The sequence below is a fragment of the Tauraco erythrolophus genome, chromosome 16 (assembly GCF_009769465.1).
Source record: "Tauraco erythrolophus isolate bTauEry1 chromosome 16, bTauEry1.pri, whole genome shotgun sequence".
NCBI lineage: Eukaryota > Metazoa > Chordata > Aves > Musophagiformes > Musophagidae > Tauraco > Tauraco erythrolophus.
In genome coordinates, this window is record NC_141480.1 from 21121137 (window position 1) to 21408730 (window position 287594).

The 287594-nt window shown below is 49.8% G+C and overlaps 3 protein-coding genes across 3 annotated transcripts; 2 read left to right on the plus strand and 1 right to left on the minus strand.

The window, feature by feature from the left end:
- Positions 1–3348: 3348 nt before the first annotated feature.
- PSD2 (pleckstrin and Sec7 domain containing 2) lies at positions 3349–50664 on the plus strand. The gene is given in 15 exon segments (XM_086621869.1): positions 3349–3869; positions 11369–11857; positions 13228–13422; positions 18683–18763; positions 19281–19393; positions 23331–23389; positions 33919–34008; positions 35122–35165; positions 38711–38901; positions 40053–40123; positions 46929–47086; positions 48198–48342; positions 49424–49442; positions 49445–49566; positions 50458–50664. Coding segments are annotated over 15 exon segments (2505 nt in total).
- A 7116-nt stretch (positions 50665–57780) lies between these two features.
- On the minus strand, positions 57781–235947 carry NRG2 (neuregulin 2). Its single transcript, XM_086621447.1, has 12 exons — positions 235518–235947; positions 121687–121858; positions 109365–109483; positions 105316–105381; positions 93594–93714; positions 82537–82595; positions 70716–70739; positions 66305–66407; positions 65256–65379; positions 63820–63947; positions 60901–61125; positions 57781–58438 (listed from the first exon to the last, which is right to left on the minus strand). The coding sequence occupies exons 1-12, from the start codon at positions 235945–235947 to the stop codon at positions 57781–57783; spliced, it is 2229 nt and encodes a 742-aa protein (XP_086477573.1).
- Positions 235948–260509: 24562 nt separating this feature from the next.
- Positions 260510–261460, plus strand: PURA (purine rich element binding protein A). Its single transcript, XM_086621639.1, has one exon. The coding sequence runs from the start codon at positions 260510–260512 to the stop codon at positions 261458–261460; it is 951 nt and encodes a 316-aa protein (XP_086477765.1).
- The last annotated feature ends 26134 nt before the right edge of the window (positions 261461–287594 follow it).

Consider the following 287594-nt stretch of genomic DNA (forward strand, 5'->3'; position numbering starts at 1 on the left):
GTTTTTGGAAGGACGGCAAGGAGGTGGGGAATTTCAGCCCAAATCCTTTGTCTGTTTTTTAAAAAATGAACTCAAAAAAGCCACATTATTTATCTCACATGAAGAAAAAGGCCGGTAAAGCTTTGCTGGAAAGGTTCCTCCAAAGATTTGAGCATTGGCTCTGTGTTGCGTATCTGTGTTATGCCTTCACTACGGGAAAGTTGAAATTTGGCCCGTTATGTTTTAAGTATTACTCGAGATGACACTCAGGAGAGCCTTGGTAGTTTTGCAGGTAAATTCCTTGAAGATGCTGCATTGGCTTGGCTCTGCTGTCGGTGCATGGGAACGCCAAGTGCCTGGGACTGATTTTCTGTCCTGGATTTGGTGGGACAGAGATTTTCAGGTCTTTCCTCTACATTTGGGATGGCAGAAGAACTAGAGGAGACTTGGCCCACATGTGTGAACCTGAGGACTGTCCCAGGGGCTTGTTTTAATGTCCCTTGAGAGGGCTCAGCTCCTGTAAGTGGGATTCTGGCCCACAGGAGGCTGATGTGCTGGTGTCCCATGAAGTTTATGCTGGCCTTTCTCTTGTCAGGGAAGGACAGGCTGGCTGAGAGAGAGAGGCTGAAGGCCCATGAGGGCAAGCCCAAGAGAGAGTGCAAGCAGATCCCTCCACAGTGACTTGACACAGATATTTGCTGCCAAGCTCCTCCGTGAGCTCTTTCCAGCCGTTGGAAAGCAGGTGGCACATCTGGGGCCCGATCCATCCAGCCTGAGGTAGACCTCTAACAGCGCACAGGCAATGGTGCCCTGTCTATTTGTCTCCATCAACTGTAAGCAAGCCTGGCCTGCTAGCTCAGGTGATTGTCTGTAGATGACACACCATCTGTAGTGACCAGACATGGTCCTCCGGCCTGGGGTCACCTCATGCGGAAGCATCACTGTCCCTGCCTGTCTACATTGTGCAATAGGCTCTGCAAGGGAAATGTCGCTTCACCAATGGCTTCGATGGTTCAGATTTGCTTACAATTAGCTCAAAGACGTCCTATCTTGCTCTTGGTTTGTTGGTGGGGCTTGGGAGGACTGTTGGGGGGGGATCCATCTGTAACACAGGTGCCTCCCTCTGTGGATCTGGTGGGTGAAATTGGACATTCAGTGGGTTCATCGTCAAGTTTCTCCTGAAATCTGCAACCACATAGTCCCTTTGCTCTGCTTTAATTGGTCATGGAGAACTTCATAAAGAAAGAAGTCAGATGCCCTTTCTAAGGATTACTCCTGCACTCAGCTGTTGCACTGCCATGGCTGAAAACCACGGAAGAACAAAGCGTGCGGAGGGAAGATCGCTTGCAGTGCTCTGCAAAGAACAGGCCATGGGATGGGTCTTGGAAACAGCCCAGTAGAGCAGCAGCAGGGTGGCAGGAGATCAGCGGGGTTCTCCTCTCTGGCCTGGGTCTCACCTTCTCTTATCCCTTGTCACAGGCAGGGATCGCGCGGGGATCGGAAGCGCCTGGCTGCACCTAGGCCATAGGTGCGGCGATGCGGCGCGCTCTGTGACAGCGGGGGATGCAGACGGATGCACGTGGAGAAGAGGTAAAACTGCCAGCGCTGCCTCGAGGAGTGACCTGCCCCATCTCACGACTGTGGCATGCGCAGCCCTCGAGGAGCGTTCCTCCCCAAACCCAGCCCGCACGAGGCTCTGAACATCCCAGCCCACCGTGTCTCCCAGCTGTGGGGAGCAGGACATGGAGAGTGGGCCAGATCCTGGGTCCAGGATGGCCTGGATTGTGGGACTGGAGCAAAGCCAGATGGGGATTGGGGTTCCCCTTGAGATCTGTCCTGCTCAGCCAGCAACTCAGCACGTAGCCCTGTGGATCTGCCCATACCCAGGCCACAGAGGGGTGTTTGGGGTCAAATCCCACCTCTCCTTTGCTCCTTGCCCAGGTGCACAGGAAGCAGCATCAGGGAAGAGGCTGCTGGCATCTCCACAGGGTGAGGGGTTATCAGAGCAGGGGCAGCTGCAGCCCTGCACCTCTTGTTGCCAAAAGCTAGTAGGGCTCTGCACTGGCCAGGCAATTAGTGATTTTACTGCCATTGAGAGCTGCAGCTCAGCAAGAGAGCACCCAGAGCCCGTTGCTGACATCTGGGCACCCTCATGGCTTCTCAGCAGTGGTGTATAATCCCTGGTTTACAGAGAGGGAAGCTGAGGCAGGGAGTTTAAATGATCTGCTTGAAATATAAGTTAGGAATAGAATGAGGAGGAGAACCCAGGGGTCCCATCTGGCCGCTGTAATTGATTAGCCATGCTTCCTGCGCAGGTGAGGACAGATATTGCTTTAAAACAAAATCAGATGTTATCATGGCTTAACCTGAGCACCATACAGAAACCCCTGCTTCCAGAAGGGGTCATTTCTGGTGGCACTTGATTGTAGCTGCAGGGATTGCAAAGGAGAAAAGCTTGCACGGCACTGTGGGGCTACAGCCCATGGCTAAGGACGGTGCTTGTAACACTTGCAAACTTTGCATCAATGGACATGTTTGCCAATAAGGTGCCATTTAATCAAAAAAGCTACTTGTCTCATTTGGTGCAATACAGCATCCTTCCCTTGTCCTGCAGAGAGACCACCCCAGGATATATTCAATGAGGACACTTTTGCCAGTCTTAGCTGGCAACCTAGGACGCCCTTCAGCAGTACTTGTGAGTCGGGAAAAGAGGAGTGTTATTCTGGCAGGCAAGAAGCTCTGCAGAAACACAGAGTCAGCAGGGAGAATCACACAGGTTGGCACATCACAGCTGCTTAGAAGTGTTAAAAAAAATATAAATCACACTTATCTCCTATTTCCCCTATTTCTCCTATTTCTGGCGGGCAGGGAATACTTGGGAATAGCACCCCTGTAGCCAGCCTGGGAAAAGCAGCCATACCACATTCCTGTTCCCAGCCCTGGACAGCTGCCCACCACATATGGGGCATCAACAGCCTGCATAGTGTGGGTCCCCTGAGCTTGAGGCTGGGGCTGTCTGGGGGCTATGGGAAGAGGAGAAGGTGGATACCTGAGCCCCTGATGGCTCAGGACCACGATGGCGGATTTTCCTCCCCGGATCTCCCTGCACTGGGTAACAAACACCAGCCTTTGCAAAAGCAGCAAACCCCGATGTGGCCCTTCCTTGCTTTTACACTGAGGAGTCGAGAGGGGTGGGGGGCATTTCCCCGTGCTCTGCTTCGAACTGCCGCCCTCCTGAGCTGCTGTCGACAAGCCCGCGCCTTTCCGACGGCGGGCGCTCGTGACGTGTCTCTTTTCCGTTGTAGGTAGTGCTGAGCCTGAGCTGAGCGCGGCCAGGGAGCCTGCAAGCACTGGGACAAGCGGCGGAATATGAGCGAGAACAGCAACTTTCCACGGTCCGCCGCAGATCGCTGCGAGCCGCATTCCTCGGGCTCGCAGCCCGCCGCCCTGGCCTGCAGCGATGGGGATGAGCGGCTCAGCCAGCCGCCGGAGCCTGCCAGCGGGACAGCCAGCCCCCGGGATGATGCTGAGCCCTCCCGAGGAGCAGAGGCGGAGCGCGGGGGCCAGGGGGATGAACATCTGGAAGCGGTGACGGAGCCAGGCAAGAGGCAGGCTGAGCAGGGACCGGGGACAGACGCTGCCGGCGAGGACGGCCGTGAGGACGGGTCGGCACTGGCGAACGGCGTGGACACGGAGCTGGCTGCAGAGCGGGAGCAGACGCTGCCGGAGCAGTGGGACGGGGCTGTCCCCAGCCGAAGCAGCACGGATTCGGGGGAGAGTGGCTCCCCGAGCCAGGAGATACCTCGCGAGGCCCTCAGCAAGGAGCGGTGGCACAGCGTCCTGGGATCCTCAGAAGCTCTAAGTGCTGACGAGCCGGAGGAGCAGCTCGGGTGAGTGTGAAGCCATCATAACGTCAGATCGGTGCTGGTTTACGTGTGTTGTTCCTCAAGCCTCCTTGGTTCGAGTTACTCTGCTCCGTGTGTAACTCATCAGTTTAAAAAGCTGCAGCTGGATGACTGTGGCTCTTTGCTCTTTTTCTCTCTGGGCTTCTCACACTGCTTTTCCCTGTTACAAGTGCAGAAAATCTGTGGTTAGAGCCAGCATCTCCCCACAGAGTCTCTGAAGCAAAGGAGAAGCTTTAAGGATCTCAGGAGTGCTGGGTGCTGGTTGTGCTCACTTTGGGGGTGTCCCACTTGCAAGTTGGAGATTCAGCTGCAGCACTTATGGCAGAGTTACATGAAATAACTTAGGACAAGTACAACAGCCTGGGGATGATGGAGACCCGAGCTTGTCTGGGAGGCTGGTACACCCTGGAAGTCCCTGGCAGCATGGCTTGCTCCGGCAGTCCCCGGGCTAGCAGGTTACAGCTTTGTATCCAAAGGACCATGACGTTAGTAAGAGAGGGCAAGGCACTGAGCTTTGCTCCCCACTGCACCTATGGCAGGTGCTACCAGTGCCTTGGTGGCACAGGGGTTGCAGTGTGAGACAAGAGGCACGAGTGTCACCCTATTCTCCAGTGCCTGAGACAAACCAGCTCGTGTGCAATGCCCCTCGGTCTCTGTTCTTTCTGTACTGGCAGCCTGGCTTCATGGGAGAGCTCTCCAGGCTGGGAGACAACCACACTGGTGCAGTGTCCACAGCTGATTTTGTGCCTCTGCAAGTGCCTAGACCTCCCTGGGGCTCTGCAGTTTGGAGGCTGAGGGGAAACGACTGGTCACTGGGATGAGGTGGGGTGCTTCCCATGCCATTCCTGTGGGAGGGTTACGGATGCTTCCCTTTGCCACCAGAAATTGTCCAGGGCTCTGTATTGCAGCCACCCAGGGCTGATGGCTGCTGTGAATCTTGTGGCCCTGCCTACGTACCTGCCCCAGCACAGGAGAGATGCTGCAAGCTGGAGGGGGCTGGAGAAGAACAGCAGAGGTTGTCACAGAGGAGCATGGCCTTCTCCAGAGGAGAAGGTATGAAAGGGACAGGGTGGCCAAGAGGGGCCTGTGAATCACCTCCCAGTTTTAGTCCAGTGCAGGCTCCAGGCTGAGCTGTGTGTTCAGAGCGCTGTCTGGAGTGTAGGCAGGAGTGTCAGCAGAGCTGGGAAGCCACACAGCGCGTGGGCTGACAACAGGCGTCCCTAATTCACTGCATCTCTGGAGTTGAACAGGATCTCCTATAAAAACTGGTGGTTTGTTTTACCCCAGCAAGAAGGATTAGCACTGTTTCAAGAAGGTATTGAAGAGGAAGAGTGTCCAAAGCAGGCTGCTGATGTCCAGAGAACTGGGGGAGTCTATCCCCAGGCAGGTCCCACGGGCCCTATAAGCTATGCAGTCAGGTCTTGGATGTCTGCGGGTCTCTCACATGGCAAGGGACTCGTATTTGCTTGGTATATGGCTCCCTGGCAGACTGTGAGTTCAAGAGGAAGCTAAGGGTGGTCAGTGAATGCTGCTGCAATCACTGAAATTGCATTTATTTTAAGGTACTAGGGCATGAACTGGGAGAAGTGGCAGGCTGAGGATTTGGAGATGATGCAACCTGACTGGGCTCTGCATGCACAGCCTGTGATCTTACTCTTGAAACACATTCACTTGGATAGCAAATAAGTCTTTTGGGAAGCTGAATGCACAGGGGACGAGTCACATATGTATTCGAAGGCAGAAGGGCAGCTGGAAAACTTCAGGGACACAGCTGAAATCTGGGAAATCACTTATTGCCTAAGGATTGGGTCAGCTTGCTGTGTTTGAGCTCCTTAGCACTTTGGCTGTCTATCTTTAGGCTAAATGGCAGAAACACGTGGCTGGGCCAAATACAGCATGGAGCTGGCCTTTGCTGACCGTAGCTGACTGTCTGGCTCTCCTACATCAGTGCGGGTCAGGAGTAACAAAACTGACAGATGGACCGAGGCACTGGGAAGTCACTGTCATCCTGCATCATCTCTGAGTTTCCCCAGTTCTTTCTTTTCTCCCCTTCGGTATGTTGCTGTTTGTTACAACCCATTATGGATATGGGAGAACCTGGGATTTCTCTGTCTCTGGCCTAATGTTTTACTATTTACAGTCAACCATTCGTTCCTGGGGAACAAATCACTTGTCATCATCTGCAGGTAGGTGCTCGTATGATGCATTTTGTCCCTGGGTCTTAAAGTAGTTCATAAGAAGGGGCTGAGTCTTGCTTTTTCCACTGAACCAATGGAGAAATAAAGAGGAAAAAGTCATCCAAGGCCATCAGCTCCATGGTGGAGCTGGAGAAGGAAACCCTGATTGCCACGCTGAAGGTAGGTTAGTGCATCTGTGCAGGAAATGGTTGTTAAAAAAGGAAACAAGGAAATAAAGCCAAAGCTTTAGTGCTTGTGCTGCAGTTGGAATTAACTGAATCCCTTTCACTCCCTTTCTAGTGTATCCCATGGCATCCATTGGTATGCCCATGTACCATTTGTCGAAGACCCATTTTCCTATCATCGTGGCTATGTTTCCTAGAGGTCTTTTGCCTTCCCAGAAGCCCCCAGAATTGGTCTGCTGATCTCAGGGAGGTCACAGTTCTGCAGTCAAGCTGAGAGCTTCACCAGTGAATGATATTCTCTGCTTTCAGCCCCATGAACTCATGCAAAAAGGCCAAACTTTTTTAATAGAGGAATCCCCACTTTTGCCTCAAAGATGCACTTAGTACCTGCAGGTTTGGGACCACTGCCTTTGCCCCCACGTTTCCTCCCATGGCAACATATAGCCGTGAAGCAATTCAAATTCCATTAAATAAAGTTTCAGAAAAACTTTGCAGAAAGTCTGCAGTGCATGGCAAGAGAGTCCTGATTTCCGTCATGTCCTTCTCCGACAGCACTCCCTGCTCCTCCAACGCAGCAGACTAGGTTGTGCTTTATTACAACGAGTTAACCAGTGAGAAGTGAAATGTAAACAACTGGGTGCCTAAAAATCCGGTACAGTTCAGCTGCAATAATAACCGAGTGCATCGCTCCGCGCGCCTCGCCGTGAGCAATAGAACAGCGTTTCGGGGATGGCTGGGAAAAGCAGCACAGGCAATTAGACACAGCGTCACTTCAACACACAAAACCTCGTGATTACGATGCAAATAAATAGACAGCTCCTTATTTAAGTAAAGCAATTGCCTTCCCTGCTGTGTAACAAGTACACAACGCTGCTCTGGGGGGAGGCTGTGTCAGCTTCATTCACACGGGCGAGGTCTTTCGCTGTCTCCCACCTTAGCCTGGCTTTGATTGAATTAGATGCAGGCAGTGCTCCTGGGCTGGTTGTAAGCTGTAGAAAGTCTCGTTGTCCTCTCTGGGGCCACGCAAGGAGAGATGTGATGTGCCTGACTTGTTGGTGCCCACTGAGTCACCCAGGACCACGGCTCCTGCCCTGGTCTCTGCAGTCTGTCCCATGCAGCCTTCGCTGGGGCACATGGAGGGACACAGACCTTCTCACTTTGCTGCCTGCTGTACGAGTTTGGGCTCAAGGGTTAAATGAAGGGCTGGAAAATACAAGCTCTGTGGTGTGAACAGCTAGTGGAAATGATTCTGTTCAGTGTGGTGAGACAGTGGGAGCTGTCTGGCTTGGGATTATGGCAATGTGGAACCTGCTAAGTAAGATCCAGGAGGTGCAGGGCTTGATGGCTCTTGAACTTGATACCCAGGAGCACTCAGGACAATACCTACAGGCACAGCTGCAGTGCACAGCACCCCTGGAAACACATGCTGTGCACCAAACCTCACGGGAATGGGCCAGGGCATGCCCCCCTGCATGGATGCTCCTCCACAAAGACGTCCTGGTGACGGGAGTGAAGCAACGCAGGCCAAGGGGCAGTGTGATGGCTCTTGGAGGACCTGGGGAAACCACAAAGGCCCAGGTTTTTTTCTTGGTGTGGGGGAGGATGCAGACCCGCTGTAGGGGAGGGGATGTGGAAGTTTGCTGGGGATGGGGGCTGTTGCAGTGGGACGGGCTGCCAAGGCAGGTCCGTGATTCCCACTGCTGGGTGTAATCAAGGCTGTAAAGTCCTTCCTGTCACAAGATGATGAAGTTTTTTAAGTTCCTCCTGCTTTGTGGAGATCTTTTCTGTACACAAAGTCGTGGCCAGGCACTGCAGTTCACCCTGCAGGGATGGACAGATTTGTAAAGACAAGCAGTCCTCTTTGGGCTGAAGCTGCTGCTGTCTGCCTCATTTCTGCTTATGTCTGGTTTGCTGCGTGGCCAGCTCTGAGGAACTGGGTGATGGTTTTCTTAAACCATGAGCTCCTGGAATCAAGGGATTATGTGAGTCTACAGATTTGTGTAAGCTTTTACCCATGTGGTTGCAGAGCTGGGTTTGAAAACAGCATCTCCGATGGCTCAGACATCAGAGGGGACTTTCAAAGGGTGCAAGAACTTGTTTGTCAGGGCCCGTCAGGTCTCGTGAATGTAGCGTAAGCCATGCATGGTTGTCTCCCTCCTCGCACAACGCTTCAGGTGGGTCTGTCCTGATTCCTCCTGCGCCAGGATCCCCTGTTCCTGCCACAGCTCACCAGCCTGCTGGCCTGGCACCTAGCATCTCAAAGAAGGGAAGGCAGCCTGGCATAGTCACTTCATAGTCACACTGACCTGCTTGGAGTCCTCAGACTCTTGGACACTGAGAAATAAGAAACCTGAGAGCACTGATTTGTCCTCTTCTCTTCAATGGCTCTCACCCTGGCATTTTAGAAGCAGGAAAATCTACCTTTGTTCAGTTTCTTCCCCAAGTGCCCTTTTCTTTGAGAGATGGGGACAAGAAGTCCGATAGCTGACTTGTGCCTACTCCTCACTGCCACAACGGCGCTACGTACACCTCTGTCGTTGCAGTCTTCCCTCCTTACGCTGGTTTTCTGCTCGTTGTCCACTGGATTCCCTCGCATGCTATGACTGTCTTTGATTGTTGTGGATTCTCAGGGTGAGGAGATCCTTGTTGGCAGAGCACCTCCTGTCCTGCAGGCTTGGGTCTTTGAACACACTGACTGTAGCAAACAAGGGTGATAACTTTGAGGACTTCTCTATCTGAAGGGATGCCAGGTCCCATTTTACTGCCTGGAATTAGTGCTCATGTAAATACTGAATTCTTGCTGCCCATGATGATGAGGGTGTTGGAGGATGACCAGTCCAAGTGAGCATCACTGCTCAGGCATGGTGTATCCTGTGCTGCCCATGAGCACTGGCTGCTTCACAAAAATGATGATGATGGTTCCCAGATGGGCATGTTATCGTCACTGGCAAGGTGTGCCCAAGCATGACAGTGATGTTCAGAGATCCATCTCCACTGTGAAACCTGGAGCCTCAGTCTGTTGGACAAAAGGGGCTGAATGTCTCTGGATCAGGGCATCTGTAAGCTGTAAATAGCTGGGAGCTGGAAACATGTGGCTGGCTGGGGGGGCTGTCAGGGGGTGGTCGCTTTGCTTTCTCTGCTCTCTGCTGGTGGAGACAGGATACAAGACTATATATTTCTATCTCTTTACTTTTGCTATAAGCAATTCCATGGAGTGCAGCATGTGCCACAGTTTCTAGGCCTAAAAAGAAAACTGTTTTGCAAAGCACATCGAGACATGTCCAGAGTTCTAGGAGACACTATCATGGCTCTGCCATGACTGGCTCACAAGTGCTTTGCTGCCTCTGTGCTAGAGCTGCTACCTTCCAAGGTCCGTGACTGGTCTCTTCTGTGCCAGGTGATGTGCAAGGCAGGGAGTGGGCTGTCACTGATGCCCAGTAGGAAACGTTACGAGCAGTAGCTGGGCTTGGGCATGCACAGGTGCAGCATCTCATTCACTGGCACAGGAAACTTGCTCATCCCTGATCCACCCCAGAATTCATCTCAGGGAAAGGTATTCTGCTGCAAAGCGAGGCCATGCTCATTAGCAGGGGCACTGGGCACAGCCATGGCGCTGACACAGGGTTTCCAAACCAGGACAACCATAGTGAAGAGGTGCAGTGTGTTGGCTCTAACCCAGCTACTTGCTCACCACCATCCCTTGTGGGTTATGGGAGAGAGTCAGAAGAACAAAAGTGAGGAGACCTGTGGGTCAAGATAAAAACAGTTTGAGTGAAGGAAAAAGCAGGGGGGGAAAGTGATGCAAAAGCAATCACTCAACATCTCCCACCAGCAGGCCAATGCCCAGCCAGTCTCTGAGCAAGTCTCTTTTTTTCTTAATTTTACTGTGAATGACTTTATATGGAATGCAATATCTCCTTGGTCAATTCAGCTCAGCTGTCCCAGCTCTGTCCCTCCCAGACTCTTGCCTACCCCCAGCCTACTTGCTGGGGAGTGAAGAATAGAGAAAGCCTTGATGCTGTGCAGGCACGTTCGGCAACAGATAAAACATCAGCCTGTCACCGACGCCGTTTCGGTCACAGATCCCATCCGCAGCACCGTATGTGCTGCTACGGAGAGTGAGCTCCGGCACGGGCGGAGGAAAAGCAGCTTGCTGCTCTCCTGGCTCTCACCTGTATCGCAGGATGAAATGCCTGGTTCTGGCAAAGCGAATGACAGCAGCGTCTGCTGGAAGTGGGGAGGCACTGAGAAACCTGCGATATTTCAGCCTGGGTCTATTCCAGGGGATACCGAGCCCTCCCAGCTCTCCGGGGCTGCCAGCACAGTGGGGGTTGCTGGATTCGACTCAGATTAATTCTCCCAGTGTGTCTTTGTATTAAGATGTCCACTGGAATGAATGCCCCAGCATTCAAAGCCAAACAGAATTGGGATTGCTGAGAGTCATCTGTGCTTACCTGGAAGTTCACGTTTCACAGCCTGTAAGGCTGTGCTGGAATCCCACAGGCAGCATGGAGCCTCCCTTGCCTGGGTGTGTGTCAACCACCTTTTACATCTCTCTCAGGGGAGAGAAAACTATTTGTAGGGTGCCTTGCACTTCTAGGGTGCCTCATCTAAGAAAAAAAATCTCAAGTTACAGCATGTGACTTTGTCCCTAAAAGCTACTGCTTTTTCTCCGCTATAAAATGGATCAAGGACATTTGCTGCCAACGTCCAAAGTTAGATGAAATGGCCTCGATCTTCAGGGTTTTCATGCTTTTGAAGCAGCCATAATTGGAGCACTTGAGGGGAGAGATAACCTGCAGATTAAATCCATTCTGGCAGTGGATCCAGTAGCAGGTGTCAGGTGCAAACGTCTCCAGTTCAGAGGTCTGGCTTTTTACTGGGACATGAGCAAATTAAGGGTTGGCTGGGCCCCTGAGAGTGCTCATCATAAAACTCAGCCTTTTTCAGCTCTAGAAGCTTGTAATAAAGTTGGGAACCAAGCAGGTTATACCACAGAAAGGTCCCAAGGGCCTATAATCACAGCATCCATTTCTGCCTTTTCTCTTGCCTCCTAGCTCCAAGTGGAACCGTGCAAGCAATTACCTTGACAGTATTTCCTACATTTCCTCTTTTGGTCCAGGTTTGCTTCTGGAGATGTCAAGCTGAGCTGCAGTGAGGATGACAAGGAACATTTTCAATTCAAGGACATCAGGGATGGGTTCAGCTCGACCTTTGAGAAGATTGTTGAGTCTGACCTTATGAAGGGTACATACTACAGCAGCTTGGACTCTTTGGATGTCCTCTCTCTCACAGACGAGACGGACAGCTGTGTCAGTTTTGAGGCCCCACTCACTCCATTGATCCAGCAAAGGGTCAAGGAAAGCCCAGAGCTCCTGGAGCAGAAACTGGTATCCCAGCAGAGAGAAGCCCTTCACCACATGGCTGCTGATAAGCAAGAGCAGGCAGCAGCAAAGCCAGTGGAGGGGGATTTTGGGAGCCCTCTCAGGCACTCAATTACCAGCAGCAGGTCAGAGAATGTGCTGAGCCGGTTGTCCTTGAAGAGCATCCCAAATGGGTTCCACGTGGAAGGGTCAGAGGAAGATGCCAGCAAGATCATTAACTCCATCAGGTAAGACAGGCTGGGAATTCCTTGGGCAAGGGCTCCTTGTTTTATGAGGTCCCAGACCAGGAGCAAGACTCAGAGGGCATGAGGATGGAGCTGCTTTTTTTCCCCTTGTGCTTCCTCTCATGGACTGTCAAATGAGAGGCCAAACGCCAACAGGAAAATCTTTCCTATCCATAGGTGAGGACTGCAACTGGGGACCAAGGTCTCATGGCATTAAACCAGCCAGTCCCCAGTGGGCCTGTGTCTGGGTTCTCCCTCTTCTCAAACCCAGCACCCCAAGCTGCAGGTGAGCTGCAGGGTCCTGTAGGAGCCGGGAGAGCCCAGGAAAAGCCAAGGCTCTGCGCTTTTTGCTCGTGTTTGCTCTGGAGGGCACCACTGTTCATCTGGCTGCTCACAAATCCTGTCCTTACAGCGGGCAAAGCTGGGGCTCCTCTGGGTAGACCACTGCCCTGTTTGCCTGACATCTGCAAAAGCCCTTGGCAGGTTGGAGGCAGGCAGGCACACTCCCAAATGTACTCTGAAGTGTAAGGGAAACCACAAGGTTTCCCTCACAACTGGGTGCATCTGTAGAGGCCTTCCAAAAGGTTCTTCTGCAGGCAGGGAGGAGATCAGCAGAGACTTCACCCTCTGGACCAGCTCAAACCCAAACCATTGTCCCTGGGAGGCAGCAGCTCATCTGCAGGGCACTTCCTTGCATGAGGAAGTCAGGTGATGAGCGGCCAGGTCATGGGAGAGCTGGAGCGAGGCCATATGTCCAGCGAGCTATTAGACCTTCAGTGAGTCACACTGCCCAAAAACGTGTGAACATGTGCCATAACTGGCCTTGGGCAAGAAAATAAAGGGACGCAGCCCCACCTGTATGATGCCAGTGGGGTGCTCAGTGTGTTATCTGTGGGACCAGCTGGCCATGACACCAGCAGGCAGCTGGGAGAGGAGCAACCCACCAGCGACAGCAGTGGGTTGCTTCCAGTCCCGTTGGCATGACTTGTACAGGTTTCTCATCCTCGGCAAATAATCTGGACTGAAAAGCATACCATTCACCCCTAAGATTGCCTGAATGTCCACAGCTCTGAAAGAGCTCAGTATCGCTTTCCATACCAGTGGAGAGAGAGGAAGCTTAAAAACGTGTCGGGACCTCATTTCTCAGGGAGAAGTCACTTTCTCTTCAATCTTTTTCTACAAACTTGAAATTAAATTGGACTATTTCATTTGACCTGAAATGAAAGACGGTTTGTCCAATGTCCAGTTCACAAACATACTGTTGTTCTTTCACGTTTCTTGGTGAGGACAAGAAGAAATCAAAATGTGGCATTTTCCGTGGGTTTTGTCAAGTCACATTGCTGCTCCTTGAGTTGTTTCTTGTTTCTGTGTAGTGATGCCAGCTTGAAAGACGCACTGTCAGACTCCGACTCCGACATGGGCAGCACAGAGCAGCTTGACCAGGGCAGCACGGACACCTTGGCAAACGGCTGCAGGGCGGATAGCGAGGCTGCTAAGAGGCTCGCCAAGCGCCTCTACAACCTCGAAGGGTTCAAGCGCTGCGATGTGGCACGTCAGCTTGGCAAAAAGTAAGTGGGGCTTTGGGTTGCTGCCAACCTTGCGAAGGGGCTGACTGAGATGGCAGCGTCGAGCATGGCTAGCAGAAACACTGCTGTGGTGGGAGGGGTCTGGGGGAGCACTGGTCATGCTGGGAGGACAGGATAAAGGCAGGAAGGGACAAGCCTGCTGCTACGAGGGGTTGCTGGATGGAGTCGGGGCTGTTGGAGATCCTTCCAGTTGAAATTGGTCCAAGCCAAGTGCCCTTGCAATCTGAATCCTATAAGTTGCCAGCCCATATTGGGCATTAACTGCCACAAGCTGCTGCCCACCAGAACCAAGAGCTTCCTGCATTTGGTAAAGACACATCAATCACCCTAAAGCAATCACCAGGCTGAAGGGTTTGAGATCCAGACCTGGATCTGCACTGGGCTCCCTGACACGCCCCAGGTTTTTCATGTGTGCACCCTAAAATTTCATTACACATCAGAGGTCCAAGCACCTCAGCTGGTGTATTTGCCTGGGTAAGGCAGAAGGGAAATAAAAAGTGTTTAGTCAAAAGTGGGAGAGTTATAGAGATTTCTAAGAGACAGAGTAACAGTAACAAGTGTAGCAGTAACAGATTATTTTAGGATGCCAGTGGGTGTGAGAACATCAATCCCCATCATCCTTCTCCTGAATCAGATATAACCTGTGTTGCTGGGTTGGTTTTTTTATGTCCTTGAGATGTCTCACTCCTGTCCAGATCAGCAGAACACAACTGTCCCTCAGCAAATACCCAAGCTCTCAGTACTGAGGATCCTCTGTGACTCCCAGCTTAGTCCTGGGACAGAAGGATCCCGTGAACGATCTCCTAGACAGGCTCTTTGTATCACCTGGCAGCAACTTCGTTCTTCTCTTTTGCTGTGGTTCTTCTAGCAGGTACATTGCAGGTTGCTGCTGCCTCAAGTCTAACATCCTCCTTTCTTGCAAATGTGCCGTGACAGCTCACAGAGTGGGGGAAGTTTCAAGCAGTGGGTCTCTGGAGGTGCACCTGAGTGTGTCCCTTTGCTAGTTCCTGCAATTGTCACTCACACCTGCAACCCTCACACCTTGGAAAGCTGTTTGGTGAGCCACATGTGGGAATTGGCACAGCCTTTAAAAGAAAACTTTCGTATTGATGAGCTGGGTTTTTGACATCTGAATCATTTCCCAGCACAAGACCTGAATAGAGCTGCAGGCACTTGGATCAAGCAGGTGGATTTGCAGTGCAAGAAGGGAAAAAGGATGAGGATGGGTGTGTTTTAAGTTGGTCTTGTTCACTTAAGACAATGTAAGACCAACCTACAGTGGTGGTAGCAGGGTAAGTTTAAGTGATGCTTTCAGGCCAGCTCCATATAGGAGGTGGACTGGCTAAGAGGGTTATGCAAAAAGTAAAATCTCACTTGAAAGCTTTTTAGCTCATTTTAAATGCTTTTTCTTCTTTATGAACATTCTCAAAAGAAACCCCAAGAAACAAACCAAAACCAAAAACGTTCTCCATTGTCGAACAAGTAGAAGAGGCTTGATGAACAAGGAAATGCAGGTTGTATATCTCCATATAGTTTCTTTCCACCTGACACAATTCTGTGAATTTAACCTAAAATCCAGAAATTACCTCTGTCTCTCTGAAGAACATCTGTGTTGGCAGCTGAACTCTCCATGGAGGATTCTTAGTCCTGGATTGGTCTGTGGCATTGTCTCCGCTCCATCACTACCCACCGTCAGTCGTCTCTTGCTGGATGGAGATTGAACTCTCTGCTGCCAGACCATGAAGATGGTGGTGCCAGCCGCTTCCTTGCAGGGTTTCCCAAGAGCACTGTGCTCACAAAACCACGCCAGCAGCCACGGAGCAAGCAGCAGAGCACCATTTCAGCATCCCAGTGCACTGGGAACTGGGAGTCTGTCAGCATATTTTCCTGCCTTGGAGATTAGGTGAATTTTACTTAACCAAACTTCTTGTGGACAATCTTTTTTGACCCAAGTGACTGTGGCACAGAAAGGACCCTGGACAATACAGGCTTAGCTCTGTAGGAGGGTGTGATTCAGGCTGTAAAACCATACGTATCTGTCCATCTCCAGCCACACAGGAATGGAACCGTGGGAAAAGGCCAGGGCTCCTGCGTTACCCCAGAGTGGTCTGTGACCCAGCAGATCAGTAAGCACTCTTGGTGCCTGGATCTTCCCAAACCAGGCAGGGGGAGGAAGCGTCAAGTGGGGTATAAGGCAAGAAGAGGTCTGTAGAGGCTGTCTGTGTGGCACGGCCACCAGCCAGAGGATGCCAGACATGTCCCCATGGGAAACACCTTGCTGTTCTTGTGAGGATGTGTCTGTTGTGTCTGAGCTGCATGGTGGAAGTGTCATCCATTCCTGCAGGCGGGCACAGAGAAAGGAGGCCAGTTCTTGGGTGAGGAAATCAGAGCGAACACCTAAGCCCATCTTAGGATAGACCATGGTCTTGCCCTGACCAGTGTTGGGGCTCTGTGTCCCAGGCATGTCCAAGGCATCTTAACTGGCTCTGGAGCTCAGGGAGAAGAGTCCCATCAATGTCACCGAGCCCCTGGCTAGATGTAAGAGTTTGTTGCTTCCTTCAGGGTGGCTGCCTTCAGATGTCCTGCGACACTGTCTGCTTCCCTCAGCAGAGCTGGCAGTCTCTGCCTGGAGGTTTTCCAAGCAGAGAGGGACCAAATGAGGCACACAGGAAGGCGTGATGGGCACCCAGGCCAGGGACTGTTGGCACCACAGCAGCTGGTACGAGCCACTTGTCCTGGGGGTCACTAGTTCCCTATGGACTCCTGGCCTTCAACAAGACCCAGTTGGCTGAGGGACAGGCAGCAGGGCCTGCCTGCTTTCCCAGACTGCCTTGATGGGAGAGTGGGGCGAAGGGGAGCTCCCACTCACCTTCATCTTGTGTGACCATAGTTCTAGTTAGGAATGTAAATTAGGGTGTAGCTACCAGTGGAGGCTGTGGAGACATCTCAAGAGCAATTCAGCCCGCCCAAGATCCATGCTAGGCTATAGACATGCCAAGTCTTTTGCCTTTATGGAGCCTTTGGCAAGGCCAGTCCTTCAAGCCCAGCTTGAGGTTAAGTGGAGGGAGTCAGATGCTGTTCTCCCCTGTTGATTGCTGCAGTGCTGCAGCATGTTTCTCTGTGCCCAGTGCCCAGAGTGCCCAAACAGGTTCCCAGGAGACCTGGGATAGGTGCCCAAACAGAAGGAATCAGATCTTTTCTTCTGAGAGACTACAACTGCACATGTGAGGTGGGTCCTGACCTGTGGAGGGGAGTGTGCTGGCTAGTTCCCAGCACTGGCACAGCCAGTGCATGAGGTCTTCTGCAGACTTAGAGCTGAGAGGATCCCAGAGGAGACCTGAGACTTGCTTGGTTCTGCTTGTTCTTTGGCCCAGGGGTGAAGATGTGCTCCTTTCACAAACGTGGTCATCTTCTGCATCTCACATCACTTTGCTGTGAAGTTCCAGGACAAGTGGAGAAGTCTCTCTGGGAAGCTGTCAGGAATCTGCATGCCAATCATTGTGGCACTGCTTCAGACAAACTAACCTGGGGGAGCATGGGGTCATGAGGACATGTTCTTTCCCAGAGCTAGCAATCCCAAATGATTGTTTTATGAGTGTGAGGTCTTGTGGCTTCATATGGCTTTGAAACAGTCTCCTGCGCAAACTCCAGCACCAATACTTATGTCCTGCCTCTCAAAACTCCGCATGGACCTCTACCCTGGAGCTGTCACGCTGCTCTACCTGATCCTGCTGTGGGTTGTGTTTCTGAACAGCATCCCTGCCAGAGGCTTTACAGCATCCACCTCACAGCAGAAGATGAAACAATGAAATATGAAAAGCAATGAGGTCTGCCTGTAACATGTCCTGTTGTGAAACTGGATGTACAATGCCTAGCAATATGTTTTCATTTTGTGGGGAGAAGGAAAAGGAATTGTATATGGCAAAGGCTGAGCACATTGAGATCATCTCCCGTCTCTTGCCAGCATTCATTGATTTTTCTTGCACTTCTGCTATCTGAGTTGCATAGATAGATGTCACAGTTTGACCCCAGCCAGCAACTGAGCCCCACACAGCCACTCGCTCACTCCCACTCGGTGGGATGGGGGAAAGAATAGGAAGAGTAAAAGTGAGAAAGCCCGTGGGCTGGGATAGAGACAGTTTAATAGGTAAAGCAAAAGATGTGCACGCAAGCAAAGCAAAACAAGGGATTAATTCACTCCTTCCCATGGGCAGGCAGGTGTTCAGCCATCTCCAGGAAAGCAGGGCTCCATCATGCGTAACGGTGACTTGGGAAGACAAATGCCATCACTCTGAACATCCTCACCCTTCCTTATTCTTCCCCAGCTTTATATGCTGAGCATGGTGTCATATGGTATGGAATATCCCTCTGGTCAGCAGGGGTCAGCTGTCCCAGCTGTGTCCCCTCCCTACTTTTTGTGCACCCCAGCCTTCTCGCTGGTGGGGTGGGGTGAGAGGCAGAAAAGGCCTTGACTCTGTGAGCACTGCTCAGCAGTAACGAAAACATCCTGGTGTTACCAACACTGTTTCCAGCACAAAACCAAAACACAGCCCCACACTAGCTACTATGAAGAAAGTTAATTCTATCCCAGCCAAAACAAGCACAACAGAGGAACTTAACAGCACCCATTCTGACTTTAAAGGCAACATGTCTCCAAGCATCCTTCAAAAACATGGCAGGGGAATGGTTTCTGGAGAAGCATTCAGGGATGAGCAGGGCCAGAATCTCGACTGAGTTCTCCTGCTCCAGTTCCCAGCTGCATCCGTCTGACGTGCGAGCGAGGTGCCGAGCTGAGAGGGTGGGATGGGAGCTGGTGTGGAGTGGGGAGCAGGAATATTTCAGTAGGAGACAGGGGCACATCCAGCCATGGGAGAGGACTAGGTGAGAGAGAAGGTACCTGATGAGCACGAGACATCCTTATGTCCTCCTCCTGCCGGCTGGTTTGGGAGGAGGCTCTGCCTGGCTGGCAGCACAGCGGGGGGATGCAGGGGGGGGCAGGCATCTCTCATCCTTGGGTGTCCAGGGCTGGCAGCCGCAGCGCTGGGCTGTGGACATGTTAGGGCCCTGCAGAGGTCTTCCAGCAGGATTTTGAGCTTAGGAGGAAGCACCCCTGGGTCTGGGATCACATCCGCAGTGTCTCGCTGGGAGCTGGGCTGGCCAAGAGGCAGCAGTCTGCTGTTCCTCTTGTAGACAGTGTCTCCTTCCCTGATGAAAGGGCTGACTACTCTCTCTTTAATTACAGTAACGAGTTTAGCAAGTTGGTAGCAGAGGAGTATCTCAGCTTCTTTGACTTCACTGGCCTGACCCTTGACAAGGCACTCAGGTGAGCTGGTCTCTGGTGCTCCCGCGTAGGGCTTGGGCTGGACGGAGTGGAGCAGCGCGGTGGGTTTCTCCTCCAGGCTTCCCGACGCCATGGAGGCTGTCCATGTGATAGGAGCAGGGACAAGGGGGAGCTCCAGGTTGTCGCTTAGTCTTTGCTTTGCCGTCGCATTTGGCACAAGGTACTGCCACCAAAAGTGGGCTTCGACAGGAGGACCCACGACCTGCTTCCCCATAGTGGAGAGCAGCTTTCCCAGGAATCTCATCTCGTATGAAATCAGAGCAAGTGGGAGCAACTTCTTCCCTTGGGATGGACAACCCATCCTGATGCCATTAAGCCAGAGGTGGGTCAGATCTCAGCTGATGGCACAGAGCCCCACAGACACCTTTTGCATTGCTCCTGCAGGGGCCCAGGGGTGCACAGGCTGGGCGGAGGACACCCTTTCCGTGTCCCTCCTTAGCATGGATGCTGCCCAGCAGGTTGATCCATGCCATCTTTAAGTATCACTTTTTCTTTGCAGGACGTTCTTGAAAGCGTTCCCGCTGATGGGAGAGACGCAGGAGCGGGAGCGAGTGCTGATCCATTTCTCCCGGCGATACTGCCAGTGTAACCCAGAAGAGAGCACGTCCGAAGGTAAGGCTTTCTTTCCCTGGCTCTGGTGTCCCTTGCACGCTCACAGTGCACGTGTGCCACAGACCCTGCATGTAAATCCAACCATCTGCAGCTTGTAGCTTCTCCCTTTCTCCGGGATCCTGCCCTGCTGATTATCCCTGCCCTGGGAGGCAGTGGGGACACTGGGTGCTGAACAGACCCCCCACGAGAGCCAGATCAGGATCTGAGGGTCTGTCCGTTGAATGGAATAAGACATTTCCATGCAGATTGAGGAATGCTGTTAGCTTGCCCAGCACAGGAACTGTGTTCCTGGCACCTACATCTGCAGCAGAAAAAAGCACATCTGGGTAAAATTCTGGGCTCACTGGAGTTGTAGATTTTGTTAGCTGCCTTCGGCCTCTCCCCATTATATTTTTTTAAGTAGATGTAGTTTCTTCTGACATTTTTAAATGTCCACCTCCTTAGGTGGAAATCGGGCTGCTGACCTCCTCTCAGCTGGCACCACAGCAATGCCAGTTATTTCTCCTCCAACCCCTTCCATGTGCAGTTTGCCAGCTGTGCTTGAGAGCTTCTGCTTGTCTCCACCTTGCAGGCTTCCCAAAAAGCAGCAGTGCCCAGTGTCACATGAACCACTAGTCCATTTGCCAAGCTAACTGAACACAAGCTATTCTCAAAACAGAATGACCTCTTTGCTTTTATCAGTGGTTTTCCGATAAAGTATAGGCTTAGATTTCATTTCCCTGTGTTTGTGTGATGTTCTCCTCCACTGATGCAAAGACAACCTTCCCTGGGAAGGATCCTCCACCTGAAGATGTTGAGCTGCAGGCTGAGTTTTCAGCAGCAGTCCTCAGCTGAAATAACCCAAATGCCAAGTCTTGATCCCTCTTCAACACTTCCCCCTGGAAGCGATCCCCAATTCTATTGCATCTACCTCCCACCTCTACAGACATGAGCCTTGGGACCCCTTCTCCTCTTCTGGTCCTCAGGTGTCTAACACCCACTGTGGCGGTGGGTGCGTGCACACATCAACTTGAGCAGAGGCTGATCTGGAGCACAGGAGGTCAGACCCCCGACTCCATCCCACACCCTTCAGCACAAGGGTTTTTGGAGGGAAAGGACTAGTCAAACAAAACCCAAGCTTTGCCATGTGGCAGCATGGATTACAAAGCTGCTGATGGAGCCACGCTACGGCAACTGTTCAGAAAAGAAATTAGATCCCAGTTCTTCAAGAAGGTGCCTGCTAATGGAAACACGAATGAAGCCAGAAAGTTAAACTCTTCCGTAACTTCATGGCCCTCAGTGGAGATGTCACTGCTACTGGTAGGACCTGTTTTGAAAATGTGACACTCCTAAACAGTACAAAACTATTAAGAATAAGGAAAACTGGATCTGAAACACATTACTTCTGCTGCTGCTGTCATGACCTATTCATTAACATTTAGGGCCACAGCATCGCCTGCGATGGTGGCAGCACGTTTCACAAGGCTGGGCAGGACCACTTTCTGCAGATCAAACGTAAACTGAGTGAGTCCCAAGCAGGACAGAGCCGCTCTCAGCACTGGAATTGAATAGGGCTTGAAAAATACAATTGTAATCCAAGTACTACTCGAAGCTGGTGCAATGGAGGGGAGCAAAGTGGCTCTTTCAGGTCACATTGTTTGGAGATACTGCAAAAGCCTGCGCTAGATGCATGGTAATCTGAGAAAACTATTGCAAGCTCTTTCTTCAGGAAGCAGTTCCTTCTTGTTGCATCCAGCCTAAACTTGCAAAGGATGTTCCATCAAGATGAAATTTGAGCCACTGTGTATTATCTAGATTTCTAAAGAAACACCTCTGGCTGTGATGGTCTAGTGGCAGAGAGGCATCATAGAGTCAAGGCAGTTTTGTCTGGAGATGATCAGGTGGCTGAGAAGGTCTTACAGCCCTCTAAGACATTTCAGGGTGTTGCTATATGCTGATTCAATAACTCCTCCACTGACGGAGACACGGCTGTTGCAACACCAAGGTTCACTTCAGTCTTGCATGATGGGATGCTGCAAACAAGGGTGGCAGAAGCTCCAACTTGCTGACCACTGAGTGGGGTGGCTGGTTTTTCTCCCAGAGAGTGATGTCATGGACACATTACTAGTGCTTTCCTGTACTGATGAAGCCCAGACATGGAAGAACTGTATAGTTGTGTTGTGACACTGTGTGAGCTGAGAGACAAAGTGAACGCCACTGAGCCAAGCAACAGTGAGAGAATAGCAGGTCGTGAGACACCAGCTCCACCCTGGGGACAAGGGGACATTATTTACCTGACCAAAGGGATTCAGTAAAGCCAGGTGAAGATGTCAGCCCAGAACCTTCCACAGACACTCAAAAATACACACTGGGAGGTCACCTTGTCCTAAGCCCAAAGCTGCTTCTTGTGAAAGCAAAGGAAGCATCTTTGTTAGGCAGTGATTCTCTCTTGAAGGGGGATGTCCACCACACCATGTCCCCAGGACTGTCAGCCCTCATAGAGAAATACGTGATGTTCCCATGAGAAACCTTTCCTTCCTCAAACCGTGGTTCTTCCAGGAAAGGGAGAAGCTCATGTCTCAGTTGCCTTCGTCCTGGGCTTGTGTGGTTGCCTTTAGCTGGCAGTGTTTAGAGCTTGGCCTTGAGCATGGGGTGCTCAGGGCTTTTCACAGTTCCACATGAATGGTGACTCTCTTCAGTGACTGACCAGGACTGGGGCAGGACATGGATGGCTCTCTGTGATTGCACATCTACCCCCACAAGATAAGACCAGTGCCCCTTCTCTAGCCCAGCCTGGGGGTAAGCCACAGCCTGACCAGAGGGCACCGATTTGCAGAACAGCATGCACGAGGGAAATAAATCCTGTCTGGTTTGGTCTGTGGAGCATCTGATCCGTGTGAGCGCACCCATTCATGCACCAATTCGTCCCAAGAGCAGGGCCAAAGACCAAGGCTGTAGTACTTCTGCCCCTGCCTCCTCCCTGGTGCTCTCCAGCCCTTTTGTGAGGTCCATGCAAGGACCAGTCAATGTCTCAGAGTGCATTTGCATCTTGCTGTTGTGAGATGGTGTGTGGAGACTGCTCTCTTGACCTTGAACAGCTTCAGGGCACAGCATGGACAGGAAGCCACAAAAGGAAGGCTACCTGATACAGAAAAGGATGCTGTGCTGTCTCAAACGGAAGGAAAACTTCATGTGAGTTTTCTTAAGTCAGAGAGCCAAAAATGCTGCACTCATCTCTAGTAATAATGTTCATTGAACAACTCAGGAGCTTGCAGGCTGCCCAGGAATGGTGGTTAAAGACCTCAGGACAAACCCCTGATCAACGCGGGGCAAATGAGCTCTGTTTGCCAGAATGAGTCTCTGCCCCGTTCTACAATGGCATTTTTTTAAGCTAGCTTATGCAGTTGAAAGAAACAGGTGTTACAGGCTGAAAGAGTTGGGGCTGTTCAGCCTCGAGAAGAGGAGGCTCCGGGGTGACCTTATAGCGGTCTTCCAGTACCTCAAAGGGGCCTACAAGAAAGATGGGGAGAGGCTGTTCAGGAGGGCCAGTTGTGATAGGACAAGGGGTAATGGTTTTAAAATAGAGGGAGGTAGATTCAGGTTGGATATTAGGAAAAAAATTTTTACCATGAGAGTTGTAGAACACTGGAACAGGTTGCCCAGAGAGGTGGTGGATGCTCCATCCCTGGAGACGTTCAAGGCCAGGTTGGACGAGGCCCTGAGCAACCTGATCTAGTTGGAGATGTCCCTGTTCCTTGCAGGGGGGTTGGACTAGATGACCTTTGAAGGTCCCTTCCAGCCCTAACCATTCTATGATTCTATGATTCTATGATTCTTTAAGGTCCCCAGACGTAGCAACTAGCCTTGGTCTTGGCTTCGGTGGGCTGCCAAGACAGCGCACACCGAGACCATGTGGGAAGGGGAGCAATCACAGTGATCTGACTGTTGTGTGTTTCAGATGGGATTCATACGCTCACCTGTGCCCTGATGCTGCTGAACACAGACCTTCACGGCCATGTAAGTAGTGCTTGGAGATGCACCCTTCCTTCTTCCTTCCCAGTACGGAGGTCTGTCCCCTTATGCAGGATGTCTTGCTGGAAAACCAAGATAGGTTGGCAGGGAGTACTCTGACCAGCTCCAGGGGGAATTTTGGGTGCCAGGCGCAGACCTGGGGACAGTCCTCCTAGTATCACTCCACACTCAAGCCAAAGGCATATCTCCTGCTGACATCAGTTATCTTATACAGGCACAGGCAACACAGCTTTCTTCCCAGGACCTGTTGTATGCATCAGCCCTGTCACAAGAACTCTCACGGAGAGGTCTTCACCACCGGTCTCTGTGGGGCTGCCAAGCAGCAGCACCAGTTGTGCTGCTGTTTCTTGTGGTGCAAACACCTGAGGCTCCCCTCATCCCAGGAACTGCCACAAAGGAGTCAGTGGTTTCATACAGATCTAGATCTGATCTTTCCTTCCTAAGCTGTGAAGTAAGTCCCGGTTCCTTTTCCCCAAGACATAACAGACAGCCATTGGAGAGTTCCATATCAGAGAGGCCTCTGGATAAAGTGCAGGGTCAGCAGAGCTCAGTGCCCAAAAGTGTGGTTGAGAAACAGCAGAGCCTGTAAGAAGATCTCCCACCACCTTTTAGAGGCTCTTTCAGGTGTCATGGGTTTGATTTGTTCCTAAAAGGCCAACCAGAGTGTAGAGAACAGAGCTGAAGGGGATGAAAAACAACTACAGAGGGGAGATGGGACTGGGCATAGGGGACAGCACTGGGACATCGTGTACCCTGGGAGACCCCTTCCGTACCATACATCTGGGGGTATGTGTGGACTCAGCATGCTGTAGGCACTGTTCACCCAGATCTCCTCTCTGCTCTCCAGCTTTATGGTGCAGGTACAGAGCATGGCTGTGAGCCTCAGGGGTAGAGGGGCTCCTCAAGTCTTGGGTCACGGGGGTACCTTCTTTCATAGCTCCTCTGATTGCTCAGACCTGGAGTCATGGATTCTCCAGAACTTGTGTGAAGATGGAGAGGGCATGGGGGATGGCTTGTTACAGCAGCCGGTGCACGTGAAACCTGCACACCCCTTTTCTGCCCCACAAGCACGATTGCCAAGCCGTATCATCAGAGTCTTCTTCTGCCTCCAGCTGGCAACAAGTTGTTGTGCATCTGCAGAGGCTTGCCCTGATTTTTTCTTCATCAGGCTGTTAATGAGGGGACAGTAGGCCATAACCTAGCTCTTTTTTTGCACACTGTTTTATAATCACCTTTGAGAGGAGCCTTTTTCTGTGGAGGTGGGAAGAGGACACTACATGAGTGCTCTTCATCTATGATGGCAAAGGTGCAAAGGCCACTGGCTTCACTGGTGCCATCCTGACAGTCCACCTGAGGGACCCTTCCCATCATTACAGCACGAACACTGCCTTCATGGCAGCGTGAAAGGTTTGGACACAGCGACCAGTGAAGGCAATTGCTGCTCTCTGCAAGAGCATCCTTTCCAGATGTGCACCGTGGCCTGTGCCAAGCTGGCTACAGCTGCCGTGGCCTCATTCTTTGGGGAACAAGCCGCCTATGACCAGCGATGCACTGGCCACTGGGTCCGTTCCCGCTCACATGGTGGCCAGTAACGTGCCGAGGCAAAGAGCCTCTGCGCACAGCGGGATAGCAGTGGGGCCAGCTGCTGGGAGGGTCTCACAATGTGTTCATCCTTCAGCCGAAATGGTTGGAGCCAAGGAAATATTTTCATCAAGGCATTTCCTGCAGAAGCAGAAGCAGCGTTGTGACAGAAGGCAAACTGTGCAACTTCACTCCAAAATAAACTTATTTTGTCTAGTTTTTTTAATTAAAAAAAATCCAAAATATGTCTCTGGGAAGATAGAAATTATTGAAAAGGCAAAAAACCCCTAAACCTCCAAAACCTTACCATTTCTATTTTTCATTGACATTCTGGCTAAGAGGCCTGGTAAGAAAAAATGAGAAGAAAAGATATCATGCTATCTAGGCAAAGAAAAAATAGCTTTCTTTTGACCAGGTGTAGAAATACCTAAGCTTTTCTTTGAAAAATCTTCTCTTTATTTTTCCGCATGTGTAACATTAATTTCTTCTTCTCCTTCTCCTCCTTTTTTTTTTTTCTTCCTTCTGCTCCTGGAACCTCTCTTTCTGCTCTTTAACCCTTTACCAGGTGGTAAGTGCAGTCATTCTAGTGTTTTGCGTTAAAGCACTGGCATTTGACTTGTTTTTTCTGTGTTAAAAAAAAAAAAAAAGATTTTTGTTTGTCTGGATTCCTAAGTGATTGTGCACTGTCCTTCACTACTTAGCAACCCATGAGCAGCTGATACACATCACATGAAATTCTCCTTGTGTAAAGAAACCTCCATAAACTGCAGTATACCTGGGACTATGTGGCTTTCTCTCTCATCACTTTTTGTTAAAGATGCTGTCACTTTTAATTTTATTTTCTTTTTTAATATTGTGTGTGTTTTCAGTGTTTTACTGTGCATTGCCCTGGAGTGGGAAATTCCTTTGGTTAGGAAAGGGTGGTCCATGTGTCTCTGCAAAGGCGCAGTTCCCTACAGCAGTCTCTCTCCCTATTGGACTAGTTCACCATTCCAGCAGTGACCATCACATACACTGAGTCCAGGCTTAAAAATAATGAGACTGGCTTTAAAGCATGAGATTTGCACCTGGCCACGCTGGCGTTTTGCCTTAATACCGTTGATTTTCTACAGGTGCACTCAGACCCTGTTTCCAAACTGTCCAGAAAACTTGCTGCCTTCAAAATGAGACACTCCATTTCCATAGAATCATGTAGAGTTGGTGTTTAAAAGCCAGTAGTCACCAACAAACATTACAAGCCTTGTAATATAATCCAGGTTGTTGCAACTCTCTACAGCGGTCTGCTGGTGCTGTTTGAGCTCCAGGAGATATTATGACAAAGTAAGTACTCCTCAGCTCCATCTCTGTCCCTTGGAGAGAAAGCTTTGTGATGTCTCCTTTTCAACGGCCAATGTTATCCCTCCTGGTTGAGAACTGCTGGCCATGGAAGGACCGTGCCAGATCAACACCTCTGCATCACCAGCATGCACGGTTGCATTTTGATGCTTTAGCAAAGCCCAGCTTCTGGAGTGACACTGTAATGTGACAAGCTTTAGCATTTGTTCAAAAAGCAGACCAGCAGCTCTCATGGCCACTGAACAAAGCTTGAAAATGGGATCCCTGGCAGGTCCTAAGTCCACGTGTCCATCGCTACTAATCTTACAAACCCTGTGACATTCTTCTTAAGCCAAGTTTATAGTTTGGTGTTAGCAATACTGCTGTGTTAGTAGCACTTGGGGAGCTGAAGAGCTCTGAGATATGAGCAGCTGCTGGAGTCACCTGCAGAGTGACACCAGTCTGCCCACAGCAGCTTTGCATGGCCCAGGGGTCACTGGTACCCAAAGTCTGCGGGATTGTTCCCTACAGCAGGGTGATTTTGTTTCTGCAGCACAGAACACATCCACCACGAGATCCTTTGGTCCAATCAGACCAATAACCCTCACTTCAAGCTGAAGCATGAAAGTAGTTGTTTGGGTTTTTTTTCCCCTGAAGATGGGTATTTGGGAGAGGCCAAGAGATAAAAGAGTAAAAGCAGGGCCTGCTGGGGGTGTGATGCTCATGCTGGAGATCTCCACTCACCACTTTGCAGCTGAGGTGTTTGATGCCTGGGGCCTCCAGCCCAGAAGCTCAAGTGGTTTAACACCTCACAGAGGGAGTGCTGGGGAGACCACTCCAGATAGCCACCCTTCACTGCCCCTGGCCTCCAACAACCTGCTTCTCCTCCTGGGAGCCAGGCTTTTCCCACCAAGCACCCAGCTCATACTCACCTACCCAGCCTCCTAATACTGGGACTTGGCAACAGTCAAGGAATACCAGGCTACAGCCCAGAGTCTTCTGGAGGTGGATAGAGCCATCCTGGACACTTCAGGAGATGATCTGTGATCATCTCGGATGAGTCAGCTCAGCAGCAGATGGCTGAGGCCCAGAGAAGGCAAGATCCCAACTGTAAACAGGAGAGTTGCACTGGGTTGCAGCAATGGGACTGCAGGATCAGCCCTGTCTACCCACCATCAGATCAGTCTCGTTCTTCCTAATTTGTTTTTACGCACTCTAACCACCGTGGTGCACCTTATCTCTGCTTCTCTCCACTCTCATACTCTGCCTGCACCCATCCACCTCTGTCACCCATTCCCATGCTGCCTTTACCCACTCATCTAACTGTCCATCCCTTCTCATCTAGTTAACCCACTGGTCGCTCACTCGCTCTCCATCCAAGCACGCCATGGTGCCAGCTGGTTGTCTGACAGTGATTTGTTATGCTTTGCTGCATGGCCTGGACCAGGCAAAGATGGGATGAAGTTCTTTCTGCCAGGGGGACATATCAGGAATAGGGGCTAAGTGTGGCTGTGAAGCAACCTCACTGGCTTGTTCTATTGCTGGTAAGTCACTGATGCGCCACAAAAAAGCAAAATGCCCCCATCTATGTGGCTGGCCAGAAGTGAAGATACGTCTTCCTACCCAGAGGTCCCAGTTCAGCAAGAGACATAGAACATCTGAACACTGAGCTTTGAGGTGTGCAAATACATTCCCCTGAAGATTATGTCCACATGTGATGATCTTGCTGAATCTACAGTATGGCCTGCTGCATGAGAAGGCACTCCACTCCACCATCATACTGTCTCTTTCTGCAGTTGTTCCTGGAATTCCCAATACTTGCTAAATACTGTTGCAGTGTGCGAAAGCTCCGGCGGTCCCTGGTGCTGGTGCCATTGATAATGAGGGACTTGTGATCACAGAACTGTTTCTTTGCAAGTGTTGATCAAGTCACGCCACAAAGTCCATGTCCTGGAGAGATTTTTTTGTTTTATTTTGTTTTGTTTTGTTTATTCAGCTGGTGTTGATTTGGAGGCACTTGCAGGGCTTTGGATTTGAGTGGCTGGCTCCCACCCATTTCTCAAAGCAGCAAGCTGAAGTGTTAAGATATTGTTGACTTGAGGTTGTATTGCACCTGAACCACCCCAGCACCCTATGCTCAATCCTAATTACAGCCAGGCTGAATCCTGCCCCTGACTCTGCAGTGCTTCGGCAACCTTGTCCAACAAGCTGATTCACAGTGTTAGCATCCTTGCTGGAGCTTTCTCATCGCCTCCTCTGGTTGTCAGAGAAAGGGTATGTTTTCATCCTTCTCAATTGCTCGACAATAGTTACTTTTCCACAGTGTGGCTGCTGTCTCAGATTGGGCTCAGAGATCACAACAGAAAAGAAGCCATCCCCTGGAAATAATATATGTCCTGGACACAACACAGGAGAAACTCAAAGGGCCTGCAAGGCTGGTAACTTGTGCCACTTTATCTCACTGTGTTCACTCACGTCCTAAAATGTATTGGTCTCTGCATTCATTGCTGGATCACTCCAGCAAGATCTCTGCAGGCAGAAAACCCTGTGCTGTGCACTCTGTTTTTCCTGCCTCAAGGCAGGGCTAGAAGTAGTCACCTTCTCTCCATGCAAAGTAATTTGGTGCCTCATGGTGTCAGGCAACACACCTACCTCGCCTCCAAACTCCGTCTCTCGTGGAGGTTCATTACTGCATTTTTCATGTGCTCTCTCACCCTCATTCCTTTCTCCATCCACACATCACTGAGGTGCTGGCTTCTTTTCCCTGTAATTCACCAGCCAGCAAGTACACAAGTACTCCCTTCCCTCTGATGAAAAAAAACAGTATGTCTGCAGGTTTCCCTGCAGCTCTTCTGCAGCTGGTGCACCTGATGAGCACTTGCTGGTGGTAGCCTCTAGCTATGGGGTCCAGCTATGGGCACCAGCCATGGGGCTCCCAAAGATGGCCAAGCCTCGTGTTGTTCTGCACCGTGTCCCCAGGCACTGCAGATTTGTAGCAGTGCTTTATCCCTCATTTTCTTGATCTCGCAAGGATGCCAGCTCATCTGGAGCTGGCACCGACAGGAGGCATAATTAAGGGTATCAGACAGAGCTGCTCAAAGGCAGCGCCGGCTCCCTATGTGGCCAAAGAGTGTGCCTGCACACACAGATGGCAGGTGTTGGGGGATATCGTGGGCTAATTCCAAGGCCTCACTCTTTGCTGATGCTTTCACCTGTGGAGAAGCCCCCAGGTCATCTGCGAGGGAAGAGCCAGCAGATCAATACCTGGCTCCGAGCCTGATGTCGCTGGCAGAATTTTGGTTTTTTTGATCATGGGTCGGTTTTCATGATACCAGGCCTGCTGGCAACAGATGGGGTACACCTGTCTCAAAGCAGGAAAAGGATCTTTGCACAGGAGTTAGCAGGGCTCATTGGAAGAGCTTTAAATTAGATTTGAAAGGGAAGGAGATAAAACCAGACTTACTAGAGATAAGTGTGGGGGCAGCCCGACAATATTTGAGGGGTGGTGTGCTAGTGAGGTCCTTTGGTCTGCCATTTCAGTGGAGATAGGGGATGGAGATCTATGTGGCAGCAAAGACACAAGGGTTATTGATGTGTGAGAAGCACCCGAGAATGGTCTCGTAGGAGTTAGAGGTTCTTCCTCCAGAAAGGTGGTGGAATCAGTAGCTCAACTGAAGTCATGTATTGGTCATCTACACCAAGACATGCAGCATTTGCAGCAAACAGGAGGAGCTGGAAGCCATTGTGCAGTAGGAAAACTATGATATAGTTGCTGTCACGAAAATATGGTGGGATGACTCACACAACTGGAGTGCTGCAATGGATGGCTATAAACTCTTCAGAAGGGATAGGCAAGGAAGGAGAGGCGGTGGGGTAGCCTGTATGTTACGGAGTGTTTTGATTGTCTAGAGCTTAATGATGGTGACGATAAGGTTGAGTGTTTATGGGTAATAATTAGGAGGAAGGCCAACAAGGCAGATATCATGGTGGGAGTCTGTTATAGATCACCCAACCAGGATGAAGAGGCAAATGAAATATTCTATAAGCATCTGGGATAAGTCTCAGAATCGCTAGCCCTTTTTCTCCTGGGGGACTTCGACTTACCAGATGTCTGCTGGAAATACAATCCAGCAAAGAGGAAGCACCTTAGGAGGTTCCTGGATTGTGTGGAAGATAACTTCCTGATGCAGTTGGTAAGTGAGCAAATTAGGGAAGGTGCCCCACTGGACATGTTTGCAAACAGAAAAGGACTTGTGGGTGATGTGATGGTTGGAGGCTGTCTTGGGCACAGTGATCACGAAATAATAGAGTTTTCGATTCTTGAAGAAGTATGGAGGGAGACCACTGGAACTGCTACCTTGAACTTCTGGAGGGCAGACTTTGGCCTGTTTAGGAGCCTGGTTGACAGAGTCCCTTGGGAGGTAGTCCTGAAGGGCAAAGGAGTCCAGGAAGGATGGACATTCTTCAAGAAGGAAATCCTACAGGCACAGGAGCAGGCTGTCCCCCTGTGCTGAAAGATGAGCCAGTGGGGACAAAGATCGACCTGGCTGAAGAGAGATAAAGCCAGTTCCTGGCTGGAACTCAGATAAAAAAAGGAGAGAATTTTCCATCCTTTATTGGTTGGGAGGGGAAACACAGAGACAAAGGATGAGGAAAAGGGTGAGGTACTTAATGCCTTCTTTGCCTCAGTCTTTAATAGTAAGACCAGTTGTTCTCTGGGTACCCAGCACCCTGACCTGAAAGACAGGGACGGGGAGCTGAATGCAGCCCTTGTAATCCAAGGGGAAATGGTTAGTGCTGCACCACTTAGACACACACAAGTCTATGGGGCCAGGTGGGATCCACACAAGGGTACTGAGGGAGCTGGTGGCAAGTGCTCAGCAAACCACTTTCAATCACTCCTCAGCAGTCCTGGGTAACCGGTGAGGTCCCAGTTGACTGGAGGCTGGAAAATGTGATGCCTATCTACAAGAAGGGTTGGAAAGAGGACCTGGGGAAATACAGGTCCATCAGTCTGACCTTGGTGTTGGGAAGGTTATGGAGCAGATCATCTTGAGTGCCATGACGTGGCACGTACAGGACAACCAGGTGATCAGGCCCAGTCAGCATGGGTTTATGAAAGGCAGGTCCTGATTGACTAACCCGATCTCATTCTATGACAAGGTGACCCACTTAGTGGATGAGGGAAAGACTGTGGATGTTGTATACCTGGACTTCAGTAAAGCCTTTGACACCATTCCCCAGAGCATTCTCCTGGAGATACTGGCTGCTCATGGCTTGGACAGGTGTACTCTTTTCTGAGTAAAAAGCTGGCTGGATGTCAGGCCCGAAGAGTTGGCAGGTGGTCACAAGTGGTGTTCCCCAGAGCTCGGTATTGGGGCCAGTTCTGTTTAATGTCTTTATCAATGGTCTGGACAAGGACTTACTGAGGGCACCCTCAGTAAATTTGCAGCTGACACCAAGCTGGGCAGGAGTGTTGATCTGCTTGAGGGTAGAAAGGCTCTACAGGGACATCTGGACAGGCTGGATGCACGGACTGAGGCCAATTGTATGAGATTGAGAAAGGCTCAGTGTCAAGTCCTGTGCTTGGGTCACAACAACCCCATGCAACGCTACAGGCTTGGGGAAGAGTAACTGGAAAGCTGCCTGGAGGGAAAGGACCTGGGGGTGCTGGTCAACAGCTGGCTGAGAATGAGCCAGCAATGTGCCCAGGTGGCCAAGAAGGCCAATAGCATCCTGGCTTGTATGAGAAATAGTGTGGCCAGCAGGACTAGGGAAGTGATTGTCCCCCTGTACTCGGCACTGGTGAGGCCACACCTTGGATACTGTGTTCAGTTTTGGGCCCTCCCTACAAGAAAGACATTGAGGTGTTGGAGTGTGTCCAAAGAAGGACAACAAAGCTGGTGAAGGGTCTGGAGCACAAGTCTTATGAGGAGCAGCTGAAGGAACTGGGATTGTTTGGTCTGGAGAAAAGGAAGCTGATGGGAGACTTTATTTCTATCTGCTGAGGTTGTACCGAGGTGAGTGTTGGTCTCTTTTCCCAGGTAGCAAGCAATAGGACAAGAGAAAGTGGCCTGGAGTTGTGCCAGGGGAGGTTTAGATTGGATATTACGAAAAAAATTCTTCACCTAAAAGGTTGTCAAGCATTGGCACAGGCTGCCCAGGGAAGTGGTTGAGTCACCATCTCTGGAAGTATTTAAAAGACATGTAGATGTGGTGCTTAGGGACATGGTTTAGTGGTGGTCTTAGCAGTGTTAAGTTAACGGTTTGACTTGGTGATCTTACAGGTCTTTTCGAACCTAAACAGTTCTATGATTCTGTGATCTGTTGCGCGTGTTTGTAGGCAAGGGTTTCTGGTTTCAGTCTCTTTCAAGAGGTTGTTTTCTTGCACAGAGGACACATCTTGCCCTTTGGGCACCTCCTATATCATCTGCTGCAGCTTTATCCCTTCCCAGTGACCCAGTGAGGCCCTTCTTCTTCCTCACTGAGTCCCTAAGCAGGGTCCTGGCACCACTGTTCTTGGCCATCCTTTGACTCCTCCTGGATAGTCACTCTGTCGATACCTTCATGCAAAGCCCACCCAGTGTCAGGATGCTGTTGAGATCCTTAGGACTGCTGGTGTTAGCTCATGCTGTCCTCTCACTAACTCTGTTGTCCACTCCATGTGATATCACCAGGGAGTCTGTCCTTGGAGACTTCACTCCAGGGTGTGAAGGCTGCAATATGACATGGCACTGGAGACACCCATCTTTCCTTTGTGGTATCGGACTCCTTCTTCAGAACCCTACAATTCCCACTGACTCCTCCACACCTCTGCTCCAGTCCTTTGGAGAGGTAGACTTGCAGGGGGAGCCTTGGAAAAGGCTGCCTGCCTCCAGCCCCTTGACCCTTGCAGGTTGAGAAAGTGACTCACCTGGCTATCAGGTATAGTCCCTGATATCAGGGATGCCCGATGAGCTGGCAGCATCAGCAGCAAATAGTCTTGGCATCAGCTGGTGATGAGTGTGTTACAGGTTGTGAGATTCTCCCAGTGTTCATGTATTGCCCTCACATGCCACAGCACCTGAGTTCGCACAGTACCAGTGTCTGGATCGTCTCTCCTCGTAATGGCAACTGAAAATAGCAGTTGCTGTGAAGGACGAGTCATTGCCCAGTGCTGGCTGTCTGCAGGTGCTGACACTGCACTGTCACGCGATGTCACGCACGGCAGGCTTGGAGACCCGTCCTAGTGCTGCAATTTCAAGGCAGTCTGAGTGCTCGCCTTGAGTTCTGAGCCACACACCCTATACCAGGATCAACCTGGACAACCTGGAGACCCGACGTGTCATTACTTAGAAAGTTTGGAGCAAGAGCTGGAGAGGTGATTTTCAGGTGTTTTATCTCCACCATTAAAAAAAAAAAAAAAAAAAAAAAGTGGTCATATGAAACATTTGGGTGGTGGCATGAGCAAATAAAGCAAAGAGCCCAACAGAAAATCGGAGCAGAAGACCTGCTTCCAGCTTTGAGCTCTTGGGGCAAACCCAGGCCTCACTGCTGCATATAAAATTGTTCTTTAAGAGACACTCTGATTAAAGTCAAACCTCGCCAGAAGCTTAATGAGCTGCTTCTTTGCCTTACAGAATATTGGCAAAAAGATGTCGTGTCAACAGTTCATAGCAAACCTGGACGGGCTGAATGATGGGAAGGACTTTGCAAAGGATTTGCTGAAGGTAACGTGATATAAATAGACAGTGGGATACTGTCATTATTATTGTGGTGCCACCTAGTCCTGCTGGGACACGCTCAGCCCTTGAATTTGCATTTTCCAGTGCAAAATTATTTCATTAGAAGGATTGTAACCCACATGGATAGCAACTGCTAACTTGCAGTGGCTCACTGGAGGTCTGTTCCCTGGTGGTGTTTTATCCAGATTTGGGCTCTGCCCTCAGAACATACCAGAGCTCCCTCTCCCTCACGGTAGCCCATGATGCACCAGACAATGCACAGGACAAGGTACTCCCCGAAAATATGACCATGTGGCACTGGTACTTTTCTGCCTTCACTTCTCTGTAACTAGATGTAGAGCTCCATTACAGCACTGAACACCCCAAAGTGGGTATTTCCTCCTTCCCTGTGATGTAACACCCCCGCTGTTGTCTGCACCTACGACAGGTCCAGCAACCTGATCTGGATTTTACTTTACGGAAGAAGGACCAGCACCACATCAGGGGTGTCGCACTGAGCTTTAGACCATATTCCACCTACCTCCCAGCAGATCTCGCCCTACTCCACCCCTTGGTACAGTCAGGGCCACCCCCACCTTCTGCTTTCCTAGTCATTCCTGCTTTTTTTCCCAGTGCCCCAGGGAAGCCACTGGAATTTTGCACAGGAGGAATAGGAAAAGCTGATTCCCAAGGTCATTCATCTCTCCCTGCTTCTCAGGGCAGCATTCAAGCTTCTGCTATCCCTTTCGCCTAGTTGAGACATTGGAGGTGTCTTGGCATTCCCCAGAGTCTTTTACCACCTTTGTGTCATCCAGGATTTACCCCAGACTAGGCACAGCACCCAGAATTAGTAAGAAATGTCACATACAGGCTCCTGAGCAAGGCTGGCTGCCAGACCCCTCTGCTGCTCACATGTCCAGTCTGATACCCAGCATGGCACATAGACACAAGGTCTAGCAGGACAGCAGTTGTCCTGCTCACTGGTGAATACTTCTCCAGGACAAGTTGAGCAAGGAAGGTATCTCTCCAGGAGCACAGGCAGGGTGTGGAGGAGATGGTCTCCACAATCCAAACATGTCTTCCACGAGAGACACAGCTAATACCATGTTCTCGTTTCAGACACTATATAACTCCATCAAGAATGAGAAGCTGGAATGGGCCATGTAAGTATGTGTTAAGCATTTGAGAGATAGTGTGTCTTTTAAGTAGCTGACCCGTCTTGAGTCATGTTTTTAGCCCCAGAAACTCCCAGAACATTTCCTGCCAAGCCCTTTAGCACTGAAGTCCCTCCTGTAGGCAAGCTGGGTTTATTTATGACTTAAACATAAAAGCAGATGGGGAGGTTGGTGGCAGTTTGTGGACACAGGGTCTGCAGGCATGATCTAAAGGAAGGGCATGTCCTCTTTGTTTACTGTTGCACCTATAAAATGCTGGTCCTTCTCCAGGTGCTTCAGAGGTCTTTGCACAAGGAGCTCAAGACTTGGGGTTATTCTGGTCACTGAGATTTTCCATCTCTTCCACATAGTCCCTTCTGGAAATAGAATCAGAGAATTGCTGAAGCTGGAAGGGTCCTTGTGAGATCTCCAGTCCAGCTTCCTCCTCAAAGTATGACCAAAACTGAATTCAGACCAGGATGCTCACGGCTTTGTTCAGTTTGATCTCAAAAACCTCCAAGGATAGAAAACCTGCAACCCCTATGGATCCATGAACCGATGCTTATTTATTCTGAGAGTGGCATTTTTTTTCTCATCCATTTGAAACCTCTGTTGTTTTCACTTATGCCAGCTGTCTCTTGTCATCCTGCTGTGCACCATAGTGAAGAGCCTGGCTTTGTCCACTCGATAACCTCCTCACACATATTGGAAGGCTGCCGTGAGATCCCCCAAAGCCATCTCTTCTCTAGGTTGAACAAGTCCACTTCCCTTAGTCACTTCTTACAGGGCAAGTGCTGCAGCCCCCAGGATCTTGTTGGCCTCTGCTGAACTCTCTCAACCTTGTGGATGCCCTTTCCTGTGTGGAAGGCCCAATACTGGTTGCTATATCAAGATATGACGTAAGGAGTGCAGAGCAGAGGAGGATGATCACTTCCCTTAGCATCCTCACTGTGCCGCTGTTACACAGCCCAGAGTGCCCTCGGCCTCTGTTTCTGCCAGGACACACGGGCTGGCTCCTGCTCATCCTGCAGTTCACCAGCAGCCCCAGGGTCTTTTCTGCAGAGCTGCTCCCCAGCCAGTCAGCCCTGGCCAACCCTTCTGCAGGACCACTCCATCCCAGTGCAGTGCTCACTTTAGTGAGGATCCTGTCCCTCTGAGCGGTGGCCCTGTACCTTTCATTTTTATGTCATCCACAAACTCAATGAGATGCACTCTGTCTCCTCCAGATTATCATTTGTTACCCTGAAACAAGTCTGGGAACAGATAGCATGGTGTCCTCCATGACACGTTAACGCAGCACCTTCCTCAGCCCCTCTTCCCCTGCTCTGCTACCCACCTCATGCCCACAGTGCAGGCCTGGACCCTCAGCAAGGGGTGCACTGTGCTCCCCAGTCTTGACACCTCCCCACCGCTGCCAGGGGAAGCCCAAGACAGACCTGGGGCCTTAAGCTAACATAGTGAACATTTCCTCTTCTCCTCTCCTCTCCTCTCCTCTCCTCTCCTCTCCTCTCCTCTCCTCTCCTCTCCTCTCCTCTCCTCTCCTCTCCTCTCCTCTCCTCTCCTCTCCTCTCCTCTCCTCTCCTCTCCTCTCCTCTCCTCTCCTCTCCTCTCCTCTCAGCCTCAGCCCTCTCTTGTCTCCAGAGGGTTGTGGGACTGAGCAGGACCTTCTGGGCCATTAACTCCATCGCCTGCTGTTCTCCTCATATTGTCCTGACTAGAAAAGTATCTGGAGATGGTTCGATCCTCCCCTCCCAGTGCCAGCTGTGCCCTGCTAGCCGCAGTGGTCGCTGTGGGCCACTGTCTCCTTCGGGAGGGACACAGCCAGCCGGTGGCCCTGGAAGGGCGGTGGTTTCTGGGCACCTCACGTAGCATCGATTTCGCTCTCAAACCCACCTGGCACGGCACCGGTGTGAGCGGGCAGCCGCAGCCCCGCGGGCGGGCGCGGGAGCGAAGGGAGCTCCGCGGCTCCGCAGGACGTGCCGGTGGGACACTGCTGGAGGAGCTCAGCAGAAGCGCATCTGCTGCCGGGACGTGGGCAGCCGTTACACAGCGCCGGCCGCCGCGGGGTCCCGCTGCAGCCGGGGTCCAGCCCCCCTCCTGCCCTCCTCCTCCCACCCTGCTTGGATCCTCGCACCCCCTCGTTCACCCCACGCCTGGGACCTGCCTTGCTGCAGTGTGTCCTGCTGGGTTGCAGACGGACAGGCTGCAACACGAGAAACCTCTCATGATGCTCCCTGCCGTGGGGCACCTGGATTTCTTTGAGAGACGTGGCACTAGAGCCGTGACCTTGCACAGGCAAGACCTTCTTCTCCCTGCTTGCCTCTGCCTTCTGTCCTTGCACATCCCAGGGAGTGCAATGCCCTTGCTCACAAAATCCAACCGGACAGGCACGTGTGTGACCATCATCCCAGCAGCAAGCAGGAGCTCAGAGGGGTCCCTCTGGTGCAGCTCAGGGAACTGAACCCACCCAACTCCCCACCCAGGCATGGTGCCTGGGCTCTGTCTAAGCCTCAGGACTCCTGTGGGTGCAGAGGGCTGAGAAATCATCCTTCTCTTCCAAGAGGTGTCTGATGCTTTGGCCATCTGCTCGCTGCAGATGGAGAAGTGTGATGTTTTACTCCTCACATCCCAGCTAGTGGATTCATCCCTGGGTCACTCCTCAGCTGAGGTTTGGTCCCAGTCTAATCTGCAACCCAGAGTGACTGCTCCTACCATCTAGACGTTGGCATGTATCACACAGCGCAGAAATCCCGTTTACTCTCCCTCCTTAATGTCCCAGGCACTCTGGGGAAATACCAGTTCCCATGCAAGTTCTAGCTTCTATGCACCAGAGTAGGTTTTACTCCAAACAGGAAGAGACAGGTGTGGGGGAGTCAGTGGACATTTCCCTAAGCTGCTCAGCCCTTGCTATCTAGAGTCCAGGACCAGGAGATCCGTGAGGAGAAGCAGTTTTTATGGAAATGACCAGCATTTCTTGCTTTCTGCTGGGCCACCCTGAGGACACAGATGGGGATCTGATGTATAACCTATTCCAGGGTTTGTGGTTGTTTGATCAAGTGGTCCACCTCCCTAATGTCTGCAGAGCTTTTTGCTCCTCAGAGATGCAGAGGACATTCCTCAAACCCCTCCAGTATCTAGGAGGCCCCAGGGGCTGCTTCTCAGCTGAGAAACCCCAGTGATACCTGGTCTTCAGCAAAAGACCTCCTTGAGCTCTGATTTTTGGGGACAGAATTGGAGGCTGTCCCTGCGAAATGCTCATAGCCTCAGCAATGGTGTGTCTGCAGTTGCCTGGTGTTCAACAAGCACGCATTCCCTTACCCGTTTTGAGTAAGGGGACCACTGGGACCACTGGGACAGTTATATGCCACCCACGCTCCTCCCAGCTATGTCCCAGTCACCACCATTCTGTGTTACAGTGCCTGCATCTCCTTTACTTTTCTTTCTCTCACTAGTCTTGTAACGAATAACTCTCTTTAAAACCAAAGCAGATAGGGCACAGTGTGACCCAGCCCGTGAGTCCTCTGCTCAATCTTTTCTCTGACTTTGTTTCCAAGTGATGAGGACGAGTTGAGGAAATCACTCTCGGAGCTGGTAGATGACAAATTCGGAGCCAGTGCGAAGAAAGTGACAAGGATTGTTGACAGCAGCAACCCCTTCCTGGACATTCCGCAGGCGCTGAACGCAGTCACCTACAAGCATGGTGTCCTCACACGCAAAACCCATGCGGACATGGATGGGAAGAGAAGTACGTGTTAACGGGACAGGAGGAGATGTGCCCCAAGCAGTACTGGAGCCTTGCCCTAGCCTTCTCCCTGGCTCTCCTGCTGAAGGCATTTCCTCACTGTGCCCCAGGGAACACAAGGGAGACCTCTGGATCCATAAGCAGCAGGGCAGAGGGAAAGGAGGGTGTTTTGAGGCATTTGTAGGCATGAATGTTTTTAGGAGGCCTCAATCTTCCCTTCTCACTGCCAAGGAACCTAACAGTGCCTGTCCCACATGGATAGACATGGTCTTCCGTCCTGTTCATGAGCATAACCTTGAATCCCACACTCTGAGCAATAGGATGAGGCTGGTTCCACAGCAGATGTCCACCCCACACCTGACCTAGGGGACAGTCTGGTCTTCAAAGCATTGTTCCTGTCCATATTCTGCCATGTGCCAGAAACAGCTGCCATGTGCTGGCTGGGCAACAGGAGGCCTCATAGCTCTTCTGTCAGCATATGGGATATGAGCAGAGATTAATGAAACCTTGGATAACCCCTTTTGCTGATTGATATGATGGGCCCAGTCACTGCACCCAATCAAAAGTCTTGAGTAGAGGTTACCACCAAAGGCCTCCCTTGCTTCCAGCACTTTCTTAATAGCCCGTGCCTGGAGGATCAGCTCTCCTGTGGTGATGTAGATGGTTCCCCACACCTTGCACCCCTCTCCAGGTTCCAGCAAGCTCTCTATCTCCAAGTCCATCAAGACAGCTGGTAGTAATCTTCCCTCCTCAGTGGAACAGAAGCATACAGGGTATGTCTGCCTAACTTATCTGAAGCAGAGGAGCTCAGAGAATGTCTCTGCTCTTCAAGCATTTAGTCCAAGGAACGTGAACCTGGGTTGGGAGGAGCAGACACTTCCTGCATGTGTCCACTGCTACTCCTGTATCAGCTCATCTTTGATTTTGAGCTTCTTGTGTTCCTGCTGGGAGGCTGCCTCTCCTATCCCATGTCTCTCAAACATGTGTCCCTGCAGATAAGCCACTCATAAGCGGTAGCTTGGAGGTGTATGAGGTCTGGACATCAGTGCATGCCTGTGGTGGGTCAGGAGAAGAGTTGGTTATGCCAGAAATGTGAAGGTCAAGCAGCACTGGCAGAAGCAGACATGTATAATTAAATGTTCTTATTTTTTTAGCTCCCAGAGGAAGAAGAGGTTGGAAGAAATTTTATGCTGTGCTTAAAGGGACCATCCTTTATTTACAAAAGGTAACCATGCTTGACTGTCCTACTTGCCGTTTCATGCTGTCTCCAAAGCAGTCATGCTGTCCTAAGCAGGAGACCCATAGATGCAAGTAGAGGTCAATCCATGTCCTAATGCATGCATGGACATCTACAGAGCTCCTCCAGAGACCAGTATACAGAACCGGAGGACGCTGTCGTCTTTGGTGGCGATGTTTGTGCTAAGGGCACTATTCCCAGCCTCAAAAGAAGACCATACAGGAAGAAGTATGAAAGAGGGAACATTGAGGCAAGACTTCTGCAGAAGTGTCCCAGCAAGTAGGAGCTGTTGGGGAAGTTGAATGAACAGATGACACGGAATAGGTGGAACAGGATGTTAGTGAGATATGCAATAGGAAGCTGAAGGGGTGGTCATAAGACCAGTCTTGTCTGTTGTTTTATTTGCTGGCATAGATCTGATTATGAGCAGCTCCACCAAGTCTTGTATGCACCATACTTAAAGTTTTTTGCCTCCTTCAGGACCTTGCTGTGCTGGGTCCTTCCATGGGTTGCCAAGTGATGCTTTCTGCCTCTCCTCACCTCTGTTCTGCAGAGTTTTCTCCAAGTCTCCAGTTCTGTAGCCATCTCTAGTCAACACAAGTATAAATCCTCATGGGAGGCAAAGTCACCATGGAAGAGCTTCCCTGCCTGCTATAGCATTCAGCTCTCTGCCTTTCAAGACACTTGGATACTAGGAGGATTTCCATGGAGAGTCTTTTCTGTGGGAAAATCCAAGGCGCCTGGATAGGGGCTCACTTGAATGTCAGTACGAGCCAGCCGGGGATGCCAAATGTCTGTTCATCGCGCAGCAGCGTAACCCGCTGAACTAGATCTGAACTACCTCAGCTGCACACGCTGCGCAGTAACCCATTGAACTCACCTTGCTGGAACAGCACTCCCTGTGGGTAGATGTTCCTGTGTATTGCAGTATTATCTCCAAAGCAATGCGAGTAAACAAACATTGGATTATATAAGAAAGGCAGAAAGATCCTCAGGGCAGCACAGAAATATGACTCAGAGCTCGTAGAACATCCCAATGATTCTTGTGCTTTGCCAGATCCTATGGCACATGTCACAAAGCCAACAGAAATCTGGCAGCAGCTGATCATAATTTACAGTACCGGTTGCTCTTAGCCAAGTGGTGTTTTTGCAGCCTTTCCACTCTCTCCAGCAGCTGAGGGAAGCTGCAGCACACAGGAGAGCTCAGATCTTCTCCAGCCCTCTAAGCGTGACCTTCTGCAAGTCAGTGACACTCTTCTTACATCTCAGTTTCTTGTCTTGTTACAAGTCTCCACAGGGAGTCCAGCTACAAGATCCTCATACTGACCATCAGTGATGCATGAGGGTTTAACTTGCAGAGTTACCATCAACATTTAATTTTATGACAGTTTCTCTATGGAAAAAAATGCAATTTCATCAAAATCACAGAAACCAGTTGGATCTAGATGCATTTTTCACCAAGAACTTTTAGGGTATGTCTCTTGGGATGAGGGGGTATATATTTGGAATGAAATACACTTTCGGGACAGAATTTTCTTCTCATGCTGGACCAAAATCCAGTTTACTGAAGATTTTCTTGCCTTCTTGGACAGCACTAGAAGGAACTGTGAAGCCAACACTGCATGTCTTTGGTGCTGATGGGGCAGGGGAGGTGGGTTTTCTTTGTTGCACAAGGTCAGCAGCAGTGGCCAGCCAGACTGTTACATTAACATAGTTCGTTATGTTAGTACTAGGTGTTTAGAATTTAAAAACAGAGTGAGGATGGGATGGATAGAGGCACATGGCTGCTAGAAGACCAATGTTCTTAACTAGATGACCTTCAGGAGCAAATGGTTAAGAGACTGAAGGCTTTCTTTATGGGCAAGGACTGAAGAAGCAAAACACCTAAGATTTGGCTAGGTAAGGAAGGTGTCTGATAAATAGCAGCCGTGGCTGATGTGTAATTTGTAGGAGGGATCAGAATTGCCAAGAGTGCCCCAAGGAAGCAGCATTTGGAACAACAACAAAAATTAACCTGAGGAACATTTGGGCAAAGGATCTGGGCAAAGAGGGGTTTCTTAGTCATGAGCTGCTGCCAGACTGTGTATGGTTCTCTTCAGAGGATTCATTGCACTGGGCTTGGTGTAGACAGTGTCTATCAGGCTTGCAGAGACAGGACAGAAGGCTGATACTGCGAAGACAAAGCCCTTGCCCTGCCACTTCAAAGCATTCCCAACACCACAACAGAGAGTGGATCCACCTGCCCTGTTGATTCTTAGTGCAGTTTCTTGCCGATGGGGTGGTTTGCAGAACAAGTACAATATGGGAAGGAAGTGGTGTGCCAGCCTCCCAAGCTCTCAGCGGATGATGCCTGCACATAAACATAAGGTAGAACCTGACTTCAGCACAAATCACTGGGAAAAGATTTTCTGATGTGAAGACAGAGGAGAAAGTAGCTGCTTCCAGACCCACCTGATGCCATGGCGCACAGGTTAGCCTGTTCCAGTTTTCACTCAGACCAAAACAAGGATCTAGGCTTTAGTAGGAAATTCCCTTAAGTTTAACAGGAAACTCTGCACAACTTGAGTTTGGGGAGCAAGTTGAGTAGAAATAAGAGAGAGAGACAGAGAGGGAAGAAGGGGAGGAAGGAGAGCCTGGGGAGATGGATGTATAGAAAGGAGGAATGGTCAGCTACAGAGAGAGGTGGGCATAACATAAGCAGAAGAGAGGGTGGGTGGGTGGACAGGTACAAGTCAGTCTGTTAGAAGCAATTCAGGCCACAGCCATAAACCTGCTGATGTAGAGATGTCACATGCCATTGGCTCGCCAGTGTTAATTGCTGGATTAGCGTGTTCTAGCACAGTCTGCTGAAGAAATTGCTTGATCCCCTGAAGGGGTGCAGCATAGTCTGGAGGAAGAAATGCAGGCTTGGGAGCAGGGCGCACCTCTCCTGCGCTCTGATCTGCACTGGGCACTGACTCACTCCATGGCCTTTGGCAATTTACTTCACCTCTGTGAAATGGGGATAATAACCCTTAATCACCACACATAGAGGGATGTTGAGAGAAATGATGGAGAGCTATAAAGCATGAGGTGCTTTTATCTGGAAGTACTGGAAAGGGTGCAGGTCTTCCCACAGGGTCTGCCCTTGCAGCCCCCAGCCATGAAGGAGTTCCCAGTGCTGCCCCGAGCCATGGATGCTGTCCCATGCAGGCAGGCCTTGGCCATGGTAGTGCTGCTTGGAGTGCCAAGTTCATGGCTAGACTGAAAAGGGGGCAGTGGTTAGTTTTCCTCATTAAATGTTTTTTTTTCAGGCTGGTAGATATGAGCTGAAGGAAAGGAAAAAGGAAAACCCACTCACAAGCCGGAGCATGAGAAATCGCTCTAGTTCCGTGTCCGTATTCACATCACTGCTCAGGGATGGTGCTGAGCCCAGAGATGAGGGCAGCAGGACCAATCCACCAGACTCTCTCACCCCATCCAGGTGCCCTGTGAAGGCAGTTACAAGTTTCTTGACAAAACAATCTGTGAGCTGGGGACCTCATATTAGCGGATCCCCCACCACCCACTTGCAGGGGTAGGCAGCAGGGGAAAGCCGGGGTCGGAATGGTGAACCAAAGACACCACGGAGCACCGCCGTGGCAGAAACTAAGCCCAAGAAAGGAGGTGGCAATGTGCATGTTTAAGCAGAGCCTTTGTGCAGGCAGGAGAGGCACATGAACGAGGAGTCTGTCTACACCATCAATGTTAAAAGCCGGAAGTGAATTGAATTAGTTTGGAGGGATTCTGAAGCAAAGTGTCCACGCCTGGGCTCAATTCCTGCAGAAGGTATCCCCTGAAAATTTCTGGCCCCCACCATCCTACACCAGAGAACCAAGGCAAAAATAAACATACAAAAATTCAAGGGCTGGGGCTAAGGGGAACTGACATGATGTGGCTCAGCATACTTCGCCCGTTTCCCAGTGACAAGCAACTGTGAACAGTGCAGGGTACTTAAGACAAAAATTCAACAGCCCTGTGATGCCAAATTAACCCCTTTGCCAGGAAATGCATGGCAGGATAACACCATGAAAAAGGTGAGAGTAAGATTAGTGGTGGAGAAAACATTGCCTGAAGTTCCTCCAAATACGACACTGCTTATGTTTTAGTATAAATCAATTTCTTGGAGATTTAAACCAGAATCTCTTCACTGAAAGTGCCTGTGTTTCTATTATGTTTCTGGACATGTCTCTTCCTCAGCAGCAATTTAAGCACACCCTTAAACTTGCATCAAAGTTCAGAAAGGGATTGAGGCAAAATGCAGAGAAGCTGCTGGAGGCTTCATAGCAGAGCAGATGTGCTTTGTGGAAGGGCAATGGGATTATTCTCCAGGGGAAGGCTATGTGGTGTAGCCTACACCGCAGTGTAAGTGCTGGGCACTGTGATGGCCCCAGTTGCACGTGCATGGCATCATACAGACTTGGAGCTGTTTAGGAGCACACGGAGATCTCCCAGCATCTGCAGCTGGACGTATCACCACGACTACCGCAGGACAGGCGTCGAGATGAGTCTCCTGGCAGAGCCGGCCCGTGCAGAAGCAAGCCTCCAGCACCACGCATGCCTGCAAACGCAGCCAGTTTCCATCAGCAGGGAGGCACGAGGCAGAGAGAACCTGCTTGATTGAACCTTACCCTGATTTGCTGGGCCCAGTGTTAGAAGAAGAAGGTTTGGCTTTTCCTTACACCTACATCGATGCCTGTGAGCCTGAAATCAGTAGAGGCAGTACATGACGACACCGTTCAAGGTGAAGGTCTGCATTAGTCAAACCAGTTTGCAGCCATGGCAGTTTCTCCTTGTCACATGCCATTAAACCTACCTATTTACACTGTGTTTTCAGAAAGCTTATCTTGAGATAAGAGATCATGGGCATCACAGTCAGATTTATTCAGATCCAAAGAGCTTCATCTTTGGAAAAACATCCAGAATTGGAAGTCTCTCTACAGCATCTGAGACCTGAGCAGCAATGTCTTCCTCAAGCAACTATTTCTCTCCAAGTGTGGTAACATATTAGGTCCTTGTAAGGCAAAGCATTTGTTGTTCTTTGTTAAAAGGGTAACAGCCCATTCCTCTGGCTACTGAAATCCTCACGGTGCAAAGGCCGCCTGTGCTGCCCTGCAGTGCAGCCCATCTGAACGTCACCCTGCGTGCAGGGTGCCTGCAGCACCCACTCCTCCCTCTGCTGGAGAGCTGGGACTTTGGGGTTCACCCTTAAGCAAGCAGTTGCATGAGACAGGAGCCCGTGCCAGCCATTTCTGGGCCCTGGACCCCGTGGCATTTCTTTGCATAAGGCCAAGCATCACACGCTTAAACACACCAGCGAACACAGTATGGTCGCCACTCTCCCGGGTGGGATGACTGCCTCAGAAAAGCAGGGAAGGAAAGGCGTCAGCAGCTTATTTTGCACTAGGAGCAGGGCTCCAGGTGAGCCACATCCATGGGCTGGGGAGTGCTGGTCCCTGGTGCTCTGAAGAGCAGCAGAGAGGAGGTCTTTCTGATCCCACACTGGAAAACAGCCTTACTGACCAGGGTTAGCAAGCAGGAGACTGTAGTGTGGCTTTTCCCTAAAGGGCTCGGTTTGTACTACCACCAGGACACCAGAAAATATCATCTTTTTGTGAATCTGCAGAACAGACTGAACTCTAGCTTGAAAACTAAGGAAGGAGTGGAGCACATCGGCCACCACCATCAGACAGAGCTGCCCCTGTGCTGACAGCCAAGGAAAACAAAACATAGGAGCGAATTAGTCCTGTAGATTTGCAGTGTTATCAGCAGGGCAAGGCAGATCCTTCCAGGGCCACCTGTCCTGACAAGACCTCTAACACAACCATGTGGGTTTAGCCAGGGCCAGGTTTTCTTAAGTCCACTTGTCCATGCATGCATCCGTCCATCATTCCATCCCACCACGTGGCTGGACCAGCTGTTGAGCTGGCAGGGTGCAGAGCGGGAGGGAGGGTATTGCTTTTGGTGGCTGGGAGTTCAGTCACTGGGAAGGCAAAGGGTAAACACAGGATTGATTGAACTCTTTTTTTTTTTTCCTAGAAAATACTGTGCCCTTTCAGAATATGCTTATAGAATATGGACATATATGGTTATTGCTACATTCCCTTTTTGTGTGAAATTGTCATTCAGTGGAGAAAGTAAAGCAGGAATACAGGAACTGCTGCGGCAATTTGTTCTAGAGCCAGTCTAATGGATTGCATGAGAGATCATGCCAAAGGAGCACACAAACTAAAGAGAGACCAAGCATGGTTCAGGTGGGCCATGCCCAGTCTGACAACTGCCCAGCAAGCTCCACACCTGCACGGAGATGGACTGGCTGTGGGAACGCTGCTGTTCCAGGGCTGCCAAAGACGGTGCCAAACCCGAGCCCAGATCCTCTGCCACGCGCAGCGGTGCAGCGCTGGCTGATACCTGCTGACGACCAGGAGCTGCATCCTGGCTTGAGCTCTGCGCTGCGGGTGAAGCTCTGCAGAAATCTAGCCCCGTCTTGTGTCTTCCCCCAAAGCCTCAGGCGTGTGCTGTGTTAGAGATAACTATTGATAATTACGTTTAAAACTTTCATCTCCTTCTTCACATCTTCCCAGTGAACTTAATGATAGAAGAAGTTGCCAGATGTTAATTATTATCATTATCAGCTCCTAGCATTTGCTGTACAAAGTGGTGCTTTTCCTGGCCTCGGCACTCTGTGATTATAGCACAGAGAGAAAGCCAGGTTCATTAAAATAGCCCGCAAATGTTAGTGTTGTCATTATCCAATTAACGTTCCTCTTCACAGGATGAATATAAACCTGACAAAGACCTCTCTGAAGTGGATCTGAAAAACGCCATCCGTGTGCACCACGCCTTAGCCACGAAAGCCTCTGACTACAGCAAGAAGTCCAATGTGCTCAAGCTGAAGACAGCTGACTGGAGAGTCTTCCTCTTCCAGGCCCCGTAAGTACCAGCTCTTCCCACAGAGCTGGGATGGGCAGCCTGACCTCCAGCCAGTGCCAGATTCCCTCCGACCTGGCCGGACCAATGTGTGCATGAGAGGATGACCCAGGGGGGGATGAAGGTGGCCGAGGGTGAGGTCTGTAGAGCTGTGCAAGGAACTTGGTCATGGGGTCACGATTTCTACCTGTCACTCTTGTCAGCTGCATGTCAGTTCTGGAGGTCCTTTCTTATCTGCCACCAGAGTGGGCTGATGGGCGGGATGGAATGGGATGGGATGGGGTGGGATGGGATGGGATGGGATGGGGTGGGATGGGATGGGATGGAATGGGATGGGATGGGATGGGATGGGATGGGATGGGATGGGATGGGATGGGATGGACATAATAGGATGGGATGGGATGGGATGGGATGGGATGGGATGGGATGGGATGGGATGGGATGGGATGAGATGGGATGGGATGCAAAGGGCCAAGGGGAGAAGAGGCTTTCTCTTCCCTTTCCCTCGCACTTTAGCACCTGAACCGCTGCAGTGGTCCACAGCCCACGTTCGCCCTTGCCGCGTGTCTGCACAGCCCCTCTGGCAAAGTCCTACAGACTCCAGCTAGGGTTTGGCTGCTGAGGGGAAGCTGGTGAATCAGAATGCATCCAGAATATGGTTTTACTTGCATTGCAAGAGAGGGTCTCCAGGGCTGGACAGGAAAATGTGTTTTCCCAACAAGCTGTGGGGTTTACACAGCCCCTCAAAAGCAGGACAGAAATATATGGACACACTCACACTTAATTGTAAGACAGTTTTAAAGTCTGTTTAAAGTGTTTTACTGTCTGAAAAACATGCCTCAGTGCTACCTGCCTCTTGTGGGGCGGCCTCGTAGAACTGACATTGCCAAAGTGTGCACAAGCAGACAGTTACCAGCCAGCCCCAAACGCAGCACTCTGCCAGCAAAGCCTGTCCCAGTGCCCTCACCGTGAATGTGTCCTCACTGCAAGAAATGGCTTCAAAGCAAGGCCACCGATGGCCCACCTGACAGCAGGTGGCTTCAGGGCTGTCTTGAGCTGAGAGGTCAGGAGCATTTCTAGACACTCCCCTCTCTTCTCCCTTTCTCCGTAACAGAAGTAAGGAAGAAATGCTCTCCTGGATCCTGCGAATCAACCTCGTTGCTGCCATTTTCTCTGCCCCAGCCTTCCCAGCTGCAATCTGCTCCATGAAGAAGTTCTGCCGCCCGCTCCTGCCTTCATCCATGACCAAGCTTTGCCAGGTAAGGTGTGAGAGAAGGAGCGATGGAGGGGTGCCCGGCGCTCAGCAGCCCTTCAGCACGCAACTCGGGCTGAGCCCCTCTGCAGGTCCCCCAGCTCCTGCCTTACAGACACGTTGAGGTGCTCAGGGCAGGAGCAGGGGAGTGCAGCGGGTGACTTGGACAGACCGTGGCAAAGCCTGGTGTCTGGCCAACGCTTCCTTTGCAATGGCTACGAAGCAACTCTGTGCACACACATCTGTCTCTATGGCTGTTGATTCTGGCTTCTTTATTGCTCTTTACCCATCGCATCCCAATGACCAGTCCCTGTTGTCAGGATTGAAATAGCTGGTGAGTCCAACAGCTGGCTCCAGCCATGGTTTATTTTATAACATGGCACTCAGAGGTGGCACCCTGTTGTGTTTCTCAAGCTGAAAAGCCACAGACAAAGGGAGAGTCTGAATCCCACTCAGTAGGGAAGGTTTTCTGGAAGCAAGGGGGCTAGGTGCACCAGACCATGGCTGCCTAAGGCTCAGTCCACCAAGAGCGATGGGCAGCTGCCATCCAAAGAGAAGCTTTTGTTTGCACTGTTCAGGGAAAGCCCAATGAGCCTCAGCACCTCCAGCAAGTAGGGACACACTGCCACTGGCCCTCAGGGAAGGGGAGGACAGCCTGAAATGTCAGGGCAGAGTATACAGCTCCTATCTGCTGAACCAGATGTGGCCAGATGTTGCCTTTCTCAGAACCTACATGGGCAGGGTACTTTTGTCTCAAAAAAGAGCAGGATGAGCAGCTCTTGGGACACTGCTGGTTCTGCCTGGCTGTTAAAGGATGCGGAGCACTTCGTGTTTATGATGCTAAAGAAGCCCAGGTGCCAGAGAAATCCACTCTTGGCACTTTGCGATAATGAGTTTTGATCTTAGTCAAATTCCTGTGTTTCAACTGCTCCTTATCAGATGAATTTGCAAATGTACTGCACACCTTTGGCTCCAGCACAGCACCTAAGCTTATGCCCTTGCAGAGACAGATCCCACATCAGCAGGCAGGCAGTGCACTCGGGTGTTGCACTCCTACATTTTAATACCTGACACGCTTCTCTCGGCAGGAGGAACAGCTGAGGTCTCATGAAATAAAATGAAGCAGATCGCAGACGAATTAGCAGAGCATAAATTACATCCTGTAGAGAAGAGCCTCAAGTCAAAAGAGGCTGAGGAGTACAGACTCAAAGAACATTATCTAATATTTGAGGTAAAGGAACTTTCATCTTTTCTGTGATAAATGATACCTTGGCTGGTTGAGGAGAGCTAAGAACTCCGGAGTGGATGCTGTGAGCCTAGGAGAGCGTGAAAGGAGCGAGAAGGACGAGGGCTCCAAAGCTGGATGGGTGTCTTGGGGAAGCAGCAAGCCTCACTGTTTTGCACTGAAGCTAAAATAAGAAATAACAGACATTTCCTCCCTCTGTGATTTCTAACTAGAGGAGGGGAAAACTGAGGAGAAAAATAAAATCCTCCTTTACTGTGCCAAAAGTTGACATTTCCTCAGGTCCCAAGTAAGAAAGCGGTTTGGTTCTTGGTGTGCATCAGTCTTTTTCAGCAACAATAATAAAAAGCTGAGGGAATCCCTGGGAGAATTAATCTTGTTTTGCCGCAACCATTTCTGTAAAGCCAAAACCAGCGTTGCAGCTCATTACAGACTCTTTGAGGACGCGTGTAGCTTAGTTTAAACTCTCTGCAAAGTCTAAGAAGCATTTATTTGTGGGACAAATGGGATATTTTGTTCCAGTGAGAGCTGGGCAGAAGGTGTGATTCCTGCCACACAGGTATCAGTGGGAAGGGACTGCTGGAGGCCTCTAGTCCTGCTTCCAGCAGGAGCTTGGATTATTCCCAGTATTAGCTCAGGATGAGTGTGCCATTTTGTGGCTGAGCCTCAGGAATCTCCAAGGATGGAAATGTCCCAGCTCCTGCATACCCGGGCAGCACCACCCTTTTGTGTAATGCCCAGCCTTGTTTGGTGTGATTGGTGGGATCCTGACCATATAGGATAGGTTTTCCTGCAGTAGCAGGTGGCATTGCCTCTGCTTTCCATGCATGCCATGGCCTGTCCCTGTTCCCAGGCTCTCTGTTCCCTCTTTCCCTGCAGAAGAGCCGCTATGAGACATACATCAACCTACTGTGCATGAAGATAAAAGTCGGGACAGATGACCTGGAGAGAATTGAAACCAGTTTCTTCAAGGTGGAAGCTGACGACATTGCTTTGCGGAAGACACATTCGAGCCCTTCCTTGAGCCAAGGGCACATGTCCATCAGCTGTAAGGCTGAGAAGGACATTTTAGAGCAGAACACTTAACAAGGAACACGTGCGTACACAGGGGGGATGAACCGGCGATGCTTTGCACTCCTGGACTAGATCGATGAGCACAATTTTACCTAGGAAATTACATGAGCAAAACCATAGACGTGTATGACACGGTGATTGCTCTAGTGAAAGAAATCAAAGAAGCTTTAGTTGACACTCTCTGGCAACTCTCTGGCATTTCAGCATCATAGACACACCATCTCTTCCTCATCCTCAACAGCACCAGTGGCTTTTCTTTCCCTCCTACTGCAGCCTGCACAACCAAGGGATGTGCTGATTCTCCAAGGGCCAGGTTGCTCTTTTCTCCACCAACCCTCTCTCTCCTCCTTCTTCTCCCCCTGGAGTCCCCATCATGTTCATGTCCACAGTTCCCGGCAGCGCAGGAAACTCAGCCGAGATGACAGCCTGTGGTACCACCAGCGCTCCCAGAGAAGGGCACAGGGTGTCAGGGAGCACGTCCCTCCCCCGAGAGGAGCACCGTTCAGCACGTCACGATAGGACAGGTGTCATCAGCTAGTCACTGGCCGATCAAGAGGCGTCTTCAGCACGGCACGTGGGAACGTCATCTGCCCACGGCAGGGCACGCCTGAAGTGCCCTCTGTCAACTTATCCTTTTTATATATATATATATACATATGAATATATATAAATAAATATATATATATAAGGAAACTTTAATGTGGGTTTTTAACCTCAGTGTGCAAGTGGAGGCAAGATGCCTGGGGAAGACACTGGGGACCGTGGAGGGTCTGACCAGCCCACCAGGATGTTTTAAAAAATACAGTAGCCTATGTATCTTTTTTTTTTTCCCTCCCCTCCTTTTTTACTCAAATGGAAATCCCACCTGGCTTTGCTGTGAAACGTCACTCTTCTGTTCCTGCTTGTTCAGACAAACTGGCCAAGTGGCTGCTTATTTAGCACCCGTGGCATCTGCCACTTTGGGTTCGAGGTGCGGCTGGAGCCGTGCTTCGGATGCAGCTGAACCTCTGAGTGCAGGAGCGATTCCACCTGCCCATCAATGTACTCCCTCCATTTTGTGATGCACATGCTGTACTCTTTTAAGCGGGGAATTGTGTTTCTCTTCCTTTCTGCTGTCCGTGGTCCAATGATTTACTGTTGTGCTAGAAGTGATTCCTCTGCATTTCAATGCCACGACTGTCCTCTTACACTTAATTTATTTATTTCACTGTTTGGTTTAGTCCTTTATCTCAGATTGCTCTTCTTTCCCCTAGGTGCATTCACAGTAATCAAGTTCCAGTTTTGAAGGATCTTGTAGCTGCTAATTACAGACATTTATTGTTTATATTTTTCAGCATTGTTTTAAACAAACAAAATAAGATTTATTTGAACCTTCAACGTTTGAGAGCCTATGGACTACTGTTTTCCATAGTGGTTCATGACCCTAAAAGCCTCTGCCCAACTTTGTCACCTCTTCTTTTATCTCTGTTTCTTTGTACAGTTTGATAGTTTATTTGAAATGATGCACTAAGAATCATGTAAAAAGAATAACAATAAAGCTGAATCTGTTGGTAAAGAGAATTGGTCTGAAGTGCAGTTCCACCATGTGCTGGATTGGTCCCAGACTTCACGGCACTAGGTGGCCAGGCTGATAACAGATCTCCACCAGCACCTGCCGCATGAAAGCCAGGCTCCTATGGCACCAGAAAATTGCAATGCCTTTCCACGAGTCGGGTACCAGCCCGCTCATCCTCCTGGGTGCTGAAAGCGCTGGCCTGCTCTTGCGTTGGATGGATGGCTCATCCGTGGAGCAGGTGCGGACAGATAGGCTGCTTTGGGAACACATTCCGTAACACTTTCCTCCATCTGGTGCATCCCAAGTCTGTCTGTCCACATGCAGACTAGAGGTTCACGGGAGGAGAAAGATCCCAACATCTGCATTGGTGGCGGGAGATGTTCTGGGAACTGTTCCCAGAGGAGCCCATGGCTACATTGAGTGTTATGGCTGTTTCTCCAAGGCATCATGTCCTTTGCTGTGTCAGGTACTGTACAGATATCCCTTGCACTGAAGACCTCCAAGATGCTGCTACTCACATGAAGTGTCTGGTGCCAGCTCACACAGTGGAAGACCAGGAGAAAGCCTGACTCTTGCTCTCCAAAATCCCAGGTAATATTTTGTACCACAGCCTGTCCTCTCTGACCATCTCCTTCAGCAGGCAGTGACATCTCCAGTGTGTTTGAGGAAGCCACCAAGAGCAGCTCAGTCCCTCACGCTGAAGGTGCCAGTCCGCCATCCTCGTGGAGGAGTTAAGTTGCAGGGAAGAGCAGGATCTTGCAAAGTGTCCTCTGGGCACCAGGAAAGGACCTCAGAGCCATCAGACTCACCACTCAATGGATGTGGAGAGGGGTGGCAGCCAGCGTTAAACAGTCCTTGGCAAGACAGCTGGGAAGGTTAAACTGGTGCTTATCGACAACCAGCAGTCAGCCCTGATGTGCGAGTACTGATCCGGTGTGTATGCGTGTGCAGATGTGGTGAGCGTCTTAGAGGGCACGGAGAAAACCCAAAACTGCTTTGTTTGATCAGCCCGTGTGACCAGGAAGAAAACGATTTTTTTGTCCCTCTTTCCCTCCCTGGTGGTGAAGGACTCAGCCACCCACCGCTAAGAGAGAAGAACAGCGTCACAGAGGAATTAAGCAGCCCCATATTTTCCTCCTGGAGGCACTCAAAGGCACTTTCTGGCACCGCAGCAGCCGATGCCAAGCCCTCGGATGGGCAGCACAATTGCTCCGGGTTGCAGACAGCTTCCCCTGACCATGCTGGTTCAGCCTGACCTTCCTGCCAGGTCCCTTCTCCTGGACACAACCTGACATCAAATTCATTTTAGAAGGACTTTTTTGGGAGGGCAGAAGCTTTGCAACCCCAAAGCCAGGATCCGACTCACCTCTCCTGCTTGCGTCACCCCATCTGTGTCAGCAGAGTGATTCCCTTCCCTCTGGGAAGGGCAGCAAAGCTATCGTAGATGCGGAGCAGAGCTGGCAGGAGGCTTTGGTTGTTCCCCTCACCTGCTGCAAAATATTTATGGCCAAATCCTAGGAATACACAAGGCTGGAAATGAGGAGTCTAAAAATAAACCAGCCAGGGAAAAAAGGAGAGAGGTACAGGCTTCCTTCAAAGGCAATCAGAGAGAAAATCGAAGCAGCGTAACTGTCTCCAAAAGTAGAACACGATGATGGGAATTGAGGGGCGTGTTGAACAAGAAGTGACCACAAGAAACCCTGAGGCTGCCGTGGCTCAGAGCTAGCGGTGTCCCAGCAGATGCAGAGCGTCGCAGATCCCTGCACACCGTGGGGCAGTAACACATCCCCCTGCGTGGCGCAGCGCTGGGCAAACCGGCAGCTCCTTTCCGAGGGACCCCAAGAGCAGGCGGTGAAGGTGATGCCTGGTGTGGATCAGCTGCACTGAGCACAGCCCAAGGTCTGGCCACACCGTCGCTCTGCACCCAGCCCAGAGCACGGCAGCAGGAGGCCCAGGAGCTGCAGCCCAGGTGGACTTCTCCGTGAACAGAGCTCACCAGCTCGCAGATGCTGAGGAGAGCCAGGCAAGGAGATGAGGTTGCTTTGGGAACCCAAAGGCTCCCCATCTCTCTCGTCTATGTGGCTGGTTTCTCTGGGTGTCCTTACCCTCGGTGACCTCCCACATGTGTCCCTTCCAGGGAGTCAAGTGCTCTCTGCCCATTCCTGTCCATTTCACCACACTCCAGGAGCTGCTGGAGGAGGTAAGTTGGGGGACCAAAGGCAATGGGGGGTGGCAGCCTGTCCCAAGAGTAACAGGAGGATGAAGAGCTGCGTGGTACTGCTGCTTTTACACAGCAAGTCTTGGGGCTGCACAGAAGTGGGACATGACGTGTCCAAAGGTTACATGGCAAATGTCACCCGAATCAGGACTTGGCCTTGCCACCTTCATCCCCAGCTCTAGACATCTAAGACCTCCTTTGCACCTTTGCTGTTGGGTCACATGGGCCCCATGGCAGTAGGGCAGGATCCTTTGGCATTTAAAACCCTTTGGGAAATAAGTGTTGAGATGCCTTTATTCAGAGTGAAGTGCTGAACTCCCTGGTCTAGCTGGACTCCCCACAGCACATGTGGTGGATGTTAGGGGTGGCCTGTGACCCCGTCAGGTCAGCTCCAAGGCAATGGGCATCCTGGTGGTGTTGCAGCAGAAGAAGCCCAAGCTGCGGGTGTGCTTAGCCTGGCCTTCAGCATGGGCATCATTGTAAGGACCAGGGACTTCTCTCTGTGCATTCCTATGGAGTTGACTCAGACCAGCATGTAGCAGATCCCTCTCCTACTAGATGAGTTCATCTGGGACTCATCTCATTGAGCAGGAACAAGGGAGGGGGGTCCGAGCTGGGCTGAGCCATGGGTGCAACCTCAGGAACTGCACCTTCTGTGAATACATCACATTGTCAGTGATGCCCCTACAGGGGTGTTAGCCAGAGACACAGACTTGCTACGGAAGAGCTGAAGAAGGGACTTGTGAGTGGGCAGATGTTGCATGGCAGCACAGCACTCGCAGAATCTCCACTCCACTGCAAACGTCACTGAAATCAGTGCCAGCGTGTGAAGCATGTGTCGGGCATCTTGGCCTTTTTTGGCACAACTGAAAGCTTCCGTGGGTGCGGTGAAGGGGGATCTCCTGGTCTGCAGGTGAAGAAGGAATGGCATCCCCCAAGGAGATGTGTGGTTATCATCCACTCACCTCAGTGAGCCCCCACTCCTGAGCCCAGCAGTGAAGGTCAGATGTCCATGCTAGGGAGAAAAACACCCACCTCTGGGTCTCTACGGGCATAAAGATGTTTAAGGAACCAGAGCATCTTTCACATAAGGAGATGCTGAGAAAGATGGGACGGTTCAGCCTGGAGAAGAGAAAGCTCAGGGGGCCTGACCAAGTGTATAAATACCTGATGGGAGGCAATGAAGAAGAGGGGGTCAGACTCTTCTCAGTAATGTCCAGTGACAAGACAAGAGGCAATGGGCACAAATTTAAAAATGAGAAATTCAGTCTGAACACAGGAAGACCTTTTTTTGCTTTGAAGGTGACCAAGCACTGGCAGAGGTTGCCCAGAGAATTTGTGGTGTTGCCATCCCTGGAGATATTCAAAATCTGACTGGGCACAGTCCTGGGCAACTCTTGGTGAGCTGGTAGAGCAGGGGAGTTGGACCAGATGACCTCCAGAAGTCTCTTCCAGCCTCAACCAGTCTGTGATTCTGGGTACGGTACCTGTCACAGCTCCCCGTTTGCCCTAAAATTGCCTGAGATTAATGCGGCCCACAGCTTGTTATTTCTTATTTTATTTATAATATAAAAAATGTTCAAGTGTTAAACAGTCGAGAGTTCTGACATTCAGACAATCCAGAGCAAACTTTGACAATCATCTTATGACAAATTAGCAGAGTTTTCTATCTGACCCCATCATGGGTGAGGAATAGAGGGTTTAGTTACTTTATTGCTAAAAGTTAAATGAAATACACTGTCAATTGTTGTATTATCTTCTCAGTCACAGCTTCACCATGCATCCAATCTACAGTATCTGAAATGCAAAGGACATGCAGAAGTAAAAATATAAAAAGAAAAAAGTCAGGCTACAATGTAAACAGGTTTGCTGCAGAGAACTGAGGAGAGAGGGGCACTTCCACGGGGATGCTCTGCCGCCTGGACACGCAGGACCGTATCTTTGCGCCACAGAGCCGATGGCCAGAGCCGCTCCGAGTTCGGAAACACGACGTCCATCATCGATGGCCAGATGTGGTGGCAACAACTGTCTCTACAACATACAGCACAGCGGTACAGCAGAATCCGCTCGCCGGGCTGCCCCCCCAGGGCCCTTCCCAGCCAACGCAGGGGCGACAAGCGGGGCCAGAATTGCTCAGGCTCCTGCCGGACCCCTGGCGCAGCACGGCCAGCAGCTGCCTGGCAAAACACCCAGGGCAAGCCACGGCCATGCTGCGCCGCGGGGCCGCCGTCTGGGTGTCCGCGTGGCACCGCCTGAACCATGGCCGAGCACGGCACACAGGACAGCGCAGCCCCGGCAGCCCGACGGCACCACGGCACCGCGGCCAAGGCTGTACCACGGCTACACCGCTCAGCTAAGGGGATGCCATGGCCAGCACGGCACCGGTATGGCAACGCAGCCACGGGGCACCGCGGCTGAACGGAGACCGCCCTGTTGGGACCACTGCGCAGTGCCGTCTGCCTGCCAGGGCTGGCTTCGGTGAACCGCATTCGACCACGCGTCACGGGGCGTTGATACCGGCGTCTGCCCTGTTTGACTACAGACCTGTGCCAACCCCGCTGCAGACCCGTGGGTGAACGGCCAAAGGTTGGGAGCTGCATCGTAACGGCGGCTGCTGCTGCTGCTGCGCGATTTCACTCTCTCATCCTACCCGTGTGGCAAAAGAAACGCGTCTGCATTTCAGTACGGTGCTGTTGGGTCTCTTTTTTGCCTGATTTAAGCAAAACCACAAGTATTTTACAGGGCAAGCCAGATCCCCATTAGACATGACAATGGAAATGCTCCCACTCGTGCCCTTGATGTGTGTTTAAACGATACCTTAAAGAATATGATCATTAATAGCAGGGTACGGGGCAAAGTGGCGAGGCTGTTTTCTTCCGACGGAGGAGTGCCCTTGTGACAGGTTGTCTCCCAAACAAAAATCTATGATCTTAAAAATGCTACTGAAACAGAATCCTCGGCATGAATCCCAGCACTAGCATACAGCAAAAGGCACCACGATAGTTTTGTTTTCTATTTTTAAGTAGTCAAAAATTGGCCCACTTTTTTTTTTAACTTTATTGTTTGTTTTCTTTTCTTCTTCTTTATTTTTTTTTTTTTACTTTTTTTTTTTCTCGGAAGCTGTAAATCAAGACATTACATATAAATAGAGATTCCCTATAAAAAAGTCATTGCCATTAGCTATTATAAGACAACTTTGCTAAAATGAAAATAAAACATTTTATTTGTTATATTTTTTTTTTCCCTCTTTTATATAAAATAAAAATATTTTATTTTTTGTTTTGTTTTGTCTCATTTCCCTCCTCGGCCTCCTCCATGCGGGTTACGTCTGCGGATGCGCGAGTCCGGGAGGCGCCTAGAGAGGATCCGGGTCCGGTTTGGGCGCCGCGTGCGCCAGGCTGCTGCGCCCGCTCTCCCCGTGAGCGCTGTGTCTGCTGCAGGGGTAGTGAGTCCGGCTGTCGCCCGGCCGGTGGAGCGGCGGCGACTCCGTGTGCGCCGCCTCATTGTTCTGAGTGCTTAGGAACGGGGTGCTCTCGGCCACCAGCTCCTCGTCAGACTCGCTGTAAGAGGCGCTGCTCAAGGAGAAGGAGTCCCGGATGGCTCTGGCTCTGTGAGGGACGTGCCCGTTCAGTTTGGATTTTTTCCACCGCCTGTTGCTGCTGGCAGTTTTCTTTGGCTGCTCTAGTGCTGTGACGTACTCCTGCGTCGTCTCGTACTCGTCATCCTCCGTGATGCGGAAAGGGCTGGAGGGCAGGCTCCCCATGCTGTCGTTCAGGTAGGTCTTCCTTTGGTAGTAGCTGTCGTACCGCTGCGTGTCCTGGAAGGGGAGCTGGTACCGCCGCAGGAGGGGCTGCTGCTCCTCCACGCGGAAGCTGACAGGGGCCGCCGGTGGCAGGGAGACGGCGTGCGCCGAGTTCGGGGAGGTGATTTCGAAGGTGGGCACCGGGGCGGCCATCGAGTAGTGGAAGTCGACAGGCGACAGGCGTGCTGGTGTTGTCAGGGCCGACACGTACCTGCAAGAAGCAACACCTCCATTTGGACACCGAACAGCCCCAAAAACCTCCAGCTGCTCCCGTGCTCTGCCAAACACCCAGTGCACCCAAACAACCCAAGCACCCACAAGGCCTCCAGTGCTCCTGGTCCTGGAGCTTGGCATCTCCCGGGGAGCCGGGTGGAGGGACCGTGCACCACTGTGCTGAGGGAGGATGAGTTGCTGGCTTTGGTGAGCACTTGGACATCCCAGGACTGGCTCTCCCGAGGGACTCGGTGTGCAATTCCCACCCTGTATTGCTGTAAACCTTGCAGCACCTCCCATCAGGCTGAGTCAAGACTTCCCTGCCTCTCATCTGCCTGCCAGCTACTCTCTGTTCCCTATGGAGCTGTCAGGCTTGTCTCCCAGGAAAGTCCCCAAAACGCCCTCCCCCTGCTCAGCCCACAGACAGGGTAACCCTGGGCATTGCTTCCTCCGACTTACCAAAAATCCTGGGTCTCGAAAGGACATCCACTTTTGTCTGCTCTACTGACAACACCAGTGTGGCAACTCAGGTCTAGCCCCTCTTCAAACAGCCTTTCCTTTGGCATCCCCCCTTCCTAAGGAGCAGCTTTCATTTCCTCTCAATAGTGCCAGTCGGTGTCTCCACTCATGTCAGGCTGCCCAGGCTCCCTGGCTCATCCCGCGTCTTTCTACCCGTGTGTCTTTCTTACAAAGTATAAGACGTCTGTACGAGCAGGGTCAGCCTGCCTGAACGGGCTGGGGACAGGAGATGCTGCCTTTCTCCTCTCCCCCAGGGACAAGTCCAACAGCCTTGAAGGGTAACTGCCCCACAATGGCCACTCAAGGTTGCCCACAGCCGCCTACAAAGGGCTGGAGCAAGGGTGGAGATGTGTTTCTGCAGCATGAGGAATCAGACTTGGGGAGAGTATGACTGTTGCTGCCTCTCACTGCCTGATGGTGCCTCAGCTCTGCAGTTGTGTTCCCTGGAGAGCTGGGTCATACAGAACCATGTCCCAACGCTATGCCCACATACAACACCTCTGCTCACCAGGACCATGCTGAGGATGCGCATCTCAGAGTTGTGGTGAACGGTTCAATGTCCACGTGGAGGCCTGTGACGAGTGGTGTTCCTCAGGGGTCAGTACTGGGGCCAGTGCTATTTAACATCTTTGTTGGAAACATGGACAGTGGGATTGAGTGCACCCTCAGCAAGTTTGCAGATGACACCAAGCTGTGTGGTGTGGTGGACACGCTGGAGGGAAGGGATGCCATCCAGAGGGACCTGGACAGGCTGAAGAGGTGGGCCTGTGAGAACCTCATGAAGTTCAACAAGGCCGAGAGCAAGGTTCTGCACATGGGTCGGGGCAATCCCAAGCACAAGTACAGGCTGGGCGGAGAATGGATTGAGAGCAGCCCTGAGGAAAAGGACTTGGGAGTGTTGGTGGGTGAGGAGCTCAATATGAGCCAGCAATGTGCACTGGCAGCCCAGAAAGCCAACCGTATCCTGGGCTGTATCAGAAGAAGTGTGGCCTGCAGGTCGAGGGAGGTGATTCTGCCCCTCTACTCTGCTCTTGTGAGACCCCACCTGGAATACTGTGTTCAGCTCTGGGGGCCCCAACACAAGAAGGACATGGAGCTGTTGGAGCGAGTCCAGAGGAGGCCACGGAGATGACGCGAGGGCTGGAGCACCTCTGCTCTGGAGACAGGCTGAGAGAGTTGGGGCTGTTCAGCCTGGAGAAGAGAAGGCTCCGGGGTGATCTTATTGCAGCCTTCCAGTGCCTAAAGGGGGCCTACAGGAAAGCTGGAGAGGGGCTTTTTACAAGGGTGTGTAGTGACAGGACACGGGGCAATGGCTTTAAACTGAAAGAGATTTAGATTAGATCTAAGGAAGAAATTTTTTACAATGAGGGTGGTGAGACACTGGAACAGGTTGCCCAGAGAAGTTGTGGATGCCCCATCCCTGGAGGTGTTCAAGGCCTGGTTGGATGAGGCTTTGGGCAACCTGGTGTAGTGGAGGATTTCTCTGCCCATGGCAGGGGGGTTGGAACTAGATGATCTTTAAGGTCCCTTCCAACCCTAACCATTCCATGATTCTATGATCTTTTCCCCATATACCTGAGGGCCAGACCATGCTTGAGCTGCCACCCCACAAAGCTGCCCAGGGTCTGCTCATCATCCACTATCTTGGCTAGTTTTTCTTCACCAGTTGCTGACTGCAACCAGGTGTTTTCCACTCCTCTCATCTCTGTGGTCCAAACCCACATTGCTACCAGGTGAGCAGGGCACAGTGCTTGCTGCTGCCTCTGCGAGTGGCCTCCTAGGGCAGTGGCTTCCTCTGGTAGGACCAGAGCTGGAGTTTCTTCAGTGCTACTGTGGGACTGCTGCTCTAAGACTGGGCAGAGGTGAACATTTTTGTGTCTGGTACAGAGGGCACAGCTTGCCTCTGCTGTGGTGGGGCAGCAGCAAGCAGTGGGGTCTGACCTCTCACTGTGCGGTGAGTCCCGCAGAGAATCCACCGAGTCGCGATACTGCGTCATGGGCCTCCGTGAGTCCTCGATGCAGAAGGCGGCTCCACGGCGAGCCCGTGCTTCCACGCACGCAGGGCTGTTGCATTTACTGGTTCCCACTGAGGACAGCATTATCCCAGACTGGGAATCTGAAGTCAGGCTCTCTGTCCGCTCCAAGCTCCAGGTGTGGCTATCATGTCTGTGGACCAAACCCCACACAGATAGTGAGCAAAGAATCCCCACCATGGTCTTCTCCAAAGAGCTGCATGCATGTACAGCTCACGCTCTGCTCTGCACTGGTGTCCCACCTCTCTCTCTCACTAGGATGCACCCGTACAGGGATGCCCAGCTTCCCAGCCCTGCCTTTGATTTGCCTTTCTTTGCTCGTTCTTGGAGGTATGATCAGAGGGTAAAGAAAGGCAAACCAGTGCATACTGGGTATTTAACACACCACCTCCTGAGGGCCGGGGACAGGACAGGACAGTCTCTGGCATGAGTGAGGCCAGGGAAATTCTGCTTTGTGCTTGCAAAGCATTCCAGGTGTGGAGCAATGCACTGGCTGTGCCAAGGCAAGTCCACAAAGTATCTTCAAATGTGCCATCTGCGTTGCCAAGTGACAGCACCTCCAGAGATGCTAACAGAAAGGAGCCAGAAAAAAACACTCAAAATTACTTCATGACCAACAGAGAAAAACGTACCAAAGGCAGATCTAGATGTCCCGTTTCCACTAGTTTATAAAAGATTTTGGCAGCAAAATGCATTCAAGGAGCTAGACAAAACCTATGATACATTGGCTAGACCTTGCTCCGCACTCAGGGCTCCACCTGCCCTAGTCTTGGTGCGAAGAAGACATCCCCAAGGACTCACCAGGGACCCATGGGGCCATGCACACCCCGGGGGCCCACCTGCACCACGGCCACCGGGCTGACCCCTCTGCATAGCAGAAATATGTGATCCATTAGAGCGACGGCTCTGAACCCCCAAACTGCACCAGATGGAGCTGTGCCGGCAGAGGATTTTGGCTGGGGGTTTGCAGAGGAGAGCAGGCCTCATTAAGGCTTCCCAATAACTTGTTAATTATTGATGGCTCCAGGCACATGCTTGGCTGCAACCACCACGCTCATTTATAACTTCAGACGGCGTCCTCATTAGAGGTGCTGATCGAATAAAACGGAGCCTGATTATGCCAGTAGTTTGCCTCTGGCATGACTTCAAGAAACACCTGCTCGCTGCACTTGACGCAGGAAGATTAGGTGGCAGGTAGCCAGGACCAGAGGCTATGCAAGGTAGGTGCCTCCCCACAGCCGTCTGTGCTGATGCTGCCCTCCAGACACACCTTCTCCTCTTTAGGAGGTGCCCAGAGATGGCCCCGGGGCCCCAGGACTCTGAAGCGAGCATGGAAGGTCAGCAAGGTGCAGCTCTGCAGGCACAGGAGCCTCTGTGCGCCTGGCTCAAGCTCGCACGCACCTAGCCAGCGCTGGGCTGCAGCGTACGAGTTAAAAAAAAACCCTGGAAAACACACCGTCTAGCTCACCAGGTGTAGGATTTCCCCGGACAAAGGCAGTCATTTCCAGCCCAGTAAGTCATTCTTGGCTCCCTCTCTACTTGTTGGAGGTCTAGCCAGAGGAGTCTGGGGAGGAATTCACCTAAGTTCAATATCGGAAGTGGATCCGACGCGTCATACGCTCAGAGTACTCTCTCATCCCTGATGAATGCCTGAACCCTGAAGAAACCTGCCAGGAGCCACCTTTGAGCTTTAGCTGAAAAGATTCATTGCTTCCTGGACGAACGGAGCCAAACACATCAGGCTAATGAAGCAAATGAGCCAGAAGATCTTTTGCTTTATAAAGTCGATGCAATGTGATCTACACGTCACCGACAGGCTGTAGATATGGCCCCCTGCACCTCCCAGTCACTTTTCAAAGGCAAGTGCTCTCCTGGGGGAACACCGTCACTTACTGGAAGAAGCACAAGAGCTATGTAAGAGGGAGAACCTGAACATCCAAACTCGAAACAGCACAGGACTTTCTCTAGAGCATTTGAAGGACTTTTCTGGACCTTATAAAAATAGGGTAGCTCCATCTGCAATTTAAATGCTCTCAAAAACCATGAGAGCTTCTGCTTCTAAGGCATGCTGCTCTTGCCCCAGACAGCTATTTAGAAATGTAAAAAAAATAATGGCTCATCCTGTATAGCAAGAATTATTGTACTTTCCTGCTAGCCCCAGTTTTCCTGAGAGCTTCAGAAAGACTTCCAGTGAAAGAAGTGTCACCACCTCAGAGGCTGAGATTCCAAAGCAACTTTTTGGACTGGGATAAATTGCACAGGAGTGTTTTTCTTGTGAAAAACTGTGACTCCCAAGTCAGACCTTAACTTTGAGGAATTGGCCAAAATACTTTGTAAGATCTTCTGTATTTTGCCTTCCACAAGGCAAGTATGTTCTAAATATTTTATCTAATAAAATAAGTATATCCTAAACGAATAACCTGTGTGTGCTTAATGAATTACTGCAGGTGTCCGGTGTGGCTGCAAACACAACTTGCAAAACCTTTCCTAGATGCATCCTCCTGTTGTGTCTACGCAAAGCACGAAAGCACAATGCCACTTCCTCCCAGTTTCCAGCTATGCCAGCGCTGCAGGTTCCTGCTGGCACCTCACTGCAGGTTCCTGCTGGCACCTCACTGCAGGTCAAGGATCACGCCTTGCCACAGCCCTCGCTAACTAGTTGTGCCAGCAAAGACCGTGGCATCAATGTGACCTATATGCCAGCGTGGTACCAAACATCAAGTGAAAACAAAGGGAGGTGAAACGGGAACCTTTTACTGGCTTCGAATCTCACAGCATCCTAAGGCAAACAGCAGGAGAAAGTTGAGGGGAAAACGGTATACATCACCTCTGGCTGGACGTTGGAGTGGCTGTGGAGCAGTGATGAGACGGGGAGCAGGAGTGACTTCCCGAAAAGGTTGTCTCTGTTTCCCTTCGGATCACATGCTCGGTAGCAGAAACATTCTTAGAAATATACTGTAAAATATGAAGAATCACACAGATCAGCCAGGAGTTTGCCAACACTGCCACATCCAAATTTGACTGGCTTCATTATTTCCAGTGAAATCAGATAAGGACTAAGTGAACAGGGCTGCTCCACACCCCACGGGAGGAGACTGGAGGCTCTTCTCTGCCTCTGCACTTTGGGCGCTGGAAAAAGGCCATGGCACAGGGACTGCCAAAGGGTATGAAGGGCCGAGGGGTTCTGCAGAGGACAGTGGTACCACGTGCAGCTACCGAGCAGAAAAACACCTCTGTTCACAGGAGGTTATACATCCGACAGAGTATCAGCAAAAAGACAACCACGTGAGATCTGCCGGAGCTACGAGTCCTACAGAAACACCAGGTGTAATCCAAATATTTACGTTTTACCCTTCATCTGACAAGAAGCATGTCTTTTTGCAGGGACAATAAGCTCTCTGGAGGAGTCAGTACTTTGGGGCCAGAGGGCTGTGGTTGTTGGAAATTCCCTTTCCCTCTCTCTTCACAGCTGGGATTCAACCCAGCTAAATTTTAACATCCACAGGGTGACCAAGCAGAGCTTGTAACTGACTCATTGTACTCATTTCTGTCAGCACTTCTTTTCATCTGGGTCTGCCTGCCCCCCTCCCTTCTTCTGACCTCTTTCAATGCCTTGGTCCAGCAAGGCACTTGAGCATGTTGGTGGTCCTATTGACTTCATGGAGTTTGATGGGAATGTCATGTGACTGAAGTAATGAGAGTGGCTGAACCACTCTTCTGGATCTGGTCCTGAATTCTTAGATGGTTCTCATTGGCGTGACACTGGCATCCCACCAGGACACCCCACTTTGCCCTGGAAGCAACTGTTGGCATGGGCAGATGGGCTAACGTGGTGCTGAGCAGATCACTTCAGCACAATGTGGTCACCGCAGCAGCTCCGGCCACCGCTGCAGCTCCAGCCACTTCTGCGCTGATCGCATTTGTCATGGAGCAAAGTGGGGCTTGATGGGATAGCTTAATAAACAGGAAACATCGGGAACATCTCTCAGAGAGGAAAACGGGATCACACTTGATTCATCAAAACAAGTCTCTCCTGAGTACCCTAATCTCCTCCTCAGTGCTTCCAAGTAAAATCACATTTCCCTTCAGATTTTGGTTTTGGAAACATTTCTATGCAGAATCTTATCTTTTTGTTCAAGTTTGTTAGTGTTTTGCTTCTCACGCACACGCACACAGATGTGTACACATCCACGTCCACGTCAAATCCGTGGCAGGAAACGGGCACTCAGTAAAACACAGGGAGATGAAGACAAAAAGTCTTACATCGGCCATTTGGATTTCCTCAGGATCCAAACGCGGATGGCTCGGCCCGTTGGCAAGGCTCCTGTTCTGATGGGCAGGGCACATGTTCTGCCGTAGATGATTATGCATTTGTTTTCTTTGTTTCCTTCAAAAGAGAAAGGAAAAGAGTCTATTAGGAAGACTTATCTCATGGTGCTCTCTGCCCCCAGAGGCATCTGGGGGAAGCAGGCGATGGAGAAGGCAAGTCTCAGACACACTTGATGTTTCGATGGTGTTTGTGGAAAGCTGCAAACAGGAAGAAATAAGGCATTCAACGTTTGCGACCTTCTGCTGCTTCTTCAAAAAAAGTTGAGCATTTGTCATCACAGGCAAGTTGGGAGGCTGGTCCAGGGTCCCCTTTTGCAAGACAAGGTCCAGCACAATGCTGTGGAGCCAGGGGCACCGTGGGGCTGGGAGTGGAGGAGAAAAGCAGGGAGATGCGAAAGGGGACGTAGGTCCTGGCTTGGCCTCGGTGGCAAGGCACTTGGCCTGTCCTGGATTAAGTACAGAGTGGCAAAGACTACCTGTGCCCCTGGCAGGGCATCCTCTCCACAAGACTCCCTGTGTCCCAGGGGCACCCAGGCAAGGTGCAGGCTAAGTAGAGGAAAAGGTGCTGTCCAGCCAGGGAAGGCTGGCCATGAAAGAGGTCCCCAAGCCTCTTGTTCCATCAGGATTGCTCTGAAAGTCCCTGAAATGTGCATAGCTGAGCCTACAGCTGCTGCACAGCAGCCCAGTGTGCTTCTGCTGCCAGGAGATGAGCTGCTGTCTCGGGGGCCAGCATTTCCAGTCACACAGCATCACCTGGCTGGGCAAAATTATGCTGATTCAGGGGATAAGCACACTGTCCCAGGAGAACATCCTGTGCAGACACAGTCTGGTGGATGGCTTCACTGGCCTCCTTCATGAGACCTTCCTGGGAACACCACGGCACAGTATCTCCGCAAAATAGCATTTGGGCGAAGAGCGTGAAAGTGTGAAGCATGAACACTACCCCTGCCCAGTTATTGTCTGTGAACCAACAAACTACTTACTTGGTTTTACAGTAAGCTACCACACAGACGATGCCCACCACAAGCAAGGCAACACAGATTCCCGTGATGGTTAAAACTCTCTTTTGGTAGAGCTCTTCTGCTTCTGCAAATGGAGAGAAAGGAACCAGTTACAAATGGGCTCCAGCACCAGGGATGTGTCTGGCTGCACAGGAACCAGCACTGCGTGGGGGTAAGATGGAGAACAGGGCTCAGTCGGACATCCTACCAATCCACTGCCCGTCTCTAATAGCTGCCCCAGACCTCAGACCAGCTGGCCCAACCGTACTGACCCCTCAGGAGACCTTCACTCTTTTTTGCCTCTCTGCAGCTTCGCCCTCTCTCGCTCAGTAGCTCACCCCTTCTGTGCTCGAACACGCCTCTTGCTTCCTCTTCTTTTCCCGCAGCATAACTCGGTGACTAAGCTCAAAAAGCCCCTTGACTCTCCTCTCCCCCCTCCTCGGTAACTTAGTAGCCTACCAAGGAAGTCCCCGAGCATCCCCACTCACCACGTACACGCATGCCCTATGATGCTCTCATCACAGGCCCTCTGCTCTGACGGACTCAGAATGCCTTTTCCTTGCAGCGGCTGCATGCCCTGGAGCTCGGCGGAGTGCCAGGAACCACCCAGCAGCCGGCCCCAAAGCATGTAGGTGCTGAAAGGGACATCCTAAAACAGTCAAAAAGCAGCATGAGGATGGAAAAGTGATAGCGTGTTAGACAAAGAAAAGGAAGTGGAGTAATTAAAATACAGTAACCAATTACAGTTATGGATTTTTAATGAAACCCTAGGAAGCGATTCATTCCATTGCACCGGGTACCTCAGATGCACACACAAAACTCTAGCAGCGTGCTGCTGCTTCTCTCAGATGTCCCCATTTGTCATGGACCGACCACCTTTCAAACCAGAAAAGTCAGTCACTTGCATCAAAACCCAGACCACGCTGGAAGTGAGGTAATTCATTCGCGTTAATCAGAGCTCCAAGGAACGTCACCTGCAGTGTCACTGAACTACACGTAGGCAGCGATCACACCGCTGTGGCTACCCCGGAGCGGGTGCCCTTCTCGGCGACATCCAGCAATCTCCATTGATTTCAGCAGAGGCAATTTGGTTCTCCAGCTGGGTAACTGAGAGAAGGGTTCGGTGCACAGCTGCCATGAGCATTTCAGTTCAGCGCCTATGAACGATGTCCTCGTGCCTCCACACTATGTTAAAGTTATTGGGGTTTGTGCCTGCTGTAATATCCATTGAAATATTTTTTTGTGTCGATCAGGCAATAAAACTCGTGTCATGGTTGCTGTGCTCGACATGGTTCACCATGCCACACTAAACACCCTGAATGGACTATAGGATATCCTCAGTGCTACCCAACAATGACATACAAAACCAGAAGAGAAAACAGCTCTGGTCCTAGAAACTCCTGGGACTAGACTTTAGCAAAAAAAAAAAAAAAGGCGGAAGCAATGAAACATTCCAGATAACTGAATATTTAGGCCAATTTCAGCTTTCCATTTTAGGAAGGACAAACTATTTTTGGAGGGAAAAAAAAAAGTGCTAGGAAAAATGTTTCTCTCTTTCTAACTCTCAAAATGGGAATGAAGAAAGATTTGCTAAACAAGGGCTGTGAATGACAGCTTTGGCATGAAGATGCAAAACACAGTCAGCAGAGCTTGCTTCGTGCCTGTGCTGCAAAGCTACAGTTTGAAGAAACACATTTCCATCTCTTTGGCTTGTACACTGGCCTTCGGCTTCAGAAGGCGCTCCGAGTGCCATTGGCGTTGCCGGGAAGGCAACGTCCCACCATGCGCTGGAGAGGCGGGCAGCTGGAACTCTCTCAGACTCCAGCTCCACGGTGGTGCGGGTCATGGGTCTCACCAGCCATCTCCATCTGCATCTCCTCAGGGCCACAGCCTGCATGGCCTGGGACCTGCTCATAGAGGGGGGACTGAGTGCTGGCTGACCTTTTAGTCCTTGTGTTCTACTACAAGGAACCAGGTGGAGCTGGCATGGGGAAAGAACTCACTCTGGGGTGAAACACCTCCTTCAGCGACTTATTTCCCGTCAATGGATGCCCTATTCCAGGCATCAGCAACCATTGCAGACAAGTTTTCTTGCTCTTGCACACCTCTGGGACATGGATTCTAGCTGGGCAGCTCTTTCCTTCAGACAAGATTTTCAGAGATTTTGTCAGAATCGAGATAACGAGCTATGATCATGTCCTGGTTACAGACAGCACTGGGCAAAAATTTTGCTACTACCCAGCAAAATCTCCTTTTACCAAAATAAAAAATGCTGGGCAGGAGGTCAGTTTTCACCATGCACCCATCCATCAAGCCAATTTTTTTCAAACATTCTTCTCCAGCTATGTTTTTTGCTACAAGGACTTTTTTTCCCCATTTTCTTTGAATGATGGAGGAGGGAGAAAGAGCAAAGCCCTCAAAACTATGGGGTTTTATGTTGTTGGTTTGTTTGTTTGTTTTTTACCAATTATCTACATGACAAAATTTTTCACCCAACACTCATATCACAACCCCATGTCAGTACGGGACCCCGACTCTGGCATGTCTGACTGTCCTGAACCTCACCTGAATTGCATGAGGAATGTTTCAGTTGATCAGAAACACAGATTTAGCCTGTCTGTCTTGAGCTGACAGCCCTGCCAGGTGAAGCAGTGAAGTGTGAGGCTGTGTGTCACTGCTGCAAAACTAAAAATCAAATGACCCGCTGATAGTAACATAGCTTGGCTCCTAACATCTCATTGAAGCTGATGCTCGATAACACAGTATCTTCATGTTGCACAAAACCATCTCAACAGTGACAGATAGAAAATAAGAGAATGCACACTACAATTTTGTATTTGAGAAGGTAAGATCCTGGAGCGGGACTTGTCCGCTTGTGTTTCTATGCTCTACAAACACCACGTCTTCACCAGCAGCATCGTCACTCTACAGCAGCAAACAACTATGAACAAACCATGTGGTGCCACACAATGCCGACAGAATCACAGTCCAGCCATGGGTGTCACAGCAACGCATGACAGTGAAAGACGAATGACAGAGAAGAGACGACTGCAGACTGGGAACGGGATGTGTGCGGTTCTGTGATGACATTGAGAATGGATGAGGAAAAGGACAAAAGGTCAACAAAAAAGGGATGTCAAAAATCCTCAATTTTAAAGTTTATTTAAGTGTATTAGTATTAGCAGCACCACTTTCTCCGAAACACCTGACCACAAAATGCATACATTTTCCGCAGCAGGGAAGCACTGCTGGGGGTTACGCAGCAATCCTGGTGGGTCGGCCATGCAAAAACCAGAGGAGACAAGTTTCTCCAGCTTCAGCTAGTGCATGTCCCTCTACCTCAGGGACCCGAGAAGACAATTTAGGATCCATAAATAAAGATTAGTGTCCCCATACCTCTAGCAAATGGAACAGGAGGGTCTTCATGTGAAGATCTGCTCTGGCTGACATTGCCGGGTCAATGTTTTTAAGTAAAGTGATAAGGATAAATCTCCCTGCTTTCATCTGACCAAGCCCTCCCTGCGGTTGACCTGTACACTCCAGGGAAACCTAGCCTCAAGGATTTGATTTCCCAGGTGCTTACTCAGGAGATACTTGATATATTTCTAAAAACAGACTGAGGAGAATGGAAGAAAAATGATATGATTATGAGAAACTGGGCAGGAGCAGGTAATCGCCCAAAGGGGATATTTTTAAAAGCATTTAAGTTACTGCAGTGTTTTTCCAAAATTCAGCTTGCCACCATGACACTCAGCATTATACCCTCCACTCTCATGGGAGACTCCTGACTTCTGTGCGCTCGCTATTTTCTAGACTAACTGGTCTCATTCCACCCTTCTTGGAACAATTTCCTCCCTGTCAAGAAAAGAAATAAGCTGCTAACCTTTAGGATGAGGAATGACAAAGCTTGTCCTGACTCCTTGTAGGACCCAGTGGAGCTTAGCGCGTCTAGGATCGCAATTCCTATAACAGCCCTGATCTCCCTAAAACTTGCTTTCCTGCTCCTGCAATGCCTGCCCATTCCCAAGTGGTGCCTGCTGGCAACTTTTTGGAAGGATGCAAACTCTGGCTTTTCAGATAAATACACAAAAGTATGTTGAATGAGGAGATGTATGGCAATTGTAACACCCCAGTCATGCCACTCACACCAGGCTGCTGCTTGAAACAAAGAAAAAAGTGCTGCTAAAAATACACATGCATTTTTATAGGTTTACATTTGGATTTTGTGTTTTGCTTTGTTTTGTTTTGTTTTGTTTTTTCAATCCAAACATCTATCTTGGTGCCAGGGAAGAGAACAGAACAGCTGATTTTTTAGTCATCCCATTAAAGCCATAAATATAATGTGGGCAGTTCTTAATGGCTTCTGATTAATAAATGAATGGTTGTTCCATACCCTTTAATTCAAATCCAAGATGCTCTGCCAATGCAGAAAGAAGAAAAGGAAGAGAAAGAGAAAAAGAAAAACAGGTCTGTCAGAGATCTCTAATATACAAACACACACATTGTGCAGTTACAGCAGGTTAGCTTTTCTGTAGGCTCAGCAGCAGCTACACAGAAGACAGTGCACGCTTCAGAGCATTTCAAATTACCACCAGAGTTTATACCTTACGTAAAGAAAGACCCAAACAAATCGCAGTGGAAGTTAATTATGAATTCTTTTAGTTAATTATGAATTCTTTTGAGATGAGCCATGTTTGTTAGTACCTGATATGGAACTCACACTTCAGGCAGGGGGGGAGAAAAAAGAAAAAAAAAAAGGAAAAAAAAAAAAAAAAAAATGTACACTTGTTCTGAAACAAATCCTGACAGGTCAAAACACATAGCGACTGCATGAACCTGGTAAAAACCATTCGTCATTCATTCCCTTTCTACAGGCGAACCGTGCCCTGCGTGGTTCCACACGCCCCTCTGCCCGGGGGCCCGAGCACGCGAGACAGCGCTGGGCAGACGGCTGTGCGGGCGCCCGCGCGGGGCCCGGAGGCCCGCCAGCACCGTCCTGCTGCCCACGGCCTCAAGTCTGGTCTGGGATGCACAACGTCACCTGGCAGCATCGCCGGCACATCACCCGGCCGCGCGCCGGTCGTGCGAGCGCTGCTCTTGGTGGCACAGGTCTGCAGCTGAGCCACTGATACTGCAGGGGATCAGGTGCCCGTGCCAGGCAACGGACCCCTTGCAGATCTAAGCGTGCAAATGGCACTGAAAGCTTCCCTCGAGTCTGTACCTTCCAAATGTCACTTCTGCCACGGTTCTGCGTTTTTTTAGGAACAACAAGCATGCTGAAAAAAGCACAAATTGGAGCATCTGCTTTCAGATTCGTGTTCATTACCAAGTAAGATTGCAGTTCATCTTGCAGAGACAGTGATAAGCAAAGTGGAGTTTACCTGACGAACCAGTAACGCAGTTATCTGAAACAGGCATCCTGAATTTTAGTAATTTTCCTGGTACAGGCCTCACCTAAAGGCAGTTTTTCTTATGCAAACGTTACAATTCTCCATACTTATCATTGTGCACAGAAGTGAGCTCTGCTGTTCCCAACCATCACACACATAACATCTGCAGCTTAGAGATGTCTAGATTTACTTGTTATGTTTTCAACAGGAACTGACTTTTGCTGTACAGAAATAAGGTCTTTCTCTTGCAATGCTGTTAAAAATTTGGGCGGGGTGGGGAAATTAGCACTAATCATTACAGAACAGGTAAACGTGTTTCAACTAAAGCAGGTTCTTCTCTTCAAATTGATGATGATGTCTGGGTACTTTTTTTTTGGGGGGGGGGAGATAATTGTTTTGGGGTTGGGTTTTTAAAATTTTTTTAATTTAAAGGTCACAAAACCTGGCTGCTCTCTGCTTCACATCTCACATTTGTGCAAAAGGAACGGCAAACTCTGCTATGCATTTCACAGTCATTTCGTACAAATTGCAGTGACATGGACACAGTGTGGTAGGCAGCAGAGAACTGGACAGAACACATTAATCCTAAACCTCTTGGTCATCACATCTAGCCTTGACCTTTTCCTAAGGCACGTCTCCATTACACACACTGTTTCACCTGACACTAGGACAAATGTGGTTAGACAGATGTTAAATTTCCTCCATGTATCTACGTTATTGAACCATTGGATAGCTGCATACTGCCTATACTGCCACATTTCCTCCCTGTTCTACGATTTGCTGCAACATCGACAGCTACAAATGGGTGCAATTCAGAATATTTTCACGTTTTTCATAGAATCATAGAATCATAGAATGGTTAGGGCTGGAAGGGACCTTCAAAGGGCATCTAGTCCAACCCCCCTACAAGGAAATTTCTGCAAACTCAGAAATGCCTGTGCAAACAGAGCTGGTGGGCAGGAGCTTTAGCCTTCCCACTGTCCCACTCACATCAGAACTGCAGTTTCTTCTGGCTCCCCAACCCCACGGAGCAGGCACAGCCCGCTGGCTCCCTAGGTCTCAGCTACAGGTTCCCTGAGCAGGAGAGAAACCGTGCAACCATGCAGCAGCTGGAATACGTGTGCCTGCCTATGCCCACAAACTCATCGACGGCTTTGCAGACAGAGGAAGCCTTACCCAGCCTGTGCTCCTGCATCTGATGTCCATGGCTACTCAACACTTCTCTACCATCATTTCAGGCTTTCTCAAACTCTTGTCTCCTGATTGATTTCTCCCCTCACTGTCAGCCTTGATGCCACAGTTGAGGCACTCAGTGGGATTTGCAAGGCTGTGCTCTAAGATTTCCATCAGGAAATTTCCTCAGATGACATGTCAACTTCCTTCAAAAAGCAAAGGAATTATTAGAGCCATAATGGGAGCTACTGAAATTTCCATCATAACACTTTTTGCTCCTCTGGTATCACTACTGATCATAAGAGCAAACCAGTTGTTTGATGGTCTGCAGAAAAGCGGTTCCAGCACAGTAAGCCATCGAAAGCAAGGTGGTAAGTGTCAGCCAGTTGTAGCCACAGGCATTGCTTCTCCCATAACTGAGCACATCAAACAGGGGGCCACCCTCCCCTTCCCCTGCTCAGGAGTTCCCCCAGCCAGGGCAGGCATTGCCCTCTGTGCTGAGACAGTGAAGGAGGAGACACTTCAAGAGCAGGCTGGGATTTGGAGGGTTTGCCTCTTCTCTAAAGAAGAGATTATTCGAAATTACATATGTTACAATCCAGAGGCTAACGAGATGACCCCAGCTCCGGGAAAAACATTGCTTTAAAAACTAATCATTCTGCATTCAGCAGAGGGGTATCATCTTCACAAACATGGCTTACCACACAGTGCATGCCTATTTTGTATCAACAATATACTGCTTGGTAACTAACATGTTTGAGAAACCAAAATTTCTCCTAGAGACAACAACTTAGTTTAGTCTGGAGCAAAAGATATCTCTGACGGCGTACATGTTGGAAAGAAGTCTCCTTTGTTTTTTTAAGAGGTTGATCAGGAGAAGTAATACACCTTTAAAAACTTTTGGCTATCTTTGCTGCTAGGTGAGAAGACGCTCAGCATGACGTGTAGCACCTTGCACTGTGTTCTACGACAGTTCAGTCAACCTGCATTTTACTCACCCTCCCAGTTAGACTGGTTGTCTGGCAGACTTGGCTGCTGGGGATGCCTAGAAACCTTTGGGCAACAGTCTCCTCTGCGGCCATTAACTGTACAGAGGAAAACATGAGGTCCAGGTAAGTCCTCCAGCTCCTCCAGTGATCCACTCCATGCTGACAGAGGTGGTTGCAATGGGGAGGTGTATTGCATCCCAGGCTTGTGGCAGAGGGAGCCTTTGGGATAGCTAAAATTAAACGGATGAATCCCATCTGTAGAGACAAACTGATACATACCAGGAGTGCAGACAGAGTGCAGCACTACTCTCTGACTCCCATAGGACAAGCTCCATGGGAAGCAATATATCCAGAGGCTACCACGCAAATAAATTACAGTGAGACAGCACTGAGATGGTGGCTCTAGACTGAGGAAACAGACGTACTGGTTTCCTCACATCGCCAACCTTTTGTCTGAACTGCACACGTGCTCCCCTGGTCATGGCAAGGAGCTAGGGCTGAGCACCCTGAACTGCTGTGAGACTCCCCAAACTATTTGAAGTGGGGACATTTTTTTTGAAAATCTTGTTCCAAATGTGCCTGCTGAACCTTTCTAAAAATGTTGGACTTAAGACAGAACCTATTCTTCCTAATGCAGCCATCAGTGTTAAGGAAACAGTATCTACTGGCCTCTTTAATGCATTACTTTGCAGTATTTATGTTATTTCTTGTACCTAAAAGCTAACTAGGCTCTTCTGTGTTGATCCCAAAGAAGACTGGACCAGTATGGAAATGTTCAAATACCTAACTACCGTATGTATGACAGAAGAGCAGAGAAAGAGCATGGGAGAGTTGAGGAAGACAAAAAGGGAAAAAATACGAGAGAGATGACAAAAATGTTTCATTTTCACACTTCGTCTCAGCTGCAGCATATCTGTGTGGGATTCAAGTTGGATCCCATCACCCAGATCGATACCACTCAGATGCTCAAAGCGGGGCTTGCTGAAGTGTCAAGTGATGCACGGACCTTACGCTGAAGTCCCCCGAAGGTTGACGTTCAGCTGAAGTGGACCAAAAGAAAAAATTCCGTTGTATTTAGGTGCTACCAGTAGAGCAGGTACTCTGTGCCCCCACTGTCACAAATTTTGTGGTGGATTTTTTTCTCATCATCAGACAGAAGACAAAGTCCTACACTTACTTGATCTGCAATGACTTTGTGGCTATGTTTTTCTCTATAATGTATTTTATCTCTTTTAAAAGATGAACAGACGAAAACACTTAACGTAAAATATCCTTATAGAAGTAACAGCTCAAGACAAGATGGCTCTCACTGAACTGCAGATTTATAGGATGATTAAGAAGGATAAAAGCCTTAGCAAACAGCTGTGGAAACAAGACTTCAGGTTTCCTAAGAACATTGTTAAGATGTTTAGTTACCACAGGCATCATTCCCCTTAAACATACCTGGGTCCCCGAGAGGGCTACCTGGGTCACTGAACATGTTCTAAGGCATGAAACAAAGTGCAGAATTAACATCTGAGGACCAGTAAGACAGACTATTGATAATAAATTGTACTGACACGAGTAATACTTGCAGCACCCTAGTCCAGGCTTCCTCCAACGGGTACAGGAACAATGCAAGACAGTCCTGTGATGCTGGGCACAAAGGACACAGTGCTCGTGTTAAGGGTTGGGCAATACGTGGGATCTCCAAGTACAGAAAGTCTGCAAACTTTCCATAAACTGTACAGCCGTTTTGCTCGTCCAGTACTATATCAATAAAAATAATTTGGTAGGCCTTGAGAGTCCAGGTACATAACAATAGCTGCTGTGGGTTAGCATGCAATTAACTTTAGGAGATCCCAAAGGGTAACCTGTACTGCAGTCCGGGAGAGAGGAATAACCCTGTTATAATAGACGACAAATGCCTTGTAATTATCCAGCCACACCACAGCGTAGTCATCACCCTGTAATTAAGTGGTCAGTGGTTATCACGTCAGTGGAAGGAAGCCACAGAATGTTTGTGGAATTTAAAATGCTGCTAAGTATTGGTTTAGGGTTCAGATGAGTAAGAGGTGAAGGAGGAAACAGAAAGATAGCTAAATAAAGGAAGTATTCTTCTGCTTATCATTTTCATATTGCAATCAACAGGTAGGAAACTACCGCTGAATAAATGAAGTGAACAGGGAAGCTGAAATTCAGATCTAGACCTTCCCAGAAGAGCTAAAAGTGGTACAGTTACCTGTTTGCTCATGAGGACACTTCACCTCACTGTGAGGAGCAAAAGTCCAAACCCCACCTGTCAGAAGGGTCCCTCTTACATGTCAAGGTGGTGGCCAACACTCCTCCAGCTGCAGCCTGGTGGCTTCAGAGTGAATTGGACCATCCCTCAGAAAAGTAAGAAGCATCTCACCTGATAAACCTACACTTCTCTGCTTCCATGCTGGGTTAATCGGCAGCGTTGAAGCCAGTTTGTGTGCCACTGTGGGGACACGTGATTCTGTTTCCAGCCCAGAGACCCTGACATAGACACTGCAAGTAGAAACAGTTTATGCTTTTCTAGATGGAAGGGCTCTGTGAAAGCGATTTCCTTGGAAAGAATGACCCAGACATCCGCTCTACAGAAGATACGTGATGACAGGGCAGGAATGCTGCTGAGATCATTACACAGATCACACCCAGTGACAGTCTGGTGAATGCTCTAGAACAGATGATGGTTCTCATCTTGGAAATACCCATTCTTGTCATCTGTTGTTGGAAGGAATCTGTAATGCCTATGCAAGGGAAATGTCCTGCCACACAGCAAATCGACCAGGACCAGACCCATCACACTAAACTTTTGATGGCTAGTTAGGGAGCCCTGAGAGACATATCAAGCTGGGAACTCAGAATAAGCTTTCATATCAGGGTCCACTGCAAGCAGAATTGACCAGATAGTCTGTGAACGCAAGACTCTGATTTCCCAGCTCAAGCTGTTCTCTTCCGTATTTCCAGATGACTACACTGAGCACCATGCAACAAGAGTAGCTGTCTTTCTCCCCTTTGAAAAAGGGATTTGGTGCCTGAGTAACAGGCTCTTAGGGAGCCTAAAGTTGAAGGGAAAGCCTGCTCTCCTCACGGGGAGCAGAAAATGCTGCTTTGTGCTTCCAAAGCAGACCAGTAGAGAGACTCCAACTATGAATTAAAATTCAGTTTGCAAAGGAACTGAAATGAAATATGGGGTAAGACTGGAGAATATGCTAGATTATATTGTATATGAATGTCAGCTCTATTCTTGGATGTTTACAGGCAGGTCACAGACTTGAACGTTAATTAGGTCACAAAGCAGAAAATTAGAGAGTTTCACTAAACAAGAAGACGAATGGTATGACATTTGTCCTCCAGATCAGTGACAATTATTTTGGGAGATGAATAAATAGCAAAGTTAAGATGAAATTTCAGATTCCACAGACGAGAGACAAGCATAAACATAAAACTTCATCCCAAATTTCTAAATCGGTCCACAAATCGCAAGTGGAAAGCATCCAAATGTGCAGACTTAGGTTCCTGCTCAGGATGTTTAACTTTCCCTATTTCAGCCCCACCAGGGGTGAAATAGCTGCCATTGTGTGTTACAAAACCTTTACAACCAGCCAGCCCAAAGCCTGGCAATTCATTAGTAAACTTCCAGTAGGTTTTTACAAAGACCTGAAAAGTTTCCTGCGGAAGAGAGAAGATGATGGAGCTAGATCTTGATCTGATGTAGAACAGGCAGCTATGAAACTCAGCTGACAGCACAGCTTTAAAAATACTTTTTTCTTAAAAGAAAGGATGATTTTGGACATGCTTCTGTCTTCTGGACAGAGCTGCAGGACGTAGCTGTGCCTATGAAGCTGGACCCAGGAGACAGTTGTCAACTGGGTGCATCTCTAGTACCCACTAGAAGCTCTCACAATAGAAAGATTTCCTGACTCTTTTGTGATATTGCTGAACTTTTCACCCAAGTGTGCAAGCAGAGATGAAGATCTGACTGCAAAGGCAAAATAGCCCCTGGGTACTAATGTTAAGGATTCATTCGGGCTGTGGATCACCAGTTTGATGTGAACTTCTGTTCTCAATAGTGCATGGAGAGCCGGACACCTGTGATGCGTGATTCTGCAGATACCTCCACTAGGGCTGCAGGAGAGACATCTGACAGCTAAATCTATGAGTTTATACTCATTACCCTCAGCACCTCTGGAAGATGAGACATCTCACCCTGATGGCAGCAATGGAGTTCGATTAGCCAAATGCTCACGCTCGGGTGCCAAACCCTCTGCGGTGACTATGAAGGGAGCCCAGGGTATGAATTTGCACTCAAACCCCTAACACAGATGTCTAAAAGCCCACTGAAAAAATAATGAGGGTCTTACTGCACTATGGCTGCAAAGAGTGGGGCAGGGAGAACAGGGGTCAGAAGATGAGTTCATGTCGTGAACTCACACTGCCAGTTGTGTTCCCATAGTGGCCAGGGTGAGGGACAATTCCTGCTTTAGGTCACATTTTGGAGTCAGGATCTCCCAGCCCTCTGGTTTCATCAGAGTTACATTACAGCTGCAAGATCTAACTCCTGAAACCAGCAGACGATATGACTTTATCACCATATGTACAATGCAGAGTACATATTAATTATATCTGCAACTATAATCATATGGAGATATAGAAATATGAAGACCTTGATATGAAAAACATTTCAGTAAGATGATTTAATGACTCATCACCCATGGAAATAATTCTCTGTATTCTCATCTACCGGGGCATTCCTCTGTTTTCTACAATAATTGCAGACAATCACTGTCCCCTTTGTTCACTGCCATTAACTGTCCTTCAGTCTAAATTAAAACTGCTTTAAATGTTTCTTTAATGTCCCTTCGTTATATTGTACAGCCTCCGTTAGGCTTTCCTCTCACGGGTCAGTTAAGGTCTAGACAACAGGATCTTTTGACCTTGATCCATCAGTCAATTCCTTATGCGTGGATGGAGGAGACAAACTGAGACCAGTGAAATTTCATACAGACAAAAGGGATCTAACTAGGCTTATGTCAGCATCAGGACAACTTTTTCTGCTCAAATATTTACCTTTCAACTATTTTACTATCAGTAAACGTGCAGGTGTTTGCTCTGACATCTCTCCTTCCTTCCTTCTTCTGGTAGGTTTTCCGTTTTGATGTACGTGGGAAAGTCACCTGTCACACTGTCCTAAAACTGACCTATGATAAAGAGGATAAAGCTTTTAAGTTTCCCTGTGAGACTTTGCCCATATTTACTGGATGTGAGGCTACTCTGCGTCGATGTCTCAAAGGCCCTCATCTCTGTTGTGGCCGCTTAGCAAGTTATTGCCCATCTGCTGACTGATGGCAGCCAACTGCCTACGCGCATCCAGCCACGGCTGCGCCGTCAGTGCCGTGGCTCTGTTCACCAGTGGCACCTCGCTAGGCCAGAGCAATGTCGTCTGCTCGCGCTGTGCATCCGTTTTCTTAGAGAAGCAGCTGTTCCAGAACGTTTCGCTTTTTTTCCCTCCAGTATCTCAACGCATTTCTCATTACATTTGCATTACAACGCAAGCAAAATCAAACGTAAACTCCTTATAAGCAGAAGGAACCAACTGCTGAGATACTTGCTTGAGTTCTGCTGTTGCAAATTCCTACCAAAGGCAAACACTATTCATTCAAATAAGGGCTGAGCTGGGACAGACTGGGAGGTCTTCAAACTAGCCCAATAATACAAATTTGAGTGAGTTCCTCTGCACCAATCCGTTAGAAAATAGCAACACATAGAAAAAAACCTTCATCTTTAACATTTCTCTCTTCATTTCCAAGCAGTAAGTATATATCCAGATTGTCTGGCAGTAGGCACTTTGCTATATGGTTGTAACAGCAACATAGAGAAACATCACACGTGAGAAAACCTATCTAAATACATCTGATTTTCATCTTTGTAATTGCGGTGGTCTAGTAGGTATTTCTGACAACCAGAGAAAAACAAACCCCTAGAGCTACCTGTCCAATAGTCAAAGAGATCCTGAACTCTTGGAGAACATGGGAAGTTTTACCTGAGCAAAACTTGAGTAAGGTTTTAAACTGGTGAGATAGGAAGCTGCTCCCTGAAGGAAGATACACAACACCTGGCATGATGCTGGGACGCTGCACCAGCTCCATCTCTGGCCCAAATTCAGCAAAGTATCTGCCGTATCTTTTCGGAACAGCATCTTAAATTTAGTTCACTCTGCAGAGATGCTTGCTCAGCCCTGGGATGTACCTACTAACAGTCATATTGTGACTTAAAATTTATGCTAAAGAATCAGAAGGCTCTGATTTAGGGCTGAAAAACTAAAATACCCCAAATGCATTTAAAGCATCACCAGCGTAGGTGTCATTATTTACTATTTAAGTATCTGTCAAGTGCTGGCAATGTTCTCAAAACATGAATCAGGACAGAGCTATTTTATTTCCAGTGGAAATGCCTGAACCTCATTTAATCTGTTTCAGCTTTTGACCTGTCAGAACCCATACGAGATGAAGCACTGAGTGAATTATAGAGCAAGAGCAACTTCTACTGTGCCCTAATTATCGATTAAAGTAGAAAGCAAGTATTTGCACAGTCCAGACTCAAGTGAAATGTCTTTCCTATTTGAAAGAACAGCAAGTTCAGTGCATGCTTTTCTGCAGTGTTGCTGCTACGTATGTTACCCAACTGTGACCTGAAAGTGAAAACAGCTATAAACACACATGAATCATCTTCTTAGATGATTTTCCATCCAAGTTCAGACAGGTAACTTGGATTGTTAAGCTGTTTTTGCCTTACTATCCTGTGGTTAAAGCAGAATTGATGTAAGGTAATGTACATGTGTCAGTTTTAAAGTTGGCATTGTTCCTCTAACACATGACTAAAATTTAAACAAATCTCATTCCCATAAAAAGCTAGATCCTACAAGCTGAGGGAAAAAAAAAGCACACTGTTTACTCTTGCCATTAGTGTTCTGAAAAGGTATTCTTCCTGACATAAAACTCATTTTCACCCGTTTTGGTTTTGCAGTGTGGTAGCAATAATATTTAAGCCTGTTGGACACCACCTCATGAAACATGCTACAAATCAGCTTCATTGGGTGAGCAGATCACTGCTGTCTGCAGCAGGGGTCCCTGACACCAGGGACTTCAAAGTGGAAAGGAAACTCTTTTGTATCAGGTTAAAGATCAAAACAAAACGTTTTGGTTTGTCATTTTAAAAAGATGTTTTAGTCTGAAAGAATAAATCAATGAGGTCTCAACTTTGGAAGCCAATTTGGAACAAAAGGCAATGTAAAAACATCAAGCTGTCCCAAGGGCCTCACAAAGCCCATTTGCATCTTGTCTGTGTGCTCTGTAGAACAATCTAATGCAAGCACTTGCCAGCTAGTAGCACGTGCTAATGAGACTCCTGCTATTGCCAGTTCAGGATGAGGACTGCAGGATTTCTTACTTAATGGTGAGAGAGAGGGTACTAGCAATCAAGGAGGCATCATGGAGAGGCATTTCTCCTCTGGTTCCCACTAATTAAAGTCTCTTCTGTGGCTCTCTTTTAAAAGCCTCTTTTTAAAACCACCATTTGTGGTGGTCAAAACGGCCAGCATGGAGGCAAGACAGGTCACGCAGAGGGTCACAGAAGCTGTAACTGCACCTCCTTTCAGGCCAGTCCTTACCCAGGCCAGGATCCCATTGATGCTGAGACGTTGTCTGAATATGGACCCAGAAAAATTATCGCCTTGAACAAAACGAGCTAATGATGCCCATAAGCAAGGCATCTCTGGAGACCTAGAGCCCGCAGGAACTGGGAGCTAGAAACTGGGAAGCACGAAGTGCAAGGGCTCTAGGGCGTTTACTCCCACTGAATACGAGGTTAGAGGATTGGTCACTGTAATTAGACACAACCTCATAGGCACGGCTGTCTGACCCCCTAAGGAGAGACGGGAACATCTCTGTGTCCAGCAGGGATATAGTCTGAGATGCCCAGTCAATAAATCTAACCCGTATCCCGCATGGCACCGAGGTGCGGGAAGCCCTGAGACGGTGGCAGCCACCAGCGTGAGCTGTGGGACTCCAGGCGTGTAGGTGTGCCCCGTCGAGCCCTCTCTGGCTGTGCTCCAGGATCTGACTGTGAGCCAGCCTCTGACCACCTCACCCTAACAGCAACTGGTGCTTGATGTAGCTTCTGGAAACAGAAACACAACCTCACCTCAGGGGAAATTTTGTCACAGCCCTCTCTGATTTCCTCAGTTGGCACAGAGAGACTCACAGACCCCCTCGCCAGAGCCATGGGAAAACGTACATCTCTTGCACTGCACAACATAGTCCATCCTGAGACAGCAAGGCCGGCAGATACAGCTTATCACACAGACTGTTCTCACACAGCACACCACATAACCTTGTGCCTTAGTTGCATTTTGCATGAAAAGGGCAAGCAGCATTAAGTTCAATCAGAAATGAAAGCAGAACCCATTCCAACAAATGGGGAGATAACAAGAGCCCTGATTCTCCTCTTGGACACGATCACAGCTCCTCTTATGGCCAAGCAGAGCTGGGAGTGCACAAGACAGGAAAAGGGCTCTTGGAGAACAGAAGAACCTGCTTTAAGGACACGACACAGAGCTACAATAACCAGGGAGAGAGAGAAGTAGAAAGAGACATACTGGAGAAGCTGACCATTGCGAAATGCTGACACCGGTCTCCTGTGAATTCGATCGGACACCTACCGGAAGAAAGAAAACCAGAAAGAGAGAAACAAGATAGCAAAATGACACCCAAACAGACTGAACTGAGGCCCCTTCTGATCCCTTCCACGACTCCTATCCGTCTGCTTTCAGCCTGCACCCTTACCTGCATCCCTAAGCCCTAGCCCAAAGCTGGCACCAAGAGCCATCCCTGACTAGACCACTCTACATCCACCGCTGTGCCCAGGAGGTTTTAAGTAGTGTGGTGCATTTTTTGTCTTCAAACATACTTTGCTTAGGATCTGGCATGTACAATCGCAAAGGCAGTTTCTCCAAACATCTCTGTCCGAAGAATCCGTTTGGACATCTGGAGGGGAAAAGGGGAGAAATCACAGAACATGTCTGGCACCATTCTTGAGGCTAAGGTCAGAAATAAAAAGTGCATTGTGATGAATGGAAAAAATAAAGGCTTTACGCGCATATTTATTCTTTGTTTTGCTTTAACCAGGCACCTGCAACATCAGCATTCCAGCTCTGGTTTGGCCTGGGTCTTCAAAGAGCCAGCCAAACCCCTCCTTTCCTGCTCTGCCTGCCTCCTTCCTTCTCACCTGCTAGAAGCACCAGCTGGCAGGAAGATCGAGATGGGCTGGATGCTACTTTCAGAGACTCTCCTTGGAGCCGCTATCTAGACAAGACTGGCAAGAAGCCCCACAGAGCGGTGAGCAGCTGCTCAGGCGACAGCGAGTGCTGTGTACGGCAAGCGTCTTCCCGTCATTATCCCAGAAGTACCCACGGGACGTTCCAGGGAAAAGGGTTACGTTGCAGTTAGAGAGAAAGCGTGTGCAGAGTCTCTGTGTTAACAGAGAGAAAGGGACAGAGAAGAAAAGCTGAACAACAGGTTTCACGTGCTGCCCAACTGCGAAGGCTCTCTCAGGCTATCCCAACCAACGCTACGTGATGGGCTGGGATGTGCCAGCTCACGGGGCACCAGTTATACACTATCATGATGCTGCAGTGGCAAGCATGGTGACCTGGGAACAAGGACCACCAGGCACGGGCACCAGCTCATGAGTAATCTGCCTAGAGCAGCTCCTAGGCTGAGCCAAGCTTGGGGAGCAGGGGGCAGGGGTGCAGGGGGAGCTGCTGAACCCGCTGCATTGTGACCCATCACAGCTGCGGATGAACCTGGGAAGCGATGGGAGTTCAGCTGTGAGTGGTCAAACACTTCTCCCCCAAGCACTTATCTCTCTCCCTCACTTCACATCTTTCCTTCTGGCCTCCTCAAAGTTATCCCTAGCTTTCCTGAAGTCCCAGCTCTACCTGCCTGTCCCACATCTCCCTCCATCCCCCGCAACCGACCTCTCCCTCCTCTGATCTTAAGAGGGTTTTATCATTACAGCTAGCATTTTAACATCTGTTTTCCAACTTCCCAGGGTGAGCAGGGCTACAGGCTCTAAGCCTCGTACATGTCAGACCTTCCTCGCTCTCAGCTGCCACCACAAGACCACACTGTCCCCAGTGTTTGGCAGGACCCAGCTCAGCTGGTCAACAGAGAAAGGACCAAAAGACACCTCAGCAAAAAGGACGTGGACCAGGGGCCCGAGCCTGAGGTCGATGGCTTAGCTCCCTGCCAGTCCGCTGCCAAGGACAACAAACAGCCAGAGCAGCCTCAGCAGTGTCAGATGACTGGTCCCAACCTGCACGTATGGTGGGGTGGAGTGGGCCAGGTCCAGGTCCATGTCCCCTGTGCCCACTGCCAGCCCCACATGGGCAGCGCAGATCTGACCCTTTCGTGCCTCCCAAAGGTACGCTAATGCCTGCTCCCAGTCTGTGGACACAGAGAAGGGGATGAGGAAAGGATGTCTTTGATGTTTATCATGACCAAAGCTTGTCGTTCCAAAGCCTGTTGGCAGATTAGTTCTGCACTGTAGCTCAAGAGCTATGGCAGCATTTGTTGTTCTTGACAGATTTATGTTTAGATGGCATGTTACAGATATGCAACTCCAGCAGCAATACAAATAAGCCAAGAAGAGAGATGAATTCCTGCTTCTCTCTACTTGCTTAAGGGAACACAGACAGGTTTTTTCAGCAACTATTTAGTTATCTTGGGGAGAAGAGGGAGAAGTTAGAGAAGTCTTCCCTATTAATTATAACCAGAAATCCTTGATTTTTAATAGTTCTCCCTCATCATGGACATACACTGATCTGGGCCGGCAGGTGGGAATCACAACATGTGAGGGAGTGCTAGGGGCTCTCAGCAGCCACATCAGCTGTGCAGACCAAGGGTACACCAGGCCATCTGTCAGGCCTGCAAGGATGCAGACTTCTCCAAGCTGGAGAACTCCTCTCCAAATGAGAGAGGTGAGATTCAGCTGAGGTCTGGGGAAGGACTTGAGAAGGCACCAGGTGGCTGGACACAAGGCAGGACAAGGTGTAAAGATCTCCCAGCTGTTGCAGTGGACATGGCTGGTGCCATTCCCCCAGTGCACTGACGTCTAATCCCTGCCTGGCGACCTGCATTAACGTTCCTGGGGGAGAGGGAGGCTGAGGCATTTGCTGACACAGTGATAAACCACTGCCACAGGCTCCTAAAGGAGGCCATCCTCCTGTGGGACAACCTGCTGGTACTCCAGAGGTAGCCTGAGCCTGAATGCTGGATGCCTACAGGGTACCTGCAGACACAGCTCTGAACCTAGCATGATCCAAGAAGATACAGCCAATAAAAGGCTGCATAATCTCTCCATCCCATCTGCTGTCATTCTCCACCTCAACACCTCCACAGTTCCAAACCTGTCCATCTTTCCCCTAAAGAATGCATTTCCCAGATCTCCAAGGCAGGGTGCCCTGTGCCCATGGGACATTTCACCTGCTGTCACTCTCACAGAAGAAAGCTTTGGAAGGCCCTGCATGACTGACGTGGCTTTGGCACTTGATTTCTTGCTGGTTTTCACTGCAGTTTTGGTAGGTCTGCACTGAGCAAAGAAGCTGGTGCACTCTCACTGCCCATGACCAAAACTATTTTCTGTGCTACACACCACCTAGTTTTTGGGACCTGTGCTAACACCTCCACATGGGAGTGTGCTGGGCTCTTTCTGCACCCTGAACTGCTCAGGGACAACTTGAGGGCATGGCTTTGCATGAGGCTTCACTGAACTCCCTAGACATACACTTCAGTTTCTCAGTATCCAAGTCACTTTTGAAACTGGAAATTTGACTCCCTGGTCAAGCAAATATCTTTGAAAAACTCACCCTCTTTTGTCATTCTTGGACATCCATCCTGGAGCACAGGAAAGAGAGACATACCAGTAATGTCGTTTCGATACCAGAGCACCCAGCCAGCTCCCGAGGGAGGTCTAGCCCAAGGGGCCACCATCAGACACAAGGCCTGTTCACCTTCCCAGTGATGAAGCAGAGGAAGCTGGTGCTGGGAAGTGGAGTGAAGAAAATGCCCTGTTGGCAATCAAAGAGCACGAGCCTGAGGCAACTGGGTGATGCAGACTCATAAGGACAGCCCTGGGGAAGCATGACTTTGGAGAAATCCTTAAGAGATTGCGCTGGGGTTTGAATAAAGCATCCAAAATAGAAGGTGTCTTCCAATCCTTTTTGAAGTTTATTCATCACCACTGATAGTCACAAACTTATTCAGAGAGTCTTCAAAGGTATCCAGTTTAGCTTGGAACAAGTCGCCCATTTGTCTGGGATCTGAGATTTCACATAGCTTGTGAGCACACTGAAGGGCCTCAGGGGTGCTGCTGGATGAAGCAAATGTCCTACCCACCTCAAAAAGGGGGGCTTTGTCTGAAAGGAGCTAAAATTGTCTCAGGTGCGCATCCGTGAGAAGTCAGCCAAGGCTGAACTTCAGGGTGACTGTAGCAGCATGCCATTAAGGAAAGACTGAAAATTACATGAAAACTGGTGGAAGGAAATAAAAACCCAGAGAAATAAATAGGTGAGAAGTGAAAAAGCAAAACAGAACAGTGTCAAAGAAGCTTTGATGCCATGACAGCTACCATATAGCCCACCTTCAGATCTGCAGTCAGCCTAGCGTGGGTGGGGAGAAGAGCTTTCTAGACAGAAGGCAGCAGGTAACTGTCTTCTCTGTGTCTAGGACAGCTCAGGCTTTTCATCTTTAGTTACGAGTGAATCAGCAATGGGAAAAGTGACAGAAAAGAAGCCCTCGTGAACATGAGCACCTTCTGTCACCTTCCAAGATAGCATACAAGCTGCCAAGACACATGTGCAACTCTGGCTGCCCAGGGTCCGAGCTCCTCGGAAGCAAGGCTGCTGGTAGCAACACTGACCAGGAGATCTTTGAAAGCAAGCAGTGCTCACGGTGCCTTTATTTAGCTGTCTCATACTCCTAGGCTGGTGATTTGTTATTTAGTACTCTGGCTCCAGATGTGACTTCTAGGAAAGAAATTTCCAGTGTGCACAGCACAGGAGTCTTCCAGTCTGGACAGGAAGGGCAATGAAAAGCACTCCTTCTGCATGCAGAATCTGCTGCCTGTGGTGAGGGCTTCTGGACAGCTTTTCTTCAGTGGCCAAGCCTATGGCCTGAGGGACACAGCCGAGAGTTAAAGCTCACTAAGGTCGAGAGCCATGAGGTGGTCTTTGATCATGACATCCTTCTTCCTGCACATTCGACCCTAGTCAAGATGTTTTGGCTGGCTATCCCAGCAAAACGGAGTCTCTCCTCCTCTTGAAAGCTCTTGCAAGGACTACACAGAAAGTGGACTATTCCTGCGATTATTACCTTTGGACTTCCTCGTCCACTCACTGGTGTCGCAGAGGCCCAACATGTCTCTCCTCAAAGGCCGAGGGAAGCAGACAAAGCTGTGTCTGCAGGAACAGTCTTGGTGAAGTACAAGGCTGCACCAGCCTTTTGCAGACAGCACCTTGTCCCCTCTCTAGCCTGTGTGGAGAACCCTCAGGACTGCCCTTGCTTAGCTCCATCCCTCTGTGCCTGACCAGGTGCATGAAAATTAAAACAATAACAATACAACTTTCCACTTGCCACATCTGAAAATTTGCTGCTTGCAAATATCATCAATAAAACTGGTCAAGGATTTTTCTGTCCAGACTCTGTTGTTGCTGGAAAATGTCCAATTCCTTCAGTTTTGATCAATTCTTTGAGATTATTTTTTTTCTACCCCATTTCAAAAACATCCACAAAGTTCTGCTCTTGGGTTCAGGATGAATTGCAGGTAAAAAAAATACAGGAAGATGAGTAGCCAAATAAAGCATCTCAAAAAGTACAAACTAAAATGGTTTGAATGACCCATTTCTATGTTGTTCGCAGAGCGTTTATTTATGAAAATTGAGAAACTTTGACCTTTTGCCCTGAATCAGGGCAGAGCAGTAATTATTGTTAATTATTATTTGCTACTATTAATTAGTAACATCATTATCATAATGTTCCTGCTAGAAGCAAAACTTTTTCTGCCCAGCTGTTGATCTAAATCTTGCCAGGGCTGGCACGTTTCCTTTGCTCCCCCAGATCTTAATGAAAGTATGCCAAACTCGGTAGCTCTCGTAACGCAATCCGTGTTACAGAAGAATGTGAATGAGCAGGTGCTTCAAAACAAGGGGATAAAGAGAAGCTGTAGCAGAAGAACACAATGCACTGATACAAGCAAATGGAGAAATGTTTCAAGCATGTTGCTTATTTGTGCGAAGGGCTGAAAAAGAACAGTTCTGTCATTGTCCCCTGACCGGTCCCAGATGATCAGGCTCTGGAGAGCCACAAAGGGCTGGACTCCACAAAATCACTGATGGGAAGAAAAGACAGCAACCAGAATAAATGCAGAAGCCTTATCCAGAGCAGCTAACCAAGGCATGTTTGCTGTGTAGTAGAGTCCAAACCGCAGGGACACCCACTTCTGGGCTCAGTGAAGACAACAGCGGAGCTCTGACGGAGCCGTGGGAGCTCAGCGGGATCTGCGCTGCTGTCCTCACCAAGCCTCGCTGTTGCAGGCTTAGCTCCCACACCCTGATGGCTCTTGGGGATCTGCTATAGTTACACATGCATTGAAAAGGAGTCATCGAACAGGATGCATAGAAGGGCCACTTGAACCTGAAAAGGTACCTGATCTCATCACCCAAGATAAACAGCATGCAAAACCCAATAAATGAGTCCTGCCTTGTGCAGGAGATCTGGAATAGGATGTGGAGATTTTCACCCCTCGCTCAACACTTCGTTTCCAAGGACATTGCAACACCTTCCCGCAGAACTCCTCATATATCCACGGCAAAGTGACTTACTTGTGGATGCACAATGTGCAACGTGTGCTGACCAGATCAGCAGAGTCACTGCGAGGGATGGCATAGCTCCTGACACCACGGGGCAACTGAGCAAGCTGTGACCATGGCCACACGAGATCAGCCTGATGTTCACCCCTTTGAATGGTGCCCTGGAAAAGCACAGAGGAGCTGGCAATGTGACCAGCCCTTCGGAATGATCACTGCCCTTTCAAGGGGAAATCTGCTGGAAACAATACACATGGGGGAGGCAAGCAAATGGGCTTCCAGGGAGCGAACGTGTAATTTTGTAAACTGATGATGTGTATACATCAACTAGTTTAAAAGTTAATTGATCTTTTCTCTTTTGGTTTGCTTTGGTTTTTATTCTCTCCTTGACTTTCACTTTTTGTCTGAGGTCCTCCAGGCCTCTGACCTCACTCTCTCACACAGCACAACGCTGTCAGCCCAAACCCTGAGAGTCTGTTTATCCGTCAGCATCCATAAATCCTTCAGCCTGACTCCTGCAAGCACAATCGGTCCAACATGATGGGGAGGTGCCTAAGCTCTCTTAGTCTTCTGATGCCATGCAATTTAGGAAGATCCTGGCCCAGGATACTAGCCACTTTGATTACATCAACCACACAGGGGAGTCACGAAGCGCTTTAAGTGGGCAGAGAAAGACTGTGCAGCGATGAGACTTGGTTTTGTTTCTTTGTTTTGCTAGGAAGACCCCAACTGTAGATAACATGTGCCAAGACCTGACTAGGAAAAAGTGTATTTCTGCTGTGATACACACGCTAGCACAGCCCCGTGGGGAATGGCACCCAGCAATAAAAGATCAGAGCAGCCTCAAAGTGCTCCACGTTAGTTGTGCCAAGAACCCAGGGGGCTCCAGGGCCGAGGCAGACCTGAGACAAGAGGCTGCTACTCATCCCAGATGCTATGTTCAGCTGGACACAACAAACCAGTCACTGCTCCTCCGTGTCCCAGCCCAGCTCAAGGCCTTGAGACTTGCTTGCGTGCAACCCTTCTGCAGGCACTGGAATTTGTTCTACTCAAACTCATTGCTTCCCTACAGTTATGGTGAGAAACCAGTCCCACTGATAAGACCTCTCTGAGCAAAACGGCCTAGGGAAGGGTCAAAATATTCTTCTTGTCAACAAGAGCTTGGCACTCTTTAATTTACTAGGGCTGTTCAGTCAATTCTGTATGTGCACGGCTCAGTTGTTTCCTGGGTTTATGCCGAAAATTTGCAGAATATCTGAGGCAGATCACACTTCTCCTGTCTAACTTCCAGGTGGTCTGTTTGCAGAGTAAGGATAACAGCACAGACTGCATCATGTTCAGGTTTCCTTTGACACCAGCATGTGTAGAATTTACTTCAAATTAAAGACAAAATTATGCAAGCACACAATCCAAAAAAAGATGCAACTTCTGGAACAGCTCCAAGTCTGTTCTGGGCTTTTCCCCAGTGAAGAAAACACATTGTCCAAGGTCTAGCTGAAGTGTATTGAAAAGGGATGGAGAAGAAGGGTTTAAAGGCAAACAGTTCGTTTCCCAGAATTTAAAAAATCAGGAGGAACACATTTCTGGGAAGCCTGTTAAGAAATAAAAATAAAAGGCCAGCTGTCAATTTAGGTGATATCTGTAACAAATCAAGTATGGGCCACTTCAGGAGAAGGAATAATTTGAGAAGCCAGCTGCTTTTTTTGCTCCAGCATACCAGGGGTAACATCTACAAGAAGGATCTCCTGTGCTTGTGGACAGCTGCAAACAGTGAAATCCACTCCTGGAAGCTGATTACAGGATGGTGGCAGGTAGTGAACAAGAACGCTCTAAAATCCTGTTTTCTGATAGCTGGTAACATCACACTGGTGCCAGGGTGCAACAATCTCCTCTCACTTGGTGAAGGAGGACTGCCAGCTGGCACACGGTGCCAGAAGACTGCCCAAGGCCTTGCTGACTCTAATGAGAGTAGCAAAGAGGGTACGGACTCGTGTTGTTCCTGGCTTAAGATGCTCACGCATCTCTTGTTTATCTTCAAGGCATTTGAGGAGGTTGTGTGCAGAAGGATCTATCGATCTCCTCCATGCTCATGTCTCAGAGGGATGGTGTGGCTGGAGGACCAAGGCTGGCTCCCACGCAACAAAGTTCAGAAATGCTTCTTCGCCTCCTCCAGTTTCTCTTCCAAATCCGTATCATTGCCTCTTTCACAAATGACAGTGGCAGATCTCCTGTCTTGGTGCAACCAGGAAGCTGTGAAACATTTGAGTATTTTGCTAATTTGCAGGCAGGCAAATGTGAAGTCTGTTTATCCATCATCAGCCTTCCCCAAGAATCGTCCGTGTTATTGGGAAAGCCATTTTATGGGAAATACCATGTTCATACGTTCAGTTCAAATGCTTCTGCATTCCTCGATAACTAACGATTGGCCTCCGGAGTTCAGAAACTCTAAATTATACCTCTTCAAAAGCCAGGATTTCTTATCTTCAGTCTATGATTTAATGACAAAAACACCCAAAGAGAATGAACATGCAGATATGTCCTCAAGCAGTAAGATCAGAAATGACTGTATTGTGTGGAAGGCACTTGGGGCCCCTGGGTTCCTGTCAACACAGAACTGTCTCTTCTGGCAGATGAGCAGCGACAGTGCAGACCTTCAAAGCACCTCCTTTTGGTTAATGGTTTGCTGCCCTCCCACACACCCCCATCCAAGTCCCATTTGGTTTTAGCAATTGGTATCTTGGGACTCATCAGAAAAAGGAAATCATTTTACCATCTGAAAGTAAGGAATTAAGGCTTTCAAATGATATGAAATAATTAGATCTGTTTTGTATGGCACATAAAATCTTTATGAAATCCATCACCGAGCTTCCCCTCTGTTCCTCAGCTATCGTAGCAGCCTGGTTTGAAGGTAGACTGTTTCTTTGCAAGGCTAGAATTGCTTTGATTAAAATGGTCCATCTGCTGAAGACACTTGATAACCACCATGTGTATCCTTCACTAGGAAAAAAGGAGCCTTACTAGTATAGCTGCAGAGGTTCAGGGAACTCTTGCTGTAATTACAAATCGGTCTGATTTGAAAAGGCTTGATCTAAATTCAGGCTCTTCCCAAAAGAAATAGCCTTGAGATCTATGCTTTTGGCACCACCACATTGCCTATACACATATACCTACATATATGTATATATTCATACACTCCTCCAGGCTCCAAGGGTTGAGCATGGAAAGACTGGAACTGCTAGGGCTTCCTGGGGCTACAGCTACAACAGAATAGTGGCTGTGTCTTTGATTAATCATCTGGGGCTTCCCTCATGTTTCCTATGGTGAACACTGGCTGGGTGAACTTACAGTGCCACGAAGAAGCCGATAGTAGAGACAACTACCCTAAAGCATAGGTCTATGCTGTACAAGGGCTGCTCTCACTTCACAGACATGGGAAACGTGGAGGTCCACAGCATCCGGTTTCTGTCCAGCCCTTCTCTTTTCATGTCTGAAGGGCCAAGCCTGTGAGAACTGGAATATGCTGTTCATCCCATGTCCTTCCCACCACAGCTGATCCTGGGTTGGAAAGTGAGAGCACAGGAGCTCAGCAGGATGCATTTCCACATGGCCTTTCCTACTGCTAACTGCCAAAACAAGGGAGTACTGGGAGAAGGGAGGAGTTGTGCTGAGCATAACCCAGCTCACAACCCTTCCAGGAGTGCTGACGGTTCTATTCAGATGCGTCCTTCAAGGCCTGAGCTGCTGAGCTGTCCTGTGGGCATCACACCACGCAGTGGCAGTGGGACTAGGCTGAGATCCACAGATGTACTACCTTTGGTTGTGTGTCTCCACGGGGAGGCCTCTGGGCCACGCAGGGAGAAAACAGTCAGCTCTGGGCTTCTCCAAGCTGGGCACAGTGACGTCTGGATCACCAGGTGAGCTCAGACTCTGGCCGCATCTGCTCAGCCGATGCATGCCCAGGGCACCACCTCATGCCCACTCTGCAGGAACCAGGGACAGGAACAAGCATGCTTTGGGTACCTACATCATCTCCAGCGCTGGCAATCAGACTGCACTTTTCATTCACAGTGCTCATTAGGCTTGGACAACGAGCTGTCAGATGCTATTGGGCTTGCTAGCTGTGAGAGGTTTGAACCAGAGGTGAAAAGGTCTCACATCCCATTCCATGTCCCTTGGACTATGCAGTCCCACTTTAACCACTTCAAGAAATTTCATTTTAAGGATAACTCAGTACGTCTCCCTGGTTGCTTTTGCAGGTTTTAACATCTGAAGGAGAGAAATAAACAACCCACAGCCTGCCACAAAGTGGCACAGAGTGGTCAACCGCTGTGTGCGAAACGCGCTTCTGGGCCCAGGAGGTGCAGACAGGAGAGGTTAAGAGGAAGGTGTCAGCAAGGGACCCCCTCGGGGGGGTGGCTGTGCACTGGGGAAAGACCCCCTGCTCAGAGGGGAGGACACGTCAGTGGGGGACACGGAGCTTTGACCGAGCTCAGGGAGAACAGGAGGGACTCGACTTTCCCTGAAGCTGCGGAGGAGAAAGGGAAAGGAAACAGCCAGGGCAAACGTATTCCTAGAGGAAGAGTCAGGAAGAGTTGCACTCACACAAAAAAGAAGATATGAACCCTCCTCCCCCAGCCCCGCGCCTCTAGTTTCCCTTTCTGAACCTGCATAGCTCAATCTGCAATTGCCAGGAGAATTCCAGAGCCACCCCTCTTCCTGCAGTTGCACAGAGGTCTTCTCTTCCCCCGCCAAGTAATTTCCATATTGACACAAGAACTACACTCACTTACTTGCAAGACAGCTGATTAATCCCCTCGATGTAGTAGCATACCCCACCATTGACACAATAGGACTTGGCTGTTTCGTTGCATTTTCTAGCGTGCCCGGACCAGGAGGAGAGAGTTGTGGTTACTGCAGGGGGAAAAAAAACACACACAAAAAGGATATATTGTTACTTCCTTTGTTGGGCAATTCTGTTTTTTTAGATGATTTTCAACTAGTTGGTTTGCCAAGGTAAAAATCCCAGAGCTACAAATCTCAGCCTGTGCCTTTAGACCCACCTTCACCTCTCCAGGTCCTGGGGCTGCGACTTGACCTTTCCTTTCCCAGCAAAAGCAGCCAAGTGAGTGGGGAGCTGAGGACACGCCTTCCTCTAAGCAGCCAGCATGTCAGGACAAGATCATCTTTTTGGCAAGCTGTAGGGAAAAGCACCCCTTTCCCACCTCTCCTTGCCCTGCCCTTACACATGCATGCAACCCTGCACCAGCAGGCCGGCAGGAGGTTAGGAAGAACACGTGCCGCAGAGTCACAAAGGTGGAGACCTGATTCGCATCATGATACTGGACCAAGGTCCAGAGATAACTGCAGGGGACATTTCATTGCTCCATGTCTCTGGGAGGAAATAAGTTTTCAGAGCCCTCATTGACCCTGGAACAGGTCCAGTGCAAGCAAGAATAGCTCCATCTCTCCCTCTCCCATTTCTGAAAATTTCTCTGTTGTGCCCCAACAGGACTGTCTCAAGAGATCAAGCAGAAATTCAGCAGTAGAAGACACTCAGCCCCAGTCCATGCTAAGAGGGAGGCAGCCAGCGTGACTCAAGGTTCCTGGGATATGGGTGCCTTTTCCAAATTCAAATTTCTGAGGAAAGCTTTCCAGCCATATAAGGTGCAAACAAAACTGACGGTACTCTGCAGAATTTCACTGCAATTCCTGTCTCTGAATGACTCAGACGAACTTACAGCCCAAAACAGAGAGTCTCCGTAGGCAAGACAAAGGCTTCTAGGAAGGGAAAACCTTTTGTTGCAGCAACTGATGCAAGCGACAAAAGCAGACCAGCTTTGAGAAATGCAGACTCATCTCCACAGAACTGATAGAAGGGCCGGGCACTCAAGAGCATCTGCTTTTTCCAAGTGAATAATTAATTTCATTAAAGACAGTCCCTCTTCCTGGACTATCCACCTTGCTTATACCCTAACATAGTTACACCTCCAGCAGTGTGGCTACTGCCTACGATCCAGTGCTGTACTAGAGGCTTCTGAGGAGGTACCCTCCTCAATCCTGTTTTCCAAAGCATGAACGAACCCTGTGGAGAGGTCAGTGACTTCAGACCAGTCGCTAAGGAACGCACACCTCACCGACATGGCAGCCGAGGCAGAGGGCTGGAGCCAGAGCCTCAGGCAGGAGCTACTCAGAACCACGGGAGAAGCAGCGAGGCATGCCAGCGCCTGCCCGGAGGGAGACGGGACCGGTCCCCACACCTCGGGCAGCCCCCGCGTCCCTCCCTCTGCCGCAGGCTCAGAGGCTGCTGTGGCTGCCTGCCCTGCTGCAGCCCACACCGCCAGAGCCAAGGTCTCCGTTCTCACCATCCAGCTCCAGCCCAGCGCCTGCCGGGCGCATCCGGGCTCTCGTGAGCAGGCTCCCAGCAGCCTGCGGAGCCTCTCACATCGGGATGATGCCCGGCATAGGAGCAACCGAACGAGCTCTGGCTCTCTGGCTTTTAGGGCTACCTCTGACTTCATGAGGCCAGTGCCGCCCTGAGCGAGGAGTTTGCTCATCCAGCTGCGCACAGCAGGACCAGCCCGTGCTGTTACCTGCACGCAGCTCACGGCAGAGCCAAGCTCACTGTTCGTTTTGCTTGAACCAAGGCATTGTTGAACCCCATTGTCTTCCGTTCCCATTGGGATGTCAATGCCTTCCACTGTGCACTAAGCAGAGCTATTTCTATGCTTTGCCTTGAATAACTGTCGCCTCTGGGGTTGTCTTTTCACAGCTATCCAGGGCAGAGCAAGTTGTCCCAAAGTGCTCTGCAAACCAGACACAGCAAATACTTCAGCAAGGACTGAAAATGCACATGGCCCTGGGACAGCAAATAGCTGCTTCTCTCTTAGGGCACGCGGTGCCAACCAGCTCGGAGGCAAATGTGCAGAGCAGTCTACTCATACTAGAGTGTACACTGGGGTTTAGGACAGACGATGATTTGACCAAGCCACCAAAGAAGTCCTTGCAACAAAACCTCAAATATTAATGGGAACTGGCAGCCAAAGCCATCGCAATGGCTTTGCAACAAGTCTGTATAATTTATACCTTTACAAGATAGTAGCACATTTCTTCTAAGGCCACTGGAGAGCTGCAGGTTCAGGACAGAGGAGCTCTAACTGTGTGTGATAGCATCTGGACTTTCTTTGCAAAGCCTCTCCTTTAGCTATTGCTTGATCCAGCCACTTAAACCAAGCCTTAAAACCAAAATGCCATTTTAAAAACGGGCATGAAAGTAAAACCTAGCCTGGCAGCATGCAGCTCTGACCCAAAACGCAGTCAGAGACAGACTGAGCACGGGCTTCACTGTGCATGTGCATGGCAAGCTGCAGGTTGTGCAGGCTCCTGGGCTAGTAAGAGTTGCCAGCTGTGCTCTGCAGCTCTCTCGGGGCTGGTTGGGCCAGTCTTGTGAAGGCAGAAGCAGTGGCAGAGCAAGCGAGGGCCTGCCAGAGAAATGTGAAAATTGTAGGGGAGCAGGTGCACAGAAGATGGCCACTGTCCCTGTGAAGAGTCCCCAAGTGCCACCTGGTCAGCACGCAGCATGGGAGCTGCTGAAAGCTGCCTTTGGTCGGGAGTGCTTACAGGCTTTTACCGAAGTACCTTAGAACTGCACCATGAACGGGTCTCTGTCTAAGCTGCAAGCGTGCTGTCAGATCAGGGAGCACCGAAACGTCATGAGCCAAAGAACTGATGCAATTTCAAAGGCACATGGATGAAGAACAAGCATAGCCTACAGGAAGCCATCATCCCTGCAACCATCAAATGTACCAGTTGCTAGCAAGCAAAATGATCCATCTGGCAAAGTCTCACGTCATAAATCCCACAGGAAAGGATTGTGGCGCAAGCCTTCCCACAGTAAGGGAGGAGCAGAGAGGGAGAAATAAAAACAGATCCCAGGAACTTCCTCACAGAAAACATCTCAGGTAATAAGTACCCTTTCCACCAGAAAAGGTGGATAGGAAGACAAAGTGCTGTGTGATGTTGTGACACCAGAGTGGATCACAGTGCTACACCAGCTAAAGATTGCATGGGATTCTCATCCCATGTAAACAATTTTCTTCCTTTTAACAAATAAAAAAGAGACTGACATGAATGAGGCTTGGGATGTGCATGTTGTGCATTTCCAGAAAGAGAGCTGTCAACAGAGCTATGCCTGTCAGAAAAGTACGTGGCTGATCAGTTCTCCTGGAAGCATCTTGTTAACATCATTACCTTTTAAATCCTATTTTCTGCAAGTACTGTGCCTTTTCTCCCGAAGAAGCACAAAGTGTTTTAGAACTGAATCACAGAGCCATATTACTACGGTACATTTGTCAGCAGCAGAGATGTAGCAAAGGCTACAGAGGGAGGCAGTCAACCCAGTTCCCTGTTGAGAAGAGAGTGTCATGAAATACAGGATATTTTAAGAATATAAGTTGAGCAGTACTGGTCAAACCAAAGCCCTGTCTTGTCTCTGACAGTGGCCAGTAGGCAATGCTTAAAGAAGATGAGCACAAGCATGCAATGATAGTTTTCCTCTGAAAATTTAGGATGAGCAGAGACAGTTGCAGTGTCTTTACATTTACCAGCCTTAGATAGATTTCTCTTCCAGGAATGTGCCTAGTTTGAACACATCTAATCTTGTAGTGTTGACAGAATTTGTGACAAAAACTCCCATGTTATGTACACAGTGTGCAAAGACACATTTCCATTTACTTCTTTTAAACCTGCCCCTTCCTGGATCTTGTATTAGAGAAAATAGTGATCATCCCCACTCATTTGTCCTGTGCTACCTGTGGCTTTACAGGCACAGTCAGCATCTCCTTCCCCAGCTGGAAAGCAATTATCTCTTTAGTAGCTTCTTATACAGAGGTTGACGTGGCTGCAGTCCTTTTTTGTGCCATCTCTGGTTCTTTTTTTCCCTTTGGAGATGGCGAGACCATCCTGCACACGTGATATTTACACCACTCTGGTTTGTTCTCTATTCCATTCATAGTAATTCCTAATATTCATTTTGAGTTTTGCTGTACTGAATACAGATCTTTATCTATTATAACCCTGAAATCTCCTGCATAGTAACATGGAGTCCAGAGCCTCTCAAAGAGGTGCCTGGTTGCTCTGGGATGTTGCTCTAGCTGGGACTTCATGTTCATGAGAGCAGGAGCTGCAACTAGTTTGGGAGCAAGGATGGAAAGACTTGTCAATTCAGAGAGCAGCTGAGGGAAGTGAAACCTCTCACTTAGGAAATGCTAACTGGGCCTCGGTTGAAATATGGTCCCCTTTGACACCATGTGGCTGCAGATCACAGACAAACGCCTTGATGCATGAGGCCAAGAGGGATTTCAGTGGGCTTCCACCACACTAGCAGGATAATTCCCAGTTTCACAAGTGACTCCATCCAGTTACTTCAGGTTGAGCTGTATTCCCCCATCAGCCTGGGCCACTGGAAATACCTTAACAGATATCTACTTGGCCCTGAGTCATCTGCAGTTCAATGATCGATGTTGGCAAAGCGAGCTTCATGTATAGCTTATTTGCAGTCACGCATGTTCATTCACCTCCACTCCAAACACCACTCAGGTGTGCCTGGTGGTCCAGAAATGACGTGCCACAGCTATTGTACCTTAACTGCCACATGCTACCAGGCAGATTTTACTCCCTGTTGGCTGATGTGGTAGAATAAATCCTTCATTCAGCCTCCAACGCAGCTCTATCTATGCCAAATGACTTAGAAAGTTGTAAAATAACTGAGATAATTAATTTCTGCATAAGCAAGGGAGCATTTTTTGGGTGCTAGCTGCAATCTAGGTGGAAAAGGACTCACGTGAGGGTAGTGGGAGATGATGAGGGGATTTGTGCAGTAACATCAGTCATGAACCAACGGCCTCCCCAAGTACTTCAACAAATTAAGAGCAGGAAACAGGGACTGTGCACGGGGCAAGCTACAGAAAAGAAATGGTTTAAATTAGACCAGTGGAAGTAAGCAAGGTGTCCCTGAACAAGGGGCCTCTGCAAGCACACGGGGAAACTGGCCACAAATCTCCTGCAAGGTGGAAGGAGGCCTGGAGCAGCTCACCCATCAGCAAGTCAGATCTCCAGCTCGTCTCAGTCCCAGGGCTGAGAATAAAGCAGAAGGGAATAAGGAGGCGAGGACGAGGCAAAGGGGACTGCCTCTTGATGGATGTGATTGTGAAGGATCTGAAGCCACGTTTTATCACGGCTGTCCCAGCCAGTGAGGACAGTGCAGCATAAGCACATGAGGGATTCAGAGCACTGTAGTAATCCACAGCGTCTGCTTTGCACGGCACGCCTAGGTGATTCGGGACTGACATCAGTGGCAGGCCAACAGAGAGGAAAGCCACGGGCACTGGCATTGCCATGTGGACTTCCCTTCACCCAATCCATCTACACAGAAAGGCCATTAATGATTGTGCAGGGATTGTTACACAATTCCTACCATGCACGTCATTCAACCTTTGCAGGCAGCTCACCAGCCTGTTCTCAGAAATCTGGTGAAATACTCCCCCTGTAAAGAGTTAATTAATGCAAGTTGGACTAAAAATTGTAGTTAATTTTTCACAAACTACAGCTACTGTCGAGGAGAGCAGGGAGACAGCGACAGCTTCGCTGCTCCTTTTTTTTTTTTTTTTTTTTTTTTATAAATAGCTTTGACTGGTGGGTTCATAGAGTACAGACACTTTATTCTCTCAATATTTAGACATTCTGTTAGACAGACGAACTCAGCTGGTTGGAGAGTGTATACAAATGGCCTGCTCTGTATATGCCTCCTGTACTTACTGATGAAACACAGAATGGCCGAGGTTCCTCTCAATCGAGTTCATCCAACTGCTTGTCAAGAAGAACACGGACGAGAAGGTGTCTGGCCAAGCTGCTCCTCAGTCGCAGCACTGTAACCCTGGCGCGAGCCGCACTAAATCCCTGATTTACACTGATTAACACACTGAGGGGCTGTTGATCTTAACCATCTTCTCTGTGGCAGATTTCCATATGTCTGGTACGACACTGTCTTCTCTTAACAAACCTGAGCAGAGGCTGGATGCTCACTGCTGCTATCGGTACATAAAATCAGAAGGGCCTGTGCAGACTGGAGCTTGCCTGGCAACAGACTGGGGACTCTGGAGCTCATAAAAATTCTGCTCCTGTGTTGCTATCCATTTGGAAATGACCCAATATTTACCCCTGCACTATATTGAAACAGATCCTGCTGGAATTATATTCCCAGTTCCTGAGGGGATCATGAGAATCGATAGCTGCAAACTAGAAGTTCATCCCAAAATATGAATGCCAGACTGGAGGATGCTCATCTTGGAGCAGCAGATACTGCTGATCCAAACAACACAGGCAGCACTCCCCATGTCTCACATCTGCACTGTCCAGGTGTATCACTGAGGAGCAAGTATAAAGGTTTTTGAGAGGCAAGGGACTGCCTGTTTCCATAGGACAGGTAGCTATTGCAGCGGCAAAGTCTCGTGTCACTATAAAGCTTCTGGTTGCTCCTTCAGACTGACCTCTCCAGCTTTATGAAGGAGCCTTTCCTACGCTTTTCTCTACCACAGGGTCCCAGAATGCACGTGTTAGCACTGCAGCGTTTTATTTTCCCAAATCCCCATCATCAATTGTAATAGCAGCAACGTGATACTTCAATGCAGGGATTTGTTCAACAACCTGAGAAGCCTTTTGCAGGGCCAGTGCCAGCATGAATGCTTTGCAGGCGGGACAGCTGAAGCCCAGTAACTGAAGCAACGTGCCAGGATCACACGATGGAGTCAGACAGAGCAGATCTCCTGGTACACAGCCTCCTGCTCCGAAGGCTGGGCTTACAGCCTCAGTTCGTGCAGGGCATATCAGCTTCCACCCCACGCTCCACTCCATACTGCCCATCTTTGCCTTTAGAGCCAGAATGGCCAGTTTTTACATCGCACCTAGAGCAGCAGATGTGATGGCTACTTAAAAAATACACAGTGTGCAAAATAAGCAAGGACTGGGACCTGATGGCAGACAAGCACAACACAGCTCTCTCCGCAGACCGACGGCGAGACCGCCAGCACGTACACCTCAAGGTGCCATGCCTGTGTGCGTGCAGGCTCACTCAATTACCAACCACACCTCCAGTTGTGGGTTTTAAGTTATCTGAGCAAAGGCCACACCAGGACTTATTTTTAGTCTAATATTGAAAACTGGTCTGTCCGCATGGCCCTTGGTGGATTGACTTCTGTCTGCTCTACCCGTGCTCTGAGCTGGCTGGACACCCTTCAACTCCAAACCAACAGCACCACACTCACGCTTGTAGCATTGCTGGCTCCAGGAGAGCACAGTGCCTTCAAACTGGAGTGACCAGAGATCAGCCAGTCAATTAATGTGCAGGTCTGCCATGGTCACCCAGTAAAGGCCATGCCAGACTGGATTTGAGGGAATTGGCTGAACCTTAATTACATGGCACATCTTACTGTCGTATATGCTGAAGCTTTGATTCGACTAGATGTGATTTACAAACCACATCACAGTAAAGGCATCACTGAGCCATTGCAGCCATGCAAGCCCACCAGGCCTATCTCACCTGGGAGACAGAAAGTAAGGAAACCATTTCCAACATCCAGCCATGCTAAGCATTGGGGAAGGTATTAAATGGAGGAGGGAGAGTCTGAATGAGTCTAAACCAATGAGTCTATAAGCTTAGTCCAATGACTGGTGTGTGGAGAGTTAGACTTAATTGGAGAAGGAAGGGCTATTTCACCCACCCTCCCACAGGGATCTCTCAAGGGACTTCAGGGAGGGCTTGTGATCCTCAGCAGCTGAAATAAAGGCCCCAAAAATCAATCCAGAGAGCCCAGCTTTCATTCAGGTGCCTCACATTATCCTCCAATCCTCATATTCCCAGCACAACTCAGCACTGTTTCTTCTGCTTTTTCTCCCTCTTTCATCTTCTCATCTCATCTCATCTCTAACCTCTCCCTGCTGCAGAGCACTCATGGAGTGAGACTAGACAGCCCAGCCAGCACTGCCAGCCTACATGGGCTGCTAAAGTCAAGGTACTCAACCCGGTTAGCTAGACGGTGACACAGACAAAGGGCATGAGCCAGGTCCAGGTGAGCAGTTGCAATGATCCACATGTTGGTTTAGAGCATCTGCTCATCACTGGCAGATCCTACCGTATCTGACAGTATCCAAACCACGGTTCCTCCACCCAGTCTCTATTCTCTTTTCAACCTCAAGACTTTACCTGTTTGTTGAAGTCGAAGAAATAAACCAGAGGAGAGTTCAACAGCAGAAAACAAGCAAAAGAGATCACATGACCTTTCCAGAGATTTTAAACATTATCCTACCTTTTAAAAATGAAACTTTGTTAAGATTTTAGTATCTTTGTTCTGCATAAACCTTCCACCTCAGAATGCTCTACAGATTGCTCTGAACCTTCTTTCATTTTTGCCTCAATCAAAATGTTTCTAAACTTTGACGCTGATTCCTATTCTGTTTACCAAGCAGGTCTGTAGCCACAGATTCCCAAACCCTGTTTAGCTGCTTCGAGCTGCACAGCGACAGGATCACATTACCATTTTGAGTTCTCTGGATGTCGAAATGAGCATAAAGGACCTTTCTCTCTGTATTAGGGCACGTGAACAAGTTACCCCATCCCGGCAAGTTCCTGCCTGTGAGCTGAGTCACTGTGACCACCCAACTCCACAATCTTAGCCTGCGACAAACACAAGACAACATCTCTTATTTAACACTTTTTCACTATGGACAAGGCTACTGCAACTATCTCGTGCTTACTGGGCTCAATGGGAAGACTTCTTGATAACAGTAGAAGGCATGTCTTCTCTTTCAAGGACTGCACTGACAATGCTCAAACAGAAGCATACACTCAGAGGAAGGTGTAAGACCATGGTACCATGACAGAACATGCAACATCACGGAAAGGCTTTCCCAGACACCAGATTTCCTCTCTGAATCTGGCCCTCAGAATCAAGCTTGACTATGTGGACCGAAGCTGGTGTTAATATCAACACTACACCCCTATGACCAGGCTAGCACTCATTACACTCCATGGTCCAGCTTGTTACATCTGCTAAATGCCTCTAGCTCATACGAAGATGTCCACACCACTGAATGAGGCTGAGTGGTAACCCATGCCATGCACGTACCATGTAGTGGGGGCATAAGGAAACCCTGCTCTCTGTCTGGCAGGTCCGTGTACTCAACCTGAGTATAAGATTGCATCTGGACAAGGATGAAGGGTAGATTTGAATCCAGACAGCTCTCAACATGCAGCACTGGCAGATCCTAGATCTCCCAAGTGTGCTGTCTTTGGTCACAGATACAGATTGGTATCAGTGTTGTCTCTACACCAGAAACACCATGAGATCCTTGGGTTTTTCTGTACTGTCATGAGATCTGTGAGGCCCATACCAAACAGTGCCTCTCTCAAAGGGAACCAGAGGTCTTGCTCCAGCCAGCACATAGGCAAGGGGAATGGCAGCTTGGGAAGATATTTCATGTGCATTATCATAACAATGCAGATGTTTCCAAGAACCTATGGTACCAATCTGCCTTCTTGCACTCTGCAACCTCATGTCAGGTGCCAGCTGGGCATGGGAAGGTGCTGAGATGGAAAGCAGTGGGACAAAAATATGCTTCCAGAGAAAAAAGTTACCCAAGAACGGAGACAGAACACCTTGGAGACCTGGGCTGAATTTGGAGCGCTCTCTGGTGTGTAAACCTGCCTTGTGTCAAGGATGCAGCAGTGCCTCGAGGTCTATGGCCACTGGAGAAGAGGAGGAGGAAGGCAGGGGTGACTCAGGATGTGGCAGAATTTGCTAGTGACTATGGTTAGGGGTGGTAAGAAAGGCTTTAACAGTGCTCCAAGGGGGAAATATGTGATATCCTGCTCCTTCTCCCAAGGCAAGGGTAGAGAGGAAGACCAAACCATCCAGGAAGGAACTGGGGCCTTCAGGAAAAACACTAGTTAAACACGTATACACCAGGAGAAACAGGGCTACAGGGGGTGAGGTGCATGGGGCTACACGGAGTGATGGGGTTTTATCCCCTTGCCCATAGGGATTGTCTGGGCCATGGGGAGAAAACAGTGAGTTTCTTGAGGTGTAGGGTCTAACACCCTTGCCCAGCCTACCTGGTAAGATGCCTGCCTCGCACCACGGGCCAAGCAGAAGTGACCACATGCCGTGACCAAGCTGCCTGTGCGAGGCAGTCTCTCCTTTCCCAGGCAACTGCAGCAGCCACCAAGTTTGCATGCTGTTTCTCAACACTGTTTAAAATCCAGTGGATCATTTACAACCTTCTAGTGAAACAATGGGAGGTGGGACAACCTACAGGTGCCAGGCAAGCTTTTGAACACAGATATTTAAAAGAAATGCAAGAATTTTACAAGAATGAGATACTCATAACATCTTCGTTACCTCCCCATATGTTATACACATATGCAATTCTACAATAGATCATCAGTAGCCATAAAAATCAGGAGGAATACATGTTATTTAGCTAAAAATTGAGAAAGATCATAAAAAAGGAATGTGAAGGAAGAAGTCAATTACAACTTAAACTCTGGAGAGTTTACCATCTCTTCACAACATTACAGAAAAAAAAAGACAGTCAAGGCTGATGTTCCCACAGAGGAAAGAAGTTTTTCAGAAGGAGAAACTTCTGTGCAAGCCACATGGCATTTTGCCAGTTTCCTTTCCATTGTCGAAATGTGGCTTTTAGTGAAAATAGCACATATCTAGCGCGATGCAATTATGTAGCATGGATCTATGCTGGTGAAAGCAAAGGAAAAATCCTGGGGAAGGATGGTAGGTCATTGCATTAACGGTGCTGCATCTCAGCGTGATGTCCCCAGTGCAGTGCAAGGCTAAGAACAACACAAGAGCAAATTTGAAGTGCAGTTTTCTGATTTGAAGCTTTTCAAGGATACCTGGCCAACCCCTGTTGTGGCTGCAATCAGATTTCCTTTAAAATCATAAAAGATTGAGCTTTCCAAGGAGGAAACATCCCCATAAAATCTGCAAAGCGGAGTTGTCGACAGAGAGGTACAGCCAGCTGGGCTGTCAGTTCTGGGCTTGAGCAGCTGGAATGGAAATACAGCACAGATCTCAAAATAACCGCCTGGCCCTCGGCTCTCCGGGTGCCTCCTTGTTTGGATGAGATCCTGGTGGGCTGTCCAGCGTGCTGACACTGCCTGGGTGGGAATGCTTAAAATCCAGTTGCAATTTTAAGTAGCATGTTTTTCAATTTACCATTGCGATAGTTATCAACCTCTCCCTCTCTAAGATAGACACCAGCAATATAAATCATATTTTTTGAAAGATCTAGGGAAAGATCAGTGACTTTGGAAGAAATCAAAGAGAAGTAGTGATTAAAGAAGTTTCCAGGAGGTGATAAAGCATTTATGCAAAATGTGTCATAAAAACAAAACAAATAAGGGGAAAGAAGCTATATGGGGGGAGCGGGGGGAGATGTACTTACACTCTTCTTCCATAACAACTATTTTAGTTTCTGAGGCTGGTAAGACTTGTGGTGCTTTCGTTGTTCCTGGGGAAATTAAGGTAAGAAAGTAGTGAACAAAATGTCTATTTTGAGCAGAGAAGAGTGGGCTTAGCTACTGCAGGTAGGAGGAGCAGAGCAGGTGCTGCCGGGTGGCGCAGGCTGGGGCGGTTGTCACCGTGTTAGTACTGGTTAGAGTGTGCTCAGATGGGCAAGTGGGTGACAGAGGCAGATAAACGAGTGCCACTGCCAGGGATGGCACCGGGCACGTGGGTCCCCTCTCTGCGAAGGGCCTCATGCCACTAGGATCTCCGTCGTGACAAAAAGGCAGAAATGGCTCAGGATTCACTGGGCGGGTGACGAGCAAAACCGTGGGAAGGTTTCTTGGCCCTGACGGCCACGAGAGTGCAAAGGGGAGCGAGAAAAATGTGGGATTTAAGAAAAGGTGAGATCATCTGAAAAGCCTCCATCCCACAGGCATGTGCAGTGCTGCAGCACAAAGTAATGCTCGTACAAGAGATGGAGGAGCACGAAACAGACGTAGGTCATGACCCAAGGCAACACAGGAGTCGAGCACAGGTGTGATCTCCTCTTTATAAACCAGGACACTGGGAAAGTCCGATGTCCACAGTCACCAGCCCCACTCCAGCCTGCTGACAGCAACAGCCCCTTCGGGATCAAAGCCCCTCACCACCCTCTAGATGCACAAAGGAGATGGCATCAGGAGCCTACGCTGTGCCTGTAGCACCCTGTCAGAGATAGGGGGTCAGACCACCACAAAAAGGCAAAAGCAGAAATAATTTTTTACAGAAGTGTGATTTTTTTTCCTGAAGTGTTTAGCCAAGGTGGAGGTGAGTCAGTTAAGGAGGTGTCCAGAAACTTTCTGAGGAAAAAAAGCCTGAAACAGTCCCGTCTCAGCTGTGCCTTCATGCCCATGTGATACCGATATTAGACTACTCAATAAAGAGAACTGGGAAACGGGACATTTTTCCAAGAAAGCATCTAATTTACCTCAAAGTAATCAAAATCTGAAAATAGCACCAAAGCACAATATGTTTTGGCTAAGCCCAGAAGGATTTCCTCAGAAACTGACACTCTCCCAGAGCTTTTCAGCGCGAAAGCATTTCTTTCTGAGCCGGGCGTTTTGTGGAAATACCAGAGTTGCAGAGGAGAGATGAGGTGATGGGTTTGGCTGATGGGCATTTTGTAAGTGACAAGGGGTCACTGCATTGCAGCCACTCTCTTTTGAAAGAAAATCTCTCTTCAGTGTGGTATTTTCGGTGACTTGCAACAGGCCTGCATGGCTGGAAAGGTGCTCTCTTGAAACTGGCAGAAATCAGAAAGTGGTTGTGGAATAGAGCAGAGAGCACTTTGCAACCGCAACGCTGCCTCATCAGCTGAGAGATTTTTCTACCAGCAGAGACTGAATCTCAGACCCTCCCATCCCTGGGCCTGACGGTCTCATGTGTGATCTCCTCTGCCAACCAGGACTCACGTGGGCTCAGCAGCCTCTGCAGCCCCGGAGGGGAACGGCGTGGTAGGCTGAGGACACCTCGCTCCTCCACGATGCTCATCTCAAGCCTCAACAGCTCAGGCCACCTCTTGCAATGCCACCTCTCTACAGGGGCGCCCAGAGATGTCCCCAGATCTTGGATCTCTGTACCACAAGATGCGGCGTTAGCTCAGGACTTCTTCCCAGTCCTGGTTCACCTCCCTGTATCACAGTTACATTACAGGACCTCCAACAATACTGCTAAGGGCCAGATCAGAGAGTGTGCTTCCAGCAGATGATCCCAGAGCGTCAGTCCCAGCCAGCCTGCCCAGGACAGGCAGATGCACCAGGTTCCCCGCAACAGGGCCACAGTGAAGAAGCAGAATATAAAGCAGCAGAACACACAGAAACAGCAATACCTGGACTGAGCTTCTGGAAAAGAGGGGATGGCTCTGAGGGGAGGCCAGCCCACGCGTGTGGTCTGATTAATTGTTATAGACTGCTAGAACTTCACATGGCACTGTGTTGAGACTCAGCCACAACAGGATCAGTGCTAAGGAGCCTGGAGAAGAACACAGGTAGGGACAGAAGACAGCACACGTGTGGATTCAGAGACAAGCAGATGCCCTGAGGAGTTTTCTACTGAAAGATATCACAGAAGAAGGGAGCTTGCAGAAGTGAGGAAAGCTGTCAAGGTCCCAGGAAAGCCCAGCAGTAAGGAAAGAGGGAGACTCCAGGACAGCACGTGCCTGGGCACAGATGAAGGCTGCTCAGCTCTGGGTAGCTCCAGGGGTAAGTGAAAAAAGAGTGCAAAGGGGGTGACAGAGCTGCAAAAGCCTACAGCGATCATCATCATCTTGCTTACCTCTGCAAGGGACTACAACGGGTGTGCAACGGCTGTTCTGCCAGGCGACCTGCCAAGAGCAGCAGCGAGGTGTGCGCGCGGGGAGAGCAGCAAGCCACAGGTGGGTTTGCAAGGCAGCTCAGGAATGGATTAACCAAGGCACGGCGGCGGCAGGGCACGGTGGGCGGTCTGCCGGATCTGCAGCACCACGCAGCCTGTCGCTCCCACTAGGAAAAGGTACAGGCCAGATCTTTGGGTCTCTTTGGTTGCTTTTCAGGTCTCAACACCTTTCCGGGCAGCTCAGGTGTGTCCTCATACTCCCTGTGACCTGAGAGACAGCAACCACCTGTCCTCGCCAGGCAGCAAGCCCTCCTGTGGAGGAAGTTAACCCTGAAAAACGCTGCCATGACCCGGCGTGCAGGAAGGGGCAGCTGGAAGTGGTAGAGACCTGATGCGCGTGCTCCTGGTGCCATACGCACCGCGCAGGATCAGAGCCTTGCAGCAGGCGTTGCTCAATCATACTCTTTCTCTTGTGCAAGGGGATTGCTGGTGGAGGAGGCAGACAGGGCTCCGACGGCAGGCACGTGCTGCCCCTGCATGTGGCACACGGGGAGGGGGCTGCACATGCAGCTCCCAGGCAGAACAGGAGCAGTTTACGCTGCGATGCGACAGCCGGAGCGTGAGCCAGGAAAACAGGAAGGGCACTGCCTCCGTCGCCTTGCTCTGGACACCTTTCCTATCTGACCTCGTCAGAAAAAACACAGCAGAGCAGTGGGGCTAACTTCATAGGCGTGAAGCACGAAGGCATGGAGGCCTGAGCACGGGTGGCCTTTCTCCAGACCTGGCAAGCACGGGGTTTGTACGGGCAGAGAAACTGAGGAGGGGGCGATGTGATATTGCAGCTTGGCAGAATAAAAGATTCAGGACTGCAAACACTGCTGAGGCAGAGGTTAACAGAGAAAATAATGCCAGAAAGCAGCAGGAGAAAGCTACCTTCCTTCACATTTGACTAGTGCCAATAAGAACACAACAGCAGAGCAACTGGACCACACCAAAGGGCTGCAGAGTGCAGAGCCCGGCTCCCACAGCGCCCACCGTGAATGGCAGGAGCAAGAGCTCAAGAAACAGAGCTTGTACAGAGTCATCCCTCCCCTCGTCGCACCCGCCCGGCTTCTGGCAACCACTGCAGGGACTTTCTGAGCTGGAGGGTGAATCCAAACCATCGTGTTAAGCAATATAATTATTATGACCAAGATAATAGTAAAACCACCTAACCTCAGACTCCATCCGCTGAGCTCTAAGAGATGGAGCACACATTCTAGGATGAAAACCAGAAGCAACTTCACTCATCGCAAAGCTATGGTTTAATTATTCGTCTTCTGGTGAGTTTTGCTTCTCAGTAATTCTTTAAAAAAAAGAAAACATGAAGCCCACCAGCTTTCTTTCCTCCTTACCTCTTTTTTTTAAAAAATACATAGACTGTAAGTTTATTTAAAATGTAAATTAACCACATTGCCAGTGGCAGATAACAAAGATAAACATTTATGCTAAGCTGTATTTTTCTTATCTCCCAAGATTGTTTTACTCGACATCCTGAAAGCATGAAGCAAAATACAAGATAGATCATGTGCAGAACCTCCTGCTTTCTGCTTGAATGGCAGACAGCTCAAGACATTTGCTGGCTTCTTCACTTACCACTTTTCACATTCAGGCTGCCTTTCGCGATGTCTTTTCCTAAAACGTTCTCTGCTTCGCAGCTGTACTCCCCAGCATCTTCCAGCTTCACCTTGTTGAACTGCAGTCTGGAAATCTTTCTGTTGAAAAGTACAGCAGATATTTCTTACTCAGTTGCTAACCATCCTCACAAATTGATAACCATTCCTGGCCCTGGTACACTGCCCGTTATGTCACCCCTTCTTGAGAGGATGGGCTCTCTGACCTCACAAGCTGACTAGGCACTCAAGCCTGGTCAGGATTCAGATGAGACCCTTCCCAGGAATTACAACCACCATGATTTCCTAAATGAGCACCTCCCTCTGAACCCACTGTTCCTAGCGTGTTGCCATGTCTGACACTTGCTCTCATTCTCATAGAAAGTCTTGTGAGGGGTTGAGCCCAAGAGTCCCAGCGTCCCAGCATACAGACCTTCTGCACTGGAGAAAAGCCACTTTACTGATGGGCAGTGGGATCCGCCCGCGAGAAGGAGATGTGGAGATGAGATGCATGTTCTGCACCTTCCTCAGCAAGGAGGTGCTTCACCAGCTGCATTCAGTAGTGCCACACACTCAAATGCAAACACCCACGAGGTCAGGGGGCACTCATCCCTTTCCAGTCTGCAAATCAAAACCCTGTGGTTTGATCTGGACAGATAGCTCCTGACTTTATGTGGGCCAACAAACAGGGCAAGCACTTTGTCTCCTCCCAACACCCAGACTCCGATGTACTACAAACGTGGGGCTGAACTGCACACAATCATCTGATCATCCAGAAGTGCCTGGAAAGAGCAGAAGACGATGTACATGATGATTGCCCGTGTCACCTAACGACCTGTGCTGTGTGCTCCATGGGAGAGGGAGCAGCTCCGCGGCAGAGCTCTGCAGCTCCACGGGGAAGGCGAGCATCACCTCTCCCACTGGCTGTGACTGATGTCTCATTTTCTGGGATGCCTCTCTGACTCATACGCAAAACCTGTTGTTGCTTAGTGTAGCAGAGATCTACAGAAGCCTTCAGCACACACTGTATACCACACATGAGACCACAGTGGGACTCCCGCATCAGGTCCTCTGTTTTACTACATTTCCTTCCATTTTAGCCGTCTTATCAAAAATCATCCTGTGTGCTCTTCTCATGAGAACATCTCTCTGCTTTCTACCCCAAGCTTTTATCTCAGGTCTGTGTCATACAGTTGCTTTATTTAGAGACTTGGGAACACTGCCAGCTGTAGAAGGAGGTCCCAGTGGCCTATGTCGCTGAAGGCAAATAAAATTCTTTTCATGTGGAGAATAATCATTAGCTTCAGACATATTTGCAATGTTACATGTGTCATCTGAGAAGGACTTTTATTTGGGATGTGCAAATCATCGTCCGTAAGAAGTCCTTCACAGAAGCACAGTGGCATCCTTTTAACACCCTGACATGCTGTTCTACTGGGAGCCACGGCGCAAGGAAACAGCGTGAACATCTCACTAGTTATATTAGTAAATTAAAAGCACTTGGAGACAACTTGGTACAGCTCCCAGGATACAGGCGCTGCCCTGTTTTACAGGATGTGGTCAAGTGTTCAATTGCATGAGTTTAGGTCCCATGTGGAGCAATTTTTAAATGAATGTTGACAGTACGCAAAGATCTCTTGAAGCCCTCTAAGCCTAGGTCTCCCCTAATCCACTGTACAAAGCCAGTTATTTGGGCCAACATGTTCCAACACAGGTGCCTAAACAAGCAGGCTGATTCAGAACAGTGCAAACCTGGTGCTATCCACTTCTCTGAATTTTCTCAAGCCTCTTAGAGCAACTGTGATGGTCCTGGGCATCGTGGTCCTCGCCCCAGGAGTCAAGCAGCACCCAAGAGACAGCAGAGCATTTAAGGGCCTCCAGGGCCTGCTGTGCCTGGTGTCAGTTGGGTTCTGCATCTTGCTAGGGAGGTACAATGGGCGCCTGATGAAGCGGGTTGGCTCTGTTGGGCTGTAGTTCCCAGTCCAGGACCATGTTCCCCACTTCCTCCACAGAGGCAGGCATAGCAACACTTGGCCAAGGGGTGAGGTGGACTCCTGGTACTACTGTACACAACTCCAAAAACACTGCCCCCAGCACAGCCCAGCCGTTGCTTTCTCTCAGCTGTCTCAACCCTCATTGACAGAATACACCACTTGTTTTGTGAACCACCCCTGTGACAAGCTTGTAGCTATTGCTGCAGAGGGAAAAGGTAGGCAGCGCGTGTAGAAAGCAGCTTGGAAGAGTGAGGCTCTAGCTCAATGCCCTGTAGAAAACACCACCCTCGCACACCAGCATGCTAAGGCTATCTGCCAGTGCAGAGCTGGAAGCATTAATGAACACACTGCCTTCAGCTGCTGGAGGACAGATATTCTAATGATAATTGGCTGCATTGCAATCTCATAGGCACAGCAGGTTTCACCATGTGCCACAAGTGAAAAAATCCACTACAGCATTAGAATACTACCTATGTTCGTGAACAGATAAAGGTTTTTAAGTCCCAAAGATACAAATCCCTAAGTTATTAGTGACACAAAAGGCTAATAAAAGGGGACACACTTGACAGATTCGTCTCCAAGAACAGGATGAGAGACATTTGGTCTTTTACCTGGAACTGGAGAGGAATGCGAGCAGAATCAAAAGCAATGCTGGCATTTATAGCATATCAGCATCAAGGCGAAACCAAAGAGGATTATTTTGTTTTAATGCACAGGACTGTTGTTCTGTCAAAGGAGCTTATTTTTATTTTCCGTCACAGTTTGTTGAAATTCTCCTGGATTGTAAGATCCCCTTGAGAAATCAAGAGCTTTTTCTTGCTTTTCATACCCCAGATCAATGGCGTAGCTACTCTTGTTCTCCACACTGTGCTGTATATAGTCAGGTAAGAGACTTGGGGGTTGAAGGGCACAGACAAGGATTGGTTTTAACGTGGCACATAGCCACAGCCAAAAGAATTTCCCTCTTCCAGGAAGCACTGAAACAGCCAGAGAGATGCCTTGTTTCGCAACTTTAGCCATGCGCCTTTTAATTCACACGAGTAATGCCCAAGCACTAGAAGAACTGAACTGGAGGATGTAAAAGAATCTAGTCCTTGCTGGATCCACGTATGACAAAGACAAAGATGACCGGTCTGTTTCTATTCTATTTTACTATCTTCAAGTGCTACTGAAATATCTCAAAACTGCCCAGGAACTTGGTTTTTCAACTTTGTGTTCTTCCTCCTGCTGCTCCAGAGGGCAGATACTTGGTTCACTCGAGGGCTGAGGCGTGTTTTTACAGAAACACCAAGAAGTAGCATATGAGGAATCATGTTGTGCACAGGAGTTTTGTATCAAGCCCCCCGCTGTCCTTCTGGGCAGCATGTTTCTTGGGGACACCAGCCCCTGGGAAAGCCCTACCGTGTGCGTTCACAAGGGTGCCTGGCTGCCAGACGAGGCCATTCTTCTGGAGGAAGGCACTGCCCCGGGCTGTTTGTTCAGTGAAAGGGCCAGGGTCACTGACAGATCCCATCATTTCACTGCAGTGCAACTCTGTTGACATTTCTTTACTCCAGGGGAAAATCTGCCTCATTGTCTTTTCTGACCCTCAGTACATATGACTTAGCCGCGCACTAATTGTCTCCTGTAGTGCCAGTGGAAGAATAAGCCATGGGGAATATGTTGTCTGTGAGCTCTAGGGGATAGGATTCACAAGGAGACCTTCATCCTGGCCAGAAGAAGATCCTCCAAAATACCTTTCTGGCCAAGAGAAAAGCATGCTCCCAGAGGGCAGTTTGGAGCAATGAGTAAACCACCAATCTCCAGACTACAATGGGAAACAGGGAGATCGGCCCTTGGCCGGACCTACACAAAGATCCTGGCAAATTCTGGACGGGAAGGGTGGCCTCATCTGCTGTAATTTAGACATCTCAGAGTTCAACATCTAAATGTGAGCTCGGGCCCTGAGGCCTCCAGTATAGTCAGAGGAAAAGAAACAGGCACTTCATCTGTCGTGGTTTAGGCTGCGCATCATCTCAGCCAAGAAGGAACTTTTCATGACAGGAGTCATGTACCCACCAGCGTTTTGGTCAAGCTTGATTCATTTTTCTCCCCTTCCCTACTGCCAAGGGGAAATGGGACCGTCTTCCCAGGTCATCTCCTTGCAAAGCCATTCATCTCGGACCGTGTGAGCAGGAGAGCAGCTGCCACGAGTTGCCTCCAAGAGGACTCGGTGCTCCCTGTGTGAGTTCAGCCACTTCTGCATCGTTCAGGACAAAAATAGCTCTAGGATTATTACTGTTGTAGTATTTTATTGGTCTTCTAAAAATAGGGGAGCTAGCACACAAGTAATAAAGAAGCCAAGGAATTAGCGGATGAAGAGAATTTGAAGACCACACCATATGCGGCCCCTAAATTGTCAATGAAGAACACTGCACATAGTAAGCACACCTGAGATCCTAGGAAAAGGAAATTCCCAAACATGACCCTTGCAAAGGACACACTGAATGCACTGCTGTGGTTACTCATTAACTCCGTTCCTCTCTGTTTGCACAGCGAGCCGGTGGCAGGAAGCACACCGATGTTGCAGAGAGCAGAAAGGCCAGCAGTCTGTACTGCCTACGCTCCTGCCAAAGACTTAATTGGTGCCTATGTGCTGTCCTGGCACTCTGCATGGCAGTGCATTTGCCCTGAGAGAGCAGGTTAATGATTGGCAAGAAGATTCAGAATGTCCAAATGCTCAGTTTACAGTCAAGAAGTGTTGTCCAGTGACCGTCAAACATCAGGCAGCCCCGCCAGCTGGAGCAGGGGCTCTCAGTGCCCTGGCCTCAGGGAACACGTTCGTCTTCCCCAGCACACCGTGGAATGAAATCAGGCAGAAGAGATCACTGCCCTGCAAAGCAGAGTGGGGATGGCCATGGCAAATCGTCTCTGTCTGGCCTGGCGGAGGTGGCAGCCAGGAGCACCCTCTCCCCTGCACAGCCGGATGGAAGCCACTCCGTCTCTTCCCTGCCTTGTCACGGAGCAGCACAACAGAGCCGGGCAAGCCGACTGTGCCTTGCAGTGCTTGAGAACAACGAGTGGCCCTGTGCTGGTTGCTGTGCGCTCTAGGGCACGATCTGGCTAGCTCAGGATTAGCCACAGAAACAGCAAATGGGAAAGGGGAAAAAAAATGGCCTCAAGCAAAGCAGTCAAGTAAGAGGGATAAGGACAGGAAGGTTCAGACTTTTCGGCTCGGCCATCATCCCTTCCGCAGCGGGTGAAGTCCTCCTTCCTCCTCCCCTCTCACCATCATCTGCCCCGCTCAGCGTTTGACCTGCTGGAGTGGTGGAAGAAGCAGGCGTGGGAGACAGCTAATGTCCTTGCGGGTGCCCGGGACCGGACCGACCATCCCCTGACCCCCTCTGCCTGCTCTCTCCTACCCCTGTCCCCCGACATTAAAGTGCTGTTCTAACCTGAAAAGCAGATTTGCCCCTTCTCTGCTCAGCAGTGCTGTTGTCTCTCTGTGCCCAGGCTGGGGACAGGCTGATTTTAAAAGGAAGACTCGACCAGTCCTTGCTGTGCAGAGCTGACACTGACACTGGTATGGGAGTGAGAGCTGGTGTCCCTCCTGGGTCACGCAGCGTCAACAAAAGGGGAAACGATCGATAAGTACACTCCAAAGAGCAGGGTCACTTGTGCAACCACCCTCCGTCCTCAAATCCAGCCTGGGGCCACAGCGCTGCGCTGCCGCGGATGTTCCCGCGACGCGACGGGGCGCGGGGCGACGGAGGCGGCGTAACGCGCCCACACGCCGGTCCCTGGGGTGGACTCGGTGGCCGCTGTGCTGGGAGGTAAACCCCCGCGTCCTGCTGCTCTCCGTGCCGGGCGAGTCTGTGGCGGCCGCCGGCGCGTGAAATCAATAAATACGTAAAAGGTGAGTTTTAGGTTAAGGCTGATGCACAGACCCGATGTCGGTGCAGGGGCCCTCATATTACTTGTCCTGGAATTCACGGCAGTTGATCTGCCCCACAAATGTTTCCTCCAACCCCAATGCCGGGATTTGAGTTTCTTTGAGAAAACGTAGATCCTGGAGCAGTATGCTGAGGGCAGCTCAGAGCAGGTTCTTTCCCTGCTTACTGAGATGTCTCACAGGAGAACGCCAACAGCCTCCCAAGAGCCAGGGACCTCCCAGCACCAAACACGGAACAGACACCTCCCGATCCCAAAGACAGTATGGCCTCAACAGAGAGACACCTCGGCAGGTGTGCGGCCAGGACAGTGTGCAGAGGTCTCACCACCTCAGCAACCAAACCACAAGCTCCTTCTGTAGCGGGGACGGGAAGAGAGGGTTAGTGCTGCTGAGGAGAAGGCATATAGAGGTCCTAGTTTGGAATCGTCTCATAAACTAGACGGAGGCTGATATGCTGGGCAAATCAGAGGTAAGAGCGAAACTTCAAGAATTGCCAGAAGCAAGGAGGAGGAAGGCCTGAGGAGGCCCTTAGAGCAACACGATTTACTTTTGAAGAATCAGGGAGGAGGAGAAGGAGGTGCCATACTAAATGCAGCTGTCTAGGGGAGAGCTCTGTGCAGAGCATGGGAATGGAGATGAGCAGAGACAGGCTGCAAATACTCGGATCAAGGAAAAGCAACTGCGGGAACAGAGGTCACGGGAAAGGGATGGCACCTTCAGATGGACAGCAAACCACCCCTCCAAAACCTCTGCAAAACGTATCAGCATGGTGGTACACAGGGTTGTGCAAGGGATTCAGTCACAGTTTTGGGGCTCTTTTCTGAGTTTGGAGCCTGTGGGATGCGTGTCATTCTTTTCTTCCTAAGTCATCTTTCTGCAACTGGTATATGTCACAGATCCTCACCAGTGCCTATGAAGTATAAGGGGGACCTGGAAAATTCATGCCTGTAGGTGCATAACATGCTGTCCCAGATGAACTGCCTCAGTCCTCATTCCAGCCCTCCTCCCCCAAGGGAAAGCACTTTAACTTAAACTGGATGAATGGGATTTCAGCTCATGTCTCAATGAGTGCTTCAGCTGAATCTGTGAAATTTTGCAACTGCAGAGGGCTAAGGTCTGTAGGGAGAGATATTTATATATTTTTAAGCAGCCAACATGACTGGAAAAACCACACAAAATTTCAGGCACGTAAAGCTCCTTCCACCTCTAAGTTTGCACACGCCACCAGTTGAAGCAGCCCAGCATATGGCCGTGACTTGTTAGCCACTGTAACACAGTCAGGTTTGATTAAATGCCCATTCCCTGAATCTCTTAGGAGCCCCAACTTGCAAAGTTTGTGGATTGTTCTAGCTCAAGACCCAACTGCTTCTCCTTTCAGTTCTCAAATTCCCTGGTTCGGTCCCAGGTGCATTGGCCAAGTTGATGTCCATCATCTCCTTTAAAACAACAAACAGACAAACAAAGGAGATGCTCTCCTTCACACCCCCCTCCAATAAAGTGCCTTCAGCAGCTAAAACCAAATCCCAAATATCGGAGACTCATAATGACATCGTGAGAGTTAGCAAGGCAGAAGCTCCCCTGGTGATTATAACAACACCGGTGCTTGAGAAGAGTCTTAGCTTCAAGGCATCTGGAATTGCTCTTGCAAGATCCATTGTCAAATGAGCTTTTTCCTTTGTTTAAAAATGTCAGCCTGAAGACCCCTGCCAGAGTGGTGGTATAGCCTGCTTGGGTTCACTCTGGCTCCCACAAGGCTTCAACAGTTCTCTTTGCCCCTCCTTGTCTCCAGGCTTAATTAGGAAATCATTTATCTTTATTGGCACTCTCTTTCCCCTGCTGCTTTGGCATTATTATTTTTTTTCGCCTTCATTCCACAGCAGTGAGCTGTACAGGGAAGACCACAGCCCCATTCATTGTGGGTGGGGAATAATCTACAGCAGGGAGCTCTACAAGGAAGACCCCAGCAATGAATCTGCCCCAACTAGCATCGCCTGAGGGACTGCGGTACAGAAACAGGAGAGGAGGGTATCCCTTGGCTGCACTTACAGGCTAACAATAGGGATTCCTGGTGATACTGAAAGTAGGACACTACTCCCAAGGGACGTCATACGGTCAGCCTCTCCCAAACTGAACTGCCAACCCTCTCCAATCTAATGATATGCCTACTTCACCACCCCAGCAATCTCCCTTGGTAAATGAGCACACAAAGAGAAGAGGCTGTAAGGACAGTCACAGCTAGGAGACTACCAGGCTCCTGGACCCCCTTCTGACAAGGGGAAATGGATCTAAGCTGGAACATAGGAGGTTCCACTTAAACATGAGGAAGAACTTCTTCCAAGTACGGGGAACAGAACACTGGAACAGGCTGCCCAGAGACGTTGTGGAGCCTCCTTCTCTGGAGATGTTCCAAACCTGTCTGTACGCGTTCTTGTGTGATCTGATCTAGGTGGTCCTGCTCCGGCAGGGGGATTGGACTAGATGATCCTTTGAGGTCCCTTCCAATTCCTGACATTCTGGGATTCTGTGATTCTGTGACTCCAGCTGAAGATCTACATGTCTCAAGGCTGAGCCCTGAGCACAGCCTGAAGTGGGGTAGGTTATCTACACCTCAACAAACAGAAACTCCCTTGGCTTTCTCCACAATTGGCATTTGACCATTTGCCCCGATAGTCAGAGGGTCAAAACTCAACCTTAACTTCTTGGGAGCCAGCGGCCTCAATCAGATCCCAGACGTGCTCAGCAGAAAACAGCATCGCTTTGGCAGCTCAGAGGGACAGCCGCTCACTATGCTGTACTTCCACTACCGCACGCGATGCTTTCTGGACAATTTCTCTATGTTCCCCATCAACTGTGTTTTATTTAAATTGAGCCAGAGATAAAATTCCAGCCAATAATTTCTTCTACCTTAAAGAGAAGTTTCCTCTTCGTGCAAGCCAGGCTTGCCCCAGCCTGTTACTAATTACGGAAGGAACATGCAGTTCAGAAAGGAGGCATCAGAATTGTTCCCCTCCCTCCAGCAAATACCCACTGAGTAAAACTGACTCCTTTGCCTGATGGCACCAGAAGTTTTGCCGGTAAGTTTAAAAATAAGAGGGAAGATGATTGATGGAAAAGCTGAAGAGCTGACATGCAGTTAACTGTTCTTCTCCTCCTTACAATATATACTTCCCTTATTTTCAAAAAGGTCTCAAACTCTGGGAAGGCCAGTGGGATCAGATGAAAACTTGACTACAAAAAAAAAGGGCTTCGGTCACACTTTTTAGCTAGAGACCTCAAGGCTCTTTAAACACATCGGGAGGAAATCCAGTGGTAGAGGAATGAGACACCGAGGGCAACCATGTTCTTCTCACCTCCCATTCTAATCCTCTGCGTGTTGTCTAAGGGCTGCAGCGTTGCAGACAGAGTCTGATGCAGAGCTGTGCCCAGCTCTGCCGGGGGACTCACAGGGCCAAGGGGAACACTGTGGACAACACCTCCACATCCTGGCAGGGCTCCTTTTGCCCAGCTCCAGCAGACAACACTATTAGGTCCTTGGATCAAACTTTTAAAGAAATGATCCTGTGCACCTGGCCAGGTGCTGCACAGTCCGCAAAGCTTTTTGCCTCGCGTGCTTTCTCTGTGAATGTCCCTTCCCAGTGCTCTATTTCTAGCCCTCTGGAAAACCCACTCTACTCTGAACTGAAAGGAAGAGCAGAGGATTACTTGGAGACCAGTGTTATCTCTAAGCGGAGCCAGATATATAAACCCCACTATTCTTGAATTAATCATCATAAAGTAAGGCTTCCTTTCTGAGCTTTACAGTTTAGGATGCTTTTCCTTCCCTGGAGCCCCCTCGTAACATGCCGGAAGTAATGATGTACACCCATATCCCATGTCTAGTTTTGTGTCCCTCTACTAAACTCAGTCCCACTAGCTACATTATGGAGACAGGCAAGGTCATGAGGACTCCCTCAACCTTCAGCCCACATGCACAGAGCAATTCCTAATGTTTATTGCATGCAGCCAAGACCAAGAGGAGGCAGGTCCAGTGCCGGTGAGCACTGTGCCCTCAAGGTGTTTTCAAGCACTAAGACCTAGTAAACCCTGTGGAGAGGAGTGCCTGAAAGCTGAGGATGCCAGACCTATCCAGATCTGCTTGGAGAAGTGTTCCTTCACTTCTGACTGCTCAACAAGGGGCAAATGGTCAACAAGGTGTTATCTTCTCAGAGCTGTCCCAGCTCGACAGCTGCTTGAGTCTGGTCTCCACAGTCAGACCCCAGCCCCAGACAGGCAAACTCTCCACTTCATGGCATGTTTTAATGGCAGCAGGGAGCAGAAGCAGGGACAGCAAACAATTCTGGGGGCAGATCGGTGGGGGACACTTCGGGCTCACACCTTGGCTGCTGAGGGAGCCTCAGACACTGGAGGAGGTAGGTGCTCAGCTTGCTTTAAAATGTTTATCCTTGAGCTTATTTTGCCAGCAGGAAGCACTTCCAGCACGCACACGCCTTTCGCCTGTCACTGGCAGGCTGTGAGCCAACACGTTGCCATGGAAATGGTAAACGTAAAATTATGACTTGGTAGCAGTGTCCTAAGGAAAGAGGATCAACCCTCTTCCATATGTTTATGTCCCTGACCAGGCACTGCGTGCCCCCTCTGCGCCACTGTGGGTGGGATGCCATCATGTCACAGCTTCGTGCTGGACACGAGGTGCCAGGAGGCAAGGAAGGACTATGATCTCTGGGACCACAGCAGGGAAATGCTGCAAGATTCTCGCCATGATCCCTCCCCAGAGGGTTTTGCTGGATGTTTGGTCTGGGGCTGATTGCTCTTTAGCTCTGAGGGAAATAGCTCCCCACCATCCCAGCGCCAGCGAGCTCAGGGTCCCACCAGCTGCCTGCCCGCAGGGACGCGGTACCCACACGGGGAGGACCAACAGGCGTCCCACGCCTGGCCGCAGCGGGCCACGCAGACCTTTCCCCAGGCCATCCCAGCTCCAGCGCCCATCGGTAAACAACTGGGACCATGAGGCTGACAAGGGCCACAGAAATACTGAGGGCAACAAAGCAAAGAGGTGGGCACAGCTCTGCCCTACCTCTGCCACCTGCAAGCCTGGACAGCCCTTCCTGAGCAGTTTGCATCCGCTAGATATGAGCTAGTTATCCCAGATCCGCTGGTGTTTCCAGCCTAAGCCTTCCCACTGACCTCCCTGCCTCACCCCAAAACAGCCACGAATCCCACAGTTATTATGAGCGAGGCCAACCATTCTGGGTGTGACTTCGAAATCAAAACCAACAGGACTGTAATTAAATTGGAGCAATTAACAATAACCCATTCGAGCACCAACTGCTTTTTCTAACTGACTTTTAGTGGCTTCTAATTTAAAAAATTCATACTCTATCAAGTCCATAATGAGAGGAGATGAGCTATTTTTCACACACTCGGACATAACATATGTTAGCAAAGAATTAGTTTCAAGTTTTCCAAGGGGTAGGGCAGTTGCAAGCTGACTTTGTTGCTGGCTAGGTCAGGACACACGAATGTGAGCACAGTCATGGGTATGGAATAACGTTAAGATAAATCACATGTAAAAATCGGGCATTGAAAAACAGCAACATGGATCCATTAAATCAATTTCCAGTGACAGCCTCTTAGCTCAGTCACCAAGGCCTATTTCTCCCAGTGTTTTTGCACTCCCTGAACAAGGTGGTCCCCGGGATGACACTCACTGAGAGCAGCTGCCCAGGAGCTTTGCTGCGTGGGGAGTCTGGGGCAGCCGTGATGGAGCTTGCCTGGGTGCAGCAAGCCAAGGTCTCGTGTGAGACAACACCTCAGCGGGTGACTATGGGCCCCCTAATCAGACAGTGTCATGGTGTGCTCTTGCATCCTTCCAATCATCTTAGATGACTTTGAGTCCCCTAAATTCCGGAGAGAACAGAGCGATTCCTCCCACTGGCCTGCTGCTGGCTGGTGGGGCGAATGCTGAGTTTGAATAGCTCCTGCATCCAAACCCCCAATCACAAAGCAGGATCCAACCCAGGTAACCCCAGCTGCCTACAGCCTGTCTACAGCCAGCAGGGAAAGAGTTATCTCCCCAAGCTGCTGGACCCGTCTCAGATACCCAATGACAAAGCTACCCAAGGACAGCCCCATCTACAAACCGAGCATCTATCCTGTGCGTGCCTTGCTCCTCTCTGCTACTCTGGAGGAAACTGGAACTCTCGCTTGCTCTCCCCAGCATGGTAAAAGGGCAGCGCATGGTCCTGTGGCTCCAAGGAAGCATCTCGGTGTCGCTCAGCAGTGACTTGGAGAGCACAGCACCGCTTCTAGCCAGGCAGTCCCCTGGACCCAGACACTCTGTGTTAGCGAGCAGAGGCAGAGCAGCCCCACAGCATACTTACTTCCCATTCCCATACTTGATCCGGATGTCTTTGCTCTTCTTCAGCTCTTTGCCATCTTTAAACCATTTGTAGGACGGCTGAGGGTTGCCAGCAGTCGCTTCGCATTTCAGTGAAATCTTTTCACCAACATGAACGTTTGGGCTTTTCAGTTTCTTCAGTTTGGGAGGGACAGCTACAAAAAGAGAAACCAGACAATGTGAAACCCGCCGTTTTCAGGCGCTGTGCACCAGCGATGTGAGCCCACCAAGCCCCCTCCCCTGGAAAAAGTGCTTGCTGACCCCGCTGCCTTACGATGGCCGGAGAGGGGCTGCAGGGCAGCTCGGGTCCCCAGGTTTTACCAGCATGCAGGCAGGGAAGGAGCACGGAGTCAGAAACATCCACGTGGGGATCGGAGGGAGCTCCCGGGTCTGGCTCTCTCTTTTCTCTGCTCCCCATGGCCAGACTCAATTGCTCCATGGCTGCCCTTACGCAAGCAGGACCCACGTGTCTCCTGCTGGCGTGGGGGTTTGCTCGGCTCTCCAGGCTCTCCCACCAGGCTAGAGCCAGGGATGCAGGGGCTCAAGTTCTTCGGAGACTATTTTTCTCTGCATCCTGCCATTGCTGCCAACGATTACCAACACCTCCGTGACCTCCGCCACTGCTGACGGGCATGCTGCCAACCCCACAGTCCCACCAACACAGTTGGAGTACTTCGCTGCAGAAGGAGCAGAGGCAGGTCACCGTCCCCCTTCTCCCAGCAGCGTGAGCCATGGGTGCTCCGTGCCTGCTGCTAGGACAAACAGCCGTTCGGCACGACAGCATCAGCAGCAGAGCAACAGCCACTGCGAGGGGCTGCAATGAAAACCCACGCATATAAAGGATGAGAAGGGGAGGGACAGCTATTCTTCGGGTTGCAGTTAAAAAAAAGAGAAAGAATAAAGCTATTTAAAACAGTCTTAGGACCTGCAGTGTCAGGCTGGCCAGCAGCCTTTCCAGTCTGAAACCTGGCTCTGCATGTGAGCTGCCCTGGTTGTTTCAGAGAGGGGATTTTACCACGCACCTGGAATGCCAGGCAGAGAAAGAGAGACACTTCTTATCAATCTCTGCCAGGCTTTATATTATACCTGGCAAGAAAGGATTAGCAGGCTTGCAATTTTTCTTTCAACTGACAGCTCTGCACTCTTCCAGCTCACTTTTTCATTCTCAGCCTTAACTTTAAAAAAGAAAATAGCAGGTAGCTGGTTTTGCCTTAAGAATATTGGTAACAATGGTTTTCACTTGTCTAAAATGTGTTGCAGATAAAATATTTCCTCTGTCTAATATACACAAGCCATCTTTTAATTGCCTAGTGCATTCTGATCTTGTGATATGGAAAAGCAATCAAAGGAGGAGGAACTGGATGGGTTTCATTAGAGCAATCACTATTTTATAGACCTTTGGATGTCTCCTCTCATTCTTCATGCCAAGCGAAGTTATTATAGGTTGCTTTTATTCAAAGACTGTTTTCATTTAAAGTGATCTTGAACAAAATAAAAAGCACAGCAATCATCAGGCATATGCTCCCATGGTAGGAAGCTCTAAGGACTCTTATATTCCTTTGTTTTATGTGTGAGAGTATCAGAAGGTAAATTGTCCTAAATAGGAAAGATACAAAAACGGACAGAAATGGAACATTTCAGGGTAACATGAATTGGCTGGCAAAGCTCACAGTGACTGAAAGGCAAACCCAGAGACGTCTGCGACCATGAGAGGAGAGGTGCCTGGCAGCACGCGGGTGGCTAAGGCAGCAGGTCTGGTCCCAAGCACACCAGACCTTCCACTGACTCTCAGCTGCACAGCTACACCAAGGCACAGAAACAAACTTAAGTTCCAGGAGAGCAAAGGAAGCATGTTTAGCACATCAAGGAAAAAAGAACAAACCCCACAGTCTTCCTGACTGTTACTTCTGCACACCCAAGCCTGCTGCAGGCTCCTTAGAAACCTGTGCCGCAGGCAACAGAACGGGGAGGGCTGCACGTGTGCTAATGGGGCAGGGGCAGCACAAAACATGGCTTGGGCAGCTGCAGGCAATTGCCTCAGGCTGCACGCTGACATCTCGCACTGCTTCCCAGGTCACTGTGCTTCGGCACAGACAGAGACTGCTGAACAAAAACTATTTCAGCTTTCCGCAAATTTCAGGAGTTCTGTAAAAATCCAAGGCGCCCCGGGTTTTGTGAAGCCAATATCCCCGATCCTTGCCTGGAAATGGGTCACCTAGAAGAGCAGGAAGGCAATGAATGGAGAAGAGGGCTCGTCTCTTCTCAGAACACTGTGCACAGGGCGCCAGGAAGGTAAACAGGACCTTGCTTTTATAGGGGTCATTTTGGGGAACAGAGAAATAGACTCTGTCAAATATTTATTCTGTCTGAATGTGAGTGTCGGTTGGCTCCTATTGTACACTGAGGTCACCCCGTACCATGCCAACAGTACACATATGCCTTAAATACTGAGAAGGTCCTGACCTTGGCATTGGTGCATCCGCTTCATATTATTTTCAGGCCTGTGGTCTGCAGAATTATGAAGAAGGCAGCATGGCCTGGGAGAAAGACATGTCAACTCCACCCCTTTCCCCAGAAAATGCTGGCAAAAGAAGAGCAAAGCCCACCTGGAGATCATTGAAGCACAGGGCCAAGGACAAGCAAGAAACCTTCCAAGATGTCTATTCCCCAGTTCCTCCCCACCGACGTGAACATCTCACCCAAACCTACGCACCTCCTGCACCTTGTGCAAGCATGGCAGAGGTGGAGCTGACACTCACAGAGGGCAGGAGCTCTGCCTGGATTGCACCCCTCCAGCAGAGAGTCCTGCCCACAAAAAGGAAGGAGAGTATGTTTCCTCCCCAGGTTGCATGTCTTTGGCTGTCTCACTGCAGGAGGGAAAAGGACTGTGCATTCACCTTGCAAGCCACACTTCACGGACTGTTATTCCCCAGTTGGATCAGACGGGCCAGTGAAAGGGGAATCCCATCTAGAAACATTTTGGAATGTGTCTGGGAAAAGCCCTGTGCACAAAGAAACAGAGCTGTGCTCCCCGATGCCCAACACATCTGTGTGCCTTACTGCTACACTGCAAGCGTGGCTTGGGCTTGGACCGCAGCGTGGGAAGAGCAGGCAGAGCCCCAAGCCTGGGACGTGGCACCCAGAGCCACGCACAGGCTGCTCCGGGCAAAAGAGAAGCCCAGCCGTGGTCTCCTGGAAGGGTTGCTCTGGGCTGGAAAGTCTCTGTTCATGATTCCTGTACCTTTTAGAAAAACACAGAAATCCTCACTTACAGCCATTAACTGCTGATGAGTCTGCTTAATGCCAGCCAAAGATCTTCCACCGTTTTTCATTCATATTGTTTAAACTGCAGCACTTATTCCTAGTCTGAATTTCTCTAGCTTTGGCTTTCAGCCAACAGATCTCTCTGCCTTCCCCTGGTAAATTTGAATCCCATCTAGCAACCAGAAACCTATTTCCTTTTTAGGTACTTGCAAACTATGAACGAATCACCTTTCAACCTCCTCCAGCAGCAAACTAAAGTAGCTTGAGAAACCAAAGCAGCACACAAAGTGCTAATACTGGAGTATGTCAAAGACAATGTTTTACATTTTGGTTCATTTTCAGCTTTAACATCTACTCATTTCCTATCTCTGCCCTGTCCAAATCACAGAGTTGCAGCTCAGAAAGTCACAAGCTTGATTCAAACATATGTGAGGATTTTAAAAGTACCTCCTTTCTTTAGTGCTCTGAACGTTTTGGGTCATTTTAATCTCCTCCCTGTTTGGTACTTTTTCAAACGTTTTGGGAAAACCAAGTCACTAGCTTCATACATATCAAGATAATATGCTATCCCTGGCAAACAGTCTCAGACGTACACCAAGCAGGGTCCAGGTCCAACGTCCTCACGTTTCCACCAGCTCCTGGCTTCCTAGTCTCCTCCGCACGGGTTACTGCTGGAGCTTCTGTCAGAGCCAAAACACCAAACTGGGGCCACCCAAATCACCCCATCTGCCCGGTGCAGGCTGAGCCGAGGCTGCCATTTCAGCTCCTCGTTATCTGAATCTCACGGTCCCCGCCACAGCTAGTTTAGCAGCACACATCGCTCAGCCACCACTGCTGCTGGGTTCACAAAAACGGGGAGGAAGCTTTTGGCTGAGGCTACAGGTAGCTTCAGGCAATCATTTAGGATCCATATCTGTGGTCACCATGCAATCCTGTCAGCCCCTCCTCTATTCAAATTCAAGTTTCTCCCCGTGGGGGTGAAGACCCACCAGCCTCACAAAGCCCAGGGTGTTGGACAGAAGAGGCAGCTGCACTGCAGGCAATTTTTCTAACAGATAACCACGTCAAGGGTACACCATGCTGCAGAAAGGAAGGCTTAATCCTGGTAGAGCTGAGATCCACAACAAACACAGATTTTCTACAGGTTTTTGGTCACTCCAAAGTCAGATGAAACTCAAGCAACCATTAGATCCCCGCATACACTAGCTGTGTATGCCATCAGAATTAACTCTAAAAAGTGCCGGTGGCAGGATCAACAAATGCACACAATTCCCTAACTGCTTTCAAGAGTCATGTTTCACTAAGAGGCTTTTACAGGAAACGTTTGCCCTCTGACAGCAGTCCTGGTGTCTACTGCCAAGTTACCATCTTCCCATAGAGAGGAGAGGGTTATAAAAGTCTAAAAAACTGAGTTCTGAATTACGTCATTTGAGTTGCTTGAACATCCACCGTAGAAGGATTTATATGTTCACATTGCTTTAATTAATTATCTTCTGATTACATTTGATATCACATTGAAGTCCCTTGATGATATCAACAACTCTTTTACTTCTGGTACCTGGAGTATGCCTGAAAGCACCTTAGAGCCTCAACTCAAAACATCGTTAATCACAGACAGACAGAGTGCCCAAACAGAGTCCAACAATGGAGCAGTGACAAAACCACATCCCACCCACAAGGCATCATACATAAACAAACCCTCAGCAGCATAAAGCAGAAGAAAGTCACCCCAAGAAAGGTCCTTGGTGAACTCTTTAACAGCCAGCAGTGCTAGCAATGCTAGCCACGAGCTGCGTCTTGGGAGATCCTCTGGAGCGGACAATCTACAGACACATCTGCGATCTCCAGGCAACAGACGTCAAGAGTAGATGTGACTTATCTTCCTGGCCCCCTCCAGAGGATGCAGTGCCAACCGCTGGAGGCTCCCCCACGCTGCCTGGCACACGGCGGGTGGAAAAATGTTTAGGTAGGTGGATCTGGAGAACTGGGAGGACAGGATCTTTCCGTGTCTTTCTGAGCAGCTGAGGAAGAAGGCAACTCAGCTTGAATTCCCACGGCCACAGAAAAGAGAGGCTGAAAAGTGCTATCTCACAGGAATGGGGGGAGATACGAGGAGAGTTAGGACCTACAAACTCACAGGTGATGCCTTGACATGCCTACATCAGAGCAATGGCTTTCAGCACACTCCCCCACCCGACTGTACTCCTCAGGTCAGGACACCCTGCCTTCTGATAGAAGGGGAGGGAAGCTTCACAGGTGATCTCCTGGAAATGGGCTGTATTTCTCACACTGTCCAAGCCATTGGCCCCAGGACAGCCCTTCCACACAGGTGCCAGAGCTTCCAGCCTCTGGGCTACTGCGCAGTTCCAGCAGTGCCTCCGAGGGTCTGCACTGCCAGTTCTCAAGAGGAGAATCTGGACGCCCAAAGGATGCTATAGGCACAGGCCTTGAGGCTTCCAGGCTCCTTGCTTTTGAAGTACAAGACCTGGAGTCATGACACCCGCCCAAGCCACATGTCAAAGATTGCTATTCCTTAAGCTCCTTCTGGAGAGTTCCCACCATTTTGCTGTTCAAAGTCTCACCTGCAGGTGCCCCTTTTACGTGGGGTACCTCAGATGGAAGAGTTTCTATGTTCTCTCAGACAGAAAATTCCAGAATTCATCTTTCCATGAGAAATGTTTTGCAGCTGCGACTTGCTCCAGATTCAGACACAAACTTTTGCAAAGATGAAGACTACTTACCAAACGGAATTTTTTCCATTTCTGTCATCTCTACCACAAGGTGAGGACACAGGTTCCTGGCACAGGGCATCACCATGCAGGTCTGGAGACTAGATGTGTCTTTGGTGGGACAGCACGTTCCGCACTGGGCTAATACATCTTACTTCTTGGCTAACGCATTCCTACTGCTTTTGGTATGTTGGCTGCCTCTACTGTTTTTACCAGAGGCAATGCTCCCTTGGCCTGTGTTTGCTTTGGCCTTTATTTCACAAGGAGACAAAACTGAGTCTCAGCAGCAGCTCCTGCCCACCTTGACTCTTTGACCATGTCAATACTGGCTGCTAACGCCAACTGGTCAGAGAGGGACCCGCTCTGAGGAACGCTCCCTCCAGCCAGAAGGAACGGAAGCACGGAGTCTGCTTGAAAACAAGCCTTGTTTAACATTTAGCGTGCTCAATGTGTTTGCCCTCCTTTTTTCTGGATTTTTATAGAGAGGATAAGAACACAGTCACTGCTGTGCACCTAGCGCCCTGGTTTCAGCTGGGACAGAGTCAGCTCTTCTTTTTAGCAGCTAGAAGAGCTCCGTGTTTTGGTTTGAGTCTGAGAAGAACGCTGGCAGCGCACGGATGTTTGCAGTTGGCACTGAGGTCTCAAGGACTTTTCAGCTTGCCGGGTTCTTGCCGGTGTGCAGGAGCACAACAGGATGGGGGGGAGCATGGCCGGGACAAAGGGTCCACAATTCCCCTTGTGATTTGAACTTAGGATTGAGGGCCAAACTGGACAATGAAGTATTCCATATCGTGCAGTGTCATGCCCAGTATAAAAATGGGGGTCAGCCGGGAAGAAGGGCCTTTGATCTTCTGAGGCTCTCACATTCGGACTCTTGGAGTGCTCTCTCTCTCTCACTCTCTTTTCAGGTCTCTCCCACTTCTGGGATTGCGGTGTCGGGACTTATCTGTTTTGGGATCGTTAGTCCAGGACGAGATGGGCCTTGTTCGAGGGCTGGAGAGCAATTACACTGTCCATCATTTGTTTGTATATATTTATTATTGTACATATACATATTTTCATATATTAGTAATAGTATTATTAGACTGTTCTTTTCCCCTTTAATTCTCTTCCCCATCCCCGGGGGGTGTGTGCAGTTTAGTTGCCACCAGGCTAAGCCACAACACCTGGGCAGGCTGTGGCATCCACAGCTGGGACTCTGAAAGGAGTCCAGCTCTTTGGTGGCAGGGTGACCAGATCTCCCCTGAGCCTGGACCCCCCAATGCTACTGCAGGTAACAGGACTGTAACTAAAGTCGTATCTGAAACACGGGAGTGAACTAACAATCCCAGCTTTATTCAACGGGTGGACACAATCCCAACGAACCACGCACAGTCCAGAGCCTGCGGGAGAGAACCTCGATGTCAAACTGACATATGGCCCTATCCCAACCTCTGTCACAACCCACCAGGGGGTAACTACCGGCTCCAAATTGAGAATATGAAATATAATATAGTATCTGTAGCATGCTCTGTGCTTCAGGCAACTTATATTTCCAGCTTTTGCAAAAAAGGATGATCAGATTTTCTCACAGCTGTGAATGTGACTGTTTTTGCACACTGCAGCAGCTCACTTAGACCTCTGTGTCCTGGGCAGGGGTACATGGCAGGCAAACCACCACGTCAAATTTAAATTTCCAAGGGGCAGCATTCTGCTGTAGTCACTATTATTATGTATTTGGTCACTATTATACATATTATTATAGATCTGGTCACTATATTTCATCACTATTATTATATATTTGGTCTTTTAATTAACGCATAGCCATGTTTCTCGTACTAGACCTGTGACAGTAGGGACTCCACTGTGGGAGCCAGCACTAGATGATGTGACTCACCTTGGGCATTTACACCTCACTTCCACTGCCCATGTGTCCATCTGTGCAGTAACTGCAAAGACATAGGCTTCATCAAGGGTCAATAACCCAAAGCTCTCCAAGGACATGGGAGATGCATTCCGTACCCAGCATGTACCATGCTGCTGTGCCCTTCCTGCAGAGATATGGCAGCAGGAGTCAGAGGCGTATCTTTGTGTTCTTGAGAAGAGTCCCACACTGACAGCTGGAGAAACTAAGTCATTCCTTCATGTCCTAGAGGGTCTGCTGAGGACATCCACCCAGCTGACTCACAGAAAGTGATGTGGGCAGGACGCAGATGGTTGGAAGTGTGAAGATGCTGAAAAGACTGAGCTCAGCAGACCTGGGGTTGGAATGAAGCTTGGAAATCTTGCTGGAGCCAGAACAACTGCATTGTTCGTCCCTACATGTCCCATAGCATCCTCACCATACAAGTTATTTTCCCTTAACTAGGTTCTGTAGCCCTCTGTCTCAGGGAGGAGAAATTAACTACAATGCCAATCCACAGCACTTTATATATTTAAAACTGTGGGTTACAACAATCAGTATTTCCATGACCATTCCCATTGGCCAAAGAAAATTGACTGGAAAGTCCCAAGCAGGTTTGCTGATTTAGGTTTGCTCTCTAAGGGATCTTTCTGGCAGCTCAAACCACAGGAAAATGTGCCACGAAGCCAGCAAGCTCACTTGCCTCTTACCAAGACTGGCTCCACTTATATAAAAGAGGAGTCGATAAATTCCTCTTCCTCCGTCTCTGTCTTTCCCACACTCAATATTAAGTTATTCTTCTTTCAAGTGAAAGTTTTGAAATTGGTGTATGATTTGGTCCAGAGCCCTAGGCTGAAATCTCAACTCCACTGAAATGAATGAGCATTTGGCCACTGGGCAAGGATGTCTTCCCAATACCGACGCTTTTCACTCCAATTGTTAAGACAGCTAGGGTATAGCTTTCTCACAGATTGGGCAGAAACGCTGGAGGTGCCCATGCACATGGCCACTCAAGCCTTCACCTGAGTAGCACAACACCTACAAGAAATTCATGTACAAATATCCAATATTAAAACCCAGGGCTGAAGGGCTTGGATTTGCCAAACCTAGTACTCTATGAACACTAGCCGGTTTGCAAACAATGTAATTGGAGTAGAATTGCTATTGTGTTTGTTTGTTTTGAATATTTTTGGCCAGGAAGTTGTCCTGGAGGTATAGTTGAGTATAAGTGGTCTGGTGGAAAAATGTCATTCATTCTGTTCCTATTAAAACCAAAAACAATAGCCACACAAAGACAGCAGCGACAATTTCTGCTCTTCATGCCTCTAACAATGTGTTTTCAACCCTAAAGGCAACATCTTGTTTGTACCCAATTGATTCTGGGATCATATTTTATATAATCAAATATATTTTTGAACAAAGATATATTTTATGAACTGCTCAATTTCCAGATGACCTTGGAAACAGCAATTCATAAAATATAGCTTTATCTCTATCTTCACAATCAGCTAGAAAAATGGCCCACCCATACTCCACGGACTGCCAGTCAAGACCCAGCCAACAAACAGATTACCCAGAGCATCCAAAACTTTAAAATACACTAATTCTTTGTTACAGTCACTGAACACTAAGCACAAATTACTTGCCCTAGTACCCTCGTAAAGACTTGGGCGGCATCCATCATCTTTCAATCACCAAAAGAAAGTGTAACCCTCACCCTAGGAGTCAAAACAATCTAAGTCACCAAAAAAATATATCTCATTAAATGTTTATTATGAAATCTGTACATTACACCATATATAGACCCCTTACGGTCATGGCAAAGCTCAAGACTATGTTTCAGGTTACAGGGATGGATTTGCTGATGTAAAATGGCCATTAGTGGGATATCACCTTTTCTAGAAAGGGATAAAAAAACCACTATTTGGTGTTTTACAGCTCTGTCAACGACAGGAGTGTTTCTTTAAAACATGGGGAAACATTTGTTGACGACACCAAGCTGTGTGGTGTGGTCGACATGCTGGAGGGAAGGGATGCCATCCAGAAGAACGTTGACAGGCTGGAGAGGTGGGCCTGTACGACCCTCATGAAGTTCAACAAGGCCAAGGGCAAAATCCTGCACACGGGTTGGGGCAATCCCAAGCACAAGTACAGGCTGAGTGGAGAATGGATTGAGAGCAGCCCAGAGAAGGACTTGGGAGTGCTGGTTGATGAGAAGCTCAACAGGAGCCGGCACCGTGCGCTGGCAGCCCAGAAAGCCAACCGTGTCCTGGGCTGCATCCAAAGCAGTGTGGGCAGCAGGTCGAGGGAGGGGATTCTGCTCCTCTGCTCTGCTCTCGTGAGACCCCACCTGCAGTGCTGCATTCAGCTCTGGGGTCTCCAACACAAGAAGGACATGGAGCTGCTGGAGCGAGTCCAGAGGAGGCCACGAAGATGATTGGAGGGCTGAAGCACCTCTTCTATAACAACAGGCTGAGAGAGTTTGAGTTGTTCAGCCTGGAGAAGAGAAGGCTCCAGGGGGATCTTATAGCAGTTGTCCAATACCTAAAGGAGCTACAAGAAAGCTGGAGAGGGGCTTTTTATAAGGGTATGTAGTGATAGGACAAGGGTTATTGGCTTTAAACTGAAAGAGGGGAGATTTAGATAGGATTTAAGGAATAAATTCTTCCCCCTGAGGGTGGTGAGGCACTGGAACAGGTTGCCCAGAGAAGCTGTGGCTGCCCCATCCGTGGAAATGTTCAAGGCCGGGTTGGATGAGGCTTTGAGCAACCTGATCTAGTGGAAGATGTCCCTGTCCACGGCAGCGGGTTTGGAACTAGACGATCTTAAGGTCCCTCCCAACCCAAACCATTCTATGATTCTATGAAAAAAAGCACAGTTAAAGGGGAGCTGCACTGCCTGGGCTCTCCCAATGACAAGAGGACAAAAGACACACCATTAGCGAGTGGTGGGAGCATTGCAGGTAAACTTGCAAAAACAAGAGTCACTGCAATGCCATGGGTACAAAACAACACCAAACACCAAACAGCAAGGTCTTCAGATATATCAGCCACTAGAAACAGATAAATGCGAACGAGTCTCTGAGTGAGGCGCAAGGTTTACCAAGGAAACCTTTCTCTCTGAAGGACCAGGGGCGCACTCTTAGCTTTAGATGGTACAGCACTTCTGGACATCTCTTTCCTCCTCTCTCAATGTATTCTATTTAAACAGAATGAGGACTCCAGAGGCGTTAAATTAGTGAGATGTGAGGTCTGAGGTCAGGAGGACCATAAACACACAGCATTCCCTGCAGCATCTCACTGCTGAGGGAGTGTTCAAATCCAGCCCACGACAGCAACATCCCAGCTCAGACTCAGCCTCTGTCCCTGCCCCAGCGGACTTACAGGTGAGAGTCAGTTTTAACAAGTGTTTTAAACATGCTTAACACTGGCAAGTAGGGAAAAATCAGCAAAACTTGGGATCGCCTACGAAGATGTTAATTCAGGTCAGGCAGAGGTCAAGTGAAGGTCAGATGCGGCAGCCCAGTTTGGAACATTTTTTGGATATTTTGACCTCCCAGGAAGTCTTGGGCCAGAAGACATCCCAGGGTTTCATACATGACCAGGTGGAAACATTGCACAAAGCAAGCATTCGAAGAACAAAGCACTTCAATGTCTGGGCAAATGGAATTCCATTAGCAGTCTCCAACATTGAGGCAGGGGGATTTTTAGCTTTTAACCTATAAAATCATATTTGCTAGCATTCCGTGACAAAAGCCAACCACTTGCAGTCTTAATTACATATTTTTTTTTTCCATGTCTCTGCTTACTTTGAAAGTTCACCATTGTCTCTGGCAGGGTTTTGACAAATCCACCAGAGGGTATTTCCAAAACAGAAAGCCGTGTTTTTATCGGGATCTCCCCACAAGAGACCCTGGGGCTTGCATTAAAGACTTGTTTGTTCTCTGTAATGTTATATTAGGAAGATTAAGAGTTTTTCTGTTAGTCCAAGAAATGCTTTAAAGCACTGGTACCAAAAGAACCTCAGACAGTGACCGCAGGTCTGTTTTTCATCCAAACACAGGAAAAGGAAAGAAAATAAAGATCATCCCTGAGACTTCTCTTTCCAGGCAGCCAGATACATACATGCCCAAACCCCAGCCAAGTGTGGATGGAATTACCACCCTACACTATCATATTCTCCCAACACCCAGGACGTCCCGAGTCTCTTCCCCTGCCAGGCCAAGTTCTGCTCCCTTCCCACGCGTTGCCCTCTCCGCCGAAATCAGCAGGACCCTCAGCACAAGGCAACACGACCCGCGGAGAGGAGCCGGCAGCGCCCGTGCACTGGCCCAGCCAAGGGAGTGCCTGAGCCCCGCGGAGAAGGGGCCACCCTCCTGCGTGGGCTGCAGGGAAGCAGCTAGCTGTAAATTCCGTTTGGGACTCTGGGCAGTGCCCAGTGGAGACACTAACACAGCGTGTCTCCTGCCTTGTCCAGAGTGCGGCTTCCCAGCATTGTTCTGAATAGCTCCGGACCCCCACTGAAGCGCAGCGATGGGTGGCTCACACTGAAATGTCCCCCAACCAGGCTGATTTACAGCTGCCAGGAGTCTCAAGGACGTCAGCTCTTTCTGATTAATATTTTTATCCTTATTTTCCCTCGTTTTATATTTGAATATTGCTTATTGCAATATTCTTCAGAACTATTCTCTGGAAAGCCATACTGGCTAATTTTTGGCTTGTAAATTGCTCATGAGCAGTTTGTGGCTTGTGTTTTTTTTTAAAAAAAACAAGCAACTCTGGGTCATTTTGGTTGGATAAAGAGATTTTGTGGCGTCCATCAATTCTAGTCCCTGACAGCAGTGACAGAGCTCTTATTATCACAAACATACAGTTGCAATTTTAAAATTTGCTTCCTGTGACTCTTCGTTAAAATTTAATCAACAGTTTCTGCTTCCACAAACATTTCCGGCAGAAAGTTCACTATATAGAATATTCACGGGCAACAAGTAAGAAGGAAGGTAAAGCAAATTTGAGTTTTTGATGTGAGCAAACCCTTGCTGGTTGTCCAGCTACTCCACTGAAGGATTTAGAGAAGGGCAGCAAAGGAAGGTGCGACGCAAGCCATTTTCTAGAAGATATTGCAGAATGGAAGCAAACAAAATGAAAGACCAATGATGCAGCAGCAAAATGTGGGTGAAGAAAAGACAATAGGCAACACAGTGGTGGCCCAAGGAGAAAGACTATTCCGAGTTCAAATTGGACCTGCTTTACATCTAGCTGCAGATCACAAGGTGAGATCTTTCGCCAAGCTGGCCAACAGATCCTGCACAACACAAACAACTTAAGGTGAAAACCAGAGTTCTGAACAAAAGATGGTTGTTGAGCAAAAAGCTATTAATAGTGCTGGGTTTTATCCCAGAAATGTTGCGTAAAGTGGGACAATTCACATCCCTTCTCTGTGCTTCCATTTCCTCTCTCAAAGATCCCACTTAATATATTTGGGGCAGGGATTGTCTCTTGTTATGACTCTGTGCTGTGAATAGCACAAGGGGAACAATGCTGCAGTCAGGACCTCTGGATGCCACCACAAATGCCAATTTTAAGCAGCAGTGACAACAAGCGGAAGGAGTTTGAGATCCAAGGAACACCTGAGAAAAGACAGCACAAAATGGGATTCATCTTGTATTATAAGAATGGATGGTTCTCATCTCCATACAAGAGTGACAGGGAAAAGCAAGGAAACAGTTGAGCTAGACAAAAAAGAAGGTTCTCTGCCCAGATACTCTAGCTTAAACAAGTTCCTCCAGAGCTGCTCCTTCACTTTCGCACTCTCACTGCTTCTCCCCTTCACCGTCTCCCCAAATCATCCTTGAATACCTTCATGCAGAGGAATGCAACCACTTAGAAACCCAAAAAAGGGATGTTCAGGGGTCTGAGACACAGTATAAAAAGCCTGATAGAAAGACTGGGGTGTCCTCTGCTGGGGAACGTTTTTGTAGGAAATACTCAATCTAAATACTCTGTGCATGTGACTTTCTGGTAATCATGTAGAAGCTGCAGTGGTGCTGAGGAGCTGCCACGGAAAGGCCTAGATAGACCTATACCACATTCAGCATCTACAGAACCAACGTGGAAAGGTCCAAAGACAGGGTTCAGGGGGACAACAAATCACAGGATTACAAGAATAAGCTTGGAAGAACCCTTCAGAAGTTGAGCAGACCATATCCCTGCCCTGAAGTGGGATCAGCCCTTCAACATCTATCCAGCTCACCAGGATCCAGACACGCGAACAACTTAGTACTACACATCTACACTGCATTCCACAGAGTGGTCCAGGACCTGACTGACTTCAAGGATATACCTGATCCCAACTTCACAACCTCTTCAACAGACAACACTAGATCCCTTCTGCAAAAAGGCTCAGGGTGCCTCCAAGAAAGGCTATCAGGTCAAAGGCACCCTAGTTAGCAGGTGATGGAGAACCCAGCCACATTATCAACTATTGAGACCTATGAGGCTCTTTTGGTTCTCAGGTGCAACAGAGAATTTCCATCTATTCCTAAAGATGCAGCCCGTCTCTCCTTTTGTCTTCCAGTCCTTTACGCTGCCCTTTCCTTCCGTTTTGTTCTCCTTGCCCATGTCAGTTGCCACTAACCACAAGTAACCAAAATCACTCATCTTTGTCCTTTCTGTCTCAATTCACCTTGGCTGTGAGATGGATGGGTTCTTTTTCAATGACCTTGAAAACCTTGAACATCACTCTTAAGCCCCAGCCTCATCCTCCTTTCATTTCTGGAGGTACTGACTACCTCCCACATCTCACTGAAGAGCTCCAGGCAGCCTTGTCGTCATGAAACCAGGAGGGCCTGAATCATCCTCTCAGACAGGCACCTGAATATTGGTGCTGCTTTTCTGGTTTCCTGCCAGTTTGGGATGATGCATCAGGAGCTCCACTGTCACACACAGCTCAGAAATACTCCAATGATGCAGTGAGGCAGTGTCGCTCTCTGGTCACATCACACTCTCCCCCGGCTGCAGCTTGTAGAAGATGGGCTCCCACTTGTAGTCAGACTCTGTGAAAAGAAGACTGCTCTTCACCCTCATGTCCTGTCTGACCCTGCAGTGGCAGTTCCTCTAGGTAATGGTCAAGCGTGAAACACCAAGAGAAGAAAGTCTTCCTGCTCACCTAGATTCTGCTGTTTGTAGTTGCAGGACCCTTGTACATGTACAGAGAACGAATCCATGCCAGATCTGGTTTTACAGTGGTGCTTCTGAGCAAGAACCCATGCCAGTAGTTACCTGGGTCTCACCCAAAGCCAGGGGATCATGAATGTAAGAGCCAAGCGCAGCCTACCCTATTGTGCTTTTCATCCCATTTTCCAACTTGCACCCCTCCCTTTATAATTTGGTGTTAAATAAACGTCTGATCAAAATATCAGATAATTAACTGGGAGCGTCTTTGTGAACATGAACAAAAGCTAAATGGACTCCTCAGACAGGATCACGCATCAGCCCTGCCATATGAAGGATACTCTGAAAAACCTTCCCAGGTAACTAAAGATGAGCAGATCCAGCTTCCCTAGTACATTCATAGACTCTCCTTAATTGCTGTTGGAGCCCCAAGGAAGTGCCACAGAGGTGAACTGCGTGTGGCTCACCATGAAGGGCAGCAATCAGCAAGACTTCAGCTCCCAACACTGTGCCCTCCTTCACTCCCCTGACAATTTGACACACTGCTGTTTATCCTAATCCATTGTTCATGGTCCTCCCCACCCAGTTTTCAGCCCACGTGATGATCTCCTGTCCCTAACAACTGGAATTCATTTGGGGTGCCAGGGCTCTATCAAGAGACTTTTCTACAGTCTAAATGCTGGCAAAATATTACCTGCTTTCATATAGATATTTTGGCCTTTTATCAGGCACTGGAGTAAACAGGCAAGCCATCACATTCTTCTGGGGCAGTTGGCTTGCAATTCCTGGCTCCCTCAGTGATCCTCTGAATAACCAGGTAACTTTGACAGGGAGATCCTGGTCAACAAGGACTCTTTAACAACATAAACCTTACTCTCCCAGAATTCCCTCTGCCTCTAACTTGTTACGTAAAGCTGATGCTGCTAAAACATTTAGCTGAACTTAGGTCAAGAGAAGATTGCTTTTGAAAGACTTCCAATGTTAATTTGCAATAAATGGCTGAGGAATAAATCATTTCAGCCCCGATGAGTCCTCAAGCAGCCAACTCTGTCAGCAGGGCAACTCCAGCAGTGAAGAACAGGAGAAGGCTTCAGTGATGCATGGGGACTTGTGACAGGCACAGAGAGCAGCCAGAAAAGACCACCGTGCTGCAGAGAGGCTGCCGTGTTGGGTTAGACCATGCTCCTTGCTAGACAGGGACCTCCACTTAACGGCAGTGAGTATCACTTACTCCATTTGAATAACTTCCCAGTAGGGAAGTCTTCTGCATTCTCTCAAGGACAGAACTGGTTTTCTGCCCTGATGCCCAGAGGGTTATAGCCCCCGCGTGCATTTTTACCCTAGATAATCCAGCTGACAGCATGCCTGCACTTCATAGAAATGCCTCTCCTTTTCTGCCAGTGCTGCTATGCTCTTGCCCTCAGTGACTGCAGTGACAACAACTTCCAGGGGATGCTGATGTACCGACTGAGAACCGGCCAGGAGCAGTTAGGGATGTCCGGGCTTCCAACTTTGGCCTCAGCAGAGACATAAAGAAAGACTGCTTCATTTATGTGACTTTCTGTACTGTCCCGGTGCCCCTTCTCCTTTCAGAGACCTCAGGTTTCAATCCCGTGTGGTGCAAGCCTTTCCCAGGGTCCTTTCCCCCACTCCCAAATGCAAAGGTCTTTCCTTACTCACACCATCCTTGCAAGAGCCACAGTAATGTTTCACATAGCAAGCACTAGCAGCCTTGCACCAGTGTGACTGGGGGCATGGGACCTCCATCCAGCACCAGAAGCCAGGCTGGGGACCACCACTACACCTCCGACCCCAGATCAGCAGGCACAGTCCACCCATGGACCGCAATCAGACCATTTCCCCAGCAGCTCAGGTCTGGCATAGTGGGCTGAGACAGCACTGGAAGGGTGGATTTGAGGAGAAGGCTTCAGGAAGCTTCATGCTCTGGCACGTGAGGGCCACAGATGACAGCTAGGGTAGCCAGTCTGATAGCTCTTGGTGAGGACCATATTTGTGGTCTAGGAAGTAAAACACCATACCTACACGCAACTCCTGCAGCACGCCACCCCAGCAATTCTGCCAGCTCACGTGGACTGCGAGCACGGCACGGAAGGGCTGCTGACTCAGGGCAATTCATCAAGTTGAGTTCCAGGCTGCTCTGACAGGTTTGGACTCGAGCAGCTAATCCAAGCCCAAACCTGAGGAAGGAGGACTGTCAATTCGGGTTGGTCTGTGCAGCCTCTCTGTTCAGGGTGGCTTTTCCAGAGGGTACCAAGCACCCCTAAGGTGGGCCCTGCTCTGAAGTGGTCTCTTTTCTGGGTACATAGGGAGCATGAAGGCACCAGCCTCCTCCCTGCAGCCCCCTCGCCTCCTCTGCAGTGCCAACTGGAGCCAGCATCAAGAACCCACAGCCAGCTCAAAATGGAGCTGCCACAAGAGCCTTTGGCTGCTCAGGTCAAGGGGAGTTGTTCAACCAAGTCCAGCCAGCAGCACAGCACCAGCCCTTTTTCTGCAGAATAAGAGGGTTTAAGGCAGGAATCTAGTGCAGAACAGTTCTTTTGCTTTAGATTCACACCCCGGGCCAAGCGTGTTTTGCAAGGGCCTCCCTGTGCAGACAAGCCCCGAGGCTTCCATGCAGAAAACCACCACTGCTGGGGGAAGCACCGGAGCCATTCCGGGGCCACGGCCCCGAGTATCACAGTGAGGCAGCTGCTAATCCTGCACGTGGCAGAAGAGATGGGGCAGGCTCAGAGCTGTGGTGTTCTCCATTAGCGTGAGAAGACAGCAAACACATATGAGGGACGCTTGGTGTCTCTTCTGACCTGCAAAAAAGACCATGCAGAGAAGAAGAGGAAAGGAGGAGGGGACAGACAGATGCAGCACACTCAGCTCAGCTCACTTGGATATCATGAATTGGGCCTCTTCCCTTCCTCAAAAATGGTGATATTGGATTAAATATTACAAGCTATTAATCTAGAGATGTGTTTGAGGCTTGTTGTTATCTTTGATATTGTGAATGTGTATGCCCCAGAAAGGACACACTGTCTGGCTTTGCCCTGCGATGACAAAGGATCGGAGAAATTGGAGATTCTCAGAAAATGAAGCAAGTACAACACCTGGGGCTTTACGGGAAATACCAGATTATCACAATTCTGGCAATAAAACCAAAACTGTTGGCAGTGCTTCAGATTATTACTGCTTCTTTTTTCCTTTCTAACCCTCCAAAATGAACGAGACATCTACCTAACTCTGCGAGAAATTCAGAGCTGTGACTCATGCCATCTCTCTCAAACACTGATTTAAAACATTACCAACACAAAATGTTACAACACATGAAATGAGCAATGGCCCTGCTAACACGAAGCTTGTTCTTAAAATTGCATAGCCTGCCCACATTTTCTAAATATAGGATAGACAAGGAAACCTCTCCAGAAGCACTAATAATTCAAACAACCAATCAAATACATGCTGTGTCGACATAGGCGATTTTGAAAGCTGTTATCCGCGTATTTCCATTGTACAACCTTTCTTTGCCACTCCTGCTTTCTCTCCTGCCATCAGCAGCAGGTAGAATGGATAAGCTCAACCACAGAAAGGAGTAATTCCCTGAAATGCAGCTTAGGAAAGTCCTGAGCAACAACAGCAGCATTGCAGCTGTTTGTCTGCAGATTCAGGAGGGCAGCCTGACACCTGGAAGTCTGCCAGTAGAAGAGCTAGAAGTAGTACTGAGAAAAATTAAAGCTTGGGAAGTCTGTGGAAGCCCAGGTAACTTGGCCTAGGGAGGGTCTGCAGCACCTACACCATCATCATCAGGACAAATCAGCACCCACAAGCCTGCCTCGACAAATTAGCTGAGAGAAAGGAGCACTGAAGAGGCAGATGCACGCACTGTAACGACTATGTAAGGGCTAGGTGCGAGGGCTACACAGCCCAAAACCGCAGCGTGCCTTGACTGCTGCTTTACCAAACACTGGTACCCAAGCAAGTGACAGATAAGCTTGCTCAAGATGTCTTCATCTAGCAACGTTCTTTCCTGACTGCACTGCAGACATCACGCCGGCTGGGTGAGGACCGTTTGCCCATGGCAACCTTTTTCACTTGACAGCTCTTCTTCGGTTATCAACAAATCTCTTCATCCTCATGCCTGAAAGTGCACAACTGTGAATCAGGAAAGCTGAGTCAGATCCTCAGCCTTGTTTTTAAGGAAAGGGATGCTGCAGTGCAGCATGGGTGCCTACATGTCACCACTGCAGCACGGGATGGGCACTGTCCTTCACCTCCTGCTGCCTGCAGCCAACTCAAGAGTGCATTTAACCATCATCCACAATCAGTCCTTCAGATTTTTACCATTTCTCCTCCCAGCTACCAGCATTATTTGCCAAGATATCCCTCCTGAAATCCACCCACAGACATTTCTTCACGGGGTCCCCCAAACCAAGATACTCAAGAATTTACCAGGTCTCTCCCTTGATCCGAATATGTCCACTTCAGATGGCAGAAAGGTTTCCTTATTCCTAAATGGTCTCACTAGCCCTGCTGGACAGAGAGAGGGTGCCCAGGGCTCATCAGAGGGAACAGTGGGAAGGACGTATAGAAATAGGCAATGCGTGCTGGCTCCCATCTTCTGAGATGACCTTTACAGGGGAAAAGGTTCAGATTCTGGACAAAGACTATTCATAGCTGGAAGGACTGGGAGAGGTAACCCAGGACTGAGTAAGAAATGTTCTTTCAAGTATTATACACACACCGCTTTTGTTACTGAGTCATCATTTCAAGTAAGATCCAGGATAATTCCTGTTTTGGGCTGAATCTCTTTTTCTTGATCATATAACTGGCATCTCTGCAATGTTAGGACCTCTACTGCCATGCAAGCTTTTAGCTGTGTTTGTTACCCAACAGCCAGCCAGAGAGTTTATTTTAGCATTCATTAATCGTGCCTCTCACGCAGACTCTCAGCACAAATACAGAAACCTAATCTCATTTATTGACAAATATGAAGCAAAATACACTTCCATGCCAAAGAGATGTTCATCACATTCCTTGTCCTTGCCCTTCAGGCAAAAGCCTGAATGAGCAGATGAAACACGCATGATCTCTGGAAGGGAAACAAACTGCTTCTTGGGTAGCAGCAATCAGGCAGACTCCTGGCCTTTGAAAGACAGCCAGCCCAGCTCCAGCACCTTGACCTGTGGATCCAGGACCTGTCAGCAAGACTTTCTGGATCTGAATCACTTTAACACCTCAGTCATTTTCAGGCACCCAAGATTCGTAGCACAAGATCTGCAATTTTCTCTGCTCGTGGCAGAAGTCACACAGCCCAGCACCGGGATATCGTGTGATGTAGAAGTGATGCTGCTGCATCAGGCACAGCAGCAGTACAGGCTGGCTCTGAAAACATGCTGGCCGAGAAACCCCTGCCTTGCATTGCCAGCTGTCTACCCAAAAGGCAGCAACATACCAGCAGCAGTAGCCACTGGAGCACCTCCCAAGCCTCTTCCCCCACTGGTATTCCTCTTGCTTGCAAACCCTGAAATGGAAGTCAGGCAGGTGATTTTTACTTTTTTTTTTTTTGTTTTGTAGTGCAGCTGAAGCTTCTCTCCTGCAGAAAGCAGCAAGTTAGCATGGGCACAGCTGAAGCTGGTTACCTTGTCATGCAGAATAACTGTGCTAGCAGCTGAAAGATCCTCCCTCCCTCTACCTGGCCCAAACTCAGCATTCCTCTCAGCCGGCCCTGCCCCACTTGCAAGAGCTTGGAAATGGGCATAGGAAACAGGCATCTGAACACCCATGCAGTGCAGGCAAGGGAGACATGGCCAGGTTCAAGGGAGCACCTTTGCCTTAGCTCCCTGGCCAGTTTTCTCCCAAAAGCATCAATATCCAGCTCCCTGCTGAGACCTGAGCTCATTTCCTGATCTGACTTCTCGCATCTTCAGTGTGGGAGTGCTATCAATAATCTGGCCAACGCCAGGTGCTCTGAGTAGGCTTCACAAACCCACGCCTGTGCACACACCACTCCTGGAGTAAGACCACTTTGCCCCCAGAACAAGGAGGCTTCTCTGCAGGAGGACTTAGGTCAAGTCAAAAGGTGGGAAACAGCTTGAACACAAAGAGCTCTTTTGGTGTGCTTTGAACCAGAGACACAGCTGCTGAGCATGGGAGTTTTGTCAATGGTTTGACTGGAGGGGAGGTGTACAAGAGGCATACAAGGAGCAACAGGATTAGTACAGGCTTCGCCAGAGTCATGCACTAGCCAAAATTGCATACCCACACTCCCCAGGAGGGCTGGAGTGCATCAGCAACCAGGGGACTCTTACAGAGTGCCGTAGACTTCAAAATGGAATAAAAAATTCATGTGAGCACAAATACACGTACACATGCACACACACACAGTTTCAGAGTTGGAATAAAGTCCCAGCCTTCAAATCAAAAAGCTGTTGAAAGTGAGAGGGTCGGATGCTCAGCTGGTACATATCACACGCACACCAAAGCCAGAGCAGACAGGTCAGAGAAACATCTGCTGAGAACCTGGCTGATACATTTTAACCTGATTTTACTCTCAAATTAAGCAAATGTGCAAATTCTGGCACCAAAAAGAGATTTCTCAGAAAAGCGTCCAGACATCAGTCAATGATAGGGTGGTTTGTTTAAAACAAAACACTAAAGCATCTGACTTCAGTGCAGTTTGAAGGTAAATTAAAGTTTCACTGCTTCCCTAAAGAACACTTTTTCTGTCCATCTCACACATTTGTAGCTGGCTTTCTTCTCCTGAGCTGCCAGCCATGGAGTCTCAGACTCAGAGAACAAACACAGTTCCCTTCCTCTTCCCAGGCATGTAAATTCAGCAAGAAAAACTCGGCTCTGACTTCTATGTGTAGTTGAAAATTTAAGGGGATAGTAAGGATGAGACGAGCTGTAGAAGAGCTCCAGGATCATTGGACTCCTCAGAAGTATGATTGTCACCATTACTGCGTGGAGATAGCCTTGTGTAGCTTATTGCTCTTCTCTGCAAAGCAGCTCTCCCTCATCTTGAGGAGCTCTTACCTTCCAGACACACCCCAACTAAAACCCTTTATAAGGGCTGATGACTGAATCTGCCAAGCCTAATTACTGGAGTTACTAATTACCTAAATGTTTAATTTTTACCATTATTATTTGTGCTTGTTGTTACAATTTGGAACATCTCAAAAATGCAGCAACATAACACTGCCCTTGTCAGAGGGGAGACAATCCCCAAATCACGTCAGTTCAAAACACAGCTTCTGTCTGGAGCACAGCACAAGAGCCAGGACCACGTCCTGGCCAGGAGGCCATGCACATCTTGCACTGCTTTGGACACTCTCACGGGATGCTGAGGGAATCTACAGCTTTGCTCCGATCGGGCCGTTGTGAGCCTGGTGAGAGCTTCCCTCTTGGGCAGAGTCACGTTTCCCAGTCATGTGAGTTTCATTATGCTGCCCCAGACAGAAGGTCAGTGTGACAGGTGATGCACGTCCGAGCTCCAGCCTGGGTGGAGAGGCCTTTGCCCTCCCAAAACGCCTGTACTGCCAGCACGCCCGTCCACCTCACTGGTGCTGGCAGATCTGCAGAGGGTGACCAGCACCCACTGACGGAAACGGGAGCTTGACACGTCACCAAGAAAACCTTTAGGTGATCCAGGAGCGGTGGGTGGCTCCCATCCAGCTTTACACTCCCCTCCAGCCTCATCCTCAGTGACATGAGATGCAGCTTTCCCAAAGGAAAGGTCCAGGTTATCTCATTGCCTGAGGGCCTCTGCCCTGAACACAGTCTCCAGCACAGTGTTCAGCCAGCTTTTGATGGGACTTCACAGTCCTGCGACTCAGTCAAAGGAAACGGTTCAGGTTTACAGTCCTAGTCATGAGCTGCAAGCTCAGCTGCTCTGGGGCTTATGTTCTTCAAGTTCTCTTCAAGAAACACTTTGGTTTTATGGAGCTTTGCTTCCAGAAGAACACAAGCACACCCAAGCAAGAGTTCATTGCATACTGCAAGAGCATGACCCCACTACAACAAAGCTCCCAGTCACTTAAAATGGCACAGGGTCATATAACCACCATGCTGAACCCCCGTCATGCACCTGAAAGTGCTTGTTGGAGTCCAAGGGTAAATGAGGAGGGATCAGAGGAACAAGAGGCTCGTTTCCCCTTCTCTCATTGCCTCTGGAGTTATGCAACAGAAGCAGCGAGATGCAGGTCCATACACTCACCCTGCCCTAGTCTCATCCCATCTTCTCCAGTCAGTTCTGAGTTCAAAGACATGCTGCAGTCCCATTAGAGCTCAGTGCTGAGGCAAGACTAGAGACCAGGGTAGCACTCAGAGCAGGCGGCTGGCAGTCCAGATGCAGGAAGAAGGATGACAAAGCCATCCAGTTCATGGCAACACAGCTTTCCTTGAGCCACTCTGCAGCTGGAGCCTGTCACATTAACAAAGGCAGGAGAATAAGCCGAGGGCATGACCTCAAAAGTCAGCAGCCAGGCTGTGCTCAGCCTCTCTCCAGATGTTCCTCCTCTCACCAGAGACTATCTTTCCCAGGTAACTTAAATCCACCTCCAAACGGATGGAAAACGGGATGCTCAGGGCTCTGACTCACCAGCTGTTGGATCCATAGTGGGATTACTTACTAATGTACCATTCTGCTTCATCATGCCCCTCTGCCAGGAATTCCTAGCCACCTAGTCTGCCTGAATGGAGAGACCTCAACCCTGCTGGGTCTCTCTCCCATAACCTTTCTGTTTGTATTAACACCTGAGACTATGAGCCAGGGACAGTGGAGGAACAGAGCCACGTGTTTATTTATCAGTCCCTCCTTCTGCAGAGCTAGTGAGCTCCAGCAAAAAGACCAGAAAGCAGCTGGGACATAAAATCTCTTCCTTTACCCCAGCGTGAATCACTGGAGCTTGTGAGTCAGACCCCCTCCATTCCCAAAGCTGAGCAAGTTACTGCACGTTCGCTGATCTGTGGTAGCTAGCCACATGGCAATGGCAAGAGCAGTCCACTAGTTTAGCCAGTGGAAATGCTCTAGTGAAAACACTCATGTGGACAGATCCTGGAGCACAGCTGACATCTGGAACCTCGTGTGTCTGGGTGTTTACAGAAAACAAAACTGCTACTGTAGGATATCCGCTGTGGGTTACCCTTCTTGTAAACAAACCTTTTGGCTAATGTTTTTATAAGCTCCTTAGAATTGGAGTCTTTCCTACTAACAGAAGACTAAGAACAAATCAAGCACAAACCAAGAGCGTGTTCACGCTGCCATGTGGACAGAACTCACGCAGAGGTACCTCAGCCAGCACTGTGGCAGATGTTTTGGTTGCACTACTGTTGAGGTATCTCCGATAGTGTGAGCTTCTACTATAAAGCCTGCACCTAGCATCTGCAAGGGACTTTGACATCCCTCACCAAACTCTGTGTTAATAGGGCAGCCCTCAAAAGCACCCCAGGCTGGTAGACCTGGCTAACACATGCCTGCTTCTGCTGCAGTCCCACCACTGGCTTGTGCACCGGGGCACCTTTCCTCCTTAAGACCGCTGGAGTTTCAACTGCAATACCCTTCTGCACAACCTTTCTACTGAATCCTGACTCATCTGGGAACTGAGGTCAAGCTGGTTCCTACTGAAACATAAGACACTCTCTGCAGAGACTCTTCACCTGCTCTCCGAGTAGTTTTCCAGCATTAGCATTTGCCATGGGCAGTTCAAGAGAAAGGCACAATTCCTGTGTTGCCCACCTTATTAGCACTGACAAACAACAAAAATCTTAAGCACACACAATGTTTTCCTTAGCACCAAGTGAAAATAAGAGAGAATGCCTGGAATTGCTGGGGAATTTAACCAACAAAATGCTTTACATTTCTCTAGCCTTTTTCTCCCCAAGCGACCTCAGAGAAGTATGGATGAAACACAGGCTGTTTCCAGTTTCATAGTCCATCTCTTTCCACTTTGCTCCTTGCCTACACCACTATCAAGGCTACCTTCAGCCCTTTTGCTTCTCCTCCTGCCTGCCTCCCCATGAGGTTGGCCTCCTAATCTACTGTCACAGCTCTGGGGTTTGCTCCCCCTGTTCTGCTCTGAACTTTTCCATTGGGACCAGTCTGTTTGTTCCACTTCTGCGAATCTTTCAGTGTGAGAGGACAGCTTCTTTTGCACCCACAGTCTCGCTTCACTGTCAAGTCTTTGATTGCCCCAAGCCATCCTGTGTCTGATAAAGTACCATCTTCTCTTGCAGTGAGGAAGTTTTCTTCCAGACCTGAACTTTGCCAGCATTGCCGGAGCATTATACATTTATCTGCTGGCCTTTTGCTACATTCTGCTGCTCACATAGCCCCTGCTGGGTGTGCCTTCCACGCGTGTTGCGTGGGACACAGTCTGTCTATCTTTCAATGCATGTTACTAACATGTAAAAGAGGGATCCTGATGGTGCTTCTTCCTAGGTGGACACCATCTCCCTCTGGAGGCCTGCACAGGATGCTCCACTGGCTAGACCTGTAGCTGAGGCACTCGCTTTAGGACAGCTGCATCACTAGAGGCATAAAAATGTGAGTTTAAGTTAAAGATAGCCCTTGTCCTCAGAACAAAGCTAGCACTACACATGAGATCAGCAATCCTCTTTCACACATTCACATAAGCCCAAAAAAATTGTGTTTAAAGCCTCAGTGGAGGAATCCTTTCCCCCTCCGAGTTTGAGAGACTTCAGGGGAAATCTAGCACCCTCCCATGGCACACTGATGCTCTTTCCCGAAACTACTGTTTCAGTGCTCTCTTCCTCCAAGAGGTTTTTCTGCTGCTGTGATTCACCGGCAGTGAATAGCTCTACTCCATGGGGCCATTCCCCCAGACCAGCTGGCAGGGCTGAGGAGATCACCTCTGGAAGTCGGGAGTGTTTTCCCATGCCAGAGCTACCCTGGGGCTCTCTGCAGAGCACACCATGAAGGGGTGTCTAGGGGAAATTTCCCGTGCAGACACCTATGAGCTCAAGGGTACATCACGACTTTCAGAGTGCCATGGGTAACAAAGTTCGGCCCTCAGCAGGCAGAGACTGGTCAGGGGTGCAGTGGGAAGAAGGAAGGCTTTCCACTCTTATCATCCCCTGAGTCTCCCCTGTAGAATCATAGAATGGCATAGGCTGCAAAGGACCTCAGAGATCATCTAATCCAACCTCCCTGTCATAGGCTATCTAAAAAAAAAGTTCCTGTTTGGATCTCCTGAGAGTCTGTTTAGTATTTTTGTAGGTTCCCCTTCTGCCTCCTGGTTTCAGAGAGGTCAGCACATCCCATTTGCATGAAAATACTACAAGCTGGGGAAACACAGAGAACACAAACTGCCCTTGCAGTGCACTGCCAGTCGCCTGGGATGGTTTGTGCCAGGGCTGGGTTTTTGCATCAGACCGAGGATGCCGGAGAGGCAGTCTGAGGTCCAGCCACAAGCTGACGAAATAGAGGCCACAGGATGCTCAGCTGCCTGGAGTGAGAATCTATGTACCAGGACTGGGGCTCAGAAGTGATTAGGGGAGGAACTCTTCTCTTCTAAAAGTCCTTTCGGGGCAGCATTGCTGTGGTGCCCCTTCGACCACATGGCAAAGGTGATCTATGATGGGAAAAGGTGTTCACAGGTTCCACTGATCCCAACCAACCCAACCCAAAGTGGGATTTTGTTCAAAGACACTACAGACAACCAAGTGTCTTCCTCTGAAGGACCCACAGAGAAAACTATGAGCAACTTCTGCAGCAATACAAGGCAAAGGAGTGACCTGGATCCAAGTAATCTCATTAGTAGCGAATGCAACAAAAGGACCATGCTCATGCTGTGCAAGTCAAACCCAGAATCTTTCTTTTCTTTGCTTGAGGTACAGACAGGATCAATGTGATCATCCTCAACGCTGCTCTGGACCCATCAGTAGAGAGAAAGGGGTTTGCACTCTGCCCAAAGTGTCCAGTCATGGGATTTATATGAGATAAAACACCCCTACAGTGCATCTCAGCAGAGGACTAGGTTGCCAGCATGAGTAACTACAGGTAAAGGGTCTTTGCATGTTTCCCCTAGAGCAGCCAGCTACTGTAGGGTTTTGACGTGGCACTAGAAACCAGAGCGTGGTCTCCCCTCAGCTCACACCTGGTCTTTTCCCCCCCACAAAGCCCCCATGGCCCCTCCATGGCCCATGCAGCTCAAAGCAGGTGGTCGCTTCCTCAGCAGCCCCAGTGTGCCTCATTCCCCTGCTGTGCCCAAGCCCATGCCTCTGAGTCCCACCAACTCCTCCATCCTGTTCCCAGTAGAGAAGATGCCCACGATGTAGGCAGCATCCTGTCCCGTCCGTGCACTTAGGAGGCAGGGTCATCCTGCCAATGGCTGTGAGACTGTCCCCAGTCCCTGCACTCCAGAGTCCCTTGGGCAGATCTTGTCATCTTCAAGCAGCTGCTGCCTCTGCTTGGTGGTTTCAAGCTCCATGTCCTGAAGCTATCCCAAAGGTCTCCTCCCAGATCCCACACCAACGGCTATGTTCTGATGTCACAAGCAGGAGACCACGTGTGAGGTGAGCCTGTCACAGCATTGGCACCCGCTGCCACCCCAGCAGCTCTGGGGCAGAGCCAGTGGAGGAGCCCATGCCCTGGGCACAGCAGGGTGGTGAACAGAGCTGGGTCTCTGTTCTCAGAGTAAGGGATGGAAAAGGGTAGGGGCAAATCCTGCCACCAGTGATGCTGGCGGGAAGCCAAAACAAATCTGTTCCAGTCAAGAGTGCTCACTAGCATCATGGTAGCAGGACCAAGAGCAGAATTGCATCCAGGCAAGTGAAGAGCTAAACTGTCTGACAGACTTCTCCAGGACACAGTCTAACTTGTAGCCTCTCTTAACACAGATAAAACACGAAGTCTGACAGAGTTGCCGCTCTGTCCAAATACATTGCCAGATAAACCACAGATAAGAAACAGCCAGGGATAATCCCTCCCTGATACCATGACAGAGAGAGAAATACCACTGTGATGCATTACCACCAAACCTTCTGTGTCTCTCCAAGACAGTTCTCGCATCGCCCTGGCTTGTACTCCCATTACTTGGGAATCAAACTTTATCAGTTAAAGGCAATCTAAACACTTTATCCCAGCAACATCTCAAGTATTGCCTTGCTCATTCAGCAAGGATCAGTCAGATCTCCTCAGGAACAGCCTGATTTCACTAATAATAAGCATATCAGCAAAGAGTGAAGGTTTACAGTTCACATGTCTTTAGCTACAACTCAATGCAGTTACCTCCAAAAGCAAGGCTGTAACTTAAATCTGATCTCTGAGAGTTGGTCTGTCCCAAGGAGCAGTCCCCGTGATCCTCCAAAATAGTGGCTTTTGATATTTACCTCAGGAAGAAGCAACAAAACAACCAACGAAACAGCAGAACTCGACACGCCAGAACGCCCAGAGAATCAGCACAAACCCCCCCAATTACCATATCGCCGTGACAGGAGCTGAGTGCTACTGTTTTCCTGAGAGAGTACATTGCCCTGAATTTTGGGGCTCTGGGTATTGAAAGAGAAAAAAGAAAACTAAAAGATCAAGAAGAAAGCAGACCTATAAGAGCATCAAACATCAATGAGATGCAGAGATTTGCACACTTGCCTGGTAAACGTTCCCTATCATTTGCACCCTCATGCAACTCACAAGCACTTTCCTGCTGGCTTTCTGGCTCCTCTCTTCTTCCTATAAGTAAAATTTGTTAAAAATGGGAAGTACCTTTTCCTGGGTCAGGTTCTCTTTCCCCTTTTTTCCCTTCTTTGTTCTTTTTGCTCTTTCCTTTCCCTTTTCTCTTGTTCTCAGACATTCTGCACAAGTGTTTACAGCCTCAGGAAAAGACAGTCCACACCAGATCTATATGCCCCACGACTGCTACTCCAAATGTTACTTGCCAGCTGCAACTTCCGACTGTTCTTATATTGTTTCTGACACAGACAACACCCACCACTGGGTGGAGAAGCAAAACTTTAACCGTTTGCTCACTGCTCCCAGTTGCCTGAAAAGATGCACCGGGTTACAGTGGGAGGGCAAGGGGAGCAGCACCACAGGACGGGAGTAGCTCTCCCAAGAGTGTCTTGGACACATGAAGTCTACAGGTCGTTTTCTGCTTGCTGATTCTGTCTCTGGCTGCAAATAAGTTCTGAACAGCCTCTGGAGAATCACAGAAATAAGTGTTTTGTGGAACTGCTGAGGTTCAGACCTCAGTGATACATGAGAGGTAGTGGAGTCTGAAGAAAAGGGTGGAGGCTTGCAACCCACTCTCGTTCTGCTTTGAATCTGCAGAGGGATTAAGCTGGCCTTTCTCCTCGTATTGTTGTTCCCACCATAAATCAGAATAATTTCACCTGCCCTTTCACCCAGCTCTTCACCGTCCCAGGAGGTTTTTCCAAATGCTAGGAATGTTTGGAGAGCCCTTACCTGCACTTCTTGTGCCTGTCCTCCATCACTGGGAGCTCTAGGTGGTTGATTAAGACCATGTCTCAGCTGCTTGGGGGTTAACAGGCCCTTTTCCACAGGTCCAACATGTGATGGGTGACTCAGCCCAATCCCCTTCTGCAGGGTAGGCCATGCTGACATCACCTCAGAAGTCCATCTGGATCCCCAGCTGCAAAGCCCCAGAGTACTGCCAAATCATTCCCAGATGCAGTTAAGGGCTTCAAAGGCCCAAAGGGGCCATAAGCCATAAGGCACTGGTAGCACATTCGATCCAGTTATCCATGAATCAAATCCAATTCCATGGCTGCGAGTAAAGCACGTCCTCCGCATAAGCACTCCCCCCTGGTGTATGGATATCAAGAAATGAACGAGCTATCAGTCCCCTTGGGATCTTCTCCCCATGGTTAATCACCCTCATTGTGAAAAATGTCTGCCTGCTCTAAAGTGCAATATCTGGCTTCACTGTCCAGCCATTGTTTCTTGCTCTTGTTTTCTCCTCTAGATTAAAAAGCCCTTCAGCAACTGGTGTTTTCTCCCATGGAAGCACTCACACACTGTAATCAAGTTATCCCTCAATCTTCTGTTTGATAAGCTGAACAGATCAAGATTTTTTCTGTTGCTCGCTGTACGGCATTTTCTCCAGCTCAGGGATCATATCTGTGGCTATCCCATTTTGCAATATCCTACTTAAGCTACAAACACAAAAAACAGGCACTATTCCATTGTCTCTTGTACACAGAGGCAAACGCAGAGGCAAAATCCCTACTGCCATCCATTTCCAGCCACTTTAACCCCCAAGAGTCACATCCGGGCACCAGGCTTCACCAGGAAAATCTGTTCCATTGCGTTTCTACTGCAGCTCCTACCAAGCCCCTGCTCTGCCAGACATAGTCCCCTCCTTCCTAACTAGGAGGAATTTCTTGCTCCTTCACAGCACCACTCTCTGTGGCGATGCTTCCTTTTGTTTGGAAAAAGCCAGTGCACCAAGCCACTCATTTACTCTCTCCAGCTTCTTCCTTCCCACTGAAGCTTGCAACTCCACCAGTCTCTGTGTCACCTTGCCAATTTTATGAGCGTGTTCACCTCCAGGTTGCTGGTGACAACGATCTCACTAGAAACACTTCAGGGAGCAGCGACTGCCTGCCAGCAATGACTTTTTGGTATGTGCTAGTCGATCACTTGTTCATCTTTACACGAGGCACATCAGAGAACTTGGAACACTTATTCTCCAGTTTGAGCAGAGGACATCACCACACTGAACACTGGGTATACAGCCTTACAAAAAGCTGAGACGTATACCCCGGACAGCACCTAAGCAAACTTGCTTTGAACTATTTGAACTGCTGATTTGGAATTTGAGCCTAATACACATTGTTTTAACATCCTCCCTGGTTTCTTGAACACAGGACAGCAGTAGCCCATCACCCTGTTTCTTTCCCTAATGCAGGATAATAGTGGTTACTGACCAGTTAGTGTCTTCTAAGTCATTATGAATGACGATTTCCATACGGTTATTTCACTGTTTGGCTCATAACCATATTCCTCTTTGCTAAAATGTTTCTAGAGTCCCTTAATTCTATAGCTGTACTCAACAGGCAATTTCCCTCCAAATGTCTTTAGCTTGTTGTCTATTTTTCTCTTTTCTAAATTTGTTAATCTTATTATTGCTTCCAGTTGTTGCTTTCATTACTACCAAGCCAGGGTGGCTATTAGCTAAACCTTGTCCTCTTTCTTGACTCTGAAATCTTGACTTTCTTGGCCCCTACTCAAAGACCTCCTGGTTCCTACTCACATTCTCCTGTGAATGTTTTAACACCCAATCAACTTCACTGGTTTCCTCAGCCTTGGGAAATCGGTTCCTTTGAATCCTCAAGAGTGTCTTATATGTATTTATGATTAGGACTCTCATCTGCCAGCCCATATGAATGAAAACCCATCATGGCCACTGGCCCCATGTCAACCACCAGTGATTAATTCAGCCATCAAAATCAATAATCCAACACTCACTAGACATAATGAGACCCAAACAGAGTTCCCTTGCTTTACTGATAACTTTGTGTTAGATCTACAGAGTTTTGAGAGACTTTGATGTTCTACTGTTAGTGATAGCTCCCTTGCCAGCACATGTCTCTTGAATGGATGTATCTCATAAAAAACACATTTCCCTCCCTCCTTTCTTTTCTTCTGCAATTTTATTTTCATCTCGAAATATCTTTTGCCACAGGTTCCTTTACATGAAGGCTGCATTTTTTTGCTCACCGCTGTCATTTCTGAAAATAAACTACAGCTCTTCCTGCTCTCCAGCAAATCAATACCTTCATTCCTGTTAAAGACACAAAGTCTGTCTTTTCTTGGGATCATCTTTCCAGACTGCTGCTGTTCAGCACAGGTTTGTTAAAGTTAACAAGTGCAGACAAGACGATGCCCTACCTTTTTCCCCCCTTTTTTCAAACTAATGAATAATCAAAGATTCCCTACTGCTGAACAGTGCTCAGCAGCGGTGCACAACAATGCACAGCTCAGCTTCAACATCAGAAAACGAAAATTACAAAGTCTGAGAAGAAAAAGCTTGGCCCCACTGTCCCAAACAGCCTGCAACACACAATGGGAAGAAACAGCACCTGCAACACCTGATATGCGTATTTTTGTATCTTGGCACCAATCGGAGTCTCACCTGTGACAGATGAGGAATATTATATGCAGATTAATTTTTGCCTTGGCAGCTGTACATCCTGTGCATCTTCTTATCTTATCCAACTGACTGGCCCCTGTCCCAGGGCAGGGATCCGCCCCTCTAGATCCAGCTTTAGCATCATAGACATATGGAATACACTCTCTCCTGAACAACCCCGACGCGCAAACACAGGAGCTAAATCCAGCAAGCGATTTCAGTCCTCATGTGGCTACAGTAATGTAATAAAACCTACCAACGGGAAGGGTATTCCAGGTTGGTGTCCCAGGTGCCTCATCTGGCGGTCAGCGTGTGTTTTAATGGCTGTGCTCCCACAAGTCACTTAATACTTCATTCTAAAATAGCATTTAACGCTTATTGGCTTTAAACAGTCTCATGGAGAGTTATAAGCAAAGCCACTATCAGTATGTGTTTCATGGAGTGTTATAAGGTAAACACCATCAACCTGTGTTTTTTGTAGGCTTTACAATTCCTGTACAGCTTTAAGCTTAACAAACAGGAGGCAATAATTGTATAAGAGACTGAGCCATACCTTAATTGCAGCTAATTCTTGCACGAAGTCCAGCATACTGATTCTACAACACACTGCCACACTGCGAGCAGCAGGGTGAGTTTACCAGCCAGAGCGTCCTTACCCTTGTTAGAATTTGCCTATATGCCAACCTAACAAGTTGGGCTCCTTAATCCCCAGGAGGTCAGAACTGAGATGAGGTGAAAGAGAACCTCCCTACCTCTTCACCCACACAGTATCCATTGCAGTCAGCGGCTGTAAAATTTCTTCTTTAAACAAAAAGTCCCAGATCGGCTTGGTGGAGAACAGAGTCCGCAGCTAAGAGTCACGCTGCTGCATTGCATTCTGGCGTCTTTTCTGGGAGGGTATAAGGCACCACTCCCATGCAGAACAGCAGTGTGCTCTCCAAGGGGAAACAGCGTAGCTTGCAACAGCAAGGTCTGCATCTGGAAAAAAATTATTAATACAACACCCTCCGGCCTGATGGAGATTAAAAAAAAGTGCTGACCCACCAGTGCTATTTGATATTCACTGAAACCCAGACGGCAAGCCCACTCCAGCTCCTCCAGCCTCTACATTTCAGAAGCAAAGGCACGCGCGCATGCTCCGCAAACTTCTGAGGCTGTATTTATGGCAGCAGTCTTGGGAGCACAATGACCCATTTTAAACCGTGGCGTTTTCCAAAGCTCTCGGTATCAGCTTAACTCTGCTCTCACTGTCATCACCAGGAGGTGGCCATGAACTTCTGGGGAACCTCTGTGTCACATTACATGGTCCGTCCTGGAACCATCAGCTCCTGTTTAACAGTAGAGTCAACTCAAAATTGGTGGTAGCCGGAAACACTTACATGTTATTTCTAGAGAAGTAGAATAAAAGAACACACAGTAGGACTGTATCTGTCAGCATCCCTTTGGCTTATCAAGGCAATCTGCTGGACACCATTTCTTCACAACCCTGTTCCTACAAAACACTGCAGGCTTGTCAGCAAGACTATGGCATCGTGAAAGCAGCAAAGCTCAGGCTCCTGACCCACCCTGAGCTGGAGATACGCAGAATCCTACCAGCAGGCTCTCTGAAGCAAAACTATTGAAAAGCAGCACAGCCTTCCTGTCATTGCCTCTCAGACAGCACCTCCAGGACCAGGGTAAAAAACAAGTCCTGAGGTTATCTCCTCACAACAAGCATCTTGTGCCAGAAGAAAAGATGTTGGCACTTGCTGGATCATTAGCTCAACAAAAGCTATGCTCTAGGTTTGTCTGCTGGACCCAACAATCTGCGAAATTTTTAGTTTAAAAATCCCATCCTTCTTTTTTCTGCCTCTTGCTGCCCCGTCTTGCGTTGCCACACAGGAAAAAAGAAAAACCATGCAACAAGTACAGCTATTTATTTGTCCATAAGTTCCATCTGACCATCAGCTGCTGTTCCTCTGTTGCACAAATGGCATTTCGCCATGCTCATGTTTCACATCTGCACACTCCCAAGTCCAGCCTAACCCCCCGCTGCACATTCAAACGCAGCTCCAAAACAGTACAGGTCTTGTGGATGCTTGATAGAGACCTGACCCAGCCAGCCCGAGCGGGATATTTCGCATTGCATCTTCTTTTCCTTTTCATCCTTAAAGAATGAAATCCTCATCTTGACATGATTTATCACATAGCCGTTTTGTCTTATAACCATATACATTTCTGCTCACAGAAGTGAGCTTATGTCATCAACTCTTGCTGAAACCCAGCTGAATTTGCTTCTGAAAGCAGGCAGGAAGACAGGGAAGCCAGCACTGCCTCGTCTCCTGAAGATGGCCTCTCTCCACTCTTGACACATTCAGCAAGCCCATTTCTTGGATGCTGATGACAGCAGAATCACTGCCAGCTTAGATAAATCCCAGCCCTTGTTTGCAACTGCTCCGTGTGGGTCCAAAGCAGGGCTGGACAATGCTCCATCGCTGGAGAAGACGGGTGCTATGGGGTGTCTCTGTGGGGTGCCTCACATAGGTGTCCTTTGATGTCTGGGTGCCCTCACACAGCAGCAGGCGGGTCAGTTGCTGTGCTTTACTGTGCGGACACTCCTTGTGACCATGGGTGCTCCTGGCCCACCACAGCCATGACGGACAGTCAGTGCCAAGCTCAGACACAGGCTTCATCCTTGCTTTGGAATCGGCAGCACCGAGGGCTTGTGTGTGACCCGGCCTCAGCTGATGGGCTTTAAATCACAGACTTGCCCTTTCCTTCCTGCAAATTGAGGCTCCAAGGCTGCTCAGAACAACCCTGCTGTGAATAACGGGTCTGGGACAGCTCCAGTTAAGTTATCGTGTCTGTGCCCATGAGCCAGCCTTATCACCTTAAAACCAGAAGTCACCTCCTTGCTGAGCCAGCTGCCCCAGCCTTTAGAGTCTCCGAAATCCTCCTGGATGCTTTTCATCCCATCTGCCATCTCCTTCAAAATTTCCTCTTTATTTCCATTTCCTCCTCCTGCCCCTGCAATCAATAGCAATTTTCAAGTGAAACCAATGAACAGGGCATCCCTCATTCACGCCTCAATCCTAAGCCTTTTAAGTCCATCTGGCCAGAAAAGGCCAGGAAGTTTTGGGGAAAATTCCATTAATTCTTATGGTCTCTTTTTCTCTAGATGCAACCCTGCTGGAGTGCAGAAGGCCCCAGCAGGTTATAGCCTCCCACAAAGAAATCAGAAAGCTGCTTTTAGGAGTGTTTATATTTGAGTGATAGTATGAAGCCTCTCCCCCTCAGCCCTTCGCCTGCGCACAGGGTCAGTCTTGTGCTGGAGGGGTGGGCGCAGAGGCAGAGCCCGTGCGTGTGCAGACCCTGTAACAAGAGGCCCTCTAACACCTCGGCTGCTTATCTCAGTGGACCCAAGAGTGATCCTCTGCTAAGCACTGTGCCAGGCCCATGCACAACCTAGAGGAGTCTATAGGAGGTACTGCTTACATGCAATCACTCCATCTTGTGCGTCCCCTGATCCATAATAACCCCTCCCTGTCACAACACCCATATATCCATTAGTTCCTCAGACTTCAGCCTAAAGGCTGCTGCCCAGATCCAGGGGATGTTCTGCAAAGACAAAATGCATTCAAAGCCACAGTCACATGGCCAAGGACAGAAAAGTTCCCCATTCAAAAGAGAACTTGGACAGAAGAAAGGTTGGACAGGACAGACTGAGGCCACCTGGAGCAAGAATAATCAGAAGCTGCTCTTGTAGTTTCTAGAGACCTGATCTTGGGCAAGAGGCTGCATGTAGGACATCTCAGATGTGTAAGAACTCACAAGATTCCATGAAGCAAGAGAATTCCTAGGCTCATCTCACCATGGGTCCAGCTTACCTCTGGTTCTCTGCGAGCACCAGAGAGTGCAAGTGTGAGGTCCTACCAGTGACATACCCACCAGATCTCACAACTTTGAAAGGCTCTGCAAGGACATCAACTGAAACACCTGAGCTTTGCTTTACAGAACTGTTTAAAAAAAGCAATTAGAGATTACATCTCTACCTAAATGAAAGGGTTCTTCCCCAGAAACCTCTTCTGAAACATTAAAAGAACAAGAAAAGCAGACACAGCATCACTGACTGCAATGCTGTGGGTGGAGAGTGTGATCAGATGAGTACATTACACAGGGCAGGCGCTGTTCTGTGTTGTGTTTGCCCGGTTAAAATGTGCCTGAGGCTATAGGGTAACTGGATCTGCTGCATTTGATTCAGTGCAGGAGATGCTGTGGGATAATCCCAGAGGGCAGCTAAGCATTACACTGCTCCCTCCCACCTCCACTGGGATGAGAGAAGAGGAAAGGAAGAATAAAAGCAAGAAAACTTGGGGGTCAAGACAAAAATTAAAAAATAATTATTGTTTTATAAGTGAAGAATAATAGAAGAAGAGAGAAGAGGAGAGGAGAGGAGAGGAGAGGAGAGGAGAGGAGAGGAGAGGAGAGGAGAGGAGAGGAGAGGAGAGGAGAGGAGAGGAGAGAGAGGAGAGGAGAGGAGAGGAGAGGAGAGGAGGAGAGGAGAGGAGAGGAGAGAGGAGAGGAGAGAGAGAAGAGAAGAGGAAGAGAAGAGAAGAGAAGAGAAGAGAAGAGAAGAGAGAAGAGAAGAGAAGGAGAAGAGAAGAGAAGAGAAGAAGAAGAGAAGGAGAAGAGAAGAGGAGAAGAGAAGAGAAGAGAAGAGAAGAGAAGGAAGAGAAGAGAAGAGAAGAGAAGAGAAGAGAGAGAAGAAGTGATGCAAGGCAATCACTCACCACCTCCCATGGGTAGACCGATGTTCAGCCACTTCCCAAGCAAAAAATAGCTATCCCTTTTATTGCTAGTCATGAGGTTAAATGGCATGGAATATCTCTTTGTCCAGGTCATCTGTCCAGTTGCATCCCCTCAAAACCTATTGCGTACACCCCCAATTTATTCTCTGGAGAGGCAGAGTGAGAAACAGAGGTGGCTTTGATGCTGTGCAAACATTTTAACAAAAGTTAGAGCATTAGAGTGTTATCAGTATTGTTTTGGTCAAAAATCTAAAACACAGCACTGCATGAGCTGCTATGAAGAAAATTATTGTAGCCAGGCCCAGTACGGGAGTGCATCAAAGGGTCCATTCAGGCAGTGTACTGATGCCCATGCCACCTCCCCGTGCCTGTGCGACACTAGGGAACACGTTTCCCCTGGGCAGGGTCTGCTGGTACCAGCACCACGGCCATCTGCGCCATTCCGTGCTTTGGGTGGCCAGGACACAGCCACGGAGCAGCCCCACAGCTGCCATCTCTGCTCCTCCCGCTCCGGGGAGAGAGACGGGCAGCTGAAGCATTTGCTGTTTTCTCTGCCCATGGGAGAAAAGAGAGGAGGAGCTCAGGCAGCCAAGAATAGTTACATGCTCTCCCTGGATAGGGACCAGAGAAGCCAGGTGATGCTCAGCACAGAAAGCAGAGGGGATTCCTCCAGGATGTGTGGGAAGAAGGCAGAGAGGGGGGTCCCTGGTGATTCCCAGAAATAACTCAGCATGAAAAGGCCTGAATTGACAGCATCAGCTACTCAGCCAGGTAAGATCAGCCTGCATGTATTTTAGGCATCCCTCTATCCCACAGGGACACGGGGGAGCTAATCCGTGCCTTGCTCTAGGCTGCCTGAGGATCAGGGCTATGCAGAGAGCATTTTCTTTGCATAACTTCTCTAATCCAGAGACAGAAGAGCCTGGGGGAATGGCTTGTGACTTCACAGCAGGGAAGAAGCAGCAGGAAATCCACCTTATTATTTTTGTCCTCCACAACAGGCTGCCTCTTGTGCAGGTGTGAGGGCACAAAGCACAAGAGGAGCCATCTCCAGTCTTCGATTCACCCCCTCCTCTCACGGCCACTCCATACGTTTGGCTCCTCCCGGCCAAAGGAAGGCCTCCTGCCCTTCACCAGGCAGTCCATCCTCTTTTTGGGTCACTGCCAATTCACCTCTGCCGTGTTCACGAATGCACAGCCGAGGCCACAACTGGCCCAAGGAGATGCCACCACTGCCGCTTCTCCCTGCGGATGCCTGGGTGCCTGGGAGCAGAGAGCTCAGCACCGCTTTGTGTTACAGCCTGCTGTCAAACTTGTTATCTGCTCGCGGAGCCAGGGCGCGTTCCAAACAGCTCCTTCTCATTACATAATTCTGCCTGTAATTATTCTTGCCCAAAGGTAATCGCTGTCTCGCAGCTATTATAAGCAAGATCATCTTTTTCTGCTCGCTGTCAAAACCCTCTGTCTCACTTTTTATTCTCTGCTCTCTCCTCTCATTTGCATTACGCCTTCCGAGAGCCCAACATGGGGCTTTTCCACACCAGTCCCTCATGTTACCACCAGCACGTTACAGTGAGGGGAGTGACTATTCGCCTGGGCAGCATCCCCCCTTTCACCCTTGCCAGATGAGTGCTTGGCGTGGCCACTCCTCCCTCCATCAATTCCTTCCACATATGGCAAGCTATTCCAGCTAATTGGCGCTCCAGTCTCCAACAAGGTCTACATCGCACCGCAGCACACTTTGAAGGGTTATCCACTGTCTTCCTCAGTCCACTAATTGTGTAATTATGCAGAAATGGCCTGTCTGGTACAATCTATTTCTCATACTCCCCTGTGGTGCTTGTTGCTTACAATGCTCATTATTCCTCTAAGTATTTGCAGACCTTCACCCTCCATCATATTTCCACAAATTGCAGTTCTATTAACAAGGGAACAATTCCTGAAGTCCTTGCAAACATTGTATTCATTTTCTCAACTGCTCCCTCCTTTCTGGTCAGGAGCAGATCTAGCACTGTCCCCAGGCTGGCTCAGGCTTCCTGCTGGCTCAGTTCAGCAAAGGTGCTTTTGCTCCTGAGTCTCTCCCAAGCCATTTGCTCGTCTGCCAGACTCAGGAGACTAGGCTGTGCAGGACCTCATCGTGCGGAGCAATGGGAGGCGTGCTTTCCCACGCTGACTGCCTGCAGGGTCCACACACCTCATCCTCTGCTACGGGTACGTACTGCTGGCTCTTTGCTACTCAATCCGTCCCCGCAAGGAGGAGACAGGCGAGCTGTCATTGTCAGTCCAACAGGCAGGATTTCTTCGTGGTGCCAGACTCATCTGTCTGTGCACTTAAACACCAACTAAGGCTTGTTCTTCAGACTCAGCTTCATGCCACAAGCACGCACGAGGTCTGAGCTTGGAGCACTCCCCCTCCAGAGAGAAGGAGCCTACGCACTTCGGATGCTACCACCATCCTCTGCTTTCATCTGCCTGATGTGGCTAGCAGCATGCCTGAACAAGGTCAGCACCAGACCTCTCCAGCCTGGACCTTCTGAGCCAGAGTAGCGCTAATGGCCAGAAACCCAGCTGGAGATCCTGATACGCTTCAAGATGGCAAAGCAAGGGCAAGTAGCAGATGTGAGCCACTGCTTTTTGGGGACAGGGCATTTGAGGGAGGCTAGGAAGGCTCTGGACCAAACACTGAGTTCCCTACGACTGTGGCTCCTTAAGGATTATGCTGGAGGTAGGGGAGAGCTGCAGGAGGCCAGGCCAGGCTGGTGGGAGCCGGGGCACAAAGGTTGGCCCATTGCCCAAGACTCAACATGTCAGGAGACCTCGAGGCCCTGAGAAGCAAGTATTTCAGGGAATTTCCATCCCTGCAGACAAGAGGAATCAGAGGGACACCAGGGCAGCCACCAGATGACTTCTTAAAAATTAAGAGCCTTACCTTGTGTCAGCACCACTGCAGGCAGAAGTGGGAGTGGGAGTCTCAGACCCAGCAGCTATTTTCTGGAGAGCTAGACACCGTCCCGTTAAGCAGAGGTACATGTGTGTTACCATATCCCTCAAATCCTTCATTCCTCAAAAGAAACCTTAAGTGAGATCGTGCAAGATCACCGTAGGCCCAGGAATGAAGGACAATGGGAGTCTGCACTAACACAGCAGCGCTTGGCATCCCTCTGGGCAGGCACACCAACAGAAGCACCTTCCCAGCAATCAATGTTGCCAGAAGGACCTGACTCTCTCTCACTGTAGCAAATGCAAATCCTCAGGCTCAACTGGGAGTTGAGAGAGCATTTACAGTGGGCAAGGGGATGCTTAGGCTTGGTGGTAATAGTTGTTTGAGTTGGTCTTTAGCTTTGGTCCACTTGTTCAGCTGCCCTTCCTGGCCTGTCCCTGCCCCTGCCTATCCTCTCTGCCCTTTCCAGCACCAGTTTCTCAGTTTCTCTTCAACTTGCTGGTGCTTCTCCCTCACATTTTCCCTCCCAGCTTCAAGCAGCCAACTTGGTCCTGTGACATCTGAGTATGCACCAAGGCTGAAGGCACAGAACAGCACACGTGACTGACTCATCCATGCAGTTAGGAACTGATGCACCCTTTTGGAAGAGCTGGGGAGGGCTTGGCAAGGTAGAGCCAACACATGTCTGCCAGGAGCACATCCACATTGTACACTTTGTTTCCCAGAAGGATTCGCTGTGCAGAAGTTGCCTCAGCAATGTCTAAGCTGTCCCTAAGCACTTGAGGTCCCACCACAGTTCCTTGGCAAACCACATCCAGAAGAAGCCAAATGACACCCAGACACATAGAGATGAAATCTTGCTTACAAGGGTGAACCTGCAGCATCAGCCCTGCAGCTGCTCCGCTCCTTCATTTCATGTCCCCCACCCATCATGTCCCAGCTGCCTCCATTCCTTCTGCACCACACATAACCTCTCTTCCTTGGAGGACCCTTCCTTGATCCCTTCCTTGGATCAGCCTAGGCAGAGCTGTTGTACCCTTGTGCACCACACCTCACAAACAGGTTAGCAGAGCACAGCAAAACAGGTATGGTTGTGCAACAGACAGGCTCGAATGAGCCTAGGTGGTCAGCTGGCACATAATACATCTTTGATCTCTTCTTTCTACCAGCCACAGTGCCTATGTAACCAGGACTTCTCACCCCCAGAGCTACGCAACAGACCATGCAGGTGAGAGCTCATGGCAATAGTCCCAAATTGATCATCTGCCCTTAAAATGGGGGCTCAGAAGAGACCTTTTTAGGAGGCCCCTTAAGAAGGGGCAGAAGCAACCTAAGGGACCATTCTACAAGAATAAACTGGAGCTTACTGTAGACCTGAATGCCGGGGCAGGCTGGCTATCGGTGATACTCAGAGAAAACTTATGTCAAGCTTAATATCCATCTTGAATGTCCAGTACAGCTTTGGCTTAGTTGACCTGTGCCACAGACACAGCGCAATAAGAAAAGAACTGTTACAACTGTTGATCATTATAGTAGACCAAGTGTATTACTAAGCCTCACACAGGGTTATCTCTGGCATAATATTCCACAGGAGAGTTTAAATGTCCCTATAAAACTTAATTCTAACCATCTTTCTCCTAGATTATTTCTGAAAGAGGGTCTCCCATGAAAGGCCTGGTACTCTCTGCTTTCATTTAAGTCTAGACGTTTCATAAAGCAGTCTCTCCTTTAACTGTTCTGGCTTCCTCATTGTAAGCCAAGAGTTGATAAGACTTCTCACAAAGACTTCTCTTCTTCTCACAAAAGGAGAAGAGGAGAATACACCAAAAAAATAAAAACAATTTGACACCATTTGGTCAGCTCAGTTGCAGAGTTAATGGAGGAGAATGAACATGCTGCTCAGTCAGACAGGACTCCTCCATCCTCCTTTAACGACAGACCAACTGCTTTTGTAACTACCCCCTGCAGATATTAAAGCTGAGAAAAATCCTTCTCATAGCAAACCACAAAGAGAAAAGAGGTTTTTTTGGAATGCCATGACAATTAACAGGATGAACTTCTCAGAAATAGTCTGAAGGCTGCCATATCTTAGGCTTCTCAGGCTAGGAGATCATTCACAGATACACCTGGATGAATTATACATTGCAAACAAATTCACTGAAGGACTAGATATTCCTTCCTGTTTGTAAAACGTTTCTTAGCTGATCTTACCAGCTAAAGATTACAAATACATTTATAAACATCTGCTGAATAGTTTACAGGAAGAAATGTCAGGCTCTGACGCAGGTCATGTGTTATGATCTGCATTATGTCCACGCAGCAATCAGAGACACAGTTGTTGCAATCACGCACATGACCCCGTAGGCTTTTATTTGACCAGCACAGGTAAGTGCATCAGTGAAGCGAGAGCTCAGGGCATGCCAGAAACCCAAGGACACAAACTCTATCTGCTTTTGTGCTCCAAACATGAGTCTCACCCTGACTCCCCTGCAGCTATCATTTTTATATATATATAAACTTGCATTATATAATGTAGCACTTTGGCATCTCTCCCGCTCAGGATGCCCGTGTGCTAAGCAAAGCCAGGTCACAAGTCCCAGCAGTTCCCCTAACCACCAAGCACAGCCTCATTAATGATGACCTACAACTCTGGCAAATGCAGTGCTCAAGAGTTGGAAGAGGCACCCAAGAGTCCGGCCAACCTTGTCCGGCCTTTGCCAACAAGCTGTCTTAGACCAAGACTTTGATAGCACTGCAGAAAAACAAGCTGGTTGACAAGTCTGTCTGATCTCCCTCATTCAGCCCCAAGGGAAGTTTCATGATGGAGGCCCTTTGCAATAGACCCCACTGAGCACAGCTGAAGTTGAAGGAAGCAGGAGGGAACCCTAGGGAAAGGGCCAGGGTCTCAAGTGAAAGCCTACAATGCACCACAGGCATGATTCAAGTGCTCAAGCAGTGGAAAAGTGCTGCATAAGGACTGGTGAGGACCACAGACTGGCACGCTGGAGATTAAGAGGGTACAGGACAGAGTTTGCACAGTCCCTTTCTATGGTGTTGAATGCCACCTGTCCTGGTGAAAGTCTTTTCTCTGTCTCAGAGACTTCTGTTAAAGCAGATAAGCATACACAGAAATTAGTATCTTCCTCTATAAAGCGAACAAGTAGACATGGCAGAATTTCTGGCAAAATAACAGGTTTTGATCCCATACATTCCCCCCGTTTGTGGGGAGAAAATGCTCTCCCTTTCCACCATTCCCAGTCAGAGTCTTTGCTTTAGGACTCTGTCTGCAATTCTTTGGTCTAACATAATGAAGTGTTTTTTCTGCCTTCTGTGCCATAATGAAACGATAATGACCTTCTCTGGCAATCCTTCGACCCTGAATAATTTGATCCATAAGCAATGGAAATGCTTGTCCCATCTGCCTCTGTTTAGAGCACAGCCAAGATGTTCTGCTTCTTTTCTCAGCTAAGGCATAAAACTTGGAGTGACCACACCACTCAGTCCTGTCCTTTGGGTTCTCCAAAGGTAAGCTGGTAATTTTAAAGGCAAATTCAGTGCAGATGACTAAGTTAGTAATGCCCATAAATAACCCAAGGCCCCATCCTGCTCCGAGACATCACACGTCGCGCAGAGAAAAGCAGAGTCCCATGTGTTCCCTCAGTGTCCCAAACCATGAGTGAGATTCCCACGGTTCAGAGGCACAGGGTGACAGGAGACAGCTCAGAGTATTCTTTGTCCCTCTTGGCTCTTTCAGTCTCACGCATCGGGGTAGAGAGATGGAGCCAAACAGACCAACCCCTGCACCCCCCAGCCCTTTGGCACTCCCCCGCAGCACTCCCACGTTCACAAACGTCTGACGAGCAATCCATCTCCTACTGGCCCTGGTCTTGAAGACATCACCAGCCCTTCCTGCCTGTCATGTTCTGCATCCCAGCATCTGCCTCTGCTAGTTCTGGGACAGGGTGGCTGGGGCACTAAGCTCAGACCTCAGAGCCCCCTCACAACCTCTGCTACATCCAGGACTTGTGCTTCCCAACTGATTTTTTCTCACAGCCTGGCCTTGAACACTTCCAGGGATGGGGCAGCCACAACTCCTCCGGGCAACCTAGTCCAGTGCCTCACCACCCTCAGAGTAAAAAATTTCTTCCTTAGATCTAATCTAAATCTCCCCTCTTTCAGTTTAAATCCATTGCCCCTTGTCCTGTCACTGCACACCCTTATAAAAAGCCCCTCTCCAGCTTTCCTGTAGCCCCTTTAGGTATTGGACAACTGCTATAAGATCCCCCCGGAGCCTTCTCTTCTCCAGGCTGAACAGCCCCAACTCTCTCAGCCTGTCTTCACAGGAGAGGTGCTCCAGCCCTCAGATCATCTTCGTGGCTTCCTCTGGACTCACTCCAGCAGCTCCATGTCCTTCTTGTGCTGGGGACCCCAGAGCTGAACGCAGTATTCCAGGTGGGGTCTCACAAGAGCAGAGCAGAGGGGCAGAATCCCCTCCCTCACCCTGCTGCCCACGCTGCTTTGGATGCAGCCCAGGACACGGGTGGCTTTCTGGGCTGCCAGCACACGGTGCCGGCTCATCTTGAGCTTTTCATCCACCAGCACTCCCAAGTCTTTCTCCTGAAGGCTGCTCTCAATCCATTCTCTGCCCAGCCTGTACTTGTGCTTGGGATTGCCCCAACCCACATGCAGGACTTTGCACTTGGCCTTGTTGAACTTCACCAGGTTCTCACAGGCCCACCTCTCCAGCCTGTCAAGGTCCCTCTGGATGGCATCCCTTCCCTCCAGTGTGTTGACCACACAGTTTGGTGTCATCAGCAAACTTGCTGAGGGTGCACTCGATCCCACTGTCCACGTCACCAACAAAGACATTAAGCAGCACCAGCCCCAATACTGACCCCCTGAGGATCAAGTATACTTGCCTCTCTTGTCTGTTGGAAGGGCCTAGGACACAACCTTCTTAGACGACATAGTGCAATGAAATGCCTAACCATGGTCTCTGTGATAGAATTAGGGTTAGAGGCAGAATTCTCCACCTATGACATTTTGCAGGCAATGCTTACCCACACTTCCACCACAGCAGTCTAGTTCACAGTCCAGGGAAACAAAAAATCACAAGTGTGACCTTCTCCCACAGAAAGTTCAGCAGGTGAAGGGCCAGCAGGGCCAGGAGCACTCCTTGGCAGGCATGAGGAACACAAGTCACCTAGCGCTCACGTTCACCGCTCAAGAGCAACTGGAAGTGACAGAAGGAGCAGTGGGGACTTCTGGGCTTGGGAAAACTCTGGTTTTGGGTGGAGGACAGTGGGGAAGGGATTAAAACCATATATATATTAGACTAGATGGAGGATTTATACATGGTACAGATATTTCTGATTATGCTCACAGTCCAGTTACAGTATTTTCAAAAGTGGAAGTCAGTTCAGGGCGTCCACCTGGTGTCCTTCCACCACTGCTCTCTTTGAACTGTCATCCTAATGATGATCCCATCTGAGACTGTTCATGGTAATTGTGCAGGATGAACGGGCTTGGGTTTAAAAGCCTCTCTGCCTGTTACCCTTTTCCAGCTCCCAGAAGTAAAAGCCCTTAGAAAAAAGGGGCATGATCTTTTCTCACTCTTCATTTGCGTGCCCTACGCTTCTCCGGCAGCTGACAGACTCTCACCCACCTAGAAACACTAGCCACTTGCCAGCACCTAGTGTGCTGCATGTTAGTGCCTTTCTATGGAATAAGGCTAGATAGTGCAACCTACAGTGGGATTTTTTTTTTTTTTTACATCCTAGTTGGCTGCCTGGACAGAGAAAGCAACATCTCAACCTCATGCTGAGAAGCCACATTTCTCAGTGGCTCACCTCTGCTGAAGATCTCGTAATGACTTCCGCATATGCCCTGGCTCCAAATGTTACACATAAATCCATGACAAAATCCCAGGATGCGTTATTCTTCTAGCTGCTTGCTGTGGAATTATCCATGTTTGATTTCTGAACTGTTGCAGATCGCCCAGAAAGCCAGACTTCACGGCTGAGCAGCTAAGCTGCTCAGGAGTCTACAATCCTGCTAGGAAAAAATTTTTAGAGCTCCACAATTGAAAACCACTTCTCTCAGGCTCTTATTCTGCTAACAGCACTTTCTACCCCATATATCAAGTTGTCATAATTCACACTTGCCAGCAGCTGCCTGACCCTGGTTGGGTGGTGGCAGGAGTAAAGCAGAAGAAACATGGAGCCAAGTGTTTAAAGGAACAGAGATATTCTTGGCGGAGATGGGAGAAGAATGCAAGACTGGCAGTATTCAAGCTAAAGAGCTGTGCACTACACCGAGGTCTCAGTTGTGCTCCTTGAATCTTCCCAGAAGGACTAGTAAATTCATGCCCTGGAGGAGCTCTGAGAGAGACCATGACCTAGCCCTTGATCCACAGAGCTCACCAGTATGGGGTGGCTCAGCTTTATTTGGGCAACCAGTGCCATTTGGATGGACCCCAGCTGTGGTACCTGCTGACTGTAGCCTCATTATGCCAGTTTGATATCCCCTGCACAAGGACATCTCCACAGAAAGCACTGACCCTCAACCCTCAACACTCCTAGCACTGGTTCTGCATGCAAAGCTACCAATGGGCTTGCTAGGCATGTCTGCATGTGCGTGTGTGTTCCTCCCTGGTCCGAGTGGTAAAACATGAGAAGAAACCTTGGCACTGGCCCAGAGACATCTGAGCCTAGTAGCAGCATTTGACGACAGATGTGTGTCTTGCAACATCGCTACTGAAGTGTCTTTTCCTTTCAAAGTAGGAATCATTTTCCTTCACGTAATAGTCCAGGCAAATATAATCCTATTAACAGGGCTATTAAACTAAACAATACTTGGCACGCCATGACCTAAAGAAACAATCCACCAACACCGACAGCTTGTAAACAGCCCTGTCCCTAAGGCAAAACGGGCATTTCCTATGCCCAAGTGCTCTGCTAGCCAGCACTCTCCCATCCTGCTTCTGCACCAAGCTCTGCAGGACACCCAGTCCTTAAATGTGTGGGAGGGCAATTAAGGAAGAAGCTGGTGTCTTCATAAAAATGGTCTTTCCTGAGACGAGTGGGCCTCTTTCCATCCCATTCTGACACCCTCTAAATCAACTTTACTCCCTAGCTCAATTAGTATTCACTCAAGCTTACACCAAGACAAGGCCTGGATCTTCGGCATCTCTGCAATGTCTCCAGTCTCCTGGGTTTATAGCTCTTTTGCTTTTATACACCAGAATTCTCAATCCAGGCATGCTCAACTTGAAAGCCTGGGCCCACATCTCTTTTTGGTAGGGCTGGCAATAAAAGTTCCTCCTCCCAGTCTTGTCTAGCTGCTGATGTAGTCCTAATTCTTTGTTCACGCCCCAAGGATGCAGCTGGCCCTTCTCTGCCCTCATTTGCAGCTGTGACAGGGAATGAGCTTTTGACAGCACTGACCTGGGAGGTGAGGAATGCCAGGATGCACAGGCAGCCCCTGGGCACCAGCTTCATCTCTGTAAGCCTGAAAATAGTTATCATTTCCATGGTGCTGCAGCAAGCAGAAGATCAAGGAGAAGAGTTTGGGCTGGGAGCCATTCGAGGCTGCATAAAGACTTTCAGCAGCATGGAATTATGCACTTGCCCACAGATGTCACATCCACCCCATGGGGCACTAAAATGCAATCAGCAAAGGAGGAACACACAGAGACTAAACACCAATGTTGATGACCGAATGCTGTCTTCTCATTGCTCCTCAGAGCTACCCACACAATAAGACCTCAACAGATCTACGTGCTAAGTAAACCACTTGTCTTTGGCCTCCCAGCACTGTTGGGCTCCCCAGGTGGTTCCAAGGAGAACAGACACACTTGACTATCAAAACACCACTGGTTTCCTTCCCTTGCAGTGATCTCAAAAGAAGACTGAAGCAATCACCTTTCTCTGCCTCTCTACCCACACTTCACCCCCGCCTCTGTATCCACAGATGTGCCAGAGTGCCACTGCACTGAGTGTAAGAAGGTGTCATCTCACCTGTCCTTTCCAGCACAGTTCACCCTTCAACCCCTTGTGAAGCAGCTGTTCTTTCCATGGGCTGAGATGACGTGCAGACAATTCACTGGCAGAGATCATTTACCATCTGGGCGAGGGATGTTTTATCATCATCTCAAGCACTTCTGCCAGTTCCATGAAGAGAAGCAGAGGTGTTCGTCCAAATGACATCCTTGGCTATGTTACGTGCTAGAGCTGAGGTTTCCAAAGAGATTCATAGATTCATAGATTTCTAGGTTGGAAAAGACCTTAGAGATCATCCAGTCCAACTGTCCCTAATCCCCCATTAAACCATATCCCTAAGTAGTTCATCCACCCTACCTTCCTACTTTGGAAGGAGATGTGCTTCCAAAGATGCACCATCCTACCATTCTACTTTGGAAGGAGACGTGCTCCAGCTCCACCAACTTACGGAAATCAAATTCCCCTTGAAGCTGGGGAAAGACAACCCAAAAATCACTAGTCATTTTTCAATTCCTTTGTTATTGTATATTACCTTAGAAACCTTTGCAAAATAAGTAGTGCAAACAAATCTGGATCAGTTCGCAATGAACTGTGTGGATCTCCACAGAGTCCCATCCAGGAAATCTAGACTAGAGAAAATGACATATGAAGCAGGATGGCTAAAATCGCTCATTGTCACTTGATTCTTACACAGTCCAGCTATTTCGTATTTTCTCACAATTTGGCTTTCTTTGATGCCTCGCTTTACAGGGAAGGTTTTGATTATTGCAGCTTAATATCTCCCTCATCTGCTTTTATGGGGAAAATGGATTTGAAATTCCTACTCACACAAAACTCCAGCACAAAGCAAAGCAATGACAAATGGATCTCAAAGGATCTCTTGATCAGCTGCTTTCTCAAGGCTCTCATCTGGGCGACATCAGAGATAAGGCTAAGATGAGCAGTCCAGCACTAAAACACTTGACGGGATCCGATAGGATGAAGATCTACAAATCTGCCCCTATCAGAAAGTACAATCAAATTACAGGAATTCACTCAGGTAAACAAACAATCCCAAAACGTGTCCAGATATGTGCAGGGTGATTCAGTCCAATGACAAATAGACCAGACACGGCTCTAGCCACTTAAACTGACCACAGCAGTTTTCACTCCCCCCCCCCTCGAATTCCCGGAATAACAGACATTCTGCGTTGTTCAAACAAACAATATTTATTTTATTCTTACGTAAAATTCTACGGGTTCTGCAGATATAAACAAAAGTAAACATTACCTCCTTTCCCCAGTGCTGTAATGCACAGCAGTATCACACAGAGAGAAGGAGGACCACGGTGCCTGCATTCACCTCCCAGTTCTGCCAGACCTTCGCAAACAACTTTGCAGTGGCCAAGCATCTTGGGTTTTGGTCTCCATCACACCAAGCACCTAAAGCCAATCTATACTTTAACGTATATCAACCCAACCTGGTTTTCAGAGGTGTTGAACTGCAGCAGCTGTAACCAGCGTTTTCAGCATTTAACAGTCAGGCCACTTCAATTTATGTAGCTAAATATTTTAAAATATTGACAACAAACATTTTATGTTTAGTCACCTAGAAAGACAACAAGACAGTTTTCCGGACTGAAAGGCTGAGTTAGGCTCTGGGTGACAGTGAACAGAGGACAGGAAGAAGTACAGAGCATTACAAAATGAAGAGCAGCAAGTGCATACGTTGGATTCAAGAGGTTGATTTATTCCTCTTTTAGCAGAAGCATTCAGAAACTTACATCTTTGTCTCTTCACAGATGGTGCTAAGCCAGATTGTCCTGCTGCAACCATTATTGACAGCATCATTGAATCATCTCCATCAATCCCCACGAGGAGGCATGGGTAATTCTGGAAGGCTAGTGCAAGGCAAACCCCAGTGGGGCTCATTTAGTACTTTAGCTGAGTTCCTGCCTCAAGCCTACAAAGACAAAGATCAGCTCCAGCCAAGGTTAAGAAAAAACCCTGCCTAGGTTTTTGCCAGGAAATTTCACGCAACTTGGTTTCACCTTTCAACCAGCACTTTGGGAACTGCTGAGATTCACTGGGGATGAGGATCTATGATCCGTCTTTCCACAAACTCATCAACCCCAGAAGCAGGGAAAAAACATGAGAAAAAGTGATACTCGCAAGTCACACCACAGTTCTTTGCTGCAACACCAGTTGCAGGATGCAGAAAGAACAAGACTGAAGAACCAGTCATCCCAGAGAAGGTTATGAAATAAAGACCAATAAAGAGCACATGCAATTGCTTCCCAGTGCAAACCAAGCCTAAACGAGAGCGAGCTCTTCCAAAGCATCTTCCTAGAGGTTATGCACTTGTGCACTTGTTCTCTGAGCATGAAGTTACTTGGGCAAAGGCTGGGAAACACATGAGAAGAACTTCAGTACATTACATAAGTCCCTACTAAAAAGGGAGAGCCTCTGCCACCCTCTCACCACCCCGCACGAAGCCAAGGGCTGCAGAGCCCCTGGAGCACTCAGCACTGGCAGACAAAGGGCAGAAGGAATGTTTGAATGGGTGATTTTTGACCGGCGCTGGGAATTTGCCAGTCCCTTCCCCAGACTTGCAGAGTTTGCAGCTCTCTGAAAACACTGGGAATCAATCAACACTATTATGCCTCATAAGCCTTAAGGATTTTGTCTCTTCTGAAGAAGAGGAAGCACCTTGGAAGCACCAAGGAAGCACCTTGCTACCATGGTAATTTCATTATCAAAAAGATGAGATCTTCTAATGAATTTCAGATGCGACCAGCCATTGCAAAGCTCCTCTTCATCAAACCCTGTGCTATGATGATGGGTGAACCAATTGCCAGGGGTCATTTTAACAATATATTCTGGAAGAAGCAATAGTGTTATGGAGAGGAAACTATGAAGAAGTTACAGGACGAAGCCTGATGTTGTCTTTTCTATCACATTTCTCCATGACAAAAAGCAGTAACAGCAATCAGTGCAAGCTGAAATATTGCCATGTGGGGTCAGATTTTGAGGGCTGCATTCAGTGAGAGCAAGACAGTTAAAAACACCCTTTTATCTGCCCTTGGTCTCCATTCACTGCACCTGCTTAGGTCCCAGAGCAGCATACATGCCTAACGACCGCAGGGAGAAGGTATCTTCCCTGGACCTCAATTTTACTACAGCACAAGATGACTCAGAAACTTGGACTTGAGAAAAAGATTTGAAGTCAGTCGATCACTGGGATTGGAGATACATCTGCTGGAAAAAGCTTGGGGAAACAGCAATAATTTCTGAGAAGAGCTATATTGTTATCGGGGTACTGGTTTATCATGGGAATATCTAACAGCTCCAAAGGAGCTCTGATTTCAGGTGGGGCTGTGTAGATCCAATGTGCTTACAGAGCAAACAGATAAGGCAGAAAAAAGAAAGACTCAGCTTGTGCTTTGGAAGGCAGGAATGGAAGCACAGTATGCCCAGTCTCAGATCATCAATGACATTTCAGTGTGGGATGTGGGTGCTTGAGTCCCACCAAGTCTCCTGGCCTGACAATGCAGGTACTTTGTAGACCTTTTGGGACTCAAGCATCCACATTTCACACTGAGAGCACGTGTCAGTTCAGTTCCCATCAGCTACAGAGCCAACCTGGAACTTTTTGTAAATCATATCAAGCTTGACTTAAAGTGCTACCAGCACCTTCTCCCTGTAGGGCAGCCTACAAACACCAAAAACAACTCTGGCCACCACAGAGATGGAACTGCTAATGAACAGGAGAGCCCGTCTGAGAGCAGCCAGCTGGTCAAACTCTAATTAACCACCAACAGCAGCTCTGGACTCTCACACCAGCAGCCCCAGGATGTTTTCAGCCCCAACTCTACACTGCCAAAAGCACATTATCTAGGCAGCTGCAGCATGACCTTTCTTTAGACGAAGTTCATGGTCCCTCCACATAAGTATGGGGCTCAGTAGGCAACGCTGACTCAGGTGGTCCTGCAGGCTGGTTTCCCTAGAGCCTGAGAAGACTCGTGTGCTTGTTGGAAACACTCTTACTCATGTGGTGAGTTGGAGGTATGGCCCTGACGTATATCTGGGGAGTTGCTACAAATCACTTCTCTGGACTTGTGTCATTTGTGACCTTAGCTCACCAGGCACACAGAGGGGAGCTCGTAACCAACACAAAGCAAAGAGCAGTGGGAGACGGTTTGGAGATCAAACCTCTCCCAGAATCCTCACCCCAGCTCTTTGCAGGTGAAGACCTCTCTGCAGTTCAAACGACTGAGAGTAAAACCCCACCCTGGTCAGTCAAAGCAGGGCACAGCTTTTCTGCATAAGTTGCAGTGGAACTGCTGGATACCACAGCAAGAGGCCCAAGTGACTTGTACAGACAGGAAGGTGGGCAGGATGGGTGGCCCAGGGAGATACGTGGGTTGCAACCTGTGAACAGACCTGAGGCCATCCCCTTTCACTAAATGAAACTGAGGCGTTTCCTTTTCCAATGAGAACATCCTAGAGCTAGCAAAGGTCTCATCTGCCCTCCCATCAGGTTTTGAAGCTCCCAGACAGTTTAGTAGACAACCAGGAGAGCATGCCTTCTCCTGCAACTAACCAAGTTTGTTGCAGAATCATAACTTGGCTGTCCTGTCTTCATTTGAGTACTGCTTTGAGCTTAGGCCTGGGCTGCTGAACGCTCTAAGAGCCTCCCTGATGCCTCCTCCAGCTAGATGACATTAGTTACCCTTTCCACCATTTGTACGACCAAATCCTCTGAAAAGGATCTCTAACACATACTTTCCAGAGCCAGAGATGAGCCACCTCAACCCCTTTTAGCATGCTAAACCTCTAGGCTTGTTAGCAAACAGCTTTCAGATCACTCAGAAAAAGATAAAGATAGGGTTCTTGTCTAGGTTTTTATAAAACCTGTTCTGCACCAGGTGAGGTGAGAGAGGGAGAGCCGGTGCAGGGCTTGCTCTTGATCTCAATAAGAAAAGCCCAACAGCAAATTAAATAGCTGCTTTAATAAGACAGAATTAAAGAGAAATACTAATAGCCAGTAAATCTTACATCCCTTCAGATGCTGGAAGCCCTGTATTTGTACAGCATCAGACAGACCCCAAATGAATTTTCCTACAAGGCTGTCCCTGGAGAGAATCATCTTTTTGGTCACCTGAGCTACTATTTTCTTACAAGAAAACAAGTCTATTCGCCATGTGTACTGTCAAACAGAAAGGGTGTTCACACCAGAACTTCTTGGTGCACAGTTAGATAGAGGCGAGGCCACGCAGGCGGTGTGATCGCCCATGCTGAGTGGGACCTGCCCACGGGCTCCTCCGCTACCATGTGCCGGCTGAGTGTGTCCTCCAGCCACGGGAATGGTGCTGCACAGCCCAGCCTGGGGCCACGCTGGACACCCAGCACAGCACGGCACAGGCCTGGACATACTCAGGGTCACTCTGATGTGGATCACTGACTTCTTCGTGCGCAGCGGCTCCCGATCAGGATCGCTGCATTCACCCCTTGATCCACACACAGTTTTCCTTTCCAAAGGAATGACAAGTTACGGATGATGTTAATAACATACAGGCTTCCCAAGCCCTAAGTACAAGGCGCAACAGAGCATACATGGCACGTTCAAGATCACTGACTCCTCCAAGACAATGTCTTCCACAAGGCTCCCCCACAAAACCTCAACGCAACCAGCTGTGCAACAGCACGGCTCGGTGGCACTTCCGCTGAGTGCTGCTGAGCTCATTTTATGAGGATCGTGCCGCGATTTATATGGTCTTGTGGAATTTCATTTGTCTTTGGTTGAATTTTCCATCTGCCTAAACATGCCCAGCGGGAGCTAAAGATGCCCACACAATTCTTGTAACGTTACACCTGAGTGACAATGCCCGCAGCTCTGCCCAGCCACCTCCCATCCTGCTTCTGCTTGGCTGGCAGCGGTCGACAGGCCTCTGCACCCAGGTTTGTGTGGGCACGTGTGCCCACTTGCCATGTTTGATGAGGACACACAGCTTGCAGCGCCAAGCCCCGCTCCCTTCCAGTGGGCATCACTCCTTCAGCTCCCCCTGGCACAGCCCCACGCTACAGAGCTCAGCTGGTACCTTCAGCACAGCCTGCTAAACAATGAGATCTCTCTTTTATCATCCAAAGCAGACACCCCTCCTAGAGGTTTACTCAACAGAGCTAAGTTCCAGTGAGAAAGGGAGACACGTAGAGTCAGATACTCAGGTTTTGGTCTCATTTGTCCAGGTCTAACAACCACAGGAACAGTTTCACAAGTACAGAACACCCAGCAGAGCTTGCAGAGCTGCTCAGCAGCCCCCCCACAGTGGGAGATGACTGTCTCGCCAGCCCAGAGACAAACAGTTGCATTGCTCTGCCTCAGAAGTCTTAAGAAAGCCTTTTCTTCCCGGAGAAATCCAATGTCAGTCTCAGACCTGTATTCGAGTCCTAACAACCCTTGAGTCCTAAGAACAGGTAAACTCAGAGGCTTTTCCAGTGAGAAGGTCAAAAACGTACTATGGGTTGCATGCATGTACATCTCACAAATGGGTCACAGCATTAAAGTCCTGCTACATTTTAACACCAGTACTCAATAAGGAAGAAAAAACAATTTTCAACTGATCATTCAAATATACCTGAGTCACCTTCTCCTTTGCATAAAAATCACTTCTAATCCTGACATCCTGGGCAGAGCTCTCTGATTCACACACATCCCCTTTGCAGTCATCGAAGCTCTGAGCACAGAACTCTTAGCTCCAGTCTTGCTCAAGGAGCCAAGCTACGTTTTGTTCACCTTTCACCTTCTCCTTCCTCTCTTCACAAGAATTTCCCCAGAAGGGAAGCTGAGCTGCTTCACACACCAAAAGGCAGAAATCACCTTAGGTAATCCGGGCTGGGATCAGCCACCAAGACACAGCTGCATTCACATGTCTGTGGATCATCAAAGCACAAAAGACAAATAGATTTCTCGTCGCATCACCTAAGTATCCACCTGTGGAACATGACTTATGCTCAAAGTGTTGAAGCCACGACGCTCATCTCAGCTTCGGCTCCTCAACAGCACAGCGAACCATGCAAAGGGCACACACACACGCGCACACACACACACACCAGTGACTGGTTCTCAGATCAGCCTCTCTTGAAGCAATGGGACTTCCCAGAAAACATCTGCTTCCTATCGGAGCAGGTCCCTTTGCCTTCAGTCATAGAAAGTTAACAGCCCTCTGGGCACGCCTTACCTGGAAAATGTGCCATTGGGAAAGCATGGAGAATTTTCTGCTGCCTTTTAAGGCAACTAAGCAACTGGAAGCAAGAGGAAGTCAGCAGCCGTGAGCAGACAAGCATCCGGGAACCAACATTTTAACGAAATTCGCAAGCAGAGACTGTGATGTTACTCCTCATGTTCTAGCCAAAACAGAATCTAGACGCTTCTGAGTACAAAGAACACAAAAGCACCGTGGGCCAAATGACCACAGAGACTACAGGCTTGCAGCAAAGTAGTAGAGGATGGGGCTTGGCAGGCAGACACATTGCAGTTACTTTGGAGTTAATGTGGTTGCTCTTGATGCCACCACCAGAAAAAGCAGCACGCATGAGTCCAAAACCAGAACAGAGCACTGCAGCCGTTGGAGGTTTGCAATGGACATAGCAGCTTGCTACAAAAAAAAACCCTCCTCCTCCAAGCAGGGTAGCAAAGGAAATAGGTCTTTCCCAGATCCAAGGTTGTCAGACTTCACTCCCATAACCCCGAGGTCTCTGTAGCAATGGCCTCCTGGCCAGAGAGTACCTTCACTGAAAGCCTCTCTGCTGCCTTGGATGGATGTCCTTGTTACATCCAGGGAGATGTCAAGCATACATGCTGCTGGAACCACTGCTGCTGGCGAATGGAAATCCTCCCACGTGGCTGCTGAGTCCAGTGCTGCAGCCGTCACTCACTCCATGCCAGACTGAGTCATTCTGAGTAACAGCTATTGATGTTAAATCGACCTCTCGGAGCCAGTTCAGCTATGCACAAGACACGGACCTGCTTGCTGTGAGTCACAGTGGGGCAGAGCAGTACCAGTTGACCTACAAGTAGCCCCGTAAGTGGGACTGTTTGCAAGTGTAAGCTGAAGGCATTTTTTGATTTACACTGACAGACATCTGCTCAAGTAAAGAAACAAAAAACGAGCCAGGTATAGGCACAAAACACCATCAGAGCTCATCTCTCCTCTTGTTGCAACCATTCAAAACGAGTACACTTTCATGGAAATCAAGGGGTGATGCTGACGCCAAGTCAGCCAGGTGAGAGAAGCATCAGGGCTCTTTGTTTGCTGATACTCAGATATCGGACAGGCAAAGTCTTCACCGCACACACCCAGGACACCACAGGGATCCAGTGCAATTTAGCCTGCAGCCTCGATGCTTTCCAGGGGTATGCAATGCCATCCAGAGCTGGCGCGTGGCCGCGGCCCTGCGCAGAGCTGCTATGCAAGGCTCACCCTGCGAAGCAGCAGCTCCAGCCCCGGGTTGCTCTCCGAAGCCGCCGGTGCCAGCCCGACCCTTTCCCTGCCGTGCGTATCCCAGCCCGCGCCAGGCTGTCTCGCCCCGTGCAGCAGGCGCAGCTGTGTGTGCTCAGTGTACCCAGGGTGGCACTGGGGGCGGAACTGTGACCTTTCTCATGAAACCGTATGGGAAACGGAATTCTCTCTTTCAAAACTCTGTCATGTCTCAACTAGCTGTTCCGAGGGTAATTTTTACAAAAGAAGGAGGGAGCTGTCAGCTGAGACCTGTCAGTGACCGAGAGCACAAATCACACTACCTCCCCAAGCCATGCAGACAAAGCCAAGCAGCTGGCAAGCCGGCTGCTGACCCTGCTGCCTCCGTGCCAGGCTACCCAGGCTGCCTCCTCCAGTGGGTTCCTGGGACCAACGCAGACCGGAGGAGCTGGCAGCCATCACGACAGGCGGCAGGGGAGGGCCGGGAAATCAAAGAAGGGCCATTTCCACACAGAGGAACATTCCCGTGCCTTGAAGCAAGCAGGAGCTTGTGCCTAGAAGCGCATGTCCCACCCAGCCCGCCCTGCTCGCGTAGCAGAGCGCGCGTGCCTTGTTGCTCCCATACACACCACCTGAGCAACGCGAGTGGGGGCAACGCTGCTGGGTGAACTGCAGCTCCCGTCCCGGGGAGTGAAGCCACCCAAAGACTAAGCCTGGGGGAGGTCTGGCTCTTCCCCTGTCCAGCCAGACCAAAGAGGCTTGGAATCTCTTTGTTTCCATTTGTCAGAACCCCCCACCACAGAATTTGTGACCTTGTCATAGCAAAGCTGGTGGCTTATAACTGCAAGCAGCATTGTTAGGAGACACTGAAATACAGAAAAAAACATTGGCACAGGTGATTTAAAAATAAAGGAGCAGAGACTATTACATGCATAGGAGAGGCTGAAGGAGAGGTTTTCCCCAGCCATCATGCTCAGCCTCTGTTTCACAAGTACATGTTGAAGAAGGTAAAAAGTGCTTCTCTGCACTCAGATAAATACATGCAGAGAAAAATCACCACCTCCAGCTTCATCTGAGCTCCGGTCTGTTGCTCATGGCATGCTGACGCTTTCATATCTTGGGGAAATCTGTCACTTCGAAGTCACGCTGACATATGAGGAGTGAAAGGCAGAGGCAGCCCCATGTTTGCATGCTGCAGCTAAATAAAGCAAGTTGCCAAGATACATCTACTGCTCTCAAAGTATGTTGCTGAGCATGATCCAGGTGTGCACAGACATTAGACACAACCATTCATCCTTAGCATGACGATGCATTCATTGGTCACTCGCATGTTGAGACCTCTCTTTCCTTTGCCAGCTTTTCGCTGGATTTTGTCCTACTACTTCTATCCCAGTTACCGGCACACCGAGCGCAGAAACAAGATCATTTCCTAGCCCTCAAAGGGCTTAGGACTGGATTTTCTCAATCATCCAATAAAAATACAGCCTCTTGCTTGCTGTATGATCAACGCATTTGTGTGCAGAGGATGAGCAGCTTTACTCATCCATTAAGACACACTTGCAGAGGTTTGGGAATCTTGTATTACACTTACAGAGGTTGGTGACACAAAATTCTGCTATATCAAGAGGAGAAAATGCCCTTTCGCTTAGACCTGTCCTTTTTTAACAACCCTGCTCATCAGCATTAATTACCTGTTTGTAGGGTTTTTTTCCTTTCTTTAATGAGCTCTTTTGCGAGAGGATTATGAACAAAAGGAATTCCCAGGGAGTTAGAGACCCTCTTTAACAGGTGCCTTGAAAAGCCTTGTCAGCGATAACTGAGGACAGGTAGAGGTACCAGGAAAACTTTTTCCTTCAGGTCAACAGCCATAGTGACAAGATCCTGCTAATGCAGTGAGGGGGGCAGGATTAGCCCCTTACACCTCACAGCACAGTAAAATTAAGGTTCATGTGATGCCCTAGACACATACTGAGCCAGTTCTGTGTCAGATCTCAGCTCTGCTTGGTACACAAGCATCCTATGATGTAGGCCCAAAAATGTGCCCTCAGCACCACTGTTCAGGTCCCAGAGCCTCCAGCTGTGGGTCCGGACTGGGGAGAACTGTGGCTGACTTCTCAGAGCACTTCAGCCGCTCGCTCTGATGGAGCACGGCACCTCAGCACCACCGAACTGCACCTCACTGGGGTGGCAGTGCCAGGACTGTGACAGCCAGGACCTCTGCAGCTCAGGCAGGGAACCCATGCAGCTAATGCAGCAAAACAGAACCCTGCGTAAAATGGACCATCCCAAAGGGAAATCTCTAGTCACGACTACTGCTGAAATTATTAGATCTGGCAGTAATATCAACTCGGTCTTTCATCAGGTATGAATAGAGGTCTTCCTTGCAGCACCCAGGTCAGATTTCAGGTCACTAGGAACAGAGCATGAAGATGTTCTAGACTCAACTGGGAATCTCCAGGAAGAGATTTGGGAAGCAAAGTTTCCAGATGGTGGTATAAAAGGAAGATCTGATGAAAGTAGCACAGACATTGGTGTTTGCCAAAATGAAGGAAAGAGATTATCCAAGGCCTGGGTACTTCAATAAGGACAATTTAAAATTCAAATTTGAAAAAAAAAAAAAAAAAATTGGAATTATTAAATAAAAAATGAGTTAAAGACCTCCTCAAAACCTTGGCTCTCTTCCACAGCACAAGTCACCATGGAAAGTTTCTTCTTCTCCTAGAAGGCGCTTTCCCATGCCCCTTCTCCAACCAGGACTTTGCTTTCTCTTCATACTGTGAAGTCAAGCTCTAAGCTTGCCCCCTTCAGTTCACTCCATTTAGTGTCCAGAAACCAGAGAAAAGTGCAGGCACATCACTTTCTACCCAGCACTTTCTTTGCACTGTCCAGTTCAGGTCTCCTTTTTCCCTGCAGGCAAATTTACTTCAGAATCTCTTCTGGTACATCTGCCGTCTTTTCCCACTCAGGTCTTCCTCTCCTAAAGGCCCCCAGAGGTCACCTACAGGGGTCTCTAACAAGCAGCTCCACCAGTCCAATCCAGAGAACCACCGTGTGGTCCCACCATCCACTGCAGCTCTTTCACACGCTCTCCACATAGCCCATGTGCTGTGAGGTTGGGAACAAACCTGGGAGGTGAGCTGGAGTGCCACTAGCCACCTGGGCTAGGACCACTTCAGTGCTCCCACCTGGACACTGAGACCACTTCATGACAGCAAGCCAAGGGGGGTACCTAGGCTCACCTTTTGGGACGCAGTCAGCAACACAGGCAAAAGCCTTCCTGCCACCTTCTAAGCTAGTGTAGGAAGCCAAGGAGTGGTGTTTTCTTTCCTCTGTACCTCCTGCAGGTGAGAACTCTCAATGTGGATCAGATACCCTTTGTGAGTAGGAAGTCATCACACGAGAGCCAGAGGTGAACACGTTCCTCCCATTTCTGGGAGTTTGCATAGGCTCGTTATTATGTTAGTTAACACCTTAAAGGGATGAAGGGGAAAAAAAAAAATCAGAGGAAGTTTTCCAAATCGTACAATGGCATTGTATTTCCTGGAAGGTTTGAAGGCAAAGGCTGTGTTGTGCCAAACAAGAAGGCTCATGCTAATCATGAGCCTTCCTCGGAGATGACACACCTACTTGAATTCTCATCTCTAGGTTCCTGACTCCAGCCAGCACCCTGCACCCAAACTGGGGTATTAAGAACTGCAGAAGCAGCTTACAGAGATGATCTCTCATCTGTAGAACCCACGGGGCAAGATTTCACATTTTGCCAGAGAAATCTAAAGGGAAATGAAGGGCCAAACTTCCCTACACACACTTACATATATGTGTCCTCGCTGCCTTCCTCCAGCCTGCATCAGGACCACTTGGCCAAATTCCTCACAGCAGGGACAGCCTGGCCCCAGCAAACACTAACTGACAAACATGGAGTTTCTACAAAAAGTTCAGCAGAGTAGCAGGGAGAGTTAACGCTTGCAGCACATGCCCTGGTAGGACCTTGGCAGGTTGCCCACAATACCCACCTCATCTTGTTTTCTCAGCCAGCTGCTGGCAGGGCCCTGTGCAGAGCACACACTATGCCATCTCACCTAGGAAACACAACAGCCAAAAACCAGTACCAAGGAGATGCCATGGAACTGTTGCGGAAGCCCAGACCTGCTCCTCCCAGATGATAATGGGAGTATCACACTCTTCTGCTTTGTGGCGGTAGCGCTGATGTCAGTGCCTGAAGCAGCTGCAAAGTTGATTCAGATGAACCCATGTGGCTCTACAACAGGTCCCTGCAGCAGGAAAGTAAGGGTTGATGTGACTTCAGTAACTAACAGCTGAGCGAGGATCCACTGACACTTACTGGGGCCAAATGCTGCCCAAACAACATCATCAAAGGGAACTGGCAGGGAACTTAAATCCCTACTCAGGCTTGTTGCCACAACTGGGTGTGAAGCAGGGAGCCTCCATATTAAACATTTGACTAATCTGGATGCCGGGTCTCGGGGGCTGCAAGATTCAGTCAGTGCAGAAACAAAACCAACAGGAGCAATCCCATGCGGGCCAAGATCCATGAAGCACTCCCTGCAGTAGCAAGGTTGCCACTATTAGACCATGCAGACTGATAGTAGACCAGTGCCTTCATGAGGGCACTTTTGTAGGTTTTTTCCAATCCCTCCCTACCCCTTCCTTTAGTTCTGTTCAAGCTTCTCCCTCTCTGACAGAACTGCTCTGCATTGGTGAACAGTAGCTTTGGTGGTTGGACCTCCATTCAGATACGGGAGAACTTCGTATTTCTAGAAACCAGAAGAAACATTTCCATCATTTTACAAAAGAAACAAGTCTAATTAAAATGCTTGTTCTGTGCATGAATCTGTATTTCTCCTCCCAGAAACTTCTGAGTCCTGTCTGTTTTCAACTCCATTTAAGCAGACGGGCAGAAATGCAGAGATTGTGGCAATCAGAAAGGTCTGCAATGTGAGCAACTGAGGAGGTCAAGAGCCAGGTCCAAAGGCTCTTGTGTGCACGGGGAGCCTTTAACTCTCGTACTACTGGAGTAAATGTGGCTGCCTGGAGGATGTCACCAGGATGTTCCAGAAGAGAAACACAATGGTTTGAGTTAGAAGGCACCTCAAAGATCATCTAGTTCCAACCCCCCTGCCATGGGCAGGGACACCTTCCACTACACCAGGTTGCTCAAAGCCTCATCCAACCTGGCCTTGAACACTGCCAGGGATGGGGCAGCCACAGCTTCTCTGGGCAACCTGTGCCAGTGCCTCACCACCTTCAATGTAAAAAATTTCTTCCTTTCATCTAATCGAAATCTCCCCTCTTTCAGTTTAAAGCCATTGCCCCTTGTCCTGTTGTGATAGTTTGATGTGGGGGGGTGTTCTGGTGGCAGGGGAGGGGATTTGCTCCCTGTGCCACCAGATCTGAGTCCCATCCCCCCCGGGGGAGGTTGAGCCAAGGCGGCGCCTCTGCGAATTGCCCTATTTAAGTTGGGACAAAGGGGCGGGAAAGGGCTTTTTGGCTTAGGAGCGAGGAGGAGAGCAGGAGGGCGCTGCCCTCGCTCCCGGCTCCCGGCCGAGCGGGCCGCTCGGGCCCGGGCCGGCGCCATGTGCTCAAGATGGCGCCGGGGGAGCCGCATGGGGGACTCGGTAAGCGCCCCACTCCCGGGGTGCCCACCGGGCCGAGCTTCCCCAGAGAGGATTAATATCTAAGAGAAGACAACCACAACGACCGGGTCAGCAAAGATGGAGCAGGAGGAGGTGTGCTGGAGCTGAGGCTTCCCTTGCAATCGGTGTGAGATGGCAGGCGGCCCCCCTGCAGCCAGGGTGTACTTGGCGGAGCAGCGACCCACTCGTGGCCCGTGGAGAAACCCACGTCGGGAAGGAGATGCCTGAGCCCAGGAGAGGTCGTGGAGCAGGGGATGCGCGACCAGGTACTGTTGATAATGGGGCATGGAATGCACGACGAGGTCGTGGAGGCATCTGGAGACCGTGGGACGACCCACGCCGACGCGAGTGGCAGCAGCTCCCTAAGAGGCCGAGACTGGTAAAGCCCGAACTGGTGCGATCCATGGGGAGGATTGCAATCCTGCGGGCAGGACTTACTTTGGAAAAGTTTGGGGACTTTTTCTTTGTGAGTAGGGGATCCACCGAAGCAAGGGAAAAATGGTGTAAAGACTCCTCCTCCTTTAAGAAAGGAGCGGCAGTGAACAACATGGATGAACTGACCTGTACTCCCCCATTCCCTGTCTCCCTGCGCCGCTGGGGGGAAGGCAGAGCCAGGAACAAAAGGAAAATAGGGGGTGGGGAGGTGTTGTTTTAAGATCGGGCCTTGTTTTCTCTTTTCTCCTCTCAAGTAACCGTTTTCGTTCCCTTTTGTCTTTTGTTTAGTAACTGTTAATAAATTGTTTTGTTTATTAAGAAAGCCTGAGTCATGTTTTGCCCGAGACCATGTTTGGTGGGTGCTCCCGCTCGGTTCTTGTCTCGACCCTCAGTCCAAAAAAAAAAAACCACGACACCTGTCACTACACGCCCTTGTAAAAAGCCCCTCTCCAGCTTTCCTGTAGCCCCTTTAGGTATTGGACAACTGCTATAAGATCCCCCCGGAGCCTTCTCTTCTCCAGGCTGAACAACTCCAACTCTCTCAGCCTGTCTTCATAGGAGAGGTGCTCCAGCCCTCGGATCATCTCCGTGGCCTCCTCTGGAGTCGCTCCAGCAGCTCCATGTCCTTCTTGGGTTGAGAACCCCAGAGCTGAACGCAGCACTGCAGGGGGGTCTCATGAGAGCAGAGCAGAGGGGCAGAATCCCCTCCCTCGACCTGCTGGCCACACCGCTTTGGATGCAGCCCAGGATATGGTTGGCTTTCTGGGCTGCAAGCACATATTGATGTCTCCACAAATCTCCAAAGCATGCAATGTCTCTGCAAAAGCACCCACAGGCCTTGTGGGTGATGATTTTCCTCCAAAAAGAAGCTACCTAATGCCAGAGAAAAGAGTATGTTGGAGAGAGAAGAAAAAGCTAAGGTCAGGACAGAGCAGATGAAGGAAGAGTAAGAGAGACAGTACCGAAGCCTGAGTGTCCTGGAGAGGAACAAGACAGAACGGAGAGACAAAAGCTGCTGCAGCTGTTAACTGTGACACTGCTGTCCAATAAAGCCCTAAACTACTCTCTACCTGATGGGGAAACTTTCTTGAAGTCCAATTGCAATGCTTGTCACAAATCAGACCTTCCTGAAGCAAGCCAGGCTCCACTGGCCCCAACACTCATGAACAGTTTCTTCTAGGACAAATTTCTAGGTAACTTTCTTCCCCCACCCACCACATATACAACAAAGTCAATAGAGCTACAGAAAGAGGGACTTGTGCCCAACCCTACTGAGCAATTTTTCAGTATCTCAGCTGCTAGAGTAACCACTGCAACCCCATGCAGCCAGCTGGAAGACGTACCAATGAGATACACCCACAGGTGCAGGGAGAGGAATGGTGGGGCAAGGAAGAGAGAATGCCATTTAGAGGTTGGATTGGGCTCACAGCTGGGACAACAGAGATATTAGCATGGTCTGTTCAAACCTGTCAGCCCAGAACTGCAACAAAATAAGATGGTCCACCCCACCACTTCTCGGGGCAGCTCTTAGCTGCTTTGCTTGCCTCAGTACTGACCCACTGCAGAGTCCACACAAGCTCCATTATCCTTTCCAGACAAAGTGATGGCCTGGGGAACTGGTAGCCAGATCTGCATCCTGACAGAGCAGGAACCTATTGATCTACAGCATCTCTCCACAAACCATGTCTGTTTCCTGAGAGCCTTCATGGGACCTGCAGGACAGGTAACAGCATCTCCATCTTAAAGGACCTAGGAATACCTGCAGTCCTCAGAGCAGAGATTCTCCTCCTCCATGGTGTCTTCTGCTTCTTTCTGGTTCTATGCTCAATGGAAGCATCTCCTCTGATGCCTGCATTTTCTACCTGGCTTAGGTAACACTTTTCGGAGCGGGGCACCTGTATGCATGCACTTGCTAGACAGCCAGGTTTGTGCAGAAGGCAGCTGTTTGGATCTAACAATTTCTGAGAAAGCAGAAAGAAATCAACAGCACTGCTGAGAAAGCAGGCCAGTAAGCAGCCTTTTACTATCTCCTGACCAGTATGCTAGGACCTGTCCAACCGGGTCTGGAGCTGAATTCTGGAGCTTTTCTTACAATCTTCTGAAAACTACAACATTCCCTTGCTTGCCCTCCTCAATTTGCTTGCTCAGCCTGGCGTGCAGTGCTGGCGTGAGCTCCCCGGTGAAATCTCTACGTGAGACAGTGGGACTGAGAGCCTGTTCAAATCCACTCGATCTCTTCTGCTAGGAAACTTCTGACGCTGAAGTATTTTACGCTAATTGCATACAAGCTGGTTACAAAGAAAAAAATGCAAAAGGTTATATATGACACACTTCAGTGTCTTCTACTTTTATAATGTATTTGATGACGCCCCCCAGGGAAAACACTCCTGTGTGAACAAGTAACAACACAAGAGGAAAGCATAAGTAGGGCAATCTGGGTATGGATGATAATTACCGACGCATAAAAATATATCATGAGATACGCTTAAACAACTTCACATGAGGCGGCAGTTCTGGCTTAGCAATTCCTTTACCATGATATCATTTTTGTGCTCATAGGCCAACTGGGAGTAGCTAAAAATCTCAGGACCAAATGGACCAAGGAGTCAACGGGACTGAGTCTATGTCCTTTCTCCTGTCACACTCTCGCTGGCATTGAATTTGGCCCTAAAAAGCTAGTGCTAGTTTTCCCTGTGCTCCCTCTTCCTGGCAAACCGAGCCACAGTTCACCCTGCTGTACCAGACTCCAAATCAACAGATGTTCCCTCTTCACAGTGACCCAAAATTCTTGCCTTGGAATAAGAGACTGACCAAGGTCTTTGTTTGTAGGGGAAGCAGTACCTTCTTTTGGTTTGAGCAAAAGACTGTCAAACTGAGATAATGTAGAAATCATTTAACCAGCTCTCAGGGGTACAGATTCCCCTTACTGTAATGCCTTGGGAGTTTCTGGAACTAACTGTGCCCTTTGGGCTGGCCTGAAGGGACACATCCTACAGTATTGCTTATCACTGTCCTCCTCCAAACCATGTTCTCATGTGCTACTTGACAAGCAGACACATCTCACTGAGCAGCAGTGTCTGAGACAGACAGATCCCCTGAGACATCTCCCAGCTCAGAAGAACATGCACTTGGTTTTCTTTCTATCTACGTCTCTGCCAATACACCGAGACTCATTCTCTGCATGGGTCTCCTGTGGACTGCCTGGAAAGTCTGATGAAAAGAGGCAACTTGAACACTACGGTCTGCCAGCAGTGACCCTGGGAGATGTCACCACGAGCTCAGAAAGCCTTAGACAGCAAACAAGGCTAAACAGGCATTACAAGAAGATGATGACTGGGCATGTCAACATTGCAGGCAGGAGGCCTAAGAAGTAGGCAGGAACCCAAGCTCTCCTGGAGAGAGCGCACCAAGGCAAACAGATATGTGTTCTCCCCAAAGCTGCTGGATCCAGGATATGGGGAGAAGCTGGAAACAAAAGACAGGCCTGGAAACAGAGACTAAGGACAATCAAAGGGTTTCACACCATTGCAGGTGCATGAATCTTGTGTAAGGGTCAGCTGATAGGGTTGAAGCAGAGAGCAGCCTACATACCTAGGCTTTCTACCTGAGTACCACCAATTCCATGTCCCTCAAATCAGAGCACATACAAATGTGTTCCTCAGGCCCTTGACTGTGTTTCTGGCATATAACTTAAAGGCTGAGCTATGTTTTAGTCTGGGATAAATCTAAGCTTCCTTGCAAGAGGCTTGCTGGAGGGCTATAAAGTACTTAATGCTGATCTTGCTGTTTTCCATTCAAGAAAACCACATCCTTCTTTAGTCTACACAGCTAAGGTACTAAGTGCCTTCTTTGCTTTAGTCTTTACTGGTAAGACCAGCCTTCAGCAATTCCAAACCCCTGAGACCAAGCGAAAAATCTGGAGCAAGCAAGACTTACTGTCAGGTTAGGGAGCACTTAAGCAAACTGGACCCACTAGTGCTTAAGAGATTGGAGCATCTCTCATATGAGGAGAGGTTGAGAAGCTGGAACTGCTCAGCCAGGAGAAGAGAAGGCTCAGGGGGACCTTATCCACGTGTATAAACCCCTAATGGGAGGGAATGAAGAAGAAGGAGCTGGCCTCTTCTCCGTAGTATCCAGTGACAGGAACACAGGCAATGGGGACACAGGAGGTTCCATTTGAACAAAAAAAAAACCATTTTTTACTGTGAGAGTGATCAAATACTGTCACAGTTTGCCCAGAGAGGATGCGGAGTCTGTTCTATCAGACCGGGAATGGATGTCTAGCTAAATAACCAAGAAACCATATTTGTAATGCTTCATGCAACTCAAGTTTGCCTCCTAGAATAAACAGCAATGGTAAAGTTTGTCAGTCTCGGGAGAAAAGAAGTCCCTACCCACCTCACCAGCTCCAAAACAACCCTTTGTTGGGCTCAGACCGATCTGGATCTCCAAGCAGTTCTCTCCAAACTTTCTGCTGCGCACAGACAATCTGAAATGTGTGTTCTACCTGAGTCTCTGTGACACAGTTATAGTCCTTCCTTGCATAATGCATATACAGTAGAAATCGCAGAGGCTTAATCTGCACTTTCCACTCTTATTGTTCTCTAATGACCTGCTGTAATTATCCAAACCGAACTCTTCTGGCAGAGCACAGCATCATTTCTTAACTGGCTCAGTCTATTCCCAGTGGGCTACTGACCCTATCTGGTAGCATTTTTTTTCTGGTGGAGTGTCCTACGAGCCAGTGATCCTCTCAACAGGGCAAGCCCAGCAGCTCTGGGCTGAGATGGAAATGACCACTACGGCATTAGCAGCAGAGGGAGAGCTCTCCCAAGCGTTCCTAGAGCGTCGCACCCTGAGATGGAGCGAAACAAAAATATCATCTTCCCTGACAGAGGGAAGAAGGGAAAACAATGGAAATACTTTCCAGTTGCCCTACTACAGACAAGCACAATCGCGTTCAGACAGGAAGCTTCATTAACAACCTGTTAGTTTTGGTGGGGTTCTGTGATTTTTTTTGGTCTGTAATAAGACACATTGCCTCTTTCCAGAGTGGTTTGTTTTAGCCTCCTGTGCCAGTGAGCCAGGAAAAAAAAAACAAAACCTTATCAAAAACGTGATCTTTTCCCTCTGGTTTCCTTTTTTAAAGCTGCTGAAACAAGGTGGACCAACAGCGATTACCACCCTGTTCTTAATCCCCAGTTTGGATATGGGAAGTGAAACTGAGCTTCCTGGGAGCACACAGTTAAATGAACTGTCTGAGCAAAGTACGCACTGGTCTTTGGAAAGCCAAGAGATCAGAAGGAGGTTGATCCTCCATTTTCTATCCCGGCAAAACCGCTACAATTAACAACAAACACATGATGATTCAGGGATGAAGAGAGTCCGTTGGAGAGAAGATTGTTACAAAAAACGCTCATTTAATTTCAGATTCCTCACCATTGCAGCGGTTTTGTTGCACCTCGAATCTCCAATGACAGAGATACCCCACCTGCCTGGTGGTGACCTGTCCCCAGGCTGCACCACCCTCCTGGGGAAAGAGCGGTGGAAGGTACATGGAGCCTTCAGGCTGAAAGGACCCAGCTCCACACGGTCCGTGCCACCAGCACCGAACAGCAGCCTGGGCAGCGTGGGGATGAACAACCACCATGCTCACCTCCGGACTGCTCTTCACCATCCAAGCACAGCCTGCCCTGCTACCCAGAAAAGCTGCTGCAGTCTCCTCTGCCCTGTGAGCCCACAGGCTCCGGCACCCCTGCCAGACTTCTGCACTGATGGGTAAAAAATAAGTATGCTGCAGTGTTTACAGAGATGGAGGGAGGATTAAAGCCTTTTGTGAGCAGCTAGTAATCCAAACCAGAGGTGCAGGGCAGAGATTGTGTGTCATGGCACCCAGAGTACAGAGTGGGCTATTAAACACAGATTAGGATAATTTCACGTGCCAGACACTGGGAGAGACCTTGCAATCCAAACATGCTTGAACTTGCTGATAAACCTGTTGCCTGCAGTGGATAACCAAAGCAGGCTGAAATGCTGGGCCACAAAGCAAACGCCAGGCCTGATAACAGGCATTTAATATTTGCTAGTGCAGGGCTGTGAGCCCCTCTCTCGGTACTCCTGCCTTCGCTAACAGCATCAGCCTTCTGCAATCCCACCAGGAGAGGGGCCTTTCCCTGGTCAAATGGTTTGTGTCAGGCTGACACCAGACGCCTCTGTGTCTCACGGGAAGGAGCAGTTTTATGGCCAGCTGCCAAAATTAGTTTATAACCTGTGACTGGTACCAGCAATCGCTCTGTCTGACTGAAGGGAAGGTGCCCTGATCTCACGTCTATGATTATATATGTCAGGAGAAGAGCTAACTGTATTATCATGCACGCTGCTTTAGGGTAGCTCACATTATCATATTAACCCCTCAAGTTCAAGACTGGATGCAAAGAGCGTCTGCCCTGAAGTGCACAGTGAGAAGAGCTGTGGACACTCTGGAAAGTGCCTGTTCTATTGCTATCCCAGCCTAGGCGTTACAAACCAGTGGTCTCTTTTCATCACGTATAGTCTCCTCTGCAACTACATCCTTCTGCCTTGCCCTGGGCAGTTACTTCTTTAGACTTCTAAGGCTTGTGGTAGAACAGCACTTCACGTCTCCTACCTAACACTCTTAAGAGCCAAACGAATGTTCGTTGCTTACATCAACACTAAAACACTAGCCCTGTTTTACACATTCGTTGTCATCATTAAATGATCTCATACTCAGGAAGTTAGTGACTGTATGCAGCCAAAGTGGCACTGAAAGTAACTGGATTCCTTAGAGTAATAAAATGGCAGAAAGTCTCTTTATGCTAGAGTTGGATCAAGGTCAGATTCACCAGCCCATGGCCTATGGATCTAGAGAACCGCATCTCCTAGCACTGAGCACCTTCACAGAGAACAGGATGCCACAGAGAGACAAAGCAAGTGAAGGACCGAAAACTACAAGAAGAGTTTAGAAGCTTTCAATCAAGGAAAAGGGCAAAGGGGAAAACATTCTAATGGAATAAGGGAAAAATCTATTGGATTGAGTCATCATAGCAAGCCAAATGGGCATACTTTAAAATTCACTTGGTGTATGAGAGAGGAGAATGCTATTGAGTGATCATAATGTAAGAGGAAACTCACAGTAAGCAGACAAGCTTTGCAGAAGAATTTCAAGGGAAGGAAAGCCTTCTGGCAACAGGAAGGTAAGTGGCAGAGATGGACATCCTGGCGACAGTCAGCTCCTGCTCCTGTGTGTCTTTTGCTATGGTAATGGAGATTGGACTTCCAAAATGAGTTGCTGGCACACAAGAACTGCATATAGTAGCATCCTGGTAGCACAAGGGTCTCCCTCACTATTTCAGTCTCCACTGTATCCAAGATGCAAATTACTAGATGCCCTATAATCACCACTGAACCTATGACACTGGCCTGGATACCCTTTCACAGTGTATCCTCGCCTGCACCAGTCGAGCATCAGCAGGCTTTCAAAGAAAACTAAACAAACAGGAAAAAGAGAAGGATTTTGTCCAGCCCTTCAATAGAAGATTGCCGCTACTCATTCCACATACAATAAAACAGCCTTTCTGATCCACTAACACCAGCGGAGTAGCTAGTGTCTTTGCTAATCCCAGAGTTGCACCATCATTTCAATCCAACCTGATGTTCATTACATTGAATTAAAACCAAGAGCACTGATGCAGAAGAAAAAAAAAAAAAAGGCTTCTTGTTTGCTTTAGAAGGATTTCCTGGTTAGGGGGTTTCACCACAGCTCTCCCATGCCACCCAGGAGTAATGGTTACTGGTGCTCCATGATCTAGACATCTCCATGTCAAGTGTCCTGCAATCCCCTAGCTTGGTTAGAGGGCCCTGAGGAGCCTGCATTGCCACAAGCCAGATGTCAACATCCTCTTAGGCAGTAAGAAGATACATGTGAAGAGCTCAAATACCCTGCAGGTCATTTGGTCAACACAGCAGAAGGACTATAGTTTGGTTTAGTTTGATGATGTTCCTGGGAGGTGTAGCAACACTACAACAACGAACATATGCAAGGTCATCTTTGCTCTGCAATGTGTATAAACTATATAGCTAGCCACTACATACCACAGGGTAAACCAGGAGGAAGAAAACTTTCATGTATACCACATTCAAGTGATAATAAGAGACAAAAAAAAAAAAGAGTTGAAGAGCCTTCTTTCTAAAAAAACAGCCTGGGAACTTTGCAGGGGTGGCTATAGCAGAAGCACAACAGGTCCAGACAACAGTATTCAGGAAGAGGCTGACAGAGGTGTCACAGTTGTCACAGGAGGAGCACAAGGAACCTTCCATCAGTTTGCCAAATGCCCTGGAGATGCTAACTAAAAATAAACAGGAAGGCTTTATAACTAACCCGAATTATTATTTACTAGGTTCAACAGATTGTCTGGGAGAACTCAAATTGAACCCAGAAAAATATTAGCCTGTTCTGGAAGAGCAAGTGGCACTATTTATGTGCTTCAAGGACATAGGCACCGGGTGCAGGGTCGAGGGAGAATGGAAAACTCAGATCTACAGAAAGTCCCAGCAGTGCAGAGATGCAGCTTTGAGGACACAAGGGCAAACTGGAACATACTGAGGACGATTTGCTGGGACAGGAACAATGCAGGTGACTGACAGGCTTACTCTCAGGAGAGACTCGGTGTGGAGGACTGGCAAGAACACAAAGATGGAAAGCAACACGAGTGAGGGTGACTGACCCAAAAGGGTTGAGGAGCTTTCAGAGGGGTACTAGGAAAGTTGAAATGCTGATTTCAGAAAGGCAAACCACCATAAGCTCTGAGTATGAATATCCTGGAAGGCTGAACTACAGAAACAGAGAGCAGTGACAGATCTGCTGGTTTGTTGAAGAAGAGAGCCTTGAACAAGCTCTCTCGCTGCCAGGGAAAAGGCAGGAAGAAAAGGGAGAGACCAATACAGCTGAACCACGAGATCCTTGTGAATCAGAAGGAGGAATCAACACTAGATTAGATTACAACAGGCAAGAGTTAAAAGCAATCCCACAAGCACAAAAGGACAAGCTGAAAAGCCAAGACACTTACCTTGAAAGAACAGGGAAGGTGAGAAGCTGTTCTAAGCCCATCAGTGGTGAGAGGGAAACATGGCATGTCCGCTGCTTAGAGCTGGAAAGGTATTACCTGTCTTGGACACATGTTGAAGGTCATAAAGACCAGTGTGAGAAAAAAGCAGCAGCTGATGCAGCACAGCTATTATCAACTACAAGAGGACAAGATTTACCCTCAGATAAGGCAAGAGCAGAGTAAGGAGTACTTTTCTATGTGAAGGGTTTCCAATGAGATGTCCCTGATAAGCCTTATCTCAAGGCACTGATGCAGGTTGCTGGGTTTTGGGCTCCAGAAACAACTAAGTAGACTGAGAAGGCCACAGAGAGGGCAAATGAAGTGGTGCTTTACAAAATGGAAGAAAAGAAAATCTAGGCAATTACAGGCCCACCAGCTTAGTTTTCATTACCATAAGCACTAGAGGCAAGCAAAGAAGGGTACAGGAACTAACACAATGTCTTCAGACTAACCCAGCTTCCCTAGACAGTCAGGCAAAAGAACTTCGTAGATGAGGAAAAACAACAGTTATCACTTCTTGACGTTAGTTAGCCCCTCTACTCAACTCTCGTGAGACCCCACCTGGAATACTGTGTTCAACTCTGGAGTCCCCAACACAAGAAGGACATAGAGCTGCTGGAACGAGTCCAGAGGAGGCCATGAAGATGATCCAAGGGCTGGAGCACCTCTCCTATGAAGACAGGCTGAGAGAGTTGGGGCTGTTCAGCCTGGAGAAGAGAAGGCTCCGGGGGGATCTTATTGCAGCTTTCCAGTACCTAAAGGGGCTACAGGAAAGCTGGAGAGGGACTTTTTACAAGGGCGTGTAGTGATAGGACAAGGGGTAATGGATTTAAACTGAAAGAGGGGAGATTTAGGTTAGATATAAGAAAGAAATTCTTTACATTGAGGGTGGTGAGGCACTAGAACAGGTTGCCCAGAGAAGCTGTGGCTGCCCCATCCCTGGAAGTGTTCAAGGCCAGGTTGGATGAGGCTTTGGGCAACCTGGTGTAGTGGAAGGTGTCCCTGCCCACGGCAGGGGGGTTGGAACTAGATGATCTTTGAGGTCCCTTCCAACCCAAACCATTCTATGATTCTATGATTCTATGATTTTGATACTCATTTGGCAATAGTCTCCTAAGCAAGTTAAGGGAGCTTCGAATGGCAAAATGATGGGAGAACACCTAGAAAAAACGAATTCAAAGAGTAGTCATGAACGGCTTACTGTGTGATGGAAGATGCGTCAAGTGAGGATTCACGGAGGGGGGTTTTGGGTCGATCCAAATTAGCCTTTTAACTTACAGCCAGATAACAGAAAAGGAAGCAGGTTTATTCATCATGCAGATGATGTCAGCACAGAAGAGGCTGCCAGTATATCACAGGACACGCTTTGGATTCAAACCAATCTCAAGAACTTGGGAGATGCAGTCAGAAAAAGAATAAGAAACAACTGAGTCAGTGTGAATACACCATGACAGACCTCAGCTAGGCAGTCAGCCCCACAGGCAGAGAAGAAGCGGAGAAGGATCCAGAAGGTATCGTGGGTCACAGCCTGCACATGAGTCCATGCCCACTGGTGGGCATGGGGAGGAGGGGGCATGAGTCCCATGGGTTTTTAATATCTCCACAGATGAAGACTCGACATCCTCTCTGGGCAAACTGTGACAGTATTTGATCACTCTCACAGTAGAAAACCGGGTTTTTTGTTCAGATGGAACCTCCTGTGTCCCCATTGCCTGTGTTCCTGTCACTGGATACTATGGAGAAGAGGCCAGCTCCCTCTTCTTCATTCCCTCCCATTAGGGGTTTATACACGTGGATAAGGTCCCCCTGAGCCTTCTCTTCTCCTGGCTGAGCAGTTTCAGCTTCTCAGCCTCTCCTCATATGAGAGATGCTCCAATCTCTTAAGCACTAGTGGGTCCAGTTTGCTTAAGTGCTCCCTAACCTGACAGTAAATCTTCCTTGCTCCAGATTTTTCGCCTGGTCTCAGGGGTTTGGGATTGCTGAAGGCTGGTCTTACTGGTAAAGACTAAAGCAAAGGTGGCACTTAGTACCTTAGCCTTTTCCATGTCCTTCGTTACCAGGTCTCTGGCACCCCTCAGCAGCAGGTCCACTTTTTCCCTAGCCTTCCTCTTGCTGTTTGCATACTTGCAGAATCCTTTCATGTCACCTTTCACACTCCTCACCAGATTCAACTCCAGGTCAACCTGTTCCTGCAAGATCAGACATCAACTCTATACTCCTCCTAGGTCACCTGCCCCTTCTTCCACCTCTTATATGCCTCCTTTATATGTCTGAGTTCAGTTACGAGCTCCTTGCTCATCCATGCAGGCCTTTGCTTGATTAATCTCAGTTCTATCCCTTCAACTTGGGCTTATGTATGATCATTTGCTTCTTCTTCAGGTCCTCACCTAGGTCTCTTGATGGGTAATAGCTTCGCTACTCCAAGCCACGTTATCTAAAACCAACCTCCATCCCACCAGCTAGATTTTTCTGACGTCATATGGATATTCAGCTCCCCATCACAACAGATCTTCTCGTATCAGCCAATTGTGGCATTTGCCTGTGTTTGCTGTGTAAGTGGAGCAGATGGAAAAACCGCAAAGAGAGTAGCGGTAGCTAAGTCTTCCCTCTTGCTCTATTCACCCATTTAAAGCCTTGCTGCACAACATGTCATGTTTCAACACCTGCGATGATAAATAGTAGCACAACCAGGAACAACCACTTGGTCATGTTTATCCTCAAGTGCTCCTTGGTCGCATTGCAACCCACAATAGCATTCGTTAACAAGTGTTAGAACACAGTTACAAATTGCAGCGAACACAAATGCTCCGTCAGTCTTGTTGCAGACTTCATTAATGATGATCCTTCGCATTTCAGCAACAGCCATTCAAGGATCTGAAAACATTTACATGCCTCTGTGAGCCAAGTGCCACGCTCCATGTGTGAGCCAGATGTTCACATCACTTTACAAATGAGGGAACGAAGTTCACAGGACTGACTCCAGACCCCTTTCCTCCCAGTGAGTAATCCGCTGCCCACCAACTAGTCATAGGGGGATTATCCAATTCAAGGCAAGGCAGGATACCATTATGGTCTCTTTGTTTCCTTGCATTGTCTCTATTTCCTTGCTCCTCATCTTGTGTTTAGATTCTAAGCCCGGAGGGGTACCTCTGAACGTGTCCACTGCAGCACAGCATGGCACAGAGACACAACTTAGCACTACTCAGTACCACAATGCAAGCAGCAGTGCTACCAGTCTGGATACTTGAAGGAGATCTCCAGCAGCTGCATGCATCAAACCAGGCCCCTTACAGACAGAGCAGGACTGGTTAATTCGCAGCAGCCAACTCAACGCAACACCTCTCCCATTCCAGCCGTCTCCCCCGCAGAGCACACAGTGCCTGCACTCGGCGGGGCCCTGGCCACCTTATAACTTTGTGCTTCCAAGAGGCAAAAAGAGAGTCAAGAAAGTGATTCCTGCTTAGTAAACTGACTTTCTTAAGGTGCTTAGCTCCTCCCTCTCTCCCCAGACCTTGCTGGCTGAGTGGGACAAGAGGTTCCCCTGCAGCTAGAGAAAGACCTCTGAAGCCAAAAAGACTGCAGCATCTCTCCTACATCTCTCCTGCCAAACCACTCCACCAGCTGGGTCTCTGCACCATGTAATTTTTTCAAGATTAAAGAAAAATCCCATGCTGCTCCCTCTAGTGACAACCTGAGCACATTTAAGCAGTCTGGCCCCGATTCACAGAACCACTGCAACAGTTATTAGGCACAACAAACAATATTTTTACCAAGATCCACTCTGTCATCCATAGACTTTCTCCCGTGCCTTTGGCGTATCCAAACCTACCTTAGCTGCTCTCTCTGAGGCTGCTGCTCTGCAAGCACAGGTCTCACCAAGCTCAAGAGGCTGCTAAAAGGATCTGCGGAGCTTCACTAGTCCTCAGTTAAAATCCAATCTGATCTGAGAGTGACCTCAAGGTAAAAGCACTGGGCAGCCACAGTCACCTGAGCAGGGTCATCATGTGTGCACTCTGCAACTGGCACTCGTTGATCAAATAAAAGCAAGTTCGGAAATTAAAAGCAGCTACGCAACAGTCATAGCTCAAACCAGCATTCCAGTTCCTGCATTCATTCCAGGGACAGCAGAAGGTTGTTAAAGCCAGGTCTAGTCTCTGTAAGCTAGAAACAAAAATGGATGTTACACCTTCATGGATAAAAGCAAACTGCGCTGGGCCAAGAAAACAAATAAAGGGAGGTTGAATTTAGCATAACCATTGACTTTCTACTAATTCTAGACCATCAGGTAGCACAGATGAAGATCCAGGGCTCCAGCTGAACAGAAGCAGAATGTACACAGAGAAACTGTGACCACCTCACTTCTGCACATCCTGACACAGGCAGCGTAACAGCTCTGTGTAAGTCCTTCATATTTGTTTCCAATCAAGGAGAAACATAAACAGAGAGCTGAAGAGGAAGGGGGTCATTTATTTCTTGGAATTCCCCAGTGTACTGGTTTTGGCTGGGATAGAGTTAATTTTCTTCCTAGTACCTTGTACGGTGCTATGTTTTGGATCTGTGATGAAACACAGTTTTGATGACATAGGGATGTTTCAGTTATTGCGGAACAGTACTTACACAATGTCAAGGCCTTTTGCATTTCTCACTCAGCCAGCAGGCTGAGGGTGCACGAGAAGTTAAGAGGGGACACAGCCAGGACAGCTGACCAAAAGGACAGTCCATACCATATGACGTCATGCTCAGCAATAAAAACCCGGGGGAAGAAGAAGGAAGGGGTGCCGTTCGCAGCGATGGCATTTGTTTTCCCAGCTCACCGTTACGCATAACGGAGCCCTGCTTCTTGCCAATGGCTAAACGCCTGCCTGCTGATGGGAAGGAGAGAAGGAACATCTTATTTTGCTTTGCCTCTGCGACCAGCTTTTGCTTTACCTATTACACTGTCTTTATCTCAGCCCAAGATTTACCACTCTTTTACCCTTCCCTCTCCCATCCCACCGCGGGCGTATGATCAAGTGGCTGGTGGGTTTTATTGCCTACCAGAATAAACCAACAACACCCAGTTTCCTGGTTTACCTGTCTCTCCCACTGAAAGCAAATACCTTGCCAAGGTATCAAACTCCCCTGGCCAAGGAACTCGGCCATGTGTGGAGAAGCAAAGTCTGGCAACCCTTCCAGGGCTGGCTGGTGCACACACGTGTACCTAACTGCCTGCACATCCTGCCAGCCCCCTTCGCCAGCCCTAGGTTATGTCCTTGCAACCAGGGACCCAAGCACACAACTGGCTTTCACCTGCATGGGAAACAGCGACACGGCTGTCCTTCGTTCCCGCTCACACCGGCGCCCAGGCCAGCGCCAGCTCACAGGGAGGACGCCACGGGCACTGGGATGGCAGTCAGGCAGCGACTCACGGGCAAGGCGAGATGCGGGCAGGCAGGCGGGTGCTGGCGCTCCCCAGCCCATGATCCGCCACATCCAAAGGCCTCACCCCGGATGACTCTGTGCTCCAGGACGGGCTCCTCAGTCCCTGCACATGCCTGGATGGCAAAGACATATGCTTAGAGTTTATCAGACAGGTTTGCCAGGACCCCAAGGAGGAACCACTGCCCCATCAGCCCATCACACAGCCACAACCAGCTGGAGTCAAATGACAAGCACCAACATGAGACGAATGAGATTTTTCTCTTTTTTTCCCTCTGTTTTCAGTTCCAGAAAGTCTAGGAATGGTCCCAGACCACTGACACCTCTTCCGGAGCTTGCAGGGAGGCTGAGTAAGCTGCTCCGGAAGGGCAGAGCCGCACCAAGCAGGCTGGAGCCCCTGCCTTACCCGCACCACGGCTGCTCCGGTGAGGGAGAAGGAGGTCAGTACCACGTAACCACTGACAGCTCACACCAGCTCAGCAACACTGACTGCTCCAATTCACCTTATCCACCTTATACCAAAGAATCCCAGAACCACAGGACAGGTGAGCTCTCCCTCACTCCCCATGGCATCACTCTTCTCTCAAGCATCTCTCCCTGCAACAGCACCCACAGCATGGCCATTTTATTCCCACATTCCCCAGAAAAACAGCCACCAGCCAGGGTGCTGGGGGACAGGCAGGATCATCAGAAAGGCACCGAGAGGAGCAGAGGGCTGGACGTGGAGAAGAGAGAAGATTTAGAGCTGCAGAGTGAGCAGGCACAGGGGTATGGAGGCTCCCTGGGGGACACAGGACACAGCAATGGGGAGCTGGCAATGGGGAACAGCAGGAAGGCCCCACAGCCCTCAGGGAAGCCATGGAGCCCCAGGAAGGGCATGGAGCTTGAGGGAAGGGCATGGAGCCCAAGAAAGGGCATGGAGCCCGAGGGAAGGGCATGGAGCCTGAGGGAAGGGCATGGAGCCCAAGAAAGGGCATGGAGTCTGAGGGAAGGGCATGGAGCCCGAGGGAAGGGCATGGAGCCGGGGGAGCTGTAGGAGAAGAGTAAGCCATCTGCATGTCTCGTGTTGGAATGGCGCGCACATGCACGGGGAGGCAGCCACTGCCACAAATCCCCACTGAGCACTGCAAGCAACCATGAGTGCAGAGGGTCTGTCCCACGGAGGCCATCTCTCCCTACTGCATGGCTGGAGCCCTGCTTCGCCGCGCACCCCTCTTCTGAAGCAACAAGGTGGAGATGGGCAGCTTCGAGCCCAGCTGCGCCACCAGCAGCCATCCCCTTACCCACCACCACGGCCTCTGCAGGGCAGGGTGCTGGCCCAGCAGTGGAGGTGAGGAGGATCCCTGGAGGCTGGGGAAGCTGCGCGATGCAACAGGCAGCACGGACACAGCCAGGCTGTCCGGGCAGGGCTTGGAGGGCAGGGCATGGTGGGTGGGGGAGAGACAGATAGACAGCAACACCAGCACAGAGACTGGCATGGACAGACATCCATCACCTGCTACTGCTCCTGGAAACAGCGGCAGAGTATGGTGGGGATGCTGGGTGTGCTTATTTAATGCCATTTAATTCTCAGCACTACAGATATTTAAATAAATTAATTAAAATAATCACAGTGCCATGGAATCCCTGTGTCCACTGCAGACAGGATGTCTTCAGCACAGCAAGCTGAACCAAGTGTCCTTGATCCTTGTCATGGGAGCAGGAGATCACATCTGCTGTACTGACTGAGAAGAGACCAAACTGAGGGAATGGGCTGCTGTGCAACAGCGCAGCACAGAGAGGAGAGGACACCGCGTGCTGGCTGCCGTAGTGACAGGGCCAGCATGTGACATGCCGACTTCTAGCAAGGCAGAGCAGAAGAGCAAGAAACAGAGTCCTAGCACACCTGCGACGCACCAGCTCTGAGCAGGACACGGGACACTCACTGACTTTCTGACGAGAAGTGGTCAGCACACACTGCGCTGGCTTCTAGCAGAGCAGGGCTGGAGAGCAACACACAGCTTCTAGAGCGACACGTGGGACCAGTTAGCTCCCAGAAGGACACAGGTGACTGACTCTCAGCCAGCCAGGGCTAACGTGTGATGCACCAGCTCACAGCTCATGCCCTGACTGCCAGCAGGATGCATGTGATGAACTGGCCCCAGCAGGACAGTTGTGATGCACTGGCTCCCAGTGGGGCTGAGCCCCATAAGATGCACCAGCTCCCAGTGGGACACAAGGGACTGACTGATTCCCAGCAGGATACGTGCAGTTCCAAGACTCTCAGTGGGACACACGTGACGCACCAACTCCCAGTAGGACACAGGCAATAAAACAACTCCCTACTAGAGCAGAGCCAGCGTGCAAGGTACCAGCTACCAGCAGAATATGTGCAGAAGACATTGTATCCCAGCAAGGCAGAGCCAACGTGTGACACACGGACTTCTGGACTTCCACCAGAGCATGCGTGCGTGCTGTACCTGCTCCCATCAGGACACCTGTAATGCACCAACTCCCAGCAGGGCAGGGCCTGCCAGTGACGCACCAGCTCCTGCATCACTTGTGATGCGGCGACTCCTGGCAGGACACTTGTGCTGCACTAACTCCCAGCAGGAGGTGTGCAGTGCAGCGACTCCCAGTGCGACACACATGATGCACCAGCTCCCGGTGAGACAAGCAGTGCACTGACTCTCAGCAGGACTCGTGCACCGACTCCCACGAGGACACTCACAGCGCACCCATTCCCAGCGGGACACACGCAACGCCATGACTCCCAGTGTGGCCAGGTCAGTGTCCGCGGCACAGGCTTTGGGCATAACGTGCGAAGCACTGGTTTCCAAGACTGTAGGCGCCGTGTGTGACACCAGCTCCCAAACGAGACGCCAGCTCCCAGCGGAAAAGAGCTGGTGTGCAATGCACAGTGCGCCCTGCTCCCCGTCCGGGAGAGCCGCGGGCCCCACGGACGGCTCCCAGTGCCACCTAGTGGGAGACGGGAGACGCTCGGGGCACTCAGCCCCGAGACCCGGGTGCCGCCGGGCGCAGCGGACCTTCCCCAGTCAGGCCAGTTTCTCCCACTCTGCCAGACCTGCCCACCTCCAGCGGCCACCCCAATCGCACACACTGCCCTGCAGCAGGGCAGCGAGTCCTGCCAGCCCTCCTCCCATGCTTGCTCATCCTGGGCCCTGGAGATGTATAAAGCCCGGCCATAGGAGGGACAGAGGAATTTACTCCAGGTGCAGTTTGTTAATCACATCAAGTACAGTCCTGCCGAGTCACCACGTTTCCATCCTGCACGGGGTGGGCACAGAGAGACCTGGTCAGAGATCCACAGCTTCTGCCCAGGGGCTGCAGTGTCCGGAAAGCATTAGAGCCACTCTCGTAGGGGGATGTTTCAAGAAAGCCCCCCCAGAAGGCACACACATCTTCTGAGGCACGCACTGATGCTCGACGCGTTTTTTATCTGCACGCTACCTGCGAATTATCCTCCATCTGTGTACATTAACTCTGACACACAGTCATGCATATACAAGAATGCACCACAGACACATCAGCCAAAGAAAACACTGGCACAGCAAACAGCTTGTGTGACTGCACAAGTTTTATTTTATAGGCTTTCTCCCCCCAAAACAGACCAGAGGTTCTGGGAGATGGAAACAGCAGATGGGGTCATAAAGGTGCAATACAGAGCTTCGTGAAAGTTTACACACACAGGAAGGCTGAAAACAAGTAACAAACGCAATTTAACGTGGCGGGGGGGAGGCGAGTGGATTTGCAATCCTGGTGCTCTCGAATGCAATCTTTCCTTCCATCTCTCCACCCAGCAGGCGACCGTCAATCTCTTAAGCCGTATCTCCACTCATCTACAGCCATTTAATCACTTGGCATTTTCTTCCGTTCCATCTGCATCCTCAGTCTATTCCTTCCTCACATGTCCTCAGCCTGAAAATAATCCCTGGGATATTAAAGAGAAAACCATGACACCTTGTGGAACAGATGGAGCCTTCTCCAGATAAAGGCACCCTCATGAATACTGGTGTGTCACTCGGCAGGTCTGCCCAGTGTAGGACAGCCCGGGCAGTGAAAACAGAACAAGTAAGGCCCAAAAAACTTGTGGTTCCCAGTAGACCCCCGCATTCACCTACTGATCAAACACAGCCTCTCTTTACTCAGGATCAGCTACCAGGTTTTCGTTGGCCTTAATCATGATTAAGCTGAGCATTTCTCCAGGGAGTTTTTCCAGGGAACTCAAATCCCCGAAAAAATTAAATCAGCTGCAAGATGCTCTGTTATCCTCATGATCCACTCAGAGATCACGCAAAACACGAGGCTAGAAAATCAGGCCCATTGTGGTGATGATCTCAGCCAGGCTGCATCCCAGACAGGTCTGCAGTAATATATAAGACAAGTCTAGAAACGGGGAGAGAGGAAATACATCCGAAAAGAGATGGCCACAGAGTTGAAGGCAACAGAAGGGAAAGAGCTAACAAAAACAAAAAGTCCTGTCATTGAGAAGGCTAATGGTACAATCCAGGGCCAAGGCAAGCTAACAGGTTGGGCACATCTCACCAAACGTGAGCCCACTACAACGCCACAACACCAGATGAGCAGCTCAGTTATGTCCAGAAAGGCAAATGCCATCCCCATGGGGTCACACACTCCTGAGCCCCTGTTCCCTAGGACTGCCCCTGGTCACTCACAGCAAAAACCCTGCAGGATCTCAATGAAACACCAGCTGGTCCCCAAGCACTTTAACTGAGGGCTGTCTTCTTCCCATGAACTCACCTCTTCTCCTCTCACATGTCCCAGCTGCCAGCCTACTGCCTATTTTAAAAACAGCAGAATTTGGGATCGAAGTAGTCAAGTGAGCTGTGGTGGTCCAACAGGCTTCCTCACAACTAGTGTCCTCCAAGAGCTGCCCTCTCCTCCGAGAGCAGCACAATCTGAAAGAAAGGAAAGAGATGGGAGCAAATATCAGTCTCAAAGCTGAAGTCTCCAGCTGCTCAGGATCAGATCATTATTTTAAGAGAACTTACATGAGAGAAAGAATAGCTTGGGAACTGCTAAGGAGAGACTTGGCTAGGTCCTCTCCAGGTCACTGAGCACACGCAGGGCAGCAGAAGCAGCTTCAGGCTCTTGGCTCTGTCAAATTTTGGTGGCAAAACTGAAAAATGTGGTAGAAGACATTTTCATTTTGCAAATTTTGCCAACCTGTCAGGACACGCCGGCGGTGATGAGCTGCAGAAAGATTTGGGCAGGCAGTGAGGGAAGCCAGGCTTGGCGCAGACGAGGATGGTCAGTTCGTTGTGGGGAACGAAGGAGGATACTGGGAGAGACATTAACGTAGCAGGGCTAACACTGTTACGAGGAGAGGGGAGAAGACTGGAGAAAGGTGTGTTTGGGGTGGGATTGTCAGATCATAGAAGAGCTCAGGGAGAGTCAGACCCCTCAGATTCTGAACAGCCCAAATGTTTACAGCGATCAAGTCCCTGCTGGTCCCAGCCCCAGAGAGAATTACGTGAAATACAACATGAGGCCAGAGTGGCCTTACATTACTTGCAGGCCAGGTAGACCAGCTGGCCTTCAGTGCTACACACTTGGGCAAGCCCTGCTTCCCTCAGCAAAAACCCTGAGGGCTGGTCCCTCCATGCTTGAATGTGGCAGCTGGCATCTGTGTACGAAAGGGTCCCTCAGCACAACACCTCACCATCTAAATCCCAAGAAAGGTATTAACATCTGCCATCTGGTTCTAGAGAGGCTTTAAGAGTCTTGGGGAACGAAACAGGTAACCTCGACATGACTCAAGAGGAGGAGCTTCTCCCCTCTCAGACCCTACATCAAAATAAATTTTTGGTCTCAAACTAGACTCGTCCATTGAAACTGAGATCTTCTCAGACCTATTTGCTCAAGCAGTCCAGGGCAATGCTCAACAGGGAGGCAAGAAGAATAGCTGGGATGGACAGGAAGGAGGGCTCAAACAAACGTCTTTGGAGGGTACCAAGGCTTTGCTAAGCTCCCTCTGGGTACACTTGCACTGCCCAACAGCTTCGTTCCCTGTCTTGCTCCCAGGTCGCAGTCTCTGACTGTCCATCCACACTGCAGGTACAGCTTTTGCAGACGGGCTGTAGTTTGGAGGAGATCAGTTTGGCCTCTCCTAGGATGGATCATGCTTGGGCTGCCACATCTCTTTGAGATCATAGGAATCCGGGACAGCTGAAACCTCAGCAAATACTGATGGTGTCTCAGAGCCAGTGAGTGCTACAAGGGGCCCGGAAGAGACCTGGACCAAAGATTACACAGCATGGAAGTGGTCATCCTCAAGCACTGTGGATTTAAGCCACTCTTCATCATGTGGCAAGGGACTCAGGGACTGCCCACAGAACAAACTCTCTTGGTAGTAGATGCTGAAGCTCTGTTCCCACCATTGGACGAAGCTCAGGAATCTGTATCTGGCCCATGGTACAAGTTGTACTGAGTCAGAGCAACAGTCTGCTGAGACTAGTGCTCTTCCCCGGAAGTGGCAGGCAACGTGCTAAAGGCCACAAGAAGTGAGGTTAGTACAGAGTGATCCCACCCCGACAGTGCTTTCCCAGCTGCCTGCAGACTGCTCCTCAACCCACCTCCCAAGCTGGAGGTTGTAGTTGCCCTGCCATGTCTAACAGTGCTGCTCAAGAGGTTACAACACATTCTGACTCCTGCCTTTCCACAGGCAGTGACCAATCCCTACATATCTCATCTGTAAAGGACGGCAAGGCCTCCTTGAAAGCTTTCCAAAGAGAATCATGGAATGGTTTGGGTTGGAAGGGACCCTAAAGATCATCTAGTTCCAACCCCCCTGCTGTGGACAGAGAAATCCTCCACTACACCAGGTTGCCCAAAGCCTCATCCAACCTGGCCTGGAACACTGCCAGGGATGAGGCAGCCACAACTTCTCTGGACAACCTGTGCCAGTGCCTCACCACTCTCAATGTAAAAAATTTCTGCCTTAGATCTAATCGAAATCTCCCCTCTTTCAGTTCAAAGCCACTGCCCCTTGTCCAATCACTACACGCCCTTGGAAAAAGCCCCTCTCCAGCTTTCCTGCAGGCCCCTTTAGGTACTGGAAGGCTGCTATAAGATCACCCCGGAGCCTTCTCTTCTCCAGGCTGAACAGCCCCAACTCTCTCAGCCTGTCACATAAATCTCTCCAAGTCTAATGTTACTTCTAACCAGCATGCTAGAGCAAGTGGTGTGCCAGGCTGTCCCACCTTTTTCTCAGCAGCACTGGGAACCTGCAAACAAAGAGCAGACCACCTCCAGATGGGCAGCAGAGTAGCAAAACCCGAGGCTGATGTCCTCCAAACCAACATGCCGCAAACTTGTCACATCTCCCGGGGATCCCAGCAGACAGCTCTTAACTTATGTCTTCTACACAGCGACCACCATCCAAAAATGATAAATGCTGGTCTTTACACTACCTCAATATCTCTCTGCTCCACAAATCAGAGAAGCACCAATGTTTGTACAAAGACACAACCTCAGACAACTTGTAGTTGACAATATTTTATTCTTGCCTGTTGAATACTGAGGACCTGCTACCAAGATAGGCCCCAGCTCGCTGCTTTCTGAGTATGAAGGTAAAGAAACATGAAGAAAACTGCAGCTCAGCTTGAACTGTATTTTTTCTAAGTGTCAGTCACTCCTCATAATTAATTAGATCCCTAAAATACACAAGAAACTAAGAAAAACAACAGCCACAAGCGAAGATGACTGCACTCTATCAAAAGAGCTTTTATCTCTAGGCAATGAATAAACAACTCTGACGTAACTACATACAGCAATTTTTCATCAAACGCCTGAGCATCAGACTCCCTTTCCAGACCTACTCTGATGCGGCTCGCAGGAAACGTGCTGATGGAAAACCACTGGCCACATTCACAAACGTGTCTGAAATGTAGCACATAAATCCAGGAGAAGCTGTTCCAAGGATGTACCACACCACCTGCTCTTTCTATAGTAATGCTGCCTTGCAAGCCTCAGCATCTCTTCGTTCACTCCATGGGTATTCAGCCCATAGGCTCACCAGGGAAAGCACAAATACTGCTTTTTCAAGGACAGGCAAGAGGTCAAAAGCCGAGCAGTTATTCCCAAAATCCCTCGGACATCGTAAGGTTGAAAAAAACCAAACCCCAGAGCATTCAAATGCCGCTTTCCCAGGTGTACGGCCAACGGGCTCGGTCTGTACTCAAACAAACGCCGGTGGTTGATGGACACTATTCATCTCCAGATTCCTACTCAACTGGAGTCAGAATCTGGTGACTTTGTGTGCCACCAGCCTCTGAGTGCAGGGCAACGCAAACAATTAAACAGGCTATTTCTGCACTAACAATTGTCCCTTTTCGGGGAAGGCTCTTTCATACCAGGCAGCCCATATTGCCACCACTTAATCAGGCCGAGATTTAAGGAAGCCTGCTGTGAGATGACACAGATTGCTCCCTCCCTCGGGAGCTGGTGAACACCACGGTCAGTGTGTAACGGGCAACTCCTGCAAAAAGAGTCCCCATTATACACAACAGCTGAGCCCTCTTCTTCCTCTGCCGGCGCTTGGCCTCCACGGACCTGAACTGAGCCAAGAGGCTCCGTGTGCTCCGCCAGCCCCCATGTTGACCCCTCTCTTTACGCCACGGAAGTCTTAACTAGCCACAGCACAGTGGTGGGAAAGCAGGCAGTGACGGAGGGAATGTGTAGCTGTTCACGCATCTCTTCTGCCTCCCATGTCAGCCCCGTAGACAGAGCCTTGTCTGGGTGTGGATGAAACCATCTGCTCGGTGTCTGGCAACTCCAGGCAGGCAAAGGGCAGGGAAGGCTGGTCCAGCCGCCTGCCACCCAGGCAATTGCTGAGCAGCCAGAACAGAGGAGCTCTGGCTGAGAGGAACTCTCAGCAGGGAGGGGAAGCAAGGATCAAGCCCATTCCCCAGGACAGGTCTCGAGCAGGGCACCAGGATCAGACCAAACAGTTCCAGACAGCTGAGGCCTTTTGATCCCCCTCCTTCAAGGCCTCTGTGAAAGACCCAGCAGATGCCCTACAAGAGACACTGGTGAGGGACTGTGCCCCACAAGCATACAAGTCTGCTAGGGCCCTGTATTTACTCTCCTGTCAGGGTGCTGGAGACAGGCAGTGTGTCTTCTCACATGGATCTAGCAGGAGTTCAGCAGCCTTATTCGAGCTTGGGTGTTAAAACTGCTGTTGAGATGCAGAAATTAGGCATGCAGAACCCCTAGACACGTGTATCTCCAAGCCTTCTTCCATCCTAGTGGGGGAGATAGGGTTCCCCAGGCAACAGCCCCATTAGCACCATCACCACTCTGCACCTTAAGACACTTCCAGCCCTGGCAGCTTCTACCTTTGGGTCCCTATCCCAAAGCTCAGCTTGTGTCTGGGAAATGCTTTGCCCAGATCAGAACTTGCCATTACTCCATGCCCAAAGTCTCCTCGATTTGACAGACAAATCCTCAGGTTTTACAAATGACTTGGCACAAACACTACAACTATGGCTACCAGCGTGAATGTGTTCATCAACTTCCCCAGCCCAGAACCTGCTCCAGGACCTCCTGAGTTGCACCAGGCAACTATGAGTAGGAGGTGGAACTGGAGCCCTCCAGACCCTCTTCCACACCTATTTTGCAGATTATTTACCCTCCTGAACAGAAGTTTAGGGAGCAATCTCTCACTTGAAAGGTGGTCTTGAATGCCATCCAAAATCTCCCACCACCTCTCACAGTACTGCTTCCAGGAGGTATGGGGCAGTTCCTCGTAAGATGTGCTGCCTTTTCAGGTCCCTCCAGTCCTTTCTCCCTGCATGTCCCCATCCCAGGGCACAGCTCATCACTTCTCTCAGTTGGTCATTCTGAATCCTCCATGACCTCACGAAATTCCCAGCATTGGTGATCATGTAAGAGGATATAGCTAGCTTTTAACAAGCTTCCTCATTTCATAGCAGCTTAAAGCAGAAGGAGCCTTCATGCATCTAGGTGAAAGTGTGGATCAGGAGGGCTACAGAACTGGTCTGCAAAATGGAAATTGTTTGTGCTGTGGCAGAGCCTTTGCAAATCTCCAGATCCGGGTCCAAACCCACTGCTGTAACAACTTATTTCACCACTGTCTTTTATCGAGCCATTCATTAGCATTCCTGCATGGGATATCTCTGCAGCCTGGAGATCAAGACCATTTTGCATGGCAGGTGCACAAGAAATCAACTGGAAGGTGCACCAAGCTCTTCACAACACCGCACAGTGATAGCTGCCCATCACTGGCTTCCCCATCCCTGGAATACAATCCCATGGGAAATTTTTTTTTAACCACACAAGGAGCAGAAAATGTAGTTTTTGAAGGGAAAATATCAGCAGCTTTCTCTGAAAACATTGCTTATGATTATCAATAGAAACATATTTATGGAGTCTGCACAGGAGGGTCTACACAGACATGCCCGCAAAGCAGCCAGCCGTGCGTCCAGCCGTCTCCTGTGGCAAAGCAAAAAACCCATTGGCTCCTTGGTGTCAGCTCTGCCAGAGCAGAGCGGGGCTAGAAGTGACAGAATGGGCAGTGCTGTGCCCAAACACAGCATCCAAGTCGCAGAGGGGCTGCTTCTATTTCCCGTGCATTTGTAGAACTTCAACAATCCGTTAATCATCAAAGGAGTCAGGGATGTGTATTTTTACAACTGAAACACATGCCGGTCATTTCGGCTTGCAGAATAAGAACAGGACTTGTAGGAGGCCCCAGACTTCTTCCCAGACTGCTCCTCCATCCCAGACCAGTTTCCTAGATGCAACCGAGGCCGCGGGAGATCCCGCACCGGCGTGCCCAGCCAGGCTCCGCAGGAGCGAGGCGGCTCTGGCAGGGCGAGCTGGCTCTGCAGGAGCCAGGAACCAGCAGGGAACTAACGGGGCAGCACCAAAACTGACAGCTCCTCTCACCTCCTCTGCACTGGGGAGATGAGGGGGCACCACGGGGCGGGATAAAAACAAGGACAAGTGCACTTGATTCCGAAATGCTCCTCACCTCCTCGTTCGTTTGTGACGGCTGTGCTGTCACAAACACCAGGGAACGCATTCTTGTTGCCAGGTACGACTTCAAGCCGAGACTCCCTTCCGGCACACAGTGTCACAGCCAAACATCCCATCCCAGGCAGATTTCCCCACCACACTGTGGCAAGAACAAGCTTCACCCTGAGCAGGTTAGAGCTGACGTGGATCATTTCAGAAGAACATCATGGCCCACCATTAGTAACAGGTGCTGCCTATTAACCTTAATTAAGACACAGGTGATGCTAATCACTTAATCGGTCCTTAATTAGGATCTGAAAAATTTTTAGGCACAGAGAAAAAAAAAGTCATTTGGCTCAGCCTGAGTTACCAGTCTTCATTCTTTCTATCTTGGTTTCTCCTCCATGTTTTTCCAAGCCCATGGGGAAAGCTATGCCAGGCTCAGACCAGCAAGTGTATGGGAGCTGGCAGACCCTGTCATTTCCTCCCCAGCCAAGCTGGCACCACATCAGAGCTGTCACCAGGTCTCTCCTGTCCCACTTTCCTGCAACCGGATATCACTACACGGGAGCATGGGCCTCGGAGACTCTGGGACTAACACGTGCACTTTTCTAGGACAGCATGTTCCAGTTGTGAGCTCCAAAGAGCGTGTTGAACGCAATGGAGAGCCAGCTCCTGCCCGGGGGCAGTTCACAGCACCACCAAAGTCAGCTTTAGGCCCCTGCTCTGTCTTGGCTACAGCAAACCACTCCTGCAGAGTCTGTTGGCAGAGCTTGGTCCCTCCCAGGGATGCTTTCCCTCCTCCAGACTCTCCAGAAGGGAAGAACTCCGAAGGCCCTCACCATGGAGAAGCCATCTTATGCAAACCCTTCCATGCACCTTGACCTGTCACAGCTTCCTGACCTCCTGCAGCCCCGTGCCATGAAGGGCTCACCTGAGGTTTCCACAGCCTTCCCACACCTCTCCCAGGAAGCCCAGAAGACTTGTGCTGGGAAAGTCTGTTGTTCCTTCCCAGCACCCATCATCTCCTATGACGGCATTAGAAAGACAGTTTGATAAATGCTCCTTCTGAGACAGCCATGCCACTATGGGCTGCCCCTGCCTTCCCAAAAGAGAACCTTTGGGGTTTTGCTGGGTTACAAGCACCACAGGACAGCAAAAGGGGACCACTAAAGAAATGTTCATCCAAGTCCTAAGGCTCAGTGTTTACATCATCACTTTGTGAACTTCATGAAGTTCAACAAGGCCAAGTGCAAGGTCCTGCACATGGGTCAGGGCAATCCCAAGCACAAGTACAGGCTGGGCGGAGAATGGATTGAGAGCAGCCCTGAGGAGGACTTGGAGGTGTTGGCTGATGAGAAGCTCAACATGAGCCAGCAATGTGCACTGGCAGCCCAGAAAGCCAACCGTGTCCTGGGCTGCATCCAAAGCAGCGTGGGCAGCAGGTCGAGGGAGGGGGAATCTGCTCCTCTGCTCTCATGGGTACCTGCAGTACTGCATCCAGCTCTGGTACCTCAACATAACAAGGACATAGACCTGTTGAAGCAGGTCCAGAGGAGTGCCACGAAGGTGATCCAAGGACTGGAACGCCACCCCCCTACGAAGACAGGCTGAGAGAGTTGGGGTTGTTCAGCCTGGAGAAGAGAAGGCTCCTAAGAAGGCTTAGCAGTTGTCCAGTATCTAAAGGGGCCTACAAGAAAGCTGGAGAGGGGCTTTTGGCAAAGACTTTTGGATTTAAACTGAAAGAGGGGAGATTTCTATTAGAGATAAGGAAGAAATTCTTCAGTCAGAGGGTGGTGAGGCACTGGAACAGGTTGCCCAGAGAAATTTTGGCTGCCCCATCCCTGGAAGTGTTCAAGGCCAGGTTGGATGAGGCTTTGGGCAACCTGGTGAAGTGGAGGGTGTCCCTGCCCACGGCAGGGGGGTTGGAACTAGATGAGCTTTAAGGTCCCTTCCAACCCAAACCATTCTATGATTCTATGAACATGAGAACCATGAGAGTCTTACTGCTGCTAGCTGTGATCTCTTGAAAATCAGACACTAAGATATAGTAATATCAATATATTAAACTGCATGAGGATAATATGAGCATCTGCACTCTCAGACTGTTGCAAACTCCTTGACACTATTTCATCTGGGACAAAACAACTCCTGGTCACAGTTCAAGAGCTGGCATGACTAAGAACCCTTCTCTATAGGTAACCCTTTTTCAGTGGTTGTCTTCAGTAGCATGGACACAGGCTGCATGTTGATATCTGTGACAGAGAACAATCTCATAGCAATGCAGCTGTGGGATTTTGAGATGAGCCATGGCAAGGGATGTCCAGCACCCGGTGGGACAGGAGAGCCAAGTTTTCCCCATCGTCCCGCAGAACTGCAAACCACATGTGCTACAGACACACAACAGAGCTACTGTGCAAGAGAGACAAGAACTGTCTGTCTGAGCAGCCCAAATCGTGCCTCAGTTTGTTTTATCTCCAGCAAGTAAAGCACTAAACGATTAAGTAGATCCAATAAAATGCAGGTCAGTCCATCCCTCACTCTATCCTCCAACAGCAGGAAAACAACAGCCAGCTGGAGCTGGCAGTTAAACGGGTATCTGGATGCGTGTCGCGGCCTAAAATCCTTACTCAGTGGAATGAGGCCTCAGCACCTGACAAAGCCACTGACAAATTGCTCTGTCACCTTGGAGCTTTGTCAGAGGCTGTCTGTGCTGGACACAAGCCTTCGGTGGAGCCTGCGTGGGGAAGCAAAGGCGCCTTTGCACTGGGCTCAGCTAAAGATTCCCAGAAGCCAGTAGGACTGCACTGGCTTCAGCCCTTCCTCCAAGGGAGCCTTTGCTTCATGACCTTGTGGTTAGCAGCTCCAAGACCCAGACTGCCAAGCTGACCCTTCTGTGGAATCAGGGAAATCATTATCATAAATGAAATAATCAAGAGGTTCACACGGCCTTCCCCCACCACGTCTCCACTAGCTCTCCTACACCCCTCTCTGCTGCTTCCTCACATGTGCTGCCCCTGTCCTCTTCCCTGCTGTCTTGCCATATCCTCCCAAAGATGCTGCAAGAAAAGCAGCCAGAGCAGAGCAGAGACACTCCCAGCACTAAGAGCAGAGCACAGGCCACCTCCGGGCAGAGCTCTGGCAAGCACCTTGCTAGAGCTTTCACTGCAGATCCCCCTGGGGACAGCAGCAATGAGAGGCTTTCCAGCCTTCCCCAATCTATCCCCTATTGTGCATGAGGGAAACTATGCCAGCGCCCCACTGCTCAGCAGCTGGGACATGGGACACCCACCCCATGGCTTCTGCCTCTGCATTACACAACTGGGGTGCAAGCCTCCTGGTACAGTCCAGCTGCATCCCAAATCCTTGCCTGCCAAGACCAACAAGCCCTGTGATTTCTGAATGGGTGCGTCCTGCCAGACACCACAGGGAGCTCAGAAACATCTCGCTGGCAGGCTGGGAGTTCGTTACCCTGGAAGGTGAAAGCGGTCTCTTTGCAGCAGGCTGAGGGCAGCTGGAGAAGCTGTCAGCCTCCCTCCCACCCGCCAGGTCCTTGGCTCCCTCGGAGAATCCTGCCTGTGTTTTGCCAGACGCTGCCGCGTCCTGGCATCCTCGGAGCTGTGAAGTGAAACTGCTCCAACAACTCGCCCCAGCTGCTGATGAAGAGACACAGCTGGCAATGACAGCCAGGGACCTGCCCAGGACAGCAGGATGGTTCCATAACCGTCGGCAACCAGAGCGGTTGGGATCAGCCCCATCTCTGTCCATCAACCTTGGTTTCCTCTCCAGGCAAGTCAAGAGGAACAGATGATGTCTGTGAGGCTCTAGAGGTTCTCAGCATGGTTTACTGCAGCCTGTTCATCTTGCGTGCTGCCTCATCACACGCAGCCAGCTCTGAGGAGCCAGCCGGCCAGCCAGGAGGGACGATGCTGCACAACGAAGCCTTGGGATAACAGACTGAGCTACTGACGGTGGATGCTGGTACCCAAAGCAACCATAGCACGGTCTAACAACTGGGAGAAAGCTTTAACTGGGAGAAACTTCGAGTGAGACCTGCAAATCGGGAAATTTTGTGCATTCTCCTTGTTGCTAACCCAGAATACTGCAGAACAGACAGCGGGACACCCTCAAGCTGGGGGGCAGATTTCAAGCACACAGAAAACATATTAAATAAATGGAGGGACATTTTCACTCATCACCCAGTGGGATGAGCTTTCCTTGGTCGTGTTCTCAGGCTTGTCTCAGTCACCATAAAACTTCTACAAGGAAAGCAAGATTTGCATGCAGTCCCACAACTCTGGGAACTGGGGCTTTAAGAGAAACCCTTGTGGGCAGCCCCATCGCCACCATAGCAACTCTGTAGGTGCCCGCCCAGGCAGTGAGCCCCTCTGTACAGCCCAGTGCCCCTGGCCTGGGCCAGGCCAGCCATGCTTACTGTGATTTCCTCCATCATTGTAAATCCCTTCTAATTCCCTCTAAACCGTTCCTTGTCTCCATCAAAGCACAGCTCCCTCCCTGCTTTGCCCAGCGGGGATTAGAGCAGCCCCATGGAGTGGGGACCGCAGGCAGAGTGAAGGCAGAGCAGGACTGGCCCTGCCTGTGGACAGGCCTCTCCCTGCATCCCTGCGCCCCTGCCCTGATTTCGCGGCTAATCCGGACCCGTCACAAGCTGGGAGTGGGGCCACTATGGAGGCTGCCACGGCATCAGCCTCCTCTGCTCTCTACCAACCATATCAGCTCCTTTCTCATTCCCTTGCTCGTCTCCCACCCCATCCCAGCCACCATGCTCCCCTGCTTTGGGAGCCAAAACCACTTCTCTTGACATCTTCCAGACCCACACACCAGCACCCACCTGCTTCCAGTCCCCCACTTCACCTTGCCCAGGAGGCTGAAAGCAACCCAACAGTCTCAGAGCTTTCATGTGCTGGCTCCAGCCTGCAATGCAGCATCTGCACGCAGATCTGGGGTGCAGCAGGAAAGGCTGCTCCACGAAGGAGACCTGATATTGCTTCTATAGGAGGTGATGAGAGATGGCTCCAGACCCCTATGCTCTAACCATTCAGAAGCAACCATTTCCTTACACAGCAACCCCTTTGCCCATCCCTAAATCGCTCCCTCCTCCAGATTGCTGCTGTAGCCTCTGCCCCTACTATTTCTGGCAGGAGCACGGGAGCACACCTTCTCCACTGACAGGGGAACAGCACCAAGGAACAGCCTTAAATGCACAGTGGTACTTGCAGTCATCCCTTGCAGTCCCATGACTCCAGGAGTCAGCGATTCATAGACACAGCCCAAGTTTTGGTGACAGCACAATCAGTTTGATGAGAACAGATAAGATGCCAGACTAGCTCCCTTTCTCACTCACTAGCGCAGGCAGGTTTGGGACCTCAGGGGCTCTGCTGGAAGCAGAGCACAAGCTGAGGCTGAGGCCAGGATGAGCGTGAGCTACGTGAGGAGCCTCAGGTTCGATGATGGGCAAGCACAGCATCACACTGGGCTGGAGCCTGGAGCACCCAGCTGCACCAATGGGGTGACCAGGGATATTTGGAGGAAGGCACCCCACATTTCAGCGGTGCTTCGGCAGCAGGATTGTATTGATCCTGAGCAGGAGACCACTGCGCATCGAGGGGTTAGTGAAGCATCTATAACCTGAGTAGGGCTGGGCTGGTCCGGAGTGGGCTTCAGGCTGGGCGGAGCGACACAAATCCCTCGGCCACACCACAAACTCCGCCGGCTCCTGGTAGCGGAGGAGCCCGCGGGCAGCTCCCACCCGGTACCGGCCTCGCCGTTACGCGACGCTGCAGCGAGGAGCCCTCCTGAGAACCAGCTTCAGCCACAGGGTCGCTTCTTCTCAGACACTCATCTCGTGGCTCGAATGACCGAAGGAGAGAGCTCCTCTCCATCGCCGGGATCTGCCCCGCGCCGTGGGAGAAGGCAACCTACCCAGGGGCTGCTGCGCGAACGCGGGACCCCCAGCACCTGCGGGCCCTACGAGCTCCTCCCTGCACACACTCCTCACTGCGCCCCACCAACACCGCTGGGTCACTGGGACAGCCGTAGCCGGGCTTTTCCTGTCGAGAACCGACTCGCCCTCACCTCGCCCCGCCCGGCGCAGGACAGAGGCAGAGCGGACACGGAGCTCCCCCATGCCAGAGAGGGGCTGGCAGTACGCGGGGCCGGAGGACAGAGGCACTGGAAGTACAAAGGGGCAGGGAAGTCAGTGGCTGGGGCGGCAGGAAGCTCAGGGACGCAGAGCCCGGCAGGGCTGAGCCAAACTGGCAGCCGGGGCTCCCCACTGCAGGCAAAGTCTGTTGCTGTCCCTTGCCACGGTGTGCCCACCTCGGACACAGGCACAAACCCGACTGCGAGTCCCAGCCAGGATGTCCTGGCCCGTGCCTGGACCACTCTTTGCTCATTGGCCAGCCCTATGCCTAGCAACGACCAATCCCAAGAGGTTATTTGCTGGCTATTGGGTAGAAAGATGCTGGGTTTCTTTCCCCACCCCAATCTCCAGCACTGATCATTTCTGTCTCCAAAGGAAGCCTCTGGCACGAACACACGCACGGACACACACCTCCCCAAGGCCCCTGCTCCAGAAGAGGAGCATCTCACGCCACCGCAGCATGATGCATCCTCAAGGCAGGTCTCAGATGGGAACGCAGATGTGGGGGATCAGAGAGGAGAGGAACAGCTGCATCCACCTACAGCTGCCCCACAAAGCCTCAAGGTTGTTACGTCTTGCCCACAGGCTGTAGCTGGGACTTCACCACCTCCCACTGTAAATCAGAGATACCAACCAGCCACACGGATACCAACCAGCCACACTATCCAAGGCTTTCCCTACTGCAACAACTATAGCCCCAATGGGCTCCGGAATGAGCCCCGCCTCCCCTGAACCAAGAACACGGGAAAACAGTGCAACTGTAAACCATTGGCCACAAAACCAACACAACTGAGCCTTTCCCTGACACTCTTTCAGATGGAAACTGCGGAGGAAAGAAGCAGGGTCTGGTGGAAATCCACAGCAAGGAACCTGGGGGAAGAAATGACCTCAGACTCTCCTCACTTCATGAGGCCGGTGCTGTACTATTGATCCTGACTGTGACTGAGGGACCTGGACCTCCCCAGGGAGATCGATCTGAGGTCTAAATGACTTTCAAATTCTGCCTGCCGCCTGACACGGGGCTAATATGTTGAGCGTGCACGGGCTGACCTTGTGCACAAGGTGAGGCAGGAGAGACAAGGATGGACTGGCATTCTTCTAAATCCTGGTTAACCTGCTATCCATTTTCAACTTTGGAAAGAGCTGAAATTCATGAAAACCCAATGAGGACCCTGTCAGGAGGTGGCCAGCAGAGCCTGAGCCATCCCTTGGCCACGGGGTTTGTAGCCCGGTCACCAGGACATCTCTTTTCAGTGGCGCACACCCTGCACCCCCAGCTCTGAGGGAAGGGACAGGGCAGGGAAGGGCAGGGGTGGGACATGCTGGCAGACTACCAGTGACTTTCATTCCCAGCGCAGCACCCCCCAGAAACGTTCTTAGAAAGCTGCTTCTTCACAAGTACAGAGAGTTTCTCAAAAAGCCTCCAACTTCTTTTGGATTTCATCTCACCAGATAAAAGTGGGGAGGAGCTCAGAAAGCCGTTGGACACGGGAGTGAGTACATCCCTCTTGGTCTGTCAGTCTGGCACACAGGGACAAATGGCTCCAGCACAGTCCTGCGAAGGACACGTGCTGGGGTTTGTCCCACTGCTGGACTCCAGAGCCAGAGCCATAGGCAGACCCCTGTGTACATGTGGGGGGCAAAGCAGTAGGGTGAGCAAAGTCACCAGGTAACAGTGCTGCTGCTGAGCAGCCTGCCTGCTGGGGCACGGAAATGAGCCAGCTCCAGCCTTGACCCTCAAAGCCATCGTACGCCCTGTGAATTCAGGCTTGAGGACCTTCCGTCCTGCTACACGTACAGAGCCCCGCGGCGCAGCGCTGGGGAGCGTGCTGCCACCAAACCCTCTGACAGGCTGCTGGGATCTGCTCTCTCAGCCAGATGCTCCCTTAGGTGACAGCATCAACCCACGGATCGAAGCCCAGGGCCAGAGCTCTGAGGTCTCACGCTCTTCATGGCTTGGCCACCACGGCCGAGTTTCCCCAGCCAGGCTCCACAAGCACATATGCTCCTGGAAGGACACAGCCACTTGCATGTAGCCCTCAACACCCCCGAATCTGGTTCCCTAGGACGTGGGGCAGCATCCTGGGCTGTCTAGCAGTGGGTCAGCAAGCAAGAAGCAGAACAGAGGACCTGAGCCCAGCCTTGCCTTTCGACAGACTGTCAGAGAGGAGGATGTTTTGCAGTGGTCAGATCCAAACCGGTGCTTCATCTCCTTCCTTTTCTCACCACACCAGCATGGGACCGGGGATCTCACCGGGACATTTGCTGTAATGAGTTCAGCTCCGGCAGTTAAAGTTAGAGCTCACCTCGGCCATCTGTCTAATGTTTCTGTAATTTAGTTCGACAACTCACGGTAACTTTTAAGGACCTTGTGCCTGCGCATGTCTCTGCTCTCAGCTCTCAGCAGCCATGACCGCTCCGCTGACAGGCGTCCCAGGCTCCCCGAAGCGTCTGTCATCTTATTAGCAGAGCCTCCACTTGGGATTTATTTTCCATCCAGAATTTAAGCTGAATTTATGTATTAACTAAAGACTATTAGTGCCAAAAATAAGTGGAATGCCACTTGCTCAGCAACACAGGCCTTACGAGAGACCACGTGGCGCAGCCAACCCACCCAATCGCAACCCCAGAGAAGCTTTTTATAGACACCCACGTCTGACAGAGCGCAAGCGATGCTCGGCTTGCCGCAGGCTTTGCTCTGCAAGGGTCTGCTTGCAGCGGGAGGGGAGGGAAATATCCCCGCATCCATGGGCAGGAGGCACGGTTCCCTCCTCGCTGCTGACTGCCTAAGCAGCCAGGTGGAACTGGAACTGGTTTGGGAACAGGCAGTGGCAGAGTTGCCTCATTTCACTGCCATGAACACCTGCGTGTGCGGCATGCAGCTTCTGACACACGGCACACACGCTGCTGAGTGTCTCAGTGCAGCATCTCAACATCAAGGGTCCCCATCTTCCCTCTGAGCAGGACTGCTGGAGGGAGAAAAAAGGTCACCCAACATTGCACAGCTGTAGCTGATGGTGACTCCTCTGTTTCCCAGGGTATTTTTCCTTTGAGTACATTCACACCCCCCCCGCACCGAGCTGGCTCTGCTACCGGGAGAGTGACACTGATGTGACTCTGAAGGCTTCTCCAAGGACTCTGACCAATCTCTGCTGTGAGGGATGCGAAGCCACAGCAGCAGCCGCAGTGCTGCTGCTGCCAGCAGCCCCAGCAAGCCCACACTGCACAAGCTGAGGCACAGAAGGGTCGGTGGCAGGTGAAGGGCAGCCCCCATGTACCACAGCTGCCTGCTTGGCATGGCCTCTTCCCTTCCACTGTTCCCTGTTCTACTTCCCTGCAAACCAGCCTCCTTGTACCCTTTGCCAAGCCAGACTCAGCTGCTGAGAGTGGGACAGGCAGCGTGGATTTGCTCTTCTGCAGCACACCCAGTACGCTGGGCTGGAAAGGGGCTGCTTTGGCCACGATGCAGCATGGGGCAGTGCACAGACAACCCATGGCCAATGGCTTGGGCCAAGGGAGCATCTGGGAACACAGGTCACACACTTGTAGCAGAGGGCCATCAGCTGGACCAGAAGCTCCAGGCAGGCTGCTGGACTCCACTCTTCTGCTTCCCCCAGGACACAGTGCACTGGCAGAAGCATCACTGTGCTCACAGCCTCACCACAAGTAGGATGCTTGCTTCCCACGCTGCAAGGCAGAAAGGCAAAAAGTCCATCCAGCAGCCTTCCTGGCAGCCTCGGTCCTCTCATTTCTGTGTCACTGACCCACACAGGAAGACAGAGCAGGGACAGTAGGTGATGGCATCTGAAAAGCAGGGAACAGGCAGGTCTGCAAACAACAAGAAGCCCAGCACTAGGCCTCACTTTGCAAAGTTTGTGAGACACAATCCAGTCTGGCAAAGACGGCAAAGAGCTGCTCTTCATGCTGTTCCGGATCCTGCTTTGCCCAAGAGAGAGCATGGGCAGAGCTCATCCCACTGCTGCTGCAGCCCTGACCTCCCCAGGTACGATGCCGAGCCACGCTGCTGCTGGTGGTTCCCAGCCTCCAGCTCTGCTCTCTTCAACCTGGCACGTTCACTTGAGAAAGACTTAAAACAAAGCATAGTTCATCCGAGGAGCATCTGGGGTGGGCTACAAAGAACGGCTCAGAGAGGTCAGACAGGCCACATGCAAGAGGGGGCTGCAGGCAGAGGGGTCTGGGCAGGATGGAGGGAGTCTGAGGGTACAGCATAGTCTTCCTGGGACAAGTGCTGTCACGTTTTGGATACAGCCTGAGGAGCTGGTCCTCATCCCTCCCAGGACAGTGGTGAGTCGAGGCTCATCTGGGAGGGTGTTGGGCATGGCAGGAGGACAGCCTTCAAGCATATGCACAGGGCTTTTAGACTGCTGCCTGTCCTAAGTGTCTTTGGGCAAGGACACTGGATTATACCTACGGGGAGGGAGAGAAGGGAGAGCAACCTGTGAGTGTGTTCCGGACCTGATCCAGAGCAGCCTGGGTGACGGAAGCACCAAGGAGTCAATGGCATGGCTGCACAAGAGCTCGTGCATGTGTCCTTGCGCATCATTTTGACAGCAGTGGAGAGACCTCTGTCCCATGAAGCTGAACAGGGGAGATGCTACCCTTCCACAGCCCTCACTCGGAGGGGATGTGGAACACAGCAACAATGTCCAAGGCCGGAGGAGCATGGTGAGCACACAGGGGCAGCTCTGGATCCACACTCTGCAGGCAGATACAAGGCTACTGGGCTCCATCACTCCTCTTTTATGGGGTTACCTCCACTGAATTTACCAGGAACTGAGAGACAACCAACCGGAGTGCTGGTCCCAGCTGCTTCCTTGGCCAAGGGTCTGTGGTACCTTGTTATTCATAGTGCAACAGCCCCAGACAAACCCGGCTCCAGCTGTCTGCAGGCCTGTGGTTACAGGCAAGTGAGAACTACAGGGACAAGAGGTCCTGGGGAGCCTTCCCCTCAGACACAGAGTGGCTGAGGCTGGGGGGACCTCTGGAGGTCATCTTGTCCAACGTCACTGCTCAATTATGGCCACCCAAAGCAGACTGACCAGGACCATGTCATCAGCTTTTGAATACTGCCAAGGATGGAGACTCCCCAACCTCCCTGGGCAAACTGTGCTAGTGCTTGGTCACCCTTACAGTAAAAAAGTGTTTCCTGGTGCTCAGAGGGAACCTCCTGTGTTTCCGTTTGTGCCCGTTGCCTCTGGTCCTGTCACTGGGCATCACTGAAAAGGGCCTGGCTCCATCCTCTTTGCACCCTCCCTTCAGGTGCAAAGGTCCCCCATTGTTGGACTTTCTCCAGTATGTCCATGTTTCTCTTGTACTGGGAAGCCTAGCAATGGACACCATACTCCAGATGTGGCCTCTCCAGTGCTGAGCAGAGGTGAAGGATCACATCTCTCAACCTGCTGGCAACACTTTATCTAATGCACACTGGGATACCATTGGCCGCCTTTGCCACAGGGGCACATTGCTGGTCCATGAGGACCCCAGGGCCTTTTCTTCCAAGCTGCTTTCCAGTGTATACTGGTGCCTGGGGTTGTTCCTCCTCAAGTGCAGGACTTTGCACTTCTCCTTGTTGAACTTCAGGAGGTTCCTGTTAGCCCATTTTTCCAGCCTGAGGAGGTCTCTCTGGATGCCAGCACAATCCTCTGGCATATCAACCACTCCTCCCAGTTTGGTGTCAGCTGCAAAATTCCTGAGGGTACACTCTGCCCCATCATCCAGATCATTAATGAAGATGTTAAACAGGACTGGACCAATATTGACCCCTGGGTACACTGAGTTATTGCACTCCAACTAGACTGTGGGCCACTGATCTTTGCCCCGTGGATCCAGCCATTCAGCCAGTTTTCAATCCACCTCACTGTCCGCTCGTCCAGCCCATACATCAACAGCTTGTCTGTGAGTATCTTACGGGACACAGTGTCAAAGGCCTTACTGAAGTTCAGGTAGACAATGCCCACTGCTCTCCCTTCATCTCCCAAGCCAGTCATTGCATCATAGAAGGCGACCATGTTGGACACAATCGTTTTCCTCTAGGCAGTCTCAGACTTTTGTGACTTTTCACCTCAAAAATCACCCAACTTCCTATAAAAATGCCTGTGTCTTACCAGCAAACTCCTCCAAGAGGGAGACCTAGAAGGGATCCTGAAAGTCTTTCCCACCAGGCAGGTCCACTTCAGAAAGTCCCACCATGGTCCACCACGTGTGTCTTGCATATTTAGTGGCACCAGACAACTTCATATACCCACTTCTCATCCAAATACTGAATTTCCAGGAAATTTCTGCCAAAAGTAGGTCTAAATTGAAAAAAAGGTCATTGAAACACCTTCAGGTTTTCAAACAGGGCGCAGCCTTGGAGAACACTGCAGAAAAAGGAACCAAAGTCATCATGGAAAACGTGAGGGTTTTCTTAGCTCAAGTGCAATTATCGCTCTGAAAGCTGAGGATGTACAATAGAGGAGAGTGTGTGTGGGAGGGAGGGAGGAGAGGGGAGGAGAGAGAAAGACGACAGCAGCATGGAAGGAAATTCAACAGTGCCAAGTGAAAGCCACTGTGACAGGTAGAATTTACTTCCTTGCAGAAGGGTTTCCCATGTCATCCGTTACACAGTGAAGGAGAAAAAAACATTATTTTGAAGAACATCAGCCATGAAAGTAAGACTTCAAGGAGGGGGGTTTCACTCAGATGCTGCAGCCAGGAGATTACTCCCATGTATGCCATTCCCTCGGCCTCCAACAAAAGATGAGTTTAGCCCAGCATAAAACCGCTCCACATAAAGCCCTGTGATTAGCCTCGCTTGCTGGAAGGTGTGTGTCTGTCACAGCAGAGATCTCCGACCCTCCAGGTTTCTGCCCCAGGGACATGGATGTATTTTCCAAAGGCTCCACATCCACCCCCTTCCCACCAATCTGATAACTCTCCTGGGAACACCATTTGCCTGGAAGGTTGCTGACCTTAGTTTTATTAGAAGGAGCCCAGTGCATGGTCCTCCCATGCAGGCAATCCCTCCTGACAGCTGGCTGCTGGTGCGCAGCAGGCAGCAGAGCTGGAGGAGCCCCTGCCTGATGGGGCATGGCCAACCCTACTCCGCACAAAGGGCACAGAGGCAGCAGCTCTGCCACCAGCTCTGACTGCACTGCTGGGATCTCTGGAAAGGCCCCTTGGACCAGCCCGCTTACTAATACTCAAGTGAGACAACTTGGGATTCTGGAGCCGCTCTGGGTCAGAATCAGAGGCCTGGCAGAGCTCGTCTGTGCTGTGCTTTGGGTCACATTTAACCTGGCACCCCACGGGCCCAGGAGGTGAAGTGCCAAGGAATTTATTGCCTACCCAGAGAAGGAACGGGCTAGTGCTGCTCTCCTGGCTCTGGGACACAGCCTGAGCACAGGCAAAGTGCGAGGGGTGGGAAATTCCCTGAAGGCAGAGTGATGGGAAAAGGCACTGAATTATGAAAGAGATGATGGGAAAGGAAACTCTGCATCGTGTCCCCTCCCAGCAGGTTCATATGACGCTTTAAGTAAATCTCGTGCAACATAAGGAAACATCCCAAATGGAGATCAGCCCTATCCACAAAGCCTCAGCATCCCTCATCCCAGACACCAGCCCTGCGGTGACCTGGGCAGGGGCAGGGACTAAGTGACCTCTCCCAGAGCCCGACCTACACCACGGCATGCCCAGCCACACATCTCCCCATGCGCTGAGAGCAAAGGACAGAATGAGACCTCTCTCCCTAGCTGCAGAGCTGCCCAGCAACATGACTTGAGGAGCCACCTCCAGCCCCAGGAGCTCCTGCTGGCAAAGGCAGCCCAGAGCTCAGCACCAGCATGCTCGCAGCCCGTGCAGCCGGCAAACACCCAACACGGGCAACAGGGCTGCCTTGGCACCAGCTGTTGCAGGAAAACCATAGCCACTCTCCCAGCAGGGAGGTTTCAAAAGGTCACAGTTTCCCAACGGCACCTTCCAATGTGCCTATCTGCCCTTCCGAAGCCAGAACCTCCTTTATGTATTTATGATTTGGGAGTTATCAGTTCCTCTCCTGCATCAAAGCATCTCCTGGATGCTTTGACATCCAAATATGAGGTTTGCTGGCCTCATCAGCCATCAGCCAGTTTCGAAGTTCACCACAGAAAGGTATTTTCTCTCCTCGCCCAAAGAAGAGTCCGGAGCCTCCTTCCTGCAACGGCCGTAGCTTCATTCACTGGCCACAGTGACAGCGTGCACTTCCTTGGCCAATCCAGCTGGTTTCCTACAGGTACATTAACACCGTGGGCAGGATTTCCTTCGCTTCCCCGCACCGGCGCTGTCCCGGTGTGCCAGTTTTGGTCTCTGTGCTTTTGCTCTGATGACACGGAGCAGAAGGCAATCCAGCCTACAGTGCCTGGCAAGGAAGGAGAGGCCTGAAGCCGTCTGCGACCTGAGGCAGGAGGGCTCCCAGATTTGCTGTCTCAGCACAGGCGGACAGTGCAGTTGTCTCCTTTCACCGGGAAGAGTCTGCAGAAGTGAACATGCACACAAAACCCTTCCTGTCTGGTTTTGGATCACCTCCCAGTAACATTTACTGACATGTAGCATCCCAGAGGGCTGGGGAATGGGCCCTGGTGGCAACTCTCAGGGTCATTTCATGCCACAGAACACAACCCCAATCTCTCAGCCCCATGCAGCAGCTACACATTCACAGAAGTTTGCAAGCATCACTCAGCCTGCCTCAGCCGAGCATCCTTCCACCACAGTGCACACCACAAAGCTGCTCAGCCCTCTAACAGCTTTGGAAATCCTCTGTCCACACCACCATGCAGCATCAAGCGCCCTCGAGGATCCATGCTCGCCACCGGCACTCCCAGCTAGTCCTGAGCACCAGAAAAACAGCTTGGATGCCAGAAGCCTGCATGTCACCACATGACGGACTGACACAAGTTGTCTCTTCACATGTCACAGCTCCCCCATGCAGCTGCAGGTCAGAGGCAGGCTTGGGGACCACAGGTTTATGTCTTTGTGGATCCGACACCTGCTCTGTAAGATGAGGTTGGCTGGGAAATGTTTGGAGCTAGATGGCCACTCAAGGAGGGTCAACACGCTGCCGGCCAGTACCAGGCAGGTCCCTTGCAGACCCATTCCAGGAGCGAGCCAGGGCTCCTCCACCCCTAAACACCCACTCAGACCCTCCCAGCTGCACCGAGTACCACTGCAGGGTCTGCCTCCTTTGCAGCAGGGTCTGCCACCTCCAGGTCCATCAGCAAAAGGCGCTGGAGGGAGGGCAGGGTTTAGTTACCATTTCTGCTGACCACCGGCGCTGATACACTGATACGAACCCAACACGCTACCAGTTTCTGCCTGCTCCCGAGCCGAGCATGCAAAGCAGCATCCCTTCTGCTTGCCAGGCAGGGAATCACGGCTTGGGGATGCTAGAGCAGCTTTCCTGCCATCAGTGGCACAGATGGGAACTGAACCAAATCTCCAAACACAGCCCCCTCGCCTGCATCCGTTCCCTCCAGAGCACGAAGCCCCAGGAACACACCTCTCTGCAGCACGTGCCCCCAGAACAGCTGCACAGACACGGGGCTGAGACAACCCGTATAACGGCAGCTGGATTCCTGTGCTGCACCCCCCACACAGAGCGTCCGCACGCCAGAAATGTGCTGGGTACTCCACAAAGCTCCTCCTCTGGAGCATGGTCCAGGTGATGGAGATCAGGCTCCATGGAGGAATTACTGATCAATAAATAAAGAAACAAATCACTACCTTTCTGCAGAGCACAACCCTCCTGGGGCTAAAATCCTGCATCAACCTCGTACTGTGCCCCTCCCCACTGCAGCCCACCCATTCTGGCAACAAGGCACTGGGGAAACGCACAATCAGCAGCTGCACCCCAACCGTTCTGTTCACAGAGGCAGGGCCTCTGGAAGCCTGCATGATCCTCTTCCCTGTGGCCTCAGCAGCACCATGCAGTGAGACACCATGTGAAAAAGGACCTTCTTTAGGTGACCCCATGCCTGCTGCTTCCCATCACCCTGGTTCTTCTAGGTATAGAAGAATTAATCCCTAATTTCCATCCAAACCATCCTACATCTACCCCTATGTCCTACCTCTATGCCCAAAAACCTCAGGGCCTGTCCCAGCATCACACCTGCATCAGATCCTCCCAAACTCATCAGAACACCTCACTCTCTCTAGGTTTTCCCCTCCTTGCCTGTCAATCCATTTGGACTCTAGGACATAGTCAGGTCTGGGGCTCCTACAGGATTTGCCACGGTCTAAAGTTGCTGTTGTAGCTAAACATCCAAGAAACAGCAACACTCACTCTATGGACCCAGCCTCTTGTGTTCCCCATGCCAGGAAGACCATCTTAGATCACCAAACTACGAAGAAAGTGTGCCACAGAAACACAATCCTTCTGTATCTCAGACCTCCAACCCAGCTGCATCCCCCTTTCCTGACATCAAGGCATCTTTCTGGGAGTGTTCAAGATTAGGGCAGCGCTGGGGTGATGGGGACACTCTTTGATGTCTGCCTCATCAGTGCTGCCAGAGGCCGGAGAAGTAGGGCTGGTGTGAAGATGCTGGAATGGGCACTGCCTCCTCCTGCCATGTACATGGAGCGTGCCAAGCCAAGTCAGGAGCCGCAGGAAGGACCTGGCAGGGAAGTTCCTTCAGCTCCTTCTTGCTGCCTCAGCTCTGCAGATTTGGGGACATGTCTGTGGGACTGAGGCTCTCCAGCATTATAAGAAAGGGTCTCCAGGCTTCCTCAAAGCCAGCAGGCAGTACCCCACCACACCAGGTCCCCCCCGAACAGGAATCTCCACTTCATTCCAGCACAGGACATAACGGTGCAGCTGCCTGGGCAGGCAGCAAGTCTCCCAGAGCCCCATGAGATGCTCCCTCGGTCACACCAGCCTCACCAGGCAGCTCCCCACAGAGCTCAGGGCCAGCAGCACAAGAGACGACCCGGCAGCCAGGATGGGAAGACAGCTCCTTCGCCCTGCAGGGATACAGGGAGAAGATGGCTGAGACCCCACACGGCAGGGGATCGTCCCAGGGATGCTGATGACTTCAGCTGGACTTCCCGCAGCAGCTGCCAGCCTGGCTGAAGGCTGAAAGCAGCGTCGGGGAGACTGAGCCACTCGAGTCCCTCCACACCCAGTCACACAAAAGGGCAGCCAAGGAAGACTGGAGGGGAAGAGGTGGGAAGGAGGGAACACCTGGAGCAGCGGGTCCAGACAAGCGCCAGAGGCACCCGTTCCCATCATTCATAGATTCATAGATTCATAGATTTCTAGGTTGGAAAAGACCTTAGAGATCATCGAGTCCAACCATCATTGCTGTTACCCCTGTCCCGCAGACCCATGGGGAAGATCCAATCCCCAAGCAAGGCACCTCTCATACTCCCTGTCATATACCCAGGTCTAATGAATGTGTTGCTAATTGTCCCACTCCACACACCCCTGCCTGCTGGAAAAGGCCACATTACATCCGTAGAGGTCAACAGTAGAGGCTGTGCCCGATCCTGACCTCACCTTGGCTTGACCCGGGCGCTGCCCACCTCGAGCAGCTAGAGCGGACGGTGCAGCAGCAGGGAGCCAGGGCCCGATGGGGACAGGCTCTGGCGAGTGCAGCAGCCAGTGCCGCTGCATCGCTGCCAACTTTGAGACAGCCCAGAAAGCAGAGCTAATTCCAGTCCCCACCCTCCTGCCAAGCCATCTGCCTGCCCCGAGACCACCGAGAGGATCCTGAACAGCATTTCATCATTACTGAGCCATTATAAAAAGTGGATGAGCAGTGATTGGCTATAATGAATGCAAATACCTGCCTTCCGACCCCAAATTGGCAGAACCTGACTAGCTCTCCCACTAAGTAGTACAGTATGTCCTTCCCCAGGCTCTGCAAAGCCTTCCCATCCTCCTCAGCGTTTCCACAAGCTTTCAGATACAGCACTGCCCATCCAGATCTGCCCTAGAAAACCATCATGTCCAAGATCTGCTCTCCATCAGTCCTGGGGCCTTGCTCCCACCCATAGATCCTACAGGGTCATTTCCAGCAACTGAGCCCATTGTGAAGGCTTTCCCAGAGTTCTCACCCTCACCAAGAGGGCAAAGGACGGTCCTTTCACAGCAGGACAGGGTGAGAGTCCCAGGGTCAGCAGGGTGGGAGATGGGCACTCTGTCACGAGCATGACACGTCCCCACTCATTGAGCACGTGCCCCATCCCAGAGAGATGCTGTGCCCAGAGACAACAGCAGCCAGCTCTCCTTCAGCAGGCTACCAACTATGAGGCGTTCCTGCAAAACCAGGATATGTGCTTCAGCTTGCAAGGATGAGCTCAGTTGCCCTCCATGGGGCAGCAAACAAGTGACGGAAATACAGGAAAGGATGATACTGTCCTGCTGCAGGCATGGGCAGGTGGGCGGATCAGTGAGAACCGCTATGGCCATCAACCCCAGCCAAGACACCTTAAAAGACTGCCCTGGCCAGGGAGACCTGCTGTGAGCAGAAGCACCTTGCCCCTGGCTTACAACATCAGACAGCAGAGTGGGAACAGACCTGAGCACCTATCTAGTCCCTAGTCTCAGATCCTCTGAGCAGGCTATCTTGCCTGCCTACAAGGAAGTCACTCATACCAGGGTCTGCACAACCTACTGTCAAAATGCTCTTCTGATAGCTCTTACTCGGCTCCAGACCAGGCTACCAGGGACAAGGGGACATCTCCTTGCAGAGGGGCAAATACCTCTGGTTTGCAGCTCCCACAGCCTTGTCAGGACTGTTGCCATCTTCTGGCCTCTTTTCTGCACACAACTTCTTCCCACCAGCTCACTAAGCTCCATCCTCCAGGTGCCACACCAGCTGGGGCCATGCTCAGCCCACGCCACCAGCATGAAGCCCAGCCCAGTTCCAACCCTTGTTTCATACTGGGGAGCACTTCTAGGAGGTCACCTTTTGGTCATGGTTTGAACCGCAGAGATACCTTAAGAGAGTGATTGCTTGGGGTAAGACCTGGAGACAGGAAAACCAGAGAAGATTCCTTGACACAGGCAATCAGCCAGCAACACCAAGACACGGCTACAAACTGAGCAAGAGCTGGCTGACCCTAACAGAGACAAAAAACCTCTGCTGAGCTGAACACCAGTGCCCTGGGTCTCCAAGGCAGCATCTCCTATCCCTCTCTGATCCACTGAATCTCTTATTTTCTTGTTTCCTTTTTCTTCCCTAATATGAACTCTGCCCCTGCCCTGAACAGCTTCAGTGCTGTCTGCTGCGACTTCTGTACAAAACTTCTCCCCAAATCCTCTGAGCACAGAGGTGATCCTCCCCCTACCCTACCCCACCACATCCTAGGTTTCCTTGCCTGCAGTTATACAAATTATTTTCCTTCAAGCTGCCAGTCATCTGCCCCCCTCTAGTACCCCATGCTCTGGGGAACCTCATGTTTTCCTCTTCCAGACCGGTCACCCTCTTATCCAGATTGGAGGTGGACCGTGAGGATTAAATGAAAGCAGTTTTCACTGACCTTCTGGCCAAGCTTTGCAGCACACAGCCCAGCACCAAGCTTTGCAGCAGCCGAGCACTGGAAGCACGGTCATTCAGCAGAAGAAGAGCAGTACAGTGATTCATCTTCCTTTTGATCTTTAGCCTACCCTTGCAGATTCAGTACTTGGTCCCCAAAATTTCTGGCAGCTGGCAGACCTCTCCCCCTCCTCCCAGCCCTCAGAAGGCAAGTGCTGAGAGGTGCTGGCACCCTTTAAGGGTTCAGTGCTGCACACCCAATTCAGTAGGCGAGCAGATGCCTAGCTGCCAAAGTTGCCAGGGAGATGAGCTTCCTCCAGAGCCTCCCCTCACCGCACACGTCCGCCTGAGCTCCTGCCGAGGACAGGCGTCCTCCACCATCTGCATCGGACAGAGCATGGCACAGCCCAGGGAATACCTCCCCAGGGAGTGGGGCAGAGCCTTCTCCTGCAAACAGCACCATTTGGAGATGAAAGAGTGGTCTGGCAGTTTGGGAGGGTGCGTGCCCACATCCTGGCAGCCTCCTCTGATCAGTGGGGTGAGCAGAGGGACAGGTGGGATGTACTGACATCTCTGCTACCCCCAGCCCAGCTCGCCACCGGTGTGAACAGCACCGACCGCGTCACCGTACCCAGCGCCGAGCGGGCACAGGAGAACCGACAGAAGCTGCCAGACAGCCCCAGCACCTCCCGGCACAGTGGAGGCACTTTATCACTCCCCAGCACTTTATCGTTCGGGCTCCTCTGCAGTGAGAATTTCTCAGACGACCAGAGTCGCCCACAGGCTCGCAGCCTCGCAAACCTCCTGCCCACCACGGATCAATCTCTTGTAGCTCCTCCTGGCCAAGCATGCCGCTCACCTCTGCCTTTCTCGCTGCATCCGCACCCTCGCCTGCCAAAGGCTGGCGCAGCTCACTGGGGGAAGCCTGTGCACTGTTCCAGGGCAACACGGCTCTCCTACACGCAACGGTGTCACACCATGCCTCAGGAGGGGAATCGGAGATGAGAAGCACTCCAGCACCAGCATCCAATGCCCTAAACCTGGCAAAGCAGCAGCCGTTCCTCGTAGGGCCCACGTCACGGTGCTCACGGGAACTGGCAACCCTATCGGATCCTGCCGGGAAAGGCACGCTCATCCCAGCAGTACAGTAGCAAAACTGATCCCTTGTGGGACTTTGCAGTAGATTTCGGGGTATGCCAAATGCTTTAAGGCCCAAGGCCCCGGTGACCATGGCGCATTTTGCCTTACACAGCCCAAATAGAGTGGGGAACTCAGCTGCAGCAGAACATGGCTCCCTTTTTGCCTGATGATGGAGTTTATTGCCTCTGCGCTCCCAAGCATGCACCAGTTTCTGATCTAGATCCAAACCCAAGCCAAGGTGTCGCCTGTGATTTAGAAAGGGCGTTATGCTTCAGGGCCCCTAGCTAAGGGTTGTGCTAGTAGAGCACAAAGCCACCGAGCAGCAGCTGGTGTCCAGGGGTGGCGGATGGAGAGGCCCTGGATATAGAAACAGCACTGCTGGGATCATGCAGGAGCCTTTTTAGTCTCCTGCTACTCATAGAGATCCTTGGGGAGATGCTGTATTTAGTCAAACGTTTCTGAAAGGGGGACTGAGAAATTAGCCAGGCTTTGCTCCACGCACGGCACGTGCCTGGCAGTGGACAACCTCCATTGTCTCAGGTACGGCTGAAGTCACTTGGACCTGCAGCACCAGCCGGGCAAAGCTGCAGTTGCCAGTTCCCCATCATGGCTGGCTCGGCTGGCAGATGAAGAGGTGACCTGGCCGCAGGGACACCGCCACCCCGGGTCCATTCCCAGGCTAAATCTTGCGTGCCAGCTAACCAGGAGCAGAGAGCACTCAGAAATGTGCTGTCCTTGCGAGGGGTAAAAGCTTTATGCAGCGCAGTGACTGTTCCCCATCTGCAGAAACTCAAGGCAAGGAAGCAAGTTTTCACTCTTCTGCAAACCTAAGGAAGTGTGATTTTCTGAAGGTGGCGAGAAATACTTTCAGACAGCTCTAATTAGCAGGGTGGCACATGAGAAAATCCAGCTTTGCTGCTCCCTGCTCCACAGCTGTCTTGGGATGAAGGGAGAGCACTGGCTTCGGTGGCTGGAGCCCACCCGCACCCTTCCCCTGCGCCTCCCTGGCTGGGAGCAAGCCCGATGACTTGCAGGACAGCAGACAGGGATATTTTTACATGAGCTGGTCCAAAGTTGCCAGTGCTATTTCAGGCAGCAACACCTACACTGTAATCCAGAGGGCTGTGTTTCCCGCGGGCACTTCAAAATCAGGCCTCCCTCCTCTCCTCGCCGGCCAGCTGTAGCCAACCTGGCTCCTAGAACCAACAGATAAGCAGCTCCCGGCATCGTGCAGCCACCGAGTCCAATGCCACAGCCCCAGCACATTCCTGATTCCCACCGAGAGCAAGGCACCTTCCGACTGGAAAAAAAAAAAGACCTCATCTCACAAGATGTACCTGCTGCAACAACAGATCCTCTGCCTGCAAATCCTCCCAGGGATCTGCCACCACCAGATTACTCGCTCAGACTAAGCTAGCTAATCCTACAGGCAAGTCGCGTACTTCGTCCTGGAACTCTGCAGCGTTTTCAGTGAGGTGCTCCAAGAGATGCACAAGCTCTAATTAAAGCTACTTTGCAACTTCCCGCATATGGAGGCAGAGGAAGACATTTGTTCCTCTGTGAACGCAGAAATCAGAGCTCAGACAGGTTAAATCCCCACCAGCGAGAGCCCCTCCTGTGTACAAAATATCTGCAAATGCACCTTTCGCACACGAAGCATGTGCTTGTATGGAGCAGCTGATGACACCAGCGACCCTTAAAGACCAGGAGGGTCAGGACCACGTACCCCTTTCTGGACTCAAATCAGTCAGGAGCGGTCTCAGCAGGGATACCACACCACACAGCCACCCCACTAGTGAGAGCCAGCACCGCACGGTCTTGCACCTATTTCTTTCTCCTTGATCTGTGCATGTAGGCACAAAGGAGATAAGAGATCATCCAAAATTAAGGAGCTAAAAGATATAAAGAAAAGAGACAGGAGGAGAAGCAATAACAGGAATCATTATATAACAGTATGAAAAAAAAAAACCACCAATAATACTGCCGGTGCAGAAGAGGTTTTAAGACAGGCAAGTGGGTGGTGAGACCCACAGGATCCTGGGCCCAGGGACCAGCTGCTACCTGTGTGCCAGGGGGAGGCAGCTGGGCAGAGATGCAGAGGCTGCAAACCTCTGGGGTTTGCAGGTGGGGAAGTTCCAGCCTCCAGAGCCTGCCCAGCAGTGGGATGCCCACAGTGAGAATCCTCCTCCCTGGATCCCAGCACAGCAGGGAGGGCAGACACAAAACAGGCCAGCTGAGACCCCGCACACATGCCAGCTGCACACACCGGTTCTCCCATTCTGTCTTCTGCACTCCGTGCTACTCTTCCCTCTCCTTCAGCCTCCCTGGCTCTGCCCGCCGAGGGTCTGGGTCCCGTGCAGCGCCTCACCGCCCACCTTGTCTCCTCCGAGTGAGCTGTGCAAACAGCAGTGACTGTTCTTGGAGAGAGACACCGACACTCCAATCGCAGGCCTAATCCTGCAATGCATCCTGGACCTCGGCAAGACGCGAGGGCAGAGGACACACAGCATCTTAGCCTGCGAAAAGAGGATGAATCACTAGAAAACAGACCCAGCCAGAGAGCCAGAGGAGGGAGAAGATGGTCCTGCGAGGCCTTCATCTTTGGGAGTGGGGGAGATTGAAGTGATCAGAGCCATGAGATCCCCCTCCACCCACTCGGAAGTGGCCCCAGCGTTTGTCTCCCGGGCTCCGTAATATCCCTTAGCAGGCTGCAGCCTGGCTGTCCCTCAGAGCACACGTTGTGCCTGGACACTTCACCTCCCGCCAACTCTGGAGTTGTCCACAGCCCCCATCTGCAGCAAGAATGGGAAATAGCCCTGCACCCCCCGACCACCTCTCCCAGCAGAAACTAAGGAGCAAGGAGGCAGACCATGGCCTGGTTTCCCAGTCCATGCACCTTTCCAGCAGCCCGGGTGCTACAAATCAGAAAATCCTGCCAGGAATGTCACCTTCAGAAGCAACCTTCCAGCCAAACTGAGAGCATGAAGTGCCTGGGGAACCACAAGTTCAGCAGCTGAGGCTCCCGTTTAATCTTCATCACTGAACCAAAGCACAGTTATGACAGTTCCCAACCACCAGTTTTTATTTTTCTTCTGCAATCTGCCATAGAGCTCTGCTGAGACAACGCGCCCGACAACCTGCAGAGCCCCTTAGCCAGGGAGCCTATTCAGACCATCAAAGATACAGAAACAAAAGCCTCAGCTCCAAGAAGGTGTCACGGGCAGAATGACATCCTTTAACTTGTTGTTACATCAGCCTACATGTTAACAATTTGGGCCCAATCCAGGAAGCAACGGAGTGGCCTCCGCTCCTCTTAAATCCATACCCTGCTGCTCAGAGATGCGCAAGTTTGGAACCCTTCTCACTTTAAAAAAAACAAAAAGCCACGTACCTTTTGCTGTGCTTTCGCCCGACGGTGAGACCACAGTCCTCAGAAATTTCCCCATTTACCTTCCTTTTAACTCCGCAACAGCTGTTTCACTAAATCCTCTCTGTCCACGATGGCCCACATACAGATGCACATGAAATTAGCGTCTCCCAAATTAGTTTTCTCGTATGCAGTCCTAGCCCATTTTCCTCAACAACATATTATGATATGCAAGGTTCCACCTTTCTGCCAGGAAATGCAATCTTCTAAATCTATCTTTTGGCTAACTTAAAAACGAGGCAGGTCTGGCTTTCAAAATCTGGGGTCAGCAGCCCCCAATGGCAAAGTATTTGCTAGAGAAATACCTAGTTAATAATAAAACAACAACAACAAAGCACACGTACGTTCATTACAGAGCTAAGTATAACTGACGAGGCACCTCACCTTTAATGAGGCAAAAGGCCAATTAACCTGATGAGCAAGTACAGCGTGCTGTCATTGAGTGGGGAACCTGGATTCCCTGGAGATATGCCCTGTATATCCTTGTATCCCACCAAACATGAGAGATTCGAATCCATTCCCGACGGCACAGCGCGGCGCTCGGAGCTCTCCGGGTTAACACCGGCCTTCTCCGGATTTTGTGACACAGTATCTGAGCATTCCAAGGGCTGGCCTCGCGTTTTTGTAAGCTCAGATCCTAACCCTGGGAAAATGCAGGCATTGTCTTCGCCCAGTCCCCACCGCCCAGCCCATCGCAGGTATTCGCCCTGCCGGCGGACAGCGAAGAAAATCCCGGCACAAAAGGAGTAACGCTGGGGCAGGGAGTCATTTCATAACGGCGCCCACAAAGGAGCAGCGCCCAGCAAGTGCCCTGACGGGGGACATCGGAAGGCGCTGAGCGAACAAAAGCAAACCAACTTCCCAACGCCAGGCTGTTACCTGGAAGGAGGCAAAACTTCCCGGCACTTGGGGCACACCTGGAGAGCGAGCATCCGCCCCAGGCCCCGCCAGCCTCCGGGCAGGAGCCCCTCTCCGCAGCAGGAAACATGCCCGGGAAGAGGAGCGCGTCAGGCGGCACCAGCGCGCCCACCGCCACCGGAGCCGCCAGCGCACGCCGGCAGCGGCTCTCCCAGCCGGGGGCTGCCCGCCGTCACCACGGCGAACCGAGGGAAGCGGCAGCCGAGGCGGGGGCCCTGGGCAAAGCGCCGAGACCGAGGGCTCCAGCGCTGCCGCCGGCAAGCCCGCGGCCCCGGGCGCAGCTGCAGCCGGGCTGCCGGCCCTTCCCCGCCCGCCCCGCACCGGGGCTCGGGGCTGCGCTACTGGCACGGCGCCGGGGAGGCCGAGGCAGGCCCGGGACCTTGAGCCGGGCGAGCGGGGACCCCCGGGGCCGGCGGGGAGCGCGGCTGCGGCGGCCGGGCCCGGCGGAGCGCATCGCCGCCGGTGCGGGCGCGGCTCCCGGTGCCGGCCGGAGGTGAGGCGGGGGGCGATCGCCGGGCACCCCCTCCAGCCCCGGCGGTACCGACCTGTCGCCCCGCGGCTGCCCGGGCCGCGGGCGAGCGCTCCCCGCCGCCGCTCCATCATCGCCCCCCGCCGCCGGTCCCGGCGCCCCCCCCGGCCGCCGCCCCCCGCCTCCGCGGCGCGGCCCGTACCGCAGTCGGCGCAGAGGATCCGCGCCACGTCCCGCTTGAGGTTCTTGCCGCTGGTATCGAGCGGGGCGAAGGCGGTGCGGAAGACGAGCGGCTCCTCGGTGGGCTCCAGGAAGAAGATGTAGCGGTGGTTGCGCTTCACTTTGAAGCAGGGCGCCTTGGAGCCCACGCTGATGAGCTGCTCCCGCTGCAGCCCGCCGCTGTTGAGGGGCCACAGGTCGAGCACCTTGACCAGGACCCCCCCGGCAGGGCCGGCGGCTCCTCGGCTGTCATTGCCGCCGCCGGCGGGGGGGCCCACGGACTGCACCTTGCCCTCCAGCACCACCGCCGCCGTGTACGCCTGGTCCTGCACCGACTTGAGGCTGGGCGAGTAGCAGGCGAGGGAAACGCCGAAGAGCAGCATGGAGAAGCCGGGCGCTGGGTCGCGCCTCATGCCGCCGGCTGCCGCTCGCTCCCCGCCGGCCCTGCGGCGGCCGGGCTGCGGGGCTGCGGCGCGGCGGGCGCGGCGGGGCGGAGCGGCGCGGCGCGGCGCGACGCGGAGCCTCGCGGATCCTCCTCCGAGCGAGGGAGGTGGGATCCTCTCACCGCCGCCCCTTCCCCCGGGATGCTGACCCCCCACCCGCCGCCCCCAAAAAGGTGATTCCCTTGCCGGGGACTCCCCTTCCTCCTCCTCCCTCCCTCCCTCCCCGAGGATGCCCGCTGCAGCAGAGTGGATCCCTGCGTCCCTCTCTCCAGCTCCTGAAGGGCCTGGGGGGGTCCCCGGGGATGGAGCCAGATCGTTTCGCCTCCGTTTGAGCCATGGAGCCAGCCCCTCGCCAAGCCCTCCAGCGTTCACGGACACCCTCCGTCCCCCCCCTCCGTCCCCCCCCCCGGCAAGATGCCACCAAAGATGCACTCATGTGGGGGCGGCTGCAGGTGGCACAGGGCTTCTGTGATGTGCAGGGCCCAGGAGCAGGGGGTTCTTCTTTGCCCAATGTTTTTATGGAGCTGGGAGATTTGTGCCTGAGGTTCCCTGCACACCTGAAGAAAAGACATTAACACAGAGGCAAATGGAGTAAAGTAACAGCTGAGGAGACAAAGCCTCCTTTCATGCCCTCATCCCTGCTGTCTCTTTTTAATAAACAAGTGCTCTTCCACTGCAGTGGTTTCCAGGAGGAGTCAGTTTAATCTGCAAAAAGTGGCTTATTTGGGTTTATTTTCAAAGCTGATCCTGAAACATCTGTACTCACAGAGCCTCGCTGCCCAGATACTGCCGTGTGGAAAGGGATCTGAGACACTGAACTAGCAGCAGAGGATTTCACATTTGTTGTTGCATTAGACTGGGCGTTGAAGAGGAGCGGCCATAGTCCCATCGTGATGGAGGTGACCAGATGGGCTCCGTCTTCTCCAAGGCAATGGGTCTGGGCACCACTCCCTGTAGGAGGGGTGCACAGCCCTGCCTGTGCAGCAGTGGAGACACAGCCCCTGCCCCAGTGGCTTTATAGCCTCAGGAGGATCCCTCAGAACACTGCAAATGATGACAGGGGCAAGGTCTTTGAGCACATGGGTGGGAGCAGAGGGGCACAGATGGCAGGATCAGGGTTTGCTCTCCATTTAACGTAGCGCAGCCAGAATCATCAGGAAAAATGGGAAGGCAGCAGAGCTACTGTGCCCAGCACAGGCACCGAGCGCTGTGTTTCCTCGCGTTGCCCTGGCTCTGCTGCCCAGGGCAGGAGCCAGCATTGTCCCACCACTGGCGCACACCGGCACAGCCCCAGCAGACACACTGAGCTGTGCAGCCATGGAGCGGCCGCAGCTCTGCGCTGCCAGCCGGGACAGCTGCTTTTCCCCCTCTCCGGGGAGGCTAACAGCTCTCTGAACCACTCTGCCATCGCAGGACTGTGATGCACGGAAGCAGCGCGGTGTGTGAACAGCAGGGCTTGGGGTGCGTTTCTGGCGTGCGTTTTCTCGTGCTAACTGTGGTTCTCTGGGGCTTTCTGTTTTCAGATGTATCTGAAAGCTTTCTCTTTTGCCCTGCTTGGTGGCTGTGCAAAACTACAGATGAACAGGCAGAAGCAGAAGGGACCAAAAGTGTTTCCCACAGCAGAGGGAAGGACAGTAGCTCCTTGGAGGAGTAGAGAAACCACCTGACTTCTCTCTGCTTTTGACACAAATCTCGGTGGAAATTCCCTTTTCCCTAGCATTTTGCTCAAATAGCAACACAGGTTCTGCCTGAGAAGGAAGGAGATACCTGATAGCACAAGTAGATCTGGGGGTCTCCCTCTCTACCCTGCCCCTCACCAGAAAAGACAGTTTGATGCCCAGGCATTTGAGTTGCTAATCCTTGTCTTCTCCCTGTTTGCAGGCTGAAATCCCAGTGGGACCACAGTGGTTTGACCGCTGAGAGAAATTTAGCACAAGATACCTGTGAGACCTCTGGAGCAATTTTGAAAAGTGAGGTTTTTCTCTGTCTCCAGGGCATTTTAGATTTCAGGACACTTGGCCTCATAAAAGGGTACTGGCCACATCTCCTTTTAGCAGTATTTTTCCTGCCTAGCTCTTGTGAAGACAACTAGTTTTCATGGCCAGAGACGCTTGCATTTCTGTTATCACTTGGGAAATGGTTTAGGACTAAATCCCTTCCCCCCTTCCCTGCTGCTTCTCCCATATGAATGGAAAATCATTCTTCTTTGTAGGTCCTTGTGTGTTTTGACATATGAAATGGATAAGGCAAGGCCCTGGGTGCAGTCACCAGCCCGGTTTGAACACTGGTTTTGAGAGAAGGAAACCGAAGCAACATGCTTTTAAAAATGTCTCTCTACAACTGCCTTGCGAAGACTTGACCCTTGTTCACAGAACAATGGGATAGTTGAGGCTTGCAGAGACCTCAGGAGGTCTATGGTCCAAGCCCCCGCTCACAGCAGGGCCAGCTGGGGTAGGTCACACTGGGTCATGCCTAGCTCAGGCCTGAACCTCCTTGGTGAACTTTTGACCAACAGTTTTGACCAACTTCATGGTGAAAAAAAAGCTTTTCCTTATCTCTAATGGAAATTCCCTGCATTCCAGCTTATGCCTGTTGCCTCTTGCCCCTCCTCCCCCCCACTCCCCTCCAATCTGAGAGGCTCTGCCCCTGTACCTCCTCTCCCAGGTGGCTGCTGGCAGCACTGAGATCTCCTCTTCTCCAGGCTGAACAAAGCCAGTTCACCGAGACTTTTCTCATACCTCCCGATCTCCAGCCCCTGACCTCCGCTGCTCTCATTTCAGTCTGTCAATGTCTTTCTAGTGCTGGAAAGTCCCAATCTCAATCCAACCTCCAGCTGGGATTTCCAAATGCCACGCTGAGGAGAGGGATCCCTTCCCTCACCCTGCTTGTTGCACCCGGGCCATATGGCGGGCTTTGTGGGCTCCAGGAGAAGTTCTGTTTGTTAAGGTAAAGACCAGCAAGGGGCCAAAGGACTCCTTCAATGTGCTGGTGTCAAATGGCTGATCCTCACCTGCAAGTCATGCTTGAGTTCACTACAAGTCCCAAAGGGGCAGCTGGAGGGAGAAGGTCCTACTTCCTACCCCAGAGCTGAAGGGCATTTCCCTGGGGGGATGCTGGGGTGCATTGGGACAAGGGCCTTTGTTATCCACTGAGGGCAGCAAAGCCAGGCAGGAGGTGGTGTGGCTTTGCTGACAGAAAAATGCGCAGTTAGAGTGATGGCTTACTCCTGGTGTGCCCATGGACCGGTGATACCGAGTCTCATCCTTTTCTAACATCTCCCCCAGGCCTCAGGCAGTGATTTGCACAGGGTCTTTCTTTGCCTCTGGGCTGTATCATGCATCACCATGCGGCCTCCTGGCCACAACGCTCTTTTCAAAGCTTTCTAGAAAGAGCTCAGAAGAGCAAGAGTGCTGGTGCTCAAGGGTTGTACTTTGTGGTACGTCAGGGACTTGCGTTGGTTTTACACACACGGGAAGATGGACAAAAACCTTTGGGTTCCCAAGCCAGTTTGCCAAATAGAACATTTTCAATCTCACCCTTCGCTTCTAGATGCATTTTCTGCAGCTTCCATGTCTGTTCCTCAGGACAGGGACCCGTATTCCCATTTCTATATGTCTGGATCACCAGCTATTGCATCTTTGGGACCTCTTCTGCTACTCGTTTTGTCTCAGAAAGTGTTTTCTCCAGCTTTGTCACCACGGTTGTTACCATCCTTGCTTAGTCTCAAGGCTGACACATATTTTCAAATTTTCAGCCTGTTTAAGGATGGTCAAAACTGTGGCAAATTTAAATACTTCCCAGCTGCTTCTGTATTCTGCAAAATCCACTGCGCCTTTCTGTAAAGAGGGTTTGTGTTTGTCATCAGCCAGAAGCCAAACCTTTCTGCACCAAACCATTTCAGTGCAACTGCTCTTGAACGTTTGTGTCTCTGACCCATCCATACCCCTTCCCTTCTGGGATTTTATTTCTTCATCTTCCATATTTTCCATTTGTCAACTAGCAAAGTCAGTTCATTCTGAATTCAGGCACAAGCCGCGATCCCTCATGAAGAGCCATTATTTCAGAAAACAGCTGTCTCATCCCCTGGCTGCTTTAATTTCTCCAAAGCCCATCTCTCCCCTACCTCCCTGCTGCAAAACCCATCATATTTGCCACCCTGAAAGGGAGATGGAGCATCTGAGCTCAGCCCAGATTCCACTCTGCCTGGAGGACCCCAAGAGCTCAGCAGCACCATCAGAGGTTTTTACCCCTCAGACAACTGCTGCGGGGCCTCATTTTTTATTCCCCTCCTTTAATTCTGCTCCTGCAATTTCCCAGGGATGGCTGTGAAACAAAGCACTTCTCAGGTCTCTCCTTCCCTCTGCCAAGGGAGCTCCTGGCACAGAGCCCTGCCTGGTGACAGATGCCGCAAAGGGCAGCGTCCCAAGGGATGCCACAAAGGGCAGTGTCCCAGCATCCCTCCCTGTCTTAGGGAACTCTGCAGCTCTTCTGCGAAGAAAGACGTTGACCTCCAACAGCACAGGCAAGCAGGTTGTACATCTTCAGCATCTTCCACAGGTGGCAGATCCTCAGCCTCCTCCACGTTAGTTGAAGACGTGTCCCTGCAGACCTGATGTAGGTAAGTCCTGTCAAAGAAACGGGGCTTTTGGCATAACGAGGAACACTGCATCTGCCTTTCTACCCCAGGGTAGTCTGGATAGGCTGGTGTTATCCAGCGTGAGGCTGTGCTCTTCTCTGCTTTGAGTGAGCCTCAGAAGCATGCATGCATCACAAGCGTGTCCTTCCATCTCTCCCAGCCCTCCTCAGCACCAGGTCTATCCTGGGCCCCTGCAGCCCTGCTGCAGACCCTGGAGCCCTGCTGGTGTGAGGACAGCAGACTTGGGAGACATCCACTCATACCCCAGCCAAGGGAACATAGTTTTCCTTCTCTGTGGGACATTTCTTCCCTGAGACACTCAGGTGTTTTCCTGCCTCAGTGTCTTCTCTGCAAGGATTTGGCTTGTTCAGTTAGGGGCTGCCCAGCAACAGGGGGTGCTTAGCCCATGGAGAACATCAGTACCAGCCACGCAGGGCAGGAGCCAGCCCTTCGCCAGGACGCACCAGATGCCTGGCACCAGGGAGGCACTGCCACAGTCTCGGGTGAAACAAGAAAGGCAGATGATAAATTACAAACTCAGAAATTACATGGAAAAAGCAAATCCCAGCACTCAATTTGAGGCTCCAATCTGAAGATTGACTAAGTAGGACCATGGTCAAAATAAACCATATCTGGCGTTCCTTCCAGGCAGGTAAGGACTGGGACGGAGAGAGACCTCCAGAGTCTCCTATTTCACTGGGCTGTCAAAAGAGACCGTCGTGGCATGGAGGCCTGATCCAGCTACCCCTCTTTCAATGAGCTGTGAGACCATTGTCCTACTGCCATTTTGTGAGGTGCTCAACAGTCCAGAGAAAAGTTGGCCACGTTTGCTGTTGGGAGACAAACCAGTACTTTACTAAAGGGATGAAACTCATCCCGAAAAACCTTTTCTGTCTTGGCACATGGCAATCTAAGGGAAAAAAAATCAAGAGTAAGTGGTTTCTTTCATGTGGGAGAGAAGCTATTAGGGTTCCCTCCAGCCCCTTTGTGGCATATTAACCTAGGTGCAAGGAAGAAAAAAAGCCACTCATCTTTCAAGGAAACACGTGCCTCTTCTATTTGCTGCCCTCCCCAAGAAACTCATTCACTCCTTGTCCACCCACACGAGCAGGAATGATGAATGAGAAGAAAATATAAACAATTCAGCCTTCCATTTTTCCTCCCAGCCTTCCAATCAGATGTTCCAGTTCATGCCTTAGTACCCAAATTTTGCACATTGATCATCCTGACGGTGTGCTATAGAGCCTTGGCGCATTGTGCCTCTCACCCGCTCCGTTTCTTAGATACGTACATCTGCGTCCAATACACTTATCAGCAGTTCCAGCTTTGGAAGGGTTTCACACCACTTAGGATGGAGGAGACAGAGGTGAGCATGCCTCTGAAGAGCAGTTGCTCTGTCTTCACTGCCCACTGTGCCTGGGGCCAGAGGACTCCTCTCATGAGACTGGCAGACATGGGCACCACCAGGAAGCTGATGATCGGCGAGGCAGCACTTCTTGTTCCCTAGAAGGACGGTGTTGGCCAGGCACTGCGATGTGTCACCAGAAAGATGACACGTGGGTGCAAAATGGCACTGCAGGGGCAATGCTCCCCACACGAGGGTGTATCTTCAGCTCCCAGGCGCTGCAGCCCCCAGCCTCCAGCCCACCAGTGAGAGACCCCTCCATCCCAGAGACTGTCCCTCGCAACTGGATTTCTCTGCCAGCCACGCTGATTTTTCTCTCTCTCTTCCCTTCTCTCTGCATAACCTCCTTACACCCCCCGTGTATTAAATAACTATTACAGTTATGCCAGTGCATCAGGTATGTCTGCGCACCTCCGAGTCCCCTCCATAGATAAAGTCCATATCAGTAATGTGTTGCTACACACATATCCTGAGTCAGGAGAGCCTCTGTCTGAAGGAACTCTAAAGAAGCATTGTGAAGAAGAAAAACGCAGAGCAAAATCTCCAAATCACCATGAAAAATGCAACAGCTGAAGCAGCCAGCTCTTGCCAGACATGATATGCCATTGCAAAGGTAAAAACCAGTGCTGGTCATAAAAGCATGGATACAGTTTTGCCTTCTCTAACAATGCTGCTTGTCTACAGAATGAACGATGCACCTCTACGGGGCATGGATGCAAAACTGAGAAGTGGGCACCATCGCAACGATAGAGTCTGTCCTAGGCTTTGGCATTTTGAGTGGTGAGCGGGCTCCAGGTGATCTGCTGCAAGATTGTTTCTCGTGGATTCAGAACCCGTTCAGCCTCTGCTTTTGGAGGCTGCATTTCCAACGACACTTGTTTAAATTTTTGCTGTGAAAGCAGACGAAGCAGGCTGGAGGGCTGTGTGACAGCAGGGAACCTTCTCTCTGAAGCAGCAGTTATTGACAAGAGAAACTCTCCATGTACAGCCCCTTCAGTTCTGCTCGGAGCACCTCTACCTCCACCCCAACTTTTCATGGAAAAATAACAACATCAACTAGGGGGGAACACACATGGGTTTTGCTCAACCAGTAACCACCTTTTTTTGACCAATAAGCAGTGTATCACAACACTGGTGAAAAATCTTTCACAATAAGCTCCTGTCAGAAACACAACATCACGCACAAAGGGCCACTAAGTCATGCTGCCATGGCCCAGCATGGGTGGCAACTTCCCTCAAGATTGCACTTTAAGCTCATAATGACACCCCAAATTCTTCATGGTGACTGCATCTCACAACAGAGCAGAAACTCTGTGCTACCACAGCATTGGCCAAGCATGATGCAGGAGGCTTCAAATGGATTCAAGGTGGCAGTTAATCCAGTTAGAGCAGAGGTTTTACGTCATAAATGTCCATATTCAGCACCTCTCCTCCCTGCTTCAGGACATCCTGGAGCTTTGTATGGGCAGCACAATGCAGAGATTGAGGTGTTGGCTAAGGGATGCTACAAATGAGGCTGACGGCCATGGGGCAATGCTGGCAAGGTTGAAACTGGGAGGGCAGATTTCGATTAGATCTAAGGAAGAAATTTTTTACATTGAGGGTGGTGAGGCACTGGACCAGGTTGCCCAGAGAAGGTGTGGCTGCCCCATCCCTGGAAGTGTTCAAGGTCAGGTTGGATGAGGCTTTGGGCAACCTGGTGTAGTGGAGGGTGTCCCTGTCCACGGCAGGGGGGTTGGAATTAGACGATCTTTGAGGTCCCTTCCAGCCCAAACCATTCTATGATTCTATGATCCAGTGAAAAGCTGATGAAAGCATTTCCATGAAAACAACAGCTTTCTGCATTGGAAAATATGTGTGTCATTGAGGTGAACCGGGCTGCTCAGATCCTGATTGAGTGCTGAGGCCTGTCTGCAGACTCAGGAAAATGTTTCCCCCTTGCATTTTTGCCTGTTTTGTGTATTTCAATGTAAAAATATGCTGAGTGAGTGGGTATATACCTTATTACATGCACAGGAAACACAGAGAAGGAGGACGTGAGGTGCCACCACAATAACAGAGGTGGTCAAAGCTCCATGTCTGGCTTTGCTCTTGATTGCCTGTTAAATATCATCTGCCACCGTTTAGACAAGAGACCTTATCCGAATGACTTAGGAGATTCAGGAGACCATTTCTACAGCAACAAGTTAACGCTTGCAGGCATCCTGTGGCTGGAGAACGCCCTCGATACTACAGAAGCGGTAACTTGTTTAATGGATTCAAATAAATAGGAAAGCCCAGGAGCTGAGGTGGCAGCATCTAAGCCCTGAACTGAGAGGTGCAGAGACCTTATGGAGAGATTAAATATAGGTCTCACAAACCAGAACAACAGTGCTTTTACTGAGAAGATAATCAAGCCCTGGAGGAAATTACACGATACAAAGCTTAGATTTAAAATAAATGTGAAATGAGTTGGTGGATTCGGGACCAGTTCCTTATGGAAAAGTTTTCACGTCAGAAAAATCACTTGATGAAACTGGCTTTTCAATTAGCAGTTTCGGCAAGAAGCCAGGAGGGCCGAAGGGGTGCTGGAGCCTCATCCCTCACCTTGCCATCTTGCCCTTTGCAAGGAGGGCTGGGATCAGGAGAGGGGTAGGCTGCGCCCAGGCTGCTGCATGTAAGGGGCAGGAAAACCTGGAGGTGAGACCTGGTTGTGGCTCCCCATCAGCATGCGCTTTCCCAGGAACATCCTACACTGCCTGAAGACAACACTTAGGGCAGCAAGTGCTGAATCCAGGCAGGAAAAACACAGCCTGGACCTGGGCACAAACTGTGACTGCACAGAAGGAGCAGAGCCATGGCAGGAGGAGGGCTGCCAGACATCTGGGGTCCTCCCCAGCGCGGCGCGTGCCAGCTCTGTGCTTGCAGCCCAGAGAGCAGATCAGTTGATGCAATGTCAAGGAGAAGGGTGTGGAGATGAAGGCTCTGGCCTGAGACAGCTGCTGCAGACATGTTTACCCTGGCTTAGTTATCTGTTGCCTTTGCTTTACTCTTTTTTTAGTCTGCTTTTTCAATAAGCATCACCATGGGATTTTACCTGTGCCCGTGGATGGATCTCAGTGATCCCACATCCCTTGGTGCAGGCAGGTCCTTGGACTCTCTTCCTGCCCTACGGATAGTTGGTCGGCTCCTCTATTAGCTCCCCAGCCACATCTCCTCCTTGCAGGGCAGGTTTCAGTGGTTCCCTGCACACTGACCTCTCGTCCTGCACCCGCTGTGGGGCCAGGCTGGAGCCACCCAGGACTATCCAACCCAAGGCATCAGGCTTTTAGGTACTAAGGTCCTGAATGCAACCTTTCTGCTGTGATGCCCAGGTAGGGAGGCTGGATCCTACCCACAGGGACACACTATGACACTGCCACTGTCCTCCCCCAGCACTCCTTCAGTCAGTTGAAGGGATGCAAATTAGAAAATAAAGACCGAGTTGTTTTTCCTTCTCTCTTTCTTTCCTTGCTTCGTATCACACTGTAATGCTGTACTTTGGAGTTTACTTGTATCCTTATGTCTCCTTTTCTCAATGACTTAATGAAAATGATTTTTGCTCCAAGGTGGAACGTGGAAGTCTCACTCTGTGCTGAGCTTGAGAGCAAAACGCAGGGCCCAAGAGGCACATGAGCTCCTGCTTCCCTGGGGAGTGATGGGTTGATCAGGCTCCTAAGCCCCTCCAAGCATCTGAGCCTCAAGTTTCAGTTTTCAGCTCCATTATCATCTCCCTCTCCTCCCTGCAAAGTCTGCTCAACAGCAGTGGGAGGTTACAAACAGAGCGAGGCAGCTCATCTGCTGCATCTCGCTGTGCGATCCGTGGGCACGCACGTGCGGATCCTCACCGCCTTCCCCAGCGGATCCGTGGAGTGACGGCCACGCGGCTGCCCTGGTCTGTAGCTCCCTCCTCAGCCCTTTGCTGTGCACGTCCTGCCTGGAGCTGAGGACACGGGCAGCACCACGTGTATCTGCACTGAGATTAACCCTGCAAAGTCAGGGACAACAATTTCTATCTGCTCATCCAAAATTCATTGTCTGGGAAGGCTGCCAGACCAGCTCTGCCAAGACAGAGGCTTCAGTAAGAGTCTCTGCTCACTACGGGAGTGATGGGGTACAGACATCACCACCACTTACCTGGCCCAGGAGATACAGTTACCGCCTGCTCTGTCCTCTCCTGAGATGCTGGTGACAAAGGATCACACATACACGCTCATGGGGTTGGGGGCACAGGGACTCAGAGCAGGGATAGTGGGAGGTGGTCTCATTTAGTCTGGCTGAGAGGAGGCTAAGGGATGAATTAATGGTGGCCAAAAACTACCTCGAGGGCAGGTACAAAGGCAACAGAGCCAAACTCTCCTTGGTGGGGCACGTCACAGAGGGCAATGGCCCTACAGTGCAGCTTGGGATGCTTAGGCTGGGCATCCAGATGATTGCTCTTTCCCAGGAGGTGGTGTATCCCTAGGACAGAGCACAGCATGAAGGCAGGGATGCTCCATGGAGGTTAACAAGGATAAGCCCAACGAGGCTGTGGTCATCCTGACCTGGTGCTGGCTCCAGTCATGGTGCAAGCAGGCACTGGCCATGAGCACCCCAGGGCTCACATGCCAGTAGCCCTTCTAGTACCCTGGACTCTGGGATATATGAGCTCTAGTCAGACTGACAAGGCTGCTTCTCAGCCCCTAACTGGGAGGGTGGGAAGGGAGTGCTGGTTGCCCCTGACACAACACAGCACTTAACCCCTGCCTGTTCCCCTTGCAGAGTCCCGACTTCTTCACGTGGGGAAGCAGTGAGGACCTGAGTGCAGCTCCTAGAGCCCCTCCAGAGCAGGGCTCCCACGCATCCCTCCCGCCTCCCCAGGCTGGGGACGGCCAGAGAGCCATCAGCAGCCAGAGCCCACAGGGAGCTGTGGCCCTGATCTGGAGGGAGCAGTCCTTCACAAGCCCCCCACCAAGCCCCTCGCACAGCCCCTTCCTCGGGAAGCTCCCTGCTTCTTCCCAAGGCACAGCTGCGCTAGGTGGGACAGGGAGGTGGTGCAGGTGTCTCCCCAGTCTCAGTGAGAAAGACCCAACAGCAAATGACTTGACAAAATAGCTGTTTTACAAAGGCAGAGCACAAAGAGAAATATCAAGAGCGAGGAAATCTTACATCCCTTCAGATGCAGGGCACCCTGCGTTCATGCAGCATCAGATGGACTCAGGATGGATTTTCCAGTGGTGCTGTGCATATCCCTTCCCTGGAGAGTAGTTCCTCCTTTTTGGTCCTTCAAGCTATAATATATCCTTCTTTTTATTCTATCTTTTTAAAGCAGCTATTTTATTAAGCCATTTGTTGTCAGGCCTTTTTTACTGAGATGCAGAAATAACTGTCCCACGTCACCTCACGCCCTGGTGCAGAACATCTCCCTCGCATGTGCCGGAGCCCCTTCCCTTTCCAGACCCCAGAACTCGTTTCGGCAGAACAGCGCCTGCTGTGCTGGCTGCAGACTAGCCCACAACTCTCTGGCAAAGCCAGTTTGCCCATGCTCCTGTTTTGTAAGCAGTTTTCCACCGGGTGCTCCTCACACTGCAGTCTCTTACCCGCTCCGTCCAAACCTTGCGGGATCAGAGCACTGCATCTTCCCACCTGTGCCACACGGTATTTGCTGAGCAGCTGTAAAACAATTAATTGAATATAATTACTGAGAGGATGTTCATGTTTCCTGCACACTTACACACCACTTTATCTTCATCACACCAGGGCTGGTCTATAATTCTTTTTAATGAGTTCCCGAAATATTCCTGTAAGCAATATCCTCAGATGTACATCATAAAAACAAACCAGCCCTATCTAGACACACTGTGAGAGGTTGAAACCATCCTAATGGTCCCTGGGGAGGGAGAAGCACTTCTTGCTGTGCATTTCTCATTGGCTCCAGGTGATTCCTACTCTCCCCAGCAGCAGGATTTGGAGGAGCCATGGATTTGCTGTGGTTTTCTCCTCCTCCTGGCCTGATTCAGTCAACTGTTCTCCTTGTCCCATCCACTGCAGGGCTTGCACAGCCCCAGCTGGGACTTGCTGATCTAATAGCATACAACCAGCAGACATCCTCGGAGACCCTGTCTGATCCAAACACATCCGAGGTGCTGGGGGAGCTCCAGGGCAGACAGCTGCCATCACTCCTCTAGGACTGGGGCACAAAAACCTCCCTTTCTCTTACACCAAGAGTCAGTCCAGCAAACGCCACCCTCTCTTACTCTGTCCCCTTCCAAGAAACCACCTCATAAAAGTGAAGCTATTTCTTTGTTGACACCATTCCAGAGCGGACCCTGTGGCCTCTTCTGCACTGTGAGAAAGCAGAGCATCAAGAGACCCAGTACCTTTATAGAGTTTTTCCATGGCATCTTGCAGGGAAAAGTAAAGAGATGCTGTCTCCATGGTAAGGGCCTGGCTTGTGGCCCGAGAGGCTTTAAATGAAACACCCCTTCAGCAAAATCCCAAGGCACTGAAATGAATGATGGGACAACATCCTCAAGCTGGCAGTCTCCAGCAATGCCTCAGAGAGCAGGCATCCCAGGTTTTCAAACTCCAGCCAGGTCTCAGCGGGACAGGAAATGATCCTGCCAGTCCTCAGGGCCATGATGATGCTCCAGAAAACATCCACAAAGCAGCTCTGAATGAGATGAAGGCAAAAGTTAAATAATTACTACATAAAATTAGATACTTTAAAACATTTCCCTGCTACAATACAACATTTCTTAATGCTGCCCATGGGAAGTCCCTTGCAGATAAGGAACAGAGGACTTCTCTTCACCTCATGGCTGACTCTTCCTTGTGACAGCACCCACGTCAGGCGCACGGGACTCCTGCAGTCATACGCTGGGCCTCTTTGTCACCTCAGGGCTGGTAGGTATCAAACCCATCATTTTGCAAATGACAAGGGACTCAGCTGCCCTTAGACAACCCCCTTGTCACGGCCCTTTTTCTTCTTGGTGAAGCTTCAAGTGAGAAGCTAAGTTGGCTCTTCTCTTCTTCCAGGTCCAGAAACCAATGGACGTTTAAAGGGTGGTATCACATCTGTCTCCTATCAGTGGCGGCCCCCTCTCATCTCTTGCAGGAGAACTGCAGAGCTGGCCCATACCTCCATCTATCAGCATGGTCAATGCACAGTTCAGGTCTTCCTTATTCTTGAAGGACAGCTGTGGCTTCTGCTCAGAGAAGACACTGAAGCATGGTTCAAAGAACAGCTTCATCCGCCTGGCAAAGACAGGGACTGGAGTCCGGTGGATGCCTCCTCCTAGGTGTGGGGCAGGCTACCTGGCTGGGCCACTGAAGGACTAGGCAACAGGCCAGTGTTGCAACACCTGAAGGATGACTTCAAACTCCCCTCCTATTATCCCTCGCTCCATCAAATCCTACCTAGGGACCATCTCTTCATGTCCTCTTGCCACCACAGCCAGTTGCTGTGAACAGCTGATGAGATGCCTTCATTGTTCTCGCGCAGATGGTAGCATAACGAGTAGTTTCGAAGTTACGAGATACAAATTCTTCTGGACCAAAGCTCCCACATTCTCCAGGCCACCTGCCAGGCCAGGGGCATCTGTGTAAATAAGTTTGTTTACAGCCAACTGAGTGTTTTCGTCTCAGGGGACCCAACCAAATTCATCTCCTGATGAGTGCCAAGCAGCATCAGCAGGAGCTCCACTAGCCCGGGGTGGGGCAGCAGGTGCCCTGCTAAATCTGTGCTCAGCCCGGATGGCTGTGGGATCCATGCCTGCTTGAGAGCCCAGCCTTCTGGAGAAAGGTCAAGCTCATGGGACACATCACTTGCCTCAGAAAAAGCAAGACAGAGCACAGGGCTAGCATGAAAACTCAGACCCAGCTCCAGGAGCGGTGCAAGTCTTCTTGGAAGGCAGCTTAACGTGAGAAAGACAGAAAACATCGGGCACCAGGGCTGAGAGATGCCAGGAGACACGCGGCTGCTTCAGTTCTTGCCCAGTGATTTCTTTCTCCTCGGCTGTCACAGCTAAGAAGAAGGAGCTAGCAGCCCATGGCACCAGCCTGGCATTGCTCCAGGGGCAGAAATGGGCCCTTCCTATGGGGCTCCAGGCCAGGCACCTTTGGTAGCCTTGGGCTTCCCTTGGCTCCACGGCACAGCCTGGCCACAGGGCACTGTGCATGGGCAAGTGCCACCCAAGGAAGCCTCTGGCAAAGGAATTGGGGAGAAAAACAGCAACTCTGGCATGTGCCCTGCAAAGGGGCAATTCACTGTTGGGGCTCAGAGCCTTATCCACACCCCAAACTAGGACCGTCTGCCTGCTCTGATGAGGCAGAAAGCCCGTACTTCTCCTCTCTGGAAAGGGAACATCGGGAAAACGAGAGAGACTGTAACTCCTCCTGATGTTTTGGGGCTACAAGCCTGGGAGAAAGGAGGAGATGCTACCCTTCAAGACAAGGGAGATGGAGCTCCCTCCTGCCAGCACCATCTTCGAGCTTCCCTGTTCCGCTCCGCACCCGGCTCCCCGGAACTGCGCTTGTCCAAAGGCACCCAGCACTTGTCCAAAGGCTCCCAGCAGTCGCCCATGGCTGTCCTTCTCCAGCCAGAGCTGCCACACGGCTCCCTGGCTCCCCACTGCCAGCACCCAAATTGCCACACCAGCTGGCCAAGCGCCTCCGGCCACTGCCCCTGTAGCTCTGGGAAAACGAACAACTGCTGTTTCACCCTTTCCTTGCAGCCAATTTTCTCTCCCTCTGAGAAGGTGTGTGGATCCCTACCAAGGGGCGGAAGAAAGGACACAAGAGGCAGAGACAGCACCAGGCTTGCAGGGGCTGCCAGCTCATCCTGGTCATCCCCACCCAAGCACACAATCTCACCTGGAAGAGCCTTTTCCCAGCATACCCAATGGTAGGGAAACCTCACAACTGATGTCCTTCCAGGACAAGACACTCATCTCCCTTGCAGTTTTGGTGCTGGAAAAAACAATGACTAACCTCCATTCTCCTGGACCTGCACAGCAGCCCCCATCCTCCCTGGAGAGCGTGGACCTGCTTCCAGGGCAACTCTCTGCTCAGCCTTAGCATCAGGGCAGCCCTGCAAAGAGCAGGGTATGAAGCATTTCCAAACAAGCTTGGACAACGGCCACAGCAGTAGTACTGAGGCTGGATCGCCTGCAAGGCAGAGGGGCCAAGAGCACTGTCAACAGGACAGGTGTTTATATGAACATCTCCCCAAAGACCTTTGCATTGCAAGAGGAGCTGCCGAAATGCCTTTGGGTCCTTCCTGCTCATCTCTGGCTGGGCACCAATGACAGCTTCCAGGGCATGTTTTTGTCCACTTATCTTGGAATTGGGAGGGAGGGGAGTTGGAAGTGTTTAAATTAATGATGTGTGCACACAGCTCCAGTGCCTCTGCTCTCCTCTGGGTAGCTATTACCCTATTCCTGGTTTTATGTAGCGTTTTTAAATTACTGCTTTGGAGATCAGCTATGTGTCTGCAGGGCTGCATTCACTCACACACATACATGTGTCCTCAGGATGCAAAAAGCAGGTCCTGAGCTTGTGCAATGAGCTGACACCACCAGAACAAGCCTTGAACACCTCCACTAGCCCATGCTGACTGCAGCTTACCACCACAAGGATCAAGGATTCAAAACCACAGTCAGTAACATCACTAACTGGGTGCAGGGTGCAGGAGACAACCATCATCTGAATGCAGCAAGAGGGTCCACCATAGGGACACTTTAACTCAACAGCATCAACTACTTGAAATCCACTAACAAATCTAAGCACCTGTCTGTTCTGCATGGGTTGATCTGCACAGCTGGAGTTTGTTCTTTGTTGTGTGAGTATTGGAGAAGTTTTCCTTTCGAGGCCATGGAAACAAAACCCCACAGAGGATGGGGAGTCAGTGTTGTGCCACGCTGGCAGCAGCCAGCCCACCTGAGAGCTGAGGACTCCCTATGTCCTTTCAGAGTGGGAACAGTTGAATTAGTATCCTGTCTCAAGGTCCAGGTGTTTGCTGCCATGTCAATACATTCTGACAATCCACATGTTTTGTGCTAAGCAATGATTTCATCCTCTCTGTGAGGGATTAATTGTTTTTCGTCCCACTTAGCTAATTCGTGGTATCTGTCCGAAAGCACAATTCAGTGTGCTCATGCTTCCTTGCTTTTTTTTGAAGGTGGGAGGCCTTTAAGTCTTTGTGGTGTGTTGTCTTTTGTTTCATGCAGTGTCCCACCCTACATCCCCAAAGCTACGACATCTCCTCCAAGGTAATGGTGAACTCGTTCCTTTTATGGAACAAAGAATTGGGCTCCCAGCATAGCATCATAACAGCTCCCAGCTCAGCACACCACAAAATCTCCAGGCTCACCTGATGCTCCATACGCTTGCTGGTGCTTGCTTGGGAGGAACCACAGCCTCTGAAGCTCACCAAAGAGCTTCTGGATATGGGGGAAGGAAAGGGGTCCATTTCTAAGGCTTGAGTTTGACATCACAGCATATACTCTGAAAGCCAGGCAAACCCCAGTGGATATCCCAAAGCCACTAGCTACTCTGGAAAGAAAAAGATGTATTAAAAGTCAAAATTTTAAAAGGAAAAAGAAAGCCTTTGGGGCTGGCACCCTGTCTCACAAAATTCTTTGCATGGCCTCTGCAGGGAGGGTTGTGATGCTGTGGACCCCAAAGCTACTGTGCAGTTGTGGACCCCAATGCATACTGTGCACTTCTGGTTGAACTTGGGAGAACTTCTCCTTTGGGTAAAAAAGTCAAATCATCCTTTTCTTGACAGCTGCAAAACTGTGATTTGTTGTAAATCTCATTTCAAAACTGCAATTTGTTCTAAGTCTTTCTCATCCTCGCAAATGTTTGGGATTTCTCTGGCCCAAGATGGAAGCAGTCAGTTAAGCCAATGCCGTGGCCCCTGCTTCATCCCAGCACCATAAGCGACCTCACTCCCTGTGAACAGGGGTGCACTAAGGGACTTGAGGAGGTCAGGGCAGAGAAGGTTCCTGCCCAGCTCTGCCTCCTGCAGTACTCTAATAAATCCCAGTTGCCCTAAGGGAGTATTTTGGCTGGTACTTTGAGAAGAAAGACATTGGGTGAGGGATAAACAGGCTGCTGAGAAGGTATGTCTCTAGCTAGCTGCACGACCTAGACAGTGCCACCAACACTGAGGCCCCAGACGATGGTTTTTATTGACAGCTTTCTTCTATGTTTGCTGTGTGTATGAGCACACCTTTGAAAAGTGAGGAGGGACAGAAGTGGGGAGGCAGCCCTGCCTCAGCTTTGGACCTCCAAGGGCTCTAACCTCTGCTTCTCTACCAGCTCGAGCATGGCATCACATTGGAAACATGCTCACTAGGAGCTGAGAGAGGCAGCTTCTCTGTGAGGTGAAGGGAAGCGAGGTGTGCAGACAGCAGTCTTCAGGAGGAAGACTGACTCCTGAACTGGAAACATCTCACCGCTTGGGACAAGGTGGTAGGGCCTGGGAAGTACTATCAAGGAAACCACAAACTCCCTGCAGTGGTGGTGGCTGCAGCGTTCATTGGAGAGCCACGGAGGGCCCCAACAGGACAAATGTGACTCTATTTCAATGTTCCTGGTGGATGCAGTAGCCTCATGTGGAGCTTGGACACAGTAAGCCATGGGGCACAAAGGTGCCTTCCTCACACCTCCCCAGCCACGATGAATCGCGGAAGCTCTGACCAGCAGCTGTGGCAGAACTACATCAGTCCTCCAGCACTAGTGATCTCAAAGCATCCACCAGGCTCAGCAATAAAAAGCCTGAAGAAATGTTTTTACCAGCACCAGACGATGGTCCAGCCATAAATCGAGTCATCTTGGCATCCCTAGCTGTCCTGGGCCAGTAGCAGAGCAAGGACTTGCAGACACGCACTGACTACAGGAAACTTCCTCCACACACGTGCCAAGGTAATGCCCTGTGCTCCCACCAAGACAACACTGCAGACAGAAAAACTGGAGGAAAGAAACCCCACAAGATCAGCAGCTTTGGGCTGGCATCTGGGCACCATCCTAATGTTAAAGTGGTGAGAAACGATGGGTGAGATGATGGGTTTGCATAGCTCTCAGCAGGTTGTCTGAATGCTGCAGAAGGCTATCTGCATCCAGGAACACACAGACATTTCAAGGGACTGTAGAAGATCTAATCCATGATTCGGGAATTGCCAACATCCTTACACGCTTTTTAAGGAAAGGAGGTTTAAAATAGTGGGAAATAATCACCAGCCTGCAAGAAGCTGCATCAGGGAGGGGCTGGAGTCTTAACCTCACAAAACAGATGTTACAAAAGGGCAGAAAGCTCCCCTAGCCTGAAGGAGACACAGGTTTGTCCGGACCCAGGCACACATACCGGGAAGTCTCCAGAGCAAAGGCTCCTCTCCACGCGGTATGGAGAGCACCACCTTCTCCCACTCCTTTCTGGGGGAACCTGCCATGGCTGGACTGCTCTTGAACATGTTAGTGACTCCACTTGGTGTGATCCAGCAACTTTTGAAGGCTGCAAATGAAGGGCAGGATAAATCAGCTATTCTGGCACAGGAGCAGGGTGCATCTCTACCAGGCAGGGCTGGGAAATCCTGAAGTGCTGCAGACAATGCCTGCCAGTGCTTTCCAAAAATGTGCCTTCAGGGGATGAATTCACAGCCCACAAATCTCAGCATGTCCGTAGGTCCATAAAGAACAGCGAGACTGGAGAGGCTGTCAGCTGGCTTGCAGCATGGCTGGACAAGTCAAGGACCTGGAGTCACAGCTGCAAGAACAGGACCCCATGACCAACTGGGCACAGCTCTGGAGACACCAGCAAGGCAGTACAAGAACAACCGGAATTGTACAGCAAAAAACGCAGGAGTGCCCTCATCCTAATAAAAGGACAAGCCAGCTGGTGCACCAGGAGCTAGAGCCAGCTGTCTCATCGAGCCAGCTATGCTCATCCTCCTGGACACCCCTGGGGATGGAACACATTCCCAGCCGAGGCTGTGGGCATGGGAAGAGGAGGCTCCAGGGACATCTTATAGCAGCCTTCCAGTACCCAAAGGGCCTACAGGAAAGCTGGAGAGGGGCTTTTTGCAAGGGCGTGTAGTGACAGGACAAGGGGCAATGGCTTTAAACTGAAAGAGGGGAGATTTAGGTTAGATCTAAGGAAGAAATTTTTTACAATGAGGGTGGTGAGGCACTGGCACAGGTTGCCCAGAGAAATTGTGGCTGCTCCATCCCTGGCCGTGTTCAAGGTCAAGTTGGATGAGGCTTTGGGCAACCTGGTGTAGTGGAAGGTGTCCCTGCCCATGGCAGGGGGATGGAACTGGATGATCTTCAAGGTCCCTTCCAACCCAAACCGTTCTGTGATTCTATGATCAGATATAAGAGGGAAGGGAAGCAGGAGCCCGAGCCAGGCATTGCACCACTTTGACTAGAGGCAAACAACCCAGCTGGATACTGGGAAGCAGGCTGTTTTAAAGCGGGGTGAGCATAGCCCGGGTCCATCTGGGGATAGATCTGCTGGTGCTGGACCAGGGCATGGTGGGACAGGGGGTTGGATAAGCTTTGCCAACTACTGTACATGATGCTGGGCTCTACTCCTTACTCCTCCGTAGGAGGTAAGGAGCAGAGAGCTCTGGTTTTATAAATTGCTGTCACTGAAAACCAGCAAGACTAGAATCTGGTGGTCTTTTGTTGCTAGTTTTCAACAGAACAGCAGCCAGCACTTACTGGATTATGTGGGGAGCTGGAGAACCATGCGTCCCTCTAAAATCACTGGGAATCAAGAACTGGCAGGGACCCTCCTCCCTCTCTGCAGGTGACACCACCACAGGGTCCTCCATGGTCAGAAAGAGAAAGAACTGATGAGGGAGACGCCAGCTTACAGAGAAAAGGGCAGCAGAGAGACTTGAAGGCCAGTCAAGGGAAAATGGAAAGCACGCTGCATAATTGGAACAAGCCATCATGAAAACAATCCCAAGCTTAATTCACTTGGATGGGATTTCACGTGGTGCTTAAAAGAATTAGCACTTTATCTTTGCAGACACAAGAATCAAGAACTTCTTCTGCCATTGTGCAGTCACTAATTCTCTTTTTTTCCCTTTTTTTTTTTTTTGAAGAGTGAGCAAAAGAGGCATCTTTAAAGCTCACCATGTGAAGTGCAGTTGTAGACAAGGAACGGCTGAGATGTGCTCGGGATGTCAGTCTCTAGCAGGTGGCTGGAAAGACACAAACAAGGGTCAGCCTGGATCCAGCTGCGCCCCATTGCTGAACACCTGGAAGCCAGGCTCCCTGGCAGGGTGACCCCTCAGCCTGTGACTCTCCAGTACCCCCACGAGGGAAGCCTTGCTCCGGTGCTCACCCAAAACAGATCATCAAAGGAACCAGAGTCACTTTTTTTGAGAGAAGTGCTTACAACTGGAGGGCTGTAGTTAACCGTGGCCAAGCTTTTCCATTGTTATTTTACAGCTGCTTGATGTTCTGAAAGATATTTCGAAAAATGACTTTAACTGTCCTGTGCCAAACCGGGTGAGGGTGAAAAAAAAAAAAAGAAATTTGGCAGACATGTTATTCATTCAGCATGTAGCTTGGATGACGTCCAGTGACTAACACAGGAGTTTTAACTGATCTGGGAGACTAAAAACCATTCACAAATAATTTGATTTAGGGTCACTGTGATTTCTTTTTATAAATAATTTTCATTGAGAAGTATTTTTTTAATTAGGATCGACAGACCTAATAGCAACTCTATTGTGTGCACAGCGCATCGTTCCTGTCTTTGTAAATGACTTACATATGTGGTGTGCTAGTTTCTCGTTCACTGCACACGAAGGGGCTTGTTCACAGGGCAACCAACACCTCGCAGGCAGTGCACAAGCCATGCTGAACTCCTCTCTCCCAAGGCACGCTCTGAAGAGAACCCATATGGAAAGCAAAGGAAGCTTTCACCATCCTGTTACACACTGCGGGTCGGGGACTGGTCTAAGTTTTGCATAACTTCAGACATCCCCACCTGGCTGTGACTGCCTTCTAATTGCTCTGGCTCCGAGAGACGGTAATGACAACATTGCTTTGATTGCTTTATTGCTCCAAGCCTCATCACGGCTCAGGGAATACTCTGCACCAGAATATGCTCCCTTTTCCATGTTGGGAGCACTGAACAAGGACTGGACCAAGGCAAAGATCTGACACATCCTGGCAAAAAGCTGTGTCCAGCAGCAATTCTAAACTCAGTCACCTCCTAATTCAGCAGATTGCCCAACTAAGCCTAAAGAGATCTGGGAAGACTGCAGGAGAATTCGGACAGCAGATGGGAGAAGAATGGCTCCGCAACTCGAATGCATCTTTCGTGGCAACATCCTCCATGTGCGACAGCCTTTTCTTTGACTTGCACAATAACAATTGCATCCCAGCCACTTTCGTTACTAATCTTATCTGTTGTTTGAATGGCTCTTAGATTCCCTTCTGTGATTATAAATGTTCATACAAGCTCTTGGAGTCTGCAGAGTTGTTGTTTTGCAGCTGAATAACAGGCTTGGGCTCCGAACTTTGAGATGCTCACTGTATGACCAGATATGTTCTTAAAAGCCCTCCGAATTGGATTTCGAAACAAAAGACCCATTGATCTTAAGCCTGAAATCCCAGCTATGGCTCTGAAAACCTTCTCCCCTGTCTTTTAGAGGAACTGAGACTGATGCAATGAAGAGCGACTACAACAGTCAAAGAAAGGATTTATCGTATGAGAGAAAACTATCAAAAGCTGGTCTTATTTAGACTACCAGAACAGGGGCTGAAAGGGATATAATTGCTACTGAGAGACACGTGGAAGGGGAGAAAACATGAGAAAATCTCGTGAAAGCTCCAAGCTGAAAGTTGTGGAGCTGTAAAGAAGCCATTGGTATATTCAGGCTGGGGATGAAAAGATTTTTGATTTTCAGAGCAAAGAGGTCTGGGACAGGTTTCAGCAGAATCCACAGAAGCAGCTCAACGTAAAGCCTGATAAACATATAGGACATATTGATAAAACTGCAACAGCAAGGGAGAGCAACGTGTAACCCAGGAGGTCCCTGCAAGATCCCTGTCCAGTCTTTGGCCATCAGTACCCAGACAAGGTATGAAGAGATTCCCCTGGCTCCTGCATTCGTCCATCGCCTTTGTCCATCCTGTTTTGCACCTCGCCTCATTCAAGCAGTCATCTCAGGTTTGCCTTGGCCACGTTATCTTGTTTTAGCACTGGGCAGACCGATGCAGGTTGCTGTGGCACAGCCACAGCCAGATGCCTGGGAGGGGCTGCTATGGTAGAGCTCGTACCAAAAAAGATTACCTGTTGGGAAGAAAAAGTGCTTTTGCTTTGTTCTCTTTACTTGAATAAGAAAATGCCTGTATTCAAGCCAAATTCAGACTCAAACCCAGGGTATTAGGTAGCTGAAGTGATTAGCAACACAGAGTGACGCTGGGCAAGCAGGGTCCTACGCACATCATCCTATCAAAGGAGAAATGTTGGCAGGTCTGTTCCCGGGATCACCAGTATCCACCTGGAGTTCATCCACTCTGAACGCAGTAACGCTGGCCTGTGTTGGGAAGGAAAGATAACCTCTGCTGCTGGCTGTACTTGCCTAGCATCATCTCCACCAGCAATTCTCATCCCACTGCAGTCAGAGACAGACCAGCCATGTGCTTCCTGAGTGCCAGGTTTTCACCAAACGTGTTTCCTCAGCAGTTATATATTTCCCAGCTTACCGCAAGAATACAGCAGCAGTGGTTTAGACTCCTTAAGGATACCGGCGTTAGCAGGAGGTGTCATAGTCAGGCCTCAGTTAAGGCTGTTTAATGTCGTTTGTCTTCAGGATCAAAAGAGCAAAGCGAGGCAGAGACTGCCAGAGCATCAGCCCTCAGCCTGCCACAGGGGCGCAGCGTGGCGATGCCAGCCTGGCCGCGCAGTTCCCATGCCAGGGACCCACCGGGAGAGGTTTTGCGTGCGTGCGGGCTGAAAATTCAACGTAGCACCCTCGCAGCACCGCGCATCCCAGGCAGTCAGGGTGTTCTGCAAGCTGCAGCTCACTGCAGCTCCGAAACATCGCTTCCGTATTAAAAGAAAAATGTTTGCCTCTCTATTCTTTTTTTTTTGTTATTACTCATGGAGTCATTAATAACCAAGGCATTTATCACAACAACGGGGCAGGCTGGGGGTTCCTCCCGTGATATCTAAGCAACATCTAAGACATGCCGATGTCTTAGCAATTTACTCCCTTCCTCCTCGATGAACGCGTATGTTACTTCCTCCCGCGGAAAGCACATCCCGCACGCCATCACAAAATCTGCCTCGTAGCATGACTGCCTTCTTGCAGATTTTGGAGGATGCTCAAGGTAGATTGATTCCCTCCACACAAGTCCGGGAAGCGGCAGGCAGGGAAGCCGGCAGGGAAGGGACTTCCAGCCAAATCCAGCCTGCCAGTTCGCTTCCTGGCCCGCAGCACCGGGAGAAAGCATCCCTTGGGCTGGAGCTGGATTGAGATTTCGGGATTCGGGATTCCGGGTTTGGTAACAAGGACTGGAAGAGAAGGGATCGCCTCCAAAACCCACCAGAAAGCAGCAGTTCAATAATAAACGAACCGGTCACCTGCGAGGGGATGCTCGGAGCGCAGCCTGCCCGCCCCGTGCCCGCAGCTCTGCGCCTTCCACCCCGGTCCCCGTCCTCTGCTCCGCTCCCGGGAGGTCCAGCGCTCCCGGTACCCCGCCGCGCCATAGATGTATTAATTAATTTAATCAGCAGCCCCGAATAAACACATATCCCCGTCTCCGTGCTTCTACCCGCTACTCCGACGCTGAGCGTTATCCCGCCACGGCGACCGCCGCACCGGGACGGGGGGAGCTGGCGGACCCCGCTCCTCCCCGGTCGCCCGTACGGTTTCCTCCTGGGACCGTGCGGCTCCCGAGGAGCCCGGCGGCGCTTCCCGATCCCGCCAGCAGCCCCCGGGGCGGCGGGAGCCCACCGGGCTCCCGCCGCCCCGGGGGCTGCTGGCGGGATCGGGAAGCGCCGCCGGGAGCCGCTGATGCGGCGCGGGGGGGTGGTGGTGGGGGGGGGCGCGGCACGGCACGGGGGGGATGGTGGGGGGGGGGCGCCCACCCCCGCCCGGTGGCGGCGGCCGGCGGTGCGCGGTGCGGCCGCCCGGCGGCGCGGCGCTGCTGCCCGGCTCGGCGGGGCGGCCGGCGTCGGGGGCCGCTCTCTGCCGCCTTCCCGCGCCCTCTCCTCGCTCCCGCAGATCTCGCGAGAGCGGCCGGCTGGTGGCCGCGGGGGCTGTTGCAGCAGCGGCGGCGGCGGCGGCGGCGGCGGCGGGCGGAGCGGCGGCGGCGGCGGGCGGCGGCCGGGGGCGGCCGAGGAGGAGGCGGCGGCGGCGGCGGAGGAGGAGGCGGCGCGGGCGGCGGCGCGGGGGGCGCGCCGGGCGAGAAGCGGCGGCGGCGGCCGAGGCCGAGCGGCGGCGGCGGCGGGCGGCGGCATCATGGCGGACAGAGACAGCGGCAGCGAGCAGGGCGGCGGCGGCGGGGGCGCGGCGGGCGCCGGGGGGCCGGGCTCGGGCGGCGGCGGCGGCGGCGGCGGCGGCGGCCCGGGCGGCGGCCTGCAGCACGAGACGCAGGAGCTGGCCTCCAAGCGGGTGGACATCCAGAACAAGCGCTTCTACCTGGACGTGAAGCAGAACGCCAAGGGCCGCTTCCTCAAGATCGCCGAGGTGGGGGCGGGCGGCAACAAGAGCCGCCTGACCCTCTCCATGTCGGTGGCCGTCGAGTTCCGCGACTACCTGGGCGACTTCATCGAGCACTACGCGCAGCTGGGGCCCAGCCAGCCCCCCGAGCTGGCGCAGGCGGCCGACGAGCCCCGGCGGGCGCTCAAGAGCGAGTTCCTGGTGCGGGAGAACCGCAAGTACTACATGGATCTGAAGGAGAACCAGCGCGGGCGCTTCCTGCGCGTCCGCCAGACCGTCAACCGCGGCCCGGGGCTGGGCTCCACGCAGGGCCAGACCATCGCCCTGCCGGCCCAGGGCCTCATCGAGTTCCGCGACGCCCTGGCCAAGCTCATCGACGACTACGGGGTGGAGGAGGAGCCGGCCGAGCTGCCCGAGGGCACCTCCTTGACTGTGGACAACAAGCGCTTCTTCTTCGACGTGGGCTCCAACAAGTACGGCGTCTTCATGCGGGTGAGCGAGGTGAAGCCCACCTACCGCAACTCCATCACCGTCCCCTACAAGGTCTGGGCCAAGTTCGGCCACACCTTCTGCAAGTACTCGGACGAGATGAAGAAGATCCAGGAGAAGCAGCGGGACAAGCGCGCCGCCGCCGCCGCCGCCGCCCCCCCCGCGGGCGCCGGGGCAGAGCCGCCCCCCGAGGCCGAGGCCGCCGCCGCCGCCGGGCCGCCCGGCGCCCTGCTGCAGGCCGAGGAGCCCGAGGAGGACTGACCGCCCGCCCCCCGGGACGTGGACTGGCCCCGCCGCCGGCGGGAGGGCGGGCGGCGGGCGGCGGGGCGGGGGGGGCGCGGCGAGAAGCCCTCCCCGCTGCCCGGCGCCCCCCCCCCGGCCGCGCCGCCCGCCCGGCGCCCCCCGCCGCCCGGCAGCAGCGCCTCCGACCCGCCACCCATCGCTGGATGTTCCTCCACTTTACCCACCGTATCAAACAGTAAGCAGCTGCTAAAACAAAAAACAAAACAAAACAAAACAAAACACACAAAAAAAAAAAAAGTCAGAAAAAGTAATAACATTATATATGAACTGTGTTTCCTACTTGATTAAAATATAAAGAACTGAGTGTTTATTTCCCTAATTAACCGAGAACTTTTGTACACGTTTAAGCTATTATTATTAAAAGTGTTTGCAAAAATGGTCAAGATTATAATATTGCTGAATTATATAAAAAAAAAAAAAGTCCTTTTCATGTTGAGCTAACATTTGACTTTAGCACAAAAAAAAAAAAAAGAGATATTTTAGAACACGTAAAATAATATTTTTAGTTTTTTCTTCTCATTTTGTTACCAAATTTCGAACCTTACATGGAGGTTACTATAGTATATTTGACACCCTATATACCTGTGATTAGAGATGTGTATATATATATGAGGGCTAGGCATGCTGTGTGTCTGAGCTTTGTCTAAATGTTATGCAGAAGTTTGTAGAGTTAAAAGGTACGTAGGTTTAATTCATGCAAGGTAAACAATAAGTGCTCTCTTTTATACAATATGCATTGCATCTGGACCTTAAACATATAAAAATGGTCAGTGAAACTTCTGTGAACATGAAGAAAAATTATTAAAAAAGGCATTTAAATGAAATTTGCTAACTTGTGATTTTTACGTTTGAACCAAAGTTATTCAAATAGTAAAAAAAAAAAAAAAGAGGAAAAGGAAAAAAAAAGAGAGAGAGAAAAAAAAAAAAAGCAAAGTAAAGGATTTCCTCCCGTAATATTTTTTTTCTGCACCTGTTTGGTTTACAACTGAGTAGGCGTATTGTCATTATTGTGTATATGAGATGTACTTGTATTGTTCATAATATATTTTTTTTATTCTGTGTACCTAAAGTACTTAACCTGACGTGCAGCGGTTTCCAGTCAGCCTGTTTTGGGGCAGCAGGTAGCGAGTCTGTCTGTGTGGCCACTGGCACTAGCACTGTCTCCTAAACTGGTGAGAGGTCTGACCCTGTGCTTTGATCCCTGCCAGTGCCGTTAACTTCCGTAGGCCGGTTAGAACTCCGTGCGACGCAACCGCAGCGTAAATCCTACTGAGCCATGGGGTTCGGAGTTTCGTTGTAAAGTGAAAGCCAAGCCGGTGTGTGTCTGTAACGGATTGCCATGTAGCTGTGGTGCTAGTTATTACTGGCTACATACCTGGCGAGCCTGGCCGTGCCCTTCCCTCCCCGTCCCAGCCCCCTCGCCAGCGTACGCACTCGCGGGCTCTGGTCGACGCCTAGGGTAGGGAAACGCAGATTTGTCAGAACACTAATCTGTCCAGGTGTGTTCTCCAAATTGAAATTGTCTGTAATAATAAGAAGAATAATAGACTTTTACAGGTTGTTGTTTTTGTTGTTCATTTTTTTTTTCTTTTACAAAAAAGTTGGTGTGCTTTTAATTGACTAACTTCTTGCTGCTGTATAGTAAAATATTAATATATTTTTATCATTAAACTGCTGCATGACTATCATCGTTACAAGTGAAAACGTTATAAAAAAAAAAAAAGATGCCTTAAACAGTGAAAGCAAAACTTTTTTTTTTTTCTTTTTTTTTTTCCTTTTCTTTTCTTGGCCAGAATTCAGTAGACAGCGTTTCAGAGAAACTAGGATCTTATTCCAGTCAGAAGTTTTTTTAGGATGCAATCGTTTTTCTTAGCGTTCTTGGCAAAGTGAGCGGTCTGGTAGACCTAGCTGCTGCGCGCAGAAGGCACCACCTGTACGAGCAGGAGCTGCCGGCGCTTCTTTACTGATGGTCAAGGATGGAGTTTCGGAAGGGTGGGGAAAAAACCCAGCGACTCGTTCTAAAGAGTTTTTATTTCCTGCTGTCTTTTTATTTCCATTTGAAGTTATGATTCCCGTTTTCCTTTTTTTTCTTTTTTTTTTTTGAGATGTACTGTAAGTGTCAAAACAAGCTGTTTCCATTGTACCATGCATTATTTCCCTTTAAAGAGGTTTGCTGTTAGTGTTCACAGAAAGTTAAATGCGAGATGCCGGTAGTGGGATGTTTCTGTTTCTTTTAAACAATCACTGGAAATGTTTAAAATTGCTTTAATGTGCACTTTCCTATTTCCCAGTAGTAAAATAAGCTTTCGGAGTGCGTAATGTGACATTTGAAATGGTTCTCAATTGCATGTAAACATTTGTCTGATAACCTGCTATGGAATCGGAGAGTCTGGACGGGCAGTTCCATCAATTGTTGTACTTCAACTGTGACGTGTGCGGGACTGCGTTCTCCGTGCTGCTAGACGTAGTTAGGAAATTAATTGCTTCGGTTTTGCTACTTGATCGATTGTCTCGGTCCTGCTGTTCACTGCCCTCCCCAAAGTTGTCGCGCTGCCGACGGACGCGGTCCGGCACTCGTAGTTCCACGCCGCTGCGTTGTGTTCCCGGCAATACGTAGCGGGAGGCGATGAGAGCACGGCAGAGTGTCCTTCCCTACCCTCCCGGCCCCGGGAGCATCGCTGTCGAGGCAGGCTGCTCCCCGTGGTCTTCCTCATCCGCGCCGCCTGGATCCTGCCCAGGATCCGGCTGTCTCGAGAAGCGCACGGGCCGCGCGGTTCCAGTCAAACCAGTACAGCCTGTAACAGCCCGCTGGCAGTCTTGTGAACAGTGTCCGAGAACTCGTGGTCAGTTTTTGTCTCGTTTTGGGTTTCTTCTGCGTGTTTTTGTCGGTTCCTGGTTTTTTTATTTCTTCTTTTAATGCACGTTATGTATGTTCTAGGACTTTATGAATGATAATGAAAGACTAAAATGACTGTAAAGGTTCATGGGATTTCGCTTCTGGTTCTGTTTTTGTTTTGATTTATTTTGGAGGGTTTTTTTTATTTTATTTTATTTTCCCCGGAGGTGCTCGGTACTTTACCAAGGCTCTAATATCTCAGTATTTAAAACAAAGTACAAGAAACCCTGTTTAATGTTAGAAGAAGAAAGGTATATTTGACCATATGTGTTGTTTTAAAAAAAGACAGTATGCTCAAATGTGCCAAGATATCTTAATTCCTGAGAAGTATGCCTTATATTTTCCTTGATGATATGCTTTTAAATGTCTTGTAGAATAGGTCCAAGAGCATGATGAAAACTACTTTATAATGACTACGTGCAAGAAAACTTGAAATTCATTGCAATACTGACATTATTTTATTTTTAAGTTAAAAGGAGACACTGTCAAGTAATTTACCATTGAAATACAACCGCCCTTTAAGTGGTTTTATGCTAACAGAGCATAAAACTCCTCCAAATTCAGAGTCCTTAATATTTTTTTATTTATTTAAAAAAAAAAAAAAGTCAAATTGCTCTGTCTCTGAGACATTAAATAAAAAAGAAAGAAACAGAATGAGCCGCTGTCGATTCATGCCTCTTCTTTGCGGTGCCGCTTGCGACGCTGCCGCGACAGGCAGCCCTCCCGCCGCCCGGGAGCAGGGCGAGACTGGCCAGAGCCATCCCGGAGTTGGCGCCAGGCCCGTGGTGCCCGGGAGGGTCAGGGCTTCGGCCGGGCAGGAGCTGCGGGGCAGCCGTGCCGCTGGTCGGAACCCCGGCTGTGGGGCGCGGAGAGGGCGCCGATCTTCCGACAAGGCGTCCCCGTATGCGGTGGAGAAGCTTTTTGGAAAATTCAATTTAGAAAAAAGTAAAAAAAAAAAAAAAAAAAAATACTTGACAGTGTCACTTCCTTGCGTATCCCTCGCAGGGGTTGAAATGTGCTCGGTGTAGCGCTCGCCGAGAAGCCACCTCTCAGGTGGCCGTTGTAAGGCGCAGAGGGGCTGCCCGGCGCGGCGGCGGGCGCGAGGCAGAGACCACCCTATCTGGCGAGATTTTAACCCCTGCTCAGAGCCGACCGATAACTTCTTTTTTTTTTTTTTTTTTAAATTTCTTTTTTTGGGAGCAATTACTTTGTTGCCTTTAAAAATAGCACTGTAACCACCTTTTTTTGTTATTAGCTGTAGTATAACCTTTGTCCCTTCAAACTATGCAAGCTATGAAATGTAAATTAGGGATCAGTTAAAGATAGTTGATTATATTCAATCAGATGGCATTCGTGCACTAACTGGAGTATATACAGATAAAGCTATTAGAGTGACTTGTATGCTAACAGCGAGATATAACATACCTACCTATTCTAAAAAAAATGACTATTAATATTGTATAACAGGACTGTGGGGTTGGGAGGGGATGTTCTCTCTTACTTTCTTAAAAGGGGATTTAAGATTTTTATAACTGTTTTTTCCATCAAACTTTAATATTTTTGTCAAATTTTTAGGTATTTAATTTGTAAAATAGATTTTACTTTGTACTGGCGTACAGAAAACAGGGGTTGATTTAAACTTTTTTGAAGCCAAGTGATCAAGTACATTTGTAATAAAAAGTCAATGGATCTCTATCAGTCGTACTCACTGTTTTCATTTCTTGTACGTTCTAATGCAGTGGCGCTGTCTGTCTCCCAAGGAAAAATAATTGGGGAGGTGGGTGGAAGGAGAAGGCAAAAATGTCAGCATTGATGCTGCAAATAAATTGATGCGACTTTCCGTATGCAAGTGGCCTGTGGTCAGTGGAGATTTGGTAGATATGCATTTTTACTAAAAACACGTGCACTTTTTCAATAAGGGTTTATGAAAACCTGACCTTTTTGGCATGGCTTCACTTCATGCTTCCACCTTGGTGCCCGTAAACACTAAAGCTGCCCTTTGGGAAGCGCGTTTCCCTGGCACTTAAGAAAAACAAAACCAAACAAAGCAAAACTCTTGATTTCTTCTAAAGTGGTAAACTACGGCACGTCACATTTTTGCACCCACACACTTTGTCTCCCTTCCTCAAAGGTCTGCCACTTTCATATTTTCTTTAAATTCAACAGGTCAAACTTTTTTCTTTTTTTTTTAAGTAAAATTACTGAGTCTTTTGGGTTGAAGACTTCAGCAGATCCACCGAGTTTGGATCCAACACCTTGCAGAGCACTGACATAATTATTTTTTTGTTTGCTTGTTTGCTTTAAACCCAGACCTCTCATTTCCCGTTCCAGGGCATATACCAAATCTGATTGACTTGTCTGTGGCAGAAGTTGTGGGAGCTAGAAGTGGAAAATCCTGACATTAATGTACAAGAATGCTAAAACAGGTTTACATTTCGGGGGGCTCTCGTGAGACATGAAAACTCAAAAGTATAGCCAGAACCAGCCAATTTCCTGGGTTTTGCTAGTCCAACAGGTAGAAAACAAGTCTCTCTTAGGTGAGTTGGAAAGAAGGCAGCAAAAGCAAATTCTTCCACAATTCTGCAGTTTACTTATTCAAAAACCCGCTACTTCTTAGCGGCTTGGATTGCTTTTTGAGAGGTAGGGCTCTGCCTAAAGCGCTGGAGAGTTTCTCTGTTAAAACAACACTGTCAAGAATTTTGGTTTTCAATTGCGAATTTAGAATCCTGGTTTGCACCCTCTTTTCTTAATCTTTTTGTGTGTGTGTGTGCTTTGGTTTTTGTTAGGCTTACCCAAACTTTCCTTTTATTTTCTTACCACCTTCTACTGGCTGCCTGCTTCTTGTCAACCCAGCTTGTGTAGTTGAAGAGTCACTGTTCATGTTGGCGTTTGGACTATTTGGAAGAGGAGTCCGGCGTAGTTTTAAGTTCTCGTGCTGAGCTTTGTATTTTTTGCACATGCGCTTTGCTCCCTGAAAGCTTTACTCTTCTTGGCTTTCTCCTATAATGCGTGAAGATAGGTGAAAGGATCTGAGTTTTTGGTAGCAGAACAGAGAAGCGGGCTGCATGCAACGTGTTGTCAAAATGTTTTGACAAAACCGACAAGGTAAACAAGAGAGTTCCATTTTTATTCTTGACTCCTTCTGCTGTTGCCATCTCCTGTGCCACTTGCAACAATGAAAGATAATTTCAGCCCAGAGCTTTTTTTCAAGCCTGTGGTTCCTTTTACTCCGCTCACTTGCACATGATTTAGCTCGCTGGCACCGCAAAATGTTGTGTGTGGGTTGCGAACGTGGCAAGGAGATAGTTTAAAGCTAGTTAAGGTTCATCTAAATGGACTTTCAAAATTATAACCTTTTTTAAGAGCCTGTTTTAACCAGAGCCTAATCTTTGGACCTGAAGTTCATAGCATTTTTTTTTCTGTGAAGTGGCATCTTTCATGTTGAGATTACGGAGGGTGACGGTGTGATGGCACAGGAAGGATGCTCCTCGAGTGGCAGCTGAAGTTCCCCTGCCAGAGTCGGGCTGCCTGCTCTGCTCCCATCAGTGATGCTGCCTCCCCGCTCCCGTGCCGTTCATGCCAGATGGTCGTGGGTCTGCTCTGGGAGTTTCTCTTAGCCTGCCTATCTTTCTTTTCTACTTTCTGCCTTTTCAAGGAATTTTGGTTCCTGATGGGACTATGTTTTAGCAGCACTTCAGTCTGGAGGAAAGTCAGCCTGCGTAGGGGTCCGCAACGCATCCCACTTCTTGCGAAATACAAGCAGGCTGTGGGGCTTTACCGGGCTGTGCGTTGCTTGTCGTTAACACAGGTCTGAGCAGCTGTAGAGAGCAGAAGTAAACTCCAAATCATCCCTTTTCAGGGGTTCACAGAGTTACTCCTCCGATAGTATACTGGATATTTTACTGCAATTTGAATGGCATGGAAGTTGTCGCTGCAGAATTACGTTGGAAGGGAAAGGATGAGTGGGTTTGCAGGCACTCCTGCAGGCAGGCTTGGTGCTGTTGTTGCTAACGACGACAGTTCCTGAGCCGGCGGACTCAGGCGGGTACCAAGCTGGGTGAAAAGAGTTCGGTCCTGGGGAAGAAGCTCCCAGAAGTCACAGCAAAGGAGGTGTTTTCCATCTCGAGGGTGGGAAGAGGCTTGCAGAGCAAGGCAGGAGGGTCGGGCTGGCAGAGGTTGACGGTCAAGGTGCACCTTGGACACTGAGTGCTTCAGCATCTGAACTGGTGTTCGGGGTGGAGGGTAGGTGTTACCACTTGAAGCACGTTAAGGGCCAGATGACAGCAGCTCTGGTGGACCCTTTGCCATGGGCGGACGAGAGGTGTCGGGCAGCTGATCCCGGGGGAGCTCGGGGCGGTGGATGCTGGGGCTGAGCTCCCCAGCTGGGGTAGCTCTGCTCGTCCCATCTCTGCAATTCCGTGTCTGTACGTGGCTGAAGCCAGATGAGCAGTTGTGTTTTTTGGGAGAATCGGAGCATGTCACGCCTGCCTCTATAAAAGTAGTAAACAGTTGTGTAGCCTGTTTGAGGAAAAATATCACAGAAGAGGGAGAGTTGAATTCATACAGCGAGGAATGAGGCGTGTTTTCACGGAAAAACGTCAGCTGGAGATTAAGTGAGAAAAGATAAAGATAGAGGACTTCTGGCCTCGCTATCTGTCTTTTGAGTGTTGACTGATTAAAACAAGACAGAGCGAATGGCTGGATATTCCCGAATAATGCTTCACCGTCCCTCTGCAGATCGATTCTGCTGGCGCTCCTTTTGCTGGCACCCCTTTGCCTGGAGAGGGGATCAGTCCTGAGCCTTTTGCTCTGGAAGGCACCACATTGAGCTAAGATGGAGCCCTGCTCAGGCTGGCCAAAGGTTTTGCCCACATGTGGGTATTGTCTCATTTTGGGCAACCAGGACCCCGCACCAGATGTCCCCGGGCTCGTGGTGGTGTCTGCGGTGGCTTCGTGGCTCGAGTCACTCTGCTGTCCCTGCGTAACATCCCTTGGTTTTGTTGTGGAGCAGTCTTAGACCACATGACCTGATCTGTTTGGAGTTTCACTAAGCCAAAAGACAGGCTCTGCCAACTGGTGGGCTTTGGGTCCGTCAGACCAAGCCAGAGCTCGTGGGAGAGTACAATCCCTGAAACACAGATAGCGTGACCATCGGGTTCTGAGCAGTGACTCCTTTGCTGTTGAACTTGGCTCTGGCTGTGCTAATTGCTCGTGTAGACATAGCCCTAGATAGAACAGGAGACTGCCTGTGTAGATGGCTGGCCATTTTTGAACCTCGTTGTCTTGAGGATTAGATTCACAACATGTGGAGCACCTCTGCTCCTTTCTGGATCAGCCATCAACTGGGAGAGCACTTGCTTCGAACGGACATCTTCGGAATCTCTCCAGCAAGTAACTCAGTCTTAACTCAGTTAATTCCTTGGCTTTGCTGGCCATCAGTCGGTTTGCTCTCCATCCTGACGTTAGCTTTGCAAAAATACACACCTCAGCCTTTTCTCAGGTTTAGGCCATGTAGGAGACTGAAGTGAAAAGGGGACTGGCTGCAACACTGGCGGTGGAAGTTTGTGCTGAGCCTTCCTTGCTGTGGTGCAGAAGAGTTTTTTTCTTGAAACACTATCTTGAAGTATGCAGGTAGTGAAGAAAAGCTTCATTCTTTCTGTTGCAGATTGGAGAGGTGAGAGGTGTGGAGTTACGTCTGCCGTGTGGAAGGATGTGCCCCTCTTGGCGAGCAAGACCTTGGAGGGAGGTGGCTGCTGTGGGAGCTGATCCACAGCATGCCGCCAGGAAACCAAAGTGCATGTCTTTGAGAGATTTTTTTCAGGGAAAAACCCCTACATGTTGAAATGTCATCCCGGTCAGCATGTTGATTTCTATAGAGAGCTGCTCGTAAAGGTGGCTTGCAAACAGCGTCTGAATCTTGACCACGTTGACCCCAGTGGGTTTGCATTTTGTCCTGGATGTGGTGCAGAGACCGTGTGGCAGCCTCCATGGGTGACCAACGTGGAGCAGGAGATTGTGTCTCACTGACGGCACGTCAGTGGTTTCGAGCATGAGGTGGCACTGTCATGCTTGCTGGGAGGTCTGAGAGCTGAACCTGGGCTCTCAGAGATACCTCATCATCCCGCTGGACCGATGGGCAGTTGCTCAGCACAGGCAGAGGGGGCTTCAGGGCTGGCATGTGAGGACACGCGAGTTGCAAGGTCTCTGGTGTGGCGCTGACTCCCACTGGCGTGTTTTCAGCTCCTCTGTGGCATCAACTGTGCTGATGTGGCCGGTGCTGAGATGAAGCTACAGGCTTCACCTGGCAGCTGGAGGAGGCTGAGTCTATGTAAGATACATGCCCGAGTAATTTATATTGCTGGGAGCTGAGGCTGGAGAAAATGAGCAGTGGTGTGTTTTTCCATTGCTGGTGAGTGTCTTGGTATGTGACTCGAGCTCAAATCACTGGGTGCTCTTCGTATCTGCAGTGTCCTCCAGCTGGTACGTTAGCCCTGGTCAAAGACTGGGGTGGGTTTTGTTCTTATAACTGAGTGGAAAGGCACTCTATCACGTGCCAGAGCGCAGGACGGCGTTTGTGCATCTTGGGCAGGACCTGTCTGGATAGGACATCTTGGAGCAGGTCCGTCATTTGAAGGTTAGCTGCGTTGGTTTGAGTGTCTTTCCCTCAGGTTGGGCTTGCTGTAGTGTCTCACTAAGAAATATGTTTTATTTCTTCTTGCTCTGTCCTGGTTGCACAATAGTTTGTGAGTGGGATGCAAGCTGCAGGCTTTATTGCCTATAGTCTCCTGAGGTTTGGAACTTGCTTTTCGTGGACTTGCCTTTTGCTCAGGCATTTAGTTTCGGCAGAGGAGCTCAAACCAGCAGCTCCTTGGGAGTGTGCATCAGTGTATCGGCGACAGCTGGTCCAGACTCCTCAGGACTCAGCTGGGGATCAAGAGCTGGGCTCTGGGTTTTCTCAGTCCAGTTCTTCTCTTCCGTGTTGGTCCAGCGGAAGCAGGTCCAGCGGTGTCACTTCTAGGTGACCCGTGATGGCTTGCTGATCAGTCAATGCTTCAAGAAATGCCAGGGCTCGGAAGCGTGCGTAAAGGATTTTGTGAAATCTGGTATTTAAACCTCCCACTCAAGTGATGCTGAGGAGAGCTGGCAATGTAGCATTGGCTTATCAGGAACTGTGTGGGCAGGTCAATTTAAGAAAAATGTTGTGTGAGCAGCACCAGAGGTGAAGAAGAGAAGCCAGTGTCTTGTCAGTTACAGAGTTATAAATGGGGTCAAAATTTCTTTTTATTAAAAAGATTATTTTATTTAAATAATAAACGATGGTAGGGTCACCGTTGCCAGTGGCTGCTGAAGGGCAGCCAGGTAGGTCTCTGAGCAGAACAGGGACGAGAGGCTTTGCGTTATTTTCTAGCATGAATAATTCTGAGCTAAGCACTGCAGATTCATGTAATCGCCGTCTCTGCTTTCATGCGTGCATACAGTTTGGTTTGTGGACAGGTCTGCTGACCTATGTCCAAGGCTGTGTCCAGAGGCTCATGCGATCTTTTAAAAAAAAAAATTGACTTCTGAGCTGCAACTGTCTGTAAAAGTCCTGGTAAATGAGTCCTTGCAGGCTTCTGCAAGGCCATATGTAACTCATCTTGTCCAATGAAAGTCTCTAATTGGTGGTTTAAAGTAATTTAAAAAAGAATCCGTTAACAGTCAGTCTATTTTTAGTTTAAAGATGGATTTTATGTGGTCATAAAGTAAAAATCCTAGCTTAATTATGGGAATTGAAGAACATCGGCTTAATTGCACTCGGAACTGCACACATGAATGCAGAGAGGACAAACTTTACGAGTGGTTATCTTCTGATAAAATATACACAGTGCAACAAGTGTAGGCGCTCCGAGTTCCAGAAAGTGTCTTGAGGCCAGAGTTGCTGGGCTGGTGGAGGAGAGACAGCATTAAATCATCTGCAGATGGTCGTGGTCCGTCCTCACCTCAACACTGGCTGCCTTGCCTCTTATTTGTGGGAACTTGACTTGCAACTGGACAGGACTAAAAGGGCGATTTATAATTTAGTATAAGCCTTGATTAAGGAGTTGTTCTCTGTTCTGGAGATGCCTCCAGAAGCTGGGGAAGTAGCTCTGGGAGGTCTGAATGGCAGAGGATTTGGTCATGAGAAATACGGGCTCTGCTCCGCGCAATTAGGAGATCCATCTGTCAAGTTGCTTGTTGAGTGGACAAGTAGATCCTGGAAGATATTAGAGTGCTTGGGACAAGCCTGGGGCTGTCATCCTTGAGGATGAAAGAAGCTGAGATACTTGGGAAGCTAAATTTGGATGCCTGGGAAGAAGACAGGATTTAGGACATGGTCGTACCTCTTTCCTAAAGTCTTAATGTATGGCTGGGAAAATGATAGAAAGGATGGAGTCCCCATCCCTGGATGTGTTTAAGAAAAGGGTGGATGAACTACTTAGGGATATGGTTTAATGGGGGATTAGGGACGGTTGTACTGGATGATCTCTAAGGTCTTTTCCAACCTAGAAATCTATGAAATCTATGAAGTAGGTGAAGTTGAGAGTCATGACTTTGCAGCACAGGCTGGTTTCCATTTCAGCCAAAGCGTTCCTGGACTGGTGGCACAGAAGGTGGACAGGATTTTGGGAGGACAGACTGAACAAAGTGCTGGTGGAAGGCTGAGGCTGTCAGGGTTTGGGCGAAGGCACTGAACAGGAGTGCTGGGATCAAAAACATGTGCTCGTTTCTCCTGGAGGTCGAGGGGTGACTTTTTGGTGCAGGGTACAAGGAGGTTGAGAGCACGGTCGTGTACGTGGGAGGAGCAACCAGCTGTCGGTCTGCAGATTGGGGTAAGAAATAGGTCCAAGCAAGAAAAACGTCTGTATGCCAGTGTGGAAACGTGAAGCAAAAATAATTGTTGTAGACTGCCCAGCAGTGTAAAAAGACCTTGGCATAGCTAGTCTGATTGAAACATGGTGGGGAGGTGGTGAAAATCAGTAAGATACTTCATTACTTGCCATCAGACTCTACCAAATAGGCAGGCTAGTTCATAAAGGTGTGAATGAGCACTAGATCTGAAAAGTTAGCAAAAAAATCTGAAAGGAAATTGGAGTAGTGATGACCACACAGCCAAATTTATGTTGGATATAAATGCCATATTTTAATGAGACAGAAATATTAGGAAATTTTCTATTCCAGATGAGAAGGAGGTTATGGATTTCATGGGGCCTGGGAGAAAACTGGGCTCATGCGTCTTTATAAACTTGCAAGAAAAGGTAAACTCAATTAGGTCCGTGCTATCTGGCCGCATTGTTTCGGAAAGAGCTGGCCGACATTTTGGTGAACAAACATCTCGATTTACTTAAAGGATCATTTCTTGTCACAGCCTGTTGTAGAGTTAGCCTTGATTTAGGACTAAAACATAAAAACTGGTTCAAGATATAATTGCCGTTGAGTCATTAAATAGCAGTGACCACAGTACAATTACAATTCAGTGTCCTCAGGAGTGAAGGTGCTGGACTAAAAATGAGTCTTGTGTTATAAAATAATGCAAGGGAGAAGATCAGAAAAATGAAGTCCTTAGACTTGTCAAGGTAGCTCCACAGATACCCGAAAAGGTTACAGATACCCAAGTTAGGCAGAGCTCTGTCATGAAGGAACTTCAGAGTTGAAGTGGAAATCAGTTATGAAGTAAAATAGTTACGAAGTTTGAAGTGAAACAATGATAAGGGAAAGGACTTCTGGAGTCCAGCAAGACTCCACCAAAAGGCAGAAGTCCAGCTCTTGCAAAGCAGACTAAAAGAACTGTGGTGTACAGCAAGTAACCCATGGTCTGGAAATGAAGCAGTTTAGGACGGGCTTTGAAGAGCTGGAGGCCTTAGGGAGTAAAAGCTATCTTAGGAATATCAGAGAGAGGACTGGGGAGAAAATCTGAGCTTGCAGGACTGAAGGCACAGTTAATTTTCTGCACTACCTTTACACTACTTACTTCTCGGTGTCATTCTGGAGCACAGGGCTTGTTTGAGAGCCCACCTATCCATCACCTAGTCCCTTCGGATGGCAAAGATAAGGAACCTCCCTCTGAAACGTGAGTGTTTGAGGCAGAGATGCTGGAGCAAAGTAGTAAATTCAAGTGGGAGAGCAACAGGTGTACCTAGGAGTTTTCAAAGAGCTTGAGACTGAAACGCCCAAATTACTAGCAAAAATAGGGCTACAGAAAAATAGCTTAGTATTCTCCGTGACTAGATAACATCCTAGTGTCAGATTTTTATTTTTTTTTTAAATTAAAGTATTAAACGGGGCACTGAGAATCAGCAAACCTCAACTCTGGTTTGACCAGGAGAAACTGAAGTGCCATAACTCTCCAGTATGTGATACACTGACAGCAACATACTTTCTGCAAAGAAAGGGGGTTGCACTAGGTGGTCTTTGAAGGCCCCTTCCAATCCAAACCATTCTGTGATTCTATGATCAATCTTGTTTTCTGGATAATCTACCAGAATCTTTGAACATGTTGACAAACAGCAGGAGGTGGAGAATCAACTGATCTGTGCTTGAATGTTTTAAAAGGTTTTTGTCAAGTCCTCCCAAGAAGGTATTAAAAACTTATGCTTGAATGAGAAGAGAAATATCGTGGAGTCCTTCTTTGGTTGCAGCCAATGTTGATCACTTGGACAGCTCAAGGTAGACACAAGTCTAGGGGAGAAGGGTTGATTTTCATTGAACTTTTCTTTTGAACACATCTAGGTCTAGGCTGCAAAGTCTGGTTGACCAGAGAGGAGAAACAAGTGCAGCATACTGGATAGCACAGCATCTAGATTTATCCTGTGATGTGACATCCCCTGTTCAAATCCTACTGTGGGCTTGACTTGCAGGTCTGCCAGATCCCAGAGCATGCCTCAGCAACTCATGTTGCTTTCTTTTGTTTTTACCAAGAAAAACCTAAAATGTTTTGGTTTTGACAATGGGCTGAAAGGGAAGGAGTAGGGAGAGAGGTCCGGTCAACATCTTCCAGGTCTCACCTAGCTCTGTTCTTGAGGGAAAGTTGCCCGTGCAGATCAGTGTTACCTCTCTTCCCGAGAGACCTAGGAGAACCCATAGCTAACTGTTGTGAGCTAGAGCAACCCTTTGCTGCTCTAGCTTAATTTTAGGCTTCTTAAAAGTCTAGTAGTCACGGCAAATACCCTTGCTTCTCCCATCTTCCCTATCTTCAGTAGGTCATGGTACCAAAGAGCAAGTGCTTTGATAAATCACCAGATTTTGCAATAGGAGCAGGTTAACTGCAGGCACCTCAAGGCTTTGGGTTAGAGTTAGTGTTGAAATACAAGAATTGGCAATTGAAAGAGCAGAGTGGTTGGTTTATGCTAGAGAAGTGCCTGGGAAAATTCAGAAGAGCATGATAAGGTCTGGTACTGTGAGCATGCAGCGGCGGGGGCTGACCCCGTGAAATGCAAGGCAATAGGCAGGGAAAAAAACCCAACATTTTGTAATGCTCCAACAATATTTCTGGGTTTTAAGTGATTTGCTCATTCAGGAAGAAGGATATCTGATTTTGGGAGGCAAAACAAACCAAGTGAAGGTGTATGGACTGCCATAGGAGATGACGGTGTGTTACGGCTTTAGGTCGGAGAGGTGGCTGCTGCGCGTGCACGCTCCTGTGACACAGTTCGTTAGACCCCCACGGTGTCCATGTGCTGTTTTCCCGTGGTACTCGGTGGTTGTCACTGGCACAGCCTTTGTCCCCTCCCCCTGGAAATACTAATTTCATTAGGTTACTCACTTCTAGGTAAATTATACCAGCTAACTTCGAAGTACTTCATATAAAAATGTCATGGTATGCTTGCATGGTAGTTATTTGATGTAAGAAAAAAAAATCTCTTGTGCTCTCTCTTTAGGAATTTGGGCTTTGCGTTTCATTGGGGAGTGTTGTACGTACCCAACTGCACGGGAACAGGCCCATCTCTTTTTAAAAGCGTGTTTCACATCTGAGATTAGAAACGTTCTAGAAGACAAAACAGAAGATAAAGTTGTTACAGGCTCAGATGATGATAGCGACTTGCGTGAAAGGCTGTCCGTCCACGTACTTAACTGCACGGCTGCTTCTGTTTTAACTGCTGTCAAAGGTCTGCCACTTTGGTAATAGCATTTTTTCCTAAATGTACTGAGTATACTTGCCTTTAAATCCTGTTAGGTACAGATAATTGTCGTTGGTATTCTGTAAATTAGCTCTATACTAGCATTCACATTGGACGAGGCTTAACACTGCGTCAAAGATGGCTTGAAAAAGGAAAATTAATTTATACCCTTTTAATGCAGTTCTACCCCGTATAGGGGTTGTTTATAGAAGTACAAGGAGTGCTACAATTGTCTTCCCTCTTTTACTTGCTGTGATTCTCTGCAGGAGAACATACAGATTTAAATCTGTTTTTCCATCCTTTGGAGACACTGAGATATTATCACGGTGAGGTCTATGGAAATACCTAGATAAACCAGGCCATAATGCAGAGAGAATGCATATTTTCCTTTTTTTTTTTTCTTCCGCTGTCAGTCAAGCCTCAGAGCTTATTTTTTTTAAATGCTAAAAAGTTTAATTGTTTTGAGTAAAAATCACTTCCCTCATCTGTCCTCTAATGCTGTAGGTCTGTTTGGGCTGGATTATTTGTGGTCTTCCAGAAAAGGTAAACAGGACTGGAATTAATGCCAAAACTTGCCCACAGCAAGGGAGGGAAATCCTCGTTTTCAAGACAAAACCCATCCGGACCCTTTTCAGACACCTTGCAGCACACCAGAAGGGTATAAATACCTACTTTTTCTTTTCCAGGTGATCTTTAAGGCCAGGTAGCAGTGGGCAGGGGCAGTCTGTCCGGGTGGACAGGACTGGGGTCCTGCCCTGCAGATTGCCCTGCTTTGGCATCAAACTTGGTGGTTTTTAGGCCGGGCTTTTGTCCTCTGAGGGGAGCTCAGCCCCGGCACAGCCAGCCCCGGGGGCTGCTGGTGCCACTTGGCATCCGCGCTGTTTCGCCCTCCTCGCATCTTCGCGGGTACGAGACCCCCGGCGTCTCCGCGGGCGATGCCACCCGCGCGCCGCCCGGCCGCTCGGTGTGCGTTTAGGGAGCTACGTGTGGTTGGCTTTCACCATGTCCTCAATTCTGATCCCCAGGGCAGAAAAATTAGGACTCTCTCAGTTAAAAAACGAAAAGCGAAGCAAAATCTCTGGAGAGTGGTGTTTCCCCGCAGTAGTGACGGGCATTCACCACCCACTTCTGTTCAGCCATGACCCCTGGTTCAGTTCTGCTGGGTTTTTAGCCATCTTGACCTCATGTTTGCAAATATTATTGGTAATATAATGCTCTATGTACAAATGTCTGTGTGGCTCATGTGTATGTTTCTGTGGTTGAAGTCAGCCACAGACTTCTGGAATTTCATTGTACTTTGGTTAAATGTTGGACTTTTAACTCTTCTGCTGTATGGCTTCTTGATTTCTCTTGTCCGATGTGGACCAACTCTATTTTTGGAAATAAATAAGCATGTAAATAAAATGAATGGGTTTATGCCACTTACAAGAAAATGCTTTATTTAAAATACACACTCAGTCTTGTATATTTTATGGCATCTCAAGGAGCAGATGAGGCTCAGACACCAGCAGCCTTGGTGATGAGATACCATATTATGTACAAATCCATTTCCAAGTGGTTTCGGAAGAAGACTTTCCATCTCCTGAGCCAAACCCCCGTAGGACCAGCCTTGCGGAGGAGGGGGGGGGAATCCAGAAAGAAAATCATAGTTTAAGGGGAGTAAAAGAAAGAAACACAACTTTCCTCTCAACACAAGGCTTCTGGTTTGAGGTGTCCGGGTGCCAAAGATGCCATGGAGCATAGGAATGCTGCGGGGCAGCTCTCAGCTCCTGCCCAGGAGCATGCGGAGATCAGAAGCACGATAACTTCTTTCTTTTTTTCTTTTTTTTTTGTAACTTCTCCATATAAACCAATATTTACCAGTAATCCTGTGTTTCTGTTTTTGTTTTTTGGCAGACTTTTACCAGTAAATATCGGTTTATTCCTGAAACCAGAAGCCCTAAACATACCTTTGTTTATAAGGTCAGTTGTCATTTTGTCTCTCTCGTTCCCCGCTCCCCCCAGTACCACCCGGCAGGTGATTGGAAGGTACCGAGTTTTCTTTCTAGTTTTCCTGCTCTGCATCTCTGGGAACTGGAGCCTGCAGGACCTAGAGCCTTCTGTTGGTAACGTAGACCCAAGTTTACAAATTACTCTTTTACCCTTTTAAAACCTGCTTTTAAGGACAGAGGTGTTCCCAGCTGCCTGCTGTGGGAATGGGTAGAAACCCCTGAAACGCATAAATTGTTTCACCTCTCTGAAGCCTGCGGTTAGGTCTCTCACAAGCATCTACAGGCTTGGGGTTGAGAAAATAATTTATCCAAAAATGTACATTAAAAGATGCCATTTCTGTTTTATAGTGAGCAGGACTGGGGGAGGGGAGGGCGGGAAAGGAATTTGGAAATTATTTTTATTCATTTTTTTCTAATTTACTGCTAGAAAGCAAGTGTGACATGGGGAGGAGGGAGAGAATTTGAACATTGCCCTTCCTAAACTCGTCGTAAACTCTTCCTCCAAGGCTGGGAGAAAGGGCAGGTAGAAGGTCTGATCCTTAAAAGGACATGGCTAGGTGTCTGGGACCCAGAAGCAGCTGGCACTTCTCAGTGGTGGGAATCGCTTTAGGTCATTTTTTCAGAGGCTTGCTCTATACCAAGACGAATCGACTTGGGAGCGTTGAAGCCTCCTGTTCTTTTTTCTCAAGTGTTTGTGACCCAAACACAACAGCATTATGCTAATACTCAAGAAACAGAGAATCTGGCGAGGAATAGAAAATGAGTTGACTGCACGGTCCCAGCCAGATTTTTTTCACCCAAGCAAACAAAATGCAAAAACCAAAACCAACCCAGCCCCAATCCCCCCAAAAAATGCAGTCTCCCAAAAAGGCGAGTCAAAGAGGATCTCAAACGCCTGGTCTGGTTTTATCGTGCGTAGTTGGCAAGAGCGTTTTTGGCATAGCTGCAACCTAACTATGTCCCTTTAAGGAGCCCTGGCAGCTAATTTCCTCCTCATGAATCCAAAAGCTGAGGTTTTTGCAGTTTTTGAGTGCAGATCGAAGCTCCTGCAGCCTTAGTTGGAGTCCAGAATGAGGGGAGCCCTTCCAGCTGTGCACTTTGAGCTGAAAACTACCTTTCCTCCCCTTTTGCAGCCTGGGTGGTTCTGATTGCTGGCAGTTCTGTAATACAACTTTAATCTGAGCAATTGAGGCTGGTCCTACATTATCTTCAGACGTCTTGCGGAGGACTCCTGTTACCAGTTTGGTACTCAAAAGCTACACCCCGCCATCAGAAGTCACTTTTTTTTTTTTTTTTCCCAAAGGCAGTGATAGATTACCCTCTCTAGCTCTAATGGAAAAATAATAATTGCAATGCAACTTTCTAATAAATTGTTCATATATTCATAATTCCACTGCAATCCCAAATTGGAGAAGAGATCTGTTAAAGGTATATATTAGTCTAGATTTTTTCTTATTGTAAATACTGTAATTTTATAATACTGTCAATATTTTATTAACTTAGAAATATTTAACAGAGTTTAATCTATGGTAGTTGATTTATTTATAGGTTTATGTTGCAGCCAATATTGCATTACATTCTAATGTAAGATTAACTTTCAGCATGTAAACGTTGATTTAATATATCATTGGAAAGATTAAGTAGAGAGAAAACTCTCGCCTTAATCTGTAATATTTATCCCCTGATTCCCAGTTCGGAATTATTTAAAGAAATATTAGGAGGTTTCAAGAGCTCGTGAATCTAACAACTGCAGTTGGATTTGAAAACTTGAATTTAGAAATGTACCTGGCTCTTTCACCTTGTGAACAAGTTTGCTTCAGTATCTAATCTATACAGTATGGAAGTCTTTATTTTGAGCAAAGGGACACTGTCAGATCAATTTTAGATTCCTGTTTTTTGCAGGGGGAGGGGGAAGCAAAACTCGCCCCCAGTGCATGTGTGTCAATTCCTTTCTAATCGCAAGGGGAAAAAACCCTTTTCTTGTTGGTTTGGGTATTTGGCTGTACGCATTCCCGCAGCGCTTTGCATCCCAGATCCCTGCCGCCGGGGCACGGGGTGCAAATCTGGCCACTGCGAGCACCCAGCTGGCCGGGGGACGCCGAGTCTCTCCAGGCCCAGTGAGAGGCGAGATGCCCGGCGGTGCCGCCGCGGCCCTGCCGTCCCTGGCACCGACTGCAGTCGGAGCTCGGCGGGCTGGGTAAAAGTGCACAAGGTCTAAAACTTGCCAATTTTTGACCAAAGTTTTTGCTCTTTTTTTTTTTTTTAAAAATCTCTCTCTCTCTCTTTTAGCCTGATGGTGTCCCTTTAACAGCATAAAGATGTTCATCTTTTCTGAAAAACCATTAGAAGTTATTTTCCTTTTAAGGCAGAGGAGAATTGGTCTGTAATGTGTTTGCAACATAACTTGCATAAAAATACCAAAAATATATCAAGGCTTTTCACGGGAGTTGGTATTTTTTGAGTGTAAAAGTTAATCTTTATTAGAGATGTGCCAATCTATACTGCTTTATTGTAGTGTTGTTACACTTAGGCTTTTCAGTTAACTTACGAATATATACTGTAACAGTATACTTTGTACAGATTTATTTAAAATTTATTTGAAAACTGAAATAAAGTAGGCAGAAAATAAAGATATTTATTTTTCATTTGACTATGTAAGAAGGTATCATTCTTTTGGTTTTAGTGCACTGGTGTACCAAGCCTCAGAACCACTGCTTTCTCCAGCTCATAGGATGCTTTTCCGAGACTGTGGATACGTGTATGTGTACTGCTGTGTTGATAAGTAAATGCCAACGATGGAGTTCGTTGCTTTTATACATCTCAAAGAGAAGTTCTCCACCCTTCATTTTCTGTTTTCTGACCGAAAAGGCGTGTGTTTGTGAACAGTGTTCACGCAAGTTCTGCCATCCCACTCTCACATCAGCTCATACCAATGCCAGGATGGGAGGATTTGCCTGCGTACCTTCCCCAAAACACCCGGGTCCGCAGTGGCATCGTCAGGGAGCAGTTCAAACGTGTGTCCTTTGGGCTTTGTGTAAAGCAAGCGCAGAACAAGAAAAATCGAGATGTTAAATCCATTAGAACACAAATTCCTTATTGTACAGTAGTATGGAGATCTCTAGTCAACCTGCCATTAATAATAGATTCTTATTTTTTGAATGATCTATTTAGAAGAACAGCAAGCATTGTATTTGCTAGTAAATCTGAAGTGTTTACATGGAATTACTAAATAAATTATTTGATCTAAGATGGCTCTCATCAGTGCTGATTTTTAATGCTGGAAATTCATTTCGGCAGCTGCTTTTTCAGTTTGTGCTGTTCTTTAAAATCTTCCAAAGCACTTTTTTCAGTGCATGCTCGTGTTTTGAATTAGGTTCTGAGGAAGACGCAAAGCGTGCCTCTCCCCGCGAGGTCGGACAGGGGTGCTAGCTAACGTTTTCCAGCCCCCTCCACGCCATGAAACTGCGCCTTTGTGCCCCAAACCACCAGTTACATTGCTGAGATAGAGCAGGATGCTCTGAACTGAAAGCCCTGCAGCAAATGGTACTGCTCAGCTGCAGTCTCTGCCCGTCTGAGTCCTGGTGCATGTGTATATATAATTATTTTTTTCAGCAGAAAGCGTTGGGACAGAAGTAAAACATCATCCTTCAAGGTAACAAGTTGTCAAACTGAGTTTCAGTGTAACTTGGTCCTGCTTTCTGCTGTTAGAAGGCTGCGGGAAAGCCCCGTGCTCCTGGCCCTGTGACCCTGCTCACGGCCCTCAGGTCCGTGGACAGTCACGAGAAGCTGAAGCGGACAAGTGCTTTGGATCATCATCAAGGCTGAAGGTGAATTTGTGGGGGCTTCCACCTCCTCTGAGCAGCAGAGGACTGAGGCTGCTCTCTGACGTGGGGAAGCTGGCTTGCTGCAGCTCCCGAAGCACTCCGACGCTCCTGGGGTGGAGGATGGAGAAGGTGATGCCCTGCCTTGGGGTGCCAGCCCGGCAGGGAGCGGGGTTGGCAGGGTTTCTGGCTGCAGGTGGGGAGCAGCAGGAGTGCAGTTAGTGAGAGGCTGGATGGAGAAATGCATGTAAAAGGACCAGGAGGAATAGCTGGCAGTCGTTGCAAATGCAGAGTCTGGCCACACTGTGTCCCCCTCTAAGCACTGCATGTGCTTGTTCTTTCCTAGGCATTCAAAACTAGGGAAAAAATGAAACTATAAATAATGCAACCCATCCCCACATTTCTCGTTTCCCAGGCTTTCTTGTACAGCGTGCTAAGTCACCTAATGTTTAATTTAGTGCTCTTAACGCCAGATCCCCGGCTAGAAAACCCGTTGAATGCTTACATTATGCACTGTTTGGCGTTTTCGTTGGACACGGATTTCACGCTTCCCATTGAGGGCAGGATTCCCATCCTCCCTGAGTGTGCTCATGCCACGGCGGTGCTGCTGACCGCCTCACGCTTGCTGGAGCCGTGACTCAGCTGGAGAGCAGTGAGCCCAGACCCCACTCCACGCACGTGGCCAGCGTCTCCCCCAGCCACCCGCTCCCCCTTCCCGCTCCTCTCGCCCTTGCTGGTTTGGAAAGGTCCAAGATTTCCATCCCCTGTCCCTGCAGTGCAGTCCCAGCTCTTCCCAAGCCATTTACCCCCAGCTGCTCGCCAATCATGGCGCACTGTGCTGCTTCCCTTGGAAATAATTCTGCTCTCTGCTTATTCTTCCAAACAGTGTATTTGTACACATTTTTTCTCGTATGAGAGCTGGCATGTGGTTATGAGTAGTATATTCTTAGTAATTTGCTTTCTAGTTTGGGGGAAATTGAGCACACTGGTAAAACGGCTACATTTATCTGAGTAACATCAGGAAGCTTATTTGGGACAGATGCTTCTCCAGGCTGATACCTACCAGCCCTGGCCGAAGGTTGGTGCTTCAGAAGAAGTTGGAAACAGCGGCTCTGCACCTTGCTGAGCCATGCAAAGCCCTTATTTTGGAAGAAAATATTTCCCCATTAGCATTATTTCCCACCCCCCGCACTCGCTTTTTAGCATGAGGAGTAGCAAACAGCTCGGGAAATGGCTGACCTGGCTGCTGAGCCTCACAGCTCGAACAGCGCTTTAATGTGGGGCCGGGAGAGAACATGTGGATGGCCTGACCCGCTCCAGGGACGCGCCCGCAGCTCCGATCCCGCTGCCTCTGGTGGTTCTTCTTCTCATTTTAATGCTTAAAACAAAACCCAAACTGAAACGTCGCACAAAACCAATGATGACAAACTTGTGGTTTTAGTAATTGCTCACATTTGTTTGAAACTGATGGGGCGACGCTCCAGTAACTCGGATGCGGAGCGGCTTGAACCAGCTTTGCCTCGTGTGATGGCTTCCAACCGAAACAATTCCTTCCACGTTGGCTTCTTTGGCATTGCAAAGTACCTGCCGTCTTTTCTGGAAATTGGCTGGAGTAGGTTATTCAAGAAAAAAGAAGTACCGCAGGGCGGCCTTTTCTGACTCAGGAAGCCAGGGTGGGTACTTCTGCTGTCGCCAGTACTACTGCTTGCACAGAAAGGTGACTCGAAAGCCAACTGATAGCTCCCAGTACTGCCATGTAGGTGTTTGGACTAGAGACTGCTCTTGCTTTCAAGAAATGCATAATTGCAATGAGGAGGCGTAGACATGAATTTTATCCATCTCCAAAGAGCTTCCCTTTCAACCCAGCAGAGCATGGTAACTGTAAAGACATAATTTAAATTATTATTTCACCCCAGGTTTGTTTCCCCAAGTCTAAAATACAGAGATGGGAAAAGGAGGGAAAGAGAGGAGCTTAAAAGAGAGAAGCAATACTGATGATAACATCAAATAGCTGTTCAGATGGGAAACCAACCTGATCATTTGTTGTAGCCATGAACAGGAGAGGTGGGAGACGCTTGTCTTCTACTGTATTTTATTTTATAACTCACCCAACGTTTAAGTTGGTCTAAGAATCAAAAGCCATGGCAAAGACGGTGTGATGGTTTAACCCAGCAAGCAACTGAATGCCATACCGCTGCTCGCTCAGCCTCCCCCACCCCCGGGGAATGGGGAGGAGAATTAAAGGGGAAAAGGGAAGGAGGCTCATGGTTTGAGATAAGAACAATTTATTATTATAATAATATGATAAAATAATATGATAAAATAATATTAATAAATGAATATATATTTATAATAATATATACAAACAAGTAATGCACAGTATAATTGCTCATCGCCTGGTGACCAACACCCATCCCAGCAAGTGATCCTAAACCCAATAAGTCCTGACACCACAGTCCTGGTGAGAGGCTTGAAAAGAGAGCAAGAGAGAGAGAGAACTCGAAGAGCCTGATACTCCAAGAGAGTCCCCCGAGAAGAGAGAATGATTCCAAACTTCCCAGTCAACCTTCGTCTATATACTGGACATGACGCTGCATGATATGGAATACTCCATTGGCCAAATCGGCCCTCAATCCTAAATCTAAGTTCAAATCCTAAGGGGAGTTGTCAGCCCTTTGTCCCAGCCATGCGCCCCCCCAGCCTGTTGTGCTCCTGCACGCTGGCAAAAACACAGGAAACTGAAAGGTCTTGATGTCTCAGCACCAACCATAAACATCAGTGTACTATCAACATTCTTCTCATAAAAAATCCCATACTAATCCAAAACACAGAGCTCTTCTAGCTGCTGAAAAGAAGAACTAACTCTGTCCCACCTGAACCAGGACAGATGGATGGTGATTTCTGCTGTCGGGGAAGGAGGGAGGTGGCGTGACTCCTGGCAAGCCATTGCTCCGCACCTCCTGGCCAAGCTGGTGCACAAAGGTCTCCGGCTGCTCTGGAGTTTGACCAGGGCGTTTGGAGGCAGCTGCATGCTCCTGGGCAGCTGTCAGGCACACGCTGCCGTGGGAAGCTGTCTCCGTGTTGCAGGGCAGCAAACAGCCCGTTAGTGCTTACACGGAGCTCTTGATGCCCATGGATGCCCGGAAGAGCTTGACCCCCAACAAGGATGCCCTGAGAGAGCAGCAAACACAGAGGTAAAGAGGAAGGGGCCGGTTTTGAACGGCAAAGCTCAGCCTAGCCCTACTGCCCCCACAGCAGACGCTTGGTTTCCCTGTGCCTCCCAGAAGTGTCTCCTTGAGCTGGCCAGCAGCCCTCGCACCCGGACTGCCCAGAGGGAGGAGCCAACACTTTGAGGATTGACCAGAAGAGCTGAACTGCACTAAAACTGACAGCAGGAGATCTCTCGGAGTGCCATCTCCCTGCCTGCCGGCTGAGACGGACAGTAACTGTGCCTGTAACTGCCGCTGCGGTTCGCATCCCACAGAGCATTTCCAGTTGATGCTGTTCACTTTGGTCACGAAAGTGAACCTACCTCAAGCATCTCATCCGCGAATGGCCATGGAAAAGCACCTTGTGACACTTCCCACTGCTGCATTGGCAGAGGCAGAATGGCCTCCCGAGGATAACAAGAGCAGTCGGTGGCCTGACGTGGTTGCTGGGCTCCCCATTAAGCACAGGAGGAGCTCTTTACCCGAGAGCGAGCAGTCCTTGGTGTTGGAGGATCTTTGAAGCTTTTCTGAGTGAGGGAGATCGGATTTATCTCCACCAGCTAGTGATGCTCATGCTCCCCTTCACTTTGCCGATCAGTAAACCTATCCCAAGATAATACCATTCAGCTGAAAGATAATGTCACCCCTCGACAAAAATCACCTCTAGCAGCAATAGCAACGACTTTCCCTCTGGTTGGTGGTGTCCCCCCACTCTGCGAGTGTTTGCTGTGGCTCATAGCAGATGCTGATGTCCCCATAGGCTTTGTAGTGGACACGTTACTTTGACCAGCAGCTGCAGGAAGGGAGTTTGAGAGCTTAGTGGTGGGTGAAGCTGGGGGTGGTGAGGACAGATGAGCCCCCACCACTCATTGGAAGATCCTGTGTTTGGACTGAGTCATGGTGATGCCTGGCAGGAGCAGCTGAGCCTAGGGCTGCACAGTGCCAGATCCAGCAGCCAGGAGCATCCCTGCCTGAGCAACAAGGGGCCCGACACCCTGGTACCTTCCACTGCAGGCTCTCCCCACCACGGCTCCTCCGTGGGCGGAAAACCCCGCAGACGAAACCTTTGGTGGAGATGCGGTTCAAAGGCGCTGCAGACACACGGTTGGCCAAACACTATGTCCAGGAACACTAACAGTAACGTCGTGTGCAGGCTGGGCGGTGAGTCCCGTCATGGAGAGCAGCAGGGGCGTAGGGAATCCCTGTGCCCAGCTTCAGTGTCCTCTGGCCCTGCTTCTCCTCCCAGCCTTCCCAATGCCCCATGGCACTAAATGCCCTCAATCCTTGCATTTTCTGTGGTGGACTTCCTATAGTTTGTTTTCAGCCTGCAGCGCGATGGTTTCTCAGCAAGCCTCTGCTTCTCTGTGATGGAATTAGTAACAGTGGATACAGCAATAGCAAAAAATTCAATAATTAGTAAAGTAAATGCCAGCTTAATTTGCTTTACGTAGAAAATTTACTTTGTTACCCCCTTGTGCACCTACTGTCAGTAAAAAATAAATTAATGGGTTTTCTATTATTTTAATAAAAACTTGCAGCCCTTCCATAAATACTATTCAAGATATGGCATGTGACATACTGGGGAACTGAAAAAGCGTGATGTCTTTAGTGCAGCGAGAAGAGCTGACCTGAGCATCTCTACAGGTGCCTTCATAGAAGAGGTTTCTGGTAGCAGATGAATCTTGCATAAAACAGTGTAGAAAGAGAGTGGCCTGAAGATGACAGCACCAAGGCTGCGCAAGTGATGTTGGACTGACAGTTGTTCGAAACCTCGAAATTGAGAGCAGAGCCTTGCAACTCAGCGCTGTCATGTGGAAGGTGTGGGTGGGTGTTTCTACACCCTTTCTGAAGCCGGAGATGTGATGAAGCATCTCTAGGAATGACCTTTTTGGTTTAAAAATCTGCGACTCTACCAAGGGCTAAACATCCATGAAACTAAAGAAGCTTCTGAAGCACCATCATTTGGGCAATAGCAAAGTACACCGGCAAAATGTGAGCTACAGATGGGAGCAGCACCGGGAAGGCTCTCAGTGAGTGAAGG

Coding starts and splice junctions, on each gene's coding strand:
- PURA (XM_086621639.1), top strand. CDS start 260,510: ATGGCGGACAGAGACAGCGGCAGCGAGCAGGGCGGCGGCGGCGGGGGC.
- NRG2 (XM_086621447.1), bottom strand. CDS start 235,947: ATGAGGCGCGACCCAGCGCCCGGCTTCTCCATGCTGCTCTTCGGCGTT. Junction 105,382..109,364: donor CAGCCTGAATGTGAAAAGTG/GTAAGTGAAGAA, acceptor TAATTTCCCCAG/GAACAACGAAAGCACCACAA. Junction 66,408..70,715: donor TCTTGGATTTGAATTAAAGG/GTATGGAACAAC, acceptor CTCCATTTGCAG/AAGCAGAAGAGCTCTACCAA.